Source organism: Dermacentor andersoni, chromosome 5 (assembly GCF_023375885.2).
Source record: "Dermacentor andersoni chromosome 5, qqDerAnde1_hic_scaffold, whole genome shotgun sequence".
Taxonomy (NCBI): domain Eukaryota; kingdom Metazoa; phylum Arthropoda; class Arachnida; order Ixodida; family Ixodidae; genus Dermacentor; species Dermacentor andersoni.
This window is the reverse complement of record NC_092818.1, coordinates 193,786,008-194,074,365: the sequence shown is the minus strand read 5'-3', so window position 1 is coordinate 194,074,365 and position 288,358 is coordinate 193,786,008. Positions and strand designations below refer to the sequence as shown.

The 288,358-nt window shown below is 44.5% G+C and overlaps 5 protein-coding genes and 2 long non-coding RNA genes across 19 annotated transcripts; 3 read left to right on the top strand and 4 right to left on the bottom strand.

Annotated features, from left to right (window-relative positions):
- Window positions 1-99,620: 99,620 nt before the first annotated feature.
- Window positions 99,621-119,630, bottom strand: Ufc1 (Ubiquitin-fold modifier conjugating enzyme 1). Of its 3 annotated transcripts, XM_055071490.2 has the most exons (6): window positions 119,184-119,611; window positions 118,725-118,856; window positions 117,445-117,552; window positions 108,577-108,653; window positions 102,939-103,029; window positions 99,621-99,838 (listed from the first exon to the last, which is right to left on the bottom strand). In XM_055071490.2, exons 1-6 carry the CDS (start codon window positions 119,304-119,306, stop codon window positions 99,752-99,754), a joined length of 618 nt encoding a protein of 205 aa, XP_054927465.1. In that variant the 5' UTR covers window positions 119,307-119,611; the 3' UTR covers window positions 99,621-99,751. The 3 variants fall into 3 exon arrangements, with proteins under 3 accessions (XP_054927465.1, XP_050035480.1, XP_054927466.1); XM_050179523.3 differs by lacking the exon at window positions 117,445-117,552 and having other exon boundaries at window positions 119,184-119,607; XM_055071491.2 differs by lacking the exons at window positions 99,621-99,838; window positions 102,939-103,029; window positions 108,577-108,653 and adding an exon at window positions 113,979-114,236 and having other exon boundaries at window positions 119,184-119,630.
- A 156-nt stretch (window positions 119,631-119,786) lies between these two features.
- Window positions 119,787-122,954, top strand: LOC126531792 (dual specificity protein phosphatase 18). 5 transcript variants are annotated; one of them, XM_050179522.2, is made up of 3 exons: window positions 119,787-119,877; window positions 120,003-120,213; window positions 120,628-122,954. In XM_050179522.2, exons 2-3 carry the CDS (start codon window positions 120,136-120,138, stop codon window positions 121,216-121,218), a joined length of 669 nt encoding a protein of 222 aa, XP_050035479.1. In that variant the 5' UTR covers window positions 119,787-119,877; window positions 120,003-120,135; the 3' UTR covers window positions 121,219-122,954. The 5 variants fall into 5 exon arrangements, with proteins under 5 accessions (XP_050035479.1, XP_054927464.1, XP_050035478.1 ...); XM_055071489.2 differs by having other exon boundaries at window positions 119,790-119,877; window positions 120,008-120,213; XM_050179521.3 differs by having other exon boundaries at window positions 119,804-119,882.
- A 7,600-nt stretch (window positions 122,955-130,554) lies between these two features.
- LOC126531787 (26S proteasome regulatory subunit 6B) lies at window positions 130,555-191,133 on the bottom strand. Of its 4 annotated transcripts, none has more exons than XM_055071486.2 (9): window positions 191,025-191,133; window positions 189,945-190,022; window positions 171,346-171,679; window positions 166,597-166,800; window positions 160,109-160,276; window positions 148,323-148,399; window positions 146,893-147,117; window positions 136,003-136,124; window positions 130,555-130,710 (listed from the first exon to the last, which is right to left on the bottom strand). In XM_055071486.2, exons 1-8 carry the CDS (start codon window positions 191,055-191,057, stop codon window positions 136,011-136,013), a joined length of 1,233 nt encoding a protein of 410 aa, XP_054927461.1. In that variant the 5' UTR covers window positions 191,058-191,133; the 3' UTR covers window positions 130,555-130,710; window positions 136,003-136,010. The 4 variants fall into 4 exon arrangements, with proteins under 4 accessions (XP_054927461.1, XP_054927460.1, XP_050035472.1 ...); XM_055071485.2 differs by lacking the exon at window positions 130,555-130,710 and adding an exon at window positions 133,968-134,175; XM_050179515.3 differs by lacking the exon at window positions 130,555-130,710 and having other exon boundaries at window positions 135,930-136,124.
- Window positions 191,134-196,072: 4,939 nt separating this feature from the next.
- LOC126531795 (centromere protein S-like) lies at window positions 196,073-196,429 on the top strand. Its single transcript, XM_072288402.1, has one exon. It carries the CDS (start codon window positions 196,073-196,075, stop codon window positions 196,427-196,429), a length of 357 nt encoding a protein of 118 aa, XP_072144503.1.
- Window positions 196,430-196,932: 503 nt separating this feature from the next.
- Window positions 196,933-287,885, bottom strand: LOC126531780 (protein turtle-like). 4 transcript variants are annotated; one of them, XM_050179500.3, is made up of 17 exons: window positions 287,669-287,885; window positions 263,649-263,805; window positions 262,440-262,621; window positions 259,388-259,503; window positions 256,306-256,459; window positions 253,113-253,400; window positions 251,326-251,610; window positions 242,346-242,461; window positions 236,575-236,728; window positions 235,682-235,793; window positions 233,386-233,564; window positions 232,108-232,188; window positions 224,917-225,153; window positions 222,368-222,469; window positions 219,938-220,093; window positions 219,257-219,338; window positions 196,933-209,231 (listed from the first exon to the last, which is right to left on the bottom strand). In XM_050179500.3, exons 1-17 carry the CDS (start codon window positions 287,730-287,732, stop codon window positions 208,355-208,357), a joined length of 3,342 nt encoding a protein of 1,113 aa, XP_050035457.1. In that variant the 5' UTR covers window positions 287,733-287,885; the 3' UTR covers window positions 196,933-208,354. The 4 variants fall into 4 exon arrangements, with proteins under 4 accessions (XP_050035457.1, XP_050035458.1, XP_050035459.1 ...); XM_050179501.3 differs by having other exon boundaries at window positions 219,938-220,078; XM_050179502.3 differs by having other exon boundaries at window positions 224,917-225,096.
- On the top strand, window positions 235,683-284,411 carry LOC129385184 (uncharacterized). Its single transcript, XR_008612778.2, has 4 exons — window positions 235,683-235,771; window positions 243,092-243,142; window positions 250,551-250,599; window positions 284,268-284,411. It is a non-coding gene; the product is annotated as an uncharacterized lncRNA (long non-coding RNA).
- Window positions 282,137-285,791, bottom strand: LOC129385185 (uncharacterized). The gene is made up of 2 exons (XR_008612779.1): window positions 284,813-285,791; window positions 282,137-282,304 (listed from the first exon to the last, which is right to left on the bottom strand). It is a non-coding gene; the product is annotated as an uncharacterized lncRNA (long non-coding RNA).
- Window positions 287,886-288,358: the final 473 nt, after the last annotated feature.

Sequence of the window (288,358 nt, the reverse complement as noted above, 5' to 3'; positions counted from 1 at the left end):
GCAAGTCAAGCCGCTTTCGCATCCGCGGGCTATAGCGTTCCACCACGCCATGGGTGTCTGCTTATACATAGACAGCAAAGTTCCGCAGCACGAGCCGCGAGGACGAACTGAAACGCCGCGGAACATCAGGAGATGCTGCAGTTGCTGCGGAACGCGTATGGGTTTCCTTTGTAGCAATTGCTACGAACGGGTGGATGTCTGATTTTCCCTTTATTCATTGCTTCTCTCCACCTTGCGGGTTTCCGCAGAACTACTACGTCCAGCTACAAGTATAGATGTTGGTATAGATGTTGGTATAGAGGTAAAGATGTAACGAACTATCTTGATAACGCTATCACCTAAGGCTTTCTCTAAGTAGCTGTCAACCTTACTCAGGTAAATATTGCTAAGAATAGGGGCAACTTTTGAGCCAATACAAATGCCTGATTTCTGCAGAAAAACGCCATCTTTCCACCCAATCAGCGTCGACTTCAAATACATTGAAAGAATTTCTAGAAAAGCTCCCGTGGAAACACCGCATCTGTCAATAAAAACCGACTCTTGTACTTGTTCTTCAATGCACTCACTTACGGAATTTAGCAACCCGTCATGCGGCAAGGAATAATACAGGTCTTCGATATCCATACTAAAATCTGTACAATCACCAGGATTTTCCTCTTTCAAATACTGAACTATATAGTGCCTTTGAGAATTACGCAAGCAAAAGGGGTCTGAAAAAACTAGTGAAGCTAAGCACTTCTGTAATTAACTAGCGACACAGACCTGCGACGTCCCTTTCTCTGACACTATAGCACGAAAAGGAATTTCTTGCTTTGGGTCTTCTCCGAGAAAAACAGTTCTGAGGTGAGTGATTTTGCTTTCTTGACATTAGAGACAACCCTATTAAGATTATGTCTTCACAGGAGGTCAACTGCACGTTGCTTAAATGCCGAAGGCTTGAGCTTTACTGGCTGTAAATTCTTTTCTGTGGCTGAAATCGCTTTTTCTGAAAACATGTCATCTGGCATAATTACGAAATAACCTTCCTTGTCAGATATTACTGGTCTAAGTTTATGCTCCACAAGGTAATTAACTAACGGTCGGACAGGGTCAGACGTCGTAAAATGAAAATTTGATTGTTTTTTTTTATTGAAATGAATAATAGGAGAGGTTGGCGCCTTTGTGGTGGCACCGGCTACTCCTTGACACTTGGCAAAGGAACCAAAATTGCGTAAAAAGGGAGAATAGCGACACGAAATATGGCACTCAGTAGAACACTGGATGAATAAAAAATATACAGTCCAACAGTACATGAGCCGCAATATTCTGTGCATTAGTTCAGTCCACATACGCTTATATAAAGTCAGATGTTTTGAACAGTCAAAACACACAAGACATGTAATGCACTGCAAGTACAAAACAGAATTATACATATTGCGTAAAAGTTGCGATCACCACATAAACCAATTATGAACCACGAACAACGTTTGTGTTACTCATTTAGCGTATTCGGATCATCTGATACCTAATATTTTCCTAAAATGTTGGTGTCCTCTAAAAACTTTTTCAGAGCAAGAAACGCTCTTTTTTGAAGGCCCGCAGTTGGCCATGGGCCAAGCATCTTTTTTAGAGTGAGTGGTCTTTTGTCTAATATAAACAGATTAGCTTGCAGTACCGTTCTTTGTGTATCGTATTTCGTGCACTCGAGAAGAAGATGATGCACATCTTCGTCTGGATGGCCACAAGAACACTGCGGACTAGAGACACGTTTTATCCTGTACAAGAAGTGTTTCGTAAATGCAGTACCAAGCCGCAGCCGGTGTACCAAAGTTTCAAATTTTCTGTTGTCTCTTAGAGTTTCCGGCATTGATAAGTTTATACATGGGTCTACAGAGTATAACTCAGAGTTTTTAGTTTGCTGATCAAACCAGGTAGTTTTGCTGAGGCGACAAGAAAGCAGTTTCAGGATCAGACGGACTTCACTACGCAATATATGGAAAGATGGTTGTATCTGCGTTATTGTGCGCCCGATTCGCAGCTGCGTCCGCTGCAGTATTACTAGGAATATTGCAGTGCCCACGTATCCACTGGAATGCAATTACGTGGTTCATTGCGCTTGCTTTTGTAAGTTCTTTGAGTGTCTCATACCATAGCAAAGCGTTCAAAGAATTTTTCTTATTGTTCTGTAGTAATGTAAGAGCGGCTTGCGAATCGCTAAAGATAACCCATTTTTGCGAATGTTGTTCTGATGTTATGAAACGCAAAGCACACAGGACTGCAAACAGTTCTGCCACGGTGGAAGATGTCTCTCGGGATAACTTGAACGTTTGCTCTAGCGCTAAATGCGGAATGACGAATGCTGAAGTCGAGGAATTTTTATGACACGAACCATCTGTATAAACGTGGATGTACTGGGGATATAAGGAGTAAATTTGGAAGAGTGCCAGTTGTTGTGCGGCTACTATGAACATGTCTCTCTTAGATATATAATCCCGTCAACCGATATTTCTATTTTAGGACATGTTAACATCCAGGGAGGGTAACAAACATCCACTTTGCATATCTCAAATCTTGGTAATAATGCTTTATGTTCTCGAACAACATCGTGAATGCAACCTGAAATACAGTGCGAGCGTTCTTCTTCCGGGACGAACCTGGTTATGCAGCGCGGTATGCTTAAAACGTCAACGGGTTTTGTGTTAGGCTTAAAACAGTGACCTAAAGCAGGAGTTTTTCTATGGGTATCACTTACGATGACGTCTCCAAGAACAAGTACGTTATTTGACGGTGAATTATTAGAAAGGTGTTTCCTCTTACTTTGTTGAAGCTCCGGAAGTTTCATCCTCCATAGGAAGTCCGCGTGTTGCACGGCTAACCTATTCCAATCGGCGTAGGGGCGGTTCCTATGGCGACCGTCTCCCAGGGCCACGCAACGGACCTTTAGACACTTCTGGTAGAACCTAACTTGGCGCCATGATTCAGCGTAAAGAATAGCTCCAATCCTCCTGGCATGCCCAGTTGATGGTTGAAGGAAGCCGCACATCATTTGAACTTCCAATGGGACATTTTTCTGCAGAAATCAGGCATTTGTATTGACTCAAATGTTGCCCCTATTCTTAGCAATATTTACCTGAGTAAAGTTGACACCTGCTTAGGGAAAGCCTTAGGTTGATCGCGTTATCAAGATATTTCGTCACGTTGATGATTACCTGATTTTCGGCAATAGGGAAAAATTAGATTCCACTGCTACCTCAGTAAGTGAGCAATTTACACTTTATGGAGGAGGATTAAAGTTTACCAAGGAATTTCCTCAGCGACGCGTAATTCAGTTTCTTGACATTTCCTTCGTCTTCGAACAAAATCACGTTTTCTTTAATTTTATTTTTTTAATTTAGATACCTTACAGGCCCAGTTAAGGGAATTGAGTAAGAGGGGATAGAAAGTAAGTGCTTCTACAGGAGTAAACAATATAGATATCAATACAAGCAGTCACAAGATAAGTAAAGCAAAGTTTTAAAAAAATTTTTGTCTAGGCTAAGCTTTAGACAGCGTAAACACTGTGAATACTCATACACACAAAAAAATACAAAAATACAAGTGAGAAAAACAGGGAAGGAAAGCAGGTCAATAACATCCTTATACAATGTTTCTACAGGGAGCTTTGCAATTCTTCGCGAAAGGCGTCACGATTTGTTAAGCACGCAATGTTATCAGGAAGACTGTTCCATACGGTTATCGCACGTGGCAGTGCTGATGCGTTAAATGACAGTGTATTGCCGAATATGCGTTTGAAACTATGGCTATTGTTAAGGCGACGTGACGTGCGCGCTGGTACTTCAAGCGGCAACACATAAGGTCGATTACCATGAACGTATCTATGGAAAAGGCAGACTTATCGTGCGACGAGTTTCAAGTGGCTGGAGCGAAATATCTGCTTTAATATTAGTTACGCTGCAAGTTCTGTCGTAGTCAATTGCTTGTGATGAAGCGCGATAATCTGTTTGGAATTCATTCTAGCATATCAACTAAATAATTTTGGTGTGATGACCATACTGATGACGCAAATTCTAGCTGTGGGCGAACAAAAGTCTGATATGCCAATTTACGAACTGTAGCAGGGGATTGACGCAAGTTCCGTCGAAGATAACCTAGAGTTTTTGAAGCTCTTGCCCAGATAGCTGTTATGTGTGTACTCCAGGAAAGATGAGTTGTAAGTTCAATGCCAAGGTACTTGTAGGACGATATCGGAGGTACGGCGGTGTTATTTAGGACGTAAGAAAAGCTAGAGTTTGAATGTTTTCGCGAGAAGGACATAACTTTACATTTGCCTGAGTTCAGAGTCATCTGCCATGTACTGCACCAGGAACTGACAAGGTTAAGGTCGTTCTGTAATATTAAATGGTCATCAGATGTTTTTTATCGTACTGTATAAAATGCAATTATCTTCGAAAAGCCTTGTGTGCGATTATATGTTTTGTGGAAGGTCATTAATGAAAATTAAGAAAAGAAGAGGACCAAGGACACTGCCTTGCGGTACGCCAGAAGTAGCGTCAGAAATAAGCGATGAGTGGTTATTAACAACAGTGAACTGTTGCCGCAAGGAGAGAAAGTTTCGGAGCCAAGATAAGGTTAATAAATCCAGTCGAAGGACGGATATTTTTGAGATGAGGCGACAATGAGCGACACGATCACATGCTTTCGAAAAATCTAAGAATACACAGTCAGTCTGTTGTTTGTTATTCATGCAGGAATGTAATTCTGTTGTAAATTCGAGCAACTGAGTTTCACAAGATAAGCCTCTCCTGGATTCATGCTGGTTAAAATAAACAAAGTCGTTTGATTATAAATGGCGGTAGATATGCGACGCTATGATGTGTTCCGATAGTTTACAGCAGATGCATGTTAATGAGATGGGACGGTAATTTCGTGGAGAGTACTTGTTATCCCCTTTGAATACATAACCTTTGAAATTTTCCAGTCCAGGGGTATAGTTCGCCAGATGATAAGGATTTCCTAAAAATATGACACAAAATTTGGCTTGAAATTGTAACGGCATTTTTCAGTATTTTTTAGTTGATATTGTCTACACCGGAAGATGTGGATAATTTCAGATTATTTATTAAAGGCGAAATACCATCTGCTGTAATATCTGTTGGTTCCATAAAAAGATATTCAAAGTCGGGAACTATGGGAACAGTTGAACAGTCTTCCTGTGTAAAAACAGATGTGAAAAAATTGTTAAACGCTATTGGACAATCAGCATCAGACAAAGGGTTTTGGCCGTCATCATGTAGCACAATCTTGCGGACAGTGTTACCATGCAGGTGATATGACTTGGAAGAATTTTCTGGGGTTATTGATTAAAAGAGATGGCAGATCACGTGAGAAATATTTGTCTTTGGCTGCGTGTAGCTCTTTGTCGTAAAATTTTAGAAAATAACTGTATGCTGCCCAAGATGAGGCTTGATTGTCCCTTCTGGCCGCCCGATACAGACGCTTCTTGTTTCTTAATGTTCGAAGGTGCTTAGTAAACCAAGCATTAGATCTGTCATTTGCTATATCGATTTTTGGCACGTAATTTTCTGCCAGAGCTGTCAATTTTTGCTTAAAAACTTCCCAGCTGTCGTTGACCGATCTTGAATTAAAGAAAGACAGAAATCTTCACTAAGAAAGATAGCCAATTCAGCATTAATATTTTTATAGTCCGCTCTATTATAATCTCTAATACTTTTAGTCTGAGCCCGATAGAAAGTTTGTGGAATATTAATGTCTAATTTAAGAATTTTGTGATCGCTCAAGCCATCAATGTAAGCAATAGACCCGGCGGTATCAGGTGCGGTAGTTTATACTAAATATAGGATGTTGGGACCACGGGTGTGTTGATCGACTGTCTGGGTTAGATTGTAATCTAGTGTTAAGCTAATAAATTCAGCAGAGGAGCGGCATGATGATGACAGATTTGGCCAATCAATAAGTGGAAAATTATAGTCTCCCAGGAGATAAACAACAGCCGTGGAACATTGTTGAGTAGCACATGTAATGATTTCACGTGGTACATCGAGAAATGAGTGGTCAGCGTCGGACGGCCGATAACATGTACCCACTAGGACACGGGTAGAGGCTGTTGCGCATGCGATTCAAACTATTTCAGCAGGGCAATTTGTGTCTACGAGAAAGGATGAAATGCAGGTTTTTACAGCAATCAGGACACCACCACCCCTCTTCCCACTACGGTCGTGCCTATAAATGTTATGTTTGTTACTGTTGGGAAGAAGTTCTTCATTAGTGATGTCGGTGTGCAACCAAGTCTCAGTTAAAGCTCAATATCGGGATCGCACCTTTTTCCAAATAGGCACTCAATGCATGGCGCTTGTTTAGTAGGCTGCGAATGTTCATGTAAGACAACGACAGCGGTAACGTTAAGGAAGATTGCGATTTCTTAACTATACCAGCAAGTGTTGCCTTCTTTAGCTACAGGACTGACGTCATAACTGTGTCGGTAGCGCGGTCATAAACATAAGTGGTGTCATTAATACGAACCTTATCTATTGTAAGCTTGAAAGGCTGTTTTTTGTTTTGGCAAATTCAATTAATTTTTTCCTAGCTTGCCTTGTGGATAAAGAAAAGTCTTCACGTGTCGAATACTCACTACCCTTTAGCTTGTGGGCAAGTGCGAGGATATTCTGCTTGTCTTTAAAAAGGGCTAATCGTGCTATGATGGGCCGACATTTCTCAGAAGAAAAGCGTCCCATCTATGCACGCGCTCAAACGTGCGTTCACCATGTTAAGGCCAAGCTGTTCAGAGCAAAACTTTACTATTTTTCGTTCAGATGCAGCCCAGTTTTCACCTTGCTCATCATCAATACCGAAAAACAGTAAATTACATCGTCGCATTCTGTTTTCTGTATAGCATCACATCTGTTGGCAGTACTCCCCAAGATCTTCGAAGCCGTTGCTAAACTTTCAATCCAAGCATTCCAAAGTAGTAAAAAACGGAATTGCCATGTCGTGCCTTAAGTCTTCTCTCACCAGATACTTGCATGCACAAAATGAGCGCCAGTTTTAATGCGAAGGTCTGGCGCATATTAGAAGCAGGTTATCCTAGTGTAGCAGTGGCCACTTTGGCTGAGCGCCTAAAGAAGTCGGTTTCGAGGGGGACGGACGTGATTACAGAAAGCAGTAATAGCAAAAAAAGAGTAGTGGCTATTCCGTACATTCATTCAGTGTCGCACAGCTAGGCTTAAAAAAGTTGCAAGTATACATGAGATGTTAATGTTGCTTTCACTGCTCTCGATAAGCTAGGTAAGATATGCGCTGCCGTGCAGAGGAAAAAGGAGCAGGTAAAAGGCAAGAAAAGGACAGATATTTGTCCAGTAAAGCACAATAAGAACAACAGGTTTACTGACTGTCGTATGGGTATGGTTTATAATATTCCCCTCAGCTGTGGCCAGTTCTACGTAGGGCAAACGGGGCGGTGTATCAATCAGAGGCTAATGGAACATAAAAGGTCGTTAACCGGTGGATCGCCTTCTAATCTTTCCCTACATTGCCAAGATTGTAACTGCACGCCAGAGTTAGATGAATGCGCGATATTGCACAGGCATAAGAATGAAGATACGCGTCTTATGGTAGAGGCATGGCATATCTATAATGGTGGAAGAGCGTGCGTGAGGCAGCCTTCGATTACTTTACATAAGGAAGAGATTAAGTGCCTTAACAGTTATCTCTCACGTAGACCGGCACATGTACCCGACTGACAGGTGGTGATACCATTCCTGAGCTTGCACAGATGAGTTTTGTGTCTTCTTTCTTTTTTCGCCTCAGTGCTCCCTTCAGTTGATAGTCGGTGTTCGTATTGTCCACTTCTCTACTCTTGTGTCCTGTCTGCACACCTCACCTCATTTTTGCATAATGAATACCTGCCAACTAGCTCAGCTTTCTGTCGTTCTAAAATGTCGGATATGTGCTACGCGCATATTACCAGGGTGTACGGGCAACGACAGCGGGTCGGGAGCGTGTAGCAATCCACATCGCCAGAGTACACCAGAGGAGAAAAAGAAAAGGAAGAGGCTGCTGAGGAATGCAGCAATAAACAATGCATTTTACGGTAGAATGTCCCCGTAGAATCTTTATAATTTATGTATTACTAATTTATTTATTTATTGCTGTAAACAGAGAGAACTATAGGGTAGCCGAGGTACTCTATATATCGTCTCCACAGCAACCGGTGTATATACGCGTGTGCCTGTTTGGCAGCGCGTTGGATAGACCATTTCGCAGAAAAGCGAAACTCGCGAATCCAAAGACAGGGCAATAAATTTGCACCAAAGCCAGTTGGCGTAAAATACAAATGCTTTCGGATAAACAGTCGGAAATGTTTTCTCACCCGTTTTCGCTTAACCAAGCGGGACAACAAACGCCTTGATCGTGACGTTCTCCGCTGGTTAAGCGAGGAAACGTGCAGTCAGGGAGCTCACGTATATGGGCAACCACGCAAGGCTTTCGCCGTTAAGAAAGTACCGAGAGGCCGGGCAAAGTATGATGCGCCGCTTTCACTGTTTTCGGAGAAAACAACACTACGGATTTCCTTTTTTTTTGTATCACGGCATTCCGCATTGTGTATACATTCCTCGTCTTTACCTCACATCTCTTTCGCGTGTGTCCCATGCAAGATAAAAAAACACAGTACCGCGCTTAAATTGAATCGAATCGCTTAAATTTGCAATGCTACGAAACGTCCTAATGAAAATTTATTTGCGACTGCCCCTGAATCTATAGGCTATAGTGCAAAGATGTTGTTTTTGATTGCACATAAGCTAATGACATACTATAAATAATTGTGGGCTAGAAGGCCATAATTCATATATATATAGTCTGTCTGAACTGTAGAGGCACTTTGAGACACATGGCTTTATATGGCTTTGTCTTCTTTAGAACTAGGCTGAAACAGCGCGACTGAAACAAGGACACAAAGAAGCAAATACCACTGTGGCATTTAATTGTTTCTCTCTGTCCTTGTTTAGTCGCGCTCTTTGAGCGTGGTTCTACAGTATAGACCTCACCAAGATTTTACTAATGCAAATGTCTTTAGTTACGAATGGAATGTGAATGCATCTCTCAAAGTTACATAATTTTAAGCGGTCCGGAATAGTATAGGTAAGACAAGTTCGCCAAAGTGTGTTTTGTATGAAAATGAGTCTGTGAGTGACGTCGAGGCCGCAAACTTGTTTAAGGAACATTTTATTGATGTGGGTGCTTCCGCAGATGACCGCGCTAAAATACCTTGAGAACATTTTGTGAAAACAAATTGTCAAAGCACTATATTTATGTCGCCCACTGATCAATACGAAATACCGATGTAATATTGGCCTTAAGAAACAATTGCGCCGCTGGAGCTGGCGATATTAAACCTAGACCATTGAAAGTTGTCGCCAAAATAGTAAGCATCCCCCTTATGCGTATTCTCAACTTTATTATTTTGATCGCAGTGTTCCCAGATGCAATGAAGCTAGCCCGTGCGGCCGTAATACATAAAGGTGGCTCCGTTAAAGACAAGAACGATCACAGAGCAGTCTCTGTGCTTCCTATTTTGGGAAGATAGCAGAGACTGTAATATACAAAAGACTTTCTGGCTTTCTGATGATAAATAATATACAGTAAGCAAAAAATTCGGGTTTAGAAAAACCGAGTCGTCTGAAAGTGCACTTCTCGAAATAAAGCAGCACACACTAGACAATATTGAAAGGAAAATAGTTACACTGGGAATATTTCAGGACTTCTGAAAGGCTTTCGACTGTGTCCAACACGATGTACTTTTAAGGAAATTGCTATCCTGTGGAACACGCGGCACAGATTGGTCTTTGATAAAAAGCTACTTAACTTCGAGAGCTCGATTTACATGCATAAATGGTGTAAACTCTGAAGAGGATTTGTTAAGCTTGGTGTACCTGAAGAATCATTATTTGGACCGACATTATTTTATTATACGTTAATGATATTGTAACCATAAACAAAAATATGAAGTTAATTTTATATGTAGACGACACGAATGTATTCTTCTTAGGCGCTGACGTAAGATAGGTATTTTATCTAGCTAACGAATGGCTAACAGGTCTGGATTTGTGGCTTCAATCTAATGGACTCCAATTAAACATCAGTAAAACGAAATACTCTTGCGGCCGCGAGGAACCTACCCGACTATAAACTTACATGTAAAATTTCAGAACGTTACCATCGAACAATCTTTATCAGTTAGATTTTTGGGGGCAATATTCCAATAAAAACCTATCATGAACCCCTCACGTTGACACACTCCGAAGTGACCTCGGGCGAGCTGTTGGAATCTTAAATAAAATAAGATATCATGTCCCGTCTCGGATGAAAAGGCAAATGTACTACGAGCTTATTCGTTCCCGGTTCTGTTACTGTTTTTTAGTATGGTCAACAACGACTAAGACCAACCTATATGGACTGTCCTTTTTCTTTGCAAAAGTGAGCGGTGCGTGCAATCGGAAATTTAGAACTTTCGGAAGACACTACACCCCTTTTTAAATCGAATAAAATACTGCCTATTCATAAATTGCATAAATATAAACTGGCCTTAGAAATTTCGCACCAGCACCGAACAACTACAACATTTCAAACAACATATCAAGCGAAACCTGGTCCGTACTACCTACGAAAAAATTTAATACCCAGGCAACGTTCCTGTACAGAATTAGTGATCAAGAACTTATCTTTGTGATGCCATATCTACTAAATGAAAGTCCTGAAATAGTTGAAGCACTCTTTACAGCTACCTCGGAGCAGAAAGACAAAAAGAAAGCTCAGGGATTTCTTTCTTAACACAAACTAAAAATAGTGCCGGACTGATTTAGTTGGTTTCGGTTTACTCTGCGAGTCCTTGCTTTCATTGTGAAAGTCTGAAACATGTTCTGTACCCCAACGACTGCTGCTTCGACATACCTGTACCGGTATCATGTAACGTATGTACCTGTATTTCACATGCTATTGATGTGCAAACTGCTTTATTGATGTCTAAATTTTGCCATGTTTCCAATTGCTGAATTGTATTCTGTATTATTTTTTTCCATTGTATCATGTGGTTGTGGGACCGCAGCTGCCAAGGGTGGCGCGACCCAGTCAGTCGTCAGGTCGAGGATCCCGTCAAACGTGGCAGTGGCTTCAGCAAAGCAGTAGTGCGCGTGTAGAAATACTGTAGCACAAGTAAAATGAACCCGCACTTAGTGCGCTGCAGAGGGTACGATTTCCTTGCCGACATTGGACAGAAATGGCGAAACAACAATCAAGTACACTAATACACATGTACGCCGTGTCTAACTCGCCTTATTGAACGCAGATGCAATGTATATGTGCAGGGTATATGCAAGTTTATAGAAATGCCTAGGTCTGGTGCCTGTGTCTATTTTTGCACTTAAAGTCAACATGATAGATCAACTATCGCAACAGACAGTGACACGTAAATACACGCATAAAATAAACCGTGACTAAAGTTAAAGTGTTCGGTTTCTATAACCTAAAGAGACTTATTGCATATCTAAAAAAATAAAAATTTAACAACCTCTGCTACTTTGCTGGCAATGTATGCTTAAGTCAAGTAGAATGCTATTGCCTATGTATTCTATATGTATACATGAAATTTTGTATTGTATAGTGTATGTGTGGTTTTTTTTCTTTTTCTCTTCTTAAATTGTTTTTTTGGGCTTGATCCTTAGTATACTGACGCGCATTTATATCATGTAGTATCTTGGACGCACTGAATTTTTATTCTATAACACGCCTTAAGGACACTTTTATCCAAGTTTACTTTGTTTCGTTCTACCTTGCATGGTCTTACATTTACATTGTGTATTCTTCTTCGTACTCACATAGTATCTATAGTTACGAACGCATCACAAATATTTGTACTTACGCCAAAATGTTTGTACTTCGGCCATACATCAATCATATAGAAAAAAAAAATAAAGCTTGAATACGCTGTATACATATATAGAGAAAAGTATGCAACGCCGCGCCATCGCTTTCAATGCGTCGCGCTTTTGGTGGCACTGTCTTTTCTTTGTTTTGTTTTTTAATATATATGTCAGCTTCCGTTAAACAAAACAGCAGAAGGCGCTGCTAGGGTTACTTTAGCTATCCGCGTGAGATTACGGTGGGACCTGTTAAGTTTAGCAACGACACAATCATTTAGCGCACCTGTCTTAGCCTTGTAAAAATACCCTTCGGCAATGTACTAAGCCTATCAGCACAGTACCTAAACCCATGCAGGAAGCCCATTATCAGGCACAAAAAAAAACTAAAGTGTCCAGTACTTTCCCGCCTACCATAAGCTCGTGAGACGTCACATAGCGAGTCAGGAGTCACTAAAGACAGAGTTTAAAAAGTAATCTGCGCAATCGAGCATGTAATCGCGCACCGCTTTCTCACTTGGACAAAAAAATGTCACTTTCGAACAGCTCTCCTCGTAATTAGTAATTATGAGCGGGCTGTCTGAAAGCAACATTTTGAAAGCGATATATATATATATATATATATATAGACGCGGACAGCTTTAAAACCCATTTTCCTCTCTCTCTTTCGCTGCTGTATTGCTCACTTGCTGCTCGAATTGTTTTATGGCACCCACGTCTATAACGGTTACGTGCAGAAACAGAGGTGTCCACCAATTAAATCACGAGGGGCATGGGCTGACGATACAACTCCGCACGCGGCGCACGAGGGAGGGCGTCCTCCCCCCCCCCTCCCCCGCCCGCTGTGGGCGCTGCCTCAGGGGTGCAGCGCGCCCGAGTTTGCTCCTTTCTTGAACGCGCGCACGCCGAACGCGAGAAGGGTAGTGGCCAACGCAAACAGGGCCCCACCGCGAGCACGCTACCGGTGTTGTTGTTGTCGGGACGGAATCTGGCGGCGCGCGAATCCCTGATGAGGGCCGCGTCTCGGCCGATGTCCGCCGCTCGCCAACCGGACACAGCAACAACGCATCGGCCACAGCAGCGCGGTCGCGTGAAGAAGGGCCGCCGCCGTGCCGGAGGAGAAGAGCTAGGCGTTCGGCCTCACAACGGCGCCCGAGAGAAGCGCGCCGCGCCGTGGTGCTAAATTACGGACGCAGGGTGGCTGCTGCCGATGTTTCGGGTTCGCGTCCCCCCCCCCTCCTTGTGCTCCCCCCTCCGCAGCACCCTAGCGCAGAGGAGGAGGGCGGTGAATAGGAGGAGAGCGGCAGCAGAAACAGCGCGTCGCTTATTACACGTGAAGGCAGCGCGAGGAGAAGGGCTTTGCCTGCGCCTCGCGCGCGCGAGAGAGGCGCCTATCAGTGGCGGGACACCCACGTCGAACAAAGGGGCGCCGTGCTCGGGGCATCTGGCTAGTCATCGCCGGGCGCCTCGGCAAATGGATCGGCCGCCGACCCCCATTGGCCGGCCGCCGGTGGGTCACGTGACCGCCGTCCTGGGTGGCCGACAGCACCCCCCCACCTCCTTCCCGGAACCGGACGGGGGCGCCCCCGGCGGGACGTCTCAATGGGTGCTGCCCCCCCCCCCCCCCCCTTCGGGCAGAAAGGCACCCCGAGCCCACTGCTGCAGCGGCGCAGGCAAATAGGCCTCGTTTATCCACAGCGCCGAACGCGCACAGCGGGCGCTGCAGGCTGCCGAGACCCGACACAAGTGCAACCCCCCCCCCTTCCCTCCCTGGCCCGCACCCCAACCCCGTATTAAATGTCCACCGGTCGACCGGCTCGCTATTCGGACTTTCGCGCGCGTTCGTTTCCCGCTGCACAAACAAGACTGCGCCCCGAACGAATAACTCTTCCTGAATGCCAGCGTGGTCCCCGTCAGTCGCGTTCACCCAAGGGCCGCAGGTTGGGTGCGCATTCGGGGCACAACTCTCGCGATTTCAGTGCACCCTAAGAAGCTGAACCTTGGTGAGCACCCTAAATACCGCTCTTGCGAATGCAAACGGTTGCGTGACACTGTGCTGGAAATGAGGCACAGTTCCAAGATTGGCCATAAGGGTTGCCTCCGCAGCGCGCACAAGGCCGATATCCGTCTGGCGTATTCTATGTCTCCGAGAAGTTAGCATCAAAAGTATCTATTGTGTGCATTGAAACGTGTGCGCTGAGACGCGATGCGTGTGAAAATAGGCAGCACTCGTAATACATCATGCAACGAACTCTCTAGCTCACGTTTCCTGACCGCCGCGGAGTATAAGCTTAATTGGGCGCTCGTATACATTATGCCCGCGCTCTATGCATGACGAGCACTTTGGGACAAAAGCCATAACACATAATAAATTATCGTCATTGCTGTGAAAAGCTTTCTTCGCACAGGCTTTGTAATCGTCATTAACAACAACGTCATGAATACACACAACGCGCACGCTTATGCAAAAAGAAAAACTGACACCCATATAACCACTCCTCAGTTTTGTTAATTGCGCTGCGTTGGACATCGTCAGTCCACACCCCAAGAGTCACATGCAATGTGTTATTGTACGTTGTCACCCGTCCCAAGCATAGACATTTGAACGGTTTGAATGCGTCGCCCACTGCAGCAATCAGATTGTTTATCTTCAAGCGTTACTTACACTGTACCTAAGCGAAGAAAGTACCACAAAAAACAATGTCATAAAAATTACACAATAAAGAGCGCAAACAATTCAACAAAGCAAAAGAAAAGAAACAAAAAGAACGTTTTTGTAATGGCATCTTCAATGAATCTGGACTATACCTGCACACAAACGAATCTTGCATATAGGTCCTCTCATCGACTAGCTATCGCCGCGGCGGTCACACGTCCTTATCACGACTATACCTGGATCATGAGTGGCAAGCGCCGAAACACGATGCTGTACTCTTAGGCAAGATTATTTATGTGAACACGGGTCCTAACATTTCGGGCAACAGATCCGTTGTTAATTAAAATTAAATAATGGGGTTTTACGTGCCAAAACCCCTTTCTGATTATGAGGCACGCCGTAGTGGAGGACTCCGGAAATTTCGACCGCCTGGGGTTCTTTAATGCGCACTTAAATCTAAGTACACGGGTGTTTTCGCATTTCGCCCCCACCGAAATACGGCCGCTGTGGCCGGGATTCGATCCCGCAACCTCGTGATCAGCAGCCCAACACCCAGATACGTTGTTTTAAATCAGTCTAAGTGGCACCCCAATAAAGTATTTCTCGAATACTTGCAAGAAATTTCTGCACGTTGGCCACTTCGTTAACGACATCTTAAGCGAAAATAAACAGCGATCGAAGACGAGGAGGCGCTGCGGAGCAGCATCCATCGCGGGCGGCGAAACGGCGTGCTTTCGACAGAGCAAAAAAGTGTACACACGCTTGAGATAACCTCATTAATCGTCACCCGGCAAGTTGGCGACCCCATAACCACCCCGCCTTTCTGCTTTCTCTACGCAGCCTTGAAGCTTGTACACGACCTGTTTAGGCAAATCTAACCTGCCGGTATACATATCGGAAACATGCGCAGGCAAGGACCATGCCACCGCGGAAGCGTTATCATTATTTGATAACGAAAAGTATACCGCGACACGCAAGGAAGCAAGAAGGATGCACGACACGAGCTCAAAGCTACGAAATAGCGTTTATTGACAGAACTACTATTTCGTTATTATGGGATGCCAACTCAGACAGCTATCCATCCCTTGTTGTTATTTTGGCAGCAAATATCAGTCGTTAAGAGAAACTTCTCGACGGGCTGACCAAGCAGATAGCTTTCAAAGCAGGCAACAGGAAATCGTATCGAGTGCTCGTGTTAAGGGATATGTCTTTTTCCCTGCACACTCTCTCAGACAGTAAACCCATACGAAATAATTATTTTCACTGACATGACTAGATAAGGAGGTGTGGGCACCACGCAGAAGGTGGTGCCAGCCACTCCTGGTCACATATAGGAAAAGTAGAAATACATCACAAGTCGCTCAACATATCTGATAGACACGCAATCAAATCACACAAACACAACAAAACCGAACGAACAGCTTCGTGAATTCGACAGCTGATATAAGAGCTATATAGCAGGCAATGATATACGACACACGTGACATTGCCTTCCTGCAAGCGAGAGTGCGTTATCGGGTGGTAAGCTGCACACGATTCGTGCAGGACGGCGTCTCTTCAACTTTTCTTTGCGAGTCGATCGACTACGATTGTTTAGATTAAAGGACGCAAACGATTTACGTTCCGCTTACGTATGCAAGCCGCCTGCAAGACGCACAACCTTTGGGTTCTATGCTGGTACACAACTCGCTTAGGTTCCCTAATCCAAAACACTCTATACTTTCTTGATGACTCGCATCTGGTGCTTGTAGCTACACAACAGTCTACTATATTGTGTGTCGTCACACGTCCTCTATACATGCAACCAGCTGCCGCGACCTCCGTTATCGGCACACGCGTCGCGAAACGTTTTTATTCATTCACATCTTTCGGGCGCAGGTATAAGGAGAGCGTGTGGAGGTTATAGCATTGCCAGTGCAGCAGTACCGAGAACAATGTAACGTCGTCATGATACGACAGGGCGCGTCAATGCAATACTGATGAATAGCATACGACCGAACATGCCCCACTTTCTGCGTTGCAGGACGGTATTTCCTCAGACCTGATAAACAAAAAGAAGAAAACAATGAAAGGACGAAAAGAGGGAAGGAGGCTGCCATAAGCAAGGTCTCCAGGTATACGCCCCGAGAAGCGACAGGTCGGACGAAGGTACCTTTGTGGTCAATTGCTCAGAAGCGTGGTACGTGTTATATTGTGGTTAGCGTTACGTTTTTGTTGCTATATCGTGTCACAAAATTTCGTATGGAGTGGAATTATCACTTGAAACTATCTCTCTTCGTTTATTTTTTGCACTTTATGCGTCATATTTTATACGATAGCCGTCGTCGTTGACGGTTGTGCATGTGGTAGTCTAATTATGGTGGTGTTATCGGTAATGACAACGAACGAAGTCTTCTTTCATGACATGGGTCAATTATACTTCCGTGACCGGAAGGAAACTTATCACATCAGAAGCGAACCATGTTTAGTGAACAAGAGAGAGAGAGAAACACTTGACCTCCAGGATAAGAGATATGATATCGAATAACATTCAGAGAGTATTATTGCCAAAAATAATGGAGGGTGGGGAGGGTGGAGCAGAATTTAGTTCCTGCGTGCAACAGCCTTTCAGGAATCTTGTTTTGCCCTGTCTGCTACAACAGACAGGGGCAACTTACAAAGCTTTTCGTTCGGTTTTGTTGTGTTTATGTGTCATTTGATTACGTGTTTATCGATAATCATGAACTTTACACCGTTAAATGCATTTCCACGCATTTAAAGGTTGTTGGTTTGGCTGGGCATGTCCGACATTTATTTTTTGTCCTATCAGTGACAACCAGGCTTGCCTCAATGCTACCTTCCCTACGCGCATACGTTCGCTCCACTTGCCATGAATTTTTCATGTGCTATTCATCCCACCACTACTCCGTTAATGTACACTGCCATTATCGTCAACGTTCAGTATATGTCGTACGCACCGCATGCATGCACCATGGGCCGCGAGGCTCTACGTCCATGCATTTAACACACGCCTGATGGTGCTCTCCGATTCTGAGACTTCCGCCGAGCGGAGCTCTCAGAATCGAATCGGCCCAGACTCTAATGAGACTGATGTGTCTTTGTTTGCTAGCTTGTTTGTTTTTTGATCTTACAAAAGACGCCAAGCGTTGCGATGATAACTTTTTCGGTCGCACACACGCCTAATTTCTCCTAACATGACGGCTATCGCCTGTTGTCAAGAGGGAATCACAAAAGGAAGTTCGCCCTACCATGACTCTCATTGCGGAGAAGTCAGCGTCACAGTGCCTCTTACACACGTGCAGACATGTTCGAGTGCTTACTGATGCTTGCATATACAGGCCGTCCATCGTAAACAACGAAAACATAACATCGACATTTCTGGCGCACATTGTGCTCGATAGAGGGCAAAGTGTCTCGAAAACCACGTTGTCCTCAGAAATTCAAAAAAGAAAGTGGGAACGTCGCGCAGGCATTTCCGCATGACATTTATGTCATGCAAAAAATGTTTACTTTGCGCCGGTGACAGGAACTTTCATCAACGAGCTTTCCGCGTTTATTAATATTTACACTACTGGCAATAAATAGAATGTAGTAGTTTAACTGAATCTCGAATAGTACGAATAATTTAGTTACGCATTTATTTGATGCTAAGAACAGTTCGCAGAACGCGCAATAGTGTCACTCACATGCACGCACTCGTGACATATTTTCGCGGTTTGGGCAAGCAATGATGAATTGATCCTGCAGTCAGTAACTCTGTCACAGTACAAAACTAATAAAGTCACCGGCCTGCGCGGCACACGCAGCACGGTCACGGCGTAAGCAGGAGGAGCGGCAACGTAGGAGCTCCATTTTCGGCAACACGCGCTAGACGGTCTTCGTGGCGGAGCACCTCGTTTTCACGAGAACGACCTGAACTATCCGCCGAGCGTCGACGGCGTGCTACGGCTTGTGCTGCTCTCTGCACAGAGGTCTGCTGAGTCCGACGTCACCTGGTTTCGGCCGCGCACGGAGACCTACGATTCGCTTCTCCAGCAGCGGTTCGTACCTTGCGAGGAGGCGCCATAACGTACACTGAAGAGTAAACACAGATATCCAGACAATGTGGCGTACATGTCACATCCCTTGACTCGCGGCACGATTCTATGCAGTTGATGATGACTATGATTTTTGGCATCCTTTTTGACAAGGGGCGGTGACAAACAGTCACCTAACCTGTTTGAGTTAACCAGGTCCAGCTACATGCAGCATGCAGCTGCTACATGTCGGGACCCCTGGTGGATTACAAAGCCATTGAAATGCAAATTTCGCACGTATCGACGCTATCCGGCGCGCGTGTCAAATTTCGTGACAAATGGTACGATACGATGCTAATGATTATGGTTATTATTATTTATTGACATTCCCTTCGAAACGGGACGGTGGTAATCAGTAACCTAGCCTGCTTGATTTAATCAGGTATGTTATACGCGTTTTACAGCGAAGCTGTATATGGCTAGAATTTCATGCATTTTTTTTTCTCCGCGAACAAAAACTATCATAATCAATGGCGCATACCCCCGTAAGCATTCATGCTCCCGTAAGCAAGCAGAAAATGCAATGGCCCATAGCCCTGTAAGGCAGAGGCTACAACCACTCAGCAAAGTGAAGCGAACAGTGCTTAAATTCTTTCTAATCACGCATACAACATGCCTAATAGCATGTCGAAAACTGTCATCAATGGCTCATGCCCCCGTAAGCAAGCCAAAAATTCAATGACTCATAGTCCCGTGAGGTTCATGGCTTTAGTCACCTTGCCTGAATTAGCTGCGATGATATTACCCTTGTTGTTGTTGTCGGTGATTTCAATGTGGATATGTCGGTGCCGAAAAGGGAGCGGATTACGTGTTTCGTGTTGCAGAGGTCGCACGCCATTGTATCCATATATATCCATATCCCTAGCGATGCCACATCGATCTGGCCCAACCAACCACCCAGCGGCGTACGTGCATCAATTTGGCATTATCAAAGAATGTGATCGCAGTTGCGAGTGAGATACTGACCACCCATCAAGACAATAAATGATTTCGTACCTTGCTCAAAATTATGTGTCACCTCCGTGTCGTGTGCTAAACATCTTCGCTGGTCAACCACCTTCACAGAGAGGAATGGCTCATGATTTTTTCATTCTAGCATTTTCCATACATCTCATATCAATAATGCACACTGGACCAATATCCAGCAAGACCTGGGCAGTGACCATTATATTCTTGCTATCTCTACCCCAACTCGCTGCCACCCCTGGCCCCACTAAAGAATTCACTATTACCGACTGGGATGTTTTTCGTAAGATACGCATTGGTGCTACCTCAGCAGAAGGCATTGCCGACATTAACACCTGGATGCAAGCGCTACGCACTGATGTTCAAACGGCGACTCGGGTGGTAACTACAGATGCCCCAGTTGAAAGCATGGATAGCCGCCTCGCCCATCTTCTGGAGGATAAGGCCTTCATCAGCTCCATGGAAGGGGCAGCGTATAAACCGTGGCCTCAGAAGTAAGATCTCCAAACTCAATACAGCCATCGAGGAACATTGTCAAACCGTCAGCCGGCAACAATGGACTGAGCTGAGCAATACGGTGGATGGACAACTTCATCGCCCATCCTCGTGGAAACTCCTCAAACATCTGCTTGACAATACCACCACCCGCACCACCCAACAGGATCGGCTGCAGAAACTCCTTTATACGGATACCTTTAAGCAAGGTCCACAACAGGTGCTTGACTACCTCTGCACCAGATATATCTCCAGGGGACAAGTGAGTCCACACAGCAATTACATCGGTAATCCCAACCCTACACTAGACGCCGATTTCAGCGTATCTGAAATACATGCTGCTCTTCGCAAGCTTAACGGTCGTTCTGCTCCAGGCGCAGACGGGGTCACTAACAAAACCCTTCGCAATCTCGATGACGAGTCCGTGTACCATCTGACTGACTACATCAACGACTGCTGGCGCAATGGCGCCCTCAAAACTGTCTGGCAGATTGCCAACGTTATCCTAATCCCAAAGCCTGGCAAACCATCTAGCCTCAATAACCTAAGGCCCATCTCCCTCACTTCGTGCGTAGGCAAGGTGATGGAACAGGCCTTCTTAGCACGCATCAACACTCACCTCGAGTACAACTCTCTCTATCCCCACACCATCATTGGATTTCGCCCTCACCTTTCTACTCAAGACGCTATGTTGCAGCTCAAACATCAAGTGCTACACGACCGTTCCCGTAACATGAAAGCCATCCTCGGACTCGACCTCACTCAAGTCTTTGACAACATTTCCCATGCAGCTGTTCTTGACCAGGTCTCCCACCTCCACCTGTGAGAGCGAGCCTACAATTACATTCGTGACTTTCTCTGCAATCGCACGGCCACACTCTCTGCCGGGAATTTACGATCAGACCAACTTCCCCTTGGCAGCAAAGGCACCCCGCAAGGTTCAGTTATCTCTCCCATGCTCTTTAACTTAGTCCTGATTGGCCTTGCCCAGCAACTACAACGAGTCGACAATATCAACCATACCATCTACGCCGACTACATCACCATCTGGGCGTACCGAGGCAGTGATGGTCATGTGGAGTCAGCCCTCCAATCGGCGACTGACACGGTTAAAGCCTATCTCCAAGGAACCGGACTGCGCTGTTCGCCGGCTAAATCGGAGCTTCTTCTCTACAAGCCCATTCAGCGGGGTCGCCCTGCCAAACACCAATCTGATCACCGATCCTCTGACGCCATCACCCTACACCTTCAAGATGGCAGTCCTATGCCACACGTCTCTAGTATCCGGGTCCTCGGTCTCACCATCTCTACCAATGGCTCCCACGCCTTGGCTCTTAACAATATATGTGCCCAATCTCAAAACACCCTACGCCTTCTTAAACGTATCTCTAACCGACGAGGGGGACTCAAAGAAGAAAGCCTTCTCCATCTCGTGCAGTCCTTAGTCATATGTCACATTACCTACGTTGCTGCGTACCTCAACTGGTACCTGGCTGAGCAAAACAAGATCGACACCCTCATACGAGGGGTCTACAAGCAAGCACTTGGCCTCCCGCATTACACCCTGCAGCGCTGAACTCTTCAACCAACTGGGAGTTCACAACACCCTTGCCGAACTAATTGAAGCCCAACAACGCTCTCAGCTTGAACGGCTCACCCTTACTGAAACGGGACGCTTTATACTATCCACGCTTGGCTTCACTTACCATCAGCAACAGGGCCCCAAACAATCGATCCCGACTGACATCTGTAGCTGGATCTATACAGACCCTATTCCTAGAAACATGCACCCTGAATATAACAGAGACCGGCGCCAAGCTCGGGCCGGAGCTATCATAAATGCCCTTGCTCACGTACCTGGCGTCACTTTTGTTGATGCAGCCCCATATTCCCATGGCACATGATTTGTGGCCGTCGCCACACGCGATGGAGTCCTACACCACGCCTCCAGCGTAACTACCCCGACTGCCGAGACGGCTGAAGAAGTGGCCGTCGCCCTGGCCACTCTAGATCCCACCTGTCACACCATCGTGTGTGACTCTCGCTCAGCCGTCACTAACTTCAGCAAAGGCCGTACTTCTCCCGAAGCTCTTCGCATCCTCTGCTAGGCACCACACTCTAAAGACAGCATGATCTCCCTGGCATGGATCCCGGCCCATGCGGGCCCTGTACCCTCACACCTCCCCAATCTCAACGAGGTCACCCACTCCAGTGCGCGAGGCCTAGGCAACCGCGCCGGAGTCACTGGAGACGAGTTGGACACCAGGGACAATCTGACCACTTATAACGATCTCGTTAAGGCCTTTTACCTCAGTCGCCGAACCTTCCCGCCACCTCACCCCAAGTTCAGCCGGGCGCAGGCTACCACCCTGCGTCTGCTACAAACAAACACGTGCCCTTCACCCACCCGCCTCCACCTTATATTCCCAGACGTTTACACTACCCCCAACCGCCGCTGCTGTGGCATTCACCCGGCTACGCTTCCGCATATGTTGTGGGAGTGCCCATGCACAGTACACACACATTAACGCCACGACCCTCTCGTCGAGGTTGCATGAGGCTCTGCGGAGCTCCACCCTCGACGACCAAACCTGGGCGACCAGTACGCCCGTGAGGCAGCGGCGAGGCAAGCCCTCGACGTCCCCTCATGGGAGGCTTAGGCCCGGCCATCATAAAGTGCTGGTTCTACAATAAAGGTTTATTCCCCCCACTTAATCTTCTTTTTCTTCCTCGTACCTTCTGTAACTTTTCTTTAAATTATGTTGTTTTACGTGCCAAAACCCCTTTCTGATTATGAGGCACGCCGTAGTGGAGGACTCCGGAAATTTCGACCGCCTGGGGTTCTTTAATGCGCACTTAAATCTAAGTACACGGGTGTTTTCGCATTTCGCCCCCACCGAAATACGGCCGCTGTGGCCGGGATTCGATCCCGCAACCTCGTGCTCAGCAGCCCAACACCTATCTACCTTGTACCACTACCTATGCAAGTGCTACACGGCGTGCCACGTGGTTTAATAATGTGCGACTGTAATGCAAGTTTTGCACGTATCAACGGTCGCGGCGCGCATCTCACATCGCGTGACAAGTGGCACGATAAGATGCTGAAGAAGAAGAAGAAAATGGTGATGATTTGTTGGCATCCCCTTTGAAACAGGGCGGTGACAGTCATCTAGCCAAGCTGATTTAATCAGGTATGCCATACATGTCTTTCATTATATAAATTTTCATACATCTCCATAACCTTTTTTTTTTTTATTCCTCAAAAGTTCTCTATCTAACTTCTACCGCTTCCTATGCAGCTACTACATGGCGTGCCACCTGGTATAATAATGTGAGACTGCAATGCAAAGTGTGCACGCACCGACGCTATGCGGCGCGCATGTAAGATCGCGCGTCTCCTCGCACGCCAGAGCGCGTTTATAGGACATGTTTCCGCTGCAAGCTAGCAACACTACTCATAATTCCGTGCAATAAAAAAGAAAGCGCTGGCGTGGCTCAATGGGAGAGTAGCTGACTCCCGCAGAGCGGACCCGGGTTAGATCCAAGCGTGCAACAGTTTCTTTTTCTCATTCCCGGCAATAGCTGCAACGGACGGACACCGGCAGCGGCGAACATCGCCAACCCAAGCGGTCATTACCCGCCGTGGTTGCTCAGTGGCTATTGTGTAGGGCTGCTGAGCACGAGGTCGCGGGATCGAATCCCGGCCACGGCGGCCACATTTCAATGGGGGCGAAATGCGAAAACACCCGTGTACTTATATTTAGGTGCACGTTAAAGAACCCTGCAAGTGGTCGAAATTTCCGGAGTCCTCCACTACGGCGTGCCTCATAATCAGAAAGTGGTTTTGCCACGTAAAAAACCCATAATTAAAAAAGCGGTCATTGGAATGAGCCCATAACGGCTTACGCTGCTCGATTCCAGGCAGCGAGATTTAGCCGCTGATACATTACCAGCTCCTGACTGGAAGCTTACCATTATCATTGAAAAAGAAGGTGTACAATCAGTGCATTTTACCAGTGCTAAAATATGGGGCAGAGACTTGGAGACTGACAAAGAAGCTTGAGAACAAGTTAAGGACCGCGTGAAGAGCGATGGAACGAAGGTTGCTAGGCATAACATTAAGAGACAGAAAGAGGGTGGTTTGGATCAGAGAGCAAACGGGTATAGACGATATTCTGATTAACATCAAGAGAAAGAAATGGAGCTGGGCAGGTCATGTAATGCGCAGGTTAGATAACAGTTGGACCATTAGGGTTACAGAATGAGTACCAAGAGAAGGGAAACGCAATCGAGGACAGAAGACTAGGGGGAGCGATGAAATTAGGCAATTCGCGGGCGCTAGGTGGAATCGGTTGGCGCAGGACAGGGGTAATTGGAGATCGCAGGGAGAGGCCTTCGTCCTGCAGTGGACATAAAACAGGCTGCTGATGATGAAGTACAGTTTCTTAATTCGTGACATCTGTGGTCGCAAAACATGTGTAAGCCACCCCACGCAGAAGCCTCGGTACAGCGCCCACGCACATGTATATATATATATACTCCGAAGCGTCGTCTTCACCGCAGCGCGCAAAGTCTTTCCGGCAGTTTCAAAGCCAAAATCCTGGGGGCACGTTTAGAAATGGTCGCAGTGCGCCATATTCTCCGATAGGGCCTCCAACGCTCCTAACAACAACGACCAAGAAAAGCACGGAAGATGCCGAGGTACACGGCGCGCTAACGAGCGCAAGGCGCGCGAGTAGACACCCCATCGTCTCCCATCTTTCTTACCGTAGGCCTCCTCGTTTCGTGCGGCCGCGCGGAGGCCAAGAAAAGCTGCCGCGGCGTTGGAAATTGATGGAGCCGCGCGCTGTCTCGCTAATTAGCCGCTCCACGCAGACCGGCCTGGGATCCGGGCCCCTTCGCGTCTCGTGGACGCGGCCGAGGGAGACGCGTGCTCTCGGGCTGCAGCGCCCACGCCTCTTGCGCTCAAACAATCAAAATAAAATGAATGTTCGCGACCGCGGCACCTTCGAGGAGGAGGTCGCACACACTGCTTTTCCGGACTGAGGCCATGCAACGCCGACGTGGTTCTTTTCTTGACTCGCTCGCTCTCCTCTCGGGACCTCGCCGCGGCTCTTGATGAATCACGTGTTGATTGTCACGCGATGAGCTCGTGCGTCCGCCTACTCCGCGCATATGCACACACACAAACAATGTGCTTACAGCGTCGTTAATTCGAGAGCGACCCGCGCCGTGTCGTTCGGCGGTGCGAATTCCGCGAGCGTGTCTGCGCACTTGGAGCGGAGCAAAGGCAGGCGCCGTTGATTGGTCGACGCGAAGCCAGTTTCGGCCGACGCTATACGTTCGTTGCCTCAAGGTTGGCGTATACATGTGTCCTCTGGAGATGTTCCGAGGCGTGTGCGGCCATCATTAATTAGCAGCGAAGGTGTGTGACAGCTTTTCGTGGTTTCTCTACCCCTTATCTGCTTCGGCTTGAATATATGCACCTAGTGTTGTGGCTAAGCTCGTTAAGACAAGTATTAATATGTTTTGGTAGTGGCGGTCACGCTTCAACACTCAATCACTCAAACGCTGCAGCTTTTCGTTTTGTTGTTATTCCTGCGATGTGCATACAGTGAGCTGCTCGTATACGTCCCGTTATTTGTATGCAGCCACGCGACGTGTATGTGATAGCGTAAGACGCTGGGTTATCTAATTTATAAACTCGCCCAGTGCTCCGGACCTGTTTTGACTCGGGAGAAGTTCGCGTAGCTTATGTCTACCCGAGTCGATACTTTTCTTGTTTCAACGTTCATTCAAATTTTCAATTGCAGATCACAGGAGATAAGGGCGGCATACGATGAGTCGTACTGTTTGATGAAATCAGTCTTCATATTTTCTGTATGACGAGACGCCGTAGGTACGTGGTATCATGCTACACATGGTATCGATGTTCGAAATAATGTTTTGATATTGTGGAAGATATAAGAACATTTCGCAGGCAAGTGTTGCCAGAGCACAAATTACAAGTACGTGCTTAGATCTACAGGTGCGCATTAAATATCCCCAGCCGGCGGCCAAAATTAATCAGAAGCCCCCCATCGTGGCGTCTCTCGTGCAGACTGAGTGTTACTTAATCATTGACCCGCCGTGGTGGCGTACTGGCTTTGCGGTTGCGCTGCTTAGCCCGAGGGTGCGGGAGCAAATCCCGGCCGCGCGCCGCATGTATGAGGCGCGAAATGCAAAAACGCCCGTGCACCGTGCACGTTAAAGATCCCCTGCAGGTGGTCAAAATTATTCTGGAGTCCCCACTGCGGCGTGCCTCATAATCACATCGTGGCTTTGGCATGTAAAACCGCTGAATATAATCTTTTTTTTACTTAATGAATCAATTCAAGTCGCACACGTATACTGCACATAATCCCACTTGAGAAATTTCGCACAAGTGCAGGCTCGTGCGTCATTTCGCGCAGTCGTAGGCCCGTAAGCGTGGCTCACAAGACCGAACGAGCACGCTGACGTGGTGCAACAGTATACGCGTGCGCCGTCAACAACAAGTGCGCGCCCGTGTCCGCGCTTGTCCTTGGTGCGAGCCCGCGCTCTCGTCGCCCGTCTGGTGTTACAGGCTGTCAGTCCAGCAGCACTGTGTACGCGTGCTTGAAAGGCGAGCTCTCACCAAGCCTTGATCCGTCGTCCCGCCCTAGATGAAACCTCGTTGACGCGCCTGTCGGGTTGTGTGACGCGAATGAAGTGCGACAGAAGACTGGGCTTAGCCGCGAATTGTATACTGCGTTGCACGCTGCCTCGCCAATCACGCGCAGCGCTGTAGAAACTGGAGCCGCGCCAGCAAATCACGAACTGACTTTGCAAAAATGTCCTCAATGTGCCTCGAACGGCGCAATCACTCGGCGCAATTTTTTTTTTTGCGTGTATATATTCGCAGGCTTCTTTCCGCACTCGGAAAAAAACTTTTATGTAGCACGGAATGAGCAGCACAAAGCTGTATCGGGAGTTTTTCATGCTGCTCTACAATTTTCCCATGGACACTTTTCATGTAATTATAATATTCGAGAACTTGATTAATTAATAGACTAATTATGCAATTAAGCGGAATGCAAAAAATAATATCAGTATCGCCAAGTGACGGCAAGCAACAATACAGTGGTTCTGTCCAGCTGCGTGGCATATATATATATATATATAAATAAATATATATATATATATATATATATATATATATATATATATATATATATATATATTTAGGGCTTCCTAAGCTGAGATTCACCAAAATTTCAGACACCAGGATTAGTCTACGCGTGAATAAGGCGAAGTGATGCGCGTTTATAGAGTCTTCGAAACCTCCAGTATAATCTAATCACACCACGCTGGCCCAGCGGTTATACGGCGTCGAACGTGCTGCTGCAGCTCGAGGTCGCGGGTTTAATGCCGGCCGCATTCCGATGGGGGCGGAATGAAGGAACGCTCGTGTAGCGGGCATCAATTGGGTGCACTTCAAAAAACCCAAGCCAAACTTAATCCGGAGCACCCCACAGCGGCGTGTCGATCTGATAATCAGATCATGGTTTTGGTGCACGTAAGACCCAAGAATCAAATTTTCTTTTACCTACAGTAATTTTTCTATCACTGACCTTAAGTTAGTAAATAAAATCAATTAGCTAACTTATTAATTGTTCTAATTGTCATGATTTTAACTAGATGACAGAGAGAGAAAGAAGAAAGGGGAAAGGCAGGGAGGTTAACCAGATGGGAAGATACGGTTTGCTACCCTATACGCTGGGGAGCGAGAGGAGGGGGAGGTAAAGTGATAGCAAAGTAGAGATAAAGAAAGAAATGAACATAGACATACAATCACAGTCGGTCACTGTCACCGTATACTGTCACCGCACAGCACAGTAGCACTTGCACCCCTATAAGCATCTGTTCAGGCTACAGCTGCTTGTCCAATTCTGTTGCCTTTAAAAACTGCAACAGTGCCCTCGTCACCCTCCGCTGCGATGGCTTATTGTGATGTCAGCATTCTAAAATAAGTTCCTCTGCTAGAGGTCTTTTGTCAAAGTGCTCTATCGCGTTTGCGAGCGATCGTCTCTGTAAATTGTAGCGAAGACAGTCACAGAGAAGGTGTCGAAGAGTCTCCTCGCTACCATAGTCATCACACGAGGCATCGTTGGCCCATCCGATTCGGAATGCAAAAGAATTGGTGAACGCCACCCCTAGCCATATTCGACAAAGCAGGGTGGCTTCGCGACGGCAGAGTCCAGCTGGTATGCAAAGGCGTAGAGAAGAGTCTAGGTTGTGCAGCCGGTTGTTTTGAAAACTTCCTGCGTTCCACAAAGACAACGAGATATCACGGGTGAGCATGCGAAGTTTTCTAGCGGCATCTGTCCTTGATAACGGTATCGGCTCCTCTTCGTGCCCGTTCCCATCATTTGGCAACACTACCATCAGAAAGGCTGCAGGCACTATTTATTTATTTATTTATTTATTTATTTATTTATTGTCATTCTCTCAAGGCCCGGGAGCATTACAGAGAGGATTGATGATTATTACAAATAAATTCGTTGACAATATTCTTGAAGTTTGTGGCGTCATAAATGGCAGTGATGGAGGCAGGGAGGTGGCTCCAGTCATTCGTCGTTCCTGGTAAAAAGGAATAAAAATAAACGTTGGTGCGACAAGTTGGAACTTCAACCTTAAAACGATGATCCGTGCGTGACGATATGTATGATAGCAGGGAGATTAGTTCATCCTTAGGTGTTTCGTTAGTCTAATAAATCTTATGAAAAAGGCATAGGCGAAAGTATTTACGACGTAACTCTAGGTTAGGCAAGCCAAGGGTTAGTTTCATTGACGAGACATTTGCATGACGAGAATAATTCGAAAGAATAAAACGAGCAGCTCGGTTTTGAATGGATTCGATGGTATTTTTTAGCTTTAGAGTAGAAGGGTCGAAAATGGAGCAACATATGCTTAGTTTAGGCCTCACTATAAGGATTTCTACATAACTTGACGGCTGCAGTTGCCGACGAAAAATTACGCCGTAAAAACCCAAGCATGCGATTAGCGTTACCGTAAATGTAATTAATATGAATGTTCCATGTAAGATTATGTGTTATGTGGATACCACGATATTTGTATGATGAAACCATTTTTAGTCCGGAACCGCTTCTACGATTTCGGATTATTACACCCGCCTTTCATCAGGCTTCACCCCCGCAACTAAGCCATCGATTCCTCCATGGTGTTTGGCTCGACCTGCAGTGCACCTCACTGTACCAGGATTCAGGAAAAAATCTGAGCTGTCATTACATGCTCTTAAACAACTAACTCTGCTCCTTTTGCACGAGAGGTACGCTGACCACGTACATACTTATACTGATGAATCGGCAACTCTCCAGTGTTCCTCTGGAGCCGTGGTTTTCCCAGCGAAAGCTACCACCATAGTTTCAAGACGTGTCACCCAATGACACCGACGGCTGCGGAAGTAGCAGCTCTTCGCGCTACACTTTGTCTTGTCAGCCAAGAGCAACCTCGAAGATGGTCAATATTCAGTGAATCGAAGGCAGCACTGCCCTCTTTGCTATCAGCCCTGCGGCGTGGACCACACAAACAACTGGTATTCGAGATTTGAGAACTAATCCATATCTTGACTGAGAAAGGACACCACGTGACATTTCAGTGGCTTCCAAGTCACTGCGGCGTCACAGGGAACCAACACGTCGATAACGCTGCTATGTCAACTAGGTGGTTGTAGAGAATCGTAATACACGTCAAAATGAGGTGTTTCCAGCAAGGCCCGTACATCGCGTGTCTACTTTTTCAGGCAAATAGAGAAAGCCAGCGAAATAAGAAAAATGCCAAGTGAATGCACCCTCGGGCGCACGGGATAGCAGTGCCATTGAAGTCCATAGCGACTGTAACCAGCTTCGTGAAACACTGATGATATCCTTAACAAATTATTGCGACGCGCTCAAACGAGCCCACATCCTCGACCACAAAGATTTCATCAGCACCACCAAGAAATCCACGCTGAACTAGCACGTTAATCTTGTCCTAACACATTCAGAATCTATTCCGAATGTGTCCCACATGGCCCCAAATACAGGCCGAATTTTTAGGTAATAAATATGTCGGTATTAGGCGCCTAAAACATGCACTTAAAACCTCATTTTATACACCATAGGTCCTAAAATAGGCATTATAATATTTTCGCGAGCCGGGACTTGTATTATGTATGCCAAATGTGCGTAACCCATTTTCATTGTAAGAAATTGGCGTAGGCCAATGCAGTCCATAGCATTGCAAGACTTGACTGGGAACACGAGAGGTTGCTTTTTTGTCCAACCGCATGATGCAGCCAACAGGCTCAAAAACATTTCCTCTGCCACTAGGACCCCGTGGTGCATATTTAAGAGCCAAGCTTTCCTGCTTACAATGGCGTGTCGAGCGGAGCAAACCGTACGTTTGGAGCAAGTCATATTTTTAATTATTTACAGGTCGCCAATGGGAAAGAAAACTGAATTACTTAGAACGTGTACTTCATTTTCTAAGCCGGTTATCAATGCCTCTTGTCATAATGGGGGATGTGAATATTAATATGTTATCAGGCGATGCTTCTGCTAAGAAAGCTACTGAAATCTTTTGTATGCGCAAATCTTATCACAGAAGCCACACGATCAACAGAAAAAAAGTATTACCTTGCTCGACATGTGTGCAACAAACATTATTTCGGCAGATTGTATCACTGGACTGCTACCGCTGATATAAGCGATCGTCTGTCAATTTTTTATTTTCTTCCAAGTGTGCAGGTTATACACAAAAATAAAGTTGCAATCTTATCTCGCACCATTAGTGCTGTAGCCTTAGTAATGTTTCGCTCATATATTGACTTAATCGACTGGGCATGCGTGTTGGAACAAGGTAACCCCAATGCAGCATAAGAGGCATTTTTTCGGAAACCTATAGTGTGCTATAATCGAGCATTTCCAATGACTGCCAGAAACCAGTGGCCAAAACGAGCAAGAAAGCCGTGCAAGACTATATATTGGAAATGATCGAACCGAAAAATAAAATGTACCACGCTTTCGTTTAATCGAGAAATTTAGTTGAACTTTCTGAATTAAAAAAAATCTAGAAATAAATTGACCACTGAGTTAAGGTACACTATGGAAAGGTATTATGAACAACTGTGTGCGAACATAAAAAAATTAGTCTATAGGAGGGTGTGGGAAGAAGTAAAACACCTAATGACTGAGAAAAAAAAAACAGGCTTTACCGCTATGCATACAAACCAGTTCAGGCATTTTGTCGGATAAAGAAGCTGCTACTAAGATGAACGAGTATGTTGTGACAAGTGCAGAAGACAAAAACGATAACAATACGATATCTTATTCTGCATTAATTGAATTCAGCCTTACAAAATATGTAGTACTAATCCCTGTGACATCGGAGGAAGTCATGCAATTAATATACCAGATCAAGAATAACGTGACGGCTGGTGTCGACGAGATTAAGTCAAATCCTTTAACATACGTAGCCGATACTGTAGCCCCAATCGTCGCTTATATAATTAATAGAATGTTAGAAATTGGTGTCATCTCAGATCGCTTAAATATAGCCAGAGTCTGCTCTGTTTTTAAAGGAGGTGATAAACAACAAAACACAAACTGCAGACCAATCTCCATTATTCCAGTTTTATCTAAAGTATTTCAGAACGCGATAAAAGCTCGATTGCACAAATTATTTACTAAGTACAATGTGATAAGTGAGGCACAGTATTGCTTCCAAAAAAATAAATCCTGTGAAGCAGCCCTCCTGAATATTAAACATGACTTCATTAAAAACATTGAAGATAGGCTCGACCCATTGGATTTGTTTGTAGATTTTAGGAAGGCATCTGATTCTGTATGTCATGGAGTCCTCATGTACAAACTTAGCAAGTATGGCGTGCGTGGAGTGGTTCCTAAGTTAATGAAAAACTGTCTCACATACCGCCAGCAATACGTTAACATAAATAACAGCGCATCGGCTTAAGCAACTATAACCAGAGGAGTACCGCAGGGGTCAATACTAGGCCCTCTGTTGTTCATAGCAATATATATAAACGATCTCAGCGACATAAATTGTTCTCCCAACCTAATAATGTATGCAGATGACACTAATATTTTTTCAGCGGTACACCCATTCAAGAACTTGAGCACCAAGTGAATAATTACCTAAATGACCTGGCAGGTTGGCTTAGTTCCAATAAATTGCAACTAAATGTTAGTAAAACGAAATACATAATATTTGCTCCAATCAATAAGCCACGTAAATACAAAACAACTATTGTGTTTGAGGTCAGACAGAGCAGGTAAATACTCAGAAGTTCTTAGGAGTTTGGCTTACTGACGGCTTCACGTGGAACACACATGTATAGAAAAAAAAAACAGGAGAACTTAGCAGAATTGTTGGATGCTTGTACAAACTCAGCCCATTCTTGCCAAAAAATTACAAATTGAATAATGTTACGCTCTGTCCTATTCTAGAGTAACATACTGTATATTGGTATGGGTGCAATCACACAAACTAATTAATAAAAGCTAATAATTCTGCAGAAAATTGTTCTGCGAGCATTCGAACAATATCATGGCCTTATCAGGGACTTGAAAACTAAACCCCTTTTTGAAAAATATTCTATGCTAAAAGTAACGCAACTATACTATTTCAAGCTTTAACGATGGGTTATGCAAAAGAAGCTTGAATGTTTTCAGAGTACATCCGCGGGTACAATGTACAAAATACGTCAGCAACCCAAAAAAACACCAACAGTAAGGACAAACTATGGTAAACAACACATAGAATACCAAGTACCGGCATTTCTAAATCACTTACATGGTCTCATAGATTCTCATCACATATATATAGTACCATGGTCAAGTCCATCCTGACATGTAATGATATTGAGTTTGCTTAAATAATGAAATGTTTTTTCCTTGTCATACTTTGTCATTTCGCGCAGTGTGATACAAATGTCTTTCTTTTTTTTTTCTTCACCTGATGTACACATCTGTGTTAACTTAGTTGTGTGAATGTCGAGAATGTGTAAGACTTGGGCGATATTTGTTTTTTTTCTTTTGCACTCTTTTTCTCTGCTGTGAAAGACATATTTGATCGAAATGATTAGAGGTACAATATTTTGTCATGTATATCTGCCTGCGTGCCGAACTGAAATAGGAGCAGAGCAGTACAAATTAACTTCAAACTTCAAACACTAAAATCACAGAATACGCCAAGAAAGAACTGTTAACGAGAGCAGATAAAATACAGGTTCAATGAATTGAAGTCAACAGATGTTCCAGCAAGAAAAAGAACGACAAACTTTTCAATATATTCGAAAATATATAAGAACGGGAACACGTATTTAGAACTGAGGTCGAACACCGTGAATCAAACAAGGACACGAAGAAACAAGTACCAGAGATTCGCTCTGTTCAACATCAGTTCTACATATAGACTTCACCAAGATGTTACTGAAGGAACACGTGATTATCACTTGAACATATTGAAGTTCAATACTGTGTGCTTCTTACTCAAATAAGCTTGTAGGCTGAAAACGAGCACTCAACATCGACAGAGGTAAATTGAGCGTCTTTGCATTTCTGTGTATTTGATTCATTCAAGCAATCTGGGTTTGCGTGTTCGCCTGATAAGAACCTCGGAAATTTTTTTAAACAAATAAAGCATTCGCGTTCCTTGGTGAAGAAAGAATTCACCTCTGCACAATCTTTTTCGACAGCTACTGCCGCGCACATGGAATGCATAAAACTTGCGTTATCGTATGACAGCTGTGACACGACTCCCTGTTGCCGGTAAGCAATATCCGAGTCGCTGCTTGGCTCGAATCGAAAGTGATTGGCCGCGTCTAATACGGCGGCGACTCCCGCCTGCAGAAAGACGTCGCCGCTGGACGACGAAAACGACGACGACGTTGGTGCATCGCGGAGCACGTGCAGGCGTAGCAGACGAACTATATAGCAACACAAAGCTTGCGCGCCAGTGTGCAAACTGGCGTGCGCGTCAGAGTATACGTCAGGGGTTTTTGCGATCACGTGCCCAGCTGTGTTTGCATTCCTTCTCTGGCCCATCTGGTTGCTCTCTGAAACCGAAACTTGGACTGGTCGCTACAAACAAGACTCGAAATAATTATCTCTCGCGCTCTGAAATAAACGAGGTTTCGTGCCGTGGTTGCTAGTTCATTGGCTACTTATTAAAGCAGAAAAAGCAAGGTCCAAGTTTTCTGTAAGTAATCCTTTAAGCTGTTTCTGTATATCACTGTGACTTCGGAAAGTGTTTGTCTTTTTATCAGACGCTGGAACACACTGCAGAAGTATGCACCTCCTTGCATGAACTTACTTTAGTAACAAGAAAAGGGGAAACCCAAAAGCTGGACAGAGTTTAGATGAGCTGCCCTCGGCTCGTGCTCCTCCGCAAGAGGACCACTCCCTTGGAAACGCCGCAAAGGGAGACCGCCTGCAGTCGACAGCAGATTTTGCACGCTTCCGCCTAACACTCGCATACCGCGATCTACAGTGAGCAGTCTTTCGAGGTTACGGTGCTTTTAATGGCCGCGTCTTTCTCGCTCCAGGGTGTCTACCAAGTTGATATTTCCAAATTCCCTGAGTTTTCCAGGTTTTCCCTGAGTGCCTTTGCGAAATTCCCTGAGTGATGTAGAACTATGTTTTATGGCAAGACGGGCTGGAACCATATCGCCCGATACTCTTTAGTAAGCATATGAAAAAGATTTTTAAAAGAACCCACTTAATCCAATTTGAATACTAAGGAGTAGTGTTTATGTTATTCAAAAAAAGAATAGAAGGGAGGGGTTAGTAAAATGCACAGCAAATAAAATGTCTTCGAAAGAAATTGCAAATCGAGTCAGACATTCTCAAATACAAATAAAAAGGAGATGCATACAGAAGCAAATATTTTCGAATATGAGCTATTTATACCAACTGATAGCAAGCTCAGTGGTATGAGGCCCAAATTTTGTCACAATTGAGAGTCTCTCTGGACAGCTCGTAAGTCAACCTCAACTGTCCTGACATACTCTCAGCCCGCGCACGACGCCTCAGTGTTGTGTTTCATTGCTTTAAAGAATTTATTTTCGTTTGTATGAGGGACACCTGCATCTCGGCGTCAGCCAAGAGTGTTTTTTGAGCTCAGGCTCCTTCAAAGAAGCACTCGCATACTTCATTCCCCGTTCATTCCTCAATGCGTCGGTCCTCTCTGTTCTCGTTCTCCTTTTGTCGCGCGTTCGCACTGCGGACCATTTGAAGCATACTCTTGGTCAGTTTACAGTCAACGTCCAATTTTTCGGACCCCCTAGGGGCCGCGAATACTTCCGAAAAATCAGGCAGTCCGAAAAAATAAATGCATGTCTTTTACTGCTCTTAAGGGCTCAAGTCAACACAGACACGTCTGGAAAAGCTCTGAATGCCTGTCAGTACACTTATTAGGCATAGCGGTGCTCCTACTTTGACAGGAGAGGGCGGGTGCACGCGTGTAAAATTAAGGAATACATACTGTGTCCCGTGACAATTGCCCCTTTCTACGCTTGTTAAGCTTCACCGCAATACTTTTACTAATGCTTCACCGCGTCACACAACTGTACTGAGACAAAACAAAATTTCAGGAACCAGCATTATGGAATGCGCCGTGCTTTCCGAGCTTCGAAGCCAAAATTATTGCTGACAGCGGAGAAATGAAGAAACATGGCACCAAACGGCAAGAAGCTTAATAGCGAACGACGAAGCAGCTAGGCGTAGCGTTGCCGCAGTGGTGGCTACGGCTTCCAGCGGATCTGCGTGCGATAGCGCCGGTTCGAGGCGGCGAGGTAATCAAAATGGCATCGGCGGTGGCTTTGATTAATGCCGTTTCCTACCTGCGGTCACGCAGAACGTCCGGAAAATCGGACGGCAAAGGGTTCTTGGGTCCGAAATTTCAGACATTCTGATACATTGACTCTATGGGGTACGTGGTGGTGCCGCGAAGCCGTCCAAGTTATCGGGAATCCGGAAAGTCGATCGTTGACTCTACACTGGCAATTCCTCCAGCCGACGACAGGGCGTCAAAGACGATTCGTTACGATTCCTGTCTGTTACTCGAGCCAGCATTACCGCGACTTTCTACCCTTTCAATAAAATTAAAGCTAATTTTCCCTGATAGAGGCACAAAATCCCTGAGTTTTCCCTGAGTTTTTCCAGACTACTAAAAATCCCTGAGAATTCCCGGTTTTCCCGGTTTTCCCGGTTGGTAGACACCCTGCGCTCAAGTCCCTGCCTACACAGTGTGACATAGAATTGCGTGTCAAAGCCTTAGAAGGAGACTGTCGCTGTATATTTTTTCCTCTGGCAATGCAAGTCGCGCAATATCAAGCAGATGGAGGCGCTCAAAAGCTCAACTGCGTAACATCTACAATGCAAGCACTTATTCGCTAGATCACATTGCCAACAGCGTTTGTCATTGTTGCCAGGTCTTGTGGAAATAAGTATGTGCTTTAGAAACAAGAATAATACCATAAGAAACATTTTCATGAGCTAAAAGCAAAAATAGACACATGTAGGCGCGAAGGACAGCAATAGGCGTTTATAGAATCAGTGCTAAGCTACTTCTTAACCCATAATACGTGCTCACACACCAAAAGGGCGGGGCCCTGGTGCGCGGGAAGAAATGGGCATATGTCCATAATCTGGTCTTAATTATAACATACAGACAAAACAAAAGTGTCTTAAGAACATTTCCACGAGACCACCGAGCGTGGTCTATCGCCGCTCTCTGCGTGTTTTGCTTCGCTGCCATTGCTCCGCAAGTGAACTGCGTTTTGTCACGTTCAGAGCTCGCAGTTCGAGCCTCCTAAAGTTTCAATCAACGTCGCTCAGGCGCCACCGCTCGGACTTTGCAACTGGTGTGATGAAACTGCAGACAGGTTACAAAGTCAAAATCACAGACAATTCCGCACTCGCCTCTTGCCAGACGATTAATGCTTCTCGCCCGATTGAGGGTGCCTACTGTGACAGCGCGTACTTCGGCCGCGTGAAAAGCGACGCACACAGAGGTCAACAAAACAGTCTCGCCGTTATAATTCGCCATACATCTGGAACTGTTTAAACTGCCTTATACAGTGCAGCAAGCCGACTGCAGTTGTCTTGGATGCATTTGGGCAGAGTGGGCAAAGGGCCGCGCTTTTCTTTGCTGCGTGACCCAGCAGAAATGCCTTCCCTGCCCCTCGTCTATTTATTCTCGCATCCCCGTGGCTATAGCTAGAGCGTGCGCAGTGATGCCAAGCCAGCGGGCTCGCAGCTGGTGGTCTACCCCCTCCCGCGCCCTTTCCCTCGTCTCATCGCTTTCTGCATTCCGCTCACCTCGGCCGTAATTAAATTTGGCGCCGCTGTGCGCGCCTATAGCACAGCCCTTTTGTTGGGGCGGCCGAGGTGCTCGCCCGCCGAGGCAGAAACGGTGCCCGCTGCCGATGCTGTGTGTCCTCGAACGCTGACGCCGCAGCAGTAGCCGCTGCTGCTGCTGCTGCTGGGGACGCTCGCGTCGGTGCCCAGCGCTGCAGCGTCTCTTGGCACGCCTTTCGTCCGCTGTTGCGTGACAGCGCGGCGCGCGATGTTCTAATTGATCCCGGACCCTTTCGCCTCGCGTTGCCCGCACTTCGAGAGAACGCTCAGCCGGCGAGAGCAGAAAGAAACGAGCGCCGTCCGTGAGAATCGCACAGACGGATGCTCCGCACTCGAGGCGCTCGCATCTTTCTTCGCTTTCTCAGCTGGCTGAAAATTATTCGCGCCCGCTCAATTCGCGCGCTCCACCTCCGATGCGGAGAGCTGGAAATATGTCGTGGAGAACCGGAATAAGTAGGCCTGGAAAAGCATAAATAACGCAGTCGTCGGTGCAGTGCGACAGCAGATCTGCGCTGGACGGCGATGAACTTTGGTGTAAATTGATGACGTTTAACGTCCCTATACAACCAAATTAAGCTCCGTCTAAATATAGGCTACCTGAGGCTATTTATTTAATTAATTAATTTATTTATTTATTCATTTATTTATTTATTTACATTACGGCCAGCCTCCCTTCGCGGGCGTATGACTGAATGATGTCTGATTTGTACAATGAAGAAAGGAGCATGTAGGTATGTTTGAAGATATCTCAATATGTACAGGTTTAACAAGCAGGTTAAATGTACGTATTTATAACAATAACTGTGTCCACATACTATGAATAATAAATAAAGTACACAACAAAAATAATAAATTTAGCTATAGACAATGTAAGTGGAAATTGAGACGGATATGGATGAAAAACTATTTTTTCTAATCATTTATTACATCTTCTAATAATTTGATGAAATCAGGTTGCAATACTGTATTATTTAGCGACGAAGATAAATTGTTCCGCTCACGAACAACACGAAGGAAGAAGGAAAATTGAAAAGTATCGCTATTACAAAAGAACTCATTTAGTGCATATGGATGTTTATGACGAGCTATGTGGGATTTGTAAAAGGAAACATATGGTGAGACATCTATTTTTTAGTCTGTTGTATAGTATTCGGAGCAGGAATTTTAGACGAGTTCGTTTTGGTCGAAGCGCCTATGTTGGAAGCCCTGAATGTGTTAGGAGATGAGTAGGTGAAACACTACGCCTGTCTTTTCTGTGAATGAGCTGAATTGCCTTTCTATGGATGTCTTTTTCAGTATAGTTACGTTAGTTTTAGTGTATGGGAACCGTACGACATTAGCACACTCAAGGTCGAGTATCACAAATGTAGTGTACGCTAAGAGTTTGATGTTAAAAAGTGAGTGCCTGCAGCCCTAGACACCTTTTAAGAAATAACAGAAATAAATAACAGAAGAAGTCCCTCCGAGCGGCCGCTGCTTCTTCGCTGAGAAATTATGTTCTGTTTTCTTCGAAGAATCAGTGCTGTTTTGAGACCTTGTGCTGTTGACCAGTGAGAATAGACATCGTATGGGATACCTATGTGCTAAAGATCACGCACAATATCGCGTGGTTTTGCGGCGCTCCGCAGCGCATCTACGCCTACCACGGCGGTAGGCAGCAAAAAACACCGGCACGAAGACGAAGATGTGCATCATCTTCTTCTCGAATGCACGAAATACGATACACAAAGAACGGTACTGCAAGCTAATTTGTTTATATTAGACAGAAGACCATTCACTCTTAAAAAGATACTTGGCCCATGGCCAACTGCGGGCCTTCAAAAAAGAGCACTTCTTGCTCTGAAAAAGTTTTTAGAGGACACCAACATTTTGGGAAAATATTCAGTATCAGATGATCCGAATACGCTAAATGATTTACATGAACGTTGTTCGTGGTTCATAATTGGTTGATGCGGTGATCGCAACTTTTACGCAGTATGTATAATTCTGTTCTGTACTTGCAGTGTATTACATGTGTTGTGTGTTTTGGCTGTTCAAAATCCTCATCATCATCATCAGCCTAGTTACGCCCACTGCAGGGCAAAGGCCTCTCCCATACTTCTCCAACTACCCCGGTCATGTACTAATTGTGGCCATGTTGTCCCTGCAAACGTCTTAATGTCATCCGCCCACCTAACTTTCTGCGGCCCCCTGTGACGCTTCCCTTCCCTTGGAATCCAGTCCGTAACCCTTAATGACCATCGGTTATCTTCCCTCCTCATTACATGTCCGGCCCATGCACATTTCTTTTTCTTGATTTCAACTAAGATGTCATTTACCCGCGTTTGTTCCCTCACCCAATCTGCTCTTTTCTTATCCCTTAACGTTACACCCATCATTCTTCTTTCCATAGCTCGTAGCGTCGTCCTCAATTTCAGCAGAACTCTTTTCGTAAGCCTCCAGGTTTCTGCCTCATATGTGAGTACTGGTAACACACAGCTGTTATACACTTTCCTCTTGAGGGATAGTGGCAACCTGCTGTTCATGATTTGAGAATGCCTGCCAAACGCACCCCAGCCCATTCTTATTCTTCTGGTTATTTCAGTCTCATGATCCGGATCCGTGGTCACTACCTGCCCTAAGTAGATGTATTCTCTTACCACTTCCAGTGCCTCGCTACCTATAACTGACTTTATATATGCGTACGTGGACTAATGCACAGAACTTTGCGACTCATGTACTGTCGGACTGTATATTATTCATCCAGTGTTCTAGTGAGTGCCATATTTTGTGTTTGCTATTCTCCCTTTTTACGCAAATTTGTTTCCTTTGTCAAGCGACAAGGAGTAGCCGGTGCCACCATAAAGGCGCCAACCTCTCCTAATATTAATTTCAATAAAAAAATAACAGTTTTCGTAATGCTCGGGAAGTGACATTGTTAACATGTAGTGTCTAGTTAAGGTCAGATGTTATTGTTAAAGCAAGCTATTTGTGCTGTTCAATTCTAGTACTATAGAGGGCGGAGGGTGGGGGGTGGACGATAAGGTGACTTGTCGCCGATGGGAACCGAACCCACATTGCCCTTACGCTTTAGTTTATCTTTTCGTCCGCTTTCATTTCCCTTTTTCTTCATTATTTTTCTACATCTGAACCAACGCTAATTACCTTAGCTTCGTTGCGTGCTGGCTTATATGGTCATGATATAAAAAAATGAGCCCCTCTGTATAGCTTTTCATCGTTTATATATATATATATATATTGGCACGTGTACTTGTCTTTGTCGGGCGACACGTTTCACCGCCTAACAAATGTTATCGCACAGCGCAGGACGCGCCAGCATGTATCGGAAGTTTCTGGAGTGTTATCGATGGTTCCACCCGCTGTCTGTGACCGAACCTTCTGTAATCTGATTGCATGTGTGCGCGACGCGAATAATGTGGAACTCTGTGGAGGGCAGGCGGGTCCCGGCGATTACTCTGGAACATTCGACGACTGATGTATAAAAGCCGACACGCTTGACCCGCTGATGAGATTTTCGACGATCGCCGACCGTGTTCGCCGCTATCGTTGTGCTATAAGTGTAGTCTGTTGTTGTGGGCACAGGTTCGCCCAACAAAAGTTAGTTTTGTCTTTCACAGTATTGCTACTGTGTTCTTCAACGTCACCACCACGTGACAATATATATATATATATATATATATATATATATATATATATATATATATATATATATATATATATATATATATATATATATATATATATATATATATATATATATATCATGTTAAGGGAGTAAGAGAAGTCACAAATATATTTACAGGATACTCATACAATAACTGTATAGCAGCTGGCAAGATGGTGACAGCGCGCGCAGTCCAGAACGTCGTCTTCTTCATACCAAGCTTAAAACGTCTTCTTGGTCAGCGTGTCACATGACCCCCGGTGGCTTAAGCACTGGCCCAGTGTTGGTTAGGAGGCGGTCGAGTGCATGATACGACTTAAGACGCGCGGCGTGGAACGCGTCGGAGCGATACTGAGCCACGGTTGGCTCAAGAGGGGCGATTTCGTACGTTACGTCAGTTACTTGATGCATGACACGGTAAGGGTCAGAGTAGTGCGAAAGTAACTTTTCCGAGAGGCCAACGCGTCGCAATGGTGACCAAAAAAGAACCAGGGCGCCCAGTGTGTAATGGATGTCACGATAGCGGGTGTCATATATAAGCGCCGCTGATTGTCCTGCAACTCCACAAGTCGACGTCGGGCAATATGGCGCGCTTATTGTGCTTTGAGTATGGCTTCACGGGCGTACTCGGATGTGAAATTCAGACTCAGGCGGAACGGTGTCGAAAGGTAGCGAGGGTCGCGGCCAAACAAGAGGAAGAATGGAGAGAAGCCTGCGGTATCATGGCGAGACGAATTATAGGCGAAAGTAACGAACGGCAATGCAACGTCCCAGTCGCAATGGTCAGTGGAGGCATACATGAACAGCATTGCATTAAGGGTTCGGTTGAGACGCTCAGTTAGACCGTTCGTTTGTGGATGGTAAGCAGTGGCAAGTTTGTGTTTAGTCGCGCACAAGTTTGGAATGTTAATGGCAACTTTAGAAAGAAACTAGCGGCCTCGGTCGGTGAGGAGCTGTCGAGGGGCACCGTGGTGAAGGATGACGTTCTCTAGAAGGAAGTCGGCGAGATCGGTTGCACAGCTTTTCGGAAGAGCCCGTGTGATTGCGTATCGGGTGGCGTAGTCTGTTGCTACAGCAATCCACTTGTTTCCCGAATCAGACGTAGGAAAAGGGCCTAAAAGATCAACACCTACCCAAAAGAATGGTTCGAATGGTACGTCAAGTGGTTGAAGGCGACCAGCAGGGAGTGTGGTCGGCTTCTTGCGTCGTTGACAAAGGTCACATGCAGCGATATAACGGCAAACGTCACGGTATAGACCAGGCCAAAAGAAGCGCCGACGAACGCGGTCATAAATCCGTGACACGCCAAGGTGACCGGCAGTCGGTACATCATGAAGCTGGGCGAAAACAGTCTGATGAAGATGCTCAGGCACAACGAAGAGTCGGTCAGGGCCGTCCGGGCGCACGTTAGAGTGGTACAATATGCCATCGCAAAGTTCAAACGTGCGAAGGTAAGGATCGGGCGTCGTTGAAGTCAGCCGTTGAATAAGGTCTTCTAAAGAGGCGTGCCGACGTTGTTCCGTTCCAATATCACGAAAAGCAGCCAGAAGGAGAACGGTGACAGGTATGCGGGTCGCCGAAACGTCAGGTGAGTCGACAGGATGGCGCGACAAGCAGTCCGCATTTTGATGTAACCGGCCGGTCTTGTGTATACAACTGAATAGTTGCATTCTTCAAGGCGCAAAGCCCAGCGGCCAAGGCTCCCTGAAGGATCTTTCAGGGACGAAAGCCAACACAGAGCGTGGTGATCAGTGGTGACTGTGGATTGCTGGCCGTATAAACAGGGGCGGAATTTACCCACTGCCCAAACGAGAGCCAGACACTCGCGTTCGGTGACAGAATACTTGCGCTCAGCAGTGAAGGCAGCTGGCGTAGGCAATAACACGCTCTCGCCCTTGTTGTTTCTAGGCCAAGATAGCTCCGATATCGTGGCCATTGGCATCGGTACGGACTTCTGTTTGAGCTGACGCACCAAAGTGAGCGACAATGGGAGGGGAGGTAAGCAGCCTAATCAGCTCGGTGAAAGCACCAGCTTGCTCAGGGCCCCAAATGAAGACAGTGTCTTTCTTGAGGAGCTGATTAAGAGGGCGCGCCACGTCCGCAAAATTTTGGACAAACCGACGGAAGTATAGTAGCAGAGGCCCAAGAAGCTGCGAACGTCCTTGGCGCACGTTGGCACGGGAAAGTCCTTCACTGCCCATATCTTATCGTGATCAGGGCGTCCGCCAGAAGAATCGACGAGATATCCGAGCACAGAAATTTCACGACGACCGAAGTGGCATTTGGATGAATTCAGTTGTAGCCCGGGCCCGTCTGACGGAAAACAGGTAGGGTCGACGGGACGCGTTCGAGGTGCGTCGCAAAAGTCGGAGAAAAAACAATCGCGTCGTCCAGGTAACAGAGGCAGATGGACCACTTGATACCGTGTAGGAGGGCGTCCATCATTCGTTTAAATGTGGCCGGGGCATTATATTAACAACCGAAACATTAATAACCGAAAGGCATCACTTTGAACTGATAAGCGCCGCCGGGAGTAATAAAAGCCATCTTCTCGCGGTTGATGTCATCGACGGCAATTCGCCAGTAGCCGGTGCGAAGGTTTATGGACGAAAAATATTGTACTCCATGCAGGCAATCCAGGGCATCGTCAATGCGTGGTAGCGGATAGACGTCCCTCTTTGTTACCTTGTTGAGGTGCCGATATTCCAAGCAAAATCGCCAATTGTTGTCCTTCTTTTTAACTAGTACAACAGGGGATGCCCATGGGCTGCAAGAAGGTTTAATGATGTCACGAGAAAGCATCTTGTCAACTTCGTGTTGGATGATGTATCGCTCAGTAGACGAAACGCGGTATAGGGTCGCCGATAGATCGGCCTCGCGTCCCTGGTTTTTATTCGATGTTTGACAACAGATGTTTGTGCTAGAGGGCGCTCTCCAAGGTCGAATATGGCCCAGTACGAGCAAAGGTGGCAACGTAGTTCTTGAGCACGCTGGGGCGGAAGGTCGGGAGCAATCATTTTCATTAGGGCGTTCAAGTCTGAAGGAGCAGGAGGCCAAGCAAGAGTTGCACATGAGGAGCTGTCACAAGTTAAAGCCGAAATGTGGAAGTCTCGGGCCGGCATGATTTGCGCCAGGGATATTCCGCGCGGGAGTACTTGTATGCAAAGTCCAAAGTTCACAAGTGGAAGGCAGGACGTGTTGTCCGTAATGATAATGACGGTGTGAAGAAAAGCAACGTTATGCGAGAGCACGATATCCGGATTAGGGAATACGATGTAGTCACCGGCTGGTGCAGGTGGAACGGGTGAAACGCCTATGTAGGTAACGGCACGGTGAGGGAGGCGAATATGCTCTGTGGAACATAGCCGTATCGGAGCACTATCGGGAGAGTCAACAGCAACAGGTAGGGTGAGTTGCACGACACCAGCAAAACAGTCTGTCAAGGCGGAATGTGCTGACAGAAAGTCAAATCCCAGGATTAGGTTGTGAGGGCAGTGTTCTAGAACATAAAAGAAAACCGAAGTATGATGTCCGGCGACACTCACGCGAGCCGGACACATGCCAATAATGGCTGGCGTTCCATCGGCGGCTCGGACCACAGGCGACGGGGCAGGAGTGATGACTTTCTTGAGACGATTCCGAAGCTCAGCATTCATCACACATACGTGCGCGCTAGCGTCAGTCAGAGCCGTAACAGGTACACCATCCACGTTCACTCTGATGAGGTTCCGATTTGTGGGCAAGGTCAGGAGAGGATTCTTGCGTCGGGTCATTTTGGTAGCATCACCTCCAAGTGCTGCACCCGTTAATTATCCGGAAGCGTGCGCCGGAAGGAGCTAGGGAACGGTGATCGACGCGATAGGGGAGCTTCTCCGCACGCACAGCTTGTCTTGAGGAGAAGCTCAATCACAAATAAAAAACAACATGGTTGAAAGCTTTAACAACTCTTAATTGTTCACGCTTTTCGTAAATTCGTAATTTCTCAAGCCGGCTTCCCGGAAACGCGATACGCCGTCCCGTATTATGGTATTGGGCCCTGTGGAGAAGTTTATATGCAGAACTACAAATGTTTCGATCGTATATGCAAGCTTTAATCATTCGTCCTTCACATTTCGTTCCGCTATTGCACAGCATAGAGAGATGAGGCTGGAGGACAATTTGTATTGTTGAATTGACCTCTTCATTATGGCACAAATATTTTTATTATAATTTTTTTTTGCGACAGCAGTTATAAAATTAAAGCGCGTTCGCCCCGTCGGTGCCGTGATGTCCTGGTAGCGAAGGTGGTGCAAGAGACGTGCAGTGCGTTTCCCTGCAGAAATGATGAAGCCAAGTCCCTCAACAGCGACTGCAGCGGTGCCAGGGCTGCGTTCTGCCTTCCGATGCTGGCATCATTTGTTGTACGCACAAACATTCACGTTTCATTGCCGCGCGAATCACCGCTCGAGGCACTTTAAATGTATTCGCGGGCTTCTTTCTTTCACGCTCGGAAAAACGCTTCTATGTGGCACGTATTGAGCAACAGAAAGCTGTATCCGGAGTTTCTCATGGTGCCCTACAATTTTCACATTGACACTTTTCATATAATTACAATAATTGAGAAGCTCATCGAATAATTAAGACTAATTATCTAATTAGGTGGAATGCAAAAATTAATCTCCAAGCGACGGCAAACAACGTTACCTTGGTTCTGTACAGCTATAGGTAGCACTTGCATATTTTTAATGTTTGGCTCGAGTTAAATGAAACACCCTGTATATACTACTTTTTCCACATTTGAAGATATCATTAACCAGAATCATATTAGTAGCGTTGTCTGACACTTCAATAGCTTCGTTCAAACATTTACACTGTTTCACCGAAAGAAAGTCCTCTGTATCACTGCGTTTTCCAGACAGCTGTCTGGCCAAATAGCAGCATCCTTGCTTGAACAAAAATTTGGAGGACGCTTAAGCTTCGCCTTCAAGAGTGGAACGCGATAGCGTTATCGCACCCCGTTCGCACCGCCCACTCAAACGCGCTACGCCAGCCAAACGTCGCGATCGGCACAGATAGCCGGGCCCCGACGCGCGATGAAGGCGGACGCGATCATGGGGCGAGTAGCGCGCCACGTGTCGGGGCAGCGCCGTACATTGCGAGGAGGGGGTCTTCTGTGTTTGCCGCAAGGTGGATCTGCGTGGGCGCAGAGCGCAGAAGAAATGTAGCGGAAACGTACTTCGCTACTCGTGAAACTGCGACTTCTGTAAGTTACATGGTCATAATTACCGATATATACCGCAGGATAACTTTCTACGGCACTTTTCTAAGGCAACACCGCATTCACTAGAGGCGATCTTGTCTCGTTCTGAAGGAGCGAACTCGTGGCTGAGTGGTAGCGTCTCCGTTTCACACTCCGGAGAACCTGGTTCGATTCCCACCAGCCGATCTTGCAAGATGCGTTTTATTTATGAAGTGCCTTCTGGTATTTATCGCTCACGGTCAACGCCGCTGACGCCGACACCGACGACACCAGCTCTTCTGCGACACAAGCTCTTTAACGCTGTCGCGTTAAAATATTAACGCTGGCGTGTGTCCTCCTTCTGTTACGTCAGAATGCGGTGGCGTCTCTTTATCTGTGACTGCTCAACTGCACTTTATTCCTGTATGTTTGTTTCGTTGACGTTACTCATTCTGGTGTTACATAAGCTACAGAAAGAGTAAGCATGTATGGCGTCGTGAAGTGCCACCTTTAATTCCAGCGAGACTGCGTTTGCGTGAGTGCGCACCACATGGAAAGGCTGCGTGTCGCTACTGCGCTTAATTGTGACCACACAAATGGCCGATGTCGTTGACGTCCCATATGGCGCAAGGGCGAACAATAACAAACATGGAACTCGTCAACATCTTATCGGCGACCAACCTACATGCAGTAAGACTCATTTCGGGGTCACAAATACATGTTTGCCGAGTAACTGGTTGCAAAGAGCGGCGTTGACCAGACGTAATAGAGAATGAGATGGAAGTATAGGCGCAAACCGTGGCCAAGCAGCTTTCGCTCACGAAAATCTTTGTGACTGCGGTCTCTACTGGCGCTCGGCACATTGAAGAGAGGTATTCGTATACAAGACATCCTTATTCCTTCTCTGTACACCACAGCTATGCAGCGGCTTCTTTGACGCTTTGAGGAGCCAGTGAAATATAAATAAGGCGGCGACCATTCTTGGTACTGTGCAGATTCTCTCTTGCGCCGTCATCGCGGGCTTACAACGATGCGCCGCTGCCCCGAGACGGCCTATAGCTCCATTCGGTCTTCACTGTGCGGCGTTCGCGCATTCAAACGCCCATCACCGGTGCAGCTGTACGCTGCGAATATCCGGCGCACGGCGGTTGGTCCCGCTCGCCGTAGCGGTAGCTCCTGCCGAAGGAAGCAGCGCACCAATCGATCGACAGTCGCCCTTCCGTGACCGCCATAGGAAACTCGCGCAACAACTTGGAAGTGGTCGTCGGACCGGCCTTATATTGATAGAATGCGTGCGCACCCGCGGACGCCTAATGCTTTTCTTGCATGCTCGCGCGCGGGGTCCTCCGGAGTATTCCTTCTGCGGCGTGGAAAACAATGACCAGGTTAAGAAGCGTTCCGCCTCCCTTTCTTCGGGTCCATCAAATGGGAAGGCTCCCGGTCGCGCAGTCGTTGCTTAACTTGCGAGGCACCCCACACGCGCGCGGAGCTATTACCCGCTTCGACCACAGTGCGTCGAAAACGCGTATCCATGGCGTGGACTGCCGCCACCGCTTCGGTTCCATTGGGCCAGCGCTAATGATGGCGCGTGGGCACATCGCGTGCGATTTTGCGAACAGCGTATACATACGCGCACGGGTGTCCGGCTTGCCTCTGCATGATGGGCGAAACGCGAGCCGAATCGCGCACCGAGTCCAGGGAACGCTTCGCCCTTTCTCATACATGCAACAGCGCGTGCGTTTCGACACACATACACACGCACGTCCCGGTCAACATCACTGCCGCTATAGTTTCGTCATATGAAAGCGTCATATTAGACGAGAAGGCATTCGCGAATCCATGGCGTGTCTGTTGAAAATGCTATAGCTTTCTTATCATCGTTCCGCCACGAATCGAAAGCCAGATCGCAATGAATGCCCATCATTAGAACATTACATTTGGGCTCGTATATATCAGATACAAAACAACATTCTGCCTTCCCATAGTTATGGTTCAACTTCTTCTAATGCACCCAATATTCAATATTTCGGTCCGAACTCATCTAGCACCTCAAGGAATTTTTAAGTAAGGACTATACTCTCTGATTCGCGGGCCTTGCGCGCAAAAGAAAAAAGAAAATTATTTATATCTATATTCGCTCGAATAATTGCGTAGATATTCAGAATGTGCTCATACTAAAAGCTGTGCGCACCACGTGTTCACATAGGATTAAATGTTTGCGCACAATATTTTGTTGTGTGAAGGCAGCGAGCCTTCTCGACCAACAGGGTTGGTATAATGCAAAGGTGCTTTAGGTTGTCGGCCGTTTCATCTGGGGAATCCTAGCGATATTCGGGTAGCAATGAAACTCATTCTACTGGCTAAGAACGAAGAAATACGCATGAAGGAAAAGTGCCTTCAAGGACATTTACAATGAATGTCTGTTCTATGCCTCTTAAAACACATTCTTCGTAGGCAACGTCAGGGATGAAGAGCTTGGAAAACATCGACGAGTTCCACCAAAGGACTGGCGCAAATTGACTATATATTGTGTTCAGATATATTATACATGTGCTGCCGGTGGACACTTTTCACAGAACCTTTCTATCACAATTTTGAACTGCTATTATAGGAGTCATTCTGACACCGTTGTTTGAGAACTGTAACATGTGTCACCTAAAACTGCTTCATAATTCAAACAACAGTGCATGCATGGGTACCATCACCCTGAATGCACGCTTCGCCCGTATACTTCACTGCAGTGAAGGCCTTCTGAACAGCGAAGCCCACCTCATACGCGAGGCGCTGACCGCACTGACACCACTACCATAATCAAGTTATTCAGCCATTGTCACAGTGAATAACGTAGCTTTGCAGATCTAGTGAGCATAAATGAGGTCATCCGCGTACTATCAATATTTCATTATCACTCAATTTCCTGGCCGGTCGAAGTTGATATGTACGCTGTAACGGTGTAACCATGGGCGCTATAACGTAAAACTATTCCAAACTTTTCTATTCCAATTCTGCAATCAGCCCTCCACGATTGGTGAAAAACTTTTTGGACCACCCCCACTTAACCTGTCTGTCACGCGACGTCACAAAAACCGTGATAGCTCCCCATCTGATATGACGTGTACACACTGATTGTGCATGATTTGATCGTACAAAAGAAAAATAGTTACTTATTCGACCCCTTCTCGCCATTCGCCTTCGGCTATTGGCCAAAGTTTTCGGGCTGCACCCACTTCACCTGCCTGTCACGCGACGTCACAAAACCGGAAAAGCTCACCGCGTCAAAGTGACGTGTACGCGTTAAAGATGCATTAATATGCCGAACAAAACTGAATTTTCTTCGGAATAGCCGCAGGCTGCCCCGTTGCGAAAGGAATAAGAGATGGCTGCCGGCGATCGCTCAGGCACTGGCGACTCGCACCTGCCGGAGAGCATGGGTTTAATTGCGTATAATAAAATTTTTTGCGTGGCCGTGTAACGTTTTCGAGCACTTTCGGCACGTTTACTCTTCTTTGCTGAGGATACGTTTCAGCATCATTCTTAAGCTTCCGTTGCATGCCGCCGCGATTTTCGATGATCCACCGCAAGCAAAGTAAGGGAAAGCGGACCAATCGCAGACGCCGGCACCACCCTCTTGATCCGGTTATCGATCTTCAGTGCAATGGCTCGGCCCCACCGAATCCCTCTCCACTTGTGCGTGCTCCTCGCCTCTTGTCACCCAATTAGATAAGACAAGCCGCGCAGTGTAGGCAATGTTATTTGATTTTCAAGCAAACAAAAGTGACCTCCTATGAACGAGGAGAGCGTTTGATTGGTCTGTTCAGACAACCCTGCGGGTGACCGCCCGATCCTTGCGTCAGCAGTTACGCAAATTTGACGTCAGGAGATTGGAATAAAAACATATTGGAATTGTTTTATGCTATAGGGCCCCATGTGGCCACACATACATATTTTAATCTCAGCCTAGGTCTGAAATTCACGGCGAGTCCGAATTATAAACAAATACTATACAGGTAGCTGGTCAGGTCAAATATGTGCACATTCAGATGTTTATGGACTCAAAACGAAGCCCTTGTCTACAGTGCAGCAGGCTTCGCAGTATGGTGAAAAGTCACACCTAAATGACTCGGCATAGCAACTCACTTCCCAGATGTAGGTAGAGTGCACAATGTGCTTTCCCCTGATAAAGTAACGGTTGGAATGCGGCTATAGAGTCGGTCGGTCGGTTTGTTTGTTTGTTACTGCGCAGATAGTGATTGTACGGGCAATGTGCGTTATGCGAGCTAAAGAGAGAGAATAAAGTTTATTCAGAACAGCAGTGGCATTAGCTGCCCTTCTCGCTCGGTCGACGAGCTCGAGCTGGTCATTCGAGTGGGACCTGGACAGCGCCGCCTGGTATTGCTGTGTGGTGGGTGGGATGTGCTTCCGGTACATCTCGATCTGACTACACATATAACGCTATGCCTGAGTTGTGTTAAGCTTTATGTTAATCCGCAATTTTTTCTCTGTGTCTCTGTTTCTTTCTCATTTTGTTTCATTTCTTTACATTTCTTGGTCGCTTGAGTTTATTTTTAACAATTGAGATAGCCGCCGTTTAGTGGCCCAGTTCCCAGGGATCTCATCAATTAACTAATAACAACAAGAGAGTCAATCCACATGGAGTCCACGGTAGTGACGGAGACTTTGCTAGCAATGCTAGCAAGTTGCGGTGGTTTGAGCTTTTAGCTCTGAAGCGAGTGCAGCGGATCTCAATCTACTTTCTTTAGCGTATAGTGCATCAACCAAGGTCCGTGCCCCGACACGACATAATCACGCAGGACAAGGACACTCTACAGCGAACCGGGATTGAACCCCGACATTGGCGAAACAAAGGCCAATCGAGCGAAAGGCGAGTGAGCGAGCATTGGCCAATCGGGAATTGGCGATGGCGACGACACGACCAAGTCGCCGATGAACAAATAACGCGAAATCGCTGCATAGAAAACGTTTATCTAATAATATGGATGATTCACATATGTGATGTTATATTAATTTTATTTATTTAGAGAGCAAGACACCAAAACTCATTTTATTTTGCACGCAGCCTGCACATGCAATGTATAGACAATGTATAGACAGCTGCGAGGCAGCGTGGAACAGTTCATCGAGTGGTCGTTGATCTTGATAAAGGTCCCAAAACAAAAGCGACGGCGTTGTGCCCGACGGTCCTACAAGACGTCCACGCCTTTCCTTGTGGACAAGAGGTCGGATCGCCGATGGCAGTAGGAAAGCCCTCCTTTGCAATGTCCCATTCTTACAGGCAAACAACGCTTTCATGTGTTTTCAGAACGGCTGTATAGTCCATCTTGAAAAATCCGACGCAGGAGCGACGGCGACATAAGAGACAAAGAAAGACGGCATTCTGTGTATGCCTTCGTTTCGCCAAGGCTCGGCCACCGCTAACATTGCCTTCGGCTTCAATTCCTACAGATAACATTGCCATAGGTTGGTGCACTGAGCCCACTGGACGGTGCCAAACGTCTGGGCGCCGGAACTTGGCGCTTCTCTGTTCCGGCCAGCTCACAGCAGCCACGCCTGCACCATCCTTCCGGTTCTCCTGCCGCAGTCCTTTGATTTCTGTTCACGCAGTAAAGCGGCTTTGCGAGCCCGTGTTCGAGTTCATCGCTGCCCATACTTCCTAAACGCAGAAATTTTTAGTGCAGAAACGAATCGCAAATTTTTCCCGAAGAACGCATCTTTTTTCACTGAATTAAACGAGTCTCCCATTTTCAGTTGGAAGAACTGCGTAGAGAAACCGTATACGGGACCTGCAGGTCCTATATAGCCTTGCGTGGACAAAAAAAAAAAAAAATTCCCCTCGCAGAAGTGAGCACCAGTGTCCCGTGCCGATAGCCGAGCTGAGAACAAGAGCGTTGCAGGGCAGGGCGTACAACGTGCGGGCCCCCATCGAGCAAGCGCTAACACAATGGGTCGACGTGGCACGCAGACTAGCCCGCCGATGCCGCCGTGGGAAGACGACAGCTGGCGCTTTTGCGGCACCACTCCGCCGACAGCAAGATGGAGCGCCCCCACAGAGCAAGCGAACGTAGTAGTAGAGCGAAATGCTTATCAGTTCTACATTGGTGGTCCACACCATTCGCCGGGGAGAGCGATCTCTTCGTCATTGTGTGAAATCAGAACTCATGTTCTTTTTCCGATCGTAAGAAAGAGTGCGGTCTTGGAACTTACACTTTCTTAATGTTCAGAGTTCCCCAGAAGTTAAAGGAGGTGTTGTTCGAAAGCGAATTTGTAAAAGAAACGCCGCAGATAGTCACTTCTCTAAACTACGACCAAGTGAAACGCTTTGCCAGCGAGAGGAGTTGAAAGCCGCGCCTTGAAACACTTTTAAAAGCAGCCGTGAAGATACAGGTCGACCAAAATTGATGAAAGCTTTACAGAGAGAGTACGAACACGTGCAGCGCCACCAGTGGCGTAGCCAGAAATTTCGTTCGGGGGGGGGAGGGCTCACGTTGCAGCTCGGCCTCCTGCTTAAGAGGAAGCTTTAGCTCGAGTGCTCCTATTTAAATACATGCAGAAGGGGAATTCGTTTTTCCCTGCAACCACTACACCAAATTTTACGAGGTCTGTTGCATTTAAAAGAAAAAGTTTAATTCTAGTGACTGCTGGTTTAGAATTTTTCATTTAGGTGGTCAATTCTTTATTAAAAATTGGCCAAAATCACAAAATTTCAGAAAACGAAACTATCAAGTTTAAGACTCTTTGACTCAACAATGAAAAATGATATCACAATTCTGTGAATTGCATCTAATAGTACATCTACAGCGGACAAAATAGATATGTTACATATGAATTTCAAAAAAATTTAGTTTTGTGGAAATACAGTTTTTGCAGAACCCTTGTACACAACGTAACCAATTCACGTAAGATACAAGTTGACATAGCAAACTTGTCCGCTTTGACTGTTATAATAGATGCCGTTTACAGAACCGCAATATCAGTTCTTCATGCATAGCTATTAGTTTGTAAACGTCGTGCTTCTATTTTTTCAAAACTTTCGAATTTTTCAAAATATTTTAAACAAAATTCCGGCACTAAATCGATGTTTTGTTTACAACAGACACTAGGATTTAACTCTCTCTTTCAAATGCAACAAATTTCAATAAAAGCGATTAGCAGAATTATCTCAGAAAAGCGTTTCTGCGTTTTACATGTATTTGAATAGGCCGTGTCGGATTGGGCCCGAGCTAAAGCTTCTTCTTAAACAATTTGTCGAGGGATCAAATACATGAATAATAACTGCATTGCCATTGCCACAGATGCTGCAAACAAATTCTTGGACGCTACGCACTGCCAAAACAAGTAAAATATGTATTTTTTCATAAAAGAATATACTCGTAGTGCCGAAAATTGTGCCCAATATAACTGATATCAATGCTTCCATATTTTTTGTCTGTGTATTAAATAAAGAAAATATCACACGAACTTTAGAACTATATCAGTTCGAAACCAGGAAAGCAGTGCGTGCCACTGATATGAAAAATGAAAAGGCAATGAAATGAGCAAGTTGAGGACAAATATGTTAATGAAACTTTGTCATTCAAGAACCGTGTTTACATTCTTGTATATATGCAATGGCCAATGAAAAATCTCAATGACGCTGTCGTTTGTTCGAATGTATTACGCAGGAGCAGCTGCCCCCTGTCGTGTATCGTGAGTAATTGCACCGAAGTTATAGTCGCGACAGAGAGCACGTATAAAAAAGCAGGAGTTCTGCAAGATATACGAGGGCAAGTCAAATGAATGTGAGCCAATGCGAATATGTGACAAACGGGGTACTTTATTAAAGAGTTGTCTTCATGAGAATTTAGACATTTGTCCCATTGACTAACGAGCCGCGTGATTCCCGTCTTATAAAACTCCTTGGGTTGCTGCTTTAAAGTCTGTAACTGACTCTTTCACGTCATCGTCTGGCACGAATCTGGTTCCCTTGAGCTGTTTTTTTTTCGGTTGCCCCAAAATGTGGAAGTGGGGACAGGCACTGTCGTGGAACAAGATGACCCCATTCGTCCATTTTCCACGTTGTTTGTTCTTGATTGCGACACGCTGCCGTTCCCGCGTTTCACAATATAAGAAACAATTGATAGTATCTCAAGATTTAGCAAATTCTATTACTAATGGCCCCTGACGATCGAAAAAAAAGTCAACACCTTTACGGCGGAAATGACGGCCTTTGCGTTGTTTGGGCGTGGTAAATTCGAATGTTTCCACTGTGAGCTTTGCCGTCGTGTTTCAGGCTCGTGACCATGGCTCGTCCCCGATCATAATTGCAGACAAGAAGTCGTCACAACCCTCATTGTGATACCGGATCAGATGAGTCAAGGCAGCGCGAAACTTCTCCGTCTTCTCGCGGTGGATCAAAATCTTGGGGATTGTTACGTTTCGCCTACAACGCGCGGTAATGCCGGCGCGGATGCAACGGACGCCGGGGCTTTGTTCAAAGCGGCGGACATTTTGGGCCCGTCCGACGCCGCCGCAACGCCTACCCGCCAAGCGTGTCCAGGCGTGTTTCAGTGCCACGTGTCTTCGTGTGTGTGTGTGTGTGCCCACGCTTGTCAAAGCGCGGCATCAGGGGAGCGGAGCTCCCCAAGTGAAGGTTGGCGATGCGTCACTACACTCGGTTCAGCAGGTCCCTCGGCTCGACAGTTCGCGCCGTCGTGGGGTCATGCTCCGCCGTCCCGTGACCTTCATCCCGTGACCTTCATCCCGTGACCTTCTCTTTTGGACCGCGACGCCGAGGGTATAAGAGCAGCTGCCCCCGGACGCCAGGAGAGAGGCTCCGATCTGTACTGTTGAGTTACGTGCTCTCCCGTCTCTCCACTTCGGTCGAACTGACCGGCCGCTCTTTTGCTATGTTAGAATAAACAAGTTGTTCTGTTACCAGTCTTCTCATGCTTTGCCGGGACCTTCGGATGCTTCCAGTGCCCCAGGCCGCCAGGCCAACGCTACCCTTGGGGCTTGCGACCCATTGGCAATAACGGGCGTCAACACCGAGACCCCAACAACTCGTGCCAGCGGTGCGATTACTACATCTGGTTGCCAGCGGTGAGATCGCGACAACGGAGGCCAGCAGCGAAGAGATGCGGTTGACTGTATGCTGAGCAGCACAACGACCATCCGGGAGCAGTGCAACGAGCCCTGTGTGATGACTGGTTGCCTGCAGCGGAACGACTGCGCTGAAGTCTTGGCTGCAAGGTTTGGTGAGTGCGGGACTTTCTTCTTCTGAGTTTTGCCAGGCTTTTGTTAGTGTTAGAAACAGAGCTGGTAATTGTGGTTGTCGTTGCTACCGGGTTAGTTTGCGGCAAGACAATAGTAGGCAGTAGAGAAAGCAGCATTCAGAGCAGCCATGGATTTGAAGTCGTTGCGCAAACCGATATTGCTGGAGCTTGCAAGAGAGTTGGGTCTGGATGTCTCAGACAAACTCAGAAAACCAGAACTGCTAAGGGCTATTCTTGAGTTAGAAGCTGAGGATGACGAGCTGTCGGAATGCCTTGAGACCATTGAGGAGAGGGAGCGTGAACTTAAAGAACAGAAAGAGAAAGATGAGCGTGAACTTAAAGAACAAAAAGAAAAAGAAAAAGAAGAGCGCGACCGTCAACACGCTTTGGAAATGAAGCGTCTCGAGTTAGAGATGGAACGCGCTCGTAATGGAAGTCAGGCACACGGTGCAGGAGAACGAGTATTGTTCAAAATGACTGACCTGATGCGGCCGTTTAAGCTTGGAGAGGACATTGGTTTGTTCCTGGTTAACTTTGAGCGAACGTGCGAGAAGCAGGGGTTCTCTCGGGAAACGTGGCCACAGCGCTTGCTCACTTTGCTACCCGGCGAGGCGGCCGACGTAGTCGCTCGCTTGGAGAGAGAGGAGGCAGAGGATTTCGAGAAAGTGAAATCGAGTCTGCTAAAGAAGTACAGGCTGTCAGCGGAGGCGTTTCGTCGGAAGTTCCGGGAAAACGAGAAAGGCAGAAGTGAGTCATATACAGAGTTTGCGTACAGGCTTATGTCAAACATGCAGGAGTGGCTCAAAGAAGAGAAAGCGTTTGGTGACCACGAGAAAGTTCTGCAGTGTTTCGGGCTAGAACAGTTTTATAGTCGGTTACCTGAGAACGTGCGGTACTGGGTCTTGGATAGGCCAGACGTTAGTACGGTGGCTAGAGCCGCTGAGCTAGCCGAGGAGTTTGTGACGCGTCGGGCTCGTGGAGCTAAGGACGGTCAAAAGGGTGAATTTGGCTCCAAGTTTGAGAGGCCAAAGTTCACGCCCATGAGAGCAAAGGGGGACACACGTAGTTCGGATGCGAGTGAAAGCAGTCCGACCGAACGTAAGGAGACGGCGGCAACCGAAGCCGAACGCAGAAAGCGGTTCGAGACGAGGCAAGCGCGCGTTTGTTATACGTGCCAGAAGCCGGGTCACTTTTCGGCGCAGTGTCCAGAAACAAAAACACAAGTCGTGTTTTTGTCTATATGCAGCACTGACGAGAACATGAAGCTTCTCGAGCCTTACATGCGAGACCTCCTCGTGAACGGGAAAGAGTGCCGAGTGCTTCGCGATTCCGCAGCTACAATGGATGTAGTTCACCCCTCTTACGTAGAACCCGATATGTTCACGGGCGAGTGCGCATGGATCAAGCAAGCAGTGGAAGCTCATAGCGTGTGTCTGCCGGTAGCAAAAGTGCTTATTGAAGGACCTTTCGGAGCACTTGAGACGGAGGCCGCAGTGTCATCTATGCTGCCCCCCCAGTACCCGTACTTATTTTCGAACAGGTCCGATTACCTCCTGCGCGAGAAGGGGCTTTTGTTTGGTGAGGCTAGCGTTCAGGCCTTAACCAGATCGAAGGTTCGGGAGCTCGCTGCAAAGGCGGTAGTTGCGGGGCCGACGTTGTTGAACGATGAGAAAGGGTCAGAGGCGCAGCAAGCTAGTATTCAGAGCACGCCCGAACGGGATAAAATTGAGCCTGTAGCGTTAAAGGCACCAGATACTGGAGAGGAAATTCCCGATGCGGGAAAGTTAGAAGAGCTTCCGGTCGAGCTTCCGGGACTAGGCTCAGTGACGAACAGGAAAGACACCGATCAAGTCATTAGTGACTTAATAAGTAAAGCATCGCTGTCGCCTGAGCAGAAAACAGAACTACACCAGCTCTTACAAGAGTTTCAAGGTCTGTTCTCTGAGAGGCCTGGTAGGACTTCTGTCCTTACTCATGACATAGAACTTACCTCCCCAGAGCCAGTACGATCCAAGGCGTACCGGGTGTCACCCCGCCAGAGCGATATTATAGAGGCTGAGGTAAAGAAAATGCTACAGCTCGGTGTTATTGAAGCGGGTGAGAGTGATTATACCTCCCCTTTGATTTTAGTTGAGGTACCGGGCAAGGAACCTCGTCCTTGCGTCGACTACCGCAGGCTTAATTCCATCACTAAGGATCAAATTTATCCGATCCCTAACATCGAGGAGCGCCTTGAGAGAGTGAGTAGCGCTCAGTTTATTTCCACCCTAGATCTTGTCAGGGGTTATTGGCAGGTTCCACTTACAGAAGAGGCTAGTAGGTATGCGGCGTTCATTTCACCAATGGGGACATTCCGTCCTAAAGTTTTGAGTTTTGGTTTGAAGAACGCGCCATACTGCTTTTCAAGCCTCATGGATAAAGTGTTGCGGGGACAGCAAGAATTCGCTTTACCGTATCTAGACGACGTAGCGATATTCTCCGCATCCTGGCCTGAGCATATGGCGCACTTGCGGGCAGTGCTAACCCGCCTGCGCGATGCGGGCTTGACAGTCAAAGCTCCCAAGTGCCAGTTAGCACAGGCCGAGGTTGTCTACCTCGGACACGTGATTGGTCGGGGTCGTCGCCGCCCCTCTGAAATAAAGGTGGCCGCTGTGCGAGACTTCCCGCAACCGCGCACGAAGACCGATATTCGGTCGTTCTTAGGTGTCGCCGGCTACTATCAGAGGTACATCCCCAGGTACTCTGATATCGCGGCTCCCTTGACGGATGCTCTAAGAAAGACAGAGCCGCAAACAGTCGTCTGGGATGAGACGAAGGAAAGAGCTTTTAGCGCCCTAAAGAGCGCCCTAACAAGCCAGCCTGTGCTACGATCGCCCGACTACACAAAAGGGTTCGTTGTTCAGTGTGATGCTAGTGAGCGAGGCATGGGCGTTGTACTGTGCCAACGGGAAAATGGAGAAGTAGAACACCCCGTCCTGTATGCTAGTCGTAAGCTGACCAGTCGTGAGCAGGCGTATAGCGCCACCGAGAAAGAGTGTGCGTGTATCGTGTGGGCCGTTCAGAAATTGTCATGTTACCTAGCCGGCTCGAGGTTTATCATTGAAACGGATCACTGCCCTCTCCAATGGCTGCAGACCATCTCTCCCAAAAATGGCCGCCTCCTGCGCTGGAGCCTCGCTTTGCAACAATATTCCTTTGAGGTGCGTTACAAAAAGGGGAGTCTCAACGGTAACGCCGATGGCTTAAGTCGAAGCCCCTAACGTGGGAATCAGCCTCAAAATTGCTTGTTACTGATGTTTTTCTTCCTGAGGCAGGATTTTTTTTAACTTATTGCTTTTGTGTAGTGTTTCAAAGTGATGATGTGCTTTCTAGTGCAATTTTTCGATTTGTGGACGCGTTCTGAGTGCTGCTAAACTACTGTAAGGAACTAGGCAGCAGTAAAAAAGGGGAAAGAGCCTGGCAGGGCTTAGTGAGGGTTGTGCCGTGCTTGCTGACTGAGCGGTTGACTTGTGGCGTGGTTCTAACGCTTGCCGGAAACGAGAACAAAAATGTCAACTCTCCCGAAGTCACTTTGCAGTGTCCTGTGTGCACCTGAACGTGAGAACGAGGCCTTCTCTGTACGCTGCGCTCAAGAAACGCCCAAGGACGCCCAACTTCGGTTATGAGCATCATCGAGCGACATCCCTCCGGACAGCGGATGCAGTCCCCTGACCTTCGGGATCTCCTTCCCCCGGCGGGGCGGTCTGTTACGTTTCGCCTACAACGCGCGGTAATGCCGGCGCGGATGCAACGGACGCCGGGGCTTTGTTCAAAGCGGCGGACATTTTGGGCCCGTCCGACGCCGCCGCAACGCCTACCCGCCAAGCGTGTCCAGGCGTGTTTCAGTGCCACGTGTCTTCGTGTGTGTGTGTGTGTGCCCACGCTTGTCAAAGCGCGGCATCAGGGGAGCGGAGCTCCCCAAGTGAAGGTTGGCGATGCGTCACTACACTCGGTTCAGCAGGTCCCTCGGCTCGACAGTTCGCGCCGTCGTGGGGTCATGCTCCGCCGTCCCGTGACCTTCATCCCGTGACCTTCATCCCGTGACCTTCTCTTTTGGACCGCGACGCCGAGGGTATAAGAGCAGCTGCCCCCGGACGCCAGGAGAGAGGCTCCGATCTGTACTGTTGAGTTACGTGCTCTCCCGTCTCTCCACTTCGGTCGAACTGACCGGCCGCTCTTTTGCTATGTTAGAATAAACAAGTTGTTCTGTTACCAGTCTTCTCATGCTTTGCCGGGACCTTCGGATGCTTCCAGTGCCCCAGGCCGCCAGGCCAACGCTACCCTTGGGGCTTGCGACCCATTGGCAATAACGGGCGTCAACACCGAGACCCCAACAACTCGTGCCAGCGGTGCGATTACTACAGGATCCATTGCGCACACAAGAGCCGATAACCGAGGTGCTCATGAATTATGGCGTGAACCGAACCGTGACTGATGTTCAGGCGGTCTGCCAGTTCATCGATGCTTATCCTCCGTTCTTGTCTCATCAGCTCATGAACCTTTTAAATTATGTGGGGGATGATTGCACGATGGTTTTGGCCCGGTCTTGGAATGTGTTTGCAACTTTTCCGTCCTTCTTTGAACCGTTTGCTCCAACGCTTCACAGTGGTCAATGAAATGCAATATTCAACGTACACGGCAGCCATGCGGCGACTAATTTCTTTTTGGGAAACACCTTCAGCTTTAAAAACTTCGCGACACCCAGCTGTTCAACTTTTGAAGTGTCCATTAAGTCACGCAACCATATTCAACCCAGTGTATGAGAGCATTAAAGAATATTTATCCTCACACCTGCGTGTCACTTTTGTAAATGAGACATGCCGCTCTCCTACGCGCATGCCTCGCAGATAATGAACCGAACCATTATTGCGCGGTTAGGGTAGGATCACTTTCATTTGACTCGCCCTCGTGCATTAGAAATGCAAAGATACAATGGGATATACAAATGCGAAAATACGGCTTGATAAAGGACAAAAAAGTGTCACTGGAAACAAAGTTAACTGCATGTCTACACAAAACCTCGCAACAAGATATTTAAGTATACGCATAAGTCTCCAATGAGTCTGCGTATGTAAGAAAAACTAACTGTATATAATGCGTCAAAAAAGGCAAATAAACACGTTGCGCAATCATAGATTCACAGAATCCTAGATTCCGCCCCCATTCCATCCACTCCCCCCGATGTATCGCGCGCGACGGAAGGCGGCGCGCTTGCTCCCCGCTTTTCTCCTTTGTGCACACAAGACTGAGTCACCATCGTCGGCTGACCCATTCCACCCCCCCACCTCCCCCCCCCCCCCTACGCTTTCACTCGCACATACAGCACGCGGCGCGCAGTTACGATGTTATTGCCCTTGGACTTTATACGAAACATGAGGATGACGGTGGCGGCAGGAATGCGCCTGGAATGTCCATATAATTGCTATCGCAATAATATAATAAACGTATCCGGCAACTGACGCGTCCCGTCGCCCATTACTTTCCGCGAAAGAAGTAACAAAATCGAACTTTCACCATGCGACAACTCGCTGCGGCGGCACAATTTTTTTTTTTTTTTCTATGGGGCGGGGGCACCGATATGAAAAAATAAGGACGCATAGGAAAGTATGTTGGCCAGAATCGAATGCCTACTTTGGGCACCTAATGGGGCTACGGAAGGAATACCGAAGAAGACATGAGACGCTTGGTCCACTGAGAACTATACGCATACTGCTCAGTATCCTACACCGGCGAAACAAGACTTTCCGGAGAGGTTCCACTGAAGCGAACGCGGTGCAATCCTTCGAGTCCCCACAGTGATGGCGGCGAGCGACCATTGTTTTTTTTTTTCTCGTCTGCTAGTCAGAAAGCGTCCAAAACTCTGCCAGGCGAAAATCCACTCGGCCAGAGCAAACCGAATGCGCACCGAAGTGCGCCGCGCGGTGGTCGGGGCAATACGAGAAAAACGTACGTATGCACTCTGGCTGGCTCTGACAGCCCGCGGGTAGGGTAGCGAGAACAAAAAAAAAAACAAAAAAAAATGAAGAGGCTCAATGTGTCCTCGCGAATAAAAGTCAAAGTAGAAAAAATAAATAAGAACGTAGTTACTTTGGCTGGCTTTAGTGTCTTGACATGGATGTTCTGGCGTAGGTTAAAGAAAAATTGATATTTTTTTATGTGACATGACGACACAAATGAACCACCACAACGCTTTGCCTCATTGGGCCTCGCTGCGTGCTTTCTCAACTTGTTTGCTAGTGTGTTGATTTGGCTTGTCTCGTTGTATGTTCCGATGTAAGACTTTAGGAAAGTCAATGGACCTTTGGCGTCAAATGTTTATAACAACATTAAACCCACAATGTTCCGCAATTGAATATCTAAAGCACAACTTTGGAAATGTCAATGCACCTTTCACATCAAGAGCTTATGAGATTTATGCCCATAAAGTTTCGCAATTGATATCCATGCACTGCATAGATTCCGCGGCCTGAGCGAGATGCCGTGGCGAGCCCGCTCGCTATCAAAACGCCCTTGAAACTTTGTGGTCGGATGCGGCTGCTTGCGTTATGCGACTCCCGGTGCATGGGCGTTGCCGCGAAATCCAGCCCGAGTTCGCAATCTTCGTGGTTAAATGTCTTTTCGAGCGCCAAAAAGACATTCTAGACAAAATCCAGAATGAATTCCGGCACCGGGCGACGCTTTGGTCGGCGGTGCATTGACAGCACGAAAAAATTTCGGGGGGGGGGGGGGGGGGCTGAAGCCCCATAAGCCTCCCCCTCCCCCTGGCTACGCCCCTGAGCGCCACCGATAGATTCGTGCCAGAACGTCGTCGGGGCATGCAGTCATTACAGACAATGCGTGAAATTAGAAGTCATGCTTTTCATGATTATAACCGTATTTTCTAAATGAAACACGTTTCTCGGTTTTCTCATATAAGCGTTACGAGATAAAATGCTTGAGAAGCTTCAACAAGTAGCACTACACCATCTATGCTCAAATGAAATATAGGAGATGTGTAAGAAAAAAGCACTGTCCTTTGTGTACATGCACGGTCAGAAGAACTGTCAACCAGCGTTGTCTACTTTGACCGGGTAGCGCCAAATCATTTGTCTAGCTTCCGGCAAACAAAATCTAGCTTCCATGGAAAAAGTTACTTCACAGGACTGCGTATACGTGTACGTAGGATAACTCATGTGAGGGAAAGTAAATGTTAGAGGCAAGTGCGCTGCGCAGGTCAAAGCAATGAACACAGGCAAAACATAAAGCTTATGTCAGTGACAACATTTATAGTGCGAAATTGATGCAATTTGAGCACCCGCAAGGAGCTGTGTGTGTTTCATGATTTTAATTGAAAGACAGCGGTTTCAAAAAAAAAAAAAGAAGTGACTAATAACAAAGTTTTTAAATATAGATCTACATTCCCTGCAGTTAACTATATAACCAATAAGTGAAGTATCATCTTCTAGTTCTACCTATTATTCATGGCCAGTGCACAGAAATATTGGTATTTTCGGGATTTGCCTAAATAAGCGCATAGTCTCCTAATAGAACATTTCACTATCAAGATGAGAAACTAGATGAAAAGAAAAAGGGGGAAAGAAATAACGCACGGTAACTACAGTGAAAATACGGGATTTGCTAAGGGGAAATTGAACTTGAGGAAGAAGAAATTGGCTCACATTAAATTCTCTGCTTAGAGTCCACACCGGTGACATCATGTGAAGTCTCAAAAAACCTCCGAAAGGCTGCGCTATAGGCTTGAACAACAGAAACCCCACTTTGAAAGATACACACCGGATGTAGTTCGTTGTAGTGTGTTTTCAGGAGCGGCAAAAGCTCAGTGCATACAAGGAACTAACTATACAGTGACTGGTTTCCAACGGCTCAAGATCAATGGCAAAATCTGCACGCACGCAGTGCCTATATAATTTACACGTGAACGTCCATTAGTCCCACCAGTGTCGTGTATACATTACTAATCACAATGGCTGTTGCCGCGTTGTGCGGCTCTTAAAGACGTGCCAGAAAATCGACATGAATGCGGCCCCGAAATGCCAAAAGTGTGGGATATATAGAGAGAGCAAATATCTGCTCAGACACTAAAATGTCAAAGAAAGAAAGGAAGAAAGAAAGCTAAAGTTGAGTGAGCTGCACGCGAGCTACATTAAAGAGGGTGCGTCACGTAAGGCCCACGTTCAAGATTTCAGTAGCATTCTTCCGGGGTCTGAAGAGCCCAGCGAGACATCGCACCTTCCTATGTACCCCATGCGCTGTATACAGGGTGTTCCAGCGAACCCTTTCAAATGTATTTATTTTTAAGTTGCCTTTGGTAGATAGCAAAATTCTAGTCCATTAGCTGGCCTACTCGACTAGGCGTACACACCTCACAAAAAAATTGAAATGCATAATCGACTAATTAAAAAAATTACTAATTAAGTTCTAACTAATTACGTTAAGACATATATTGCAATTTACATATTCTAGCGGATGAGACTGCTATGCATATTCGCTTTAAAATAATTGTGCGGATGACACCATTTATGAGATATGCGCCGTCAAATTTGCGGTAAAAATGCGCTGTCGTTTCACTTACTCTCTTAACAAAACGTTTTCTGCATTGAAGCATAAAAGTAACTGGAACGCCAAGACGTTTCTCCGGAAAGTTCGGGAAATTATATCTCGAAACTGGCGTCATCCTGCGAATTCGTTCCGCCTTGCGAACTCCCCGGCTAGAATTTCTAAATTGCAATATGTGCCATAAGGTAATCAGTTAAAAATTATTAGTTAATTTTTTTAATTAGTCAATTATGCATTTCAATTTCTTGCGCTAGTATTGTGCGCCTCTTCGAGTAGACTAGCTCATGGGCTAGAATTGTACTACCTCCATAGGCAATTTTCCAAATTTTTTCAATGTGTTCGCTGAGACACCCGGCATCCCGGAGTCGTATACGTATCCCCACCTTCTGTCGCCCTTGCCTCTTACTATTTTAATTCGAGACATTCTTGATCTACGTCAATCTGTGTTTTGAATTTTTTAAGTTGGCGAGTGTACGTTTATCCAGCCATGTTCTTTCCTCGACAGACGAGTTTTCGTCAAACCCTATTCTTGATCTACCTCTTGCGTCGTCATGTGGGTATCCTGCACACCGCAGCTGGTTGTGTTGTGAGGTGCTTCGCCTTGACGTTATCCTCTCTCGTGCACACTGACAGCGCGTCTTGCTCAGCGCTGTGGTAGTTCGAAACACAGACAACTCGGAGCCATTAAAAAGAGAAACAGTGGCGATGGATCTGATATAGAAGATGGGAACGAAAAGCCAATAGTAAGGTGAATCGGTTCTGTGGAAGCTTTTTCAATTTCAGTTCCATTTCATTTTTTCTGTTTTTCATTCAAAAATATCCACAGAGTTTGTACAATATCACAAAATGTAGTACCTTGCTTCTGAGGCCCCAGCTTGCAGCCTGCGGACAAGAACATAGTGGACCAAATATTTACAAGGTGGAATCTAAATATCTCGATATTCCTTAAGAGAGAGAGAGAGAGAAATCCGCAGGCAATTAGGCACATTGTAATGTAATGCGAATATATGTCCAGCTGGTGGGAGCGTTATGGATAACGATCGAGATCAACAAGGGACGACTGCAGTATTGTAAGAGAAAGAAAAGGATTTTATATTCCACGCACAGATGAAATCGGTGTAAGCGAAGCTTTTATGGCGAACAGGACAAAAACGGCGCATCACGATAAGAAACGCGCAGCGATTGTCGCCGACGAACGCGTCTCGTAACCTGCCTGGTGATCAATCGCGGTGGCGTACCTTGCAGATCAAAAGTGAGAGTTATTAAGGGACAGTATTCTCGACGGATCACTTCCGTTGATACGATCTTTTTTGCGAGATTGTGTGTGTTTCTGCACTGGGACATTGTCAAATTCCGCCATATTGTCAAATTCTGTAATGGATGCATTTTGAGCCAATCATAGAGCCCCAGAGAGCTGCTACAGCCATATTCCACCATATCTGATATATGGCGGCCAAATGTTATATTTGACAGTAAGGCGGTGTTTGACGACGTCCAGAATAGCGCCCCCGGAGGCGTCGAAGCAGGCGGCCGAAAGCGTTCTTATCTCTGTGAGGATATAGTGAGTTTGCACAGTGCCAGAAACGCTGTTTGCTGGAACCGCATGACGTGCTACGAAAACGCGACGCGGCGGCAATCGTTGCAGTCAGTGAGTTCCATCGCTTGTGCTGGGCAGAACATGTGGTTAAGTTATACGCTATACGCGTAGTGGATGGATGGATGGATGGATGGATGAATGGATGGATGGATGGATGGATGGATGGATGGATGGATGGATGGATGGATGGATGGATGGATGGATGGATGGATGGGTGGGTGGGTGGGTGGATGGATGGATGGATGGATGGATGGATGGATGGATGGATGGATGGATGGATGGATGGATGGATGGATGGATACAATACATCATCATCATCATTAGCCTAGTTACGCCCACTGCAGGGCAAAGGCCTCTCCCATACTTCTCCAACTACCCCGGTCATGTACTAATTGTGGCCATGTTGTCCCTGCAAACGTCTTAATGTCATCTGCCCACCTAACTCTCTGCCGCCCCCTGCTACGCTTCCCTTCTCTTGGAATCCAGTCCGTAGCTCTTAGTGACCATCGGTTATCTTCCCTCCTCATTACATGTCCGGCCCATGCCCATTTCTTTTTCTTGATTTCAACTAAGATGTCGTTTACCCGCGTTTGTTGCCTCACCCAATCTGCTCTTTTCTTATCCCTTAACGTTACACCCATCATTCTTCTTTCCATAGCTCGTTGCGTCGTTCTCAATTTCAGCAGAACCCTTTTCGTAAGCCTCCAGGTTTCTGCCCCATATGTGAGTACTGGTAACACACAGCTGTTGTACACTTTCCTTTTGAGGGATAGTGGCAACCTACTGTTCATGATTTGAGAATGCCTGCCAAACGCACCCCAACCCATTCTTATTCTTCTGGTTATTTCAGTCTCATGATCCGGATCCGTGGTCACTACCTGCCCTAAGTAGATATATTCCCTTACCACTTCCAGTGTTTCGCTACCTATCGTAAACTGCTGTTCTCTTCCGAGACTGTTAAACAGTACTTTAGTTTTCTGCAGATTAATTTTCAGACCCACCCTTCTGCTTTGCCTCTCCAGGTCAGTGAGCATGCATTGCAATTGGTCTCCTGAGTTACTAAGCAAGGCAATATCATCAGCGAATCGCAAGTTGCTAAGGTATTCTCCATCAACTTTTATCCCCAATTCTTCCCACTCCAGGCCTCTGAATACCTCCTGTAAACATGCTGTGAATAGCATTGGAGATATCGTATCTCCCTGTCTGACGCCTTTCTTTATAGGGATTTTGTTGCTTTCTTTGTGGAGGACTACGGTGGCTGTGGAGCCGCTATAGATATCTTCCAGTATTTTTACATATGGCTCATCTACACCCTGATTCCGTAATGCCTCCATGACTGCTGAGGTTTCGACTGAATCAAACGCTTTCTCGTAATCAATGAAAGCTATATATAAGGGTTGGTTATATTCTGCACATTTCTCTATCACTTGATTGATAGTGTGAATATGGTCTATTGTTGAGTAGCCTTTACGGAATCCTGCCTGGTCCTTTGGTTGACAGAAGTCTAAGGTGTTCCTGATTCTATTTGCGATTACCTTAGTAAATACTTTGTAGGCAACGGACAGTAAGCTGATCGGTCTATAATTTTTCAAGTCTTTGGCGTCTCCTTTCTTATGGATTAGGATTATGTTAGCGTTCTTCCAAGATTCCGGTACGCTCGAGGTTATGAGGCATTGCGTATACAGGGTGGCCAGTTTCTCTAGAACAATCTGACCACCATCCTTCAACAAATCTGCTGTTACCTGATCCTCCCCAGCTGCCTTCCCCCTTTGCATAGCTCCTAAGGCTTTCTTTACTTCTTCTGGCGTTACCTGTGGGATTTCGAATTCCTCTAGGCTATTCTCTCTTCCACTATCGTCGTGGGTGCCACTGGTACTGTATAAATCTCTATAGAACTCCTCAGCCACTTGAACTATCTCGTCCATATTAGTAACGATATTGCCGGCTTTGTCTCTTAATGCACACATCTGATTCTTGCCTATTCCTAGTTTCTTCTTCACTGTTTTTAGGCTTCCTCCGTTCCTGAGAGCCTGTTCAATTCTATCCTTATTATAGTTCCTGATGTCCGCTGTCTTACGCTTGTTGATTAACTTAGAAAGTTCTGCCAGTTCTATTCTAGCTGTAGGATTAGAGGCTTTCATACATTGGATACAATACAATACAATACAATACAATACAATACAATACAATGCAGTTTTATTCGCCCGTTTTTTCATACGCATGAATCTACTGGTCAGCCTAAGCACATAGTGCTTGTCGGCTGACCTGGCAGCTGGTGGATACATCAGCAGTCACAAGGCTCAATGATATACAACACAAAGACTAGATAGCAGGAGCCCGTCCTGCACGACATAAAAATAGATATAAAGAAAGGAATCGATGAACAGAAAAGCAAGTATACTTGATAAGCTACGATAAGTAGACTAGACACATGACGTAAGAGTAAACATGGAACGGAGCATGACCCTAAAGCCACACAGAATTTTCATTCTTGCATTGTTTCTAAGCACCACTTTCTTATCTTTTTCACCAGTGTTTGTCTTTTTACAATATTGCATAAATCGTCACTCGGATCATTAAATACCGCTGGGACATAATAGTTCCTCGTTTTTTTCCCATTGTTTATGAAAACTCTTGGCTTAACGTATCTGTCTGTTTTCCTTAGTGTCACTTCTTTGTGGACAGCTACCCTGAAATCTCTTGAAAAGATAGTGTCGCAGAACCACTGAAAACCGAAACATTTCGCTGACCTTGAGTATGCCTAGTTTAGAGTATTTTTCTTTTGCAGAAGCCGTGTGTAAGACTGTTCCATAAGACATACTATTTACTATTCGTTTGATAAGCTTATTAATCGTTTGCCTTTTGTATTCTGAGCATGTACCATATAAAGTTATTCCATAGCGCAAAACGGACTCCACTAATGCTTTGTATATTGTAATTCCTAAATTTAGAGGAGATTTCCCCCGCAAATTATAAATTAAAGCTGCCATAGTTCGTAACCTTTTGCGCAAGTGTTCCACATGATTATTCCAAGTTAGGTGTTCGTGCACAAAAAGGTCTAAATATTTTACCACTGAATCAGTCTGCAGGGGCACACATTCACATTTGCCGCAGGTAGATTTGTGCAAGTATAAGGGTCGGCCGAGGCTTACATGTTTATGTGGATTTCTGAAACATAACAATTTGGTTTTATGATGATTGACGAAAATACAATTTTCCCCAAAACCCTCCATGATTTTATGTACATCTTCTTGGAGGCGCGTGCATCCTCTCTCATATTCGGCGGCGCCTAGAATAAGCACGGTGTCATCTGCATATTGGAATATTTTGGAGTTCAGTTGTACACTGCCCAAGTCAGTGACATAAATATTAAAAAGTATTGGTCCCAAAGTGCTACCTTGCTGTACACCGTATTTTATTTCTTTATAGCTGCTGTATTCATTCTCAATTCTAACGCACTGTAATCGATTGGAAAAGTAGTTAGCAAAGAACCTGTTAAACGGACCTCTAAAGCCTAAACTATTAAGCTTGCTTATCATTAGAGCGTGGTCTACAGTATCAAATGCCTTAGTCAGGTCCATGAAAATTGCTAAAGCGACACGGTTGTTTTCAATAATATTATGAACGTAATCAGAAAATTCTTCCAGGAGTGCAATTGTGTTTCTATTTCTTGTGAATCCAAATTGAGCTGGATTACGCAGAGAAAATTTCTCACAAAACGACTGCATCACATACGCAATATGTTTTTCCATTATTTGCGCTATAGCGCACAAAATTGCGATTGGCCTGTAGTTGGTATAGTCGTCTTTTTTACCGCTCTTATAGACTGGTCTTATGATCGATATTTTTAGCTCTCGCGGTATAACGCCAGTTTCAAGTATGCCGTTTAGTATCTTTAGCATTACATCTTTCAGCTCATTGAAATGGATGTATAAATCTCGAAAACGTACTTTATCAATTCCCGGTGGTTTAATCAGTTTCATCTGTCGCATGATGCGCCGAAGATCCGTTTCACTTATAGGTGGCAGAAAGGCCGTGTGCGCGCATGTGCGAACTGGTTTGTACACGTCAGAGTTGCTGTCATTACTTTCTCTCAGTATTTCCGCAGCTCTTATAAATGTATCGTTGAACTTATCGCATATTGTACGCACGCTTTGGTTGGGAAAGTTCTTTTTCACCGTATCCTCGATACTGACGTGTTTTGATCTGCCCATTAATTCATTTGCTATTTTCCATGTCATCCTCACGTCGTATTTGCCCACTGTGAATCGATGCAAGAAGTATCGTCTTTTAGCCTGTCATATTTTTGCGGTCACAAGATTTCGTAGCATACTAAACTCTCTTCTTTTTTCGTCATCTTCCGGATCTTTCCTGCATCTCTGCCAGGCCTGGTCTTTTATGTAGCAGAGGTTCATTATCTCATGAATCATCCATTTATGATCGGGATTTCTTTGCTTCAATGTCACACCTCTTGTAGATCGACCATATATCCTAAAATATTTGCACTAGTTTTTGTATGTATGTATGTATGTATGTATGTATGTATGTATGTATGTATGTATGTATGTATGTATGTATGTATGTATGTATGTATGTATGTATGTATCGATGCATGCATGCATGCATGCATGGATGGATGGACGGACGGACGGACGGACGGACGGACGGACGGACGGACGGACGGACGGATGGATGGATGGATGGATGGATGGATGGATGGATGGATGGATGGATGGATGGATGGATGGATGGATGGATGGATGGATGGATGGATGGATGGATGGATGGATGGATGGATGGATGGATGGATGGATGGATGGATGGATGGATGGATGGATGGATGGATTTATCCCCGCTGCTGTTTATGATGTACATGGTGAGGATGGAGAGGGCGCTAGAAGGAAGTAATATCGGGTTTAATCTCTCATACAAACAGGCGGGAACAGTAGTAGAGTAGCAGCTCCCAGATTTATTTTATGCGGACGACATTGTGTTGCTAGCTAAGAAGCAAAGTGATTTACAACGTCTGGCTAATATCTGTGGACAGGAAGGCAACAATTTAGGTTTGAAATTTAGTGTTAGAAAATCAGGAGCTTTGGTATTCAATGAAAACAGTGAACAAACAGTGGAGATACAGGGCTAGGAAATACCTCGGGTAACAGAATATAAATACCGTGGTATATGGATAAACGAAGGCAATAGATATGTGGAAACACAGGAAAAAACAATAACAGTGAAGGGGAAGAGAAATGCAGCCATAATGAAGCACAGAGCGCTATAGGGATACAATATATAGGTACGAGGTCCTCCGAGGTATGTGGAAAGGTGTAATGGTTCCAGGACTTACTCTTGGAAATGCGGTTGTTTGCTTTAAATCAGGGGTACAATCAGGACTCGACAGGAACCAAAGGTCAGTGGGTCGCCTCGCATTGGGCGCTCACGGGAAGGCTACAAATGAAGCTGTGCAGGGGGATATGGGCTGGACTAGTTTTGAAGTGAGGGAAGCTCGCAGTAAAATTGAGTATGAAGAACGGCTGAGGAATATGGAAGAAAGTAAATGGGCTGGGAGAGTGTTCAGGTATCTGTACAGGCAAAACATTGATTCACAGTGGAGGAAAAGAACTAGGAAGCTTACCAGCAAGTATGCGGCCTGTGGGGTGGGCAACACAGCAACAAAGAAGGTCGAGCGGAAAGTCAGAGAGGCTGAATTAATCTCATGGGTGGCGGCAATGGAAAAGAAACCTGCCATGAGTAACTACTTAAGAGGAAAAAACGAAATCAGGAAAGAAACCATTTATGATAACTCAAAGGGAAGCTCATTACTTTTCGAAGCGAGATCGGGATGCCTTAGAACACGCACCTATAAAGCGAAATATAAGAAGGAAGAAGAAGCATGTGCTTGCTGCGGTAAAGCTAGGGAAACGACGGAGCATATTTTATTAGAATGTGAAGACGTCTACCCAGCTGTCGATTTAGGCACCACTGGCCTCCTTGAAGCCCTTGGGTTCAGCGGGAGCAGTGGTAAAGCAAACAGGTCCGCAATAGACATTAGTAAGAGGCGATTGGAGGATTGGTGGAAGAAAAGTAGGGAAACGACAAAAGACGGAGACGTACAAAAGCACAGTTCGCAATAGGGGATCAGAAAATTTGGACGTGGTAGTTCATAGTGTTTTTATTTTTTTATTTTTTCATTGGTTAACCTAGGTAGCATATTAGGCAGCATAGTAGCAAGAGCTTGGTGGCGCAACCCACCGCCCCGTTGCAAAGGGGACGCTCATAACATCCATCCATCCATCCATCCATCCATCCATCCATCCATCCATCCATCCATCCATGCGTTTAGTTTGCCGTAAGGAGGGACATTAGTTTGCCGTTGCTCCGGCCGGCTCCCGCAGCGTGGAGTATACCACTTTTGTCGGCGCCTGTACGTATAGGCGCAGTTGCTGATATACGTCATCGAGCCTGGCGCCCGCGAGGAGAAGGGCAAACGGCGTTCAGTTTGAAATTTCAGCTCTCTCCGCGGCACGTAGCGATGTAACAATTATTAGCAGACACGCTCGTGAGCGCGCATTGTATACGCACTGCGCTTGACAGCTCAAAATTTTTAGACCTGTTGAGGGGCTAGAAAATGGCCACGCACCTAATTACATATCTCCTACTAATATCACCTTGCCTGATTTCCTGAACTCATCAATGTCACTCCTAATAAAATCAATCAATCACTTACTTTGATCTATGCTGCCATTACCTGTTCTTGTGAGCTACTCCTAGCCACGCCTTTTTTTCATTCTCATGTGCCGCTAATCCATAAACGCTCCGTTCATAAATTTTTATAAATGAGCCCTCTCAAAAATTTTGTTGTGCCTCAGCTCCCTACAGTTTCCTTTTGATTGTTTGCTTTTTACCTCTATTTGTCTTTTGTTGGGTGCACTTTTCATAAGCTCCAGAGTTCCCCTCGTATAGGCACGAGCCATGTTTTGAGACAACCACCACCACCTTACTGCACGCGTTGAACGCTCAGTTAAAACCGATTCTTCTTCTGTTCAACTGCTGGACCGGAGCGAGTGTACGTGAGCGGAGCGGCGAGCATTCTGCTATATATGGCTGTCCTTGCGAGAAAAAGGCAGCCGCGTGCAGCAATCTATTTCACGGTACACTGTAGCCGTTGTTTGACACTGCGATACAGGGCGTTAAAAATTAAGCTTTATGGTTTTCTTAAATTTAGGCTTGACCGGCACGCGAAGACCACATGTGCAACTAAGTTATGTGGCCATGGGGGCACACAATGTGACAGGATAATTATCGCTGTCCGTAGCCCAATTAACTAAAATTGAATATTTGCCTTTTCGTTTCCCGTCCCAACGTGGGTGCGGCCCGCGACCCCTGCCGATCACTAAACCAAGAGTGGGTGGGGAGGGGTTCCTCAGGACTCAATATAAGTTATTTCCTCCTCCTGCCTTTTCGTTGACTGCGATAAGTGGGTATATATGTATAGAAAAGTTGTATGAAAAGGCAATCGTAGGCAATATGTATGAAAAGGCAATCGTATTTCTACACAGTATAAGTTGTAAAATTCCTCTAGCGTGTATGTGCTCCGAGCTATCCCACTCCAAATTTTAATTGTCGTTCGCATGATTACGCATGCAAGAGAGTTAGGATTGGCGCAAAGCTCCTCCCTGATGTGACGCGACTGTTGCGTGCGGAGGCATTGGCAAGGATGATAACTGTCCCCCTTCCCTTATCGGCTGGCGCAATAAAACATCGTAGAACCCGGAACCGCTGTCGTAACACGCAACCGCGCAGCCTGTAACGATGGCAGCAGCTGCCATGCCGAGATAATGACGCGAACGGAGAAGCCGGAGGGCAGTGCGCGTGCGTAGTGGCGACTAGACGAGCAGGCATGGCCCTTGCCTGGGCTACGCAAATAAAGGTGATTGCTGTTTTTCGAGTATTGTACGTTTTATTGAGATCAAGAGTAACAACTGCACGGCACACCGCGCTGTCATATCTTGATTTCGCCAACCGAGAAGGGAAGGGGAACAGTTATCATCTTTGCATATATGCCTCCGCCCTGTTGTCAGACTAAACGCCGCACGCAACAGCCGCGTCACATCAGGGAGGAGCTTTGCGCCGACCCTCGCTCTCTTGCATGCGTAATCATACGAACCACAAATAAAATTTGGAGTCGGATATATCGGAGTACAGACATATTAGAATTCTTCCAAGTGAAACCGTGTAGAAACACGACTGCCTCTAACTTTTGAATACAAACGCAGACACTTACTGCAAATAAAATATGTTAATTATTCAATTTTAGTTAATTAGGCTGCTGACAGCGATAATTATAATCTAACTTTGTGTCCCCCTCGCGAAATAACTTACTTGCACAGGCAGTCCGCGTGTTTCCCAGTGCCCAATTTTAAGAAAACCATTAAGCTCAATTTTGAACACCCGGTATAGCACACCATTCTACAGCCACCTATATAACCATGTGACGTAACTCCGTAGGCGGTGCACTGCCACTGGCACCTTCGGAACGGAGGACGTTGACAGGGAAAGAGAAACGTAAATATTGGCACGTGGACTTGTTTATCTTTTACGGGTGAGCGTTTTTCACCGCCTATGTTATCGCTCAGTGTGGGACACGAGCGCATGTATCGGAAGTTTCTCGAATGTTATCGATGGTTCTGTTGTCACCGAGGCTTGTGTAATCTGATTGCACGTGCGACGCGAATTGTGTAGAACTTTCTGTAAGGCACACGGGCACCACCGATTACTCTGGAACCTTCGATGACTCGTGTATAAAAGTCGACGTGCTTGGCCGGCAGATCAGGTTTCGACGATCGCCGACCGCGTTCGCCGCTATTTCTGTGCTTTGAGTGTAGCCTGTTTTTGAGGGCACAAGTTAATGAAAAGTTATTTTTGTCATTCACAGTTTTACAGCTGTGTTATACACCGTTACTATTACGTGACATCTGGTGAAGGTGCTAGTGCGTTCATATACTGAACGCCCCCACAAAGCTGTGATCCGAAAGCCACGAAGACAACACCAACGTCGCCACGCACCAGCCAGCTATAGCTGCAGGCTGCAAGGACTACGCCCGGAGCAAGGAATTTTGCCTGAGAAGACCAGGAAGTGCACGGCCACGACGGCAGCTACAATAATAGCCGAACCAATCCTGTTGCAGCAGCCCAGGCAGCCATCGACGTTCCGCGGTCCAACATTCGACGACGGGAAAGCTGGCTGGAGACGTATGAGAGGGTCGCTATAGGTTTAACAGCTGGAACAGCGACGACAAGCTGCGACATATCTATTTCGTATTAGAAGACGCCCCCTCGATCGAGAAGCCACCTTAACGATGCGAGACCTGTTCCGAAGCGGCTTCCTGCAGACATTCACAAGTGTCGTGCTCAAAGAGCGCGCCCAATCTCTACTAGAAACCCGAGTACAGCTGCCCAATTAGACCATAGCGATCTTCACGGAGGATATGGCCCGTCTTTTCCGGCACGCCGCTCGGAAATGTCGGAGGAGAAAAAAGTCTGCTTCCTGATGCGGGGCGTCACGATAGAACTTTTATCCGGATTGATGCGTAACCCCCCGAAGACCATAGCTGAGTTTTCTACAGGGGCATCGACGATTGAGAAAACTCTGGAAATGCGCACTAGGCCATATAACCGCCAAATGCTCACGCCACAGTGGGCCATCCAAGCACTGGGTTCCGACGACCTTCAAGAGACCATCAGAGCCATTGTGCGCGAAGAACTGCGCAAGACTTTACCTTCGTCGCAACCCCAGGTGACCTTGGCCACCGACATTGTCAAGGATGGACTGCATCGATCACTCGGAGTCCCTCAGGTGCCGCCCCAATCGCCGCAACCCGAGCCAGGAACGATGACATACGCCGCCGTCGCCCGCCGGCACAGCTCCGCGCCAGTGCTACGGTGCGGAGCACTGGCGCGGAGCTGGACAGTGCTGCAAATTAATCGTTGTGACAGACGAAACGGTGCTTGCCTAGCTCTCCTAGAACGATGCCAATCCGAAGTCACAATATACCGGCATTCCCATGCATACCACAGCACAGCAGCGCCAGATTTCCCTCTGGGTAATATAATGAGAAACTCTGTCGCCTCCGCTCGCTTCGCCAGCTGCGTCGCATGCCTGATAACATGTCGGAGGATTGAAAGGAGAGTTCGCGTGGACCGCAACCACAGTTGAGGCGGCAGTACGGACGGCGACAATTCTGATAAGCAGGAGGAGGCCTAGAATTGACATCGGAACGAGATGAAGAGGAAACGAATCGCCCAGGAAACAGACGAAGAGCGCGCCGAACAACTGGCTAAACGCCGCAACATAGCCAGACAACCAAAGAGGAAGCTTTAGCTCGGACCCAACTCCGAAGCGGCCTATTCAAATACATGTAAAACGCAAAAACGTTTTTCTGAGATAACCCCTGGACCGATTTTAATGAAATTTGTTGCAGTTGAGAGAGAAAGTTAAATTCTAGTGACTGTTGGAAGCGGAATTTCAATTTAGGGTTTCAATATTGTTTAAATGATCTTCAAATATTCGACAGTTTGAAAAAAATACAAGCACGAAGTTTACACATTCATAGTTCTGCATCAAGAACAGATATTGCGGTTCTGTAAAAGGCATCCATTAGATTATTCAAAGCGGACAAATTAGATATGTCATTTTACATCTTACGTGAATTTGTTATGTTGTTTACAAGGATTCTGCAAAAGCTGTATTTACATGGTACGAAATTGTTTGATGTTCATGTGTAACATATCATTTTTGACCGCTTTAGATGTGCTATTAGATGCAATTCACAGAATTGTATTATCATTTTTCGTTGTTAAGTTACAGAGTTGTAAACTTGATAGTTTCGCAATGGTGACTCTCCTCCCCTTCCGCAAACAGGACTCACCATTGCACATTCTAAATGTCTACGGCATACCCAAATTCCCGAATGTATAATTCTCCGACCTTTTCAGCCGTGCGCTAAGAGTTGCGGGTCGGGATTCCCTCTTGATTGTTGGCGATTTCAACGCCCCCAGTCTAGCCTGGCGGTACCGGCGTGAAGAGAAACGGGGACGCAAGTTGGCGGAGCTTGCGTCAACGTTGGGCCTCACTCTTCACATAGACCCCGTCCACCCAACCCGTATAGGCAATTCCGTGACTCGGGATACGTGTCCGGATTTGACCTTTACCCGCAACATTCAGTATGCAGACTGGGTCAACACCGAGGAAACCCTGGGTAGCGACCACTGTCCTAAACACTAGAATTCAGACCAAGCCATTAGAAAAACACACAAAACACGCCCGACTCCCATACCGGTCCAACTTTAGGCAAAATTACAACACAGCGACATCTATACTCGAGCAAGGCTACCAGTCATGGTCCCAACAATTGGTTTCTAGCCTTCGCTCCACCTAAACCAAAATTCAGCTTTCCGAGGCGGTATCGGACGTGGATAACCACCTCCTCCCCCTCTGGGAAGCGCGGCATTGCCTCGTCCGTCGGTGGCGCCGACAAAAGCATAACCGCAAACTTAAGGCTCGAATTGCCAAGCTCACCCAGCAGGCGGCCGAGTATGCGCCCCGGCTCGCAGATGCCAACTGGGTGGATCATTGCAACACGGCGGCGCGGCAGATGTCCAGCAGGAATACCTGGCGGCTCTTCCGCACCCTTATTGACCCAACGCAGACACGCACAGAAACTCATAAACATCTACAACGTGCTATACACAGTTTTCACGGCAACACAATTCAGCTAGCGCACAAGTTACGGGACCAATACTTGTGCACTACCCAGGACCCCTGCGGACCGGCGTACTCTTATGCAGGTGCGGAAAACGCTGAGCTGGATCAGCCGTTCCAGCTCCACGATCTGCGGGCAGCCCTGGCGAAAATGAAACGTGGCACAGCCCAGGGTCGGGACAAAATTACAGTCAAATTACTCGCTAACTTACCCGACCCGGCCTACCAGTCCTTATTGGATTACATCAATTCAATCTGGCTCGGGGATGCGCCACTCCCCAACGATTGGAAAACCGCTCTGGTCACTCTCATTTCCAAAGCTGGCAAGGCCATCAACACGGACAACCTTCGCCCCATCTCTCTCACCTCGTGTGCGGGCAAACTAATGGAGACGATGGTGCGTGATAGGTTGTCCGAATTCATGGAAAATCAACACATCTTCGCAGACTTCATGTTCGGATTTCGCCCGCACAGGTCAGCACAGGATGTTCTGCTACAACTCAATCGAGACATCCTTGACCCGGTCGAATGCCCCCACAGCGATAAGGTCGTACTCGCCTTAGACTTGAAGGGGGCCTTCGACAACGTTACTCCCGATGTAATACTCACTCATCGTTCACAAACCGGCTGCGGACGCAACGCATTCAGATACATTCGGCAATTTTTGAGATCGTGACTACTACATTAAAATCCAGGGCACTGAACACAGTCCCTTCCGACTTGGAACCAGAGGAACACCACAGAGTGCAGTGCTGTCTCATCTCCTATTCAATCTGGTTATGATGCACCTGCCGGCCCAATTGGGTGCTGTCGCTGGTGTGCAGCATGCGCTGTATGCCGACGACATCACCCTGTGGGCCACGCAGGGCTCACTCGGAGACATTTAGGCCAACCTGCAACAAGCGGCGACCATAGTGGGCCGTTATGCTCCCCACTGTGGCCTACAATGCTCCCCTCAAAAGTCTGAATTTGTACACATACGCCCCTCACCAAAGTGTACCGCCAAAATTGAGCTCTTTCTGGAGACAGGACCAATTCCTGAACACACAGATGTCCGAGTACTGGGGCTTTTCATTGATCAACATAGACGGCCGAACACTACCCTGGCCAAGCTCCGTAAGGTGGGGGACCAGGTGGGCCGCATGGTCCACCGGGTTTTTAACAAACGTGGAGGGTTGCGGTGCAAAGACGCCTTGCGGCTGGCGCATGCATTCGTGACCAGTCGAATCTTATATTAGACTCCTTACCTCCACCTTCGGAGACAAGACAAGGATGCACTCGAATTCATCCTCCGCAGAAATTAAGAGAGCTCTCGATCTCCCCGTGAACACCTCCAACCAGCGTATCCTGGGTCTAAGCATGGTGAACACGTTCCAGGAACTCCGAGAGGCTCACTTAACTAACCAATACACACGCCTCTCTAAGACATTGTCGGGTCGTCGCCTCCTTGCCCGACTACACATCCAACACACCACCCTTATGGAAGAGCGAGTACGACTCCCTTTTGAGTGGAGATGCGCCCTCTACGTACGCCCTCTTCCTAACATGACACGTGAGGACCATAATGGTCGGCGCCTGGCGCAGGCGGTAGCGCTGGGCCGCCACCATTATGGGTCGAAACCCGGCCTTACTACGTGGACGCCTCCGGCCCCCACCATGGAGGATGGTACACGGCCGCTGTCTTCCACCAGTCCAAAACAGTTAACGGGCTTACATTTCGCGCCCGCGACATAACTCATGCGGAGGAGGTCGCCATTTCACTGGTTGCTACCCACTCTAATTCCAAAACAATTATCTCCGACTCGCGAGGGGCCTGTCGGGACGTCGAGCAAGGCTGGCCTCCATACTTAGCCTACCGACTACTTCAAAGTTGCACCTACACCGGGGACCCCGCTCACCCGAACATAGTATGGGCTCCTGCTCATATGGATCTCGAGGGGAATGAGGCAGCCGATGCCGCCGCCCGCGCGCTCTCTCTCCGGGCTTTCTTTCTCGAGCCCCTAGATAAGGATCTCAAATTCAATCCCGCGTATTCTTTTAAAGACATTGCCCTGCATTATCAATCTGGCCATAGCATTTACCCTTGCCCGAGTAAAGGACTATCTAAGACGGAGGAGCGGCTTCTACTCCGTCTCTATACGAACACTCTGCTGTGATCGGCAGCACTCAAACATTGTGATCGTTCTTTCACGGGAAGTTGTCCGCATTGTGCGGAGAAGTCTTCGGACATCTACCACATGGTGTAGGCCTGCCCATCTAACCCAGCTAGCTATTGCCCCTCACCCCAACCCCACTCGGGAGGACTGGGAGGCGACCCTGCTCGGCTGCTATGACTTACAGGCCCAAAGGGCCTTGGTTGAGCGCGCCCGGGCAGCGGCCGACGCCACTGGGGTCCCGTACTAGGAATTCCACCTAGTATTTTAAGGGCCGGGCACTAAAGGACCGGCTCATGCGTACCTCCATGTGCTTCTCTTGAGAGCAATAAAAGTTTTCCACCACCACCACGACCTAGGTGCCTCGTTGTCCTCCTCGTCCGCCGCTCCGTACAGAGTAGAGACAACCGCGGCATCTACTACGGCGTTGGCAACGAGCATCGCGGCACCGTAGTAGACGATATTCCAAAAGCACTTCTTCTTGGGCAAGTTGGTGCTTAGATTTCCTAGGTATACTTCATGGCGTAAAATATATTTCTTGAAAACGGACAGTAGAAAGGAAGACAGTGAAGCACTTCACTATCTTCCTTTCTTCTGTCCCCTTTCAAGAAATGTATTTTGCGCCACAAAGTATACCTAGGAAACCGTAGTAGACGCTTTGGCAGACCCCGTATACTATAGTGACGCATTGCCGGCGCTCGCGTGTCTTGAAAGGGATCTGCGACGTCTCTGAATTCCGCGCCCACGCGGGCCTCGTCTTCAAAGCGATCAGCGATGTTTGCAGAGTGCGCGTAGTGCCGGTAGCTTCGTATGCGCTGTACTTTCGACGTTTCGTTCGCGCTGAAGCGACACATGCATGAAGGTCAATTCGCTTGCTGCTGCCGCGATTCCTCACTCCAGAATCTGACAGCGAGATTCCACGCTCATCGAGCGAGATGTGTTCATGTTTATCTGTGCGCGTGACACCATGCTGGTTTATTTAGTTAAAACACGTTGTCGGGCTAGTTGGTTTGAATCCATGATAGAATGTGTAAGCACGACTGAACAAGGACGTAGAAGGAAGCCGACACACAAAGACAGCGCTGTGGTGTGCCTGTTTCTACGTCCTCCTTGAGTCACGCTTACACGTTCTATCATAGTCAATTTAGTTGGTAAGCGAATATTTACAAGTTTATACGGCCGATAAAACTACTATCCTTACTTCTGTTACGATCGGCCTGCAGGGGTACTGCTCTGCAAAGCTATCTCAGCCCGCTGCAGGTGCTTCGATCGACCCGCAGTGGTGGCGCCCTTCAGAGAACCGGCGAAGACGACAGCGTTAACCGACTATGAACTTTCTTCGGAGAACTGGAGACCACGGCAGCGTTAATCCACCATACGCCTTCTTCGCAGAGTCGGCGACGGCAGCAGGGCTGGTCACATTTGGCGGACCGTGTATTGTTGGTTGATTTGCCGTGGCCTTAATTCATGGTCTATTTGCAGCAAGAAGAGCTTCTCTAACAAAAGGGTGCTTTGCGGTACGTTTTTCCTCGGGCCCCGGGATCCGTCACAGTCTGCCGACACTTGTGGCGACTACCGGAGAAAGCCAGCTCTGGAATTAATAGGCGCCGGCTGGGGCAAGCGTGACCATCTGGCTAGGAGGACCCGCTCAACTCGGATTCTGGGAATATAAAATGCGTATGTGAGTGTGTGAGCCCTCCCCCTCAAAGGCGGGTCGACTATGCCCCAACGACTGTGGACGGTCTGATTGGACTAAGGTTGGACAGCAGTGTTCCCTCTCCTAGGGATCTACGGAGGACAGAGGCTTTTTAAGCAGCAGTTTGTCGGCTGCTAAGCGTGTGATCGTGCTCGACAAGCGGTGTGCTTGGAGCTTTGCGCTCGTGCGCTGTATGCTTTGTCTTGCGTGCTCCATTTGGGAGTCACGCTAGACTGTCGAAATGTATCTCTCTTTTTAATGTAAATATGTAAATAAACCCTGTACGCCTAGTTCCTCCCAAGTTCCTCCCTACGGCCGCCAACTCAACAACTGGATGGCAGCGGTGAGATCAGCCTGCAGCTCGTAGACAGCAATGAGACCTCACAGTATTTGGGACATGGTGACCGACCGGTATCCCGATCAAGTTGGAGGCGACTTGGGATTGACCACATATTGCAACTGACTGGACACGACGGAGGACTGGTGATATGGTGCTGCTTGAGTGGGTAAGCGTTTGGTTTTGGGTGTAAGATTTACCAGGCTTCAATTTCTCTGTGTTTGTAGAGTTGATTCGCTGGGGATCTTTTGCTTGTACTCTGATTTGCGTGAGTATCGCAGCAAGTATTGTGTGACAGCAGAGCCAAAGCTTAACGTAGCGATCATGGTCCTATCATGTTTGACGAGAGCTGACCTGTTATGGTTGTGTGAAGAGGTCGAGGTAGACGTAGAGGAGGACTTTTTTTTTTTTTTAGAGTGTACGTGCCAAAACCACTTTCTGATTATGAGGCACGCCGTAGTGGAGGACTCCGGAAATTTCGACCACTTGGGGTTCTTTAACGTGCACCTAAATCTAAGTACGCGGGTGTTTTCGCATTTCGCCCCCATCGAAATGCGGCCGCTGTGGCCGGGATTCGATCCCGGGACCTCGTGCTCAGCAGCCTAACACCATAGCCACTGAGCAACCACGGCGGGTATAGAAGAGGACTTGACGGAAGCAGAAATTCGTAAGACCATTCTGCAAAGTTGCAATGATTTGAAACTCATAGAAGATCTAGGTAAACGAATTCTAGGCAAAAACGGGAACAGGAAGCAATTAGGCAAGAACGGTAACAAATGAAGCTAATACGGGAAGAAGCTAGGCAGAAACTGAAAGAGATTTCGAAGGAAGAAAGTCTAACAGAAGTAACGAGGCAGTACGTTGTTGCATTGAACAAAGAGATTCAAGGTTTGGCGCAGTCAATCGAACGAAGTCAACAGCGGCTTGAGAAATCTGTAGGCTGGACGCAGCGAAAGTGGGAAGAAGTCGATAGCAGATTTTGGTCGAAAGCCGAGAGAAGGAGTAGCAGCTGCGAGATTAGCAGCACGTTCATAGGTGAACTCAATGTGCTAGCAGCTAACGATGCCTTAGTGGCAACAGAGGCCGTTAAAGGCAGTAGTGAGAGCGACGAGGTGCTGTGCCAACAGAGCACTGTTGAGATAGCTGGGCCAGCTGTGAATGAATTTATCATCAGCCTGGTTACGCCCACTGCAGGGCAAAGGCCTTTCCCATACTTCTCCAACTACCCCGGTCATGTACTAATTGTGGCCATGTTGTCCCTGCAAACTTGTTAATCTCATCCGCCCACCTCCCTTTCTGCCGCCCCCTGCTACGTTTCGTTTCCCTTGGAATCCACTCTTCAACTCTTAATGACCATCCGTTATCTTCCCTCCTCATTACATGTCCTGCCCATGCCCATTTCTTTTTCTTCGTTTCAACTAAGATGTAATTAACTTGCATTTGTTCCCTCACCCAATCTGCTCTTTTCTTATCCCTTAACGTTACACCTATCATTCTTCTTTCCATAGCTCGTTGCGTCGTCCTCAATTTAGGTAGAACCCTTTTCCTAAGCCTCCAGGTTTCTGCCCCGTACGTGAGTACTGGTAAGACACAGCTGTCATACACTTTTCTTTTGGGGGAGAATGGCAACCTGCTGTTCATAATCTGAGAATGCCTGCCAAACGCACTCCAGCCCATTCTTATTCTTCTGATTATTTCAGTCTCATGATCCGGATCCGCAGTCACTACCTGTCCTAAGTAGATGTATTCCTTCACCACTTCCAGTGCCTCGCTACCTATCGTAAACTGCTGTTCTCTTCCGAGACTGTTAAACATTACTTTAGTTTTCTGCAGATTAATTTTTAGACCCACCCTTCTGTTTTGCCTCTCCGTGGGTCAGTCAGCATGTATAGCAGTTGGTCCCCCGAGTTACTAAGCAAGGGAATATCATCAGCGAATCGCAAGTTACTAAGGTATTCTCCATTAACTCTTATCCCTGGGATTTTGTTGCTTTCTTTATGGACGACTACGGTGGCTATGGAGCCGCTATAGATATATTTCAGTATTTTTACATACTGCTCGTCTACACACTGATTCTGTAATGCCTCCATGACTGCTGAGGTTTCGACTGAATCAAACGCTTTCTCGTAATCAATGAAAGCTATATATAAGGGTTGGTTATATTCCGCACATTTCTCTATCACCTGATTGATAGTGTGAACATGGTCTATTGTTGAATAGCCTTTACGGAATCCTGCTTGGTACTTTGGTTGACGGAAGTCTAAGGTGTTCCTGATTCTATTTGCAATTACCTTAATAAATACTTTGTAGGCAACGGACAATTGGCACAGTTAAATTATGGGGTTTTACGTGCCAAAACTACTTCCTGATTATGAGGCACGCCGTAGTGGAGGACTCCGGAAATTTCGACCACCTGGGGTTCTTTAACGTGCGCCTAAATCTAAACACCCCACGGGTGTTTTCGCATTTCGGCCCCATCTAAATGCGGCCGCCGTGGCCGGGATTCGATCCCAGAATAGGCGCAGTCACCGCGTGTGTGCGTCGCATGTAAGGTTAACGAGGTCGTTAAGGAAGTACGGAGTACTGCTGAAACAGCAGACACGAGCACCCATGTCGAGTCAGATCTGCGTGCCGAAGTGCCAGCTGGACAATGCAGTTGAGGGCAGATCGCAGGATTGCGAACTGCAGCGCGTAGCTCAAGGGAAAACAACTGCATTGTTCAGGGATCGGTGCAGATGTCCGCCAGTCTCCGTAGCAACGAGAGCGATGATTTAGTTAGGAATCATTCGGACTGTGCGGGTGAGACGGCGATCGAGACCGACGAGCTGTGTGCCGATGCATAGCGTGAGCTGGGCAATGCAGTAGAGGGCAGTTCGCAGGAGTGCGAGTTGCATAGCTCAAGTAAAGACTGCTGCATTGTTTCAGAGTCGGTTGAGCTGTCCGCCAGTCGAGGCAAGGAGAAAGTTGATTTAAATGAGAATCACTCAGACTGTGCCGGTAGGAGAGCGATCCGGGCCGACGAAATGTGTACCGGCCAGCACGAGGCGCGAGAAGGCGGCATGAGAGGGAGTTCAAAGAGAAAGCGCCGTAGAAAGAAGCGCCGTAAAGATCGGAATGCGGTGAATAATGTAGCGCACCCAAAAACGGCGACAGTCGCAAAAAGCCAGGGCGCGAGGAAAAGAAAGGTGCGGTCATCGTTGACGACGTGTGCGCATCAAGCACGTTCGAGCCACCAGTCAAAAAGAGACCGAGAAGCATGTTCTGCGCGGACAAAGGGCACGGGGCAATTAGGTTCCTCGTCGTTCCGTCGTTTTTTTTTTTTTTTCGGGGTGCAGCATGTAGTGCGAAGAAGCGCAAGGTGGCAAGGCCAGACGAGGTGGTAGGGAGTCGCGACGCGGTCAGTCGAGTTCATGATGAACGCCTGGCGCCAGGACGCAAATTGGCAGGAGACTGTATCTTGAAGGAACTCATAGTGTGTCAGTACTTTTGTTGTTCCTGGGTAGCCAGAATAGCTTTCGAACCGCGACCACCTCGAGTACGGCTCAAAAGTATGAGTCAGTCGAAAACGTTTGAAACGGGAAGCCAAGAGAGCTTCTCTAGAAGGGAAACGTGTTCTTTTGTTTTATTTTTGATCACTTGGAAATTTTCGCGATTTAAGACTAACGTTTCTTGCAATATGTAAGGTATGAGCTCTGTTTATATTTTCGTTCGAGAAGCTCCCAGATTTGAAAGATGCGTTTTATGTAAACCTGTAGTTTCGCGAGGTGTTCATTAATGAGTAGATAGGCGTTTTTTTTTTTTTTCGTTTTCTTTTTGTGAGTAACCTGAAGTGTCAAGGTTTTCGGTGAGAGGCCTATGGTAACGCGCATGTGTATTAGTTAACCTTTTTTTAAGTGTTTTCTAATTTCCTAAGGTTAAGCGCGTAGGTTTTCGGTAAGTGCATAATTTGCACGGAAAAGCGTTCGTAGTTCCATTAGCGCGGGTCCTGTGCGGACAGAAGGAAGCAGAAGGTTTATGACTGGGTTGTTCGTGTGTGTTCAGGGCGGCCGCATTCTGACTTCTCTAGTAAGCGTGCACGTGTGTGGAACTAGTCATTAGAAGACGCAATTTTTTAAGTGTTTTGCGCCCGCAAGTTTAATTGTTCGTCTAAGGAACGTGTCCGGTATGGACTAGAGGAAGAAACATGAGTAAGCGTGATGAAACATTTGCGTACGACGCAAGTACGCGTTCTGAATAGGGACCACAAAGCTAGCGCGATTGTGATTACGTACCTGTGGAGTTGACCAGACTGTTCACTGGCAACAGTACGTGCGATAAGTACGCCACTGCGATAGGTAGATAGATAGATAGATAAACTTTATTAAAAGAATAATCATAAAAACCGCTAGTGGTCGGGGCCCTTAGTCCAGGGCTCCGCTGGCTCTTGCCATCTTCTCAGCTCTCTTAATAAGCTTGAGCTGGTCGTCGAGGGCCGAGCTGGACAGCAGTGCGTCCCATTGCTCTCTCGTTATGTTCGTGTCTGGGTGTTCTATGTTGTGTAGTGTGCACTCCCACGTAATGTGGTATAGGGTTGGTGTGGCCCCACACCATGGGCATTCGTCCCTGTAGGCTGTGGGGTGTATCCGATGTAATATGTGTAGGTTCGTGTAAGTGCCTGTCTGGAGCCTACGCCAGGCAGCGGCTTCTTCTGTCGTTAGGTTTCGATGGGGTGGTGGATATCGCAAGCGACGCCCTCTGTGATAGGGTAAGAACAGGCTGTTCGTGAAGTTAGGCTGCTTAAGTTATGTTCGGGTATTGGTGGTTGAGAGCCTTCGGTTTAGTTCTGCGTAAACATTTGCTCTTGTGCAGCTCTACAGTCAGATCTGGTTAAACTCGGGGAAAACGTGAACGCTCGCTTTGGCGGCACAATATTTTGGGGCCAAAATTTGGGGTTCCCAGTTGAGCGGTTTGCATTGAAATTTTGATAGGAAGCCATTCCAGCTCATTCCGGGCGTTTGCACGCTGAGTAGTATTGTGTTGCCGGGATCGACTCTTCTGTGCCGGTTGTTGTCAGATGCTTTAAGGCATCCCAAGGGCGCAGTTGCTGCAGAGAGCAAAGCCGTATTTTAGCCGTAGAGAGAGCAAAGGCATTCTTTTCCTGCCCAGCGGTTGTCAGCACTAGCCAGTCGAGATTTCCCGGGCCATGGAGGAGCTGTTACGATCGGCCTGCAGGGGTACTGCTCTGCAAAGCTATCTCATCCCGCTGCAGGTGCTTCGATCGACCCGCGCTGGTGGCGCCCTTCAGAGAACCGGCGAAAACGATAGCGCTAACCGACCATGAACTTCCTTCGGAGAATTGGAGACCACGGCAGCCTTAATCCACCATTAGCCCCGAGAACGACCTAGAGGGGCGCTGCGAGCGCCGCTCGCGTGACGTCAGGGCACGGACTCGCGCCTGTCGTCTGCTGCAGTTCGGGCGGTGTCCGCACGCCTTCCGCAGTGTTTCCGTTTGTTCGCTCTCGTTCCCAATGCTTGTATACTTATAACGGGCCTCTCAAATATATATTTTACGATGTCTTCGTTTGCGAAAATGTAATCAAGGTGCTTACTTCCTAGACGACAATATATTTCTCGAAGGCAACGCTATAGTGCCACCCGAGGGAGCTCAGACCAGCCCATTACGGGTTTTCGTGCGCGGAACTACACTTTCCAGTGGTAGCTCACGTGAATAATAAAAGCATAGACGCAAAAACACAGCACATAAGAATCTAATTAGGATTTCATACCCACCACGCTGCAATATGCGTGTCACAATTAAACGCTGACTATATATGACTTCTACAACATTTATATTGATTTTAACCCGCTAAAACATGTTTAATAGTTCACGGTATAATATCGAATTTTTCTATTTCTTCACAGAAACCCTCGGCAGTAACACGAGGGCTTAACTACCACTGCAGTTTAGATTCGGCCAGCACCACTTGCGTTTTTAACTGGTTCTCAAACTTAGGCCGTTCTTCACCGGTTAAATTTAAGTGGCGGTAACTTGAAGCAAAGCTGATTGAGGTCTGTGTAATTAAACAACGCATGATCGAGACATGTTGATGCAGGATGTGTTTGCATTTTCCATTTCAACGCAGCCTAAGCTGTGCTGTAGTGCCTCGAGTATGCTATAGGCATTGTAATTGGAGCTGTAAAGAGCTACTTCATGGTTTCAATTCGAAGTTGTAGTGAAGTGCTGGGTTTCGCGAACAAAGCGCGCCTCGCCATAACGACAGTCAGTTGCTTCCGTTGCAGGTGGGGTGTGCCACATCGTCGATAAAAGCTAGTGAGGGCCACTATGACACATTTCATCGCTTGCGGGTGATTGCATGGTTCTCGGCCTTAACCACGAAATTTTCTTTCATGTGATTGCTGTTATGGTGTTCGTGAAGTATATACATATATATATACACGATGCGCCGTCGTGTTAACAGCCAATGCGTTTCTGGGTGCGTATTTCAGAGAACGGTGAAAGTAGTACCAAACCTTTTCACACAAAATGCGCGCCTATCTCTTCCATTTAGGCTCTAATACAGTTGCCACATTTGACTAAAAGATAAGAATTATGATGAAAGCTTCACTGGGCAGTGTCCTTCAAACACGGATTTATAATGTTGACACCAAATATCAAGGTATTTCTACCATGTAAAATGCTATGTCTCTCATACTTAAGTAATAAGGGAATGTTAAGTGTTTAGAGGAGCATCATAAATAACTTCGCGTGTTGAACTTGCTGATGTCATTTTTAAGCAAAATTTATGAACAGACAGGGTGCATATATGCATAGCAAGACCAGTGGACCACTTCAGCGCTACATAGCTTGCGATATCCAAGTCGCAAATTTTCATGACTCACGCGGTTTCAAAGAAGAAACAGCGATCCACGCAAGGCAACAGAAATAATCCAAAATAACTTTCTGTAAGTACGGCTCAAGCCTCCAATACCCCAAGCACGCACCAAGAAAACGAACGCGCGCGGCAGCCGAGCGAGCCGGAGCGAGCGGCGTCCTGGCCGTGACGTCACTCGCGAGAAGGCGCCACTCCTAATTGTCGCCGCTAATACGCCTTCTTCGCAGTTGTGGACGGCAGCAGGGGTTGCCACGTTTGGCGGACCGTGTATTGTTGGTTGATTTGACGTGGCCTTCCTGGTCTATTTGCAGCAAGAAGAGCTCCTCTAACAAAAGGGTGCTTTGCGGTACGTTTTTCCTCGGGCCCCAGGATTTGCCACAGTCTGCTGACACTCGTGACGACTACCGGAGAAAGCCAGCTCTGGAACAGGCGCCGGCTGGGGCAAGCGTGACCATCTGGCCACGAGGACCCGCTCAACTCGGGTTCTGGGAAACCAAAGTGCGTATGCGAGTGTGTGCAGGGTGTCTACCAAGTTGACATTTCCAAATTCCCTGAGTTTTCCAGGTTTTCCCTGAGCACCTTTGCAAAATTTCCTGAATGAGCCAGAACTTCGTTTTATGTCAAGACAAGCTGACACCATGTTGCCCGATGCTGTCACTCTCTAGTAAGCATGTTGAAACAAAAAATGACTTAATCCAGTTTGAATAGTAAGGAGTAATATCTATTTTATTTAAAAAGAAAACAGAAGGAAGGTGTTCGTAAAATGCGCAGCGAAAAAAATTGTAAAACCCATTCCGAATTGAGTCGAACATTTTCAAATATGAATGAAATGGAGATGCATACATAAGGAAATATTTTTGAATATGAGCTATTTGTATCAACTGATAGCAAGCTCATCGGTTTGAGGCCTGGACTTTGTCACAACTAAGATTCTCTCTCAGCAGCTGGGAAGTCAACCTCAACTGTCCTGACATACTCTCAGCCCGTACACGACATCTCAGTGTTGGGTTTCACTGCTTTAAAGAATTTATTTTGGTTTGGATGAGGGACACCTGTATCTCGGAGTAAGCCAACGCTTTTTTTTTTTTTTTTTTTTTGAGCTCAAGCTCCTTCAAAAAGGTGGCGGCCCGCTTCCTTTCCTGTTAATTCCTCAGTGTGTCGGTCCTTTCTGTCCTCATCCTCCTTCTGCCACGCTTTCACCCCATGGCTTATTTGAAGCAACCTCTTGGCCAGTTGTACAGTCAACGTCTGATTTTTCAGACTTTCTAGGGGCCGCAAAAACATCCGAAAAATCGGGCAGTCCGAACACAATGAACGCATGTCTTTAACTGCTCTTAAAGGCTAAAATTGCTACAGGCACGTCCGAAAAAGCTTTTAAGGCCTGCCAGTACGCTTATTAGGCATATCAGTGCTCGTAATGTGACAGGAGATGGGGGTGCACGCGTGTATAATTAAGCTCGCAAGATGGACACAGACGCAGCCAGACACCCTCGCGGCGACCTCATGACCGCGGTGGTAGCGGATCACAACGGAGGATTGATAGAACACAACAATCACGGCTGGCCGAGTGGTGGAAGCGGAGGAAACCCTGATTGCCATGGCCATGCATGCGGAAGCGAATACCGTCATCAGCGACAGCAAGCAGGCCATCGGCAATTTCGTCCGCGGTAGAATTTCCAAACAGGCGTACCATGTCCTCACACGACGCCCCCTAACCGGCTTGAAAACCCTCGTGTGGACCCCCGCTCACGCGGCTGTGCCCGGCAACGCGTCGGCTCACAGTTTGGCTCGAGATCTCGCGCGCCGAGCCTCGTCCGCGGATGCGGACGGCGTGAATGAGGAGGAGAGACACGAGGAACCCTGCGAGACTTATCATGAAATAGCCCATAGGTATCGCTTGAGGCGTCGCGCACTCCCACCACCGGCCAAGCAACTCGATAAAACGCAAGCGGTCGCGTTTCGGCGACTTCAGACAAACACATACCCGCACCCAAAGTACATTAACAAAATCACAGGGGGCAAGGAAAGCGACAAATGTAGGCTCTGTTCAGATACAGGAACACTCACACACGTAATGTGGGAATGCACCTCGCTCACGCTTGTTATGCTTCACCGCCTAGCACTGCTGCACTGAGGCGAAGCTAACTTTTGGAGACTGGCATTACGCAACGCGCTGTGCTCTGCAAGCTTCGAAGCCAATCGCGAGGATTACAAAGGCGGAGTCGGTGCCATTGCTGACAGCGGCGAATTCTTTAAATGGAAAACACGGCACCGCACGGCAAGAAGCTTAACAGCGAACGTAGAAGCAGCTAGGCCTAACGTTGCTATGGTAGTGGTTGCGGCTGCCGGCGGATCTGCCTGTGATAGTGCCGGTTCGAGGCGACGAGATAATCAAAATGGCGGTGGTGGCGGCTTTGATTAATGTCATTTCAGACCTGCAGTTAGGGCAATATACACTGACACTATGGAGTACGTGGTGGTGCTGCAAAGCCGTGCAAATTATCGGGCATGTCCGAAAAAGCGTCTGGAAAATCGCTCGTTAACTACTCTGGCAATACATCGTGCCGATGACACGGCGTCAATGACGATTCGTTGCGATTCGTCTGTTACTGGAGCCATCATTAACATGACTTTCGTTCCCTTTCAATAAAGTTAGAGCTAATTTTCCCTGATAGAAGCACAAATTCCCTGAGTTTTCCCTGAGTTTTTCCAGACTGTACAAATTCCCTGAGAATTCCCGGTTTTCCCGGTTTTCCCGGTTGGTAGACACCCTGTGTGTGAGCCCTTCCCCTCAAAGGCGGGTCGACTACGCCCCAACGACTGTGGACGGTCGGATTGGACTAAGGTTGGACAGCAGTGTTCCCTTTCCTAGGGATCTAGGGAGGACAGAGGCTCTTTAAGCAGCAGTTTGTCGGCTATAAGCGTGTGCTCGAGAAGCAGTGTGCTTGGAGCTGTGTGTTGTATGCTCCGTCTTGCGTGCTCCATTTGGGAGTCACGCTAGACTGTCGAATGTATCTCTTGTTTTAATGTAAATAAATCATGTACGCCTAGCCCCGACGAGGAGCCAGGTCATCCTTACAACGTCCTCCAACCCCGACACTTCGTACAGCTATCTACTTAATTTGCTATCGCACTCGGTGCTCAGCCTTTCGGGCGGAACTGCTTATTTTTGTTACTTTTGTTTAATAAGTGTCCTTTTACGTTTCTCTCCTGTTTGTAGCATTGGGATGATGCTTTTCAAAAAGGGGGCACTGACACGTGGACTTGTTTATCTTTTACGGGTGAGCGCTTTTCACCGCCTACCGAATGTTATCGCTTAGCGCGGGACACGCCCGCATGTATCGGAAGTTTCTCGAATGTTATCGATGGTTCTGTTGTCACCGAGGCTTGTGTAATCTGATTGCACGGGCGACGCGAATTGTGTAGAACTTTCTGTAAGGCACACGGGCACCACAGATTACTCTGGAACCTTCGATGACTCGTGTTTAAAAGCCGACGTGCTTGACCGGCAGATCAGGTTTCGACTAAAGCCCCTCCATCCACGCGCCACCGCCGCTTTGTCGGCGGTGGCGCGTGGATGGAGGGGCTTTAGTTTCGACGATCGCCGACCGCATTCGCCGCTATTGCTTTGAGGGCAGCCTGTTTTTGAGCGCACAAGTTCACCTAATAAAACCCTAGTTTCGCCAATCCCAGTTTTGCTGCTGTATTAAACTCCGTCACTACTACGTGACAATATTGTGCTCGTATATCTACTACACCATAGTATCACTAGGCCTTTAAAAAAAAATTCGCTAATATATTTCTGGGAGGCATCGCACTCCTTCCAAGGTCTTTTTGAGGATTCAAAGAAAAGTTGTTCATGGCCATTTTAAGGTCGCCGAAACCAATGATTACCATAAGCCTGTACCCAAACAACTTCGAATAATAGGTTCTATAAAGCTAAGCACCTTAGCTAGATAAATGTTGCCTTTCTCGAAAGGGGGAGCCTGATAGTGAATGGACATATATAGTTCAAATTTCTCAACATGCTTACTGTATGTCATGCAGCATAAAGTTGCGTACATCACAGAGAAGAAAATGTCATAACTTATCTAACCCACATTTTGTTAATGTGCTGTCACAGTGACAATTACCTTTCAAATATCATATTAAACATTTCTTAAATTCTTACTTTCCAATACAAATTTTTATTCAACCACACTTTAACAAACCACCCTAGGCGACTCCAACCAAATGCTCGCTCCCTAGCAGCCGCGCCGAGAAACGACTCATCCAGGTTCAAGATGGTTCAAGCTTGAAGCGAAACAGAAGCCTCGTAGTTGCGCTGGATGCCTCGTAGTTCTGAAATCGTGATGCCAACGGGCACGAGCCCGAGAATGAGAAAAATACGGATGTTGAAATACTTGTGTACCATTATTTGCGTCAACGCGATGGAAAGACAGGTATGTATTCATCTTTTCGCGAAAGAAGCAGACGACGCGCATCGGAGGGCGACTTGGATAACAAACTTTGCATTTGGAAAAGGGGAAGACTGATACTATACCGGTTTATTCGAAACACTTCACTCGGTAATTTCTTCCAGGAGAGCAGAACGTTGCTTTCAATATCTTGCTGGCGTTTCAAATCGCGAAGTAAGCTTTGTTTATGCAGGAACTTTGATAAATTATAGTGATGCACGTTTACGCTTTCTTTGGTTTTGTTCGTTAATAGGGTTCTGCCCCAGCAATAGTGTTACTAATGACTGTACTTTTGTGTTACTAAAATGTACTTTTGTCTGCAGGCACGGTAGGAGGAATGACAACTGTCTCGAAGGGTCTCAGGTTTATCATGACGCATGTTATGCCGCGAGGCGACATGTTGTTTTCGAGCATGCTTTAGTTTAGTGGTGCAAGCAGAAGATGATGTTTTCTCATTCAACGCGTTGAGTAGGCAGTTTATTTACTCGCAAGAAATTTAGAAACTACAGTAAACAGCGCTCGTTCCAGCTTTGGAGCGTTCGACCTGCGTAGAAGCGCCGCTAGATCGCTCCAATTTCGACACTATGCACAAACCGAAATTCCATTACAACTCGTTCAGTTAGTTTCCAAGTCATGCATTTACACTAATACGTGCCTTTGCCCAAAACAAAACCTTCGCTATATTTTGGAAACCTGTTGGAAGAAACTCAACTTGGTCCGATTGGTTGTTATTCACTTCTTACGTTTCACTTGGGTGTGTGAATTTCTGAGGGCGGCGGATGTCTGCTGCGTTCGCAAGCCTGAGCCCTACCTCGAACACTACGTACTGGAAGTATGAACAAGCACCAGTCATCGGACGCAGACGACCTTATCACACGTATCAGCTAACTATAAAAAGAAAGGTGCGGCCCCGACTCAAAAACGGAATTCTCATTTGTTTTAATCGCAAGACACACTGACCGGGTAACGTTACAGTTTTTAGCCTTCGTGCAGAATATCCGAATTCAGCTTCTAAAAGCAAGACAGATGTTACTGCCTATACATAATGCGACATGCCATATGTGATATACTACAACATGAGTCACAGTGCAGAGTTTCCTATGAAGATCGAAAACAGTCGAGTATCTTACCTGTACCAGTTGAGCAACGGCGTGAAGAAGTGCTGGCACCTTTCGGAGGCCCGCTATGCACAAACACTTCCCTTTTTTAGATCTCCGGCTCGCTTGAAAGGATCTTTGTCATTTAAAAATCTGATGCAGCTCGCTAGGCAGGTCAGACTTTGGCATACACAGCGCAACGATTCCCCCGGCTTCGTCGGTGAAATCCTTGATCAAAACAAGGTAATCGGCAGCAAGGACCCTTTCGGTTTCGACGAAACACACTGACTGAACGTCACGAATGAGAAACGCGTGACCAAGCGAAAGAGCCACCGGCATTGCGGAGTGGGGTCGAGTTTGTTTACGCTCCGACGCTCGTTGCCCGTGCGGTGAGGCAGCGGGCACGGACGCCCCATTTGGTGAGCGCTGTCTCTGAAGGGGCAAGGTTCTGACAGGTGTTGTATAAGTCGCGGGTCACTTTTTTTCGTCGCGACGATAAATTGGATTTTTTACAAGCACTGCTTCAGGAGGACACATGTAACTGGCAAACGGAGGTCTCAGGAGAGCACCTGCGGTTATAATAAAGCAGGCCGCGCAGGATCTCCAGGGCACCCAAGGCGTAGCGGGGGTTCAAAGCTGGAAGAAGGGCGGCCCGTGGGTTGGGGCTCGCTGCTTCCAGCTTTGATTCAATCTATAGTAGTCGCTACGAAAAAGCGACCCGCACTAGGTTTTCTTTGAGTAATGCAATTGCTCTTTTTTTCTTAAATTAAGTGCATGATAGTTAACTGGGGCATCCTGTATATAATTATGACTTCTGCGTGCAAGTGACGATGTTTCCATTCCTAATAAATGTTGCAAATTATGAGAAGAGTTTTTTTCTTATCATGAGTCATTAGCATTGCTTAATGGAAAGAGACGCAATGCTGACATATGTCACTCACATGCATTTCACACGCAGTTGATAAAAGACTCTGCCTAAGGGGTCACTGAAGTCTGCATGTTTTTTTCAGGGTCAAAAAAGCAGGCAAAGCAATTTGAAACGAGGTGAACATATAGCAACATATTCATTCTCTAAGCATAGGCTATCCATACCTTTAGAAATAATTTTTAATTTGCCATCTCCTATTTAAAATATAATAAACTTTGTCCTGCGTGTATATTTAATTATATAGCATATGTGCATGGTGTTTACTGCAGAAACTTAAAACAACATTGAAGTGACAAAATACGGATGAGGCAGCTGCCACTGGTAGTTCCAATGCGGTTCTCCTATTGTCAGGGTTTACAGAAATAAAGCGAAGTATGAATTAAAATCCATGCACATCCGTGCCAACAATGATGCAGTAAGCTATTAGCCTTATTTTAAGTGAAAAGGTCAAGGCAAGTGAAAAGAAACCTCAAATGATGTGGGTGAAAAATCTCTGGCAATGACTTGTTAGGTGCTGAGCCCCCCCCCGGAAAACTCCGGAGGGGGCGTGGCCCCCCCCCCCCCCCCCTAGTAGTCTGCGCCTATGAATTGACAAGAGTGGCACAAAATCGAACGGAAGGAATTACTGCATATTATACCGGCCCAGGGAAGTATAGTTTAACATAACACTAATTTCCAGCAACTATTTTTTCGGTGTCGGTAACGAGGGGATGGATGAGTCATGACGTCATGATACTCTCCGTATCATGACGTCATGATACGGAGAGTATCACAACCCACAACTGAACCCACAACCTTCGGTGTTGAGCCGAAGTTCAGGCAAAGTTACTGTTACGATAGCGTTAAGGCACTCGAACCTATGACCTTTGGTGGGAGTTGAATCCATGATCTTTGGTGTTAATAAAGGTGCCGTTAATTAAAATAGTTAACACACTCGAACCCACCCCCCCTTTGGTGTTAAGGCACAGTTAAGTCAATCGCACTGGTGGGAGTCGAACCCCCGCCCATTGGTATTAAGGGGGGACATGGGTTGTGGAGATTATTTCCTGCATCTTATGGCCAAATCTGATGAAAATAAACAAGCTTATTTAGTTTTTTGTGCTGATTTCAAATATGCAATAATTTTTCTTGTAGGTGCATTAGTTCAGGAGATTGACAGTGCTGCCACTCTATTGTTTCCGGAGACAATGGAAAAAAAGCTGCTCAGCAGAAAGTTCAGCAGAAAGTTAATATTATTGCATAGCCAGATTCTATAATGTGCAATAACTGCAATGCTGCAAAAGGTTTTCAAATGAAATTCTAGTTAGCCATTTGGCAGGTGATCAAAATTCTTTCCTTGACCTAAGGCTACCACTCCAAAAGAAAATTAATAGAATGGAAATATACAGGCGCACAAATGTGAAATTCTGCTCTCAGCACTTTGTAATATACAGATTAGGCTTTCTGCTAAAGAATTAGTGCTCTAGCTGTTCTAGATCATGAGATATCACTCCGACAGTCTAGTGAAGTGACCCAAAAACATGTTTTGAGAAAAGTGAGAAAACGTGCAAAACCCCACTTTATTTACAAATTTGCAGCTGGAACAGCTCAGTAGGCACCAGGCATGTAGTCCTGCTGACTCCCAGCCCCTGTGTGCCACTTTTTGAGGGACTGCTGCAAATTTTCTAATGCTTTGCACTTCTTGGCTGATGCTGCCATTCGACGCCTATCTTTCTCGGCCATGAGGGTGAGACTTTGCTCGCTCGGACTTATACATAGTTCTTTCATTAAGGCCTTTGAAGCCCTTGTATTGCCTGCATTGAACATTAATACTGTCTCTGCCACAGCAGCCTCCACCATGCATAAAGAAGCGTGCCGGTCTTTTGGCGCCAGTGTCCAGATCATCGAATGCAGGCTTTTGCTGTTATTTTGCATTTTACCACGCTGGCAACGTTGCAGCAGTTTCTTGTCTGAATGACGTTCATATATGGGACGTAAAGCCTGACACACATGAGGAGGAAGCTTTCGAGGATGTTTTGGAACCGGCTCACCCTTGGCCGCTGCAGCATTTTGCTTGCACCGGGAGTTTGGGCCTGATGGACAAAGAGTGTGATTAGCCACATCATCGTTTGATGTAATGTGATATGTGGCCATCACTGCATTTTGAGTGGCATCTACATCTCCTTTGTGGATCTTCAGAGCCCATCCATAGTATGAGGTTAACTTGGAGATAGAGTCTGCTGTCAAGCGGCCCTTTCCACTAAGGGAAAGGGCTGCTTGTCCATGTCCAGGGCATCTGTGTTTTGCCACCAAGTTGCGCAAAGCCGTCCCCATATGCTTTTGCACGTGATTCACGCAGTCCTCTTTTTCAATAGGGATATACCCATACACTTCGTAAAGTGAGATAACTGCGGCTGTCCCCGTCACAAAGCACCGTTGTATACCACAGATTGTGCCGCTCCAATGATCGCCTGAAAATGATGAAGGCAGCTTCCACCTCCATCTCCCCAGCTTTCTTATTAGTGTTCTCCTGACACTTGTGACCATTCTTCCAGGCTCCATAGGAAGGGTCACTATCCTGAGGCCCCGACTCGCACCCAGCACAGAAATTGCTCAATACAACAAAGTCGAGTATACGTCTGCTGAACAACTCGATCACGGTGCCGGCGCCGATATGGGACGTATGAGCGCAGGTCCTCCATGACCCGTCATACGACACCACAATGTTCCCAGTATGACCCACGTTCTGTTCGGCCTAAAGTTCGCAAACCGACCGAGCGCAGTCGCTCGTCAGATTACGCGCCGCGCGATCGGCCGCTGCCGTCAACTTCGTCTTCACGTAGCTCTGCCACATTTTCGTGTGAAGAGCCCGACGGCTGATGCCCATCAACGAGAAAACGTCATTGAATGCGGTCTGTCGGTTCCCCGTTGCCTGCATGGCATGCGTAGCCAAAACGTTCACAGCAAAGGGTTTCATTCGTTCAGCACTGTGAACGCGCGGCGAGCTCCACACCGACGCAATCTCTCCACAGTTTGCGCACATAAAACGCAGCTTCAAGCGAGTCCGTATTCCTGCTCGTCTCGGACGATTTCTAAGGCACCACTGCAGATGTTGCAGTTCGCAAACGTTAATAAAGTGTTCACGGCACTCAAATCCACAATAGTAAACGTAGTCCCATTAGGCAGGTGAAGTGCATCGTCGGTACTGTCACCCATAAACTCGCGTTTCCTCTCCCTCGCTGGAGCGGAAGACAACTCCGATAGCTTTGCTTTGGCTTTCGCTTCCTCCTCCTCCCGCTTGGAGGGTTGCCGGTAGATCGTATCTTGCCGTACGCGAGCGCTGGTCGAAGGGTCCACGGCAGACGGACTTGTCGCAGTATCCGCAGCAGCCGATGCGGTCGTTAGGCCTGCCGTTGCTGCATCAACGATTTCGGCATCGGACGCCGAGGTTGTGGCGTCCTGGGCATTTTGCAGTGTTGAGCAGCATTTTTTGAAGTTTTTGATGAGTGTCCGTCGCACTTCTTGCGCACCAAACTTGTACCGCGTTCGAAATTTGCGCTCCGTTTCAAACATCGCGTTGACACTGGGGCAAGATGGCGCACCTCAATGCGCGGCTCCAAGCGCGGAGCAGACGATGGCCATGCAGTTCCGCCAATCGGGAGACAAGCTCAAGTCACGTGCACTGAGTGACGAATAGGAGCGCGTTGTAGTACCTTCTTTTGCCGCGCATTTTCTAAATGGCCAATGGCTGAATGGGGCCGGTTCTGGCGGGAATTTGAAGGGAAAAGTCGCCTCTTTCAAACGATACCAGGATGTCCGCGCTAGCACATGTGGAAGAGCAGGCGCGCATTTCGGAAAATGTGCCATTGCAGCGCAAGTTCCGCCTGAAATTCAGCTAGTACATGTCGTACAAGATGTCACTGCGGCTAAAATACTGATGTTATCGATATGAAATTACCAATATCGATGCAATAATAGCTGTACATTCCAAAAATGCAATAATAGAAATCGAGCTTTTTCGCGATCTTTGGTCGCTGCAACCCGTGTCCCCCATTAATAACGCCAAAGTTAATTAAGGCACAGTGATTAAAGGTGGAGTTAATTGAGGCATTCGAACCCATGACCTTGTGTTGTTACACAGTATTTAAGCATTGCACAGTGGTTGCAATGCTTTCGCATTAATCCTCGTAGGGATAGCTAAGTGCCCCTGGAAATTTTTTATAAGCAATACCATTATCTCTAGCCTTACTGCCACACAACTTTGGCAAGTTTTTCACTGTGTCAGGACCGGCATTTCGACTGAAACAGCTTTAGTGTCAAATTTAAGATCTTATGTATTGTAATATTCACACTTGATACTTTCACGTGCAAGAAGCGTACGGCAGAAATTATACAACTTAGAAAATATGTGTTAGTATACTTGTGACAATAAGTGACGCAGAAAACTACAGGAGTGTAAACATATGCTTTTTATCCACACCTCAAAGAGAGAAAAAAAACCTGTACCGAGCACACAGCCACCCTCTCATCGAGGTGCGGAAGCGCAGGTGGATTGAGTGTGCCAACCACGACTACAGCCACAAGACTACGACTTGGTCTGCGCATCATCCTTGTGTTTGAGCACACCCTTTTGGATGAGGTCGGGGATCTCCACTGCCAGCCATGGCCCCAGCTGCAAGAGCCAAGATGCGTCACACGGTGCCACGAGCAACTCACAGTACACGAACTATCACTGTCCACAAGCAGCCACTGTGCAGTGAAGTTCTGCGTGAAACATGTTTGCGAGAGATCGTTTTATGTGGACACACTATTCCTGCACACAGCGCATCTATAGTGCACATCTGCTCAGGCGTGGTACAACCAAGTGGGGGGCGGGGGAAGTGACACCAAGCATCTTCCCATCCACCCCTTCTTCCGAAAGTTCTGCGTACAAAGATGTCACCTGCACAGCCCGCCTGCCCTCACCCAGCCCACGACCTCAGTCAAGTGCTGTTCTCTTCCTGAAAAAAAAGTCTGGCTACGCCACTGCATCTGCGAATTGGACAACGCAAATGCAGTAGCTCATTGTACTACTAGCTTAGACACCTGCCTCTCTCTTGCCCTGTATTTCTCATTTCCTCCTACCTATGTGAGAAGTAGCAGGCTAGAGACACACTCTCCAAGCCTCATTTAAATCGTTTCCTCCTCCTCTCTCAGTGAGGCATCCACATGTTCCACTATCATCTCCAGATAAGTGAATTAGCCTTGGTACCCCCACAACGCCTATTTTCTTCGGTATTCCTTTAATTTTCCATTCATTTTGCCCTCTCTCTATGGCTCGCAATGAAGCCACCACCCTGCTATCACTGGGATCAGCTACTCAGCAGAACTGATTATAATAAAATCTGACAACAAATAATCCCTAGAATATAAAGCCCCAGATTTGACATGTGATACATCACATGAACAGCAAAGCACAAGGAAATTCACCACAGATGGGCAAATGCCCAAGCACTCTCTTACCTCACCCTGCAGCTGAACTATAGAACTTGGTCCTCAACGCACTGTTACTACAAAATCGGTTAAAAAAGCTTGAAACTGTGTTTGCTTTGTCTGTTTATCCTCTCCATTAAGCCAAGGATAGCCGACGGCCACTATCATCATGTTGTCATCATCATCGTGTCATCGTTAGGCTGCCTCTTCATGTTCACCCTTGCCAGAGGGCAAAGAAAAAGACTGTTCACCGACGCCACTTCATTGTTTGTGTTACAAACAATGAAAGGTGCAGCAAGCCAGCTCATACAGCATAGACTTTTGATCTACAAAGAAGTGCCAATGAGCACAAATGGTGCCTTGTGTGTGCATAGGGTTGTTGGCATTATGCAAAATGTCTATCATTGCCCCTTAGGTATCTTTAACAGGGTTTGTACAGAACATTTGACTCAAATTTCAAGTACAATTGAAATTTCAAGGGTGCCAAAGGCCGAAATTCAAGGAAGGGGAAACAAATCTTATTTGCGCATATACAATAAAAAATAGTAATATCTCCTGCTCAGCTGCAATTTCTTGCAGCTGCTTAGTTAGACACATGTTTCAAGCTCTTCAGGTGGCTTTTCTAAGTTGACTTTCCAATTCTAATGATGCCAATCGCCTTCTGGCATGATGGTTGTGCGAGATACTACAGACAAAGAAACTTGTCATGTTAAAGCCAAATGGCTGAAACTTACTTCCCACCAGCCATTTATAGAGCTCATGTCACAAACATAAAGCAATAATGGCTGCGGTGTGAAAAAACTAGCAGAACAACCAAATATTGGCACAGCTTCATCACTTGATCTGGCCTTGTGTAGCCACATGATGGCAATAGCAATTTAAACAAGCTTGTTGTCGGTGGTTGCGGACATGCAACATTGCAATCGTTTAGCGACACTCTGAAAAGAAAATATCTAGGATTGTTTCCCAATAGACAGTGTTCATGGCATAATCCCCATGCAGAGTTTGTTTGAATATTCAGAAGTCACCCTCAACCACAGTTTTCAAGGAATTCAAGGAGCCCATTTTTTTTCAAGCAGCTTTAAGAGCCCTTGAATCTTATTATAAGTACAAGGGTTTTCAAGGATTTCAAGGAGGTGTACAAACCCTGAATTCCCTAAACCACACATGCCTGCTAATAGAATGCGTGGTATTGTTATAGAGGCGTAACACATTAGGCATAGTATGTTCGAACATCAGTAAACGTGGAAAGAATAGCCAAAGAAACGCTCAAGTGCTTTGACAAAAACTTGCTTCCCACCGCCACAGAGATTAGAACTTGTGCCTTTGCAGCAATTTGCAGCAAACCATTTCGCTACTAGAAAACATTCGTGCCTGTTAATTTATGCACTGTTTCGCGTACCTTTGCCTTTGCAGCAAACCATTTCGCTACTAGAAAACATTCGTGCCTGTTAATTTATGCACTGTTTCGCGTTCCATACAGACTCCAAGAGTAATGGCATCTATAATTTGGAGGCCATAACAAAATTAAGTTTGTCATGTTCTCCAAAAGACATGCACAGATTACACCATCGGGCAATACTGCAGCAGACGAGGACAACATTGCATGCATTGCAAAGAAGTTATTTTTGAGAGGACACCGGTGTTCGCTGTGAGAGCCTGCTCCTGTTGCAGTAAATGAGTTCGAAGTAAGAGGAATCACTTAAAGTCCGCTGATTCTTCACTATTCACTGGCCTTCCCATGCCCTTAACTAACAAGCAATACTAGTCAATATGCAGCCTACGTCACCTTTCCTGTCAAACACATTCCTCACCAGCAAAAATTAACATAAGGGCAAAAATAAAGGAATGGTAAACGAAAGATAGAGCCCATTTCTTCGAAAGCACCCTTTACTTCTAATACCTAATAACTTTCATCTCAACAAGCTTTGCCCGTAGTTGGCAAACAGGAAACATTTTACTTCACAGGCAAGCACTGACTACTTAAAGCCCGCTTTATATAAATGTTACTCTTTCCTACAGCGCCCCCCAGCAAGCACCTACTAGTTCGAAGTTTCTCCGGCCATGTTCCTGCCAAGACATTGTTTATTCCTATCAAGTTTCAGCTTGATATGCACAAGAGTTCTGAAAGGATACACTGCTGAATATCCCATAGAGCTGCTAAGTGCAACTAATTAAACTTTGATAACTGCCCACAGTGTGGGTAATTAGTATTGTGTTTGTTTTACAAGCTAGCTGCTGTAAAAGAGCTAAAATAAGCTCGTCACACCTGTTCTCTATATGTTAACATCCATGCTTACCCCAAGTGCCATGGCGTGAGCAATGCCAAACTTAGGCACATTCCTTGCCCACAAAGGCTTGAAGTGGTCCGTCATGCAGATCTTTCCTCCCCTGAGAAGAGCACAACAGCAGCAGAAAAGAAAAGGATTAGAACATCACTTCAAGAACATCATATATAGTACACTCCATGCTGTCCCTGTTTCCTTTTATCGAGTTTAGCTGTGATTTGCGCTGCTGTATTGTCATTTTTAAAGAAGCTACAGGGGAGAATGAACAAGACTACAAGGAAAATAATTATATACAGTCAAAAACTGATCATTCAGACTCCACGTGCAGGGAACGTAAGGTCCAAAATATTCAATGTCCGAAAAAAAATGAATGTATTAAAAAAAAGATTATCTTATTATGTTTTAAGGCCCTGTGCAAAGATGAGGTGGTCTATTCATTGCTGCACACACATCCACTTACATGCAACCAAGTCACCTGTATTTCTGCCAGTATTGTATTCCCTCTGTATGCTGATGCAAGGACTGCAAAGGCTCGAGTCAGATTTTCATGTGGAGGCTCCAGAGCACACAGCGCATCATTATCATGCAAGTTAGAGTCGCTGTTTGACAGTGGGAGAACTTGCTCAATTGCTTCATCATTGTTCAGTTCGGCACACGACAACACCGTGCTGTCAACCTATGCAAACTCTTCAAATGTAACGGCAGCAGGAATTGGCACACTGTAGCTTAGAAGATCATCAATGATGTCTGCATTTGAGGTTCAGGCTCTTCAGTTGCAGAGTCGGGCTCATTTGGACTGCGACTCAAGACTCATTCGGAGTTGGAAAGCGAGGGCAGCATTGGTGCCATTTGATGCGAACTGTCAATAACATCACTAGAAAGACTTCTTGGAGCCAGCAAAGCGCTGTCTGAAATGCAAACTAAACAAACAAGCACACAATAGCGGAAGGCTGTTCAGAAGACAAACTCAACAAACAAGAGCGAGTCATGTGCGGTCGTGCCGGTGATGGTGATTATGGCTACGCCCTTCGAAACGGGTACGACGTGAGGCTCATAGCGCAGTCAAGCCAGATGGGGGGAGGAACTTCTGTCCCTGGAATGGATGTGATGATCGCGATGTTGTTGCGACCTCACAATTCAGCCGAAGCCTCCAAGATCAGCATTTGCAGTTAAATCTCCGAATGCATAGTGTTGCGACCAAGGCAAGGTCTCAGGGATTACCATTTAGCATGTTATCTCTGAGGTCATGCCTGATGTCTCGTTGAGGTTGCCAGAGGAGATGGTGGTGGCAGAGTCAGTGAACGCTACAGCCACAATCGGAGTCCAGATAATCAAATGTTGAGCTGACGGCTGTCCGAAATATCGGTCGTCTTTACACATTAAGTTTATGGGGCCATTGGCCGTGCCGCAAAGCTGTCCGAATTACCAAGCATGTTCAGATTATCGATGCCCAATTTATTGGTCGGCAAGTGTAATGCAGGCCCAACGTAAGCCACAACTAGAAAATACTTTGAAAGTTGTGAATCTGTTTGAAGGCTACACCAGCAACTAGAGCTGTATTTTAGATTGATCGCTTTCGGTTATTGCTGATAAACATAGAACCTTGTGCAGAAAAAATTTAGCTAGGTAGCTGTATATTGGTTGATTTGTATACATCCAATGGTGCAAAAATCTACTAGCTATGTTTTCAGCTTGTCTCTCTTTTACAGATGCAAAGTGAACATGGCAGCACCTCCCCAAAATTTCGTTGTAAAAGAGCATAGGACCTTAATCAAGTTCCTGTTTCTCGAAGGCAAAGGTACCCAGCAGATCCATGATGAAATGTCACTAACTTTAGTCTACAGTAGGCCTTCAAATAATAACAGTAAATGTTGGAGTGCCAATTTAGAACTGGCCATTTCAGTGTTGCAAGTGAGCAACCCAGTGGAGGGCCTATTTCTGTCTCTGTGCCTGCAAATGTGAAAACCATCCATGACTATCATGGAGGACCGCTGAATAACAGCCAGAAGTATTGCTACATATCTGGAAATCGCACGAGAGTTTGTGCCAATATGCGCGACGACTTGGAAGCAAGTAAAGTTGGAGCAAGGTGGATCCCAAAACTTGAATTCTGAACAAAAGAGAAAGCTTGTAGATACATTTTGCAAAAATGAGTCAGATCTCCCATACAAAATGGTAAGTGGTGATGAGACATGGATCTAATGTTATTGATCCCGGGACAAAGCAACAGTCTAAGGAATCGAAGCAAAGTGATTTCCCAGGCAAAAGAAGTTCTGTTTGTAAATGTAGGTGTACAAAAGCAAATGGCAACAGCTTTTTGGGACAAGGGTCTACTGGTGGATTACATCCATCCATCAATGCAGAATATTACGTGGTTTATTGGTGAAGATGAGGCGAAACATAAAGGAAAAGCTTAAAAGAAAGATCTCCAAAGGTGTCATGCTGTTTCCACATCACACAGTGCAAGTGAAACAAAGGTAAAACTTTGTTTTTAGGCTTTCAAAAGTGATGCCCCATGTATCATATTTGCCCAACCTGGCTCCTTTTGACTTTAATTTTTTTTCCTGACCTCAAAATACATCTAAAGGGACAAGAAGGAAGAAAGGGGGTTAACCGAGGGGCCCGATTTTATTAGTCATATCATGAGAAGCCAACAAACACTGACACCAAGGACAACATAGGGGAAATTACTTGTGCTTAATAAATGAAATAAAGAAACGATAAATTAATGGAAATTAAAGTGGATGAAAAAACAACTTGCCGCAGGTGGGAACCGAACCCACAACCTTCGCATTTCGCGTGCGATGCCATCGCACGCGAAATGCTAAGGTTGTGGGTTTGGTTCCCACCTGTGGCAAGTTGGCTTCTCATGATATATCTAAAGGGACAGTGATTTGAGAGCATTCTGGAAGCAAATAATGTATCAAATGAGTGTTTACACCAGCAGACGGAAGAATTTCATTTGCAGGGACACGACAGGACAGATGTTGCAAGTACATTGACTTCCTGGAGGAATATGTAGAATTGTGTGGCAGTTACAGCTTCCTAGCTAAATTTTTTCTACGTAAGCCACAATAAATAGCAGCACCCTGTCATACCACTTTCAGTAAGCACCGACTTGCTAAGGTCGCAGTCAGAGTGCCTGTCACACCAGACGCCACATCGTACAAAAGTGAAACTATGTATCTCCAAAGTTATTAAATGAGAATACAACTCAACTCAAACCCTGATAAAAAATTGTAAAGGGTCACTCGTATAAAGCCTTATGTGCCACTCATAACAAAGACCATTGACCAGATAATGAGCCTCTTTCAATTTTCCACTTCTGGTGGCCCAAGGGCTGCCAGAGCCAGCAAGAGTGCCTTCGTTTTTCTCTGGTTGCTGCGCCCACCATGCCACACACTTCCATTTGGTGTTCGTTTTACTCGAGCCGAACGGTTCTGGCTACCTGCGGGCTGCCAGAACCAGCCAGGGTGATTTTGGTCTGGCTGCTCTCTGGAAATTCTCTGGCTAGCAGACAACTAAGAGAGACAATAAGCATTCGCCGTTAAGTATAAACCCAAAGCAAGCGATCTTGCACGCGACAGCGACAAGCGACGCGATGGACACGGCTGTTGTGTTTGCTCGTCGCCTACAAGTCGTACCCCATGCGAGCGATGACTTCGAGCGACGTCTCCCCAGTGTTGCCGGTATGAGGGCAGCAATATAGGTGCCGAAACTAGCGTGACGCATGCTTTATTAACTTAAGTTAATGCGTTTTACTGTAAGAAGCAGCATAAAATATTTCTGAAAGCTTTGCAATAGGTTCTTATTCTAGCACGTATAAAAATTTAATCGTTTGCTCGTTCCGTGCGACAATCGGAAGTACTTTAGTTATGTACATCTAGTTCCGGCTTTGCGCTATTGGCTAGTCGCTCACAGCACTTCCGGGCGACGAGCGCCGAATTCTAGGTTTGCAGAACCGAGCGATCGCACGACAAGACTGAGTGATCTGTTCACGCGACGGCCCGATCCATCGCTCGAAGCCGTCGTGCACAAAATCACGCTCATGGGGTTTAGCCTTTATCGTTGCAGGGTCTTGATGGATTGCAATGCGGGTGCTTGAGGACTTTACCTACCTCAGCCAACTGGCTACGGTCATCTTTGGATTTCCTTATTTCTAGTGCAATCTTCTTAGGTTATAATGCACCATTCCTCATTGAAAGACAGTGCGATACGAGCGGCAAACCATTTGAAGCTTTTGTGTGTTTGTGTCCCATGGAGGCTTCCCGGCAGTGAAGAGCGTGCCGTGCTGTTATCTGCATCATGTTCTGCGCAAGTTGTAGACACTCATTCACACACATTGCAGTGCATTTTTGGTTCAGCTTTCTCTGATGGTGTTCCTTTTCACATATCTCGCGTATATATGTGGTGATATATACCCTTTAGATACAGTTAGCGAAGGCATCACAATTAACCAGTGTTCACTCCATCTCTTCATCTTATGTTTGGGTGGCAGTTCGAGACCAATGTATTCTAACTAGGCCATTGATGTTAAGAATGCACTGGTTGAGTAATAGGCCCACTTACATTAGCTTATTGCTTTCATGTTCGCGGCCAATATGGTTTTTCGTGCGAAACATTGCGATTGTCAGAGGCAGCGTGCATTTTCATGTGCCAGCCGCATTCTTAGTTCCTTAGGGTCAGAAGAGAAGCACCATCAGCCGAAAGAAATTTCCTGAAATCAAAGCCCAAGTAGGTTGGCACAAAATTTTGTGCATGTAAGACATACCCAATATCCTGCTTTTTCATGTCTTGTCAAGTGATGGCACAATGCCAACTCACCAATGTTGCCGCGATGAGTGACGTGATCACTGCGAGCTGCATTCTTGAGCAATTGTTTTCGAGGATGCAACCACTTACATGCAATTTCATGCCTTGGCATCGGATGCGTTGAAAGCCATCTGTTGCTTTGTGCAAAGTGAGGTTGGCCCAGTGCGCGTCCTGTGCCGAGTCGCGCGAAATCCCGCAAAAGTAATCATATCCCTGAATGCAACTATATATTTTCAAGCTGGCAGCGCATAAACGGGCCAACTATGCCGAGTGTGCGCTGGCCTCGCTGGGCACAGACATGCTGGTAGCATGTTTAGATTTATCCGGCAGCCAGCTGCCCCAACGTTCGATTTTGTAAACTTCGAGCAGCTCCAGGTTGTCTTGGGGTTCCCAGCTCACCTGATTTCCTATCAGGACCAGAACTAGCTGGCTGCTGTCTGGCTGCCAGTGGGCTGCCACAACTCCGAAAATCGAAGCAGCCCAATGACAGCAGCAACAATCATAACAATAGCACCATGACAACAATGGTGCAACAACACGACAGTTCATACATTGTGGACCCAGCAAACAGTTTTATTTTCTGATGGTTTCTTCTGTTAAAAAAATGTGATAAAATAGTCAACATGACAATGATGCCTACGATGGATACCATGAAAGCTGAATCAAGTACACCAACATCTATCGTTGCAAACATCCATTACAACACTGTTCTTAAAGCAAAAGTAGACAACTAATAATACTCAAATGACTTTACTAAAGACATCCTTCTAAGGATGTTATCAAATGATCAAGCAATTTTACCAAATTACAACAAGTATAACATTTCAGATGTGCTCACCTGTACATCTTGGCTGTTTTGCCGTCCAGTGATGGTAATGCAATTTCAGGAGCCGTGGTTGGGTATGTCACCGGAATCTGTGTACGTGAAGTGACACAAAAATTTACTTCAATCCATAAATAAATCAGTTCGGCATTAAATGCAGTCGAGCTGATTTATGATTCTGCCAGCAATGATATGCACAAATCACATGCACAGTTATCTAAGTCAAACATGCATGTAATTTGTGTGTATCCTCGCCGACGTGACCATAAGTTTTCACAACATTCCAGAAGGCACCCACTTCAACCCAAAGGCTGATGCACCCCTTTCCACAGATACAAAATACCAAACCAAATTATTCTCAGAGCATTGAGTCAAAAGGGTGAAAAAGTGAAAACGACAACATTGAAGGTGTTTATAAGAGGCTTGGCTCAGTGACAAAGATGTCCACGCTGCACCCGCTCAGCCCGATGCCTTTTCCTACCTCAGGTTTAAAAAGCAAGCTGTAGGGTGGAAGCGGCCTGCAACTACGACTTAGTAGTTCCTTAGAACCTTAATAAAGTTCGATAAGTGAGCTGTTTAATCAAGCTACCCATTGCTCGCATATTTTTAGTCATAAGCTTCTACATGTATGCATCATGACAGGCTTTTCCAGAAGTAAGGTTGACGTGCAAAAGGAGGGTGGGTATGACCACGATAGACATGGAAAAGCACTGTCCTGATCATAAGTGTTCCTTTTGTGCTTTGACTCCAGACATGGAACACCAACTAACTTGCACTGAAGCCTTCTTTATCCAGGCCCTGAAATGACCTGCGGTCAACCATTTATTCACCTGTGGCAGTGTCACAGTGACAAAAACTACTCAGTGGACGTACCAGACTTCGTTGAGAAAGATTCTATGCAAGACCAGATAGAAACTAATAGCACCTCCCCTTTATGCCCCGAGAATTATGTTGGGGGGACCCAGATGGTCATTCTTGGGCTTTTGTTTCTTTTGAATTATGAAGTCGAGCAGAATTGCGGTGTGTGATACGCAGACACTTCAATGTCTTTTATAGCATTTAAACATAAGTGCTTTTCTCTTATAGACTCCTCCTGAGTTACCTAAATTAGAACATCAGCAGCGGACATACCATTCAAGATTGACATGTGTCATGTGACAGATGTGAGGTCATTGAAGCAGGGACATCAACCATGCACATAACACACCCCAATAGATGCTGTATGAAATAAGCAAATACATCTTATTGCAAAAGAAAAATGAACGACAACTGGTTGTTGCCAGCAGCCATGGAAAGCGGACCTTTGTTTTCCTTGCATCATTAACATTTAGCAGACGTGACCTGTATGGTGTGCCAACACTGATATATATTTTTTTTATTTTAACACAAGCACTTTTTTTTACCGACTTCTTCCAAACTGCTGAAGTTACAAGATCAGCAGCAACATACCACCACCGAGTGCCATTTGTTATATGACACGATGCCGTCACGTTAGACATCGCCCGTATATGTAACGTAATAGGGCAAAAAAAGTAACGGCCAGCTAAATGCTACCAACAGCCATGACCCAGCTGGCCTTTATATTACAGTGATGGAGTGTAAGTACACTCTTTAAAAAAAGTATACAGGCGACGTAATATGTGGCTGCCTGTTTAGGAGAGTTACTGTGGTATGCCAAAAGTTCCAAATACATTTGAAGTAAAAATTTGCAGTTCTGCCCAAAAGGCAAAGTTGCGATAGCAAATTAGTACATAGCTGTTGTGGGGTTCTCACCCGTGCTCATGGGACAAAGGAATGACAACCCAGTAGTGCGAACAATCACAAGGGCATTTATTGCACCTTTCATAGACTAATGCCTGCTAGCCGAGTTACTATCCAAACAACATGCCGATGGGCACGGGACAAATCGATGAAGTCCAACTCACTGTGACTGGATAGCGAGTGAATATGTTCGCCCCATGCTAGACACCAACGCCTGGTCGTTCACGTGTACGGTTACGTGAACGGTGACACGTTTGAATGATCGCATTCATCCATTCCGGGGTAAGCCTCGCGAGATGATCTAACAGAAGCACGGATTGGCACACGGGCTGAACGTCTGCGCCGCTCGCCGACCCGAAGCCAAAGAGGAAGAGCCTTCTCCTTTTTGCGCCCAAGTAACCCCGCCGTTAGGCGGTGTTAGCATAGCAACACTCACGCCATCTCTCATACTATCTTGCTAGCATACCGACCGCCACAGTAAAGCCACACGGCGAAGCCAGATTACAGGAGATGGGAGCTATGTGAGAAAACAACACATCAGGGGACGCGTGAGAGTCTCGCATCCCCACACTGTACAATGTAAGGATAGTAGTCTTATTGGCCATATAAACTTGTAAACATTCAATTACTAACTAAACTAACAATTATAGAATCTGTAAGCGTGACTCAACGAGGACGTAGAAAAAAGCAGACACACAGAGACAGCGCTATCTTTGTGTGTCTGCTTCTTCCTACGTCCTTGTTAAGTCGCGCTTACACATTCTATCAAGGATTCAAACCAACTAGCCCGTCAACGTGTTTTAACTAAATTAACCAGCACGGTGTCATGCGCGCAGGTAAACATGAACACACCTCGCTCGATGAGTGTGAAAACTCGCTGTGAAATTCTGGAGTGACGAATCGTGGCAGCAGCAATCGAATTGGCCTTCATGCATGTCTCGCTTCAGCGCGAACAAAACATCGAAAGTACAGTGCATATGAAGCTACCGGCAATAGGCACACTCTGCAAACATTGCAGATCGCTTTGAAGACTAGGCCCATGCAGGTGCACACTTTGGCCCCATCGCAGTTCACTTTCAAGACACACGAGCGCCGGCAATGCATTCCTACGGCGTCTGCCAGAGGCGTCTACTACAGCATCCGCGATTCGCATTGCCAACGCCGTGGTAGGTGCTGCATTTGTCTCCACTCTGTACAGTGCGGCGAGCAAGGAGAATATCAAGGCACACTAGCAGCCACCGGAGAAGAACGCCCTTTTTCCCTTCCACCCCCTGCCTCGTGTGCGACAGGAGAGGGCACACATCTGGGCCGCGTTGCTCACTAGTGCATGCGAGATTGAACCTCATTCGCCGGCTCACCCTCTCACGCTTTCGCTCATGCGGAACCTCACGGCAATGGCAGAAATGTGCTTGGAGAGTCCATATAATTGCTATCGCAATATAACGAACCTCATATTCAACATCCAGAGGTCTCGGATGGCAGAAGCACCATGGAAACCGCACCACATAGTCAAAACCATACATATGAAGACGTGGAGTAGCCCATATACTTTTCACAGAAGCTGTGCATATTCCTATGTCCAAAGAAAAGAGTTCAGGACTAAAGAGGTGCCTTATTTGCACAAAATTACCTGCAATATCAAGAAATATGCATGCAACTAACATAATTTCATCAGTGAACAAGACCCTTGGGTTCATGAAGCGTCACCTTCGTCATGCTCCACAGCCCGTCAAACTACTCACACACAAATCATTTGTCAGACCACAACTGGAATATGCCGCCGCCATCTGGAACCCTCATCAAACATATATCATCAATGCACTCAAGTCAGTTCATAATCGTGCGACTAGATTCATCCATTCTTCATATTCATATAACATCAGCATTTCACACTTAAAGGCACAATCTAGCTTGACATCTCTTGCTTTTCGTCGTAGAATCGCCATGCTCTCTCTTCATCACAAATTTTTTTACAGCTCACTAAGCCGCCCATTTTACGTCACGCCATCATCTTCACACATGTCACAGTGCACCAGCCATCAACTCCAAGTTTCTCGTCCTTGAACACGAACTGTCACTTTCAATCTTAATTTTTTCTTCGAGCTTTCAAGGACTGGAACGACCTACCCTTCATTGTCGCTGCCATCACCATGTCATTCACAATTTCTAGAAACTGTTCAAACTTGTATTTCAATGTAACACCTGCCTCTTTTTGTGTCCACATGTTAATCACCCCTTATGTAATACCCCGAATGGGGTTGTTAAGGTAATAAAATGAAAGTGTCAAAAAGCACAGTGTGCCTGGTGGTTTCTGCGCCCCCCTCAAGCTCGAAGAAAAGATTTGCCCTTGCATTAATTAACGTGACGGTGGAACAAAGTTAAGATGCGATAAAAGACATGCCACGACCTTCACCAACACTACTCCACCAATGTAGTGTACTAAATTTTTTTTGCCATATTGCAGGTCTTTATTGGGCAGATACAGCCCTATGTGAATGACAGAATGAGGGAGCATATGCAAAACATAAATAAGACTTATGGCATCCATTTGGTAAATTATGTTCATTGGTGTGGATGCGAGCTGCAATTTACAAATTTTTTAAAAATTTACAACATACTGCGGTCGAAAGACCGAGCAGGGGGGCATAACAAAAGCAGTTGACTAAAGAAATTCAAGAAACACAAACACATAGTGAAATGGTAGAAGACAGTATAATACATAATTATAATAAAAATTCAGCAGGATAGAGTAAACGTGCAAAGCACAACCAAACAGATACACAATATGAAAAAAGCACCACAGTTTGTGCCATAGTCACAAACAGAAAGGTACACAGCTCTCAAAAGAGAGTTTTAGTATAGCGTAAAATGCTTGCATTAGCGTTAGCGTGCGACGCAACGCTAACGCAAAGAAAGACTGCACTGCGCGGCACAAGGTAGTGTTTTAGAATAGCGGAACGGAGAAAACCGTTAATGTTAACGCAAACAAATACAGCGCCATCTAGATGTAAAAACACAAAGTACTGGAAAGCCAAATCCACACGAAATGTCGAGCTTATCCAATGCCGAATCCGCAAGTGTGTCCCTAACTCAAGCTTATCGAAAGCCACAGTCGCTGCGTTAAAATTACGCATGTAGGTGTTTGGTTTGAGCGTTGTTTTGTCGAGAGTCGCGAAACACACCGATTAATCTTGGCATGTCGCGATCGAGTGTTCTGTGGGTCCCATATTACGTGTCCTTTTTAAGTTGGGATGACATAGACGCCCTCATGCTTCGGGAATGAGAGCGACCGCGCAGGTTATACGTGTCCTCAAGATCCACTCAACGTCGAAGCTATACCGGAGGATACGTTTCGCCGGCAATTTCGCTTCCAGAAAGCGGATTTCCCACTTCTTTCCAATTTTTTGCAACGGACGCCCACCTTGACGTCCATCCGAATGGGTTTAAGGCGAAAACGTCCTTCACGAGGTTCATATCGTCGTCGTTGGTAAAACGCACACGCATTGTGACCACAGCACCGACCACACTACTGTGTTTTGCCGCGGAAAACATGACATGCATCGGCTTCACATGCGGCTTTACACCAAGCGAACGAGCGAAATACACTTGGGCGCCATCTCGAGGCGGATACAGCAAACATGAGCAAACATTAGCAAACCCTCTAGCTAAGCCTACTGCCCGGCTAATCGAGGACGTATATCGCAAACAACGCCCATTTGACACCTGTGCGCCGCTGCCGAAGCATCATCACACAAATCTAAGGCGAACACGAGCATTAGTGGGGAAGGATAGAGCCTAGCAGTGCAGGCAGACGACTCGATAGATCCGAAGCGGGCTGCTCTCACTTCGACTGGCGCCGCCATCTTGCCGTACGTAAGGCTCCCCTTGCGTGCGTTAGCGTTCAACGCTAAATCCTGAAAATAGCGTACGTACGTAAGAGCTCCAGCAGCGTTTACGTATAGCGCATGCGCAGTGTGGTGCACGCAACGCTAATGCTAACTCTTTGCGTTTGCTGCTTTACGCTATACTAAAACTGTCTAAAGTCAGGATTATCCCCATCCTAAAATGCTTCGAACAGTCACACATTCCATTCTTTTATGGTCCAAATAAAAAAAAGAATACATGAAAAAATTTGTGCGTGCAAAGTAGGGTTCAAGAGCGTGAGCATGTGTATGTCTAGTTTGCCTAGAAATTTGGCGTGTTAAGTAGGTTTCAGGTTTAATGTTAAATTTACCAAAATATAGTGAGTGGAGATATTTCCGCCTATCAATTGCTCTTTGGTGTTGTAAAACAGGGATGTTATTACTAGCCATGAGCGTTGATGGCGAGTCATTTCTCTGGTAAGCAATAAATATAAAATGGACCGCTTTTCATTGCACCATCTCAAGCTTCCTAACACCTTTCTTCAGATATGGATCCCAAACGACACTAGCGTAATCTAATTTAGGTCTCATAAATGCATTATAGGCCAGTAGTCTTATTTCTGATGAATTTGTCTTTAGTTTGTGCCTCAAGAAACTGAGCTTTTTAAAAGCGGATGAATATGTTTTAGTAACATCGCTTCACCATATTAAGCAGTTTGTAATCATACTACCTAAATATTTATATTCATCAACCTCCGTCAGAGGGCAATTATTGAGAGAATACCTGTAATTAAGAGGGCATTTTTTATGTGTAATGTGCATGAAGACTGATTTATCACTGTTTAGTTTCATAGACCAATCCTTATACCACTTGGAAACGACACAGAGGTTAGATTGTAGGCATTGTTAATTACTAGGAGTGATAACAGTTTTAAAAAGTACGCCGTTATCTGCAAAGAGCTTTATACTTATTTTCGATGTATCTATGAAGGTAACAATGTCATTTATGTACACTAAAAGAAGAACAGGTCCCTAAACGTGGCTACCTTGAGGGACTCATGATGTTACAGGAAGAATGCCATTATGCAATAAATAATTACAGGCAGAACGCCAATAAAATCATTCTTGGCATTAGCAAGAACCGTGCCATGAGGGAAACACTGGAGGCATTTTATATGAAGAGATATGGTGACAAATGTGTCAGGGATATGCCGCTTTCTTTGTATTTTGCTGAATTTGCTCTTTTAAAATCTCGTGTGTGGTTTAACATTTTTTTTTTTTACATTTTTGTCACACATTTTTTAGCTCCTTTGTATTTAAGATACAGATGTGCCCACTTAAAGGGAAGCTGAAGAGTCTGTCGAATTCAATAAGACGCTCATATACGGATGCGGGAACCTTATAAACCATGTAGGTAAAATTTGGGGGCTTTTTTTTTAATTAGGAGCGACGTAATCGTCGGTTGAAATTGCGCTGTAGCTCCGCCCCCCTTTGAGCGAGCGAGCGGAGCGGAGACCGGAAACCGCGGTGTTGTGACGTCAACTCTGCCTCGTTCCTTCGCAGCGTCCGCGACCTTGCCTGACCGCGCTTGTTTCTGCGTGCGTGCCATCGTAATCTGCTTCGATCGACCCTGCATTCCTTTGTTGGTGCGTCTGCGTGTATGTAGAGTGGTAGTCAACGTGCGTGGTAGTCAACGTGAGTGGTAATCAACGTGAGTGGTAGTCAACGTGAGTGGTAGTCAACGTGAGTGGTAGTCAACGTGAGTGGTAGTCAACGTGAGTGGTAGTCAACAGACGAAGGTCACTACACATACTGCATGAACCGGGAAGCTTTTCACGCGTTTAAACCGTCTTTGTAGATTGCCGACAGCTTTGGACAGCGCACAAATGCCGACGATCGCATCCCCGCTTACGTTCCACGAGGAGGCATGCAGGAACACAACACTACAGTTGTTTGACCGGAAACTAGCTCACTAGATCGGCGAAAGATCGGCGAGATCACTAGATCGCTTTGCAAAAAACATACTCACCATAGAGCATTTCCAACACGAGGAGATCCCAAGACTTTGCTTTCGTTCGCGTCGAAAGCACTGCTCGCACCAGCATCGTATGCTTCTTCGAGAGGCCGGCTCTTCGCAATCGGCTCGTACATGTCGGGAGTAACGCCGAACTCCTCAGAAAAACGCAGTCTCTCTAAATTTTCCCTTACCGTCTCAGAAAAACAGCACCAAACTACCTGGCACCGCGCTTCATGTGTAGCGGCAGAGTTGACGTCACGAGGCGCACCGACCAATCACAGGTGGAAACGAGACGCGCAAGCTGGGCGTGTCCGCTGCTGCACTTTTCGTCGAAATAAAATATATTTGCGCTTTCTTTCGCTCAATTTCGATACGATATTCGAATTCGGAGGGTTGAAAACCATTATGTACAGATGTTCACTCATTTTTTCTGGAAAGCCTTTCAGCTTCCCTTTAATGAATAAATATTCTTTGTGCTCAAAATAATCTTCACTTGGTAGCGCCATTAATTTCTGTCTATGGTCGGTGTAATGTACTACTATTCCAAGCTGTTTTTATTCCAAATCGGCCATTAGCCCTCCCTGATAAGTCAAAATGGCTCGAGCTCTGCCCGTACAGATGCGCCGTCTGTTTATATGGGCTGGACTAGAACCATTCCGACCTATCAGGGAAGGATAATGGTGGATTTCGAATAAAAGCAGACTGGAATAGTTTTACGTTATACCAGCTCATATTCCTCACGTAGGCTATATACCATGGTATAGAAGCACCAGCTCACCCATAAACAAGCTTTGCTATTCTGACCTTTTTATTGACATAGCAATTGTGCGGACACTCCAATTGCAATCATGGCATTGGCGTCCTATCTGCTGGATGAGCGAGCAGGTGAATGCTGCTACGTTAGGCATACTATAGACGAATGGAGGCTGCGGCTAGGTGGTATCGACGTCAAATGAAATTCCATTCAGTCAACGCGGGCACTGAGATGCTGACAAATTTGGCGCTCCGACAAGAGGGTGCTTCTCTATTCTACCCAAGTGACTTGCTTGCGATGTCATTGTGAAGCCATCTCATGAGGCACATATTATTCAAGGTGTGGGCCAAAAGAGGGGTGCGTATTCTGCAAGCTGCCCAAACTGGCCGAATCCAAGAGGCTGCTAATTACCAATACCAAGTGTTATGCGTCATGCCAAACCATCATGCTAGTCAAGGATTGGGTGGGAATTTCGGGGAGCAGCTTACCTTCTGGCAGCTTGTGTTGTTCACCTCTCTGTATGACCGAGGGAACAATGTGTCAGTGTACTTGCTTCCTCTTTCCACACTCATCTCAGGGATGGCTTGTGTGCAGACCTGCTCAGAGGCGTGTTTTGCAATGGCTACAGGCCACTGGCTTGGCCGATGATGACATGACCTGTTTCTCCAGCAAGTTATTTAGGGAAGACAGAGGCTTTTTAAGGAGCCCTCTTGCATACTACTGGGTGTGCTCTCCCAGAATGTAGTGTGCTTCTGGAACAATGTAGCTGCATGCCACAATGTAACAAGTAAGGTGCTCATAATTCCAGCAAGCATCTTGTGCCTTCTCTGCAAATAAGCTTGCCTTAATTCTCCCATGGGAATAAAATCCCCTGTTCTGTTCCTCCAACCTCCTCACCTCATACTCATCAGCAAGGAAACTTTAGTCAAGACGGTATGGTCGATGGCGTGAGCCTGAGCCAACTTAGCCTCAGTCTGATGCCCAGGTAACGTAGGTCAGCTACCTCCTTTCGAGATGCACCGGTCGTGTAGGCTACAGATCAACCCTCAATGTGATGCCAGATTACGAGGCAAGGGTACCCAAATCTTACAGCGCATAAGTGCCAGCCACCTGCAGCATGCTTTGGGTGGCAAAAAGCAGACCTGTCATTCTACATAAACCACACACATTGTTTCTCTGTCAAACACAATACACAATGGTACATGATCACAGCATCCAAACAAAGCAATTTTCAGCAAGGGCAACACTTCACTGGATGCTGGCCCCAGCATATCTGATGGTATAACCACAGGTGCAGAAAATGTGAATGCATCAGCGTGTCTCTTGTCTCGTCACATGGTAAGGTACCTGCTGAATGCACTCTGACATGTCCATATACAACAGCATTAATGCACAGAGCTAACCAATCAGTGCGCCATCAGTGTATCTCATCAGATCTACTCAGAAGCCATTGCTTGACTTTGACAATCATTTTACAACTGTTTGTGCTCAATTTTTCGTTTGGTCCTTACTAATTGCTCAAGAGAACTATTGCACACTAGCCTTTTGAGCAGGTGCCAAGTAAAAATTCATAATGTTCTATCTTTTTTTCTTCTGAATCGTGCGCTGTGGTACCACGCGCTGTACCAACTGAAAATAGTTGTACGTTCGCATCATAACTAAGAATGTTACATACTAAGCAGGCACAGTGCTGAGAGAACTGCAAGATACATCACAGGGCTTAAGTGGGTCAGAGGCACGAGAGGACTAAAGGCCAAGCGTCACTCACGTCGAACTCCACATCAAACTCGTACTTGAGGAGCTCGTGGATGTACCAGCACTTTCCGAACCACCGAGTACCATCCTTGTTGGATTCGAGCCGGAACCAGTCATTGTCATTTTCCTTGTTGTTTTGCACGTACTGCGCATACAAAGCAGGTACTTATTGGTTAATTGCTGACTCCAACATTATAAAACGCACAACGATATCACCATTTGTGGGTTGAACAAATCGGTAGGAATAACGTGTCAGGCTGTGAACGCCACTTGTTCATAAAAAAAAAAAAAAAAAAAGTGGTTGTTTCAAACTGTACAAACGGAAAACGTTGTCAACTACTTCCTTGAACGCTGCTACGTACCACATTTAGCTCCCAGTAGACGGGCTAAAGATCGGCCAGCTTGAATGTACCATGGTGCATTGCTGCAGGGACTCGTTCACAGAAAACTGCCACTTTCCCAAGAACCTCACCTTGATCAGAGCTTGGTACTCTTCCTTTAGTCGTGAGGGCCACAGATCCTTGTCGCGTGGCCCAGCTTTAGTTCTCAATAACGGGATGCCACTAAGGGTTTTTCTCGTAGCATCATCGACCATAATTGTGTGTACTTGCGCTCAAGACTATATCGAAAAACAAGTTGTATGCGAACTACAAAGCGAACAGGATATACTCGCGTTCAACTACACGTCGAATGAAAGCAGCATATGTCAACAGGCGAGACAAAATTGCAGGAGTCCCACAGTCAGCAGCATATGATCCACAGCTATTCCATACATTACTGTACAACTTTACATGTACTTGCCCTATTTACGAAAAATTGACAGCTAGAATACAACTTGCATTATCACATTCTATTACTTGCTACGTTGTAATTTAGTAGCATTGAAAGCTTTTACTTCTAACAGAAGATGTCGCTGGCATCGCCAAAAAATAAAAGGTAACTAATATATAATCGTGACAAAATTAAGGAGCTTTACAGCAAACGTATGTTGATGATTTGCACTATTATTAAAAGCGCATCTTTAACGTCCGTAGTCATATGTAGACGTTTGCGTCATGCAGTTTCGTTTTTATAAGTTGAAGTAGTTGAAGTGTCTTCGCACGTGAAGCCGATGACAAACTAGCCAAACCGAGCAATTATCCGACGGGTCGAGGCTTCCATTAAATGTGAGGTTGGTTGGGTCACCCGCTCTTCGCGGTGAACTCGAGTTCGTAACTCGATGTATAACTGGATAGGCCTCCCAGAGAGGCCAATTCGATGTCGCTGAGAGCAGCGTCCGTATTTTTCGCAGCATAGGGGAGTAAGACGTGGTTCGCGACCAGCGGCCTGATCGGCAGAGGAGGCCTTTCGAGGGCTGATCGAGCACCCATGGTTCTGTGAGCCCCGTCCCCGCCTCCCCATGACTGACGGCCGCTGCCTCTGCAATGGCTCAACAGGCCTTTGAGCCAATATTCGACGAGCGACTACCATTGCAAACTATTCGACACCGGCTTTCCCGTGAGGTGCGTACCGTTTGGCCTGATGTAGATTCTGATTAGGTCATAGGTACCCGCCGTGCGCGAAATTTTTCCTTCTTAAATTTTAATCGCACATACGGGTGTCGGTCACTTCATAGTTCCCTCCATTCATGTTCACAATCAATCGACTAATATGTAATTACACGGTTTCGTGTTCGTATCACCGTGCGAGACCGAAAGCGTGGAAATCTCGACAGCAGATTAGGTGAAAGGTTTGAGAGAAAAGAAAGACGAGTATCAGAACCGCAGTGGATTAATCCCTTTCAGCGCGGAAGCGCGCACGAGATGTGAGCGCGAGCTTCCTCGAGAGTGAAACTGAAGTGACCGCTGCCGTATCTATCTATGGGTACAGTGTTCTCGCAGCCAAAGAAAAAACCTGCCGGCGTGTCGTCTGCGCAGGTGTCGACAGCGCTGCTGCGCAGGATGGCGTTCAACATTATCTCCCAGGTGACGGACTACCTGTACCTGAGCGGGTTCCGTGCCATCACGCTCAGCGCAGTGCGCACAATTGGCATTACGACCATCATCAACTGCAGTACCGACCTCCCCGATATGCCGATCGGTGCCGACAACATCGAGTTCCTGCGCGTGCGCGTGGACGATTCTCCCTACTTCGACATGTCAGTCTACTTCGACCCCATGTCCGAGCACATCCACAACGTGCACATGCGCGGCGGCCGCGTGCTCGTGCACTGCATGGCGGGCGCCTCGCGCTCGCCCACGCTCTGCCTGGCCTACCTCATGAAGTATCACCGCATGCGGCTGCGCGACGCGTTTCGCTACCTTAAGTCGCGGCGCCCCGTGGTGCACCCCAACAACGGCTTCTTCCGGCAGCTTATCGACTACGAGATCCAGCTGTTCGGCAACTCGAGCGTCGAGATGGTCGAGATGCCCAACCTGGGCCCCGCATACGGACTCATCCCGGACATCTACCTCGAGGAGTGCAAGGGCCTCATCTGGCTGCACAGCATCAAGGGCCTCGGCCAGTAGGGGCCCCTGCAGAAACCGGTGCTGCGTGTACACAAGTCCCACCGACGCTGCCATGACCTGGAACTCGCCTTGTGGAACAAACAAATCTTGCTTGCTGTTCATCGGGAACCACCTGTTGTGGTGATCTGTGGTTGCGCTGCCCAGACAGCAAACCAAGGAAGGGCTGTGACCAAAAGCTAAGGAAGGTCTCTTGTTGAGCCATCTGATGGCATGTCGAGACCAAGTGACGCACATGTCATTGAAACGGAAGGCACAGCAGCGACTTGTTTGGACAAATATTTTGCCCCTTGGTCAGCCCATTACTTTTCTGGACTCCAGTGGCAAAACCACAGTCGTCATGACATTGATGTAAAACAAGATTGCTGGTGTTGCTTTGCACCAAGCCTGGCAGCCGAGAGATTTTCTTGTCTTGGCTGTGTTCCTGAACACAAGTGCACTTTCTTCATTCATTCCATTATCAGCACTACACATCAGCAAAGCATTATGACGACGTTAACTGATGCTATTGCAAATGCTGTAGCAAGGGCAATAGCCTTTCCGCTGTGCAACTTGGCAATATGCAAGCTGTCATATGAGCAGCAGGTAAATCTTTCGATAGTTTAACAGTTGACAGAGCAGTCAGCAGCTCAGACAGCACAATTAAAATTTACAGTGCCTCGAAATTGTCGTAGAACACAATATTGCCGACCTTTCGTAAGCTACAAAGTTATGCCACAATACTAAATCATGCAGCCATAATGTGAAGGCTGCCTTGTATAACCATAACTCATAACTTCAGGCAAGCACTCTTGCAGTAACTGTGCAACTATTGCACAGGCTGCTAATCTGTATTTGACCAAGTCTTGCATACAAAACTGTAGTACAGTTGTTCGAGAAGCAGCATGGCTATGGGAGTTTGTTAGATAAAAATTGGGTTGTACTGCAACAACTTGCCTGTATTTGTGCCAGCCAATATAATGGCAGGGCTTGTCAGTCAGTAGCTGGGCAGCATCTTTGTCACAGCACACTGGTGCCTTTCGGCACCTTGAACCACAGCAGTAAGATGTACAGTTGCACGGCATGCAAAAATGTGTGTTGTGTGAAATGTTTGGGCTCTGCTTGTAAAAGCACTTCCGAGAGGCCAGTCAGGATATTTCTTGTGACCTGCAGGTCATGTGCTCGTATTGTGAGGAGTGTCCTGAATGGTCACCTGTTCGTGTGGGTATGCAAGTTACTGAAGAAAAAATGATCTCCCAGTTCAGTGACCTCCTTCATGCTCCGAAAGACTGAACTGTGTTGATAAAACTGCTTCCAGCAGGGGTTGATAAAACGCTCAATCAATCTCATCCTGGCAGCGTTGGTGAACAATGGATTGAGCCAAAGATGCCAATGTGCAGCTTGAAGAGATCCAACCTTGCTGTGATTGTGGGAACTATGCAATACCTGTTGCGCACAACAACATGCATGCTCTTCCTTTTCCTAGTCATCTTCCTATTTTTTCAAAGAAAAATCCTGTGATATGAAAACCATTCCCACTAAAATGTCTTGTACAGTCTGAAGGCTTGCATTACACACTCAAGACTTTCAATATCTCTGTGCTCTTGAGTAGTATTCCAGTGCGCTGCCAATAGAGTGGAATCTCTCAAAACATCGTCGACAGATACGACGGCATTTGCTTCAAGGACTAATGCACCAGAGCACATGTTGTTGAAAGCATTTGTTCCTGTGTCTGGGACATTAAAATTTGTGTTGTTGAATGATGAGTGGTTACTTGTATCCAGCAACAGTACCCTCTGCTATGGAAGCAGTCACTGAAAAAGAGGTCTCACCAGGGCAGCACTTCCCCATGTCTGTGTATTCCCACAAGCCTGGATCATGATTAGTCCCCAATGCTTTGAGACAAAAGTAAGCGACCAACTGGGTTGGCAGCTTTACAGCCATGTGCTGAAGTTTATATCACAAGACATTGTTACACTTCTGAGCAAGGCATACATATCCTGAGGCTTCACTTGTTCACTCACAGTTGATCACCTTCATATGAAAAAGGCCTATGACCGCTAGAATGACAAGAACGGAGCTTTTCTAAACAAGATGACACATATGTAGGACATGATCTGCATTCTCTATGAAAATACAGTGCTGTTTCCCATGATGCAAGACATACCCTTCATAACTGGTAGATTGCAGTCAACAGTAACAATCCTTGTTTCATTTCACCAAAAATGAATATGAAGTTTAGCTAACTGTAATAGACTTGCAAACAGAAGTGCCCACTGGTGCTATATTGAAGACTGTGACACCCTCTCTGTACGGCCCTCCAACTTAAACCCAGTTACAGCACATTACCTCAGAGGTCACTAATATAGTGTAAGCGGCCTACCTAAAGGGCCTAATCGTCACATTATTTGAATTGCAGTCAAGAATTTCTCTGCAGCTGCTGAACGCATCACTTGGCACAAAACAAACAGTGTAGTGTTTTTAGAAGGAAAATGTTACATTGCTTCGTTTGACCTTAATGTGCCTTAATGATCCCCAAATGAAGACATTTGGGAGTGCTTCTGATTGTGTGTTGCCAAATGCAATAGGTGCACCTGTTTTCACAAAATTCATAATGGAGCTGCGCCTAGACCAATTTGGAGGCAACACTGACATCACCTGGATTTTTTTTTTTTTTTTCAAACAGAAAATTAATTTAAGACAGCCACTGGAAAGTGGTAAATACGAGTGCTTCCTGGCGAGTCTGGTCACAGAATGTCATTTTTGTTAGTTTGATGCAGCTTTCACAGACGATTTAAATGAGTAGCAAAGATAACTATTAAAGCAAGCTTCAAATTGCACAAAGTATTGCTTCACCTAAGAACAGTACTTTTATGTCATAGAAAATGACAATAGACGATATGCAAAAATCCATATGCAGGCTTTCCCACACAGTTAACTTGCCCTAACCAACATGGCCATGTTCCCGCTACTAGCGCTGTTAGAGATGCTTGTTTTGAAAACTTGGACGGTGTGGGAAATGGACAGTGGCATGAATGACGTCACCATCGATAGTCAAGTTATGATGCTAGCCCAAGGTCCGCCATCTTGGTTACATCAAAGGAGAGGTTTGGTGATGTGCACTCGCAGGTTCTGCATATCGACTATTGTAGAATAGGGCTGACATCAGCACTGTGTCAATACAGAATTGGCACTTTACCTATTCCGTTAATTTCAATAACAATGTGATAACCGTATTGCATTTAAACCAAATTTGCAGGACGCATAAGCTTCACCTTTAAGAGTGGTACGCGTTAGCATTCAATGATCCCCGAATGCTTCTCATGCTTCCCAGCAACTGCAGCTTATATAACCGTAATGTTTACTGGGAAACGCTGGCGGCGAACGCTATGCACGAAGGCGAGCTTTGTGGTTCTCTTTTTTGACGGTGTGCAAGGAACCAAGGGGGCCACGCCACTCCTACTAATACAGACCTCAAACGGTAGCTGGAAATCTCTATTGCATTAAAAGGTGTTTGTATTTGAGTTTCCGGATAACAGAATTAGGTTTTCTCGTATATTCAAATTACAGTCCGACACTATCATGTCTGTAGGTTGTGTGTAAGTCGCACTTTACCGGATTTTTCTACGTATTCTACCTTGAGAAATTTAATTAGTTTCAGTAACTTCCTTTCGCCACATGGAGGGCCTGCGCGGTTCAAAATTCTTTTTGCCAAAGCGGCATCCGATGCAGGACGCCGATGCCAGATTTTCTGCACCACGGGGCCCTTAATGCTATTGCGTTAAAATGCACTGGCCAATTTTACTGGATCTGTTGCAGAAGTTGCCAGTACAGTAAAAAGCTTGTTAATTCGAACCGCAAGGGGAAGCCGCTTCAGTTCGAATTAACGAAAGTGAAGGAGAACAACAGTACACTGCGATTTGGAAGCAGTAGGGCATGTCAAAAATTTGGCGTGTCAGAAAGTGATGGCGCGTGCTGCGGGCACACGCCAGCTCTCGGTCCGACTGTGCCACACCACCGATGTCCACCGAAACGAACGTTAGCCGAGGCTTAACACCATCATAAATAATCGCGATGGCCGGTACATCCTAAGCTGAAAACAGACGTGCACAACCGATGAAGACTGCCGAGACAAAGACGCTGAACATGTGAAGGTGGCGAAGGCCCCTATTCGTCGGTTCTTGATTGCAAGCGCAGCTGCGACACACTTGATTTGCTGTGTTTTGGTGCTTGCCGCACCATCTGCCGCGCAACATTAGCAGCCACACAAGATTTGCAAAGCATCCAAGATTCGCAACGAGCAAGAAGTCTCAAAGGTCACATAGAACGGAGAGGAGGCAGCCGTCGCTGCCTTCTGGCCAATCCCGCGCCGGTTAGATTTTCCCCCGATTTTGCCTTCTCTCGCCGTTCTCTCCGTTCCAGAGGCGATGCAGCCTTGTGTGTAGGCAGTAGGCGCGTTTCTATGGCCGTGTGCCAGGCGCCAAGCCGCCAGCACGGTGGCGCGTAGTTCGAATTATCCGTGGCGGAACCTTCTCGCATTTGAATTAACAGGCTTTTTCATGCATAGACTTCTGTGGAGCTTGGCTGGACCAAATCGTACAGTTCGAATTATCCATAAATTCGAATTATTGAAGTTCGAATTAACGAGCTTTCACTGTACTACCACTTCACACAGCTCGCATGGCACAATTTGCAGGAGTGTGACACCTTCGATGAATTACAATCCTCTGTCTCACTGAGGGGAGTGGTGCTCAGTAGAGCATAACATCAAACAATACCATCTTTCTCAGCGACGCCAAGGCCAAGTACAACAAAATTTCCTTTGGCAAAAATGATTATGAGCAGTATATACTATTGGCATACTACAGTAGTACTTTGCTAGTACTATAGTATAGCAGTATTATACTACTGGCAGTAGTGTATACTTGGCAAAGCTGCATGGCTAGTAAGTGCAATTTTCTTATAAGCAGGCTTGAACCCCTTAAGAATTATGATAAGCTCACCTGTAATGGGTATTTTGCCGCTTTTTGAAAAGCTTTTGACAAATAGGTTGTCAAAGGTTGTTTCACAACATGGATCTACAACATGGATGGCAGTAGCCATTTTGTTTTCAACGCATTTATCGGATAAAATTTTTCACACAAAATAGTAGCAGGCATTCTTTGTGTGCAGAGGTCACACTGTTGGCATGCAATTATGAACAAATATGGCATCATCTATGCAGTGTAATGTGCGATAGATAAAAATTACATTTTGGAGTTATATGGGCCAAAATCATGATATAACGATGTTCAACTACAACATAAAACCTCAATATATGGAATGTTAAATGTGCCCATGGCACGCATGCGCTTAAGGTTGTTAAAGATTTTGTGCATGCCGATTATGAGTATAATAGATTATATTGATTGTTGTTCTACTGAATTTTTCCGGAGTGGCATCCTGCAGCTTTGGGAAAGGTTTAAAGTCGTGTCTGTTCTGCATTGATGAGCACATATCGAACAGACTTAAAAAGCCAGCTAAGCATGCACCATTGATGAATAGGTGCGCTACAACATGCAAGAAAGAAAGGCTCAGCTTCTAGCAATCTAGCCAATGTTTCTGTCGCTCTTTCAGAAACCACAGAATGCAAAGCACATTTTTATTTTAGTAACACACTACTTGGATCCAATGACTATCACTCACCTTTTCAATGGCCACTTCCACAGCGTCTCCTCCCTGCCCATTCGTGACTCAGTCCAAACTTCACCCTCATGCTCCTCTAACATTAACATATCTCATCGAGATGTAGGTACTTAACATGCTCTACAGGTTAAATGTAAAATCATCTAGTGGTCCAGATTGCATTCCCAAAACCTTCCTTCAGCGTTAGGCTAAACCTTTCAGTGATTTCCTTAGGTAGTTTTTCGGGCCTGTCTTAATTCTGCAGTGCTTTCACATGACTAGAATGTAGTATGTGTTGCTCCTATATTAAAAAAAAATGACCCGCATTCAGTCTTGAATTATTGTCAGATTTTCATCTTATTCTCTTCTTTTAAATTAATTGCACACTTGGTAGCCAACTGCATTTCTGGTTTCTTAAACAAGCATAACATTTTATTGCCTTTCTTTAATTACTTCAGAAAGGGGTTCTCGATGGTCACCTAATTAAGCACAATCATTCTTTGCTTTGATCTTGACAAGGCTGGCCAAGTGGACATTTTTTTTTATTTTTGAATGGCTTTCGATGTAGTTTCTCATGACAAATTAATTTTCAAGTTAAAATTCCTTGGTCTTCCTAGCTTCCAGACATCCTGGATTTCTGCTTATTTAAAAGGTTGCAACCAATACATAGTAATTAATGGGCAACAGTCAGACCCTCTTCCAGTGGCCTCCGATGTTTGTCGAGGCATGCTTGGTCCACTACTTTTTCTTATTTATTGTTACAGCATAGTTGATATAATAGATGCCCCCATAAATATTTGCCTGTTTGCAAATCAACTGTATCATTTTTAACAACATTAATACAGCAAATGGTAATAAAGCAAATAAGCAACATATGGGGGATGAAGTTCAACTCTGATAAATCTGTCTCCCACATATAACTAAGAAATATGTAGCTCTGAAGTTTCCTAGCTCCATGGGCCCTGACCCCTTGACTGAAGTCTACGAATACAAGTGTCTCGGAATTACAATTAATAACAACCTCAACTGGAATAGCCATATTGCCAACACTGCCTGTTCTGCTTTTAGAAAACTATGTTTCCTATGCCATAAGCTTAAAGATTCATCCCTTAAAGAGAAGTGGCTAGCTTATATCACTTTTATTCGACCAAAACTGGAACATTATTGCATTATTTTGGATTCGTTCACTAAAACTAACACCCTTGAGAGAATACAGAGAAGAGCCATAAATATTATTTTTTCTGAATACAGCCATGAAGAGTAGGTAACAGAGCCATTGCGCACTAATGAATTTCACACCCTTCAAACGAGGTGAAAAATACCGAGACTGAAATTCCTTTACCCATTTCATTAATAAGCGGTAAACTTTCTCTAGATCCTAGCCCATACTTCACTCTTTCTGCATCCAAAAAAACCTGTCATTCCTCCCCTCTTATTCTCTCTCCTTGCCTTGCCAGGATAAAATGCTTCAAGTTTTCCTTTTTTTCCAGAACTATAGAAGAATAGAATGCCATACCCTTTCATCATCTTAACTCTGCGGAATCACTTGAAACTCCTGTTCACAATAGCTCGTTCTACGTAAAATTGCTGTTTTGTGCTGTTTTCTTTGTTTTCTTTGTTAAATTTTTTTTCTTGCGATTAACGTTATAGTATTAGCATTCTAGCCTTTCTTTTATTGTATATTTATCGTGTATCTTGCCCCCTCCTGCTTGGGCCACAATGCCTGCATTGTGATGTAAATAAAATAATATAATTCTGAGGCACGCTGTATCTGAATCAATGACCACCTGGATTTTTTTTTATGTGCACCCAATACAAAGTATGCGAATGTTTTTGTATTGTGCCCGCATAAAAATGCAGCCGCTGTGGCAGAGATTTGATAGCGCCCTTGGGCTTAGCAGAACAATGTCAAAGTCACTACACCACCACGGCAGGTTGCAGTACATTGCTATCCATCGGACGACGATAGTGAAAGTGACAAGGATGTCAACTTTGTGTTTCATTCTTTAAGTGAAGAAGACAGTGACAACTCTCTAGATGATAGCAAGTCCAAAGACGAAGAAAGTATGGATGAAACGGTCACCGGGTTCCATGAATCGTGTTGCATAGACCTCAACAACGTTCCAGTGAAACTTCCACAGCTTTGAATTCAAGGCTTCGTAGGGACTTAACATTCACTATAAGCTCTCACTTACAGCAGCTAGAGGTTTTTGAGGCTTACTTCGATGAACTCCTTGATGTTATTGTAGCTAAGACAAACTCACATGCATCTCAGTTTTTAGAAGTGAAGGAAGCTGGGCAAGCATTCTCATTTCCGAAAACGGTTTCTCGTTACGTGTGAAGAATTCTGTTTTGGCCTCTTGACACTTCAGGGAATTGTAGGGAAGCAAAGGAAAAGCTGCATTGGTCGGAAAATTGTCTGATTGATGCGTTTTGCTGTACAATGTTTCCAGAGTTAATTTTACGTTTCGAACAGGTTAATGAAGCATTTAACATTATTAAAAAATGAGCCATTGTGGTACCATTATTATTTTCTTTTAATGCACCCTTAAGGAATTAAATACACCTAAGCAGACGTGTGCACCTGGTCATAATTAGATGCGACACAAATCCCAGCACATCACCAATATTTAAAGCTTGCCATAGGCGCTGCCTAATCTTGTGTAAGTCATGCCAAGCAGCTGTGCGGGTTCTCAACGGTCTCGATTCTGCGTCCTTTTCACCATGTGGTAATGGTGGAATATTTTCCAGTTTTGGTATTAAAACCACACTAGCTTTTCTTCAAGCATCTACTCGCATTCTAAATTTAAAAATTTTGAGAGGCTGTGTTATATCTACACTACCAGCGTCTAGACTTTCTGAAGTGTCCAATATTTTGTTGCAGTTCACCTTTCAAAAAAATTCTGGGGCCCATTACAGAAATTTGCGGTACAGAATAGTGTTGCTGCTGTTATTAAACCATCATGGGAATGTTGGGAAGTACAGGGTTTGTCAGCGTGCATGCTTTACTATACATACTAAATTCGCTGGTGCAGTTTTGATTCATCCTGATCACTTCACTTTGCATCATCCATATCTTCATGATTTTTCATTGATGCCTTAATTTAGATAAGTGCTTCTTTCTAGGCATTATTGTATTGCCACTATAGTGGCTATTGTCGTGCTGGCGCACACAAAAGCAATAGATTTGGAGCACAGAAATCATACACATGAACTTTTCTAGCAACTTTTCAACTGGAATGCAGGGGCCACATGGTGACGTTACATGTGGAACATACTGCACTATTCAATATGAAGGCAGGTGCGTTGGCTCCGACAAAATTTCTTTTTTGCACGGATCCCATGCTCGAAAAACTTCTGCAGCCAGAAATACATGCACAGAGTACACCGTGACCTTGTGCGACATTCTTACTCGTGAATTTCCATCAGTGGGTCCCATTGCAACTTTCACGTCATAACAAATATCAACACAACTGTAGCTGTACTGCATACTAAGCCATAGAGTGGGCCATTAGCCGTAGTTGCAGCACACCCTAAGCCATAGGCTAGGCTACTGGCTGCATCATATGCTGTGTTGAGCCAGTTCCGATTAATTTTGTGCTGGTTGAGCCACTGCTGCAGAAGCCCACATTAGTGCCACATTATCCTTTAGGTAAACACACTCGTTAGTTTGGAGCAATCACCAGAGTTTTCAAGTGATCATCAACATATCACACATTTATTTATACTTCAAATGCCCTGGCGTGGGGTATTACGTGAGTTACATTTGTGCAAGGTCTTCGATGAATGACTTGAAGTGGCTAGGATTGGAATGGTGCACAGAGTCGGTGGGCAGATGATTCCAGTCGTTCACTGTACGAATGAAAAATGAGTTGAGATGCGCAGTAGTGCACACAGGCAGTGGGTTGCGCACTACTGCGCAGCCGTTGCGGAGCAAAAGGCGATGAGCAGGTATGATAGTCGAGCAAGTAAGGAACAAGTAATAAAACTTGTGGCAGAGGGACAGGAGCACTATTTTTCTGCATGGCTCAAGACTGGAAAGATTAGCTCTACGTTTTAGTCCTAAGATGCTCAAATAGTGAGAATAACCTGAGAAAACAAATATAATGGCGCAGTTTTGAATGGACTCAAGAGCTTTTGTAGATTAATCTGATGCAGCTCCTAAACTGCACATGCATATCCTAGCTTGGGACAGACAAACCTTTGGTACATTAGCAGTGTTACGTGAGGAGAGGTAAACTTATGGTTACACCAGACATACCCAAGGATAAGGTAAGCTTCATTTGTTAGATTTACTATATGACACGACCAGTTGAGATCACAAGTCACTGTGATACCCAGGCATATATATGATGACACTAAATATAACTCGGAACTAAAAATGCTGTACCTATGTGCTTGGTAGGAAGCAGGGCAGTGGAAGGAAATCTGCAAAGTTATCCTGCCATTTAAAGACATTAGCCAAGTTCTGCACCAGTTTTCAACGGTTAGTAAAGCATTTTGAAAGGCAATGTTATCATGGAAGCTATGGATAGGATGGTAAAGCACACAATCGTCTGCGAAAAGACGAATACAGGAGGAGATATTAGTCGGTAGGTCATTGATGAAGATTAGAAAAAGTAATGGTTCGAGAATGGTGCCTTGAGAAACTCCAGATATAACAGTAGCTAACAACGAAGTATGCCCATTAGCACAGACAAAATGTTTCCTGTTTGTGAGGACGTCACACTGCCAGTCGAAGACAAAGGGTTTAAAGTTTAGGTTTAAGAGCTTAAGGAATAACCATTTTGTGGCACCTTGTCAAAGGCTTTCTCGAAGTCCACGAACAGGGCGTCTATGGGAAATCAGTGCTTGAGCTGATGTCATGAACAAATAATGCGAGCTAGGTCTCACAGGATAAACCTTTATGAAAGCCATGTTGCTGTGGGTGAAAGAAGCCTACAGAGATTAGAAACTTGGTTACATGCGAATAAATGACGTGCTTCATAAATTTTGAGGTTTGATAGCTGTTTCGTGATGATGCAGCAACTTTCTTTGGAAAGGGGATAATCTTGCCCACCTTCCAGTCCTGCGGCACTACTCCTAATGACAATATAAGAAAGGATGACGCTCGTACTATGTTTGGTATTCTTTAACACATTAGAGTTAATTCCATTGATGCCTGCAGAAGATGACAACCTAAGGTTGTCAATTAGTTTACAGATACCAAGAGGGCTGTATAGGTAGGTATGTAGGGCATAGTGGGATAATCAAATTCTGGAAAATCGGGCAGTTCATCAGTGGGTTCATGGGTGAATACAGAAAAAGCGCCATTGAGTACATTAGGAACCTCTGCTTCAGGGAGAGGGTTATTGTGACCGTCACACAAAGAAACAGTTTTATGGTGGCCCGGTTGTTTTCTAGAATGCTTTGGATCATTCTGCAACATTGTAGGTAATGTCACAGAAAGAAAAAGCTGCTGAGCTTCTACTGCGACGTGCTGAAATTATTTTTCTATCGCACTGTATCTTGCTCAAGTGCATGCACTGTTTGAATTTTGGGTAGCTAGAAATTGTCTCTTCTTTTAATTGTTCAGACATTTTAAGTTCTTATTGAACCAAGGGGATGATACACACTGTAACATAAATAGTATGTATTTAGTAATTAGGTCACACAAATAGCTCTTAAATAATAGCCATATGTTTCAACTGATCTACCCGGAAAATCAGCTAGGAACTAGGTGCAGAAGTCAGCTGGGTCTCTATTTATGCTGGCACAATCCCCTTTATCATACAGTGTTAATAATTTCTGTTCTTTTCTTAGGGTGTGATAGCTTGCAATGAATGGAACCGTGAACTATTACGCAATCGCTCAACCCAGGTAAAATTGTTGGAATGTGAATCGGAATGCGATGTTAACAGAATATCTCGTATGTGTGCACTTTTATCAGCAAGTCTCATTGGTTTCAATATGAGTTGTATTAGACCAAATGTGAGGCACGTGTACAAAAATTCGCATTCTTCATTATTCCTTCATGTAGGTGACAGCAGATCAAGTCAGTTTATGGAAAGAAAGTTAAAATCACTGCATAATATGACGAAAGCGTCACGGTGTGTGGACATTACACAGCAAAGTAATTAGTGTAGCAAAACAACAAAGGAAGGTTCAGCGCCAGGGTGGCAATAGCATACACCAAATATAACTGGTGGATATAAAGTGTTACAGACAAGAAAGAAGGCTTCGACTGACGTAGCTATGTTGATTAACGAGCAGCCAAGACTACAGTGGGTAGCCAGCATAACACCACCACCATGCCTATTTTCACGGTCCCACCGAAAAATATCAAAATTGGAGGAAATGAACAGTTCAGAATCGCCAACATAGGAATTTAACCATGTTTCGGTAAGTGCTCTTATTTTAGATTCAGTTGAGATTGAGACTCTCTATTGACCTTCTTTTAAATCATATCAGTGCCACATTCCCCACTAGATAAGCACACTCGCTACATTGAAGCAATAACCTGAGTTTGCCGGTCATCACTGAGATTTCATAAACCAAGATCTACCAGTTGAAAACAAAAATGTTCACAGTTGTTTTAGAAATCAAACAATCTAATTTTCAATAAAACTATGCTTTTGTCCTTATAAAGACATTAGGATAATTCCAGTTTTAGTACTGTCATCCTTTTAGTAAGGGTCACTCAGTTGCACTGTTTCAGCTTAGTTTGATGCTGTAGTTCACAGTGGTTTAACTGGTGAACAGGTCCCAAGTCAGCAAATGATGCGCTTATCGCTCAATAAAGCAAGCCATTGTGTAATTACACGAAGTGCTAAAACCAAACTTGTCCTCTTAGCTGACAGAAGTGACAGAACGTTTCTTGATGCTCTGGCTGAAGCAAGAGAGAAATCCACTAGTGTCACAGAGGAACCTGTTCCAGTTCGAATCATAATTGTGTTCACCATTTTGCCCTCCCTGTACCACTGATATATTATTGGCACATATAAAGGTATAAAAAGGTAGTGGGGAAACAAACTGACCCCAAGAAATGCCAATGAACCTGCAGTAGACTTATGCGACCTTTAGTGAGTATATACCAAGCCAGTCGCAGCTGTTAAAGGGAAACAACAAAATTTCACATTGACTAAATTGTTTATAAATGAGTAGTACATATATATTGTTACGCCCACAAAAGGTGTTACTTTGAAGCCGGGTTGAGTTAGATGCGATGGTCTTGATCAGCTGAGCGCCTGTCGAGATTCAGCTAGCCAGCCACCCGTCGTCTTCTTCGTTCACCACTCTTCGGTGCCCCCGCATACTGTTTGTTGAGGCGTGAACCCACTATGCACGTAAGAGCGTCACAATATTATTGCAGCAATCCTGGCAAAGTTGCAGGGCTGGTAAATTAAAAAAAAAAAAGAAAAATAATAACAGCCTTAAGCTATCCCCTAAGCAAAATATGCGGGCTTCTTATGGCTAGCAGATATGATGCACATCCCAGGTCAGGGCATGGCCTCCAAAGATTTTCAGCCCGTCACATGTGCCACCTAATCACGAACGTCATGCCAAGGGGCCATGAAAGTTCTCAACATTACAGGTTCTGCGTCATTTCCAGTCAGCAATAATGGTGGCAGTCCTGCCAGTTATAGTAGTGAAAACACCTATTTTTTATGCTTTTCTTGTTGCATCAACTCATTTTTCTAATACAAATACGTTCACAGAGGCTGCTCTATATCTACATTATCTGAATATAGGCTTTTGACATAGTCCAAAATTTCATTGCAGTTGACCTTTAAGCGGCACTCTACGCTGACTTTCTGCACTCACCTCCAACACCAAACAATCAATGTTCTTAGCATTTTGGTGCACATTTTCTCTGGTGTGACTTTTTTAATCAGTCAAAACGGAGACAGACAGCTTCCCAAAAGCGAAACCAGTTTTGCACACCAACCTGATGTCAGGCAGAATGAGACTACCTGAGTACACATATGCTCCCATATGATGTTGGACAAGGCGTCCCTCTCCAACTGCTCTCTAACTCTGCATCACCCTACTGCATTGATTGCTGGCTCCAACATGAAACCTCATACTACACTACTCGAAGAATTTATTTAGTTGTCTCTAATTGTCCCAGCAACATTCTGACACTACTGTGAGCACCTTAAGACTACCTGGAACCTATTCAAGTACTACAACAATGCTTTGCAGTTTCAGCCCTCTAGCTCTTCACATTTTCTTGCAATAATTGGTTATAAATTTCAGGAATGTTTCAGTACTACCCAAGAAGCACAACCTGTAATTTCTTGGTCTTCAGTAATTACTAGTACCAGCCTTTAGAGTTTACCCAAATTATTTTTATAACTTTTACCAGTATGCACATGAACGTTTCTGAACCTGGTGCTATTCTTACCCCAGTATCTTGTTTATCTTTTTCGCTACTCTTCCAGCAAGCGTTACAGCATTTTAATTCAGAAGTGGTACTCCTAAGACTACCAGTAGTACCCTCGTGTGAGCTAAACATTATATGCCTGTGTATTCAAAGTATGTAATATTGAATTTTAGTCCCTAGATTTACCAGTAAATCAGTCGTATCAGAAACTCCATGCCGAACCCACGGCATGTGTCCTCGCATTAATAATCAGTTGTTGTGCACAAGCTGAAAGACGATAGGGCTAGGGATTTGACGAACACAAGCGCAATCCCTATTTTACCAACTCATCCAAACCAGTACACTTCTTGCTTTCTTGTGTGTTTCCATCTTCCGTCACGTGCTGGTCGTAATAAATCCACGCTGAAACCACTAAGTGCTTCATCCAGGACATTTTACCATAAACTCAACCACTATCAACATTGAGAATGTCCCATGGGGCAACACTGCCAAACACAGTGCTAATACAGGGCATAATTGGGCCTAAACTTTCCCTGCTTTCTGTGCTACTAGGGATAAACAGATGTGACCCCCCTGTCATGCCAAAGAATAGCACAACTAATAAGGGCACCGGCATGACTGACACGACGATTTGCACAATGGACATAACCACAAAAATGTGCATAACAATCAGGTTATGCACAATGAACATATCCGCAACTGCATATTCAAGTGCCATTGCCTTTGTGGGTTGTTTCCATTCATTCGTTTTAATGTAACACTTCCCGCTGCACACTCACATCGTCCATTACTTGTAAAACTCATGCTCGGACTCGTCCTTTTTGATGTTGTTCTTGTAGCCCTTCTCAAAGTCCTTGGCCAGCACCACATACCGATTCTCTCGCACAGCATGCATGCCAGCCTGCAAAAGCACAACATGAAAATGGCAAGATTACAAGGCACAGAAAACATACTTAAACGAGAAATCCAGTAATATATTTTTCAGCATGTCAGAGAAGTTTAGATTCTTCTGCACCTCCAGTCATGTGCAAGACAGTTCAAATTGTAAATAAACACCAAAATAATAATAAAAATAGTGCACTTTGCATCATTTGTGCAGAACGTAAAGGAACAGAAAAAAAAAAGACAGGTGCTGTCTATGTCATTTGTATTTCTTTATGTCCGGTCTAGTATTTGCGCTGCACAAACTCGGTCTTAAAGAACAACATAAGCAATCAGCCCACGAATGAACTTTTTACATAAAACTACAACATTAAGAATTTTCAGCAGCATTTGCAAACAATGTACAATATTCAGGCTGCTCTTGCACATGGCGTCACTGATTTACATACCCTTGCTCAACAGTCACTGCACTTCAGGCGCAAGTTCATGAACCTGCAGAAGCAACATGCCTTGATGGGGCCTCTGTTTTCGCTGAAGTGTAATACTATGACACCCTCTATCATTCACTTAGTAAATGCAGCTGTTGCCTCCAAGACTTCAGTGCACACCTGGGAGTCCTTATCTGCCTTTTGTTTGTTTATGTGTGTGTGTGACTAGATGTACAAGAGGCTTAAGACAAGATGACTTAAACCAGTCCATACATGAATTATGTATAAGCAAAACTCTGCGTGATTACACATCCCGGAAGCACATGTGACACACAAGGCACTTCAAACAAGTGCAAATATACCGTATTTACTCGCATAATGATCGCACTTTTTTGTCAAAAAAAAATTGACGCAAATTCAGGGGTGTGATTAATACGCGGGTTAAATGTCCCGCAAAAAGAAAACATATTTATTTTTTCATGCCACATTTGCTGCGAGATGACAGCAGGTCAACAAATAGGCGGCTGCAGCTGTAACAGTGCGGGACACCAAAACAAAAATGGCGGCCAGCGGAGAACACGCCGAGCGCACCGAACACGATTTTTCTTCTTCTCGTGAGTAGATTACGCACATTGAAGCAGCTTTTTTCCGTATCAGTAATGAATAATATCGTTACTATTGGCAAGTTTGCGGCAATAACGTAGCCATGACCACTTTGAGGGGACAGAAACAGAGATGGGCGCGCTTAACTGCCAGTGACAGAAACACATGGCAGGCATGCTGTGGAAACTGTGTCATTTGTCTTCACTACTATCTTAATACGGCACGCTTCCGCTATGGGTGGGCGAATATCTTAGCTGTGTTGCACAAGCGTCAGCGTATGAATATGGTGCACTTCTAACGTATCAGTGTAAACGTGGCTACTATCCTTGCCGCTCAACCCGACCACAACCATTATAAAGCCTACAAATAATAAAGGCAAGGCAAGTTTCGTTGTAGCTTCTTTTTTTTTCATGGAAGTGCGGGAAGTGATGAAAGGAATGAAATGGCGCATCTGCTTAAGGATGTTCGGTGCGTGCGGACCGCTTGGTATGTCTTGAAGAGTTGTTCGCGTAGCATTCGACAGATGGTAAGCGCGATCAGCATTAGCTAGACTTGACACACGACATATCGCTGTGGCAAGTTCGGGGTGCGATCATTACACGGGAAAGGAAAAAAATCTAATTTTGGCAACAAAATTCTGGGCTGCGATCATTACGCGAGTGCGATCATTATGCAAGTAAATACTGTATATCTATAAAAAAAAATTATTGAAACTAACACTGGACTGAGCAGCCCATAGAGCTGCTTCTCATGTTGTCAGCAATAATGTTAGACAAGGCATATGCTGGAAACAAGAGCACTAGCACAGTCGCATATCTCAAGACGGCAATGAATTTAACAGGTTCTTGCACCACACGACTCTTGTTGGCAAAAAGAATGCAGAAAAAATTTGTGAAGGCTATGCTACTGCAGAAACCTTCAAGACAGTACATACATTAAATGCAGTCGCTCATGGCAATAGGTCTTCTACACATCCTTTAAAGGGCCCCTCACCAAGTCTGGCCATTTTGAGCTGACAAGCGCAGTGCATACAATGCGCACTAACGATAGTGTCTGCAAGTACTACATCCCTATGCACCACAGAAAGAGCTTAAATTTCACATGAAATGCCTTTTGCCTTTCTCCTCGTGGGCACCACACTACCAGCTGGAGAGTAGTCGTCAATAGCACAAGTGCGCCTATGTGCACAAGTGCGACGTCACTCATAGTGACATGTGACTTGGAGAATTATTCAAGGCAACATCACTTATTTGTTTAATATGTTGCTTCAATTGATGAATTAAAGTTTTACTATGCACTGTAGCAAGAGTGATGTACTTCCATTTTGTCTACTTCTTCCCACGTCTTATAGTCGAGCGCACAGAGAATGAAACCGTATCATGAGATCATGCTCTTTCATTCTCTCGTGCCTGCCTCAGTGTTCATGATTGTGGCACTGACTTATACTGCTAATCAGGTGTTCTCGTGCAGAGCACGCAAAACCGTCCGCTGCGCAAAACAAAACAAATGCAACAGCTTGCACGCGAGACTGTCACTGGAAGTACACCACTCAGCAAAAAGGCGAGAGAGAGAGGGGGGGGAGAAGAAGAAAAGCCGGGGTGCATGAACGCGGTCCTCTGGCTCCTGCATAGGAATATGCAGGGAAGGAATTCCGCTTGTGGAGGCTAGACGGGCCACATGGAGAGAGAGTGTCCATGTTGGCGGTGATGCTCGCCTCTTCAAATCATGGGTTCGCAGCACTTCAAATATTTTTATCTCTGCTATTGATGAACTAATTCGAAAAATTCTTGCGGTAGAACGCTCCGTAGTGGGCATGTAACAACTTCCAGTATATAAACGAAATTTCCTATGTGGTCTGGTAAGAGGCTCTTTAACCCTTTCGCTGTCACGGACGTACCGGTACGTCATCGTGCTTCCCCCCCACGGTGTCACTGACGTACCGGTACGTTCTCTATTGTGCGTTCAAAATTTCGCACCTGAGCGCAAAGCAGGCGCTCCTGGATTGGCCACGCCATCTGTTGACTCTTTCTACAAGTTCGTATATTCGCCCCGACCTGTGTTAGTCCATGTATTGAAGAGTACGGTGCGACTGCCACTCCCCACTTTCTCTTTGCTGAGTGGCTCCGCGTTCGCTGGATCATGCGTCGCGCGCGTGTGGTTATGGGTTCAAGGGTTGTTCTGTAATCTCCGCTGGTTTGAAGGTTTTTATTTTTCTTCTGTTGGTGTGCCTGCTACGGCGCGTCAAGTTCAGGCGCACATGCCGTTGCCTCTCCAAAAAGGGTGACTCGATTGCTGCTTTCGCTCTCTCGCCGCACCCTCGCTTCAGACTTGCAACAGTAAACGTAAAGCCCTTCGAACTTTGTTTAGCCTTTTTCCATCTCCCTCTGTCTTCTTGATCACGCAACATCCCATTTCTCTCCGTTGCGCGGGCGACTGAAAGCGCATCCTCCCTGCGCGCGGTTACTTTCGGATGGCTCGGTGTGCGGGACCTTCGTCTGCTCATGGGAGCGGTGGCTGAATTCCGATTCAGAATACGAGCCGAGCTCGGATTCGGACTCAGACAAAGTCGCATGAGAGGAAGAGGGTTCCGCATCGTCAGATTCGGATGTTGAACGGATTTTATAGTCAGGCTGATGATGATGATTATGTTTACTAACAACAGCTGCAGAACACTGAAATGTGCATATTGCATTGACTATGTTATTTGTATACCAATCATAATCAAAAATAAATTGCTATGTTCATTCCCTGTTATGCTTGTTCCCTGAAACCAAGCCGACACTGGGGGTGCGTCACGGCCAGAAACGTCCGACAGCGAAAGGGTTAAAGACTATAGTATTTCACAAGATGTCGGCACCTGAGCGGTGGCGCGCATCCGGAGTGCCCAAGAGATTGCGTGATGCAAATTTTGTTCAGACCTGTAAGGGCGCTTCTAAATCTAAATTTAGGGCACTCCTATATGAATTTTTGAGAATGGAGAAACTGTTTTGCTCAGTATCCAGCAAACCAATATCCTACTTCCAAAAGTCAGTATAATACCCCTGACACACGGGCAAAACTAAAGTCCTTTCCAGTAAACCCCTTTTGCTACTCTGAAGGACCCTTTGCAAAAAGGAGTTGCGCCGATGACACACGGCACCGCACTGAACTTCTTTAGGTAGTTCTTCAGATGAACGCAGCAAGAAAAATAGCGCTGGCTGTTAAAGCCACAAGAGAGAAAACATTCTTAAAAAGCTGCGTATTTAATTACACTTAGCTACTGTAGAACCTAAAAGTATACTGTTTTCATTGTTGATGGCTAATAATGCTTATAGTCGTTTATTTTATTCGCGTTTTTGCGTTGTTAGCAGCCATTTAACTTGGTCCGGCAACTATGTGCAGCCGGTGTTTTGCTGTGCGTCACGGCTGTGCGTGCTGTTTATTCTGGTGATGCCCACGTTTCTGTCGTCCTTTTTCACGTCTTTGTCGTCCCTTCCTTTGTGTGCGCAGGCGTAACGCGTTTTATTTAATATGTTATTCCAACAACTGTGCTTTCTTCTGGGTATTTCCTGCGGGCGATGATTGTGCAGTCTCCATCTCGTGACGTGAACACACCACATGCGCGCAGCAAACGACGACGACACTGCCGGAATTCAAAATGGCGGCACTAGCGACGTTATGCGAGCGTTTGAGAGTATAGCTAGAGGAAATCTTCACTATTCGACAAATTGTATCACCACTAACAATTAAAACATTTTCGCAAGGTAAAAAAAATACCTATGGGCACTGTAGTTGTGTGGCAGGTTTCCTTCTATTGACGAGTTGTGCACGCTGTGTGTGAGAGTAACTCCTTTAACGCTCGAAAAGTAGTTGTGCGATCTCCTTTCCCGAAAAGGAACTTTGCCGTAAAGGAGATACTCCTTTGTCGTGTGTCACTGCACTTGAACGCCTTTCCGGTAGATGTCCCCTTACCTAAAGGACTTTAGAGTGCCCGTATGTCACGGGTATAACTTAGCTTTCTTTCTCATGCAACAAGTAGTTCAAGCAAATGTATAATGAGAGCATTCCTGTGTCTCGTGTGCGTTTGAATCCGGAGTTAGCCCCAAATTTGAGGTTTCCTCTTAACCCTTGATGGTCAATGACGTAAACAGACGGCACCGCGAACAAGCCCAAAATGGTCGATGCCGTGTATTTACTGCACCGTTTGTATGTTTAAAAAGCGCACCCATTTCCTAACTTTTTCTTTTCTGGCATGTGCTGTCACTATGTGGGAATACAGGGAATTTTAAGGTGGAAGCCTTTAATGGATCATTGTCAAGGTCATCTGCCGTTAGCAGACACTGTCACAGCTGTCCAGCCTCCTGACTGGTCTCCTCTGTGTCGTGACGTCACTGTCGCCAAGCACAGGTGTGTGCCTCCCGATTGGCTCACGTGCGTGACGTCACTGTCGTCAAGTGCGGGTGTTGAGGTGGTTCAGCGCCGCGCAGGATGACTCATCAAATCGGCACGCGTGGGGGCCATGTGTTCGACGGTGCGCCCTCACATCACTGTCATCAGGCGCTTGAGGTGGCCTCCCAATTGGGCGCTGTGTGGCCTGACGTCACTGTCGCGTGGCGACCGTCTGCTTGGGTGTGGTGTGGCAGCGGCGGTAGCGGCAGTTTACTTTGCGGTATTGTGTGGGAAGGATGCCTCGTCTCACCAAACCAGTGTCTCCCAACAGGCGATGTGCGGCAGCCGCTGAAAGCAAGTGGTGCTCAAGAGAGGTTGAGCGTATACGTCGCATGCATCAGGGCGGCGAGGCGCGTTCGACACCACGGACTCCAGGGATGCGACAGGCCAACGTAAGAGAGGCAATGCGTTTGAAGCAACTCGCTGCATCTCTGGGTACCAAGGCAAATGTAGCTCGGAAGCGCCATGACCGCCATCTGCCGCGACAAGCCGAGCAAGTACAAGTCAATCGAGCGAAGTGAATGACGAGGATGACCAACTACACCTCAACACCGCCATGAAAAATGCGTCTCCTCCTGATCCACAAACGGCGCTGCAACAGTTCCAGGCGGCCACAAACTACTTTAACAAACACTTCGTCCAGAACGACGTGGCAGGCATTTAATAAACAAGCATTCACATAACAGTGTACGAGTTGTGTGCCTCCGTGGTGTTTTCGATGCAACAAATCCCTATTGGCAATGGTGTCAGGCTTCCGCCGTTTCACACTTTAGTCTCGACAAAGCGTTTTTTTTTTTTGTTTTTTTTTTTCGCGCCTCCCTCTCTTGGTTTTCGTTGCATGGTTTGTTTTAGAGCTAGTTTGCTCCGGCGCGTCTATATATACTACCGCTCGCACGTTGGGGCACGGGTGGTCGGCGGTTTGGGTTTTGTTCCACGGGCGGTTTCGGCTTCTTGCCCTCACATTACTAATCGCTATCGTTACTAATCGCTGAAAGGGCAACCGCCTCTTTCTCGCTCGTGCTGAGTCGAGTCGGTGCTGACTCGCTCGTGCCGCTTGTGTTGAGGTGCCGACGCGCGAAATGACTAGACGCGGGCTTGAGGAGTCGACGCTCGATGCTCTTGTTCGTGCAGTCCGAGGTGCCGACGAGCGACATTTCTAGCCGCGGGCTCGAGGAGTCGACACTCGATGCGAACCGCGCTGGAGTCACATGGCGGGGGCGGCCAATCGCAGAGCCCGGCCCAACCTTCAATCATTTGCTTTTAGTGTGCTTGTTTCTGTACAGAGGAGATAGCTGAAGCGGCGAATTTGAAGACGGAGAAATGTGCTTTCCAACGAGACCAAGATGGCGGCGCTCAGTTGCGCCGTTACAGAGATATTGTGGCTTGAAAAATGCGGTTCTTTCTTGATTTCCGCAAAATTTTTAGCCACCTTGGCTGATAAAACACATTTTTTAGAGCACTTCTACGTGGTTTACACGGATGATATTTCGGAATCAGATAGAAAAGGAGTTATAGAAACTGATAATGTGATTTTCAAAAAATCGATTTTTTGGCCATTTTTCGTGATGCAAAACCTGCGTCCCCCCTTAATGCTCACAGGGGTACGCATAGGAAGAATGCCGCTGTGCATGTGTTTCCTTTTCTTTTCTCTTTTGGAGACGCACGAAAACTAATTGCCTCTGATTGGCAATAAGATGATTAGGAGAAGTTTGTCACACGTTTTGCTTTTTTGACGAGCACCCAACCAAACGGTTTTCTAGAGTGCGCTCACCTACGCATTTCGATTACGCTATGGACGTAAATAAAAATATTAGTGTAACAGCAGGAACATTTGAGAGTTGTGAAATATTCTTGTGTGTGCATTTTCTAAGCCTTGAACTATGTGTATAACAATTCATCAAATTTTTTATTCTTACAAATTTATTTCCTTTTTTTATTGTTGTTCATGTATACACAGTACATATATACCAACACAAAAAAAAAATGTTTTTCTCACTTTACGGTCACTCTAGAAAAATTACGGTAATTTTTTTTTCGATATAGGTCCGTCAGAAGAATTGGAATCTGCAATAAAAAAATCGACCCTAAGCGGTCGCATATGGCAAAAAAATCGACCCTCAAAGGGGACACTAAAGAGAACTAGTATTAAGTAGAGATGTATTAGTAAATCACGCTTCTGCAATAACGAAGCAGCCACAACTACCGCAAGACGAGTCATGGCAAACCAGAAAATGTTTAAAAGCAAAAAGCAGGTGGCAATGCCATCCTAAAGTTTTTGCACTAGCTTGCTGCTACATCACAAATTTGAACACTGTCTACTCGGGTACAGTTTACTGTTCATCAGTGAAGAAGCACTAGTAGTACATTGAATTCTAGAGAAACCAGAGAATCAACCCAATAAAGTTCAAGAAGATTTTCTGTGCTGCCCAATTACGAGGATATATATTTCAAAAATTTGGGGCAACACTCTGGCGTACTAGCGATAACATGTTGGTGCAATTGAAAAAAAGAAGGAAATTTGGACTTCATTTTCTCCACTAGTAAACAACCCTTTTCATGAAGTATTGATAAAATACGTACTTTAACAGCCTAAACCTATTCAATGTTGTTCTTTAGCATCCCTTTAATCTTTGTATTTTTAATTCTAAATATAGTGCCCCTTACGTTTAACTCAGAACTATGCTACGACTACAGGAGAAATCAATCAAGACCACAAGTACATTTCGCACATCATTGTAAGGTGCACATATTGTGTGTGCAACTTTCACTACCATCGCTGCCAGTGTTTCACAAATTCATAAGTTTGGAACATTGTTCACATGTGTTTTCACCGATCCTAGTGGTGGTGTAGCCTGTGCACATGATGATGTGCCAGATCAAAGTCTATTCGCTTACAGATATGAGTATATATCCAGGGCAAACTTCTCCTAATGGCATGCCGCCTGGCACTCCCGCCAGGTATGCCTAACCAGCGCTGTCTCGTCAGGAGACGGTGGACAAAGTTGCGGTTTGATGCAGTCACCGAAGTGCTTCTCAATGGCTGTATGGCACCTGGAGAATGGAGGAACCACTTCAATAACGAAAGTGAGGGCACATCCCGGTCGCATGCTCCGATTACCGGACTCAGGTGGCTGCTAGGCCTACATGTTTTGCACATGCACAGTTCTTGAAAATTTTTTTAATGTGATAGCGTTAAGGGGCCCATGTCGCAGAAAATTCGGCTTCGGCGTCCACCGTCGGACATCATTTCAGCAAAAAGGTTTTCGAACCACCTATGCCCAGGCCATCCATGTGACGCAAGGAATTTACTGAATTAATTTAATTTCTCAAGCTAAAATACGCGGAACAATCGTAAACTACGATATAAACACGACCTACAGACATGATAGCTCTCGGATTGTAATTTGACTATACGGAAAAACACAATTCTATTATGCAAAAGCTCCTTTTTCCTTTTCCAGCACTTCTACAATTTACAGATCGACCGCAGCGTCCGCTATTTGCGCACGCCAGCATGTGTGTGTCTCGGGGGCCACGCAGCAGCGTGCCCGGTTCCTTGCCATACCTCCAGTTGGCGCTCGCCTCCGTTACATCGGGGCCCATGCAAGAGGCCGTGTTGCTACCACAAAGTGCGCCTTCGTGCATGGCGTTCGCGGCCGGCATTTCCTGGTAAACATTACGGTTACATACGCTCCAGTTGCAGGGAAGTGTGAGAAGCAGTCAGTGATCTTTGAATGCTATTGCGTTCTGCTCTTAAAGGCGAAGCTTAAGCGTCCTCCAAATCTTTTTAGTTATCGAAAATTTATACGAAAATTTATACGAAAATTTGCAACTCTTATGCCTTATTTTATAATCGATCTATGCTTCATAGGTATGCATCATGAAATTCAATATAAGATTAAGTCTCATACTTTTGTGTCACAAAATGTGGTGTACTTATTCCATAGAGAGCATCACAGATCTGAACCTATCAATGGTAAAACCTCATTCATCTGAGAAATCAGATAATCTGGGCTCGTCCCGGCAAGCATCTGCATTATTTAATGGCCTCAAACTCTCGTGAATACATACATGGCTGCACGTCAGTTAATTTGGACAACACTTGAAGTGAGCTGAGCACAGAGCACCGCAAATATGCAACACAAAAGTGCAAAATCGGTGCTGGAATACAACTGAAATGAAGCGGTAGAGTCCGCATCGCCATAGTCATCAGTGGGAACCATACAGGAATGAGAGGAATGCAAGAAATCTTCGTATATTTATGCCTTCATAGCCTTTATTTTTGTGTTTGCGGCCACTAACGCGTTGGCCATGTGCCTTTAGAACCGTTTAGTCGCCATTTATGATTACGTCAGTAGGAACCACAGTTTTATCTACAGCAACTGAGGCAAACAACTATTTCTTTCTGACTAGAGTTGTGTTGGCCGCCTACCTTATGAATGATCACCATCTATGATTGCGTCGATAGCGACCACAGTTTCATCTACAGCGAGCAATAGTTTCGTTTTGACTTGGTACAATGCACGTACAATGTCACAAACACGGAGGAAGCTATTGAGGATGATGAGCGATTCTACCGCGGCTCGAACACTGGCATTAAACCTGCCAGCTAGATTGCAATGGATGGACACTCCGTTGCCAAGCAGCTTACGTGGCAAAAGAAATAATGGGGATGTGCGCAAAGTAGTGAAAAGCCCATATCGGATAAAGATGCAGGTCTTGTATCGTGGCTGCACCGCGAGCTCTTATCAGTTGCAAGGTGATAAGAACTGCTGCTTTCACACTGTTTTTGTGCAAAATAGAAACTGCATATACAGATTTATTCAGTAAATTAAAGCATGTTGGTGTAGTAAGCACTTGTTTATTGTTCTCTTAATATGATCGATAATTCGATGTCCAGTCAATTTGGAAGCTTTTTGCAGTCCTATGATATCCAAATTAAGGTTTTCATGTAGTACTACCATCGAATGTGCGGAGTGCATGTTTCTGTGAGCACAGCTGCCACAGTTACACTCGCGCTTGTGACCAAAACATTTTATGTCGTGTGCAGGAGGCATAAAAAGTTGCACAAGAAATACATAAGTTGACATAGCCATACACTGAAGTATTTATTTTTGTAGAAAGCATAAAAGATTAAAACTGCACTGCAAAACACGAGACCTTTATGATTGCAATCATTGCGCAGCTTTCACAGCGTTGCTTGCCAAGTATAAAATGGAGTACCATTGTGAGAAGCTCTATGCATCATAGTGCACTTGCAAAGCTAGAAAAATAAGACCTTGAAAGGCAGCCATGTATGCTGCAGAGCAAGTCATTACAAGCACATACCTCTTGGCATATGGCATTGATGTCAGCGCCCGAGATTCGGTCTGGCCGTGCCACATAGTCCTCCAGGTCAAGCTCATCACTCAGGTTCATGCGGCCCGTGATGGTGGAGAAGATGAGCCGCTTTTGCCGGCGATCTGGTAGTGGGAACTCTATCTTGCGGTCCAGACGGCCTGGGCGGAGCAGTGCAGGGTCCAGTGTGTCCGCACGGTTTGTTGCCATTATCACCTGCGCAAGTGTTGCATCAAAAATGCGACAATTCGTGATGATTATGCATGTGCAGAGAGAGTCTTTGCCTTTATGCATTTAGAAAATTATGATTGCTTTAAAATTTAGAAAGATAAAGCATAATGCAAAAGGATAGAAAGTTGGGCGAGTTGGTACGGTAACATGATCTTGGATGGTAGCGCGAAGTGACACGGACAGAGACTAGAAGCAGACAGGACGAGCGCTAACTCTCAACAAAATTTTTATTGAAACTGACAACATATGTATAGGTGATTGCAAATACCGCAGCATATGAAAATGACAATGTCTAAGGACATCAGTTAAATATATCAAGAGGTAGGAAAGCCTAAAAAAAAAGGATAATAAATGATGCCACAAGAATGCCTGATGCCAAAAGCATGAAAATGAGAAATAGATGCATGTGCATTTCCCACCTGCCATGGGAATGATGGCAGGTGAGGCTATCACAGCGTTCACTCTAGTGACCTTTGTAGAAAACTTTACGGTTGCAGCAGCATGTTGCATCATGCTTCGACACACTGCAATATTGACACGTGAACTTATCTTTTATAGGTGAGCGCTTTTCACGGTCTAACGAATGTTATCGCTCAGCGGAGAACAGGCCTGCATGTGTAGGAAGTTTCTGGAAAGCTATCGATGGTTCTGTCTGTTGTCGCCGAACCTTGTGTAATCTGATTGCATGTATGCGCAACGCGAATGGTGTAGAATTTTCCGGAAGACACGTGGGCACCAGCGATTACTCTGGAACCCTCGATGGCTCATGTATAAAAGCCGACGCGCTTGACCCATTGAACATATTTTCGACGATCACCGACTGTGTTCGTCGCTGTCACCATTCTTTGAGCGTAGTCTGTTTATGAGGGCACAAGATTGCCCAATAAAACGTTAGTTTCGTCATTCCCAGTTTTGCTTTCTTCACCGTCACAACTACGTGACAATACCATCTCGCTAGTGCACATACAACTGGAAGATATAGCACACAAGTTTAAATGCACAAAAAAAGAGGGGTGCATTTTACTGAACTAAAACTAAGAGTGTCAGAAGCGAGAACAGTCAAAAGCCAATTCCAAACTCCCATTGGTATCAGCTTAGCAGAGCATTAACACAATACGGCGGGTGCCGAAAGCAATAATTGACAAAATGTTATGTGTTTTTTCGACCCCCCTATTGGTCACAACACCCACCTTGACGTTGGTAGTCTGGTCAAAACCATCCATCTGGTTCAGCAGCTCCAGAAGGATCCGCTGCACTTCTCGATCCGCTGCAGATCATAGGCCCATTTTGATGAATAAGGCAAACATAATCTTTGGCACTGTGACATTAAAAAATAAAATGAAGACGAAGGCTGCAAGTTACACACAAGCGCGGATCATCTGAAATGCAGTCTTAGATGAAGATAAGTAGACTGGTCATGGAGAGGCAAACATTTCACCTGCGCACAATGCAACAGCACCGCTGCTAGAAAGTTCTACTGAAAGCTGCTCCCAGTTTGCTTTCCAGTTTATTTACTCATTTCGTACTTAGCATTCACGGCACTTTCATAAAAAAAAAAAAATATCAGAATGGGTGTTCTTCATCATTAAGTGAAATTACCTTTATTCATGCCAGGCTACGCTTTGACCATTGACTAGTCACTAAGAAAGTGGGCTTTTGTAGTTCATGCATGCGTTGACATAATACTTGGGCCTATAATTTAATTTTTCTTTTTCTAGAATAAAGCAGTTGGTAGTGGGTCTTAATTATCAGTCTGCGACTGTATTGTATCACCAAGGTTTAGTGCCTTACCATGCATTTTTAAAAGCAGTCTCGGAAATAACGAGTGGAGTGTGGCTAATTATAGCTGGGAATGCAAAGAGAAGGACAGTCCTACTGGGTGTACCCTGTGGACTATGTGCCTATCAGATAACGCCTCGAAATTTACTGCTGGTCATTTGCTGGTGATACGGAATGTCTTAAAAGCCCAATTTTTTAGTATTTAATTCGCTTATCCATTGAAGCGTGGCATATGATGACAATGGGGGTATGCAAATACAGTGCAGTCCACTTATAACGATATCAAGAAGAATAAAAAATCCAATCGTTATGACCAATCATCGCTATATCTGGAATGCCGTAAAAGATTTTTTTAAAAAGCTGCCAAACATACCTTTGTAACTCCAAAACCAAATTTTCCACCTAAGGTAAAAGAAATTGACATTATAGAAAGAAGGCTGTGAAAAATGAAATGTTTATTTATACCTCTATACAGCGTGTCAAGCGTTGGGCACGCTGAAATAGTCGTAAATCTGCATTTGCTTTCGCACACTAGCGGGATGCGCTGCGCGGTAATGGTGGCAGATACGAACTCGCGTACGCAAACTTTTCGCGTCGTCTTGGTTAAGGGGAACTTAGCAAAGCAAATTTCTCAATTATTCTGCATGGAAGATGTCACCCAAGAGGCAGAATTTCGATTGTTATATCCTATATGCAGTGAATAAAATATTGTTATATATGGGGTATTTTCTCATAGTCATAATGCATAAGTTGATACTCTGAAGGCAACTCATCATTATAACCAAAATAACATTGTATGTGGTATCGTTACAAGTGGGCTGCACTGTATTCTAATGGCTAAACCCCATGAGCGCGATTTTGTGCGCAATAGCGACGAGCGACAGCTTCGAACGACGGATCGGGCCGTCGTTTGAACAGATCGCTCGGTCTTGTCGCGCGATCGCTCGGTTCTGCAAGTCCAGAATTCACCACTTGTTGCCCGGAAGTGCTATGAGCGACTAGCCAATAGCGCAAAGCCGGAACTGGATGTACATAACTCAAGCACTTCCGATTTTCGCACGAAACGAGCAAACAATTGAATTTTTATACGTGCAAAAATGAGAACCTGCTGCAAGACCTTCAGAAATATGTTATGCTGCTTTTTACAGTAAAAGACATCAACTTAAGGTAATAAAGCATGCGTCACGCTAGTTTCGACGCCTATATTGCTGCCCTCATACTGGAAACACTGGGGAGACGTCGCTCCAAGTCATCGCTCGCATGAGGTATGACTTGTAGACAACAAGCGAACGAGACGGCCATCTCTGTCGCGTCTCTTGTCGCTGTCACGCGCAAGATCGCTTGCATGGGGTTTATACTTAAATGTTTGAGTACCGTATTGAATACAGTGAAACCTCGTTAAACCGTAGTTGGCTGGAGCTCGGAAAAAGTACGTACTAAACGGTAGTACTGTTTAACCGAAATAGCATGAGATCGCCCTCTTACCTGTCGAAAAAGGAACTCGGAGAGAGTGTGATGAAAGGGGAAAAAAACATGCAGTATTCACTTCGCGCGACAAAAGTGTTATTTTCGTCTGATGCCGCGGCAGCCTAACACGACGACAGCGGCCTCAAACTTACTGAAGCGTCGTGCTAGCTTTTCAGCCAGCCCCCTCTTCTCGGCAAACCCTCGCATGGCAGATTCCTCGGCGTTAGTATTCTCCGTGCACGCGTGCAGTAGTGCTGCAGAAGTTCCAAAGCGCCTTTTTCATTCCTGGGTGCTGGAGCTTGGAATACTTTTCGTTTGGAATAGAGTTACATTCAGGAACACCTTAGACTTCTGTCAAGCAAAGGACCAGGCAGGATTCCGTAAAGGCTACTCAACAATAGACCATATTCATACTATCAATCAGGTGATAGAGAAATGTGCGGAATATAACCAACCCCTATATATAGCTTTCAGAGATTACGAGAAAGCGTTTGATACTGTCGAAAGCTCAGCAGTCATGGAGGCATTACGGAATCAGGGTGTAGACGAGCCGTATGTAAAAATACTGAAAGATATCTATAGCGGCTCCACAGCCACCGTAGTCCTCCATAAAGAAAGCAACAAAATCCCAATAAAGAAAGGCGTCAGGCAGGGAGATACGATCTCTCTAATGCTATTCACAGCGTGTTTACAGGAGGTATTCAGAGACCTGGATAGGGAAGAATTGGGGATAAGAGTTAATGAAGAATACCTTAGTACCTTTTGATTCGCTGATGATATTGCCTTGCTTAGTAACTCAGGGTACCAATTGCAATGCATGCTCACTGACCTGGAGAGGCAAAACTAAAGCAATGTTTAACAATCTCGGAAGAGTACAGCAATTTACAATAGGTAGCGAGGCACTGGAAGTGGTAAGGGAATACATCTACTTAGGGCAGGTAGTGACCGTGGATCCAGATCATGAGACGGAAATAAACAGAAAAATAAGAATGGGCTGGGGTGCGTTTGGCAGGCATTCTCAAATCATGAACAGCAGGTTGTCATTATCCCTCAAGAGAAAAGTGCATAATAGCTGTGTCTTACCAGTACTCACCTACGGGGCAGAAACCTGGAGGCTTACGAAAAGGGTTCTACTTAAATTGAGGACGACACAACGAGCTATGGAAAGAAGAATGATGGGTGTAACGTTAAGGGATAAGAAAAGAGCAGATTGAGTGAGGGAACAAATGCGAGTTAATGACATCTTAGTGGAAATCAAGAAAAAGAAATGGGCATGGGCAGGACATGTAATGAGGAGGGAAGATAACCGATGGTCATTAAGGGTTACAGACTGGATTCCACGGGGAAGGGAAGCGTAGCAGGGGGCGGCAGAAAGTTAGGTGGGCGGATGAGATTAAAAAGTTTGCAGGGACGACATGGCCACAATTAGTACATGACCGGGGTAGTTGGAGAAGTATGGGAGAGGCCTTTGCCCTGCAGTGGGGGTAACCAGGCTGATGATGATGATACATTATCGGGCCCCTGTTCTCGTCGCGACGATGCATTCATGAGGCTGCCGTAACGCGCAGCTTCTGCCACTGTCGAGCCTGAATTGCCCGTGCTGTCACTTGCCGTGTAGTCCTCATCACTGTCGCTAGTTGACACTTCAGCAACAACAGAGGCAACGATGGCGAAAAGTCGAACCTCATAGACGACATCTCTTCGCGGTCGCAGCAGCGCTGCCGAGCAACTTCTTCGCATTCGAAATGCCACACACTGTAGTCAAAAGCAGATCCCTGTCGCGTGCCAGCGCCGGCTTCTTCGTGTCACATTTGATAGCATGGACGATGTCTAAATTTTCTTCTATGCTGAGCACCCGGCGGCTTTTTTATCCGAGCTTCGGCATGACGCGAGTCCTCGCTAGCACGACGCCACAACGCTCTCTGGCACGGCGTCGAAATGATGTTGATGTTAGTGTGGCTTAACGCGCAAACACACAGGGCACTTGGAGGCCACTGTACCGATTTCTGAGGCTTGTTGTTCTGCCGGGCCGCCCAATGGAGACGACGGACCGCCGTGTTTGCGCGACGAAAAGGGGGAACGCTACGTTTTAACCGATGCGTATGCAATAAGCTGGTACGGTTTATGCGGATACAAAACACGTGTTCAATGGCCACCGAGTCGGGGATTTGACTTTACTACTTTTAAAACGAAGCTACTGTTTAAGCGGGTACGGTTTAACGAGGTTTTACTGTATTGTTCTATTCATTTCGGTACTCAGATTAAGTAGTCACTATTCAAAAATCTGAATAGTTTTTAAACAGTTTTCATATATTATATGTGGTGACTGTATACGATCAAAGATGAAATTCAAGCAAGAATATGCATTGCTAAGGCAGTCAGAATTTTCCAGTTAAAGATGATCACTCATAATAAGATGCTACATAGCATAGCATTCAGCAATGGGTATTGTTTGGGACTTTTTATTAGGGGTGTGCGAAAACTGAATAGTAGACTTCAAATTAAATCAAGAAAGAAGTTGAATATTGTAAAGAATATCAGAAAATTTATCATGAAGTTGAATGCTAATTTTGTGCAAAAACACAATGTTGCACAGGATCAACCTATACTACGTAACAAGAATGTTACTAGCTATCAGTAATTAGGTGCCTAGGAATCGAGATATATTTTATGGTTTGCACATTAACTCTAGCCCTACAGTTGGGCATGCCATTGTACAAGGCAGTTCCATGATGTGAAACAAAGAAGAATGCTGCAAGCCTTGAAGTAAACTCTAGTTTTCTGCTGTGTTTTGCTGTTGTAACATTTCTTGCAGTTTTCACGTCTCCATGCTAGCTGGCTAGTGCTGAATGGCTTCAGTTGATGGAGGCGCCCGAACAATGCATCCTCAAGTTCTGGGTTGATTTCCGTCGCTATCACCCACACAATCAAAGTCAGCATCGTCAGCCACACATGCAGCGTACCGTATTTAAAAAAAAAAATTAAATTATGGGGTTTTACGTGCCAAAACCACTTTCTGATTATGAGGCACGCCGTTTACACGGCATTTACACGATTATAAGTCGACTCGAACGTAAGTCAACCCCCCCATATCGCGTGTGGCAGGGGGAAAAAAAAACAAGAAGAAGAGCATACCCGAGGGCGCATTAGATAACGAAAATTTATTGGTAGCTGGCATGGTTACTGGAATATCTGTCCTCACTAGCGCTGCCATTGTCATCGCTGCTACAGCCCCACAGCGCGTCGTCGTCCAGCGAAATTCCGCATTTGGCAAATGACTGCACCCGTGACATTTTGTGGAACAGCAGCCCACGCTGAATGCACCCACCCACTGGCAGCTGTCAGGGAGGCTCTTTTGACAGGTCTGGTTGGCGTAAGTTCGCAGTCTTCTGCAGCCAGCCACTTGTTGTACTCATGGCAGAGCAGATCCTTAAAAGGCAAAGATCCAGGATTGTTTCATGACCATGTCGCACTTCGCTGGCAGGGACCGATCACGCATTTCAGCAACCTACGCCGCAAGCTTGGCCTACAGCTCTGGATAGCGTCCAGACTACGGCCCGTGGGAAATTTTTCACTTGTGTCACAGGTAACATTTTGCTTCGCTGCAGTCGCCACTCTCGCACCACCTGTTCAGAAACATTGAAATTGCGGCTCGCTGCGCAGTGATTTGTTTCTTTGGTGTAAAGGATGGCAGCCCTCTTGAACGCTGCTGTGAACGAGCGCCGAATGTTTAGTGGGCCTGGAGCATAGAGTTTCATTACAATAATTATTGTACGGAACTCTATGCTCCAGGCCCAATTATTGTACGGAACTCTATGGCCTGGAGCACTCATGATGACTGAGGAAGAATGGAAGTAGCATGTAGCCGGCAGTCAAGTTGACGCATCAAACTAAGAGCTACAGGAAAAGAGAAACATGCGAGAGGTGTCTGCTCTTCCATGAACTATCGACAACCTCCCATGAGTGTTATGTGCACTGTGAAACTCAAAAATTTTGAAAAACCCGTCCGAAAAGCAAACAAACGTGCGGGACAGTGAAAAGCTACGGGTAAGGCCATAGAGCAAACATAAAATTGTAATTACGTTGTAGCTCCTCTGATATCTAATTGGTCTCGCTTTTTCGCGGTGCCATGTTTTGGTTTCCATTGTAGGTCAACCACCCGGGCACTTCAGATTTTCAAATTTAACAAACTAGGTAGAATTACAATCATGTAAATACGGTAATCACATGAATTGTAACGTCTTGGAGCGAACACGCAGTTTCCTGAGGCAGCCAGTTCTACCATTTTTGTGTTCAATTCTGATGAGCATGTGCGCACTTCGAAGCCCGCACAAAAATCGCCCACAATCAGGGAGAGAATGAACTCCACAAGAAACAAAAGTTTAGTTGTCTCACAATACGTCAGATGGCACAGGGTGTCTGTGAGTGGCACAGAAGGTCTTGAAAACAGTGTTTGAAACCATTGTTAGCTGGCTAATGATGACCAATGAGCACAGCAGAGAAAGACTTAAAAAGAATGCCAAATTAGTATGCCAGCATTGATAACAACTCAGTTTAAATATGAAGATCTTGAAAACGTTTTTTATCGATAGAATGCCTGCTGAATAGAATTAAGTACTGTTGTCCTTTAGAAGCTGAAGGAATCACAAAGTTAGTGAAGTGGTTTGTCAGCTTTCTGAGTGTTGCGCAACTGCTGCGATTAGATGTGCGTTGACTCAGCCCGAAACTATAATTTTAGTTGTCCGCACCCAACAACACAGCTCCACTTAGGCTTAATGTGATAATGGGCCACAAGCCTTGTCACTAATATGTTCCTATAGGTGGCTCATCAGTGATCGGTTGCAAAATCATGCATACAAGTTAGACTGGTGGCCATTGAGGCAGCGTTCAGGTTTGCAGGCAACCAGCCGGCAACTACCGAAAGTGCGTGTGCCAAATTTGTCTGCATGCTTAAATGTGGGCAGAAGGCTCCGAACTGCATGACCCTCGGTAGCTAATCGGCCCGATCTTCACACGTTTTTTTGCTTTTATACATGCTGCTTTCGCTATTCCCTCTGTCTGGGTCACATTAATTGTTTTGATCAGTCCTATCAATCTGGACAAACCTTGTACTGACAGGAATCGAGCGCCATCGGAACGCTACACACTTCAAGACGCCAACCATGATCATGTCTTTCACCGAATGTAGTTGATCCCGGATATATTGAACACAAAGGGGATTGCAAAATAGTTCAACATATCGATAATTCAAAATACAGTATAAGATATGCCTATCTGAAGCTTATCTGAAATCTCCGCACATCTTGGACAGTTACCCAAGATCGTGAGAAGCAGGAACTTACTGATTTGCTTCTCCAAGGCCGTATCAAACACACAAGAGTTGATTTATTTTTTACTCATGAACGTTAAAGTCGCTCATGCTGCGGAATGATCTTCACAATGCTAACCCTAAAGCTCCACGTCACCCGGACGCAAGACCGTGGTGCACCTCGCGGGCGTAGAAGTACTTGTTGCGCATTTTTGTTCAAGATAAGGTAGAAATGAACGCACCACGGAAGCAAACTAGCCTGTATGGACATGCACTGTGCCACCATCAGTGCACTTGCACTGCAAATTGTGCATGAGTATACTCAGCTACGTGCCCCTTACAGAAAGCTGTTTAAATGACCAATTGTCATACGTGGGCAACAAGCCAGGAGGACCACTGTGTCAGGTTTTGAAACAGACTTTATCAAAACCAGTCATTCTCATTTCTCAATGGCTCAAAAAAGACCACGCGTCTCTCTTTGTGTGTCGTTCAGCGCTCTGATGCTTCGCAACTGGTATGCCCCGATTCGGTCTCTACAATTTTATACTGGCCCCTGCGTCCATGACTGCTGACACTACACACACGCTGTTAGTTTTTAAAGTGCCTTTAAGCTCGCAGAACATTCGAGTCAATTCTCACTGAAGTGTAACCATGCACGAATTAAACGCATTCGCACAGCAATGAGTCTTGCATGATGCTGCCACAATGACCTCTCCACGAAGTGCGGATGTGGTGTGCAGTGGTTTTAAATTCGAATTGTGATGTGAAGATTTGTCCGAGTGCAAGTCAAGGTCAAAGTCGTTTTAGCCGCTCGTGGAATCCTAAAATGTTGTTTGTGCAAAGCCTTTGTCTACAAGAAAGCAAACCCGGTGCCTCAGCATATTTAGCTTGGCATCCCATGCCCAGCACAATGCAGTGAAAAGACTAAGTAACATCCATGCTTTCTTGTGGAAAGCATATAAGTACCGGGGGGCCTTTCGCATTCTTGAACCAGAGTGACAATCTGCTTTTGCCAATAACAAACTGCTGCAGTTTGCATGAGCCATACATAGGCACAGCGAGCAAAACAGATAATTTTGCTAATTTTCCCTTCATAGCATGTACTATTGCCCTTCAGATTCAATCTTTTGTTTGAGAGTATCTGCCAAAACAGTGCCATTTCAGATTTAACGGCACTAAATATTTTCGAAATGAGAACTGATTGCATCTCCAGTAGGAGTAATGCACGTGCAGGGGTGCAGTGCAGCATAGCATGCATAATATGTGGCAGCGAATGGGAGTTGAATGTACACATAGTACATTGCTATACTATTGCATTAGATTTTCAAAGGGATTTTACAACTGTTCAATATAAACAATAACTAAATATATCCGAGTTTGATATACATGAACTCTCGATAAACTGTATACCAAATATTCAAAAAACCAAATAGTAGATGCACTCAAACCTCGATTTAACGAAATCCGCGTTGTAACCAACTACTTTAATTTCCCGATGTTAGTTACATTGAAAATTGTTTATTCTTTCCGTAATTAATCAAGTAATTTCCTGACACGGTTTCTGTTGAACAAAGTTCTCAATCATTTCAAGGATGTACTGTAGAACTTCATAGATATGGTCGCATTTCATACAATTCCCTGGTACAAACATTCGTGACACACAAAAGATAACCTAAACAGTTAAGCTTCATTTTTACCTGTTCATACGTTCGCTGAAAACACAATCTTTCGGCACCAATGCTCAGGACGTCGCCAAATTGCGATCATATGATATGTTTTCAAGCTGCTAGATCGCATGTAAACAAGAAAAGTTTTGCGCGAGGCACACGCGATTGAAAGCTGTAGGCACCTGCCTGCGTCATGTGAAAATGCCACCATGCACGCATTCCTCTTCCGGTACGAACATATCTCACGAGGTTGTCGCATGTCACCATTCACAGCCATCACTGCCAACCCTATTGCAATACGCATCTTCACCTATCTGTTTCACAGCGCACAGGCACGTGGCATAGTGCCATTGGAACTTCAAAGTGTACAGCACACTATTAAGAGGCGATAACCCAGACACAGCGCCGTTCGCTGTGCCAGGCAGCGGTAAGCGTCATGTTTCGCTCTGGCAGCATGATATTCCAGCATTGCCCACCATCTTGATTTCATTTTGATTTCCTAACCAGCAAATCTCCGGGGGTCGTTGCACAACGCCATTCACAGCTATCACTGCCAACCCTATTGCAATAAACATCTTCACCTCCTTTACCTCGCACATGCATGTGTGGCATAGCGCCACTGAAACTTAGAAGTGTACTGCCCGCTTTTAATAGTCAATAACCCAAACGCACTGCTGTTCCCTGCTGCAGGCAACGCAAAGTGTGCATCATGTTTCGCTCTGATGGCACTGTATTCCAGCGGGGTCCGCCAGCTCAATTTGGTTTTGGTTTCCTGATCAGTAAATTTCGCGGGTTATCGCACGATGCCAACAACACAGCTATCACTGCCAGCTCTATTGCGATAAGCATCTTCACCTATCTATTTTAGAGCCTGCACATGTGGCATAGTGCTGTTAGAAGCGCACCACATGCTTTTAAAAGGTGATAACCCAAACGCAGTGCAAAGGGGATTGCTGCAGGCAGTGCAAAGTGAGCGTCATGTTTCACTCTGAGAGAATTGCATTCTGGTGTCGCCCACCAGTACAATTCTGTTTCCCCATCACAGTTGTAAAACATTACACAATAGAAAAACGATGACGCACGTCTCTGGCTGCCTAGTCCTTATGAACTCGATGAGCCTCGGCATCTCGTGCTGCAACAACTTGCGCAATGCTTCGCATTACACAGATGTCAACTACAGTTGAGTCTGCCAAACTTTCCTGTGACTTAGGATCGTACATTTTCTCAGTTGGCACATTCTTTCTCACATTTCTCTTTTTTTTCAAAATCGAACTAATGAGGCTTTACTGTACTTGGAGCCTCTTTGGCTAACGAATCTAGCAAAATGCTATACAAATGTTGAGCGAGGCAGAAGTCACTACTATCGTATCAACCTCTTCCCTGCTTTTTTTCCACCAATACTCTAAACATCTTTTGCTTATCTCGACTGCTGACCGGTTGATACCCCCCTTCTGTCCACTTTAAATCCAAACACTTCTGGAAGGTGTACATTACCTCCGTGTCTCACTGGGTGAATCCCTTAGTATGCCATTAGGATATGCTGAGTGGTCTCCGGATTTTGCTCCAGCATACACATGCCTGATCTTGTCGTGAGTATTTTCTCCAGTAAGTTTTTGTCTTTAGGTAACCACCTCGAGCTTCAATTAGAAAGGTACTGGCCTTTGTGTTATCGTACAGATTTTGCCTTCTAATTTCTTTCTTACCATTCTTGTAAACCTCCATGGTCTTTCTTGTTTCCATTCTTTGCATTCAATTTGCTGTTTCTGTTTCTCTCACTTCCTTTTTGATGACTCCTGGTTGTCTATTTACACTTTGAATTGCCCTGTACTTGGTTGCCAACTTTCTTGGCCCCTTCCTCCTTTCTGTGTCAATGCTTTTCAGGTACAGATACTTGAGCACGTTAGCAGCACATTTATTTTCATCCACGTTCCTGGGCCTTTCCTCAAAACTAATTTTGCCTTGTACTTCTTACTTCAAAAAAGGCCCAACCCCTGTGACCATGCATTGCCTAATTTGTTGTTTTGCCATGGGCTCCAGAAGCTAACTGGCCTATCTATTTTTGGTTACGGGGGGATAAGGCAGTTCAAAAACATATTTATATTTAAAACAATTTGAATGAAATATGCACAGTTAATGCATTTTTACCAGCTGATTCCAAAGGTGCAATTATTTTTCTCTATGACGAATATTTTTTTTAATGATATCCAAAACAGGATGTTCTTTGTTAGGAGCCTAATTAGCTAATCAACATCAACGTGCATTGCAATGTACAGCACACAGAATCGATTCTGAATGTTCATAGGGTGTCGTAACCTATAAATCATTGTTTTAGATCATTTTGTAGAGAAGTTATAGGTTGTCAAGCTTAGTCATAAAAAATATGACCTTGATGATAGAAAAATATCAGATTTCCGTATTTCTGTTATACTTAGAAGCTCACTATATTCCCTCTTTGCTTGGCCATTTGCCAAGTTCTTCCTCTACCTCTTGTGACTATATTTGTTATTTGTTCAGCGTCCAAATTGGGACTGACGAGTTTGAATTCGAGTTTGAATTACTCGAATTTCACTGTGCCAAAATTTCAAGGGACAACTTTAAGTATGAGCCATATTATAATTAACTTTCATTGTCTCTAAAAGCTAGTTTTGCTTCGAAGGTCCAGTCCATACAGCTTCAAGTCAAGCCCAATCACAACCAGAAAAAAAATCCACACTTCAGGTGTAAAAGTAAAACAGCAGAAAATAAATGTTCGTACCACCAGTCTGTGCATCAAAGCGCTTGGTGGCAATGGCGTCGATCTCGTCAATGAAGATGATGGCGGGTGCATTCTCCTTGGCCAACCGAAAGACATCCCGCACCATGCGAGGACCCTCGCCCAGGTACTTCTGCACAAACTCCGAGCCCACCACCCGGATGAAGGCCGCTGCGTACAGAAGCAAGCATAACTGCATGAAGCTAGCAGGGTACAATATAAAATCTTTTAACAGATGACGTGTGGTCAGTCAATAGAAACTTCAACATATTTAGGCCGACCCGACCCATAGTGCTTTCAGTGCACTTTTCAAGGCATCATTGGATCCAAGAATCATCATGTACAATCTCTATTCTTAAAGGGAGAGGACAGCCATGCGGATGCGCTGCTGACAGAGAAGTTTGTGCAGAACATGGTACGCGATGTGACAGGATGCTGTGGGGATTTCAACCCATGACTGTTAAGTGTTCCTTGGACAATACCATCAGAACATAGCCAGGTGACAGCAGAGTCCTAGAAGTAGGGCAAGACCAGAGGATGCGTATGATCATGTTCATTGCTCTCCACATTTATCACACAATAAGCAGGTGGAGGTTTGGTCGTGACCCGGTATGCAAGCTAGCAAGCCATCATCAAAGTGAGAAGTCCGGTTACCATATTGTGGTGCAAGGCTATGATAGGAGAGTGTGTCTGTACCTCGTGGAGTGTTCGTGTGGACACGGTATTGCAATCTGCCCTCGTACAACATGTGTGTTGTACCAACCATGTGTGTGCTCACTCAAATGGAGATAGTGTTAGTTAGCAGGCAGCGGCAACACAAGCCAATGAAGATCAGGCTAAGTCATAAGACAAAGAAAGAAGAAAACCAAAATTAAATTCTGAGGCTCTAAGTGCCAAAACTAAGATTTGGTTATGAGGCCCGCCAGAATAGGGGACTCCGGGTTACTTCTGACCACCTGGGCTTCTTTAATGTGCACCCAATGCATGGTATAAGGGCATTTTTGCATTTCACCCCCATCTAAATATGGCTGCAGCGGCCAGGATTCAATCCTGTGCCCTCGGGCTTAGTAGCGCAACGCCATCGCCACTACGTCACGATGGCTGGTCAGAAAGAGAGAAGGTCAAGAGATGACGAGATAAAGAGATTTTAGCAGACACATTGGTGAGGTGGTGACAACGTAAGAGAAGATGTACAGTAGAACCTCGTTCACAGATTCTGGAAAAAAATCCAATGAAGAATGTACTAACCAGGAAAATTTACAACCGAAATTCACTAAAAAAATTTGTCTAACTCATCAGTAGTTCACATTTACAGAAGGCAAAGCATTGCACGGATCATTGCTGCACAAGATGATGACGTGTGCTGAGATGGTAGGGCATGAGAGGTGAATTGTCATTCTTGTGGCTTCGGCACATGTGTGGTACGCTTCCAACAGCAGTACGCCACACACATTGTGAAATCAAATGATGAAAATGCTTATCGCAGTAGGATGGCTGTAGATGTGACAAGCGACAACGTGTGAGAAAATTTGCTGGTACTGAGAGAGGAAACTTATTGTGTGCTGGAATTTTCATAGACTGTGGGGAAGAGGTGGGCGGCCAACTGCTCTCAATTACGTGTGCATCGAGTCTTTTCTTGTTCACATGGAACCCAGAGGCCAGAAAATATATGACACTATCGCAGTTTGGCAATGCACTGAATGCTGGTGCCAGAAAATAGTGTTTTCCGGGAACATATTAACCGGTAAAAAATATGCAGATACCACGCACTGCAGGAATCGATGCAAGCGAAGCTTTCTGTGGTGTTCGCATCGGTTGACAATAATTAGCAGTGATGTTGATGGTGCGTGTTTAATTTCTTCAAGTTTTAGTTCCACATGAGAGTGGTGAGTTGACTTTAAGTGTTACCTTGCGTGCACCACTGCTCTTTGTCTGTGCAGTACACAAAACACACAGAGGAAGGTGTTTGCTTGAGGTGTTCCTGTGTGCCATACTTCATAACTTTTGAGAGGATTGAGTATTGTCATTGCCTCACATGGCACATCGCATCAGGGCAGAAGTATTGAACTTTAATTGAATTATGGGGCTGTACATGCCAAAACCACAATCGAATTGCGAGGCACATTGTAGCGACAGACTCCAGATTAATTTTGACATCATGGTGTTCTCTAACGTCTCCCTAAATCTCAGTGCACGAGCATTTTTTTTCATTTCGCGCCAGTCGAAACGCGGCTGCCACGGTTGGGATCAAACCCACGGCCTCGAGCAATGCCATAGCCGCAAAGCTACCACAGTGGGCACAGGAGTGTTGATTTGACAGGTGACCACTTCCATAGTGTCGACTAGACCCTACTTTAATGCGGCTCTGCTTCTGCATGCCCTGTGTAAGTTGTCCGCTCGACAAATTTGTGTTTATTTTTCAGAAACAGCAGAAACGTCCCGTGCTGCACCTTGAACTTAAATTTATACCATTTGCTCGCAACCACAGTCGTGTCTATAGCAGTAGCATTTCCTTCCCTTCTCACATCACCTTTTCCCAATCTCATCCCCACCTGTATGAACTGTGAGCGAAGAGGGAAAAGGTTGTTACCCACTTGTTTTGCGACTACATCAGTTCTGCCCATTCTGTGCCTCCTCCCCCCCTCCTCTCTGCCATTATATCTAGCTTCCCTCTGGACTTGCACGTTAGTAGAAGTGTAAGCGTTACAATTTCTGCGATGCTTTTGCAAGAATCACGGGTAATTACAGCTGTCGAGAGGCTAATGTAGCGATGTCCAGGGAGCTCCAGAGGGCATCGTGCACGTTCAACAAGGTGCAAAGGTCCAAACGAGTTTTTCGCATCACCTTTACACTTTGCCACGCTCCTGACATGTATGCACACACTCTGGACCACCCCCCGACGTGGTGTGCCAGATAGCAGCAGCAGTGGGAAAGTCTAAGGAAGAGCCAAAGAAAGCTTCGCTTTAAAAGAAGTGTAACTGTACTGGGTCATTTTTTCTGTTTTCGGTTGCAAACGTTGGCACCGGGACACCGTACAAAACGGGATCATCTAAACGAGGCTCTGCTGCATTTAGCATTCTTTTACAGTTATCACAAGCCCTTAAGATCTATGGTTCGCATTCAGAAACCATTGATCTCCAACTTTATTGCCCTAAAAAATAAAGTCTTCATTCTGCAAGTTGAATGAAATGGCATCATATCAACAAGGTTCTGCCCCATCTAGTGTATACATCAAGGTTAACATTCACAAACAATTGATCTAGAACATTATGGCACAAAATAATAAAGTCTTCAATCGGTGTTTTCCATGTTACTAAGGCATCAATACTCCAGCCGTCATCTACACTTCACCATAAATTGAGTAACCTTTTTTCTATTGTCCTTAAGTGCCCTGAACCACCCCTCAGGCTTGGTGAAATAACATAGTCCGCGGGTAGCATACGCTGTTGTGAACATCTCAGCCAAGTTCTGCTGTCGTACACGGTCCGTGGAGCTCGCAAGCGGAGCGCGAAGTCACCTTTTTCTCAAACGCTCTCGTTTCAAAAACCCCATGATCTTCGCTCTTTTCTGTGTGCTCTATTTCGTCATAAAGCTCACTCCTATACGCGGCTGCTATTGGTCGCTGCGCTCGGCTACATCGCAGCCGCTGCGAGGTGCCACCACAAGTCCAGTGGCTAAGCGCACTGCGGCTCTCTGAGGACAGCTGCGTTTGGCTTACGTTTAGCACGGCATAGGCACCAAATCAGATATTTGATCTGCACGCCACGGTGACATCTCTGCTGTAGCCTTCGCAGTGCAAGGCATTGGAGGAGGAAGGGGAGCACAGCTAAGACTGTGTTTGATTGCTGATAACTCCGCTTCTGCTGAACACATTGAAGTACTTTTTGCGGCAAAGTGTTTCTGAAATAGCCTATCTTCACTTCAAATGTCTTTCTCCACTTCGATAAAAAGTGGTTCAGGGCCCCTTTAAGGCCCTAGGTTTCAAGCAGAGTAACTACCTCTAGATAGATACTGCTACATGTTAACAAATGCCGATGTGTGGTTTCTGCACTATTTCCCATATGTTACACTAATATAGTCAAGATCAGCACTTTTTTCCAATTTCCCCATGTTCTCAGACATTGTCGTTTGGCTTTGAACAGCAATGTGCTACCCTGATGATGATTGAGTCAGATCGCCTTCTAAATGGAGCCACAACTGAGTGGCAGAGAGCGATACCACTGCACAATGGCCTTCAAGGTAGGCTGTGCAAGCGTAGTGTTGCAGCAAATCAATCTTGAGGTCATGCCGATACAAAAGTCTGGCATGGTGATTGGCAAAGCATGATAGGCATAGTTCGAGGACTCCGTGATTAAAGGGCTTTCACTTTCCAAAGCAGCACAGAAGCTGAGAGGGATGCCTAGTAGAAGGTTCCGAATCAATTTTGACCACCTGGGGTACTAACGCTTTCTATACCGCACGAAATGAAAAAAATTGTACCAAGTTTCTCAGAAATATGGCATGGGTGCAAGCCTTGTTTTCAGTGCGAGCAATCAACCAGCCAAAAATAAAGACTACACACAAACTATCTAGTGTGAAAAACTGCTAGTAGAAGCAAACTGACGGATGTAATCATCACCTGTTCACACTACAAGGTACTTAGCATTTTTACTCATGGCAACTATACTTGTTGGTGGTACAGAAATTATTAACTCTTTCATTACCCCTTGAAATATGCTCATTTTCAGTGCTTATATGGCTTAAAATATCATTTCAAGACGCAGTAGTCACAACGTATACTGTAATACATAAAATTATACATCAATTATAAAATTATAATTTTCAATGGATGTATAGCAGTAATAATTGCTCAGACAAATTTTGAAAATTCTTATGAGAAACTTCAAAGAAGCACCACAAGGAACACAAATGAAGTTAGTCATTTTCTATATTTAGTATAAGTGCCGAGTACAAAAATATCTAAAATATACAATATGCACGTGGTTCCTAGTTCAGCTTTTTTAAGTCAGATTATGCAAAAAAATTATATTATGAAGATTTGCTGGCGTGAATGCTAGCCATAGCAATGCCCATGCTATACGGTAAAGCAGTCGCTTTGCAAATGTGAAAACAGTTAAGTTCCTATTGTAGAGAGAGCATTTATTTTTACTCATTGCAGCAGGCACCTGGTGTGTCTCTTACTTCGTTCTTTAGGCTCGCAAAGCTATGGCTGTCAGGTCAGGGAGCATGAAGAAGACTACTTGATGATTGTGTATGATAAATTTTTTCTGTGCAAGCAAGGTGGTCTAGTGCGAGTCTAACTGGCACTGGAACCTCCATATGCTTTGTTCATTTCCTGTACAGTTCTGTGCAGTAATGTGGAGTGTTGTACAATATTTTACAGTAATGAATGCAGGCACATGAGCAGGCAGTGTTCAACATGCAAGAGATTAGGCAGCTAGTCAAGCTTCAGTCAAAGGCTGGTCTGAAATCGACTGCGTGCTATAGTGCGAGTAAAAACCTCCACACGATGAGAAGGATTTCTCGTAGTAATTTGTACATATGCTGTCGAAGAGCTGATGGGTAAAAGCAACCCACAGAGCTGAAAAAATAAAGATGCACTTGATATTAGTTAAACAGAAATATCAAAATAACACGCACTCATAAGCATCTAATGTTAAAACAGCCTATAAAGTCGGATCGGAAAACTGACAACCCGAGACTTTTTCCAGGCTACCCAATCGGTCAAAAATTGTCAAATCTGACAAATACTTAAAGTTCAGTCGACATTTCATATGGTGCATGATGATGGTAATAGAATTCCAACAGAAATGTTTTAACACGGAATAGAAAAGCTGTCGGACTGATTTCTATGGGCACAGTAACAAAAGAGTTAATGTGCACCCATTGCTTAGTACACAAGTGTTTCCACAATCTGTCTTCATCGAAATGCGGGGAATCCGACCCACAACCTTGTTTTTCTGCAGCCGGCTGCCATGGCCACCGTCACAATGGATAAAAACCAAGAACATTTAGCAGGATTCACTCCCCACCAAGTTGGCAATTCAACAGTGTCAGTAACAAAGACGTGGATAGTGCACGTTGCCAGGAAGCAAACAGAAGCACAAGAAGATACTTATTTTTGACAATGAGCTAGCTTACAACTGCCTCAGTCCCCACAAGTTTAACACAAGCTCTTGACAGGCTTTGGGCTTCCTGGAATGTTGGCGATACTGCAGAATGACTGAAAGGCTGGCAAGTTGGTGCAGATTCATAGCTACACCAGGGCAGCATGATGCAACACAAACAAAAGAAGAGGGAAAGAATGTTCCGTCTATTCTTTTAGTCTTTCTTTTCTGTGTTCATGCTGCCCAGGTGTCTGTGAATTGGTGACATTACCTAGCCAAGTCAAGCTGCAGACTTTCTTCTGTTAAATGTTTTTCTCTCACTGGTAGCACACCATTTTGAGCCGCAACAGCAAAAGTTTGGGCAGGATAGCCTAGTGCACGCACCTGTGGTGTGGTGTGCAACGGCCTTGGCCAGCATGGTCTTGCCACAGCCAGGTGGGCCATACATCAGCACCCCACGGGGTGGATCAATGCCGATCTGCTTGTACAGCTCGAAGTGGGTCAGTGGCAACTCCACAGCCTCCCTGATCTCCTGCTTCTGGATGTCCAGGCCTCCAATATCTGCATACTTGATGTCCGGCTTCTCGTCTGCACCGAGAAAGAGAAGCGAAGGATTGGTGGCACAAACTGCAGCAACCAATAAGGCACACAACCTACTACGACGACAGTGCAATACCTCTCCCACATCACACTTGCCAACCTTAAAATTTGAGAAATTCGACAGTCAAAGCCAAAAAATACAATATTAGCTGAAAAATACTACAGATGGTATGGTTACTCAATTTGTTGACTGTATTGCAGGCTGTATTGTCAGCGATTAGGCACCCTCACCTATAATTAAAGCAAGAATGGTCTTCCCAAACAATTTTTTGTAGTGCAATGTCAGTTAATTAGTTATGTTTAGTTATTCAAAATTATAAATATTCATTTTGGGGCAGAAGTCATATTCGAAAAGTTGCAGAGACTGCTAAGAAACACTTCATCAACTTGTTTCCATGACTTTATCATTTACATGGTTCTTTTTTCTGGGCTCTGAAAAAAGCTTCTGAAATATCAAAAAGTGATGTCCCTGTGTGCTTGTGCATTTGGATAGCAGTGCTCTTGAATGTGTTTTAAAAGAATGAAGCCCACATGTCTACAAAAGCTGACAAGTGTGTTTGCATACACGTTCAGTGGCCGATTTTAGAAGTGTAGTGGATTTTGATCTTCGCAATAATGGTGAGAATGTACTTTGGTCGCCATGGCCAACTGCTTTCTTTCTGTTTTAACTGACGTGCAGGCTTCATTATATTGAAACATGATTGAGAACACTGCCATTCCAGGTACACAAGCATGTAGTAACGTAACATTTTTTCTCATATTTCAATTCTTTTTCAGAGCTTGTAAAAAGAACCACATAAAATGTGACGTCATAGAAACAACTTTAATGGGTGTTCCTGACCATGCTCAACTTTTCAAATATGACTTATGCCCTCAAACGAATATTTAAAATTTGGAATAATTAAATATAATGTAATGAGATTTAATTACAAAGGTGATAATAAGTCTAGCAGCAGGGAACAGCACAAGCTGTTTTGCAATCATAGCACGGGTCGCCGTCGTCGTCTTTGAGCTGCCACCAAATACACAAGAAGCGTTTGCTTCATTACATTGGACCTGTGTGGGAAATGGAGCCATCTTGGTGACTCAGGGAGAAGACAAACAAGGGGGTTGTAATATGGCTTTACACAGCTAACATTCACTGTCTTGCAACCCCAACAACGAAGGTCCGGCGACGGTGTGACAGGCTCAAAATATAGTTCACAGGTGAGGTGGTGTCAAAGATACGGTATGGACTGTGGTACCATGCAAATAGTCTAGAAGAAAGGCCACGGGTGTGAGGTGCTATTGCCAAACAAGGGAACCAACCAGCAGGGAAGGTGGGCACAGCCTGGTGAATGCCATGTCATGTCTTCTGATGTCCCTGATTGCTGCTGGTAAGCGAACGAGCCAGCTGGCAGCAATCTTCAGCATATCACACGACTTCTGAAATTGTAGCGCACTCAGATGCATTGGCTCGGTACGTCAGGATAGCATCCAGTGCAACGAAGGCTCCATACAAGAGAAAAGAAGGCGAAAAACCGGTGGTAACTTGCGTCACGGTGTTATCTGCAAACCTAACGAATGGGAGTATGGTGTCCCAATTGGTGTGGTCAGACAAGACGTAGATCCTTAACATGTCAGTGAGTGTTCGGTCCAACTGCTCCATGAGACCGTTCGTTTACAGGTGGTACGCGATCAATCCAGTAAACGATGTTGCACTCGTGAAGAAGGGGTTGTATTGCTTCTGACACGAAGACACAACTCATATCGCTAAGTAGTTCTCAAGGAGCACTGTGGCAAAGGACGAAGTTACGAAGAACGAACATTGCAACGTTGCACACGGTCGCTGCGGAAAGGGCCGCGGTCTCGGCGTGGCAATTCAGGTGATTGATGCCAACAATAATCCATCAATTTCAGCATCCGCTGTATGGAAGTGGGCCATAGAGGTTGATGCCGACACGGTCGAGTGGTAGAGCAGGACACGGTAGTGGCTGTAGTACACCAGGAGGGCGCTATGGAGGGGCCTTGCTTTGTTGACAAGCGGTGCAAGATTGAACATACTGCTGGAAAAACCGGTACATTCCATGCCAGCAATGTTGCTGACGCAGCCTTGTGAATGTTTTTAGAACACCGGCGTGGACACTTTGAGGGTCAGCATGGAAGTACACGCAGATGTTGGAGCACATGTGATCAAGGATGGCCAGAAGCTACTTCCGACCGTCGGACATATAGTTGCGGCAGTAGAGGGTGTTGTCTTGCATGGCAAAGTGGGCTGCTTGACAGCGTAGCATCTGCGTTGAAGGAATGACCGATGCACGGCAAGGTAGTCGAGCAGAAGGGCAAGCGATGGGTCAGTGCTTTGCTCGGAGGGCATATCAATGGCCCATCCCTCACAATCACAGCATGGGTCATCATTGTCTTCGAGCTGCCACAGAAAACATGAGGCGTGTCTGCTTCATTACAGCAACTAATTAGCTAGAAAACTGCACTTCAAAAATAGCTTGAGTAACTCAGAACTACAAACAATATGCTATTGGTCTCATTTGCCTAAGGTACACCACACAATCTTTATAAAGTTTGGTCCTAGTTACCTTTCCGGAAGTCTATAAATGCTTGTTGGGTGCAAAAACATATTTCTTAGCAGAATCAGCATGCCCAGTGTGAAGCTGATAACAGTGCTTCTGTATCCCTGCCTGGGACATGAAACAACCCAGACAGCACTTTCAGGCGATGTTCCTCCAGCAACATTCTGAGGTCTCAACAGACATTGCGAAACATACATGAACAGTGCTAAGGAAGAAATGGTGTGCGGAATTGGTGCTGGACACTTCACTCACAATGCCAGTAATCAACTCACTTTAAAGGGACAGACACCTGTTCATAACATTACTTGAGATAGCCTCTCTGATGGAAAAATTGTGCATCCTATTGACGGAAAACAGCATTGTTCCCTTCATTAAAAAGACACTAAAGGCAAATACGAAGTCGACGTGGACTGTTAAAATACCATTCCAGAAACCTTGCAGTAAAACGCCCAGCCATGGAGAAACCGAGCCAAGACAGAGCGTTGGATTTGCCGCTGCAGCTACTCTTGGTCAAGTGACGTGGACCATTCGTGAATCCCACGACATCGTATGGACGTGGCATTCTCTGCTACTTGCAGTTCGTGCGAGTTTCACAAGCCAGCAAAACTAGCGCAGCATCACGCGATAACAAAACTACTGAAAGGCAAAAGAGCGGGCGGCATAGAGAGGAGAAAACGAAACCTTTCGTCTGCCTGCGTCGTTGTCAAGGATAGCGTCGTTTAGTTCTTTCTTTCTAAAAAAAAAATCTAATAAAACTTGACAAGTAGCATTTTCTTTCGCCTTATAATGCAATACAATGTTCTTTTTATTACGAGTGTTTGAGTACTAGTGACAGAATTATAATGAGGAGTGCCTTCGTCATCGGGCTAGTACTTAAATGCCGCGGGGGAGTCTCTAATTGTGTCCTGCATTTACCTCAATTTCTGTATTACTAAAGCTCGGTTCACGATAATACTGACATCTTAGATGTTCTCAAGCACTAATCTATCACTTTAGCTTAACTTAATATTTGCCTTTGGTGTCCCTTTAAATGACAATTTATATTTTTAATTCTTCACAGAATGTGAAAAATGACATTTGGTGCCCCACCCGGCAAAAACATGACAACTAATAGGATGCCCAATCACGTGACCTTCCAATAGTGTATGCAGCTCGTGGGCCTTGTTTTAATAATGAAATCCATTACACTTCTGCTTATAATTTTTTTCTTTGTTTGCTGTTTAACCCCCCCCCCCCCCCTATTCTTTTTTATTTGCAGTGTGCAGCTATATCCTCGCTTATAGTGAGCAAAAAAGTGGTGCTGCCTTCACGTGACGGTTTGCAGAGATGGGGGCCTTTCAAAATCTTGGCCATCGCTTTCACTGCCATCACCTGTGGACTTGTTAATACGAATTTGCACTATGCTCTCCCATGCGAGCTAGAATTTCAAATTCCAAACTGCTGAGGTTTCTGAGCAACTTTTTGTGAAAGAGGGCACAATTGCTTTGTTCGATTCATAAAAGGTGCATGGCGCCACAAACGAAAAGGCGCGAGTGATGCTGGTTGTAGTGCACTGGGTTTCACCCACTTGCTGCAAGGTTCAAGGGTGTACTGCAGCGTGGCAGCACCTTGCAAGGTTGCACCCTGTGCAATCGAGAATGGGGGCGCAGAGTGTGCTGCTGTACCTCGAACAAATGAAGGCCTAGGTGCAGCACATCGTAAATAGGCGTAGAAGGTGCAAATAAACTTGGTTGAATTGAATAGACCTATTGAAATCGCGCATGGTGCCATTGCACCATTGTGTGCAAAAGCATGGTTTCGTTTTGGATGAGCTTTTGGATGCCTGTGACAAAATAAGAAGGCAGAGGGCAAGCCATGAATCATGGCTTGCCCCCTGCCTCCTTATTTTGTCACAAGCATGCCACAATGCCACAAATGGTGCTAACTGCTATCACTACTGCAGATATTGGTGTTTAATAATACAGACCAGCACGCAGCATGGAGATAGAGCTGTCGGCCTCTGGGGGCAGGACATCGACGAGTGCATTGCTGTGCTTATGAAGTGCAACCGAAGCACTGGGCTTGAGCAGCTCACGGTCCAGCGTGGAGAGGATGCGTACATAGTAGTTGGAGCCTGTGGTGGAGCCCACAATGCCCGTGTGCGGGTCCACAGCCTCCAGGAACTGGCCAATGACCAGTGGCACGCTTTGGATGCGCTTCACCTCCTCCTGGGCGTGCAGGTATTCCTTCTTCAGGTTGCGCTGCTCGTCCTTGATATATTCTTCCTGCACTGCCAGGAACTCCAGCTGACGCTCCAGTTTCTGCAATGGGAAAGCAGTACATGTAAAAAAATTACACAGATAACCATGTACGGTAGGAATGGACGTTTTGTGAAGCATTTGGCAGATAGCTAGCTAACCAAAGTACTCCAAAGTGTTAACAGATGGTCCAACGTGTTTTTGTAAGAGGAGCATTTGTGTGTGTGAGAACTGCAGCAGGCAAAAACGACATTAACGACGACAGTGTGACGACAATGACATGACAATTAATTTAATGTACTCCAGCCAAGAAATGTTGCAACCTGTTTTATACACCCTGGCCAAGCTTGAAATCGGTGCAATGTTGCATAGACTCACAGCGTTGGTACTTTTGTAAGCAATTTGTTTCTACATGATGCATGCAAAGGATGGTGGCAGTCATTAGTGCATTCCAATACTGCGTTTATGGCCAAATAAAAACTGCCGCAGGCACACATACATTACTCTTGCTTTTTTATGCAAATTCTTGCTTTGTGACGTGGCATATGCACCAATCGTCTAAAAACGCAAGTCAGCATTGGCATGAGAAGAGTATGAAAGCATCTATGAGCTAATGGATAGAGGATTTGGTTATTGTGCTGAGGGATCCTGGTTTGAGCCAACCCCCGCAAAATAAATTTTTGAGCATGATACATATGATATGTTAAGTGCAGACCGCCACAAATTGCACAAACAAATTAACAAAGGTTTCTGCGAGTTTGCTTCCATTAACCCTTTCAGGGTCAATGACGTAACTATACAGCGCCGCAAACGAGTCCAAAATGGTCAATTCCGTATATTTACGGCGCCATCTGTACGTTTAAAAAGCGTGCCAATTTCCTAACTTTTTCTTTCTTGGCATGTGCTGCCACTATGTGGGAATACAGGGAATTTTTTTCCTGCACCTTCCTCTGTCGGTTTTCGTTGCATGGTTTGTTTTAGAGCTAGTTTGCTTCGGCGTGTCTTTATACTACCGCTCGCGCATTGGTACGCACGCGCACAGGCACCGTTTTGGTTTTTGTTTCACGGGCGGTTTCGGCTTCTTGCGCTTGCAAAACTGATGGCTATCTCGTTACTAATCACTGAAAGGGTGAACGCCTGTTTCTCGCTCGTTTAGTGCTCACAGGGGTGTGCATAGGAAGGATGCCACCGTGCATGTGTTTTGTTTTCTTTTCTTTTTTGGAGACGAGCGAAAACTAATTGCCTCTGGTTGGCAATAAGATGAAGATTAGCGGAAGTTTGTCACACATTTCGCTTTTTTGACGGGCACACAACCACACAGTTTTCTTGAGTGTGCTCACTTATGCAGTTCAATTTCGCTATGGACATAAATATTAGTGTAAGAGCAGGAACATTAGAAACTCGCGAAATATTCTCGTGTGCGCATTTTCTAAGCCTTGAATTACCTGTATAACAATGCATCAAATTTTTAATTCTTATATGTTTATTTCCTTTTTTTTATTGTTTTTATTCATGAATAAACAGTACATATATACCAACACAAAATATTTTTTCTCACATTACGGTCACCCTAGAAAAATTGAGGTAAATTTTTTTTGAAATACTAGGTCCCTCAGAAGAATTGGAAGCTGCAATAAAAGAATCGACCCTGGGCGGTCGCATATGGCGAAAAAAATCGACCCTAAAAGGGTTAAAGCATGGGACTGAATACGCACATATTACATTTGACCTCCGAGATAGCCAAGGCATTTGGTTGTGTTCAGAGAATTACTTCCTCAATAACACTGTGGCAGAAAAAAAAATAACCTGTATTACAGGGGATCTACCAAGTTGACATTTCCAAATTCCCCGAGTTTTACAGGTTTTCCCCAAGTGCCTTTGCAAAATTTCCTAAGTGACCCGAAACTTTGTTGTTTTATGTCAATACGAGCTGACACCATGTCGCAAGACGGTCTGACACCATGTCACCCAATGGTGTCACAGTCTACCAAGCATATTAAAAAATAAAGGAAACGACTTAATCCAGTTTGAATAGTAAGGAGCAGCATTTATTTTATTCCAAATGAAAACAGAAGGGAGGGGCTAGTAAAATGCACAGCAAAAAAATATATATATATATTCAAGAAGAAGTGGTAAAGTCAACTGCAAACCTGGTCGAAAATTCTCAAATACGAATAAGGAGGAGACGCATACAGAAGTAAATATGTTCAAATATGAGCTCTTTCTATCAACTGATAGCAAGCTCATAGGAGACCCAAACTATGTCACAAGGGAGATTCTCTTGCAACAGCTGGTAAGTCAACCGCAACTGTCCTGACATACTCTCAGCCCGCTCACAACGCCTCAGTGTTGTGTTTCACTGCTTTAGAGTTTGTTTTGGTTTGTATGAGGGAGACCTGCATCTCAGCGTCAGCCAACACTTTGCTTTTTGAGTTCAAGCTCCTTCAAAGAAGCAGCACCAGGCTTTCTTTCCGATCATTCCTCAATGCATAGGTCCTTCGTGTTCTCGTCCCCCTTCCGCCGCACATTCGCCCCACAGACCATTTGAAGCATCCTCTTGGTCAGTTTTACAGTTAATGTTCAATTTTTCGGACTCTTTAGGGGCCGCGAAATGTCAATGTAATGGAATATTTAGGTTCCCAAGACCCTCCTGGCTCGCGCGTCTTATATTGAAATTGTTATGCAAATTTGCAAATTATTTTAAATAAGCAAAAAGCGCAAAAACAAAACCGGAACTTGACCAGTCCTAGTCTAGTCTCCACTAGGAAAGGCACGCAAGGCATGCCGGTTTGGCCCATTGGCAGCGAAGAGCTGACGATCGGCTGAATCGTGACCGCGCCGGACCTTCGGGTGACAATATGTCAGCTGCACCAGCTCTTCGTATCTGTCAAATACTGACAGTTATGATTCTGAACAATTCAATAGTCCCGAATTGCCATTCGCATTCGACCCGCCACCACGAGAGCCAGCGCCCATGTGCTACATATCGTGCTGCAGCCTGAAGACCAAGGGTAGCCCTAGCCACTGATTTTATACGTGCTGCTTGCTATTTTAGGTGTTTTACACCTTCTCAGGGAAGCACTTCGCATGCTCACGGTAAGATGTGGAGCACGACTTTCTGCATTTGTATCCCGCAAGAAAGCCGTTGACAGTCCAAAGCACCGACTGGTGCATTTGTTTACATTGGCAGGTGCAGCAACCATTCCTCATTCACTTGAGATATAATGCTATAGCCACTCATCAGTGACATATATTAATGTCAGAACATATCAAAAGAGGCAGATTTTGTGCATGTAAGCACCGTTGCATCTCTGAATCTCACTGATATGAGAGACCACAGATCTTCGAAAACAGTGAGCGGGAAACCGTAGTACGGGAGTGTTGTTACGCTGCCTATTATTATTCTTCGTGTTCTCTTCATGCACACAATGTGTTCCGTAAAGTGTACATAGATGAGGACTTTGCAAGAATGCATAGTTTTCGCACGGAAACACCGATGCCAGTATAGAGACTGTTGGCAGCTTAACTACGCGATCGTTTATGCTGCTGTATCAAGGGGCCTATGCTTGCTGCCCTTGTGATACAAGGCAAGCAGTGCACCTTGGAAGCTAAATAATGAGTCTGCATGACAATACGTAAAAATACACCCATGTTCGTAGTTGCACTTAATTTACGGAAGTGCCGGTGAGTGTGGCAGGCAGCTTTCTGTCGAAAACAGCAATGTACCGATGCAGATACTGCTTCGTGTCGTCGCTTCTCGCTTTTTTTGTGTGCACTGTACAAAGTGAGGAATGGTCTTGCTGGGTATTCGGTGGGTACGTTACTCTGAACACTTCTATCATGTCCTCAAAAAAAGCAGGTTTGAGAGTTGCACAGATTTTTTACAAATAAATTTAATAAATTGCTCCAAACACCCTACCTTGCCTCCTCCCCTCAGTTACAAGCCACATTTTGTATGACGTCGGGAGTGTTTCATGCACAGCATGCCTGGATTATGCAGACAACAGTGACGAGAGCATCGAGGAACCGACGATCGTGAGCTAGTGCATGGCGTGAGAAAATGTTGTCATGAGAAGTTGTGTTCCCTGTAGTCAGAGGATGCACAAACTTCAACACTCGCCATCTGCACACACAGTTTGAGCCGTTTGAGCCGATGCCATTCGCGTTCAGGTGACATTAAGCCTATATGTCACAGTCACGGAGCTCATGCGTGTACTGCTGGCGGATGTGAGCAACTGACCTGACGCTAACTAAGCCATTAGGATGAACAAAACTGCTTCTATAGTTCAGTTTTGACCATACGGATTTGAAATAAACCATTTCTTAGAGAGCAAACAGGTATAGACGATATTCTAATTGACATTAAGAGAAAGAAATGGCACTGGGCAGGTCATGTAATGCACAGAGTAGATAAATGTTGGACCATTAGGGTGACAGAATGGGTAACAAGAGAAGGGAAGCGCAGTAGAGGACAGCAGAAGACTAGGTGGTGCGACGAAATTAGGAAATTTGCGGGTGTTAGTTGGAATCTGTTGGCGCAGGACAGGGGCAATTGGAGATCACAGAGAAAGGCCTTCGTCCTAAAGTGGACATAAAAAAGGCTGATGATGATGATGATGATTCCTCATTCCTTACAGTGCGCACACAAAAAGTGAGAAGTGACGACACGGAGCAGAATCGACATCGGGACATTGCCGTTTTTGACAGAAAGCTGCCAGCCGCACTCACCGGCACTTCCCTATAAATGTGACTACGAACATGGGCATATTTTTACATACTGTCATGCAGGCTCATTATTTAGCTTTCAGGGTACACTGCTTGCCTTGCCAGGAGTGGACTTGGCGGTACCGACAAGAGGTATGCTCATCCCTAGATTTATCGTGGTGCAGGTCTCGCTGTGATTTCACTTTAGCAGGGAAGAAGTTTGGGCGTGTTGGTGGGATACATACAAACTGGGATACATAGCGAAAGAATGACACAAAGACGAAGCAGGAACACAGGACGAGCGCTAACTTTCAACAATTGATTTATTGCAGCTGGTGAGCATATGTATACTCACTGGGACGCCATTGCAACAGACACACTGAAGGGAAGGAGAAAAAGCAGTCATATGACTACTATGCCCAAAAATTCAAGCTCTTTCTTTGATAAAAGAATAGACGGCATGCTAACACAATCGTCACCTGCTCTAGCTATCTCAGCCGCTTCGACAATTTCCCTTGTTATCTTATTCCTGTGGCGACAGACAACAATACCATATTTTCGCGATTCTAAGCAACCCCTCCCCCCCCTCTATTTTCACGAAAAAGTTAGGAAAAAGTTTGCACGCGAATCTAAGCACCCCCCTATTTGTTAGGAAGAGCGCGTAGCCAAGGCCACCAAACGAGCTTGCTCACTCTGGAATCATTGCTCGGCGGACCTGCAGGCACACGGTCGATGTTTCTGTTGGACGCGTTTCGCGGCCATCTGACCCCGGAGGTAAAGACAAAGCTTCGGAACATCAATAGCGACGTGGTTGTGATTCCGGGTGGCATGACGCCAGTGCTGCAACGCCTCGACGTTTCAGTCAACAAGCCCTTCAAAGCCAAACTCCGACAGGAGTACTGGGAGTACGAAGAGTGGGTGCGAAACCCTGACCGGAAGAAGATGCCGACAAAGTGAATTTCAGACGCGTGGAAGAGCGTCCAAGTGGACGTTGTCGTCAAATTATTTAAGAAGTGCTCGATCACAAACAACTTCGACAGAACGAAAGACGACCTGCTGTGGGATACCGAGAGCAGCGGTTCAAGCGGTGCGACGAACTCGAGTGGCAGTGATAGTGACTGAGCATCCTACACAAGCGGTGGGTTCACTGTCTGCACCGATTTTTCTTTTGAATGTTTGCAAAATAAAATGTTATTTCTCGCACCCATCTCGTCGTGATGTCGCAGCGAAAAGAGGGAGGGGGGGGTCATTCTAGATTTTTCTCATCTAAGCACCCCCTCTCACTTCGGGCATCGCAATCATGAAAAAAAGGGGGGGTGCTTAGAATCGAGGAAATACGGTAGTTTGTTTTAAGAGAGGGAAGCGTGGTGCCTTTGCGTCACATTTTCTACAATGGGCAGCCAGATGCCCATCTATTGCAATGCTCTCCACTTTATTACTATGCTCCGCCAGACGCACGTTTAAACATCTGCCCGTCTGGCCCACGTAGTACTTCCCACACGAAAGTGGAATCTTGTAAACCACGTTGCGAGTGCTTGTAACAAAAGGATCCTTGTGCCCGGTAGCGCAACCTGGCTTTCGTTTCCTCATGGGACAGCTCAACACACTCAACCTCAAGAGTTTGTTAGGTGCTGTCAAAACAATGTTTACACAGACCGTTGCCCAACCTTTTTTAGGTTGTGGGAAACCTTATGAAAGTAGAGAATTACAGCCACCTTTCGTTTGTCCCTTTGTTCTTTCCTCTCTTTCGTCATCTGCTCTCTGCTCATCGCTCATGCGTGAAGTTAGCTTCCTTCGACGATGCAGGTTTCCTGCAACCGAGATAATGATATGTTTTGGATAGTTCGCTGCTTCCAGACAAGTCACCTGCTTACTAAGTCCTTCATCCAGCAAGTGAGCACATGACTTAGAAAGAGCGCATGACAAGAAAGAACGTACAATACTTCTTTTTATGAGTTTTGAGTGTGCAGAACTGTACCTAAAGGGCAGCTTATTAGCTCTGGGCTCATATACCCAACACACGTGTTCAGCTTTGAAATGCAAACGCAAGTCTAAAAGCCTGATATTGCCCTGCGCAGGAAATTCAGTGGTGAACGTAAGTGGCCTATAATACTCATTGAATGAGGCAAGAATACTGTCAACAGCAGGGTTTGAACAGTCAAAACAGCAATCTACATGAGAACTGGCGACCGGAACAAGTAGTGATCTATCTAAAAATACCAAAAAATCATCGACATATCTAAAAACAAACTATTGTTGTCTATCGCCACAGAAATAAGATAACGAGGGAAATTGTTGAAGCAGCTGAGATAGCTAGAGCAGGTGACGATTGTGTTAGCATGCCGTCTATTTTTGTATCAAAGAAAGACCTTGAATTTTTGGGCACAGTAGTCACATGACGGCTTTTCCTCCTTCCCTTCAGTGTGTCTGTTGCAGTGGCGTTCCAGTGTGTACTATATATATGCTCACCAGCTCCAATAAATCAATTGTTGAAAGTTAGATCCCGTCCCATGTTGCTGCTTCGTCTTTGAGTTATTCTTGCGCTATGTATCCCTGTTTGTGTGATTTCATTGCCATGGCCTCACTGCCAGCATGGCTGCGAACGCTTCTTTGGACGAGACCACGCCGATGACAGCAGCAACACTGACACCGAATGAACAACCAGCTTGGCCAACGTTTATCAACAGCGCATGCCAACAGCGTAGCGGCTACGTCACCAGCGTTATCACGCCACATGTGGCTACCGGACTCTGCTACATAAACCCAGTTCGAGCAATAGGACCCTTCAGTGGACTTGGTGGCACCGACAAGAGGCCCGTGCTCATCCCTACATTTTTCGTGGTGAAAGTTGGTGCTAAAGTCTCTGTTTATGCCATACCAGATGATGACGTTACTCCGTTGGTGCTGCCAAGTCCACATTTCTTGATTGTTATGTTTTGTGAATGCTAAAATGTAGCAAAACTGCTCTTACTAACATCCGGTGATGTTGAACTAAACCCAGGACCCCACTCAGACTCAGACTCTGATACTAACTCTAGCAGTGAAATTTTGAAAAATATCCTTAAAGAGCAGACCAAAACAAACAAAACATTAAAAGAACCGGTCTGCAACATGAAAAAGGTAGAAGCGACTGTTGATAGTTTGGAAACTAGACTAACATCAATTAAAGACGAAATGGCGCGGTTGAAAAATTGTGAAGAAAGAATGGCCCAATGGGAAAAGCTCGCGGCAATAAGCAAAAACAAATTGAGGAACAAACCACTAAGCTTGACAAGAGTCGATGCAACAATTTAGTTATTTACGGCGTCGCTGAGGATCCAGACGAGGATAAGAAATCACTTGAACGCATAGTGAAACATAATATTGTTACGCGAAGGACGAGTCAGTAAGGCGAGCAACTATTTAAAGGTTACATTTACAACAGCGGTTGCAGCGCTGACCGGTTAGATTCACAGCGCGAGCCCAGTTCATTCTTCCTCCTTTTTTCTCGAGTGATGGCGCCCATGCGCCTTGTTCAAACAATCAAATACCACATGCGTGTAGCATAATCCCCGGCGGCAGAAGCGAAACACACCTTCGCAGCTTCGAATTCGCTACTTGCTCTAAAGAATAGATGATGTAGAAAGTAGGCCTTGAAAAACAAACTTTATTTCTAGCGCCAATGACCGTGTCAAGGGTTAGGCGCGCCGAAATAGTCCAAAATCTGCACTTGCTTTTGTGGCAGCTTCAGCTTCACAACAGCGGTGTGAATGGATTCCAGCTGCTGCGCGAACACTGGCGACAATCCATTAGCATGCATAAAATCAATTAAGGAGTCGATCGACGACAGTGCACTTTGCTGGACATCGAGGTCGGGGCCAAGGAGCCACTGTCAATCTCGTCACTGTCGCTGCTACCGTCGCACAACTTTACCGTCTGTCGAGACAGCACATCTTCGGCGATCGCCTCGTCGGTGACCTCATCGCAGAACGAGGCAGCACTGTCTGCAGTCAAAAACTCCTCCTCCGACGCACCACCTGTGTCACCAGTAGGAACGAGCTCCCAGAGCTCGGTTATGTCAGCGGCTTCCACCGTGTTGGTCTCAGTGGGTTGGGGAAGTTCGTCCTTACGCACAAAGCCTGCCTTTTTGAAGCAATTGGTGATGAACCACTGGTAAAGCTCCTCTTCAACATCGGCGCACAAAGGGTCTCTAACCCTTTTCCGCTGATCGGCATGGTCGCTGATAGCTCCTGCCTTCACAATCGCAGTGCCCCCGGTTTTCAAGATGGTTGATATCGTTAACTGGGCGAGCTCACACTTCTTCACAAGGGCGCTCACCTTGAAGCCGCATCGAGAGTCCTGCAAAATATCCATCTTCGTGTCAAGAGACACAGCTTTGCGCTTTGTCAGCGCCATCTTCAAACTGGGTTGAACCGTTGGTTGTACGCTGCTTCGGTCGAGTCAGCCTGCTATCGCGAGAGAGAGAGACGCGGGACGGGTGCCATCGCGCCACTTTGCTTGTCGCTTCTTTTTTCTCTCTCTTTAGGAGCGACTGTGGCCAACGACGCGCATGAAGCAGCTAGCGCCATCTTGTGGCGCGCTGCGCCTACTCAGCCATTCTCCGGTGCGCGGGCAGGGCGGCACGCGCTGCGCGGTAATGGCGGCAGATACGAACTTACGGAGGTAAACATCACCTCGTCTCGACATCATTTGTTTCAGGGAACTAAGCAACGCAAATGTTAAGATTATTTGGCATGGAAAATGCCGTCCAGACGGAAAAATTTTGATCGTTATATCTGATATGCGGTGAATAACCTATCGTTATAAATGGTTTTTTCCCTCATAGACCTAATGCATAAAATGACACTCTCATGTCGACCCATCGTTATAACCGATATATCGTTATATGTGGTATCGTTATAAGTGGACTGCACTGTACATGCTGAGCCAGTCGTCGACGCCAACGTCATTTTGGGTGGAGAATGTCCCAGGATCAGGGAGACTAGGGCCATGGCTGAGAAGACGACGGTGCGGCCGCTTCGGAGCTCTGTGGCGAGGATGGGGTACATTCCATCTCCACCACAATGTTACGCGAAGGACGAGTCAGTAAGACGAGCAACTATTTACAGGTTATATTTACAACAGCAGTTGCAGCGCTGACCGGTTAGATTCACAGCACGAGCCCAGTTCGTTCTTCCTCCTCTTTTCTCGAGTGATGGCGCCCACGTGCCTCGTTCAAATAATCAAATACCACACGCGTGTAGCAATATCTTTAAGGACATACTGGGCCTTGAAATAAGATCCCTAGAAAGGATCCACAGGGTAGGCACCCGAAGCAGACACCGAAAGCGCCCGGTCATTGTCAGACTCTTTGATTTTGCTGAAAAAACAAATTCTTTCTAATTGTTCTAAACTTAAAGACACATCATTTTCTATTTCCAAGGACTTCTCGAAAAGAGAGAGAATTAAGAGCCCGATTATGGCAGCCTTCCGCAAACGACAGAGCCAAAGGCGTAAAAGCAAAGCTAACGTTTGACAAACTGAAAGTTGACGGGAAAATATTTACTGGAGATCTGATAAAGACTGCCAGGAGTGAAATAAAGCAAGGCATCAGTTCCTCCCAGAGTGACCATGACACTTCATCCACGCGTAGAGGCCATAATAAAAATAATGCCAACTGACATCACAAGAAAAAAATCAGAATTCTTTCCTTGAATGCACGAAGTATAGTAAACAAAGTTGGTCAACTAGAACATCTGATCCTGTCGTAGCAGCCTCACGTATTAGTAATAACTGAAACATGGCTGTATCCGGGGGTCTTGAATTCTGAAATAATCCCTTCGTCATATAGGTTGTTTCGCAGAGACAGGGGATCAAGAGGAGAACGGGTATCAGTAGCAATTAAAATAAATTTGAAATGTTCAATGTTACATGGTATTCCAGACCATGAAAACGTGTAGTGCAGGATCCCATATTGTGATAAGCGCATAATCTTGGGGGGCGTATACAGACCGCCAAATGTTGCACCTGAATATCTTGAAATGATGAACGGCTATCTTTCAAAGCGCACCAATACAAAGTCAAAAATTATCATAGCTGGTGACTTCAACTTGCCCAAAATTGGATTACTCTTACACATGATGGTCGGGAAGTACAAAGTTCGGAATTGCTACTGGGCACCACCTTCAGTTTTTCTTTAGATCAACTGGTTACTGAAGATCCTCAGATAAGTTCATCCTCATCGTCATTTCTAGACCTAACATTTATGAGCAGTACACTGCAGGGATTTACTGTGTCCATTGAAAATAATATTTCCGATCTCAAGGCGATTATCTTATCCTCCCCCGTATCAACGACTCGACAACACAAAAAAAACAAATCCCCACATATGTAAAAGATTATGCGTGCGCTGACGATCTTGCCGTGTTCAGCTCCATGGAATCAAATTTGCCAGAGTTCAATAGAATGACAGACGTGAACGAACTGTGGTCATCTTTTAATGACATTGTTTCTTTTTGTGAAGCTAACTTTATTCCGCAAAGGAAAAAACATATCAGCAGAGAATACCCATGGGTAACCCAAGAAATAATACAGATGAAAAGAAAGATAAAACGCCGACTGAAAAAAGGAAAGAACGGCGACACCCATAATCTTATTACTTTACAACATAAAATTGCACAAGCCAAATCACGTTTTCACATTACCTTCGTTCATGGCGCAGAACCCTCGGAAATTCTGGCGATATTTGGCTGATAAACACGAAATCACTTCACAAATAAAAATTTTAGATACCATTATTTCTGAACCGGAAGGTATTGCGAAGGAATTTAACACTTTTTTCCAATCTTTTTCCAATATAGTGTTTATGCCAGAGTTAAGCGAAGTAGGCATCATTTCACTTTAAGAAAATTGGATTTGGAGAAATCCCCCGGCCCCGACAACATTACTAATTCATTTCTGAACCGTTATGCCAAATGGGCATCCAAATACCTGCAAAATATTTATCACCTCCTTTGAAACAGCGACGTTACCAAAAGATTGGCGCAATGCTAAGATCACTCCAATTCCCAAATTGGGTTCGAAATTAGAATTAAATAACTACCGCCCTGTGTCGTTAACAAGTGCTTGTTGCAAACTATTGGAACACATAATTTTCAAGGCCATAATGTCCGATTTAGAAAATAACAATCTGCTTTACAGCCAACAACACGGATTTAGATCAGGTTTGTCAACCGTAACCCAACTCGCTGAGTTAACGGACGAAATATCTAATGGAATGAACGATGGAGACTAAATAGACGCAATACTCAGATTTTTCCAAGGCGTTTGATGTTGCCCCGCATCAAGATTTAATTACAACACTATCAGCTTTTGGTATTGACAGCAAAATAATTTCATGGATTTGCAGCTTTCTAATAAATCAAAAACAAAGTGTGGCCATAGATAAACATGTCTCGCACCAATTTGAGTTTTACTCAGGGGTCCCGCAAGGTTCTGTTCTTGCTCCTATCTAATTTTTTATGTACGTCATTGATATCCAGTTCAATGCTCATGGAATGGTCCAAATGCGGTTTTTCGCGGATGCTTGTGTAGTACATACAGTTGCACGTAATATAGGACACCAAACGAACTAAACAATTCAATCCATCCATTCATGGTGTGACACATGGGGCATGAGACTTAATGCATTGACAACAAAATGCATCACATTTACAAATCTACTTCATTTCATGTATACTCTAGGGAAACACCACACTCGTCAAATGCAATCAGGTAAAATACTTGGGCCTTAATATCACGTCAAACCTCAACTGGGAACCCCACCTCTCCTCCATAAGTCAGACCACTAAAGGTAAACTGTCCGTCTTAACATGTAAGCTGCGCAATACTCCGCCATAGGTCAAATTAAATACCTACAAAACGCTTATCAGACCATCATTAGAATGTGCTGATTTAATCTGGAGCCCTTATCAAAAACACTTAATTGATAAAGTAGAGTGCATACAAAAACTGGCAATCAGATTCGTGTATTCTGATTATTCAAGGCAGTCCAGTGTCTCTGAACTATTATCGAAAGAACATTTAGAACCACTGGCACAACAAAGACTAATCTCAAAAGTTAAATTCATTTACCTTTTGCACGGACACTTCAAAATTCCACTGTCACGTTACTTACTTGATCCCTTTTTACACTCATCAAGAACTAACCACAGTAAGGTAGTTTGCCAAGCTCCAAGCCGCGTTAATATACATAAATATTCACTGTTTCCCTCCACTACCTCTTACTGGAACGACTTACCTAACAGTGCTGTGTGTTGTAATACATTGAACTTTTTGTAACCAAATCAGGGTGTCTATCAAGTTGACATTTTCAAATTCCCTGAGTTTTGCAGGTTCTCCCTGAGTGCCTTTGCAAATTTCCCTGAGTGATGCAGAACAATGTTTTATGTCAAGACGGGCTGAAACCATATTGCCTGACGCTGTCACTCTCTAGTAAGCACATGAAAAAATAAAATGGTGACTTAATCCAATTTGAATACTAAGAAGTAGTGTTTATGTTATTCAAGAAGAGAATAGAAGGCAGGGGTTAGTGAAATGCACAGCAAATAAAGTGTCTTCGAAAAAAATTGCAAATGGAGTTGGACATTCTCAAATACGAACAAAAAGGAGATGCATATAAAAGCAAATATTTTCGAATATGAGCTATTTCTATCAACTGATAGCAAGCTCAGTGGTATGAGGCGCAAATTCTGTCAAAATTGAGATTCTCTCTCAACAGCTCGTAAGTCAACTTCAACTGTCCTGACATACTCTCAGCCCACGCACGACGCCCGAGTGTTGTGTTTCACTGCTTTAAAGAGTTTATTTTGGTTTGGATGAGGGACACCTGCATCTCGACATTAGCCAAAACTTTGTTTTTTGAGCTCAAGCTCTTTCAAAACGGCGGCAGCAAGCTTCCTTTCCCATTTATTCCTTAATGCGTCAGTCATTTCTGTTCTTGTCCTCCTTCCGCCACTCGTTCACCCCAAGGACCATTTGAAGCATCTTGGTCAGTTGCACAGTCCACGACAGATTTTTCGAACTCCCTAGGGGCCGCGAAAACGTCCGAAAAATCGGCCATTTGGAAAAAAATAAATGCATGTCATTTACTGCCCTTAGGGGCTCAAACCACCACAGGCACATTCGAAAACGCTCTGAAGGTCTGTCTTTACACATATTAGGCATGTCGGGGCTCGTACTGTGACAGGAAATATCGGGTGCACGCGTGCATAATTAAGGAATACATACTGTGTTCCGTGGCAATAGTCCCTTCCCACGCTTGTTATGCTTCACTGCAATACTTTTGCGTATGCTTCACCAAGTAACATTTCTGTACAGAGGCGAAGCTGACTTTTGGGAACCGGCATTATGCAACGCACCGTGTTTTCCAAGTTTCTAAGCCAATCGCGAGGACCACAAAGGCGGAGTCCGTGCCATTGCTGACAGCAGCTAATTCTTTCAATAAAAAACTCAGCACTCAACGGCAAGAAGCTTCATAGCGAACGTCGAAGCGGCTAGGCCTAGCGTTGCCACAGTGATGGCAACGGCTGCCAGTGGATCTACGTGCGAGAGTGCCGGTTCGAGGTGGCAAGTAATCAAAACGGCAGTGGTGGTGCTTTTGATTATTGCCGTTTCGGACCTGCGGTCACAGCAAAATGTCCGGAAAATCGGACGGCAAAGAGTTCTTGCATCCGAAATTTGACACATTCCGATACATTGACTCTATGGGGTGCGTGGCGGTGCCGCGAAGCCGTCCAAATTATCGGGAATCCGGAAAGTCGGTCGTTGACTGTACACTGGCAACTCCTCCAGCTGACGACAAGGCGTCAAAGACGATTCATTACAATTCCTGTCTGTTGCTCAAGCCAGCATTACCGCGACTTTCGACCCTTTCAATAAAATTGTCGCTAATTTTCCCTGATAGAGGCACAATTTCCCTGAGTTTTCCGACTTTTTCCAGACTACTCAAAATCCCTGAGAATTCCCGGTTGGTAGACACCCTGCAAATATAAAACCATTTATTTCTGTTCATGATTGCTGTTGTTTAACCTTTGCAACCACTCCAGCAAGGGCTTTCAAAGCATGCAGTATGTTCAAATAAAATAAAAAAATCCCAAATGGGCAGAAAGCATAGGGCCCTTCGATATACCAGCGTAAACAACCGCCTCGTTCAGCTGCCGATAGTGTCTATACTGGCATACTGGCATTGGCGTTTCCGCGAGAAAACTATGCGTTGTCTAAATGAACAATCATACAAGCAAAGTCCTCAACTGTGTCTACTTTACAGAACATATTGTGTGCATGAAGAGAATACGAAGAGTGATAAGTAAGCAGCATAAGAATGCTCCCGTACTACGGTCTCCCATTTGCTGTTTCCGAAGGTGTTTCGTCGCTCATATCAGTGCGATTCAGACTGATGCAACAGTGCTTCCATGCATAAAATCTGTCTGTTTTGATATGTTCTTACATTAATTGTTGTCATCAATGAGAGGCTAGCATTATATCTATAGCAAACGACGAGTGGTCGCTGTACCTGCCAATGTAAACAAATGCACCAGTCGGTGCTTTGGACTGTCAACGGCTTTCTTGCGGGATACAAATGCAGAAAGTCGTGCTCCACATCAGGTTTGTTCGATTCAGAAAAAGGTGCACGGCACCTCAAACGAAAAAGTGCAGGGGGTGCCGGGCTGCACCCACTCGCTGCAAGGTTCAAGGGTGCAGTGCACCACGGCGGCACCTTGCCTTGCACCCCGTTCAATCGAGCACGGGGGTGCAGGGTGCACCGCTGCACCTCGGGGAATCGAAGGTCTAAGTGCAGTGCACCGTGAATAGGTGCAGAAGGTGCAGAGAAACTTGGCTGAATCGAATAGACCTATCTTAAAGTGAGATTGCGAAGCGCTTCCCTGAAAAGGAGTAAAACACCTGAAATAGCAAACAGTACATATAAAATCAGTGGTTAGGGTTACCCTTGGTCGTACGTTGCAGCACAATATGCAGCCTATGGGCACTGGCTCTCATGGTGGCAGCTGAAATGCAACAGCAATTCGTGGCTATTGAATTCATCAGAATCGTAACTGTCAATATTTGACAGATCCGAAGAGCTGGTGCAACTGAAACTGTCACCCGAAGATCCGGCGCAGTCACAAATGAGCTGAGCGTCTGTTCTTCGCTGGTTTCGTTCGCCCAGTGTGCGAGACCGGCATGCCTAGCATGCCTTCTACGTAAAGCCCCTTAAACTTCGTAAAGTAGCGACACACTCCTCCTCCGCCTTCACTTGTCTTCGTTTCTCCTCACGCTCCCTCCTTGACCGTGACGCCGCCTACACCGCTCTAGTGTAGCAGACGAGTTTTCGCAGTGTTAATGCACGCATGGCAAAGCGGTGGGCTTTAAGCGTTCGCGTTGGCTTTCTAGCTCCGAGTAACTTCATGCACAGCATAGAATTTTTACACAGACGGTTATACAAATTCAGTGATGGCAGCTTTTTTTTTTCCTGCTTTGATAACTATATGTTAAAAATGTATCTGAACAAGCGCTAACGCTGTGCCATGACGACTCTGAATGTATCGCGTGTGCTACAACTAGGTACGCAACATTTTTAGAGTGAGTGTCGCAAGATACTGTTGTGAATGGTTGTAAATAACACATTTACGATCGAATGCCAACATCCTGACCTCCAGCAAGCCTTCAGTAGCATAAATAATCCGCGCCGTCCTTACTATGTGAATTCCCAGCGCATATCAGCTATGACGTACAAAGGCCGACAGAGGGCACGAACAACCGCTGCTGAAGGTTTGAAAGGGTATTACAAGCTACAGTGCCACCAACATGCATACTTGCCACTCTTCTAAGCATCTGCAAAGGCTCAGAGGTGGGCGATGGTGGTATTATGTTTCTCGTGCCTCAATGTCAACAGAAATACGTGCGGCCGATCATTGAATCGGGACTCTGCGTATATAGAAAATGAAATCAATTTTTAAATATTTGTTTGCGAAGCAGTAATGCGGTAACAGCACTTCATTCAGGCTCAAACAAGTGCATTACTTTTTCAGTTTAGTGACTCATCACGAATAACATTTCATAGTGAGTTAGCTTTTCTGTTCACGAAGGGACTTACTTGTCACGAACTGAGTTGCACTAAGGTGCATGCATTGAGAGCAGTTGGGCTCACTCAAATAACATTTGTGAGATATGACTTTAGTGAAGTGATGACCGCACAAAGAACTGCCGCGCTATGACGCGGCCAAAATTGCAGTAAGTGAAATCTTGCAGTCATTCAATTGAGGCACCATTTGTTGTCTCATTACGTGTGTCTCAAAGAAATTGTGGTCAAACGTGATAATAGTTGAACGAACGAGTAAGCAAAGAACCAAACGAACGAGCGAACAATGACTAAACCAGCCAGTGAACGAGCAGGTGACCGCACGTTTTCTTTGCGAGTGCTCCACCGCCACATCTTAACCTACACACACCTTAAAGCTGACACGAATGATGTACGTCTCAAAGACATGATGCTGTCGTTTGGCAACAAGCGCTGTTTCGGGAGAACACACACACTTTTCGCTTGTATCGCAAATCTACCAGGCGACCGCCAATGACGAACCCGAACAAAAGAGGCAAACAAAGCTATTCGCTCTAATGAAGGCTATTTAGTAACCACAAAATGCAGAGAGGGATGCGCTGAATCCTAAAGGTTTCGTAATCATATTTTTGCACACAGCCTCGCGTGCCCGTGAATTCAAGCCTGTTGACATACAATATGATTAAACGCACCAAATACGACCGTACCACTTATATAAATAAAGTACACGTCGCGTAGGACTATACTATGAGAGACTCGCAACTACCTTGTATAGTCGTGTGGAGAATGTTGGTCTGGAGTTCTCCCTCCCAATTTGATGAATCCATGTCTTTCTTCCTAACCCGTAGCGCTTACCGTACAGAATTGAGAAGAGCTTCTTGTCTTTGCTGAAACTATTTTGGCATACGAAGCCACAGATGGTTATGGTGACAGAAAATGCCGTGAAGCGACGTTGCACTTGCCACGAAAGTTCAAGGCGTTCGCAAACCAAAACAACACAGAAGAGCAACGGCGGCAACATGTGTTCCTCGCCACTCCGTAGATGCTTCTCAAGTGAAAATGGCGTTGAAGCGCGACTGTAAGGAAACGAGGCCGACGCGAGGGCCCACGTGATGCCATTAGGCCAATGGCGACGCGGCGTCGACCAGAGCGCGTGAAAAGGGGGCGGCATTCTTTAAAGCATGCCACTACTTTATGAAGTTTAAGGGGCTTTACTTCCACGCTGGGGACACTCGTGACGTCACGCGAAGAGGTTCACTTGGCTGCTTGGTCAGGTTTCGGTTTAGTTTTTGAGCTTTCTTTGTTTATTTAAAATTATTTTCGAATTTGCGGAACAATTCTAATATCAGACATGTGACAGGGGGGTCTCGGGAACCTAATATTCCATTACCTTGACATGGTCAAAAAAATCACAGGAGTTGCCCTTTAAGCCATTAAAAATTTTTGTTGAGGTATCACTAACAGTGACAAAACAACCATGGTGCCCCTCTTCAATGGCTAGGAAAAGGATTTGTAATTTAACCATACCTTATACTTGATGTAAAAGTCCTCTGCATCTTGATCGTCTGTGCCAGGTAATTTGGGTTCCAAGTTCAGCACCTCCTCCTGTAACAAAAGCATTACACGGCAAATAGGGTTTGCAAAAACATACAAAATATCTGACATATCTGCCTTCGGATTTTTTAAGATCAATTATTTAGAACAATAAGTCTTAGACTCGGATCTTAGAGGAACTGCACGTTATAGCAATCTGCCTCAAACACGAGCTAGGGACAGTTGCCGTTTGTTCTGCAGGAAACAGGTCGCGGTGAATAACGCTGACTGGACTCTGTGGTGTATGGGCACACGCCTCCACGGATGAAGGAGAACATCTCGATTATAGGATGGAAATGCTTGACGTCACTTTTCTCTGCTGAGTTATCTTGTGCCTTCGCCAAATATTTTCGAATTCCAATGTGTGCTTGTCATGAAGAGCACGCCCGGACATTACTGCAACTTGCGACGCCAAGCTCAACCCTATCCAGTTGTCTCCATACACTCAAGGTTTTGGATGCCACAAATGCAAAAGGAACTCCACTAGAGAGCCCGATGGCAGTTGTCATCCGTACAGTGAAGGCAACAGAGGACCATTCGCTGCGATTTAAACAAATCAAGTGCAATAATATCGAAAATGTAAGTATATATACAAATCGCACACCGCGCGCTGTCCAAAACTCCGTTAACAGCGCGAGATTCACAGTACAGTAATAGAGCAGAGTGTGTACAGGCCTCGTCTTTTGTTTTGTTTCTCTTTTAGTTCTTAAAAGTTTACGTCCAAAGATCAAGAAGATTGCAATATTACGTAGCCCGTGGCAGTAAAATGCCGACCGTTTCGCTCGAGGCACGACCTTAGGAAGTTGAAGCTTGCACACTTGAAAAGCAATTGTGCACAATCACGCTGTTTCATTCAGGCAAGGAAAACGACGCGTCGCCTCACACCGCCAGCGTTTTGAGGTGGTATATATTCAAAACGACTAAAAGAGCTGCCGGTGGTTCAAGGCTGTGTGGCATACGTGCAGTCCACAATTTGTCTATAATGTGACATCGTTTCTAAAATAAGCTGCTTACCTTGTCGGGCACGATAATGCCAATATCTTCCATTTTAGAAACACACTCGCTGCATTTGCCTCACGGCGCAAGTCATAATTTCAATGATGCCAGACTTGGCAAGCTTCACTGCTCTGCATTTCGCGAAGAATCAGTCTCAATGTGGGCACGAAGCATGTGGACACTACTGGACAAGCCGTAACTAAATCTTACAGTATTAGTTTTATTTCTCTTTCTTTTGCTTCTACAAGTCACGTATTTCATTTATACATTATGAACAAAAATCAACACTGCGTTAGCGAAGTGCTGCACAATGGCTGCACATAGCTGCACTTTATTTCAGCCATAGAGTTTGGTTTCAGCCATAGAGTTTCTCACTATAACTCTATGGTTTCAGCCATGGAGGAAGTTTTCTTCCTCCGTGGTTTCCATCATAAAGGTTCCTACAAAATTTTTTGTAGGAAACTCTATGGTTTCAGCAGTGCAGCAATGGCGCCCTCTAAACCACACCGTTCGCCGTTCGTTTCAAAAGGTGCGGGAAAGTTGCAGGGCTGGGAATGGGGCTAGTTCATGATTTTGCTGCACCATTCTAGGGTGGGTACCATAGAGTTTCTCACTACATTATAGTGAGAAACTCTATGGTGGGTACCCCACAGAACACCCTCTCTACTGTCGTTGCGAACTTGATACAGACTCTATATAATACTACAGATGTGCAGACGTACAGGCAGTTCGGGTGCTACAGGTGCGGAGCAGCAGCGCAGCAGACGACACAGCACATATATGCGCAAGCGCGGTTACGCTTACGTGCGTCTGATGCATCTACGCAAGCGCAGGTGTATTTACGCCCAAGAAGCCAGACTTCAACAAAACGGCAAGTTGGGCCAGTTGGTTGGGATTCATAGTGGTTCGTTACAGCGCAATACAAGGCAAGGACACAAGAAGGTTTAAAAACGACGACACGGCGCTGACTCTCAACTGATATTTTATTGAAGATATGTATAACATATGTGCCAGTTTATAACCATGACATGCACGAGGCACAGAGATGCATCAAGGCAACTGTGACAATCTGACGCATAATCAAAATTGACATAGGTAAATAACGCAATTCCTTAATTGTTGTGATGGACTGATAGACGGTTCGCAGATACACGCTTTGTCTCTAATCTTTATATTTCGGTAATCGGCTATTTCCCTTGTCAATGGGCTTGCGTGTTTAAAAATGACACTAGTTATTTTTTTCTTTTTTTTTTTTCAATCGGGGGAACAACCGCACAACTTGCAATGCTCCGGAATTGATGATTTCGTTATATTTTTTACCAGTGACATTCACGCCGAGGGTGTTGATGAAATTTTAACGTCATTTAGGCAGCACGGCATGGGCCTTGATTTTACTTTCGAAGTCCCTAAGGATCATCAACTGCAGTTTCTAGACCTGAGATTAACCTTTGGTAAAAATCATGTGTGCTTGAAATATGATATCCCAGGTCGGTTAAGCCCATTTTGAACTATAAATCCGGTCACTCTAAACTAGTGAATTAAGCGGGCTATAGCGAAGACAATCCTAAATGCTGCGTTAAAGAAATCGTGTTTTCATATGTCGAAGGCTGCTTTTTCTGATCAAGTAAATCCTTTAATGGACGCTGGTTACCCCGAAGCGATTATTTCATCTGTGAGTGAAATTATATATGATTCGCGGCGTCAAGAGCATAAATGACCAAGGTACAAAATAGAAGAAAAAAGAAAAAAACGCAGTAGTACCATATGTACTCAAATTAGCGCATGAGCTTAAGAACGTTGGTTCAAGGTACAGCATTGATGTTCGTTTTTCTGCGAAACATAAGATAGGTCGCATATATGCCCGTTAGTTGATAATTTGCTGAAGGATAAACAAGTGAAGGGGAAAATGCACTATCAAACATGTGAACAGGTACATCACTTGTGCTAAGCAGGTTGTGTATGCCATTCCATTATCTTGTGGTAGAGAGTACGTGGGACAAACGAAGCGATGTGTGAACGTTGGACTTCGTGAGCATGAGCTATCTCTTCAAGGGGTTGCGCCACTTCATCTCCCGGAGCATTGCAAGTCGTGCAGTTGTCGCCCCGATTTTAAAAGAACTAGTGTCATTTTTAAACACGCAAGCCAATTGACAAGGGAAATCGCCGAGGCTCACAATATAATGATTAGGGACAACATTAAAGATATAAAGATTAGTATTAGGGACGTGTATCAGCGAACCGTCTATGTAACTCCTCGACAAGGAATTAATTGCGTTAACTATGTCAATTTTGATTATGCGTCAGATTGTCACAGTTGCCTTGATGCATCTCTGTGCCTCGTGCATGTCATGGTTATAAACTGGCACCTACATATGTATATGCGTGTGTGTGTGTGTGTGTGTGTGTGTGTGTGTGTGTGTGTGTGTGTGTGTGTGTGTGTGTGTGTGTGTGTGTGTGTGTGTGTGTGTGTGTGTGTGTGTGTGTTATACATATCTTCAATAAATTATCAGTTTAGAGTCAGCGCCGTGTCGTTGTTTTTATACCTTCTTGTGTCCTTGTCACGACCTACTGAAACTCCAGACCTGCACAGATATCCGGTTTCTATGGGAGCCACTTGCGCCCACTCTCGTTCAACCATTGGCTGTTGGTGCCGCTTTAATTTTTATAACCTGTTCGTCTGCTACACTACGGTTGACTGGTGCGGCGTTGTAATTAGTACAGCGGCTGTTGTGTTGTGACGAACTGCTTGTCTAGTTGATGATTTTTGCTAACACAGTGACAGTGACGTCACAAAGCTTTAATCGGTCACTTGGCTGGAAAGTTGACTACCCGAACCTAAAAAAATGTCTGAGGCGTATAGTCCGCTGCTCTCTAAAATAGCGTTAAATAGCCGCTCCTATATTGCCTTCTTCAGGCAAATTATTATAAGTCACATTGTTTAGAGTTCGTAACGTACACATCAGTTTCATTGTATACGTTGTAAAATTCGCTTCTGCGCTCTTTAGAAACTTGAAACCACCGTAATGTTCGACGACAGCTGTAACGATTACCACTCATTTTAACTCTTAACAGTTGTCCGTGAATGCGTCGCGAGTTCAAAAAGAGAATTACGCACACATCTTCACTGCGTACGTATCTTAAAGGGACACTAAAGCGAAAGAATAAATCACACTAACGAAGCAGTGTTTGAGAACCCTGCAGGCAGTCATCTAAAAAAATAGTTTGATTATTAGATGAGAAAATGAAGGTCGAAGTATCAGTATTTGAATTTCGCGCCGAAACCCCAGCGTTGGTACGTCAGCGTGACGTCAGAGATTCCAAAGTATGTTATTTTCGCATTTGGGCCGCGTTGGCTGAATTAAGGTTCCCGAAACTTGCCATGTTTAATATTTGGTTCCTTTAGAACACAATATATTCAATCTGTACCGCTATATATAATTAGTAGACCCTAGAAGATGCCATCAAAATCCAAGACGTCACAACCCCCAGGTGCGGGAACTTAAGTAGGCGTCGCCACCCGTATTTCGTTGCGCTTTTTCTGGCTTACCAAACGTCTCTTAGAGTGGTGTTTTTGGCGTTGTAGAACGGTAATTTACTAATGCAGAAGAAATCATTTTTCACTTTCGTTATATGCTGCCGCCGTACCATGCAGAAAAGCTAGCTTTACAGTTTGAGTAGAGTTCCGTGACACCATTTAAGGCCTGCAGTGCAGCACGTTTTAAAGCATTGGGATCGCTTTTGCAAGCTTTCTACTGAGCTATACATCCAACGACATTAAAAACAAGATATGCTCACCTTTCCTTGAAACACAATCGATCAACCTATTGCACGTATCGGGCGGAGGACTTACTCGTGAATACTTTTACCAGATCATCTGCCTTTCACTACGGCACACAGCAGTAAATCCTAATGTCTTCTACGACATTAGGCTATCTGTAATCAACTCAAGAAAGCTAGATTTTCCTATGAATATTTTAAAACAATTTTTCCAGTCTCTTATGGAGGCTAGGAAAGGGAAATTTATGCCGTAGATCTAGCATTGCAGTTGCCACCTATGCTCGTTGTTTACATTTCTTGCATCGCTCCTCCTCTTCTAGTTTCACTATTCAAACGCTAAGCATTAGCAAATTTCTGTTTTCTTTTTATATTTGTGAATTTATCTATTTACCGCCAATACAAATGCTTTGTGCCTGCCGAAATGACAGCACGAACGCTGAACAGATCGCAGAAGCAGACGACAGCGAACAGGTTTTAACTAGCGCCACTCCGCTCGTACGTTGTCCCTAGCGGAAAAAGGGGCGAACTAGACCAGGCGTGTTGGAGCAGGGAGATCTGCTGTGCGGGCAGTGTGTGCGGGTCAGGAGTTCAGTAGGTCGTGGTCCTTGTGTTGTCACATGGTTGTCAAGGCCGCTCAATGGAAACGCACTTTAGTGCGTTCCATTGAGCGGCCGTGGTCTTGTATTGCACTGTAACGAACTACTATGAAGTTCCAGGACTTCTCGAACTTACGCACTCCATGCACATTAGGCGGGGGAAAAAAACGCCTGCGCCTACTGTCGACTGTCGTGCTGTGCCTGCACCGAAAAAATCGAGCTGCACAATTTCTTAACTCGTGATTCGCCTTGAACTGTTTCACACAGACGTGCAGGCGACTCGAACCAATGGTCGAACGCATCTGCGCAACGCCAGCCTCTGGCCAGCCTACAGTCAAATATGCGGGACCTTGAGCAATGTCCTGAGACCATAGGGTTGCATACAATCATAGAGTTTATCACTAGTAATACAGTGAGAAGCTCTATGCATACAATAATTATTGTACGAAACTCTGCCTGAACGCCTGGCCTGAGGCCATCTGAGGCAGAGTTTCCTACAATACTTATCATAGAATAAAGAACCAACTTGTGTGAAAGCCTGAGGTACCTGAGCAGACTATTCTGGATTCTATTGGGACAATCCAATCCAAGCCAACTGCGCAATGTTGCGATTTATTTATTCCATGGTTGCGATGTTTTCGCGACGGTGTCTCCTATGGTGTCTCTTAGTCGTTGCCGTTTGCTAACGAGACGATGTCGCGAGACCCCGACGAAGTGGAGCGTCTGAGTCATGCGGCATGCCTCAAAGCCGCCGTACACTACACAGTGGGACGCATCTGCGAAGACATGGCCGAGGCAGAGGGAGGACTTCCTGTGCAGCGGGCAACGGTGGCCGCGCTTACTGAACTAGTGCACCACGAAGTGGGCCGTGTGGCTCGCGAGCTTAGTATGCTGGCACTACACTGTCGCAGAAGCACCGTGACTGCTGACGACGTGCTGTTCATTGCGAGAAACTCTGGCGAGTTTCACGAGTATCTCCAGAGCCTGTTGCCTACGCCCAAGAAGATCGACGGCAAGCGTAAAGTTTCTGCCAAGGGTCCTCAAGAATGACGCAGTGCGCACTGCCGTTGGAGATTAGCCCGGTCGCGTCCTCGAAATACTGATCTTGTGAACAGAAAGGTGTTAATGACCTAACACACAGCCATCATTTGTTTCCTTTTCGCCATGATTGGTGTTGCGGGTTTTCCCCCCTTACCAGAAGTGATGGTAGCGTTTGTTCACGTCAGCCGCGCACATGAATTTTTATTTTTTATCAACATTGCCACGTGTGAATCCAACGATAATTGTATGGTGCCCCGATGCAGCTACTGATGCTTACCTCTGAACTGTCTTTTTTGGCTATGTGTAACAGTATTGAATTCCTATGCAACGCAATATACAAAAAAAGACCTTTGTCAAGAACCAGAATTGTTAACAGAGCTGCGTTAGTACAGCTAGACTGACTGATACTGTTAAGCACACTGAGATATGCAAGTTTCAGGGGAGAAACATGCATAAGACTATAACTGTACTAGCTGTGCTGAGCACAAGAAATGCACAATTAAAGACACAAAAAAGAAAACCGTGTCTTGTTTTATTCCCCGTGACAGCAGATCAGAGGATATTCCACTGTAATGTCAACACGCAAGAACACAGTTGGAAATGTACAGAATACACAATGTCCCCCATCAACACATTTAATGAGGAGACAGTAAGTAAGGGGCACGGCAGAAAGACATAACCTCTACATGGGCTGGGAGCAAACAAGTTAGAGCCGGACATGGCCAGCTGCAGTGATGTAGTGAGACCCCGCATAATGTGCACAAGATGTGCTGTTAGTGTGGTGCAGTGTAAACAGTTGTTGCGGATATACAGCATATGGCACATCTGCATGATCATAATGTAATTTTAAATGCCTAAAGACTTTCAGACAGTGTACAGATGTGTAGCCACTATTTGTGTCACCATTTTGTGACAACTATTTATACTATCAGCCTAGTTACCTGCTATGGGAAAACTGTCTGGGCAGGGCACATAGATTAGTTTACCATGGTTGTTATTTGACCATGCTGCAAATATCTATGGCCACCTATATGCACATTGTTACTAAATGTTGGGATGTCTTTACATCTTATATATGCAGAAAAATTTTCCTTAGCAGGCACGGAAAAAAATGAAAGGGAATTCCAAGCTGTCGCAAAGTGCACGAAGGTTACAACTGCAACAAAAGTTTACACCAATAATTGACAAGCATAGTATAGCTCTGCACAGGCCAGAAGCAGGTCCTGATGTGGTATTATGTAAGAAAGCCCAAAGACAACACGGTACACAAGAAGTCGCTTATTTGAATAAGGAGGAGATGACTACAAAATAGCACAATGAAATGACAACACTAACAATGATATTTGCGGGGCCCCATACATCAAGGCAAATGCTGGCATCTGTCGCTGACTGCCAGTTCCTCCAGCCCAATGCAATGCAGCAGCACCCAGCAACCTAGGCATTATGACCACAGCCTCTAACAAAGCGAGGGGGCAGGGGTGTTGCAATTCAGCGTTCACATGAAAGCAGCTAGACGGCAGGCTTACAATTCAACAAATGTGTCTAGCATGTGCATATGTCCACACACACCGGGACAAACAAGGACAAGTGAGACACAAAAGTGCAGCTCACATAGCCAAGGCAAGAGGAGAAAATAAATAACCTGTGTATAATACGGCTCTCAACAACACTATAACGGCATTTGCTCAGATGACTGTGAGGTGCGACATGAACAGCACCACTGCAATTTAATGTGAATAAAATTAAGCTTGGTCAATGCTACGCACTTGCAGACATCAAATGAAAGCATAAGTGTAGCTCGCACATCGTTTAGTATCTTCCCAAGAGTGCTATGAGAAGCAAAATAAACTCCCATATCACAACTCACAGGCATGACAGCAAACAACTTAGAAAAGCACATGCAGTCCAAAAGGGGACTATAAAACAAAAAAAATGCACCGAAAGAAAATAACTGCTGGAACAAGAACACAAATCTATCCATGTTTCAGCTGAACTCTGTAAACATAATATATAAATAAGAAGAAAAAAATGAGTATTCTTTTCACAACCCAGATGTAGGTTGCATGCTACACAGGATTTAGGCATCTATGAGAATTGTTACAACTCACCACGCAGCACTCGGCAACCCATTCCGAACAAGCTCTAAATTTTTTTTCTACGCAGGCATGTGAGGTGCACACAGGTATGCCTAAGGTGTATATAGATAAGTAATCTCTTCAATTTTCTGAAGACATAATGTGCTTTTTTGTCACCACACTAACAGAAGTGCTGGCGTGCCTGAAAATCACTACCCTTCCAGTCGTCCGGTAACCACATGTGCTTGAGACATGAAAATGTTATCATTTACATCCATATAATTTGCCATGGCATAGCAGCTCTGCTGTCCTACCACTGATCGAAAGGCATCAGCTTTAATCACGGTTGTTGAAGTAGCCCTGTACTGATTGCAATACATCCAAAAGCACATAGCAAATGCTGAGCTTAATGTGCTCCAAATTACCCAAAAGCCTTATATTGTAAAGCTCCCCACATCCAAGGCATCTTTTCAACGATGTCATCATTATTGAGTTGGTCCTAGTCCTAGTCCTAATCCTAGTCCTTGTTGGTGCACTGATGAATCCATTCCTATTGTTGTTACTAGGTTCAATGGCAAAATGCCTTGCATTATTGTTTTGCATAGCTACTGCAATCAGGAGACTAGTGTTTTTTATTTAAGCAGCTTTACTTTTCTGCATTTTCTGGCCTAGGGGCACAAGCTAGTCACAGTTACATGTTCTGTTGCAACAAATATACACTAACTTAATTCTATCCATGCTAATACAACGAAATCTGCAAGGATGAATTCCCATATGATGATGAGTCTGACAACCTTTGTATAATTTCATAACTTTAGTGTATTTCTGCTGAACTCAGCTGCTTAATATAATACTTGCAATGTCATGTTCAACTTAAAGAGAGCATACTCCCTTCAAGACTCCCTTTAAAGGATGTCAAGCCTTTTTTAGTCCACAAGCCTTCTAGATGTGAGCTCAGTACAACCAAATCAGCAGGCATAGGCACACTTTAATTTATAACTGAGCATGTGCCGAGGCAAATTCAAGTTACTACTTGCAATGGCATGAATGCCCTTAAGTTTTATGTCTCGGCAAGAAAAATTCACCCTATCGTGACAAAAGTGCACGTGAAATGTAAAAGCTGGGCAGCAGTGTTTAAGCTATAGAATGCACCCCAAGCGCTTTCAAGTCAACAACCTGCCTAGCACCTGCTACTATGAAACACAGTGCACTAGAACAGCACCACAGAAAAAAGAAAGCCCTTAGAGAAATTAAGCATTGTTGTTTTAATGTGCCCAACTTTTCTTGCAGTGACCTAAATATTTATACAAACAGCTTACTTTTTTTGTGTGTGTGTGCTTTTTATAGCTTTCTTTTTTCACACCAAGATCAAATTTTATGGTTCACATTGTAGCAGGAAACATTTAGAACAGACAATATGGTTCAGACAGCATGGTTCATCCAGCTAGATTTAAAGACTATTGTCATCTCTGCAGCTGACAAAGAGCATAACGAGCACTGCCAGGCAGATTCAACTAGTATAACCATTTGCTGGCAAAAGCCAAGTTCTGGCCTTTTGAGTTAATTTCTTTTTTAACTTAAAGGAGTACTGACACATATTTTTGAAGTTCTAGAAACACTACCACACTCTTCTCACACATAGAAGGTTTGTACTTAGCAAGTATGACGGTTGGGAAATATATATTTTAATTTGATACTAAAGTTGGTCTTCAAACACTAAAGCTGGCATCGACATTATTGTGATGTCATGATACAGAGCAAAATTTCTGACATCGTGTAGCAGTAAGCCCATGTATGTTGACGTTGCTAACAAAAAAAACAAGTGAGAGTGCTTCACACACTTATTTTGCATGTGCTTGCATGTGGCAGGCACTGGGATGAGCATTACAATGTATCATAAAGTTATGATGCATACACTTCCGGGGTATCGAAACTGAAACTGGCTCTACAAACAACTATAGTAGTAAATTATTGAGGGCACCCTGACGCATGTTAGTATTCTTTCCAAGGTGTAGAGGAGTTTGGACCTGTACTGAATGCAAGGAAAAAAAATATCTGCAAGTCGAAAATATTGTCTGTCCTCCTTTAAAAGGACACGAAAGAGAAATGCTAAATCAATTTATTTAGACAAGTGTAGTTTACTATCAAGGCTCTACTCTCATTCCTGTCCCAAGATTAATGTTGATTACTACAGGATCAAATGAAATCCGAACTTCCCTTTCTTGAATATCATGCCAAACCACAGTACAGGTATGTCAGTGTGACATCACCAATTTCTATACGTTTTCTCATACTTGCACCCTTTTGGTGAAGCAAAAGTTCACGAAACTTCCTACGATGAGTCTTCGGCTTCTTTAGAACGCAATTATCATACTTCTTTGTTGATCATCCTTCTTTTTCTCTATTATTATGTAAAACATTTGTCATTAAAAACACAAGCAATCACACTAGGGCAGAGTTATACTGAATGTGAACAGCAGCAGTGTGCTGAAAAAGTTGAAGGAAAGGTGAAAAGGTCTGCACTCACAATGCACTGGTTTGAATCGTACCTTTCCATTTCCTTCATTTACTTGTTTTACATTATGAAAGTAAACATTAATGCAATGTGTGTTATAAAAGAAACAAGGATTTTTTAATGAAGTTTCGCTCTAAGAAAGCTATATTGTACAGTCATGGCCGTGTTTTAAGCCAAGCATTATTCAAGCTAAGCCTTCTACCCATGGAACACAAGACTTCCTGCAGGCATCTTGAAACAGTTAACAACTTGGTCTCGGTCAACGCTTTGAATGAACAATTTTTCAAGATGTCTATTGATAGACATCTAAAGGCTCTTTTGTATTAGAAATAAACAACAAGTAAGGATAACATATTCTGAATATTTTCGATATAGCCAACTTTAATCTGTCCAGCATTTAACATGTGTGTATGCGTATGCTGCAGGATGGCTGAAAGACACCTTTTAAGAAGTGAATATGCTCAAACTGTTCAGTTAGTAACTCTTATGAACTGCACGCATATACACTAAAAGAACACTAGATATACTATATGAGGCTTGTCTCACAGACATATAAATGTGCTCTTACAGAGACATCTATAAAATGCCTACAAGTGCAGCATTTGCACTTGCTACACATTTTCTGGAATTCTAGGGCTAAATCATCACTTGACTTAGACTACTACAGCACATCTGCATATTCTCGTGAAGACCTCTCCTAGATGTCTACAATAAATTTTTGCATTGCATGGGTATAGCCCATAATTCCCTTAATTTCACAGTGCCCTTCAAGAAACTCGTGTAAATGGCAGTGCCAGATTTTCCTACACATAGTATTGCCATGAACCCTAAATGGCTCGAACCGTACACAATAGCATCAAGCTAGCCAGACTCCTGTATTGCCTCTTGTGAGGTAATGTTCCCATGCACTGTATTCCAAGCAGCAGCACCAGCAGCACCAACAACGTTCCATAGCTTTCCTTGCCATTACATGCCATTCAATTTTCTCCAAAGAAGCATACTTTGGGAACATATACAGTAGAAAAATGGCCGAAGTAACTGATGCCAGATCCATTTCAGGCTTGACAAGCAGCCATGGGCAGAGAAGGCCACATAGCTATTTGGACTGCCTTTGTTAGAAGCCTTGGCCACCATGTTTTCTTTCCCCTCATGTCCTTGAGGTGCGGGAAAATAAAACTTTCAAGAAGCGCCACAGGATAATGTGGAATGATCTTAAGGTTATGGCTGGTCAAAACAACAAACAAGGTAAGAGGACCGACCAAAGCTTCCTGCTCAAAATGTCCAACAATGTGATGGTACACAACAAACAATACATAAAGTCAAAAGTAAGAACTCCAGTGGGAGTACAAGGACAGAAATTCTTGGAAGTGGCTGGAAGGACCAAGCACACAAATGTGTGCACCCATAAACGAGGTAAGGTGCACAGCTTTACTGCTAAGGACACGAGTGGCTTTCCTGGCTAGCATGTGACGCTACCACCACTACTGCACACAAAGCTGCCCACAAAGCATCCAACATGCTGACCATAGGAGATGTACTGGTGTGAAAAACAGAGAAACTATCATGATGGCTCCAACAACAGTGACTACCATGACTATGGGCTTTTAGATACCAGCTTATCTACGCTCACTGCAGTACACAGTACACCCCTCCTGCGACTTTAAATGACCCCTGCCTTGATTCAACCTAATTCGTTCTATCTGCCCACAAACTCCTCAATCTCATCACTCTATCCAGCATTCTGCAGCCTTCCAATGCACTTCCCTTCTCTTGTGATCTATTCTGTTACTCTCCAAGAACCCACCGTGGTGGCTTAGCGGATATGGTGTTGCGCTGCTAAGCACGGGATCGCTGGATCAAATCCCAGCCACGGTGGCTGCATTTCGATGGGGGTGAAATGCAAAAATGCCCATGTGCAATGCATTGGGGGCATCCTAAAGATACACTGGTGGTCAAAAATTAACCCGCAGTCTCCCATTTCAGCGTGCCTAATAATCAAGTGGTGGTTTTGGCTCATAAAACCGTAGAATTCAATTCAACTCTTCAAGAGACCAGTAGCTAGCTGTTCTACAGATTACATGGTTACCAAATTCACTTATTTCTCTAAACTTAATCTCTACCAGAATATCATCTACTCAAGTCTTAAAACAAATTCAAGTTACCGCAGCTAGAAATTTATCTTTAACACCCATTGTTTCAATATTTATTCAGTTTTTATAACACACTAAAATCAATTCCTACTTTCTTATACAGGAAGAAGCTCACAAAAACTATCTTGCAGTTTAGTAGAGTAGTTTGCTGGGCCAGTTGGTGCATGGTGAACGTATAATGGTTTCCAGCAAGTACGGACGCGAGCACGAGTACGGACGCGAGCACGGACGCGAGTTGTATGCGCATGCGTGGCGGAGATTTGTGGAATGTTTTCACAATAAACTTCAGTTGTAAGTCCAGCGTTGTCCTGTCTGTTTCTACTTCTTGTGCTCGCGTCCGTACTTGCTGGAAACCATTATACGTTTATCTTGCAGTTGATTTAAGCAAAAAATGGAGGCATCAGCAGGAGCCCACATGAGGTACCTTTGCAAAAGAATACAATTAAATTGTCATCTAAAGAGTAAAAATGCAGTGTGATTTTGTCACAGCAAGAAAGGGCACATGCCCACTGCATGGGTAACAATGCTGTCACTCTATCATCAATATCTCTAAAGCTTCACACCAAAAATGTCTAGCTTTTGTTTCTCTGCATTATCACAGTTTTCTTGCCACAATAAAATGAAACCATGCTAGCACCAGATGGCACAATGTAATGCAAATTAAGAGAATGCAAAGGAAATACATGAATCTTGCGAGATTCTTTGGAGAGTACCCACCTCCTAGTATGAGTGTGGTTTACATTCAATAGTTATTTATTATCAAATGTGCAGTTTGACTGAAATTTCAATGGCAACATTTAACTTTTAGACACTTTGAACCAGATTTTCCCAAGCTGCTAATGTTTAGATGCCAAAAACTGACCATTCATCACCTTTTGCCACATCACGCAACTTACAGTGGCTGCTGGTTTATCTGTGGCCTTTTTACCCTCAATTGCATTTTAGTGAGTAGGTTGTAGTTGCTTTGCTTACACATTGGCATGCAGCACTGATGATTGTGAGAAATGAAACTCTGTCCCAACAACTGCCAACCGCCTTTCCACCAGTCTACAAGGCAACTCGAGTTGCATTCGCCCTCCACGCTAATTAAGAAATGTTGTACTGATGAATCTCCCTGCCGTTAAAAAAAAGCAGGGCCAATAAACAGATTAAATTTTGTAAAAATCTAGTAGGTGCCGTTACAAGGTTGTATGCTGTAACTACAAATCTGACAAGAGTGCTAACTTCGTCAGAGAGCCAAATTTGAGCGCCCTTTCAAGTGGTCAGCAAAAGTTATTCAGGCGTTATGCCCAACAGCCGTACATTACAACAAAAGGCCATCCGCTGCAGGAATTCACCCCTTCTTGTAATTCTGCTGAAGGTGATTTCTGATGGCACATAAACCTAATGTGTTCTAAACACAACGTGCTCTGCCAACTTTTCTTTTTTATACCACCTTCAGCTCACGAAAATGTGAAGTAAAAATGTTCCAAAGCCAGCATGTCTTGATGAGGCACATGCCATAATGACCAAGTGGCTATGGCTTTCCACGGCTGGTTATGAGGTCATGGGTTCAATCCTGGTTGCAGCAGCTGTGTTCCAATGACAGCAGAATTCAGACACGCACATTGTCAAAATTCATCTGGAGCTTTCCACTATGTAATTTTTCACAGACCCTATGTTACTTTGGAATAAAGCCCACAAATCAATCCTGTTGGTGAGGCCATCACTGCACAAACTGCCACCACTTCATGCATCTTTGCTTTCCAGTCGCAAGGGAAAAAAAAATTAGAAAAAGGGCAACTGGATAGCCTAGCAGCCAATCGGTTGCACTACAATATCACAGGTTATACAGAAAAGCCACCTGTCCCTTGAGCAGCGTGGTCAAGACCACAACGGGCCCAGCATACGTGCGCGACAACAGACTCGTGTTGATTTAAGGGGCATCCCAACATCCCCTTAACGACGACACGCACTGGTAAGAGCTTCCGCCTCTCCTTTCTTTTAAGCCTAGACAACTTGTGATAAACGGTAATATGTACACACATTCTTGTTATATCGCAGTAGAGCCCCATGCAAACCACTTGGTACAGATGCAATACCACATAAATGACACAAAAGCAAACAAGCAGAACAGATGAAGCAACACACTCTACTTTGCATTCTACTGCTGCTGTGCTGTAGTTCATGTGCCCCGGCATTTCACTTTGTCTCTGGGAGTGTGCAGCAGCAAGACACTGCAGCCAGCCATACCATATAACTCGACGCCACAGGAGTCCTGGCTGAGATGCAGGACTTTGGCCTTGTTAGCATACATGTGAAAGCATAAGCATTAAAACAGTCGATGCAGCTGAGCTTTCTGTACATGGTATATCAGGTACACCAAAGAAAAGTATTAAGTTAAGCTGGATCATTAGATCCCACTTCTAAAACACCAAGTAGGTTAGTTCCAATGAGTGTAGAGGTCTTCTGCAAAGATACGAGTTTACTCTGAACGATATGCCATATAATGATCGCTGGTTACAATGAAAGGTACCGCGTACTGCGTCATATAGTATTGGATGTACATGAAATTCAATCTACATAAAATATCTAGTTCAATGATACCACATTTTGAATTTTCATCATTGTTATAAGTAAACTGCATTGCATTCAAGGCATGTAAAATCAACCTTGCAATGACATACGGCTACAACAGAGTTTCTTTTGCAAATATTCCAAAAATATTGCACAGTACCATAAAACAAAAAAAAATGTTTAAAAATGATGGGGGGGGGGGGGGGGTGAAGAAGTGGCAGCAACACCACCTCAAGTCTTCAACCTGTGCACACATTTCATGCATAGAGGATAACTTTTAACATGTACGCAAAAAAAATATGCTTACTGAATTAAAAGAAATATGGCAACTGCAGCATGTGATTAGGCATTTATCTTAAGCATCCCCTTAGATTATTTCTGAACATTTTCTTTTTACTGTGCCTTCTATTGTTCTAGGGTCTGTACCCAAGCCAGTTGGCAAGGCGACATTTTCCATGCTTTTTGCACTTTACCTACCTTAAAATGTCACCTTTTATTGTTGTGTGTAATTGATGTCTCCAAGACTACTTCCATGACACACATGACCAGGAGCAGACACTTTGGTTCTCAGCTACATAACAAGGCAGGTATACATAACTGCTTACAATATTATTTGGAGCAAAGCAATAATAAAGGTATCAAAGTCATCATGTTACCATGTGGCTGACTGCAAAATGCTGCTGCTGCACCTTATGTATAGTTCTGGCTCTAGAAGCCTACAGTGTGGCAGTTCTTTAACATATACTTCCACTTCATTTGTGTCAGGGTGGGCAATCTGTTCAAGATGACCGCTGGCTGACTTAACATAGCGGCCTTGCAGGTTGCTACGTAGACAAATCTTTGAATACCAGCAGGGCACGAAGCAATAAGAGACTTTTGAAATTTGCAAAGCTCATTTCAAGACAGCCTGATACACAAATAAACTGAAAACTAAGCTTCTATCTCCAGTATGTGATGGTTAAGGACAGGTTGAAAACAAAGAAACAGAAGAAAACTAACTGAAACACAAAGGAAGTCAAGGCCCCTTAATGTCACAGGCACCTTTAAAGCGTCCTTTAATCCCTGAGGTATCATGGGCTGCAGCGTTTGTGAAAATTATAATAATTCTAACACAGCAAGGGAACTTATCATTTACTCAACTACAAAGAGAATTTAGCAATGCATCCAAACTAATATAAGTCATAAAGACCCCTTGATTTAATTGTCTGCAAGAAAACCAATCTACGAACAAGCGGTTGCAAAGCTCACAAACATAAGAGCGTTCTGTAAACTCCGTAAAAATACTTCAGTCAGACATCATAACCAATAGACTTCAGCTTCACATGGATATCCTTAGCAAGTGTAGGACAAAAACAAGAAATAAAAAATTTAGAAAATAAAATACCATAGCCAAAAGCAAAACAAAGTTATATGATGTATAATATTATGTGCAGCACTTGCATGTAAAGAAATTCTGGCTGCAAATTGCCCAAGTCTCTTACTGCCTGTCCGCCTTCATGAGTGCTATGATAACAGGCGAACATAAGATGAATTTTTTTAGCCATCTTTGTATTTAACACAGCAACAAGTGGCGCTGCATAATTTGCGCTATATGTATTGTGATGTGACAGCCTACAATAAAATTTTGACTCTTGCTGTAAATTCTACAAAGAGTGTGTGTGTGTTTCACATGGATGTCGTGAGTTTAGGTTGTAGTATGTGCCTGTGTGCTTTTCTTTTAAGGAATTGTTACGACGGTGTATATGTGGAGCATGGAGGTGACCTTGGAATGTGTGCAGGCGTAGTGTGCCATGGGGCACCATCATCAGATAAGTTACACAGAGAAGCAACTGCGAAAAAAAGAAAAGACAATTCTTTGTTTTGGTGTCTACAGTTCTGTGCTTCTGGGGACTAACATTACGAGAACTACGACGCTCTGCAACAACCACCTTCTTTTCTCCTCAGTCTATTTACATGCATACAAGTTCCCTAGACTCCCTTTATCGCAAGAGCTGGTGAGTCGGTCCACCCGAAAAAAAAAGTATCTCATTCCAGAGGGTGGAGGGGTTCAGAGAGCGCAAAGTGAAGCCAGCGTAGTAATAAACCGAGAAGCCCTTGTACTATGTCGGTGACGCGCATGAGAAGAGAAAAGAAAGAAGAATTTGCATGCTTGCCACCTTCTATGTGCGTTGCACGAGCACCACAAAAGTAGAAGCGTCCTCGGACTGTCGCACACGAGCGTCCAGCACTCGTCAACTGAGGTGGCCACAGCACGTCAGTCTGTACATGGGTTGTCATCGCCGCATTGAGCTGATGTGGGTACAGGAAGTGTGAGGCAGTGGTCTTTCGTGGCAAGCCACAAGATCTTGCTAGTGCGGCATCTCCCACAGCAGACTGATGACACACGTGCACCACAAGTTAACAGCATTTTGTCAGCCACAGAGAGGCCCACATATATGGCTTTAGAATGTCATCAGATGCAAGTGAAGGCAGGGAGCAGCTCGAGATGAAACTGGTTGCAGCAACAAGGTGAGTTGCCACGAAAGGCCACTACAGCATAGCCCTTATAGGATGTGCCGTTTGTGACATTGGTGTAGGCGAGTCGGCGCGTTATTGCTTCCGTGACTAGGAAGAGGAGTAGGAGACCCCCTTTTTTGTCTCAGCAGGCGCTCTCAAGCGGCCGCCGGCGTCGGCGCAAGAACTCGCGCTTCAATGCTGCACAGCGGGTCTCAGCATCCCAGGCGGTGCTGTAGAGCTCACTGTCGCTCAGTCCGCGCCACGCGTCATCATCGTCACCCAACGCAGGGCTCAAAGCTGGGTCAAACTCGTAGTTCTCGTCCACCGACTGGTCGCGAGGCGGCACCAGAGATGACGACACCAGGTTGGCTGCTGCTGGACGCAGCTCTCCCTGCAGGGAGTCACCGCGGGCTGCGCCAGCCGAGCTGCCACGTCCAGAGCTACCACTTGTCAGGCTTGCTGAATCAGGCCTCGACGCCGCCACAGCTGCGGTCCCCGCATTTGCCGTACTGCCTGCCGAGACCGTCATCTGCAGCTCAGGAGCACTGTGGTGGCGGAGGGCCGTGCACCGGACGCGCTGCACTGCACCCAGCAGGCGCTCGCGGGTGTAGCCGCTGCCGCCATTTTTATAGCCAAGGCAAGGCGGTGAGCTAGTGGCTAGAGGTGGCTGCCGGCCGGTGTTGCCGGTGGCGACACTAGCGCGGGGCACAATGGCAGGGGGCGCATGGATGGGCCGGAAGCCACAAGGTGGCTCACGGGACGGAGGCGTCGAGAAGGCGGCACTCGATGGCACCGTGCTGGGCAGTGACCGGTCACCACCGCTCACGGGGCTCAAGTCATCGGGGAAGCCCTGCAGCAGCAGCTGGAGGCCCGGGCTGCTTGCCCGCGGTGTGGTTGCTGCAATGACGGGCCGCCGAGTTGTCGGGGCTGCCGGAGGGGGCTCAGGGGGGACCGGCCACCAAGGTCCCGGGCCCGCTACACCAGTCACCACTACACCTGGTATTCGGCCTTCCGGGTGTCTGCAGAGGTGCAGCACAAGCACATTGGACACCACATCGGGAAACAGGCCTTTCATTTCACGTGGAACTGTTCATGCTAACACCATGGTTCTCAGACTACTCGGTATATGACCAGTGCTGACTCCAAGTAGTGCAGCGGAATTCCAGTACTGCAGTGTTCTGTTTTAGAAGGTGAGCTTTCAAACTCAACAGGCTTCGTCAATAGACAACAGCACAGACTGCTCTTGTCTTGCATGGAATGTGCTAGGAACTTTTGAAAGGAACTAATATATCACTTCCAAAAACAACTCAGGGTAGAGGCAACAATATATCAGTGGGAGAGAAGCCTTCCTTCTACAGGTGTTCTTCAGTAGACATGAATGGGCTGGTGATGATTATATGATCGTATGATATATATATGTATGATATATGATCATATTAGAGGTTCTCTTGCATGCGTACTGTTAAGAAACTTGACCGACTACGTGATATTGGTGCTTATGTATGCAGTTGTACATATGGATGTGCTTGCATCCATGTAAAAACATACTTCTCAAACGCTTCCTGAACAGCCATGTTTTAGTAGCTGCCAACAACCACAGACATCACATGCAGCCTTTCGCTTTGCACTGCAAGATGCTTTGCCATACCTCACCTTGACTATATAAATTGCCTGACAATGGAAGGCACAAGACACTGGATCGGTGCTGAACAGAGAGTGCCCAAATTGTCTTTCCTATCTTCTGCCATTCAACCCTCATTCTGCATTCCTGTTTTTGGCATAAGAGGGAAGCTCTTCTGCCATTTTATACTCGAAAGAGCAGTTCGGCCACTCTGGCTATACGGCATGCATGGGCCACTGACCTGCTGCACAGTTGCAATAAATCTCTGGCTTACCAAAGCTAGCTATAGTTATGCCACAACAAAGCAACAACCTGACTCAACTTGTCTAAGACATTTAATCTCCCTGTCTCATCAGTAAGCTAAAGAATTTGGACAGCTGATTGAGTTGGTACACGGTGCACAGTGAAAACACCATGTGGCACTTTACTGTTTCATTAGGTTATCACTGCGCTGGTATATGGCCAGCAAAAAGAGAGCTAGCCTCATTTGCTCTCAGTTCTAAGGAACAATTCTTGTCTATGACAACCTAAGAATTCAGTAAGAGCTCCACCAACAAGACTGCACCACACCTGCTCTCTGCATCCCGGTGCTCCGAAACACAAATCCTCAGAGATGTTGATATTAAAAAACGCTTGCCTTCACCAGTATATCACGAAAGTAAGCTACTGTAATTGGCTGGAGCATCGGCACAAATCCTCTTTCAGCTGGATAGCAGGCTATTTTCCATTGCATTCGTAGATTGTCACCAACTATAGGTGTCTTTTAGATCACTGATGCATGACCTGGGCACTTAAAATGAAAGTAGAGAAAATGTGTTTAAAGGAGGCAAAGAAGAAAGCAGGAAACAAACAGCCCGTCTGTCTCTGTTGCCTCTGCCACCCAGTCTGTTCTCCAGTTAGTGCATGTTCAATATAGCCATCTCACCTGTCCTTTAAACTGATACACAGCCATGTAGCTCTGCTCGAATAATGAGGCCTTAAGAGGCAGTGTTATTTCAGAAGCTGCTATACAAATGCATGGAACAGAGAAATCATTTCACTTGGCATCCGCTGCACCAATTTTAATTATCTTCGTATCATTTTAAAAAAGTTAGCCTACCAACTGTAGGAAAATTTTTCATTTAGGACATCAATTTTTTAGGAGTGTGCGAATGTTCGAAACTTTCAAATGACAAATCTAATAGTGTCCCATTTGATTTGGTCTTCGAATCAAATAGCCACTATTCTAAATGCAAATATTTTTCGAATACTTTTTGAATATATCAAAACATCAATTGCGCCCAAATAAACATAAAATTGCAGCAGAAGTATGTTAAAATATCACTGCCACAGGTATAGTATGTACAGTTTCGAAGGTTTTGGCACCAGTAACTCAATCACTGGGTTACTTGTGCCGCAACCTTCGAAACTCACCTACATTTATCTGTAAACTGGCATTTCAAACATTTGTTCACCCACGGCTTGAGTTCGCTGCTCTGGTCTGGTCTATGCACAAAAATTTCTTAACATGTGAGAATCAATCTAAAATAAAGCTGCATGTTTAATTTCCCACAATTATGACTACCATTCCAGCGTAACTCAAACAAAAACTTAATTTTTCACTTCAGCTGCTCTAACACTTTCACCCACTGCACTAACAACCGCTCCCTACGCCTAGAAACTTCATTGCACATGGCATGCAGGTTACACAAACATCTTAGCTTCATGTGCATCAACAGTAAAATTGAAGTATTCAAGTTGTCTGCGCTTCCATGTACTGTCTATCTCTGGAATGGCCTCCTCGATAACATAGCCAAGGAAACTGACAGTGAAAAATTCTGGCACTCACTCAACTCACTTATCCCTTGTTAACCCATGCTATCATACTCACTGTTTCGTTTTCTTTTACTTTTTTGCTTTGCACTGTGGTACATTTGTTTACCAACTTATTGAGTTGTTTTTATTGTTCTAATACATGGCTGCATGTCATTAATATGTTTGTGCAACACCTATCTGGTGTTATTTTTACAACTTTGATATTGTCGTGAGTTTGCCACTTGTTTGTGTGTACTTTATTCTATGTCCCCCTTACTCAATGCCCCGTATAGGAGACTTGTAAGGTATTTTACAAATAAATAAATAAAACATGAGAACTAACATAGTGTAGCAGGTTATGTCACTTAGGGGGCCATATTTTACTGGCTGCACAGCAACTGTTCACGCTCTCTGAAGAACAGTGTGCATGAAAAGAAACTACTTGTTTGCTCCTAATTCTCCATTTATGCTTTTAATAAACAACACTTCATACCATACTATGTGAAACTTGCTAGCTTTAAGAATACTGACATGTGAACATCGTTTTATAATTGTGATAACACCTATTCATTATCCAAAAACTATTTGAAAAGCATTCAATACAGTTAAACCTCGTTATAACGAAGTATGTAAAATCGGCAATTTGCTTCGCTATATCAAAATTTCGTTGTATTGAAATTCAATCTTTTATGTAAATAAGTACAGCCGCCGATCGATTTTTCTTACGTGGAAAGGGGCCGCAGATGCTTAGTGGCTATGCTATTGGGCTGCTAACCATGAGGTCGCTAGATCAAATCCCGGCCACGGCGGCTGCATTTCGATGGGGGCGAAAGTCGAAAACACCCGTGTACTTAGATTTAGGCGCACGTTAAAGAACACCCGGTGGTCCAAATTTCTGGGGTGCCCCACTATATACGTGCCTCATAATCAGATAATGGTTTTGGCATGTATAGCCCATATTTCAATTCAAATTTAAAGGCCACAGAATTTTCCGAATTATCGAGCAATAGAAGAAGGCAAATATGAATGAAAAAGCAATTCATTTTGACGAAGTTGGGAATAGGCGACGAATGATACGGTTGCATGCCATGTCGACGATATCTTCACATTGGCGGTATGAATTAAGCGAAGCCAGCCACACTTTCACGTGCCCTCCACGCCCACGGCTGATATCGTCACCTGCACTGGGACGACGCCATCATGAAAAGCGCCGGCAGCGGGGAATGAATGCTTTGTCTGTCTCTCACTCCAATAGGTCACTGAAACTCGAGGTTACGCAACCTCCAATACTAACAGCGCAGAAAGATAGCTTACACAATGCCACGCTGTCTCGGCACGCTCACTCTTTGCACATGCGGTAAATTACCTCTAAAGCAGCATGCGCAGCTGCCTGTGTATGCCCTCAGCCGTGCTATAGCCATGCGCAACCACGGCCAAGACCCGCACCAGCTTACATGGTGGGAAGCCCCCCTCCACCCACCACCTCTCGTGCGCGCTTGATCACGTTACCACGAGCTCGCTCCCGGCCCCCTCTTTCCCTTTGCTTGCGCAGGAAGGCAGCACTCGCGAAGCCACCATCTTTCTTGTTCACCCTCACACACTTTCACTTGCATCTAAAGCACAAAGTGCGTGGGGCACGATAGAATCTTATCACACTTGAACTTTATGCGGAACATGACGCAGCTCCACTTCGGCGGTGGCTCTTGTTGCGTCGCGTGCGATTTGAGAAGTGCGTTTGCATGCAGCCGCTTGTAATTCAATCATTAGACCATCTGCGTCCGTGGAGGTTTTCATTTATTTTCTCCGCATTCCACTGCAGTGGAAGTGAAATTGTGTTATATTGAAATCACATACAAATACATTTCGTTATATTGAGGTTCTAAATACAGTGTGTCCGTAAAGTCATGGTGCACTTTTGACCGGTCACAGGAAAGCAACAAAACAAGATAGAAATGTGAAATCTTCACCAAATAAAAGAAAAACTTTCCAATTTTCCATGGTATGTTGTGCAAGGGAATGCACACACAGGTGATGACGCAGCACCACGAACTGTGCAGCAGCGGATCAGGCCACGTCCACGCCAGTCGAGATGTAGACAGTACAGAGGAAAGTTCAGTGTGTTCTGTGGCTTTATAAACTCGAATCCGCGACCAAAGTGCAACATGAATATTGTCGAGTGTACAACGAAGCCCCACCACATAGGAATAATATTAATCAGTGGGATAAGCAGTTGAAGGATACCAGCAGTTTGTTGGACAAACCCTGTTCTGGTAGGCAATTGGTAAGTGACGAGTCTGTAGAGGCTATAAGGGAGAGCTACACAAGGAGCCCTAAAAAATTTGTGTATGCGTGTTCTCGACAATTACACCTAAGCAAGACTATAGTTCATAACGTGTTAAAGAAATATCAACATTTTTGGGTTACAAATTGAAGCTGTTACAAGCTATCAAACCGGCGGATAGACCCGAATGATTTGCGTTTGCTACAAATATGCTTCATGAGACCAACAATGATGAATAATTTCTGCAGAAGATTGTGCTCAGCGATGAGGTGACATTCCATGTCTGTGGACATGTTCATCGCCATAACGTCCAAATATCGGCTGTTGAAAATCTTCGTGCCTATGTGGAGTACGAACGTAACACCCCTAAGGTGACCGTGCGGTGTGGCCTGATGCATGATAAAGTGATAGGCCCATTTTTCTTTGCGGAGCAGACTGTGACATCAAACAACTACCTTGACATGTTGTAATTGTATGCAGTGCCACAATTTCCGGAAGGTGTCATCCTTGAGCATGAAGGCGCTCCTCTACACTACGCCAGCATTGTTTGCGAGTTTCTGGATCGAACATTCCCCCAGCAGTGGGCAGGCAGGGGTTCTGTCAAGCCATGGCCATCACAATCCCTGGATCTGACACCAGTAGACTTTTACTTGTGGGGTTATGTGAAGCAACATGTGTACAGTGAACATATCAAGGACATTAATCATTTAAAACAGAGAATCACAGATGTTATTCAGTCTGTTACACCAGACATCCTTAACCGTGTGTGGGAAGAACTTGAATATCATTTAGATGTGTGTAGGGCAACAAATGGAGGCCACGTCGAACTGCACTGAACAGGTATGAAACTTGGAGAGTTTTCCTTTTATTTGGTAAAGATTTCGCATTTCTATATTGTTTTGTTGATTTCCTGTGGCCGGTCAAAAGTGCATCATAACCTTACGGACACACTGTACATGGTGTTCCACGGACAAGAGGTAACGAAAAGTTAAATACTTCGTTATATCGAGAATTTCGTTATATTGAAGTGCGTTATACCGAGGCAACTGTATATGATCCACTTCTGGCATGATTCGATTCGATCTCAAAAATCACTATCCACACACCCCTACAATGTTTTTTTTTACAAAATTGTTGAAAACAGGAAAATTTAACAAAGCATGAAGAAAACTGAAGCATGAAGTTTACAACTTTGTAACTCAATAATAAAAAAACGATATATCAAAATTCTGTTAATTCCAACTATTGAACATCTAAAGTGGACAAAATTGATGTATTATACACTCTTCTGAAATATACCATTAATTTGCGAGTAGGACTTTGTCAAAAGCTCTCATAAACACGTATTTATGAGAGCTTTGCCAAAGTCCTACTCACAAATTTGTGGTAGTACCATAACAATCTCACACAAGCTGTTAGCTCGTATATCACAATTTTGTGCATTTCAGATTCTCTTAACATATGCAGTTCACAGAACTGCAATATCTGGTTTTGGTGCAGCTTTATGGGAATCAAAATTCTGCTTGTTAGAATCAGTAGAATTCAGTTTTTTCAAATGCAACAAATTCTAGCAAAATAATTTCAGTGGATGTCTAGTGACAAAATTTTGGCGTGTATCTGAACGGGGAGTCGGCCCCGAAGTAAAGCTTCCTCTTAATGAAAAACACACAATCCAAGCGCCACGTAACGATAGCGCTGGGTAACTAGTGCTAAGCAAACTCACTGGCTACAATTCGTAAATTGCAATATGTACCATACAGTAATTAATTCAAAAGATAATTAGTGGATTTTTGTTAATTAGTTGGATATGTGTTACGATTTCTCATGCAAGTAATGTCTGCCTCTCTGACTAATCCAGCTCAAGGACTAGGATTATGTTATCTGCAACGGGCTAATTTTAAAAATTCCATAAAACTTAAAAATGATCACCCTGTAAACAGATGTCAGCCACTATTACAAAAGACATGGAACAAGAAATGTAGAAATGCTGCTCTTGCATCTTGGAACAAAAGCAACAGCTAGACAGGTGCTGAGGGGATCATTACTAAACAGAGACAACCAAAGGTGCAATATTTCATGTTACCAGAATAAATAAGACATTTTTACCAGCTTTCACAAGCCTGGATTCTCACTGACAAGAAAATAGTTCATCCGCATTAGCACAATATCTTTATTAACCGCGAAAGTGTTCTCTGTGAAACAGGGCTCGGAAGGTGGTTCCACTGGTGTAAAAACCATTAGCTGCAGGCAGGTGTTAGTTTGTTAAAATCATGGAAATGGCCTCAGACCTAATGAAAATGTCAACATCACCAGAGTAGATTGTGATCACTGTTCAGATTTGTCAGACAAAGATGTCTTCAGAGAACAAAGGCACACATCAGCATGAAATCAAGTGGTGAGAAAAGCAACAAAGTGAAGAAAAGGAGGTTCACCTTTTTTCCTCCGTTGGTGGCAATGGTGTCAGTTGTGTGAGAGAGGGAGAGAAAGACAGAAGGAGAGAAAAAGCGGGCGGGGAATGAACAACGTCAACGGCAGGTGGATTCGCAGAGAGCCAACCCTTCTGCACCAATCGTGGAGCTTGAAAGATATTACATCTGTTAGTCTGAGCAGCAAAAGTGACACATCCATGCTCCCAACACTTGGTGTAAGACAAACTCTTTAGGTGTTGACAGTGCGCCTCGCAGGAAGGGCTAATAATGTCCCCTGGTTCGAAGCAACACCATGAGATGACTGTCTGGTCATAGGTCTGTCATGTGAGAGGTGGCACTTCCTTGCTAAAGGAAATCTGCACTTCTGTAACGTTGTTTTCTAACAAATTGCACACAGCCATTCAGTAGAAACGTCAGCATGCATGCACACGATGCTCATGCAAACAGGAAAACAAAGAACCACAATATGCTGCCTTCACTCTGTTGCTAAGTCGATTAAGTGGAGCATGACTATATTCTGCTTAGCTACTTTGTCATTTTACAGCCAAGCTGATTGCGTGTTGCTCACATCTCATGTCTCTGGGAGATGCACTCACAAAAAAAAAAAAGTGATATCAACGAGCTGCACCACTTTTTTACTTGGTGACACAGCAATAATTGGTCTGTTTAAGGGCAATGCAAAGGTGCATTATCTGGAAGCGCTCAAGTCAGAATTTGTTGTGCTGTGTCCACGCCTCAAGATGTATATCTTACACCATGTCCCAACCTCACCAACCCTGTGCCATGCAGCCTAATATATGGGGCATGTGGACACCTTGCTGAATGAACTCAAGAATGTGATCCCAGCTTTTTATTCAAATTATGCTGCGATACGCAGTGTCACAGCACAGCTACGCTGCATATATGTGTATTCTTCTGACACCAGACTATGACCTGAATAAAATTTCATTATTCTGCTTAAAGAATTGTAGACTGCAAGACCAGACATAGCGATTGCTACAGCAACAATGGGCAACAGCATGGGTGGCTTCTGCTTGCTTCCATCATTAGTGAACAAACCATGACTTTACCACACAACAGTGACTTCTGCACCCTAAGAGACAGCACAGCCCCCTTTCACTTCTCATTTGCCACATTGCTGCCATGAGCTTTTTCTGTTTGGCCTTGAGTAAATACACCAATATTCATGTGCCATCATGCAGCACTGCCTTTTGGCTCACTTTTCTCACTGGATGACACAACCCGTAGCTTTGGCTGCACTTTGTGGGCTTAGTGTGGCAGGATACAGAAACATGCCAGGCATACAGCACATGTCCTACTGGCTTATCCTAGGGCCCAACTTGTCATATTCAAAACTTCACTACACTTCTGGAAATAATATGTAAGTGATTACATTTATCGCAAGTTTTCAGCATCATAACTTGAAGAATAAAAATTTTTGCTTAGTTCTGGTCTCAGGCCTAGCTCTTATTTAGTGCGAGTCCTACAAGTGCTGTAAAGTTTTGAACATGATGTAATACCACCTACCTTTGCTCGTTGTACTACTGTCGTGACTTGGTACTGATGCCATGAGAAAAGTTCTCAACAGACTTTGTGCCATTATAGAGGTTTTCATTTGTTGCAACACTTGTGTACAAGATACATGGCAAGTAAAGTGTGGCAAGATGTTGCACAGATTTATCTGTAGTATCAGTCACTGGCCTGGTTTCAGTATAGTTCAGGAAAATTGTATGGTTTCAGTGAAATTTTCAAAATGCATGAATTTATCTGCAAAAGCACGCAAGTGAACTCTGTACTCCATACTTGGTACCACAGCACAAAAACTACACCGGACAAAAAGAAGACAGACAAGACGTTGAACTATTTGTACTCTATATTGTATCAAGAGCAGGACTAGATAAGAACACAAAGAAATGACACACACAAACGTGCGCTCAGACCTTTAATTACATTAATATGGCCATTGCCTAATCATAACGTGTTCACTGGCATATAACATCATGCCCAATTTAGCTGGCAACTCGACACCTGTTGTGTAGTCTCCTTTTTATTGCATGGCAAGCTTGTTCCTCCAAGCACGATCGACTCATCAATAACATGAACATCAGGATATGAGTAATACAGTGCAACTTTGACGATTCAGACATCTGGGGACATTATAGTTGGCCAGTTTTGGCAACAAGCTTGGTTAAGCTTGCAAAAATGTGACAAATCCTTTCTTTTCTTCTTCAGTGAGCTGTTAGCTTTGGATGATTGGCTGCACATTGTGCAAAGTTAAAGCCACTTATTTATTTTCGATGGCAACTCAGTCAGTTTAACCAGGCAGTCAACCAATGTCCACTGTCTTTATTGGCTCTTGTCTACTGGTGACTTCTGTTCTTTTCCCTAATTCTGCTGTATGCCATTCTGTACCTACCCAGCTGCATGTCTGCGTTTTTAAACTGACACAGAAACAAAGGAGAGATTCTTGTGTTGGGCAGATTAGTGTCTACTTCACGGTTAGACTATAATGTTAACTTCCACTGCTTTTAATGTCTCTGTTGCAATATCTGCCAGAATATGCGCACTCATTTTCATGATGCTTTTAAGAATCTACAACTGCAAATACACATGCCAAAGTACACGCTCCCATTCCTGTGACGTTCATTTTAATAGTAGTAATTTATTGTATTTATTAGGGTAAGAAGAAAAATATAAAGGGAAGACCATAGGTGTCGTAACTGTGTCACTTTTTCAACTGATGCCTAAACTATCCCATGGTCAAGATACAGGGTAATGGAGCAGAGAAATGCAACAGGAAAGGTAAGCAAAAGTAGTTGTAAATTAAAGAAAATAGGAGGACATAAGTTTAAAGTATCCGTACAAGTGACTAAATTATATACGTGAAGAAAAAAAGTGTGAAGAGATATGAAAACTTACTTTTTCAGTGAGACAGGGCTGCCTCCATGTGAGTGGCCTCCATTACGAGCATCTGCTACAGGGCATGTCACCATCATGTACGCTGCAGAAGAACAGGTGCAAATTCACCATCAGGAACTTGTTTGTGCACTACACAATAACCTTTGCATGCATACAGCCAATCAGATCGAAACTCCCTACTACTGACATCTACAGTTAACATGTCCGTCCCAACAATGTAATCCCAGAGGTATACAGGTTCTAAAAAATTGCCAACCACAATTGACTTGCAACAACAAAATAAAATTTATAATACAGATATTTGCACGACTACATTATCTTGCAATGGCTAATGCACTTGAGTTATATGACCTAAAATTATAAAGTTTATCCTTTGCGTGAACAGTGGGGAGAAGTCCAAACAAGAAAGAGAAATTTGCTGACTTGAAATAACAGTGGCTGAACAAAAGGTATCTCTGGAGCCAAGGATTCCACAAGGGACTTGTCTTCGTCACAGAAACAATTGCTTGCCTCAACAGTGTTTGTACAGCTCATGCCTCACCACTGGAGGTGGAGGGAAAAAGTGATCTAAGTAAACACTTGTTAGACTGTTGGCTCCATAGACATCTCTCGTTCAGGCACTGTTTATCACTGGGGAGAAGGTGACATGGAAGAACCGCAACAATGAGAAATGGTACGCACCCTTCTCGGCCTTCCGCCGCTTGCGCTTGTTGCAGATCTTGACAGCGCAGACCGAGAGGATGATGGCCACGATGAAGAAGAGCACGCCACCGACGACACCCGAGATGATGGCCTGGTCCCGCTTGTACTTGGGGCCCCGGTCTGAAACACAGCAGCCTGGTGGCGCCGCCAACAGAAACACAGCATTCTCCTCCTCCTCCTCCTTCCTTCACGCATTCCTCGTCCAAACAACGATGACACCACGAGTAGGCCTTGCCAGCAGCAGCAACGAGACCAACTTGGGACAACAACTCCCCCACTGACACGTCCACCTCACATCAGTCCAAGCACAATGTCTCGTGGCTTATGAAAAAGTCAACTTTACAGCTTCACGCAAATACAGCAGACTCACAATAGTTTATGTGGACAACTAACTTGGCTCTTCTTCAAACAACTCTAAATTTCGGTAGGGCTTCTATGTTTTCTCCCCATTTTTAAACTATTTTAAGCGGCAGGATAGCTAGCCCATGCTAGCTTGGGCCTACTTCTCTGCCTTTCTGTTAATAAACACTCCCCCTCTTTTTTGAATATGTTTAACTCAAACAAGGCTTTCAATTTTTTAAATAAATTTTGGGTCCCAGTGAAAACAAACTTGGCCTCAAATAGGGCTTATGAGATGACATTCCCAGTGCAGGAAGAGTCAAAAAGCTCCCACATTCAACATTCAGACTGCTGTACATGATGACGGAAGCTGTAACCGGATTGCTTCACCAAATTGATTGATTCACAACTTTTGACATCTTGGACATGCACACAAGGCCGCTCCATTTCAACATCTCTCTGCCACGAAGCCTAGCAGTGGATATTCAATCACTTTTGTGCTTGGCATAAAATAGTTTTGTGCATGTATTATTCGTATAATAGCTTGAAATTTTGTTTTGGACCATATTTCATATAACTTCACATATTCTTATTGCTTATATAGTTTGAAGAAGTGTCTGTTGCCCCTAAGAGCTTGAATAAATGCAAGTCCACTGTAATGTTCTTCTTCTATGAATAATATAGCACAGATGCTCCATGCAGGCTGAAACAGGCTTCATTAAGACAAGTCACTTGCTTGAGCCACTCAAGCAAATGCCATGCACTTTTTTTTATTTTCATGAAGTGTTTCTGCACATGTTTGCATCAATTATGCCAGCTGTACTTCTACAACTACTTACTATAACTGATAAAAGTTGTCATAAGCTAAAACATAATGCTGACAAGACCAGAAAAAAATTTATCAAGGGAATCTACATACAATGCTGCAATACCCTTGTTCATGCTTTTATTTGATCATTCAAGGGACCCTGCCACAATTTTTGAGCATGGTAAGTAAATTTTCACAGTTACGAGGCAATACCTTCGCAAACACCTGAGCCAAATATTATTCCTGTACATGCAGCGAGGACGCCACAATTTCGCTTGAAAGATTTCCTTTCCTTCAACTTTTCAAAACTTTGCCGCACCTTTCCTTCATACCAAGTAAAAGTAAAAAAAGTTACTACGAGGTGGATTTCCTTAAATGTCGGAACTAAGCAGTGCCTCTGGCAGAAACAAAAATGAAGAAAGGTCATCACTGATGGCATGGTGGCACCATCTATCTGGTGGCAGAGTGTTTATACATGGCCAGCTTGGTCAGGGCAACAACAGCATGTTCATACACAACCTCAAAAAACTGTGGTGGGATAGAGTTGTAAAACATAATCTTGAGGTCACGTCAGCCCAAACATTAGGTGTAATGAATGGCCACAGCACTGGAGGCATCATTCAGCATGAGTGCAGCACATAGCTTTGAATGCAGAAGGAAAATAAAAAGTTGTGGAAGGCGATATAACATCATGGCAGCAACATCATTTTATTCCTGATTATTCTTACTGGGTACAATCAAAAACATCTTGTTGCTAAAAGATTTAGTCAGGAGATGCCCTTTATAACCAGGCACATTCCGCACCTTCACAAATATTGTTGCAATATTGCTTCAACCTTGTTGTTCCAGGGGCTGAATAAGTTACTCCTCTGACTTATCGGCAGCATCTAGGTCAATTATTGCATCTGAAATAAGTGAATAAGTGAGGTACTGATCATTGCATTTTGGCTATCTTTGTACGCAGAGTACCTTCTGTGTGTGAGTACTTGTGTAATTTTCTTTGTTGCCTGAAGAATCCGACCATGGCCGGCTTGTGCCATATGTGCATTCACGGTCGTAGGGTAGGGTCAGCAGTTTGCTCTGCCTCACAAACCGTTGAGGTAGAGTATATGCAATGGCACGATTACAAACTTTATACGCTTCAAGATCAAACGTAGACAAGTACATCTTTCTTGCGGTGCTTGGCAACCATCCTAATTAAGTGAATGATTGCTAGCAATGATTGAGTGGCATAGAACAATTTCACAATGCAAGAAACTTACCTGCCAGGGTAAGTAGTATTTCGGGGCTTGACTCAAAGGCAGAGGTAATGGAAAAGGCTGAGACGCGGATGTAGAACTTGGTCCCCTCAGGCAAGTCAGTGACTGCATTAGGGAGAACATTCATTTTACAAGTTGCACTTACTCCTGCATGGGCAGTGATAAAGAGGCCAGGGATTTACCAGATCCCACACACAAGTGATGCATCAAGAAAAATAATGCACCTTGATGCATTGATGATGATGCAGTGCTTCGTGGTGCAAGGGCTACCCTTGATGCATTACGCATCTCTTCAGCATCTGTGTCAAGGATGATAAACTCTGTATAGCCTTTGTAACACAGAACAGGGCCTTCAAATCACAATGACTTCAAGTATCCCAGAAACATTTATATTAAGTACCCTCAGCAAAAGAGGCTTAAGAATCGCGCATTGTCCCAAATTGGTAATGGCAGTGATGACTTGCCTTTAGGATGTCTTAAAAAACAAACACGTTGTTAACAATAACATCAACAACAATAAAAAAGAACGAAGGACTAATTAAAAAGAAATTGCAGCCCATCTTCTCTCCGACAGCAGGAGTATGTGCAATACCCGAAGGGAGTTCACAAAACTACGGTATGCAATGACGTTAAGTACTAGTGAAAGTAATATATGAGCCTAGCGCAGCTTGGTGTTGTTAGGTGTAGCCCACAATCAACAAAACATTATCAACGTTTTTAAATTACTTGACAAAAAGATTAGACATAACACCGTTATAGCATGCCTCTTAGTACAGTATATTTCCTTTTCTTTCTTTATATGGGTCATCTATCGTCTTCCTGTCTAACGAATAAAAAGATATATCTAGCTAATCATAAACACATATATTAAGAAGTAGAAAAAGCAATTGCCTTCATACGTCTATCCGGTTGTAATTGTGTATCTACCACTCTATTTTACCAAGTGACAAAAGCAACACAGGTGACAATGCCGTGAACCAAAATTAGGCTAGCAAATTTGTATATCTGAATATGGAAGGACCTGACACTCCTCAAGGCACTCATGTTCTCTAATAAAAATCCACTACAGTAGCAGACTGATTCTTCAGATTTTAATTTTTCTCACTAGTTCATTTATTTGGACTCTTTTGCTGCGACACAATCACAGGACCAATGTACTATAATGATGGCCAAAAATGTAGATGCTGCACAATGGTATCTCTTCCTTTTTTTTTATTAGATATGTGCATACTACATTGCTGATATCACTCTTGCAAAACAAAAGAACCACCTGTGCTTCTTGTGGTAGAGAACATTTTCAGCCTTCCAAGTGCCATTAGGCAGCAAGGCCTAAAAATAATTTTGACTAACTCAATACTAGACCACCGTGGTAGGTTTCATTCAATAATATGCCTTTCAAAGCAGCCAGAACTCGAAAAAATTTGAGGCATTGAGTTTGAGCTATGCAGGTCAGGAGTTTTGCAATAGCCAACACTAGTCATTATCATGCTGCATTGTCTGTCCTAGCTATCAGCCGGCACTCAGATGAAATACAGTAAGGAATTACGCGTGTGCACTTAGCTTGTAGCAATGGCAGCAGCTTACAAGCGGACTGCCAGGCTGCAGTCAACAAGTGCAGCTATTTAATTTGCACACTTAGAAGATACAGTGGAAAACCTAGCATATTTTTAAATCTTCACTAAATTTGTGGACTGTCTGCAATGCATAGCTGGGCCATTTGCTATAAACTTAACCCTGAAAGCTCAAATGTCACAAGAGAGTAGCCACAGTAAATGTCCTGTATACTCACTGCAACAGTTGGGTGACCTAAATCTAATATTTTCCACTGCCAAAGCTTCTTCTGCAATTATTGACAAGTATTGGCTAAGTTGGGCAATGTGGTAGGTCTAATGTTGGTAACCATATGTCTACCAAAATTGGACCAGTGTTGATTCCCAAACTTGTACCTCTTATGGCAGCTGACTTCAAGCTGACCACCCCCAGGCAGGCCAGAATTAATGTAGGGCCAATGTTTAATTTTTGCCCCTGCCCTTTTTTCTTAGTTTTCTGGCACACCACCTGAGATCATAGGAGTAGTGGAGGGTTGCATACCACACATCCAGATGCCAGCTGCAACTCACTAAGGTGCGTTGACATTGGCTTAGTACCCTATCTTGTTCCTATCTTTTTTCATGCAACATCGTATGGCCCAATAAGTTATTCACACCAGTGCTAATGGCATCCTTTTCTGTATGCCCTTTGATCCAAGGTTTCAGCTAAGCAAAGTTGTAATTCCTTATTAACATCATTTTTTTCTTCTTTCTTTCTTGTTTTGTGAAGGCAAGCAATAACATTGCCCTGCACTTACATTCCTGCCTGCTTGTGTCACGTTAAAGGGACTGTGAACCTCGTCAAGTCATTGTGCGGCTTTTAGACCACAGCCTTCAATGTCCATATGCTCTTTGGATTGTGACACTGAAATAAGGTAATTTGATTTGATTTGAAGTTGCACTACTGGGCCACAATGACAGACGTGGGCGGAAAAGAGAGGAGTGGGCAAGGCCCTGACTGACTGGTGTACTCGCTGCCAGTCATGATGTTGGTGCTGCGTGCCCATGGCTTGTCTGGCGACCGGTACTCCACACAGTAGAAGGCGATAGGCACCGATGAGTTGACTGGCGGCAACCATGTGACCAGCACCCCAGCAGAAGTCTCGCGTACCGTTACATTGCGCGGCGCAGACGGCTTGGGACCTGGTGACGGAGATGGTGAAGGAGGGGAGGACGAGGTAGAAGGAGGGAGCCGGGGGGCTGCGTGTCAGGCCGTGGGGCTCTGCCCCTGGACCCACTGGTCGGAGACAGTGCACATCATATGAAGCAGTGCACTCTGAAGAAAAACGCTGATACTGCTAAGAGGTGTTGAGCAATGAAGAAACTATGGACTCTTTGCAGAACAACCAAAACAGCCTCCCCTTCCATAGTGAAAACTCCTGAGGCAGTGAAGCACATGCCTGTTTCCTGCCCTAAACACGACTGTGAACTGCTGGCAATGACGTCTTCGTGAGCACCAATTAGCAATAGGCTGTTGAGTGAGAAAGTGTCACTGGGCTCTTGGCCAGACATAATACAATGAAGTGAGCTACCTAGGCTCTCTTAGAATTTTTAATCAACACAGGCTTAGACTCAAGGCTGTAAAGGGCCCTTTGGACACGAATGTGTACATATTTGCGTCCTACTATACCTGCTCTCATGATCAGTTCTCATACCCCTCTCTTTTCCCCCTTTCCTCTGAGCAGAGTAGCAGGCTAGAAGAATATTACCTCAGGACGACGTCTCTGCATTTTCTCTAATTCTCCTCTCCTCATTTATTGTGGAAGCGCAATGAGTGAAACAATGGTGTCAAGGGAAGGGAAACAGTCAAGAATGGCAAAGCATTAGGTGGTGTCAAAAGATAGGGCCAGCAGTAGACGACGGTAGTTGCGATAGCACTGGGAGAGGCACTTCTTCAGCAGCAAATATAGAACTGGCTGCAGGTGACAAATATGATGGTGACTGTGGCAACATGCCTTGGGTCCCAAGCAAGAGTTTGGTGTGACAGAATGTCTTTTTACTATACAAGCACCCCTTTAAGGGCAAAATTACACAGTAGACCCCCTTGTTGCAAATTTGAATGATAAACCTGGTCATTGAAGCAGTAATTTCATACCCATATTACATTTAATACCATGTAGGCCACTGTAATAGTAGACAGCCATTCTTTTATGTTGCACTGGAGGTTTCCTAAATTTTTTGTGTCAATAACCTTGCTCTGAGTGGAACCACCTTTCCTCTTCTATCACCACCTTAGCCAATGAATCATGATATAGTACTTCTATAATAGATTATCATTTGATATAATCTTTTTTTCATAATCTTTTTTCTTATCTGGTTTTGTCTAGTTTTCATACAATGGCGTTCTTATTCTTTTTTAACTCCCTTTTGTTTTTCATTTTCCCTTTATCTGTTCATAACTGACTGCAGCTAAAACACACCCACTTCCTCAATAATGCTCATCACCCTCTAAGCATAAGCTTATAAAAATTAATTATTCATATCTTAAGCAGATGCTTCAGCTCTGGGAAAATTCTAATGCCACCTATTCAATTACACAGAAACGCCTTTATGAAAGAACCCCTGGGCCAATCTGAATGAAATTTGTTGCATTTGACAGAGAAAGTTAAATTCTAGTGACTGTAGGAGGCAGGTTTTATTTAGGGGTCTGGAATTGTCAAGAAAGATGGCCGAAAATTGATGTTAAAGAACATAGCAGCACAAAGTTTACAAGTGCAGTTCCTAAGTTGGTTTCTTTACTCTGTTTTGATAGCTTTAACTCATAACAAATGAGAAGGAAACATAATGCTGCTTCAAAAACAGATACTGCTGTTCTGTAAACTGCATCTGTTAGAACATCTAAAGTGGACACATTTGATATGTGGATTTACAGCGTTCGTGGATTTTTACAATGTTTTGGAGTGTCTTGCAATAGTCCTACTCATATAATAATGGTATATTATACAGAGGTTTACATTACATCAACAATTTTGTCCGCTTAAGGTGTATTGCTAGGTGCAGTTTTCAGAATTGTGATATCACTTTCAGTTGCTGAGTTACAGAGTTGTAAATGTGATTGTTTGATTTTCTGAAATATTGCGATTTCCAAAAGTACTTATTAAAGAATTCATGGCCTAAAGCAAAATTCCACTTCACTACATTCTAACTTTCTTGTTAAATGCAATGAACCTCATCAAATTTGGTGTAGTGGTTGATGAGAAAAGCAATTTCATCCTTACAATGTATTTAGATAGGAGCCCCCAAGCACTTGAGCCTTCCTCTGCTTGGTGTGATCCTATGAAGCACGATCTCTCCCTCTCTCACTCCCCATTCCCCCCCCCCACGTGTCGGGTAGCAAACTGGACTCAGTCTGGTTAACCTCCCTGCCTTTCCGTCTTCCCTTCTCTCTCTCTCTCTGTGCTTGGTGTGATGCCTCAACTTCTTAAACAGTTGAGGGCAGTGTCACTGCCCAAAGGTGGCCGAGTAACACTCCTTGACAATGGCTGCGACAAGAATTCGCTCTAAGAAATGCTCCTCCACCCCAGCACCTTTGAGTAGATGCTGAAAGTTCACGGTAGCAAAGCTGCACTGCTTTAATCACCAATGACTGTGGATCAAGTGAAGTGATTTCTAAGGTGAAGGGGAAAGGCTGCCCTCTGGTCCCACAAGTCTGCTAATGAGCACACTAAGGGGTGAAACACTTATAAATAGGAGGGTGAATGCAGAAGAGACATTCACCGTGGTATTGCATGTTCAGACCACACCGGCATTGAATGAGAAGCAGCTAATGTTGTAAAAAATTTTTTCACAATGCCTTCACCATGGGTAGGATAAAAAAAATATACATTTTTTCTATGCAGGAGGCTGAATTGGAAATTTTCGCAAAGGGTTTATGTTGCTGGGGTTCTGAAATTACAGTACACAAATACATTCTTAGGATGTGCAATGCCATTATGCTTCATTGAATCTATATTTTATAGCTGTATGAAAAGGAGAAATGGAGTACAACTGTACATGTTCACTAAATGTACTGAAAATGATGCACAGGTTCACAGGTGCACTCCAAAGCATGGATCAACATGAAATGTACTGGCTGTAGTAATCTTATTTTGTTTAGTTTCTTTTTTGCTTACCTATTACTCAATGTGGCTTTTTGTATTTTTACTTTTTACACAGTATGGCGCAATAAGTGAGGCATTATTGACAGGACTACAGTGCTTTATTATTATTATTATTATTATTGTTGTTGTTGTTGTTGTTATTTAATGGACTCCAGATAGTGAGTTAGGATGTGTCGTCAATACTCTCACGTTTTCTTGGCAACACAACTTTGGCAACTTATATACAGATGTGGTGTGCATTCTCTAGTTCTTTGACAGACCAGTTCAAGATATTGGCAGCAATACTAGGCTAGATCACATTGCATCAGTGCAGCACTCATGGTCATGAAAAGACAGTCCACTCGAAATCATGTGACCAGTTTAATTGATTCAGTTCCTAAGTTGGTTTCCTTGCTCTGTTTTGATAGCTTTAACTCATAACAAATGAGAAGGAAACAGTAAGCCAACTCAACCATTTTCACCTGTGAGTGGCTTTCCCTCATCTCTCAACCCAGTATCACAGGTAATCTTCAGAAATGTGCTTCATAAAACCATAATTTGAAATGTACAACAACGGAGTAAAAAAGTGGACGACGGCAGGGCTGAAGACGTAAAGAACAAGCTGAGCGCGGTACAAAGTCAAGGACAGCAAAGATTTAAACGTGAGCACATTCTCTCAGGAAGTAATTGCCTAGTTCCTGTCTCCACAGTCCAGTTGCCCTTGAGTTTAACTTATCTAAACCAATTGCTCGAATTACAGAAGTCCTGCAGTAGCTTTGCTGTGGTCTCTTAGCTAGTGCCAAGAGAAGTTTTGAAGCACTCTACTGAAAACGTTGGAGTGTTTCTCACCAGTTGGAGGAACATGGCCAGGAAAAAACAGCACTGATGGAAAGCAAACAGAGAATGTGCAGAATAGTACAACTCTTGAATGTTGTTATGACAGTGCAATAAATAGTAAACAGGTCAGCAGGGGGATAGTCTCTACAGATATAAAGCTCTCTTTAACGAAAGCCAATTACAAACTTAGTGTAATTGATTGGGCTAGTTGGTGTTGAAACACCTAGCGTGAAAGTGCGAACATTTAGCATGGAGACAGGGACAAAAATAACATGAGGGCGAGCACTATACACTCATTGCTAAATGTCGCATTTTAATACAAGATGTTCCAATTACAAATGTTGGTTATATAGCCATTAATGCTCACTAAAAAAGTTAATAAAATAAAATTAAAGGAAATTCACTGCATACATGTACTCTCAAGCATCAGTTTGAACCCTGTTGAAACCCCACTGCTCAAGAGCTTTGGAGTGAGAGTTTAACTTTTATCTTCAGCCTCCAAAATTTTCTAGTACCAGGAGTCCCACTTGAAAACATGATGCAGCCAGGGCTCAGCAATACTCCCGCTCCTAGTGGCTTTGTTTCTATTGGCAAACTGTCACTGCACAATGTCTCATAATAAGGCTCTGCAATCAGTTTCTTGACAGACATTGTAGTATGTTACCTGCCATCCTGGTCACTATTGTTGCACTGCTGTAATATAGATCACTATTCCCTCATCAGTGCTGTTGTCTGCTAGAGCTCTTCAATCATACCAGTTGCTAAGCTGTTCATATACAGGCCCCATGTTCTAGAAGGCAGACACTGTGATTGGTGAAAAATGTGCATGTGGGGGACTATTGGAGGTCTGCTGATTGTCACGCCGCATATGGACAATAGAACTAAATATAGGAGTGTTACTTTCTTCAGTATCATAATAAGAGAAAAGAAAGATCTACGAATATATTGTAGCCAAAGCCGTTCGAAAACATTGTCAAACAGCATCTTTCTTTTAGATGGATGAGTGCCTTTTAGCAGGCATGACAACGTGCTGAAGTGAAGTTTTGTTTCGATGCTCAGTGATGGACTTGTCAGTCAATTGACCCTGCAGATTATTACCTACAGTTCAACACCTACACACCTACGCACCTACAGTTCAACGTAAACTTTCAGGACAAGTGCAAAATCTGGCTGTCTGCACCACTTTGCTATCCTTTCTGCAATTCCAAGTTCTCGTTCCTGCTGCGCTACAAGGAGTCAACTAGTGAATGTTGCACACCGATGAGTAGCATGTCCAGTAACCCTGGTAAGTGGCCATGGATACCTCATTGTGTGAGGCAGCATACTTAAGTTGCAGTGGTGGTGAATCAGCACTGACTTCTCACGCACCTTGCAGCAGACACATTGAGCAGCATGAACGAGGGGGAATGGGTCAAAGGGAGCAAGAAAGAGCAGACAGAGGCACACGCACACACAGAGATCCACAAACAAGCTAGCCCAGCACCACCCAAACAATGGGTACAAGAATGGAGGACGGGCAGTCTGCAACACAAGAAACCAAAAGAGGACACAGAAGCAAGAGAGAGAAGTACAAGCTTTAATGATATGCTGGAGAAGCAAGCATTGTAAAGAACTCAACAGAGAGACCACCACATGCATGAAATAAGAAAAAAAAAACAATGCACGAAAGTAGGAAGGAATAATACCAATTGGGAACAAGAAAGGTCAAAATGTTGAATTCAGCAGCAGACTCAAATACCAAGTCCAAAAGCCCATGCTAAAAGAAAAAAAGAAATGCAGAAAGAAAATTACAACAGTGACTGACACCAAGATAATGAACATACATCCCAACGTTTATTGGTGAAGCAAGGGGAACACGAAAAGCATTTGCACAGTACAAGCAAGTCACTGGACAGTAAAGAAAGAATGGAGTGCAATTTGTTTTCAAGAAAGACAAGCTACAATAAAATAACATTCCTTTTTAATGCAGTACTGCTGAGAGGAAAAAGCAAAGTGGTACAACCTGTACACTGACACACACTTTCTCTGACCAGGATTACCCAGGCATGAGCTAAGCAATCTCAGTGACTGCATGTAAGGGATCACAAAAGATTGAGACTTTAATTAATCAACACCGGGGGGGGGGGGGGGGGGGGGGGAGGAGCAAATAAAAGCCTGAGCCCTTTATTAAAATGCTGGCTGCAAGTTGAGGCTTCCCTTGTTCACCTAATGTCGGTCAATTATGACAAAAAGTTTATAATGCTAACCCAGACAGTGCTTAAGCTCCAAATGCCTGATCATATCCACAGTGAATACATTATCATCATCATTGCCCTGCTCACTGCACAATAAAGGTCTTTCCAGCGATCTCCAGTGACATCTGTCCTGGATCAGCTGACTGCATCTTGTGCCTGCACGCCTCCTATTTCCACCACTGCACCAAATCCTCTGCCATTACCGAGTATGCTTCCCTTCCATTGGCAACAGATCACCAGCTGTTCACTCTATATATATACATCACATGACCTGTCCAATTCAACCTCTTCTGCATAATCTCAATAGAAATATATCAGCTCCCTGCAACTGCTCTCTAATCCATAGTACTGCTCTTTTCTTGTCCCTGAATGTTACAACTTATGCTGTTCCATTGCTCATTGTGAAGGCCTAGCTTCCCCTCATTTCTTTGTTATCCTCCAAGTATGTTTTCTTTTTTTCTCAAGTTATCTCTATTTAGATACTCAGAAGGATTCGAGAAGGCGGGGTTATTATACAATCACTGAGTGCACACAAAACAACATGTGACCAAATAAACAAAAGGAAGAAAGAAACACAGATATTTGAATAGCATAAAAAGTAAATGCAGTATCATAATAAAGGAAAGCCACACCTCATGTTGCCAATGCGAGGCAACAAGTGCCAATACCACCTAGTGTGCGCTCATGTGTTCCCCTGCCCATTTGTGGAGGAATGAAATCTGTGAAACACTGGTAAAGCATTGCAAAGTGAAAGAAGCCTTCACTCAGTTCAGGTGGCTTGTTGCAACTAGTTCCATTACCTTTGAATATCAGTCTCTTTTGGTGCAAGTACAGGTACAATTAACTACTGGAATAATGACTGCTGTTTGCAGAATAAATGCATTTTTCATAGATGTGTGCAGCTGCACATCTGCTCCCCTGGTTGGATTGCACTTTACAGCCTTCCTAAGCAACATATCTGGTAGTCTGCCAGGTATTCAGTACAGCCTCCAGCAATTTCTTACCTGTCGGGGTCCTGTTCACAGTGGGGATGTAGGTGGAGCCATACGCATCTGTTGGGTAGGCACCTTCAATGTAGTTCCACTCTGCACATGCATAAACCACCATCACGAATTCAATAGAGGCTACAGTGTCACCGTACATGTCAAGTGCAAATTCTAGAATGCAATAATGTCCCCTTTCTTTCCTTGAGACTTAAGCATGCAAAGCAAGCAATTTAGACAATAACTTCGTCTAGGTTTTTCAAGCTGAGACAGTTTATTTTGATAAACCACCATTTTCAAAGAATAGACTCACGCAATGAAAGCACTAAATTGGACCTTCAGCAAGATTCTGCAATTGCACTTCTAATACTTTACCATACACACAACTGTGATATGTATCTTGGTGACTAAGCAAGATAGGCCATCAGGAATAAGCACATGAGTTAGGCATTTTTATCTAGTGGTTGGGAAGCCTACCTGTAGTTGAAATTGTGTATATCCTATTTGTGGAAGAAGCGGGGATGAAGAGGCTCCTGCACTCAATCTATGTTCAATACTAAGTACACACGATGGTTAAGAATTTAGAGATCAAGAAGTTCACATTCACACTCCCTAATCCCACCTCTTCTTATGCCAGTGCTGCCTGTAGAATTTTGCATGAGGTTTACTCTTCTCCAAAGTAATTTGAGTTTCAATCCACATGCCCATAAAAAGCTAAAGATTGTAAAGAAAAGTTCACTGCAATTACTGCCACTACTTTTTGCAAAATCTTGCCAAAATGCAAGGTTTTGCAAACTACGGAAGGATTCATAGTTGCCACAAGGCTGACTTCCAACCATAGGAGAATATTGTCGCATTGTGATGGTGAGGAATCAAACACTGCCATCACAGTGAGTTTGAAATGGTAACGTCTTATTGGGTGATCTTGTACACAGAAAACCAAGCAATCATCAACCACAACAATAGGGGCAAGAAGATTTGCCAATTGTTGAATTTGAACAGACAGGATGAGTCTGTCTGCTATTTATACATGATTCATCATACAGTTTAGCGTAACCACTGGCGCTCATGTACATTCGAGAATACAAAGCAGTATTTGTGTAACGCAAGTAATCTGATTAGACAATAGTCTTTTGCTATAAGATCAGCGAATCAAATGAACGACTTAAGGAACTCCGGATACAATAGGCACGCATTGCGCCAAGCAATAAATTGATAATAGTGATAAAGCAGTGAGAAATATCACCACCAGAAAGCAAAACAATGTAATCGTGATAATATGACCAAGTGAGCACTCACTGGTAGTGTTTGCGCGCACAATGTCACTGTAAAGTCCATCTCCAAAGGCATTGCGCGAAAGCACCTGGAACTCATACTGAGACTCAGGTTGTAGATTATGGATGGTCAGTGTGATGGCGTTGTCCGGATACACTCGGATGGTGCGCCACTCAGCATCACCTTGCCCCACGAGCCGGTACCTGTGCAAGAGTTCATAGCCACATCACTTCAATTAGCAAAGCTAATGAAAGGGAAAATTGTCATCCAGCCATATATAGCATGAAGCTACAAAGGAAACCCATGCAGGCATCTCGGAAAGAAAGCCTCGCAGTTGAAAAAAAATTTGTCCTGGTACGGGGATCAAACCTGGGGCCAACGCCTTTGCATGCAAAGACACAATGGAGAAATGCCTTGTACTGTATACTTCGACTTGTCAAAAGCATTTGGTGTTGTTTCTCATGATCTTATCCACAACTCTTTGAGTTACAGCCTTAATAACAGCCTATGCACGCTGATTAAAGACTACCTGTCAACTCGGTTAAATTATGTTCGCGTTGGTGCTAAGTACTCTTTGCCTTATGAATCAACTTTCAGTGTTCCACAAGGGTTGATCTTAGGCCCATTATTGTTCAATATCTTTGTTAATAACCTTGAAGAGTGTTTTGTGTTATTCGCGTCTCCTTTTATACGCTGATGATATTAAGCTTTACCGTGAAGTAGAACCAGAGCACGACTGTGAATTATTACAGGAAGATGTGAATGCTCTTGCGGAGTGGTGTGCTTCCAACTTATTGCACATTAATCCAAATAAGGCACTTTTTGTTTCCTTTAATCGCAAAATGTACCCTTTACTATAAGAATACTCACTTGATAACATTCTTTTGAAAAGAGCGAGTTGTACACGCAACTTAGGAATATTGGTTGACTCCCGGCTAACTTTCAAAGAACATGTTTCAAGCATCGTTAATGCATCCTACAGGAAGTTAGGCCTCATTTCAAGGATAATTAAGAAGTTTACGAATGTTAACTGCTTTATTCTTTTGTCCACTCAAATATAGAGTTTAGTTCTGCTGTATGGAACTGTATTAATTTGACCAATGTTGCAAAAATTGAATGTGTTCAGCAATGTTTCATTCGTATCCTGTATGATCTATTTCTTGGACGCCGTGTATTTTGTGCCTATGAGCGTGTACTGCACATGTTTAATATTAGACCCCTAGAAATAAGGCGGAAATACCGTGATTACTTATTCTTGTATAAACTAATTCACAACCACTTTCCCGTCCGCAGTTACTGTGAGCTGTAACATTCTGCATGCCTTGCCCTAACATGCGTAATCTTAGCATTTTCCACGTGAATTCCTCTTGCACTTCTAACGCTATACCACGTCTTGTAACACAACAAAATACCTTGCGTCATGATCTTCATATATTCTACTCTATTATTTGCTCATTATCCGACTTCTGTCTTTGATTTATTCAATTTTTTGTCGCACTTTGTACCACTGTTGTTTGACACATTCTGTTTTATTTTTTGGTTTTATGTTCTTTGTGTAACACAAGTGTACCAATATTAAGGCATAAAGCTGTTCTTGAGCACTTTCAAAAAATAAATAAATGAAAATGAAATGAAACAGGTGCCATTGAATTTATCCCAACACTGTGAAGCAAGCACAATGACTGAGTGAATTTCCTTGCAAGAGGAGCCAGTTTGATATTCTCACAACCACCCTCGCATTCGTCCCACAACTGCGCCTCCACCTCCACCACTACACCAATGCATGTGCATTCTGTTGTGATTTAGTTCAGTTTTGGTTTCGCTTTAGTTCCTTCCCCTGAGAGGAGGCATTGTACAATAGCTTTAGTTGTGTCTATGTTTCTGCGTGCTTCTGAATAAAGGGAGGATTCCAGACCAAGTCGCAGACTGTTCGCAGACACTCTTCAATTTAAACACTCCACAATGAAAGTGTTTCTGCTGCTCAGATAAGTCATCTGCGCCACTGGAGTCTCTTATCAAGTGGCTGCTTAACTGAAGTGTCCCCAGGTGGTGCCTCCTGCAAGCTTATGCTGCCACTGTTGCCTGACGTCTCTGAGAATCCCAACAAAGAGCTTGTGCAACAGGTTTTCATCAAAAGTATTCAATAACATGAGCTCCTGTTTCTGTATCAACAACTTCAACCATGCACAGCCATGCAACCAGCGGTTTTATTCATCATGCAAGCTTTAAATAAGGCTCCATTGCACAATCCACTTCTTCTGCTCCACCAATGACCACCATTTGTGACCATGCAGGCCAAGATGATGAAAGGAGCACCAACCAGAGGACATAGGTCTGTGGGTGGCCCCCATCATAACCCGGCAGCCAAGAGACAGTGGCCGCAAAGGCGCTAGTGTTCACCGACACATTGGTGGGTGCATGTGGTGTTGTGCCTGCAAGGCAACGCCACAAACACATTCTTTCAATGTTAAAGCATAAACACTGAACACAATATCCATCTGGAGCCATACACTGCAACAGGCTTTGAAGGTGAAGCACTGCAATTTTCAGAGTAAAACTTCACAAATGCACAGTGGAAGGTTCTGCTAAGACAGCAAGCTCAAGCCTGCAAGGCCCTCAGAGAACATGCTTAAAAAAAAAAACAACATAATGTAGTGCATAATCTATTACACACTTTTGTCTCACAATTTCTACACAACAAACATTTTACAGAGTGCTCCACAGTGGTGTTGAGGCTCCTACTAAATCTAGCTCAGACGATACCTACGGCAAGCAAGTCACATTTTATGATAATGCTACTAGTACTTGTTTGTTACTCCTGTAGTATTAGGAGGGGTACTCGGAAAGCATGCTCTATGTATTTGAAAATATGGGCATGTGTATTTACATGGTATGAACATGGGAATATAACACTATAAGCTGCAACTTTAGCAGTCTTGTACTCCTTTGCTCTCAAATATCTGGCGCTGATAGTAACGTAACATTAGCAAGACACTTCAGCATTTTTTTTTCTTTCTAGAGTACGTGTAAACAAATACTTTTCTTAATCTGCAGAAAGAAGCTTAAAACACACAAAACACAAAAAATGTGACAGTTTGAGTGCCTTTAAGACCGATAATGATAAAGACAAGTTATGCTAACTGCCTGCCAAAGCTGACTAGAGAACAATGCAAAGAAGTTGAGCTCATAGTTATAAGAGAAGGGGTGACGCACTCTCGACCAGCAAAAGGGTGCTGGTGACCAAGGTGGCGACGTCGTTTTGCAATACACATTCATATCGTCCGTGGTCCTCCTTCTGCAGGCTCCGAATGGTCAGCTTTCCTTTACTCACACTGTGCCGATTTTTGGGTAGCTTCTTGCCATCCGCCTGCACAATGCACCAACAATATTGTGAATGCCCTGCTCTCTTGCCTGCCTCCATTTGGTGTGTTCTTGTGTTTCTTGTGTAGAGTGCACATAATGGTATTGTTTTCTTTCAAACCTTAGGTAAGTGCTTGTTTTATTTCAAAATAATGTTCACGTGCAAGTGTTCCCTGCAAATTAAGTTACTGCAGATCCTCCTCCTCCTCATCATGATCAGCATCATCACTACTGTTGTTGTTGTTGTTGTTGAATATATATATATATATATATACTTAAAAAAACAGAAAGGTAAATGAAAACTGAGAGAGTAGGCTGTAAATTGCAAGTGAAAGAGGCATAAAGTCAAGCTGTAATGACAAATTAGTGCTCCATGGTGTCAAATACCACACCCTTACAAAGAGCAGAGCCTTGGTAAGTGAGAGAATGACATAAATGTACAATAGGATTTCTGTCACCACTGTGAGATAATGGTACCAGCTTCCATGACACGCTCGTCCTGTCTGTACCATGACATGCTCGTCTGTAGTGCTCGTCCTGTCTGCTTCTAGTCTGTCTGTGTCACTTCGCGCCACAATTCAAGATCATGTTACCGTACTAACTCGCCCAATTTTCTATCCTTCTGCAACAGCTTTCAATTGAGCATGTGAGCTTAAAACACCTATGTATGCAGCTTCAGTTGTCACAGGCATTTTGAATAGCAGAAGTACGGTGCTGCCTTCTTCAGCTGTAACTTCCTATGCAACTAAGTCATATCTTGGCATAAAACAAATGTTCCTTTTTACCTAGCGCATTTTCCTCAAGAACAACTCAGTGATGTAAATTATAGCTAGCTGGCTTGCTTGAAGTATTAGTTGCAAGCATAATAAATGTTCTTTCTACATGTGCGCATAATTGTTGCTAATTGTTTTCCCGAGTTTGAACCAGACTATGGTTGGCGAGCAGGTGTGTATCAACCACAGTGCACGAAGTGCCAAGGCGTAGTGCCATTGACACGCCTGATCCCTAGTATTTTTAAATCCCCATTGTGGGGCTAGCTCTTGGAACACAGAATGATAATCCCTTCAGTGCAAGGAAGGTTTCATCCGGAGCAGCATTAAAGGGCCCCTGAAACGGTTCAGACAAATTTTGTAGACGCGCAGGATACAGCTAAAGTTAATCATTCGCACCACAATTTGTGTGAAACGTCTCATATTAAGAGAGCTACGGATGATTACAAGTTACCCTCCTCCACAGTCATGCATTTTCTCCTCAACTCGTTTGCCAAGTGATCGGGGCTAAGCTCCGCCTTCACTGGCTCTGCGTCATGATGTCACGTCGTGTCGTCGACTTCCGGTTCTCTAGGAGCGCGCGCGCGAGGCCTCTCCAAACTCTCCGCCAGCTGCTTGGCAGTCGACCCCAAGCGAGAGCTATCAATGCGAACATTCTGTCGCAGCGCCGAACGTGCCTGGTATTCCGGTAACCACAGGCAAGCTGGGCGTTTCGGCAGATGGCTGGAGGCATAAACTCAAGCTGATGAAGGAACTTTAGCGTAGACGTACGTGAGCTGCCTGACCGGTCTCCACGGTCCAGCCACCCGTTGGTGCAGAGCTTAACCAGCCAAACAAATAGCTAATATTGCTCTGTTAACGATTACACTCCTGCGAAAAATTTGCACCAGCAGCAAAGAAGAATACATTTCACTGCTGCTACTGTGTGTGCTTGAACTCTGTGCCACCAGGTGGCTGCACAGTGCAGACCATTCACATTTGCGCTTCTGCTCATCCCATGAACGACACGATCGAACGGTCAGGCCCTGTTCCCTTGCACTGGCGTTTACCCTAATACTGGACTCGCGAACCACTATGCAGAGACTCCTCAGCTAGGCCATTGCCTCCTTTACTAAATGCCTGTGGAATGGCTCGCACTCCCAGCATAACAAGACCTGCCCTCAGTTGTGAACAAGTGCCGCAAGGTGCTGTTGACAACCAACACTATCATGGGTGGCAAGCGGTACCAACAGCTAGTGACACAGTGCATGGCACGTACGTGGTCGGTACCATGGTGGAACAATGGCAGCACAATCCTCTGGGTGTGCTTTTTAAAGGTTGGCTGTCTGTCTCTAGAATAGCTGTTGCCTGTATTGCCTCGTACACTCTCCATTGTGCATGCACAATGGAGATTTCGGAAGTCATGCAAAGTTGCACCCAGTGGTTCCGCCAGTCATATGTGGCATTCGCAACCGACACTAGCGGAGAGGATAAAAGAGAAAGGGCAAGGCAACTGGTTTTCCGCTGATGCAGTAGGCATCTAGTAAAGGAGGCAAGGGCTAGGCTTGTACCTTCTCAAAGCGGCTTGTTGAAATCCTTCATGGGGCTTTTGTTGGCACTGGTCACTGGCATAGACACAAGTAGGCTTAAGTCCCTTCAAAGCGGTCAGTCACATGTTGGAAGATGACCTTGCCATGGCATTTAGTGGGTTCAAATGTGTTAGCTCATTTTTGTATTCTTGCCCAATCTGAAATTCTTGTTTGAAATAGAAAGCTTACTTTGTTCAGACAAATTCAGTATTTTGCTGGCTGGGAAATGTCAGGGGTCCAAATAGACTCGAGCGAGCATTGATGTTGAGATCTCACGGAACTCGCCCAGTGGCGCACCCTGCATAAGGAAGGTCCCCCTCTCCCCATCCTGCTGGTGTGCATCTGTTTCCTAAGCCGACGCAAAGTTTCATCAACGGAAAGTTTCCCACACAGGCTAGTGATGTAAAATTTCTGTAACTTTTGAAACCGTGAAAAATACCATGAAAAAAAAGATATTTTTCTGTCAAATTTGGAAACACTGGAAAAATGCCCCAACCTCTCTTACCATACAGAAGTAAAAATAACAACAGAAAGACGTACATGAAAAGACATATTTCTAAAGATTTTGACAAGATATAGACATTCTAATAACTAATAACCCACTTTCTTATTCACTGAGAGATTCGTGGTAGCTTTCAGCATTGTTGTATACCAGTGTTTCTTAAACTGCCGTTTATGACCCCTAAATGGGTCATGAGCCTTTTTTGGGGAGTCATGGAAGGTCCGACTATCACTATCATGAATGACTTCAATGCCTCTTAGCAACGTTTGGCGTCAAACTTTATACTATCCCCTTCCCTCTTTGCACTCCTTTGTGTACTTTTGCGAGGTGACAATATTTTGGATGGAAGTTAGCCAAAGAAATGCCATCGCATTTAATGTCTGTGCCTCAAAAGCTAAACTACAACCTTCTTATTAAAATGCATGGTTAAATTGATCCTTGTTAAAAAATATAAACAAGCGCTTTCGGTAGCTCTCTCTGCTGCAGTTAATGTCTTTTAAATAAATTAATATGTAAACGTATTCGCATCATTGAAAAAAGTAGCTTTTCAGAAGGCTTATAAAGGTGGGGGGTCATGGTAGGCGTGGCACTACTTAAGGTCTGGCATATCAGGTCAGGCATCTTGGCATCCTGGAATAGTTTGAGAAACACTATTGTATACGGACCATGAAAAAGCTGCACACGTTTATTCTGTTAGTGAGATGAGGCTGCTGCACTGTTTGCACATTTCCAGAACTTTAGTTTCTCAGATTGCAGATGGAGTGCGTTTTCCATGTGATGAATTGCATGTCGTGAGCTCGCCATGTTAAAAACGAGGTTAAACATGTGGGCGCTTTTAGACGTACATACAAGGTGGGAGAAGAGCAGTCATAAGTATGGATAGATTCTCTACTGTGACCCACTGAAAACCAGTTAACTATGGTAAAGCATTCTTTCATAGCTGTTTATATTCATTCTGTGAAAAAAAGTTGGTAATTGAAGAAATAAAGACGATACTTCTTTTTTTCTAGATTTTTTACTGCAACCTCACTGCCGTCACAAAGATGTGACGTCATAAAATATTGATTTATTCTCACATTTGGGTTATTTTGGCTCCAGATAAGTTCTCATAACTTGCTATGTTGAATGCAGAACGCAATGTAGTCCATTAATGAAAACCTTAACTATAGGACCGTACAAATACTGTCTAAACCCATGAAGTCTTGACGAGCCAGTGCGTGGGACTTCATGGCAGTGTCACCACCGAGATTTAGTTTTTGCGTCTCGTCTGCATTACCTCGTCCTCCTCATGATGTAGGGCGCTCTTGCCATTTCATATTGCTTAATTTAACTTTTTCTTTTATTGGTGTACCTTTTAAAGCAAAAATTTCCCACCTGAGACCAAATCTAAAGAATAAATTATTTGTCATAAACAGCAACTTCTAAATATTACACTAGAGGTGCATCAGTTCAAGTTTTTGAGCAGTCAGACAGGTCCAGTATCTTGGCAGGCTGTCCTGCGTCAAGATTGACAACCAATGAAGAGAAGAAACTTCCTTAAAGGTTTTCCTTCTTTACTTTTATATATATATATATATATATATATATATATATATATATATATATATATATATATATATATATATATATATATATATATATATATATATATATATACACACACAGTAAGCAACGAAAACTGTCCCTGTGGTCTTTTATTTGGTTCCTTCGTATATATGCATGTGTGTGTGCACAAAACATCATCATCTTCATCTTGGCTTCATCAGACCAAAACACACACGACAGAATGCCAAACCATGCTGTTCCTTTGGAGACAACAGCTATTGGTGGAATAATTTTCAAATGTCCAATGGGGTTAACTAAGACGGTGTTAACTAAGACGGAACTACTACAAGACGGTGCTCTTGCTCTGACTTTAAGAGATGCAAATTAAAAAATGCAGCACAGAACTGCCAACCTCTCAGCTAATGTGCACTTTACTTCAGGTTAAAGGAACAGTGAAGTACTGACACAAAAATTTTGTCTCAAGGGTTGATCTTGTATCCCACCATAAGTGACGCAAATCGAGGTTGCCTTTCTGAGGAACAAACGATGGAGATGCAGCACACCACCACTATAAAAGATGTTGCATAAATTTACTGTATGAAATATATGTCACCAGAATGTTTATACTCACAAAGTGACACTAATCTATCTCTTGCATCAGTACACTCCATTTTATTCGGTAAATTGTGCCCTTTTTCTTTTTTTCTGGCTTTTTATGCTCAAGGTTAAAACAAGAAAAACAGTTTTTTACCTACGCTGTTTTTTTTCACGCCCTCACATCTCTACTTAGGTCACAAGGAATCAGACACCATCAACCAAGACAACAAAACAATGCGACACAGAGCCACCCCTGACGTGTGTGTCACGTGTGTCAGAGCGTGTGTGTCAGACGGCAAAGGCACTTCGGAGACCACTGTGTGATGCAGCATCAATTATCATTTAAACAAAAGTCGAATGTGTTCAGAATTGAGAGGAATAACTCAGTAGGTGCAATGCCAAAAGAGGGAGTCGTGAGATCTTGCAAGTTTTTAAGTCAGGAAACCATAACTGGAATGTAACATCGTTTATGTCTTAAATGCACATGACTGAAGCATTGCCATCGCACTCACCAATAGAATTGTGTGCATAAGTGAACACAACCAGTTCATCTATTAAGAAATGGACCTTAACTGGGATAAAAATTGTTAGCCAGATTTGCGTGCTTTGACTGCGTGCTGTAAAACGGTTGGGGTAACTTACCCTCCTCCAAGAGATGGTTGGCGGAGGGTGCCCCTTGCCTTCACAAGGCATGGTGACCTCCGTGTTTCTCGGCTGTTGGTACAGCTCCTTGGGCTTCACTGAGAACATGGGCGGCTCTGCAACACCATATCCCATTCTTCTTTCAATACACAGGTGATAACATCACACAGATGCAGGCAAAGTGTCAATGGAAGCAGCAGAGGTGGCAGCAAAATGAATTGTCTTCTTGTGGCACTCTTGAATGAAGTTTCAAAACTAGAAGTAATTTAGTAGGGTTGATGTAAGGGGTGCGAGCTAAGTTGCAGCATTAGATTGCTGGGAAACTACCACAACTACTATATACATTTTACTATATGTACTATACATGTTGCAATGACAACTGATCAAAGCTGTTGTTGGAAATTATCTTCACAGGGAGGCTTGATGTGTCCACACCAGATATAATATATGATGTATCCCTAGAGTAAAGTGAACACAGCAGGGCTCAGCTAAACCTGGCTACTAACAGAAAACCCTAGCAGAGCACATTATGTTGAAGTCGACCTCCTATAAAGGAAAGAGCAGGGACAGATCCAGTGCATCATTTTTGTGTCTTTCTAACTTCTGAACACAAATATACACAGAAAACAATGAAAACTGTCCCTGCCACTATTTTTATTTCTTCCTTTTTTTAAATATGCACGTGTATCTGCAGAGAACATGCAAGGCCTCGTTAAATCAAACAGCAGTGCAAAATTATTTTCCAGATCATGAAAAGAACAGCACTCGATGAAAGAAAAAAGGAAGTGATGAAAAATGTGAGTATGTTTTGACTTTCACAAAGGTAGTTCGCTTTCTTGAAATTCAATTCAAATGCGATATAACCAATTATCATTTGTTCAAGACAAGCTAAATTCTCACTTATTAAATTCAACTATTTTATTTATTTATTTATTTATTTATTTATTTATACAATACTGCAGGCCTCATTGAGGCCCAGGCAGGAGGGGCATACAAAATACAGAATAATTGCATTTGCAGACGTAAGAACAAAAGGACCAAATTAGTGTGCACAATAGCAATGGAGTCCACCAGCTGCGAGAACCAAATGGGTAAAAAGAACACTCGGTCTTGTAACCAAACAATTCCCAAAACAAAAGTGAAGAGTAAATGTACAAATGAACCGTCAGTACAATTTTAAGCAATGAGAAGGAATGTAACACAAAGATCAATTTCAGTTATTACTAGTAATGAAATCAGTAGTTCAAACGGTCAATGGAATCAGTACTGTTTAGTAGCGACTGAGTTAAATTATTCCAATCGGTTATAGTGCGTGGGAAAAAAGAATATTTAAAAATGTTAGTTCTGGCATTATAGGGAGTTAGAGAGTCAGCATGACGATGACGTGTTCGGCGTGCTGCCATTGGCGTTACATAAGGCTCAGGAGTGAGGGCGAGGAGATTATTTTTAAGAAGAAAAAGAAATTTCAGCCGTTGTATTTTTCTTCGTATTTCCAATGTCTGAATGCCATGTTGTCTCATTATTGCTGTCGGGGAATCAGTCATACGGTATTTCGAAAAAATAAATCTGATTGCTTTACGCTGTACTCTTTCTAGTGCACCAATGTTCGTTTTTGTGTAAGGGTCCCACACTATGCAGGCATACTCCAGTTTTGGCCTTATTATTGATGTGTAGGCTAAAAGTTTAGTTTCAGCGGGAGCTTGTTTTAGTTTATGACGTAGAAGACAGAGTTTACGAAAGGCTGAGTCACATACGTTAGAAATGTGAATGTTCCAGTGCAGGTTATGAGTTATTGTGACGCCAAGATATTTGTATTCCCTAACCTCGGTTAATGGTTCAGATCCGAGAGCGTAAGGAAAAGATAGGCTATTTATTTTTTTAGTTATCTTCATGTAAACTGTTTTGTTAGCATTTACCTCCATGTTCCAACGATTGCACCAAGAAAGGAGGTTTTGAAGATTATTGTTCAGGGTTATCTGATCATCGCAACCGGTTACCTCACTGAACAGAACACAATCGTCAGCGAACAGTTTTATTTGAACTGGTGCTGTGACAACGCTGGCAATGTCATTAATATAAATTAAGAATAATAAAGGCCCTAAAACACTACCCTGAGGGACGCCTGAGGTAACTGGAAGTTCATGGGAATGGTAAGTATCGATACTAACAAACTGTTTTCGGTTAGTGAGGTATGCTGAAACCCAATTAACAATGAAACAAGGAATGTTAATTAACCGAAGTTTTTCAATTAACTTGGAGTGTGAAACAAGGTCAAATGCTTTCCTGAAATCTAAAAATATTACATCTACCTGGCTGGATTTGTCTAGAATATTCGCAAAATAATGAATAACCGATGTTAATTGGGTGACAGTAGAAAAACCTTTTCGAAAACCATGTTGCTCAGGTGAGAGTACACTGTTATCACTTAAGAATTTAGTAATGTAGTTAGCTATGATGTGTTCTAGCATCTTACAGCATGATGACGTTAGCGATATTGGGCGATAGTTACTTATCAGCGTTAGGTCCCCTTTTTTCGGTACAGGTACTACGCGTGCAGTTAGCCAGTCAATAGGAAGAGTTGCTGTGGATAATGAAGCACGAAAAATGATCACAAGAAACTTGGACACCATTTCTGCGTATCGGCGCAGATGTTCATCTCTCAAAGTTTCTCACTAGTTTCTCCCTCCCTCACTAGTTTCTCACTCACTAGTTTCTATGAAGAAAGAAGTTTGCTAATTCAACCTTTACATGCCTGGTGTCATCTAATTAGAACAAGAGAAAGTTAGCAACGGACAGTGCACAAGCACACCAACTGCCAAAGGTTAAAGAAAAACAGGACATTGCCTTACAATGTGGCTCTCTGCCTGCTAAGAAAATTTTTATTTTGCCTAGTCATTTGTTCAGTGCCCGTTTCCAAGTAACTGCTGGCAGCTAACAAGCGCTACTTCTAATCAATGATGACACAGTTGAATAAAAAATAATATTTCCAAAGCATCATTTGGTGTGAATTGCAATTGACTTATGTGAGTTCTGTACACTCCCCTGGGGTATAATTAATTATCACCTGTTTTATTAAAACATGCTCCACAAGAGCAGAGCACATGAATGCTGGATAATTAAGCAATGTAATGGAGCGAATTCAAAGAAGACTACACAAAAGGAGAAGCTCCAGCATGGGCTTAAGCCAAAATGTTGAATTAAAGTACCAAAGAACTTGCACAGGCTCCTTAATCACATCCTGCTGCAGTTTAATATAATTCCAGCTTTCACACAACTTCGACAGACTTTTACATATCTGTGCTTTATTCAACAAAACCAGAATTTTTCCCATGTTCTAATTATATGTCTTATACTATATATCTTCTGTACTCTTCACATTTTATTTGCATACTACAGAAATGAATTCAAATTAACCTGCGGCTAGGGAACCAGATGTGTTGCAGACATTGTTGCATGACTTTATCGTGCCCCACCGCCCCCCCAAAGAAGAGGCTGCAGTAACTGCAAAAAAAGTGCGCCATTGTTCGGTCGTGTGACCATTTTAGGGAAGGGTAAGACCAGATACGAATGCGGAATCTTAGAAGCGTTTCACATTGGAAATGAGAAAGAAAATTGTGTCAGTGATATGTCTTCGTGTTTAACAAACAAGGAATGTGCTTACCTATCGGGTAAGTAAAAGGTAATTAATAAAAAACTGACGTTCATGCACGGGTCTTGGGAGGAGTAGAAGATGTGCATGCGTTGGAGGTTATGCGCGGCAATGTAAATTTCAATAAGGTACAGTTGAAAGTACAGCGTTCGTCCGTGTCTAACACCTTTTCCTTGTGTGCGTCCTTTGTGTTTCGCTGGTACCCCCTTTTTTCAAGTTCAAGTTGAAGAAAGTGTCAAATATAAAATATTCTCTTTGTAACATTTATGCAAGATGTCTTCCTACATAAAACACAAGAAAAAAAAATAGTGAAATGAACTTTTCTTTTCTGAAAGCTCATTTAAAAAGAAAAGCTCCGGCTTCAATTTGTGAAAAAATTTTGGTAGGAAGTGCACTTATGGTGGGCAAAACGTGGGTGCAATAGTGTTTCCTCATTTGCTTTATTCACAAAATATAATAGGCTAAAGTGGCCCACGTTGAGCATGCTGGCTTTAGTGCCACGATGACTCGTTCTGGTTTGTTAATATTTACTTTCTTTTAAAAAAAAGAAAAGGCAACAGTTGCCACATATGAAGGAAGGTTTACCTGGGTTTTTTATTGTGGCAAGAACAGAGAACATGTTTTCTGCTTTGTTTTCTGGGACACAAGACAGAAAAAAACTCGACACTACTTGTGGTGCTTCAACAAATTTATTGCGTGGCCTTTGCAGTTAGCATTAAAAGGGTTGAATCACAGTCAGCTGGCTAGCTGCAGTTCTCACAACGGACAGCGCATGTCTGCTTGATTGACCGCGGGCGCACATCCACACATGCCATGACTGAATTCCTGGCACACGCGGCACTGACTTCCACTCCACTGACTTGTGCTGACGATGCTCCTCGACAGCTGCAGCAGGCGCATGAAGCAGGGTTGATGCTGCCACCAAGTTGGGAGACCATCTCATGTGCCGACTGAATGGAGGCGGTGCTTTCAGACCTCAGGTTGTGCAGGGAAACTTGATGCTTAAGGACTCCCCTCACACCGTCACGGGCTTTCTTCCCATGCCCGGTAGTGGAAGATACCACCTCATGGATATATACTTGGAGTGGCACAACTCATACAGTTGGTACCTATTTTTAAAATAGCTCGCTGCACCATCACTGACGCATGTTATGTGACAGTGGACGGGTGCTTTTTTATCTAACACTTTGTGCACTCTACCTAGGGTGTAGCAGGCGTGAGCTGCGTCGGAAAGCAACACAGGTGAAAATAGAGATTTGTTTCTTGTGCCAATGGTATGATTATGTTTCATTTGAGAGAAGAACAGTCCAATTTTCAGCAAAATCAAAATGCAGAACAATGCTTCTGTGCCGCTTGCACTTCTTTGCCTCGTGAATAGCCGCGGCTTGAGTGCAGCATATGTATTCATGAGGAATCCATTTGGTCACCCATTGCCAAGTTCTTTCACAAAAAGGGTTGGAGACGACGTCTTCTTAATCAAGTCACCGCTTTTCCAAACAGCAAACGTGACCTCGTCCTCATCGACCATTCCCAGACTGGCCAAAGTAAGGGTTTCCCTCCATGGGTAGCGCTCGCATTCACCTAACATACAATCTGTGGTTGGGGAACCGCAAAGGCACAATGCTTTCATGCCTTCCAATGAGATTTCCATGCCGGTTATGTTCTCAAGCACGGAGACACAAAGGTTGGCATTAGCGCAGTAAACACAAATGCCAACCTCTTGTTGTGGTGCGAGCAGCGCCCATTTTGGACACAGGCTTTAAAACCTTGATAGGGCAATGGCACTTTCGGTGCGAGTTGCTTTGAACACCTGGAAGATCTCACAGATAAAACGTGTCATAAACTGCTTTGAGACGTACTCTCTACTCATTCGTGATGACTGACACAACGTCCTTCTTGTTCGGGCTCTGCCGAGAGCACTCAAGTTCGTCCTTGGGGAATTAGTCGAGCGCAGCTTGTACATTCGATGGGCTTGACCTTGAAGTCGTGTGCAAATCAAAATCTGACCACATTCCATGCTTCTCACACCAATTTCGGGCCTTTCTAAGCATTTACGTTGTGACAGCTGGGATTGCCTCTTCAACACGTTTATTTTCAACTTCTGGTGGAACGATGGCAAAGAGACAGAGGCGCTCTCAATAGGACCTTGAAGCCTCGTACGCTTGCTTCAAGCTATTTAACCATCCAGCACATGCATGACATTCTGTCACAGACAGTTCAAGTGTACTGACACTTCCGTATGCAGCACTTAAAGTTGAGCGTATCCTTCTCACCACGACCCTTTCAATCTCGGCCCATTTTCTCTTTCCGTAAGATCCTCTTCTACATTTGTGTATGGAAGATGGTGGCTTCAACGGTGAAACATCGAACGAAAGGTGGAAGTACCTGTTCAAGTCGTCAATTGCTTCTTCATCCTGAAGCAATGCCTCGTCTGCTTCATTGCAGGTATCAGTAGATGAAGACAGGATTTCCTTGAGGCACGCAAAGCAGTGCTGGCAGACTTTGTCGGTGTCACGAATATGGTCAGCCTCTGGCAGTAGCTTCCACGGCAAGACAACATCCAAAACGTTTACGAAAAAAAAAATTTTTTTGTTAGCAATCTTCCTATTGAGAACGCGAAAATAATCAGCACAGAATACTTGGACTCAGCTATGAGCCGCATGCATCGCATGTAGTGAACAGCTAGAACAAATCGAAACATTTATACAGAACAGCAACGCACTCTTTCTGTCGCTTTTCCTGTGGCGCTATCGTGACTGAGCCTTGTTAGATATGGAGCTGTTTCCTGCGCCTACTTCGAGTTCCCCGGACCACATCGAATCGCAGCACATTCCAGAGGATCGCTCGAGCCAACAAGTTCACGTGCCAACAAGTTCGTACGCCGCCGGTAGCTATTCAATGCTTGAGTTTTCCAGAAAACGAAGGGATAACCCGGCATTGTTGCAAGAAAAGTGGGTCCCGAAACAAGAGGGCTGCGATGTACCGGGAAGGCCTGGCCGCGTCGCACCGGTCGCCTTTGAAGAAGGCATTTGCCACCACAGCGGGGCCGTACCACCGGGAGCAGGGGGCCCTCGGACAATGGAGCCCAATCGTCCCCCCTTCGCCGCCTTTGAAGAGAGCATTGCACCACAGCAAGGCAAGACCGCGGGGAGCCGCCGGGTGTGACATCACCGCACGGGTGCCTACCATTGGCCGAAGGTGGCGTCATCGGAGCGGGCTCTCCCATTGGCCGAACATGACGCGACTTCCAGTCCTCGAAGGGTTTAAAAGAAGCATTCCAAAGAGACCGGAGCATTCCCTGATTCACCTCTCTCGAACTTCTTGCCGCGGGCCGCAGCGTCCGAGTTGCTGCCGGCCCGTAATGACTGTTGTTACTTGACTCTCACCTCTCTGTATATAATGTAAAATAAAACTCCCAAGTGTTTTTCATCCCAACGTCCGTCCCTCAACCCCTACAGCCTCTAGAATGTCTCCCGGTTTCATGTGTTATGAAAGGCCACTTAAAGATTTTCACTGTGAAAATGTGGGGGCCACACTCGTTATCAAAAGACAATGTCTGTTTGGAGCCCCCAGTCACCTCTGCTGTTCTCGGCATGGGAAAGCGCGTCAGCAAGGTGCTGACGAAACATAATAAGTTAGCCAACTTCAGCAGCCTTTGACTCAGTCATGTAGCACTGCACTTTTTCGGACAGCTGAAACACAGAGGTGAAGGTAGAGGTAAGACAGGAAGACGTTATCTGTGAGCGACGTGGAAAACATGTGATAATAGGAAACAAAATAAACAGCTATGGAAATGACTGAGTTTTGAGAAAGGCACAGTGTGAGTTGCACGTGGTGATGCTGAAGAAGGTTCCAGTATCCATTGCACGTGGGGGATGGGGAGCACGCAAGTGAAGTAGCACCTCCATATAGGCGCACCTGCTGATTATGGAAGCGCTCCGTTGCTTACGGTTTAGCCTGCCTTGGCATCGCTTACAGGGACTTACTGTGTGCACCAGGCGGGTTCTGGCAAATTAAGCCACAGCATGCACTCACAGTGTCTCGCATGCTGTTGACAAGCATATAATGGAGGCATAAGTGCCATGCCCACAGTGGTTGTAGGCTGCAAACTTGGTACATGTTAGCACTTTAGAGAGTGGCAGCCCCCAGCCCCCGTACAACTAGACACAAATAAAATGCGACAATACATTTTTGTTGAAAACAAGCTGCCAGAGTGAAGTTCTGAAGCAGCAAAGAAATAAGAACTAGATTTGTGTATAATGCAAACTCGTCATATGTCAAACTCTTGTCAAATTACGTCAAACTCTTGCCTTTGCTTCGAGTTGTCAATATATTTGACTTTGCCCTGCCAGCTGCTAGATGCCTGGTTAGCTCAGATGGTAGAGCGGCTGCCCTGGAAAGGCGGTGGTCCTAGGTTTAAGTCCTCGACCAGGACAAATTTTTCAACTGCGAGCCTTTTCTTTCGAGGAAACCGTATGGCTTTCCTTTATCGCAATTGCTACGATTGGGTGGATGTCTCATTTTCCCTTTATTGATTACTTCCCTCCACCTTGCAGGTTTCCACAGAGCTATTATGTCAACTCAAACTGAAGACAACCAGCAAAGGTACTGAAGCCAGCATGCTCAACATGGGCCACTTTGGTCCGTTATATTTTGTGAATAAAGCAAATGAGGAAACACAATATCGCACCCATGTTTTGCCCGACATAAGCGGACTTCCATCGAAAATTTTTTCAAATATTGGAACCGGAGCTTTTTCCCTTTTCTTTTTTTAAACGAGTTTTGTTGAGAAATCTTGCTTACTTAATGTTTCACGTAGGAATACAATATTTCGAGTAAATGTTGCAGAAAGAATGTTCTATATTTGACGTTTTTTTCTATTTTCTGTGTGAAATAGACATCGCGCCAAGGTGCATCAAAGTTACAAAATTTTCTGATTTGAGCCATGTTTGGAATGTTTTACGTTTTTTTTGTTTGTGGACAGCATAAAAAAATACATTGAACTAATTTGCTGTAAAACGTATTAAAACGAGCAGAAATGTTTTTCGACACAACGCTTTTAGTTTGCATTTAATTCGGCCATGAAATCGAAAAATATTGTCATAAGCAATAGGAGGACACTCACTGCACCACCTTCAAATATTTTTTTGACTTGCCGGGAATGCTTTATGGGAATAGAATTTTCGGTTCTGTGCAATCTGAGTATTTCAACATGACATATAAAAAACCAGACAAAACAAAAATATCAAGCGGACATGCATGTTTGATCTCTTGTGGAATCACCCTGAGCTCCTGACTGGAAGAAAGGCTTCGGCATACGGCTGTACTCACCACGGACAAGCACCTCCATGACAGCAGAAGACCCTCCTGTGGAGTGGATGTTGAAAGGAGAGCACAGGTAGCGTCCTTGGTGTTCATACGACACACGCTGAAAGAAGAGTGAGCCATTGCTCAGGTTGACAACACCATTTAGGGCATTGGCTTCAAAGGGCCGGTTGTCCTTGAACCAGGTGACAAACTGAATGGGCGGGTTGGCTTGGATGTAGCAGCGCACCACTCCTGACAGGTTCAGAGGCATGTACTGGAAGGCTGGCGTGAAGTTCACCCTTGCTGGGTCTGCACACAAGATGGGGTGCAGGAGAGGTGAGGAGCAAGATGGAGTACTACCAGGTGCATGGTGTACACACACCAGAACACAGCACTGCTGTATATTGTGTCTCATAGACTCCACGCAGTGCAGTGAAAGCTATGAGTCACCTCAACCAACCAGAAAAGAAAATCTGAAGAAAAGTTCGCCTATTTTCCCCCACTGATCACCCTTGTGCACCATGCTAGCTGAAAGAAAGGTTCAGAGGCATCAATTGCCCACAATGGGCAAGGAGTATATACATGGCAGGCCCTCTCAAGTCACGAAGGGCAGTTAAACAAAAGCCTAGATAAGAAAAGTACGTTATCAGTGCATTCTACTGTGGCAAGAGCTGTGACACAGTGGTCAAAGGCTTGCACCTGAGCATGGTCCTCATGGTCGGCATAGTACAGCACTGTGTGCGCTCGTAGCATTTAAGACTTCAGGCCACTGACTAGTGGTTTGTGGTAGTCAAGTAGCAGCTGCCCTTCTGTGCCCAACTTGAGGTGGATGCACCTCGTTTAACATCCCTGCACACTTGAAATTGCAACCTATGGGGCAGACATTTGCAGGATAGCAAAAAAACTTGAGAAAAAGCTAATGACTTTGCAATGAGTGGCGGAGTGGAACATGACAGGTGTATCATCTCTTCCTGTCACGATTGCATTTTATCCACTTTCATTCCCTTTTCCTTCATTATTTTCTGCATTTCAATTTCAACTACAGCTAATTTCCCCGATGCTTTCCTTAGCTTCATTGTCTGTTGGCTTTAGGTGGTCATGTCTCTCATGATTGACAGACAGGAAGGTAGCCATATGGTCTATGGAACAAATATAATCTAACTGAAATTAGGAGAAAGGAGTGCAGTTGGGCAGCTCATATAATGGATGCACAGTTCATAACTGATAGTCTATTTGAGTAACAAAGTAAGTGCTAAGGCAAGAAGATCACAGCTGAAGGTGGCAGGGGATTACATAGTGTGATAAGATTAGAAAATTTGTAGGAATAGAATGGAGTTTGCTGATAGAAAACAAGAATGGTGTAATTGTATATCACTGGGTGAAAACTCGGTCATGCAGTGTATGTAAGGCTATGATGATAAATGGGCAAGCCCTTCTCTTTTCTCCAAAACAAACAGCTGGCTCTCATTCATGATTGGTTGAGACAAAGTAGCTTTCACTGCACTACACAAAGTTCGTGAGACAATACCTTGGGTGGTCTACATTTGGAAAGACCATGGTCACTACATTTGGCACTGCTGTCTGTCAGCCAGTGATGAGGAGAAGCATGTTGAAAACATGTCCACTGGGCCCAGTCGCACTGAAGCAGTGGTTCTGCACCATAAGTGCCTCGAGAGAACCCTTGGGCAGTGTTAAATTAAATGAAGGCTTGTGGATCAGGGAAGGAAATGCCAGATGTATTCTGAAAGCTTATTACAGTAGAGCTTCCCAAATATGTTCCCCAGTCTGAATCTTTCCAGCACTGTACTCACACTCTATGTTGAGGTAAGCAGTAGCAGACTCAGGTTGGCCAATGCCATTTGAGATCTCACAGGTGTAGAAGCCTGAGTCATCCGCTGCAGTGGGGTTTATAAACAGTGTGCCATCCTGGCGTACAAGCGTACGTGTCTGCAGCCAGGTCAATTTGGAGATCTCTACACCGTTGTAGAACCAGCGATGAGTGATGTTGGAGGGCAATGCACGTGCTTCACACACAAACTCTGCAAAGTTTCCCTCCAGCTTCGTTAGGTTTTGTGGAGGGGTTGTGATCACTGCAGGGCCTGTGAAACAAAGAACACCTCATTTAGCATGAATTGTTATTTCTTAATAGCTTAGAATAAAAATCACACAGTCACAATGTGCACTAAATCCTCGTTGAAATGAAGTCACTTCATCCTGATTATCACCATCTTTGATATCACCGTGTCTGCCTACGTAACAATATGTTGGAGCCTTGATAATGAAAGCTTTTCAGATCACATTGTGTGCACAACTCTGTGTATGGGCTTTGCTAAGTATAGAGGGTGGACAAACAAAAAGTGGCAGGCCAACAATGAGGAGCAAAGGAGGATAAAGGAACATTTTTTTTTCCTTCAGCCAGGCAAACAGCGCTAAATGCTGCACTACCTCATGGTTTCAGCTTCTTTGGTCTCACTACATTATCACAGGGCAAAGACCAAAGCTGGAAATGCCAAGGCGATGCTATTACATTGTGATGCCACCTCAATATGGCTGCCAGCTCAGCTTATCTTTGGTATCATCAAAGCCAAATGAATAAAGAAGGCTGAGGTGAACAGGAAAATAGGTGGTGTAGAAGAATAAACTGAAGTCAAATGAGACTTTGAAAAAATTCAATTATGGGGTTTTACGTGCCAAAACCACAATCTGATTATGAGTCATGCCGTAGTGGGGGACTCCGGAAATTTGGACCACCTGAGGTTCTTTAATGTGTACCTAAATCTAAGTACATGGGTGTTTTCGCATTTCACTCAAGACAAAGGAGATGGTAAGTGCAGCAGTCAACAGGCAAGTAGATAAAGCACAAAGTTTCTAAATAAGTACCCTGAAGAGTAGCTGGACACTACATTTGGAGGCAACCTAAGAATGCATTGGCAACCACAAGCCTCTGAAGCTCAAAGATAATTTGTATATCTGTGCCAACCAATCAGTATGTTCACTCATTTGTGCAGTGCCATGGTGTAGATGAACAGCTTTCAATATCAGCCTCTTCTGGGAACTGTGTTTCAGGCTGCGAAGTCAGCTGCGGTGTGCTTTCATGGGCAGAGCTTTCGTAGGCAGCCACCAACTACAGTTGAACCTCAATATATCGAACAGCGCGGTGATCGTGAAATAGTTCAATATAGCCAGAATTTGATATATAAAATCACATAAAAAACTCGTCAAAAACTTCTGCAAATCACTCAATGAACCAAGAGCGTGATCGTCGTTCAGAGCGCGTGTTTGGTTGCGCTGCACGCAATCTGCCTTTTTCATGCTCCTGTGCTGCCCTCTGCTGCACACCGCTAGAAACATTTTTGGAGGATGCCAGGGCTTTCGCCGGTTGATTTGTGTGTCTGCATCCATGTTGAGTGTGCATTGGTTGTACGTTCTGTGAATTGCGATTAATTAATAATGGCTTCCCTAGGGCAGCATGTCACTCCTTGAAGTTATTTAGCACTCATTAACTACTGTGTGATCAGGCCTGAGTGTGCTATTCTGCTAACAGCACCGCCGATAAAGACCTGGCGAGTTTCGTCTGCCAACGTGGCTGCCTTGGATATTCCATATACGCAATAACTCAATATATCCGTGTTCTATACATCAAGGTTTGACTGTATGGCATCTATGCGGATTTACTCAGCAGCTTTTCAACCACCATATAAGTACATTGATTTGCCTAAATTTCATCCTCCTGGATTTGAGTGACCTTGTGGATTTTTATATTGACTTTCCTAAAAAATTGTTTTTTCTTGTAAACTTATTGTATTACAATCAACAGTGATGATTGTTAGTGATGATCACCTGTGATGATTGCTATGTCATACAGCTTGTACAACTTGTTAATTGTACAATTTGATGGTTCTCAGAACATTACAAACAAGAGCAATTGTTTAGAATATAAAAATATTTTTTACGTAGTGACTGTTACTTAGCAAATATCATCTAGATTTAGCAACATTACATAAAGAAGTGTATCGTAATTGTAAATGTAAGGAACTTAATTAACTGCTCTAACAAAACACTATGAAGTCAACGCAAAACACAACTGAACCAAAATAACAATAAAGAAAGCTGCAATGTGCTGTCTCAATGGATCCATGCCAAATTAAGACAAATTTACGTGTTACCCATAGTTCCTATGTTGACTGAATAATTGCAATGCCAGATTTCTCCCCGACAACCTTAGTATGGAACTCAATGAATAAAATGGCCGTAACTGCCCTCTTTTATGGCCCTTACTGGCACTTAACCACAGACTCTGCCAACCCACATTTGAGATAGAACACATTTATTCACTTGCTCTGCAAAAGCACTGCCGCTGGATAAAAAAAAAAAAAAAAAAAAAAAAAAAGAGATGCGGCCTGCTGCCTGCTTCGAAAATGGTGTGATCCACCGCAGTGTAGCCAGCAGGACATTTTTGTCTGGGATCAGCATAGATAACGCGTCAAGAATGTGCTTGGAATGCCATAGCCTGATGCATCCCGTCCCCGCGAGCTACCGCCGGGCAGGAAAGCCAAATAGCTGAGAGTGCAACTACGGCTGTCACGTTCACTCCCATTGCAGCCCGCCTGACGCGTCAGGCCGCACTTTTTTTTCTTTTTTTCTATCCAGCAGCCGTGGCAAAAGAGAGCAGGGCATCAAGACACAGAGAGACGGTAGCGACACCAATCAAAATGCTCCTTGCCCACTATTGAGAGGCTCCCATGTCCTTAAACTGTGCTGTGACACACTATTAGCAGAAATATGTGTTCACTTCAGTGACATGGTGTTGGAGTGTTTACCGCACTGTTGCATTCTTTTATGTCCCTTGGCAAAAAAAAACATTTACAAGACAAACCTCTTCCAACCTAACAATGTCACTATAAAAGTAAAGGTTTACGAAGTGTGTCCAAAAATAAACTAGATTGTCTTTCAATTCCTTGCCACTCGCTAATGGAACACACTTTGAAAACAATAGTAACTCACCAGCCACGATGACTTTGGCAAGCGCTGAGTCGCTGCCCTCCGAGTTGCGAGCCATGCACGTATAGTCGCCCACATCTGTCTGGCGCAGGTTGGAAATGCGCAGCTCTGTTGGGTGGATCTGGGTGTTGGTGCTCTCTTCCAGCGGAAGGTTGTCCTGCATTCACAATACAAGCAAGGGATGAATAGCCAGAAGCTACCAGCACGACAAGTACTTCACCATAATCGTTAGTGTATTAAGGATGTTTAGCCTGAGCTGCCCAACAATGCTAAGTAGTGCACGTGATTGCTGCAGTTTTTTTGTGCACTCCAGATAATCAGCATCAGATTCAGGGTTATATATAGTAAGAGGTCAGTAATTCGAATTCCGCAGGGATGCTACGAAAATTCTAATTATAAAAAATTCGAACTAATGAAAATCAGAGAGAAACATAGCTCGGTTAAGGCGCGTATATAGTCCGACGTGGCGTGAGCATGCGCGCACACATGCTACATCACGTTGGCATGAACAACATTTATACTTCGAAGCACTGGCGCAGCCAACGTAGCAGGACGTGGCCCACGTGCTCTGACCTGCCCAACGTCAACATGGCTCCTGCTCTATTCACGCATTCATCGTGTCAACTGGAGCGGAGAAAAAAACAATGTTGCAGTTTCACCCGAAAAGCAAAGCATCGATTGCAATAGCAAATTAGTAGATAGCTATATGAAGTAAGGATAGTAGTTTTATCGGCCGTACAAACTTGTGAACATTCGCTTACTAACTAAATTAACAAGTACGGTGTCACGCGTGCACAGGTAAACATGAACAGATCTCGCTCGATAACTGCAGAAACTCACTGAAAAACGCTGGAGTGAGGAATCGCGCAATAGCAGCAAGAGAATTGAGCTCTTGTACAGCTCTCGCTTCAGTACGAATGAAACGTAGAAAGCACATCGCATACAAAGCTACCAGCACTACACGCACTCTGCACAGATCACTTTGAAAATGAGGCCCACACGGGCGTACACTTTGGCCATGTCACAGATTGCTTTCAAGATGCGGCGCCCGCATGGGCGAGTCGCACGCAGCAGCAGCCTCAGCAGCCACCGGAATACAACGTCCCCCCCCCAGACTCCTCCGCCTCACCTCCGCGCCTTGATTCAGCCGCGTTCACCGGCTCACCCTCGCACGCTTTCACTCGCACATGCAGCGTACGGTGCACGGCGACGATTTTATCGCCCTTGAGCTTTATACAGAACCTCATGGGAGAGAAGTGACCTGCAACAGAGGCGCTGGCCATGCCTGGCCAGGCACAAAAGCATACCTCTCCAGTCAGGCCTAAACAAAAGGCCGCAGATAAAGCTGAAGAGCGCGCGTGGCGCCGCCAGCGTCGCCAACGTGCTTCTGCACCCTAGCACTCTCCCCATCCAGGATGGCCCGGAGTTCAAATTATCGGTGGCGGTGCAGATTTCAGTGTGAGTTAGCAGGATGTGTTACATATTGCTTTCAATACATTGCTGGATGGACCACGACAGCTACTTTGAATTATCCGAAATTTTGAATTAACGAGTTGTGAATTAACAAGCTTTTACTGTTATACCTAATGGTATGGTTCAATGCTCTACAAGAAACAAGTGTGCAACATCAAGAGATAGAAAGAGTATGGATTAGAGAGAAAACGTGGGAAAGTGATGTTGCAATTCAGATCAATAAGCACTGAAGCTTTAAGTCGGTCCCGTAATGCATAGAACTGATAAACAGCTGGTTATCTATTGGAGCAACATAATGGGTGCCAAGAACAGGAAAATGCATTTGATGACAGTTAAAGATTAGGTGGTATAATCAGATTATGAAACTTTCAAGCAGAAAATGAGTTTCATTGACGCAGCACCGAGGTAACTAGAGGTGTCTGGGAAGCTCTTTCATCCTGTAGTTAACCTAACATAGGCTGATGATGATATTAATAATGATCAGTCAATAAAAGTGAGAGCATGCACTTCATTCAGAATTGCCATGTGGCTTAATTCTCATAGTCCTCTGGTTAGTGCAGCTAAAGAGACTGTGGCCATGCATTAAAATTGAATAGCTTTTCTGAGCACGAATTCTTTAGGAACAATTAATGTTGCAGTGCAACAAAACAATGGCCATTAGACAACAAAAGTACAATGCTAAGTCTGTATTCTAAGCACTGTTTTAAGAAACAAAGTTTTATTCTTATCAAAGTCACGCAAGAGATAGTTCTGCTCTGATGCTAAAGGCAAATGCAGCACTCACTGTGGTAACCCAAAAAGGATCAAGCAGAAATGAGCACAACACAATTGCTACCAATGATGAAAAGGTTAATCTCCAAGAACATGTACAATATGCATAACACACGCAGAATTGTGTATGAATTTTCATAACGAGGAGCACAAGATTTATCTGGGCATTTAAAGGAGTACTCGCATGACATCTCACACTTTTCATTTCTTGTAGAAAATGAAGGTTCTGGATTTCGAAACATTGAAAGAAATACTGGCAAGCCCAGAAGCCCCCTGATAATTTACTTACAATACTACCTTTTCTACGAACCAGTTTCGATTTCATTTCCTGGGGGGGAGGGGGTCATAACATCACGATGCAGAAAGTGGTCACATGGGAGCAAAATATCATCCACATTACCAAGTCTTGGCACTTGCTCCAGCTAGCTCAGTCATCTGCTGTGCTGCTATATTGGAGCCATGCGATAAGTAGCAGCAATGTAGACAACCAAGAGAGCCAAAGCTAATGACAAAGTGTCGCAATGTCCTGCTACCACATGTCACTTTCTATGCCATGACATATGCACCTCCTGGGAACTGAAATTGAATGTAGTTTGTAAAAAAGGTATTTGTATAGCCAATTAAACAGGGCACTCTGAAGTGCGCCAGTGCTTAGTTTTTTTTTTTGTTAAGGGTTTTGAGGTCCAGGACCTTCATCTGAACATATTTTGACGCATTTTCCTCCCAAGGAGCAAAATTTCCAGTCAGTAATAATGCTTGTGCAGCTCTCCTGTGTTCCCACTGAGAATGTGTACTGAATGTTTAACATTGAGTTTAAAAAAGGGCGGACAACCCAGCTCACCTTGTACCATATGATGGTGGGAGGTGGGGTGCCCTCAGCTTCACAGGGAAGCACCACCGATTCACCCACCTTCACATAGATTATCTGTTCTGGCTTGGACTTGAAGTGTGGTGGAGCTGCACATGCCACACGAATCAGGCGTTCATTACAGAACAGCAGCAGCAGCACCCTTTATGTAGCCACAGTTACAGAGTTAATGAACCTTTCCCCTTCAGCCAGAACCAAGAAACACTGTACATTCTACCACACAGTACAGTTTGCCTCCAGTGAGGATGCAAATGAGAGGCCACATATCACAATGCGTGAACTTGCCCGTAGTTGCACCATTTTCTTGGATAACAGACTAATTAAAATACAAAAAGCAACAAGTTGTCCCAAATGAAATATCCTCTTTTAGAGTTTATATCTCGTTTAGAGGCCCACAGGAATCTATGCTTGGCCCGCTTGGAGGTGTAGGAGGCGTGGTTAGGGCCGTGGTAAAATTAGACTAAGCGTGCCAGCAAGACATGACACGACCACTCGAAGACCCCGACTTTATTTTTTGCCTTGCCTATACATACACTAAGAGGGTGCCCCATCCAGCCACTTAGGTGCATGTGTTTAACGCATTCTACGCTTGTACTGATTTTGCCCAATGATTGTGCCTAGTATGCAAAAGCAACCAGTGGAATGGATTGTGCACACCTGTAGTAAGATCTCTATTGTGTTCAAGCATGGTGCAGATTAAACAGAATGGTTTTGTGCCTACAGAATAAGTGCATACTGGTTGGTTTCATGAAAAAAGCTACGAAAATTTATGATTCCTGTGTTCTAAGTAAGTAACAAATTTGTTCAACAGGTATCCACATTTAAGTATCATGGGGTGTTATTTTGTGAGGATCTGGGAAGGCGTGAGGGAGGATGCTTATAGAGCTTACATAAGGCCAATAATACTCTAGCAAATCTTCCCTGTATGGTGCTTGTCCCACTCGGTGTGCACTATAATACAGTACAGCAAGTACAATTGAACACCACAAGACATGTTCTAGGGTGGTACAACCAGTTCGGTAGAGCAACAAATATAAAAAAAGAACTGGACTGGGCTTCTCTAAGTGAATGCCACAAACGCCTTTGCTTAAATCTTTTATATATGATTTATAATAACCGAACTGGAATCATGACCTTATCATACTTAAGCCCACTTCATTACATATCTGCCTGCAGAGACCAAGCTTTAGAAATTCAGGAGTACTTCCCCATGACAAATCGCTTCTCAATTGTATTTCTTTCTGATGACTACTACAGAATGGAATTTGTTACTGGCAGAAATTGTGAGCTGGAGCTCTGCTGGCATGTTTATCTTGATTTATGCCACAAGCCATTATTGCTTGGGGCATAGTCTTGCCCGCTGGTGCAACAAAATTTGAGTTAAAAATAAAATAAAGTGCAACGATTCAACCCACACCAAAGAAAAACAGAGCCAGCACCGAATACTAAGAGTAGCTAATATGCCATTGTTAAAATGCCTAAATAACATGCCACCCATTGAGATAAACATCTACATTTTCACCTCAATAAACAAATAGTAGTCATTGTGGGCACTCTCAGAGCTGAAATATATATACAAGCGATAACAAATATTTGATTACTTTCAAACTTTCAGCAATATTGCTGCCAGGATGCTGTCCAATGTTGTGAGGATGTCATCAATGGCTAATCTTTGATATATTCAGGCAATAACAATTAAAAATAACATTTTGAAATGAAGCTGTTGTGTTCATGTTGTCACATTGTAGACGGTCTTTTTTAAAACCAATGATGACAAAAAAACAGGCTGAGGCTCTTGTGTCAGATGCATTACAGCTTCATGCCCACGCCTTCCAAATTATGGTGTCCTAATATCAGAAGACTTTCAACAGAAGGTTTGAAGATTAATGAGCGAAAAGCTTTCAAAAACAGAATTTAGTTTTCATGAAACCTGACACAACACCCTTGAAATTGTACAACAAGCCCAAATTCATAAAATTTAGAAAAGATTTGGGACTACTGGCAAGTATGCATGCCAAAAATAAAGTAGCTCTCCACTTATCTTGCACCATGTTATTCATTCAAGGTTATCAATCAATTATAGCTGTCATTTTACATTAAAGCGGCTCTACAACACTTCCTGAATATGGTAAATAAGCTGGTGTAGTCACTAGGCAATACTGTCATGAAGATCTGAGCCAAATATCCCAGAATTTCAGTCAAAAGACTGCCCTGCCCTTTCCTTGAAAATTCCAAAACACCCGCCACATTTTTCTCTATTATGCAAGGACGCTAGCTACACGCCAGATTTCTTCTTTAAACATTACAATGAAGCAGTGTTTCTGGCTAAAGAAAAAGTGAATAAACACCATCACTTAAGCAGCCATAACAACATTTGGTAGTGGACAATACCACTGCACCTCTCCGGCAGTCTTGTATGGCCTCTGAGATGGGCAATGCAACAAATCATTGTCCAAATGATCTCGAGATCACGCCAATAAAAAGCATGGCACAATGATGGGCACTGCATGGCAGCCATTGTTTCACACAGGCACGTGCAGTACACTGCTTTGAGTGCATTATGAATTATGAAAAGGAGTAGATGGCCATGAGGGCTTGACAGCAACAGCATTTCAGTGTCAATAATTCAATTCGTGCAAGGTACATTCAAACATGTTTTACTGAAAAATATTCGTAAGGAGGTGTCCTTTAATATCAGACACATTAAGCACCTTTTATAAAAGATGCAGCAGGGCCCGCCCCCTTTACTTATATGGGCAGTACAGTTGCTGGCAATAGTTGCAAAAATGCACATGGCTGATATACAAGATTGGGGCATGTGCACAGGAACCTATGTACTAAAGCTTCAGTAAGTCAGTTTCGTACACTAAAATACCAAAATGCGGATGCTCAATTTCGAAACTTGTCAGGCATCAAAAGCCTTCCAGTGATCTTGCCTTAAAAATAACCGAAGGGGATCCACAGCATCTACAGCAAGGCCACTGCACTGAAAGCAGTCACTGAAGGTTGAAAGGAAAGTACCTACCAAGTACGTCGAGGTAGATCCAAGTTCCATTACGAATAGTTTCCCGGTTGAGGAAGAAGACCTTGCACTCATACCAGCCCTTGTCTGACTCGCGCACATTTGTCAGGTTCAGTGATGACTGACCCGAAAGTGAAATGCGTTCTTTGTAGTCATCGGCCGCATGTGGTGGGTACCCGTCGTACCTGCATAATTAGCCACATTACAAAAACAGGCTCTTGATTTCACTGTTTCTAATTGGTAGAAAGGCTGGCATAACTTTGCTGAAAATAATTAAAACTAGTAGGTAAGTAGGTAAGATAAGGAACTGTAGTAGGTAAGTTCCTGTCTTGCCTCGTTTCAGACTTCTTTAATAAGAAAGGAATTCAAGTGCCCAATGGTATGATCGAACCTCTGTCTCCCAGCACAGGAGCTTGATGCTATAGCCACTACGCTATGAGCACATACATACCTCTTTCATGCCGACGACGAATAGCTCTTTGAGACATTCTGTACGTTTGTCATGCTTCTCACATTCTTTCCTCATGGCAGCTAGCACTTTGAGGCACTCTGTAAGATGGCACTGCCCTTCAGGATTGGCCTGAATTCCCCAGTCATTTGTTTTTTTGTAGTAGCTAACACTACATAGAAGCTATGTAACATTGTACTGCCTTCATAATAAGCCCATGTTGAACAAGTTTTTAATGTTTCTTTGTCAGAGTACAAATTACATCGTCATTTTAACATGGATCACATGACATAGACGTTGACACGTATGATTGTGTAAGACTTAGTCACAGGTGGCAGTCAATCCATGTTTTTCTCGCATACGGCGATTCAGTACCTACAACTATGTAGAACCCAACGATGGGCATGTCGATCATTGAATTCCCAGAATTCTGCTTCGATACACTGGGATAGAAATCATGTTGTCGCCATCATACAGCTGTCAGCTTGCTGCTGTCATCACATACACATTTGTGACACACACACAACTGACTGATTTACACAAGCATCTTGGTGCGCCTGGTAATCCAATGCAACCCCTGTCGATGCTTAATAGCCAGTTACCTGCAAAATGCTTTGCATAACATTGATTCCATGATTAAGAGGAATCTGCATAATTTTTTAATATGATTAACCCAAATTTGTGTGTTTGCTTCACAGACACACTATGGTGACACATGGATACACAGACAAGCAACACAGAATCTAAAAGAAATGAGTACATACCAGATGTAAATAGGTATCTTGTGGTCTTTTTTGTGCCACTGAACAAGATAGGGCACTGGCATGCCATCCGGGTATTCGAAGGGGCAGTGTAAGATCACATCCTGCCCCAGCAATGCCGTCATGTGCTCCGGCTCCTGTGATGGCATCCCAGATGCATCTGTAAAAAGCACAAAAAAGTAGCAACGTGAGCAGGGATGGCACAAGCAAAAATTGTGGTGGACAGCAGACACCTCCTGAAAAATTTGTGCAACCACACTAATCTCAACAAGCTGCATATCATCACTGAAAGAATGTAAACACCATATGCAGATTTTATGAAACAGCGACATGCCCCCAGTTGTCTGCAGACTGCATGGATGCATCAAGGCATTGCTACTAGGCTAGACTCACTTAGTCACCTAGTGACTTTAGCCGAATCACACGACAGTCATGACACACAGGAATTGGGACCTCGAAAAGCTCTGCCACAATTAGCATGCTAAACAATGTGCTTATTATAATCACTCAAACATTTTGCTGATACTAGTCTCCCTTTTTGCATCAGTAATTGCCACTCACTATTCCATGATCATTCTAAAGCCCTGTGATCACAAATTTCTCAGAGCACCATGCAACTCTGCAAGTTTATTGTTTTATCCTGTTGCCTCCCCTTTATGAAGAAGTGGCACAAATCGTGACTATGGGGCTCAAGTAACAGATTACGGCTGTTTAGTATTGTAGGTGTTCCACAACATCTACAGGACTATTCAGATGAAGACCAAGTTAAACACAACAGAACACATGCTGGCTACTTAACAATACCTTTATGGCAACTTCAATAATATATATGCTATGACTAATTCATAAATGCCTAAATAAGACCTTCGTGGACAATTGTCACATTTATAGCACAGTTGACATTCTTGATGACCACAAAACTACATATTGGTCTTAATGCAGTCATACATGGTACAGCACATGGCTGATGACATTAGGTAAGTGTGTCGGCATGCAATATTGTCTCCTTAAGCCATAAGCATTCTCACTCCATTTTTTTTTCACTTTATAAATATTACACTTCCGTCCCAGATACAGATACCTTGGTGCTAATACCGAACGCATTAAGTATAATGGCGACTTCAGGAATAGCATCAATATTTCAGACAAGATTCGGCATACTCGTTTCAAATATTTTTTAGTTTTTCTTTTGCTGCTTTTCTATAAGAAGGTTAAATAACGCTATCGTCAGTATCAATTATTGACTGAATTCGCCTTCAATAATATCTATATACTCAGATCAGATAGCGTGTGTTGATGTTAGGCAGTGCTTCCACAATAGTAGCCTTTAGCAATTTTTTATCATTGTGTGGCCATTAGTTGTTCTCTCAGTGGTGCTTGCCATATATAGTGCCGTACAGGTTTAGATATTCGGAACTATGTAGAACATTATATTGAGGGTGACGTGGTCACTGAAGTTTGCAACCAGATGCTCTTAGGTGGCACAGGCACTGTGTGCTAAAGCAAATCTATAACTTAGGAGGGGCGCCTAATGAAGTTATGTACAGGAAGCTTGATTTTTTATTTTTGAGCTGATCATCAGTGGCCATAATCAGCTTTTCAGGGTTCTCACACATCATGACCTCCACGTGCTGGAGAAATTCAGCCGTCTGAACAACATCTGACCACCGGCAACGCTTAATTGTCTTTGTCACAGATGATAATTGGCCACAAGCACTCGTCTCATCAAGGAAAAGAACCATTTCAAAGCATTCAAGAAGGCGGTGATCTTCAAGTCGCTGTAGTCGGCATGCAAGGTGACTAGGGGAATGTACTGCTTCATTTCCCGTGTCAGACTGAAAGCTGATACCCTGGAATAAATGTGCTAGATATGTGACAGAGGGGTAGGTATGGACAAATGCGAAGTGCTAGACAGATAGAATGAGAATGTTAATGTCTATGGCGATTCAAAGCCGTGTCATCAAATACCTCGCACACCTGGTACCTTCACACGAATACCTTCACTGCTAATTTTTCCTGAAATATGCGTACTATGGCATCTGCGTGAAAGCCACTCAATCTCCGGTTACTTATGCCACAACCTACTGAATTTCACCACCTCCAGTTTAGAAATTAGATTGCATAAGCTTCATGAAACAGCAGCTAGAATATGCTCTTCCTCTATGATGCCAAGAGTACTTAGCTGACATGTTAGAAATAATTCAGAACTGAGCAGCACACTTCTTTAACCATGACTATAACAGGCATTCAAGCACATGTCAAATAAAACACAGTATCTTTCTCAAGCCACTAGAACTACATTGCCAAACCAGCCTTCTTTTTCTATTTCTAAGTACATTTACTGCAGCAGATTCCACTCACTGCCACTTCACAACCTCCCACATGCATGTTACAACGCCTTTATTACAACACGTTTCATGTACATTGTAGACAATACGTGATCATTTAACTTAAAATTGCCTCATCCCATAGCACATGTTTCTTGCACAAAGTTACTCAGTATTACTATAAGTAACCCCCTTAGTGAATTCCCTTTCATGAGCCTGTCAGATATTACAAATAAATAAATGGAAATGCTTCATCGAAATCACACTGCACTGGTAATTTAAAACACTAGAGATCTCTTGCCTCCTTCCCTTATGAGATATTAATGATCAGATCATGTCAATGCTGTTCGCAGAGCCATTGACGACTCACTACCAACCCACTCAATTCACCACCCTTATTAGCAGGTAACCATTACACAATATGTAGTAATAGGCAAATTGATGATATCATCTTTACTTACAAAGACAATGAAGGTCATACAGTGAAATGAATAGTCAAACAAGCTGGCAAGTATTCAAAAGGCCACTTTTGTATAACTTAAGCTAGTAACAATAATACCTTTATGTCGGCAACTTGGTTCATCTTGCTGACAGCATTTACAACAGTGTGAAGGTCAGGACTAAAAGAAATGCACACCCTGGCATTTGTGTTCCCTTCCATCCTGGTCTTTGCACTGTTCAGAATGGTGTTACTTAGATAATATAAACACATCTTTACTGTGCAGCTAATAGCTATGCCTAGGGCAATGTTAACTTTCCATGCCTTTTGGGCAGTAGACAACTTTTCAAGTAATGGCACAATAGTGATTTAAAGGGACTCAAAAGAAAATAGAAGTTACATGAGTAAATTACACTGTACTAATAATGAAAAAGCCAACCAGGCTGGATAGGCTAGAAAAGATGCAAAAGTGAAAGGCAGGTGGTGCCTCTGCATCCAAGTTCCTGTACTAGCTTGCCATGACATTATGTATTCTGACAGCACCTTCTCATGCCTAGTTAATATTTTATGGGTAAAGACAAACTACACTGTATTCTGAAGGAATCAAAGGACTGGACTTGGAAAATTTGGAGAACTTTTACTGGCCTCACAAAGGCTGGTTCCTCTAAATGTATAACAAATAATGTATTTTTTGGAGAGTAGCATGTAAGCTAACACAAAAAGGCACTTCTTGCTTACATAGCATTATGTATGCATCATTGTAGAAATTTGGGCTTGTTGGTGTAACATTTTGCAGTTTATTTTTTTCTGTAGCACCTTGTGTGTGTCTCTGTTCTTATTCTACATCCTTGTGCTATTCGTGCTACAAGAAAAAAATGCATTATGCATGCAGCTTATAATAATTTACTCTGGTTGCACACAATCTACTAACAGTGCCTTCATCTCCCGGCACCAAGTAATCATCCCTACAATATGTTGTCATTGAACTCAACTCCAACTCATTCAGGCTAGAGCTCATTCACATTGCTTGCTGGAAATGAGAAACAGTCCCCACCCCATATTACATCTTTTAATAGGCTGGTGGTAGTTTCTGTGACAAATATTACAACTACACAAGGAAAGCAGAAGACAAAGAAAAAGTATGCATACTAAGCACATGCATGTTCTGGAAATCCAGAACAAAAGAGAACCAGGGAGGAGGAGGAATAAACTTTATTTTAGGGCAGCAGATTTGAGACCTAGGCCTCTCTACCTAAATGACAGCCTCAGGCCCTCGAGCCCTGGCGGCATCTTCGGCCTGCTAGATTGCCTTAAGTTGGTCTTCCGGTGCACAGCTGAGTAACGTGGTCTCCCACTGCTCTCTGGTCTTGTTTATTTTATTCTGTGTGAGTGTCTGAGCCTGGACAACCCGAAACCATATGTTGTAGGTCCATCCTCTCTTGACAGAATCTACATCTATCCATGTAAAGGTCCAGGTAGTAGTGGTTTCGGATATGTATCTGCTTGTAAGAGGCGCCATGCCGTCGCTTGCCGTCTACTTAGCAAGGAGTGTGCCGGGGTAAAATGGGCCCTTCCCAATTTATAGTGTTTGGTGATCTCGTTAAAGCTGGTCATCCAGTCTCTCTCCGTTCCTAGTATTTGCATGTCACCTGCTCAGCCCACTAGTTCTCGAGCCAGGCTGTGCGCCATTTCGTTCCTTGGAAGGGAGGAGTGTGCGGGTGCCCATATAATGTAAACGTCTCGATCTTCACGAAAGTTGGTTAAAATTCTTAGCACTTCTGGGGAGATTCTTCCTTTGGCATAGTTCTTGAAGGCTATCTTGGATTGGCTGACTACGATGTTAGCCTCCGTAGAGGCTACTGCCAGTGCTAACGCAGCCTCCTCCGCCACCTCCACCTTTCCTGTTTTTACAGTGCCACTAACTCAGGAGTCACCCTCTAGACTCGTGCCAACTGTCGGCATACTATGTCTAATTGCGCACCCTGCCCCGTCCACATAGACCACGTCCCTGGCACTACGGAATCTTCTATGGAGAGCTCTCGCTCTTGCGATTCTTCTATCTTGGTGAAACTCCGGGTGCATATTTCTAGGGATGGGGGGTATTGAGAGATGTGCCCTTATTTTTCTTGGGATGTCTTTCCGCAGTCGATGCTGTGCTTCGTAGGTTATTCCAATGTCATACAATATGTATCTCCTTATAAAACTCTGTGTAAGTCTTTCCTACTGTGCTACTCTCTGGGCCTCAGTAAGTTTGTCTAGTGTGTTGTGCACACCGAGCACCAGGAATTTCTCGTTTGACGTATTCGGTGGAATTCCCAAGGCTTGCTTATATGCCCTTCTAATAATGCATTCTATCTTGGTTTTCTCCGCAGCGTAGCCCTTGAGGTAAGGGACCACATATACAATACGACTGACTACAAATGTTTCTATTAATCAGATGAGGTTGTGTTCTTTCATGCCATAGTACCTGTTGGATATCCGCTTTATTAGTCTGATTGTTTGTTGAACATTATTGTCTAGTAGTCTAATGATTTATGACCGTTTTCCGATATGCAGAGTCCCAGTATTCTCAGGATCACCACTATCGGTATTGTGGTGCCTTCTACTGTGACCACAATGCCCGGCCTTTCCTTAATGCATTTTTGACCCCTGCATGTGGGTCTATAGAGCAGAAGTTCTGATTTTTGCGAGGAACATTTCTATCCCTTGTCTCTGATGTAGTCTTCAACCGTGTTTACTGCTGTTTGGAGTATCTCTTCCACATGCCCATCACTTCCAGCCACCACCCAGAGGGTGATGTCGTCCACGTATAGGCTGTGTCCAAGTCCTTCTATCTTTTCAAGTCTCACAGGAAGACTGATCATTACCATGTTGAATAGAAAGGGAGATAGGACTAAACCCTGGGGGGTACCCCAATTACCTAGTTTGAGCGCCTCCGATTAGGATTCTCCAATTGAAATCTTTGCCGTACGATCCGTCAAGAAGTCTTTGATGTACGCGTATGTTTTGCATTCTACATGCTGCTTTCGGAGATATTGTAGCATTGCCTTGTGCGTGACAATGTCATAGGCCTTACTTAGATCGAGACCTAGTATCGCCTCAGTGTCTAGAGTTTTCTCACCTGCATCTATGATCTGATGTTTTAGTTTGAGCATAATATCCTGTGACGACAACTTGGGTCAAAATCTAACCATGGTATGTGGGTAAAGTCCTCCATCATCTATATATCTTGTCATGTTCCATGAGTTTGCCGATGCATGATGTTAGCGATATGCATCTTAAGTTCGTCAGATGTGGTTTCTTTCCAGGCTTCGGTATAAAAATGATTTGGACTGATTTCCATTGACTTGGAATGCCACCTTGCTCCTGGCAGTTATTCATGTAGTCCATGAGAGCTCGGATGGATACATCATCGAGGTTCCCGAGTGTTTTGTTGATTACCCCATCAGGTCCTGGTGTAAATTTCGGGTTGAGCATGATAAGTTCATATCCGACTTCTGTCTCCATAATGGGGGTATCGAGATCAGGATTCTCGTTACCTAGGTAATCCGGGAGTCGTTCTCTATCCGCATCTCCAACGTACATTTTTTGAATCTCTCGAAAGAGCGCTTCTAATGTACCGTTGTAGCTGTGTATAACCTTCTGTAGATTGTGTCTTTGTATGGTTTTTATACTGCCGGGGTCCAAGAGGCATCGGAGAATGTTCCAGGTCTTGGACATTTCCATCTGCCTTTCCATCAAGATGCATGTGGCTTCTCACTTTTGTTGGGTTACTCTATTTGCATATATCTCGATTTCCTTGTTTAATTTGTTTAATAACCAGGGGTCAGAATTATTTAACATTACCTCTCTTCTGATTCTATTAATGAGATTATCATGATTTGAGAACTTCACAAACTTTCAGGGGACTATCAGGTGGTCTGTGTCTATGACCATTTTCCTTCCAAGTTGGATCACTGGGTAGTCCATGATCTAAAGGGTAGAGCATCTGGCTGCTGGGGTGAAAGAACTGTTTTTGAAAGCAACCATCGAACCAACTTGGGCCACTGAGTATGAGGATATGGGTGTGTGCCACTCTTCAATGAACCTCTTTCATGCTAACTTGGGTCACTGGGTATGTCCCACACTTCAATGAACCTCTTCAACACCAACTTTGGGCATCCGCAGTCACGCGACCGCAAATTCGTGCCAGGTTGCAGCGAGCTTTTTCTTTAACGTCGCAGTACCTGCAGTGCCAGGGACTGCAACTGACCCCAGACAAGTGCGCTGCGATAGCGTTCACACGGAAGCTTATGTGTTGGTATCCAATTATGATCAATGGAAATGCCATCCCATATGTCACCCACCACAAATACCTCGGCGTTGTCATTGACCGCGGTGTTTCATGGTCGAAACTTGTGACAATGTTAAAGAAAAAATTAACTGGGCTTGCTCAAGTTTTTCGCTTTCTGGCCGGTATGAAGTGGGGTCCATCTGAGCATTCGCTACTCCGGCTGTACCAGGCTCTCTACGTCGGATACATTCGGTATAGTCTGCCAGTTTTATCAAGTATGAGCCCATCATGTTTGCGTACGCTGGAAAATGCCCAGGCACAGATGCTGAAAACATGTCTCGGTGTTCCACGTTGCACCTCAACCCTTGGAACAATTGAGGAGGCTCGCATCACCCCTTTACCTGTCTATCTACGATGCGAACCTCTTTCGAGTATTCCTGTGACTGCTGAGCCGTCATGGACACCACCCCTTATTGACACTTCCCGACATACGGCCGGACTCCACTTCTTCGAAAGCCATTAAATGCCAAGAATCTGCCATACAATCATACTTTACCCCTACTGACCTTCCACGTATGCCCCCATGGGTAATGTCCAAAATACGGGTATGTCTATCTATTCCCGTAATTCCTAAAAAATTGCGAATACCTATCTCGGTTTCAGACATTTAACACTTGAATACATGTAAAAAAAATTATTCTTTGGTGAATGTGTATACAGACGGATCGGTCTTGTCGTATGCGTCTTGTGCGGCTTTCATCGTGCCTGCGTATCAAGTCATTCGACGGTTTCGTCTGTGTAACAAGACGACTACAACATCTACGGAACTAGTGGCAATCAGAGAGACCATTCACTATATTTCGCGACAGCCTCCTCAAGTACGGACAGTCTTTAGTGACACAAAATCGGCTCTGCAACTACTTAGAGTGGTGTTGAAAGAAAGCGCTCACAGAGTGTTGGCTCTCCAAACTGCTGAGCTCTACACTTTAGCGGAAGTAAACGGTCACCACATCACATTTCAATGGATTCCCAGTCACTGTGGTATACACGGCAACGAACTGGCTGATGCCGAAGCGAAGAAAGCACTCGAAGAACCAGAGTCACTGCTTGCAATTCCTTCTTCAAGAGCAGACGCCACCTGCCTCCTCTCCAGTGTCATCCGAAACTCGACAGAAAAGCACTGGAACAATCCGGATAATCACCACAGGCGACTCCAGAGATTGGACCCTACCATCAAATTTAGGCTACCACCGAAAATTCAACGCAGCTATGCCAGTCTTCTGCACAGACCAAGGCTGGGGGTAGCGATTACGCGCGGATACGTGCACCTCATGCAATGCACTGAGTCTCCGGACTGTGAGTTGTGCAATGTGAATGAGACTATAGGTCATGTGCTTTGTGACTGCCCTAAGTATGTGGAAGAGCATCAAAAGTTGAACAATGACCTTATGCATCTCGACAGCCCATCGTTGTTGGAGGACGTTATTTTAGGCCCTTGGCCAGACGCTCAATCAAGTTTCAAGGCCATCCAGGCGTTACTGAACTTTTTAAAAAGTATGGGCCTGGACTGTAGGCTTTGAGCATGCCAAATTGCTTGCCATATGTTTTACATCCTCCCTCGATCATCATCGTCAGACATCATGCGCCTCTTACTTCCCTCTTTCTTTCCCTCTTCCCCTTACCCTAACACCAAGTAGCTAGCTAGAGGAATATACCTCAGGCCGACCTCTCTACATTTCATATCATTAAACTTTTCTCTCTCTTGACAACAACTTGGTTAACTGGGCATGTGCCAATGAGTATGCGTCATTCTCCATTGACAAAATATATTCCTTCAATTTGTTGAATGCTAGGTGAAATTGAACCTGCATCATATAGGAGTGATCATTTTTAAGTTTTTCGGAATTTTCAAACATCGCCTATTACAGATAGCATAATTCTAGTCATTGAGCTGGGTTATTCCCAGAGGTGGACATTAGTTGCACGAAAATCCAAACACATGTTCAGCTAAATAACGAATATTCACTATTTAAATTCTTAATTAATCACTTTACGACACATTGCAACTTACGAATTGTAGCCAGTGAGATTGTAAGACATATCGCCTTGAAGTGAATTTCCAGGATGACACCAGCTTCAAGATAATATTTTCTAATGTGACGAAGGAAATGCATGGGCATTCCAGTTACTTTTGTGCTTCAGTGCATAAGAGGGTTTTGTTAAAGAAGTAAGCCGAACAACAGTGCATACTTACGGCAAGTATGATGACCTATCTGTAAACTGGTGTCATTCTGGAAATTCATTCCAAGTGAATATGCCTTGCAAACTCACTGGCTACAATTAGTAAATTGCAATATGTGCCGTAATGTGATTAATTAAGAAGTTAATTAGTGCATTATCATTATTTAGTAGGAGATGTGTTCTGATTTTCATGCAAGTAATATCCACCTCTCTGAATAACCCGGGTTAGCTCAAGAACTGGAATTATGCTATCTGTAACAGGCGATTTTTAAAAATTATGGGAAACTTAAAAATGTTCACCCCGTATATTCAGACATGCACCAGGTGCTGACTTCGTGGCGGCACCACTAGATGACACAGCATGTCTAGAGGGATGAATGAGAGAGGAGCCCAGCAGCATACGCATCTAATAAATTACACGTTTTAGTGGTGACAATGAGGTCTATTGATTAAGTTGCTTCAATGCAAATCGCACTCACGTTGACATTCATCATGAGATGGGTTCTGCTAGAGTTTTCCTTTTGTTTTCATGTAACATGCCATGTTGCTGATCTATGCAAAAACAGAATGCAACTATGCGAGAATGTCAGTAACAATGACCAATCTCTTGAAATGACCAATGTCAAATGACCAATCTCTTGAAAAATGGAATGCAATGATATGTGTCAGACAGTGGCAAAAGGCAAGAAGAATGGATCAGGACGACAGCAGTTCCAAAATATTACTCCAGGACAAGGTGCGAATAGTGATAAGTTGTTTGTTCTGTGAACAATATCCTGTTTTAAAATAGAACACGAAAACAAATCCACCTCTTGAAGGCAAAAGACATTAGTCTATCTCAGTTTATACATGGGCTAGTATCTTATGCTGCTGTTTGTAATGCAAAGTTTCATGTGCATTAATAAGTAAGGTGAAATAATGAATTGTACAATTCTCTATTCGGCGGAGTACAAGCATGTAAAAACACTAGCTAGGAATACTGAACCAAATATCGATGTTTTTTTCCAGCTTCTAAAAACCAATGTGAAGGAGAAACGTGAGGAAAATTATTATTTTTCTTCAGGACAGGCAAGACCATATAACGTCGATTCAAATAAGCAACTTGTAAATGAGCAAGAAGTGAAGCGATCACAGTTTCTGGCTGGGTTTACAATGAGTGCTTGAAGTGGTTGGTGAGCCACACATAACTAGACTTTTGTTCTATGAGTGATGATAGCTGGTCCTTTAGTTCAAGTTCAACTTTCAAGTTCAAGTTATTTCAATCTCAAGAGGTCACATGAGCAGCTTGTTCAGGAAAAAAAATATACTAACAAGCTATCTGACGCATCTTCACCGCAGGAAACACTTGAAACTGTCTCTAGGCTGTTGACACTGTGCCTATGCAGTTGACATTGTCCCTGGCCAATATTTCTCTCGTCAAGGTAGCAAGGACTCTCCTTTCCTCTGTCCTTCTCGGTACGCCTGGGTATAAGCTGTAGTTGTCAGCGGCATGTAGTATACTAGCTGTATTTGTTATATTCAGAGGACAACAAAGAGGGAAGGGTACTAAAGGGGCACCAAAACTGTCTCAAATATTAGAAGACACCTGAAGTGTCCAATGACCTTGGAAAAGATGCAGGGTGACAGAATAAGAAAGGGCAAAGGAAAGGCAACAAAACAAGACTATGTAAAGAAAATAGGACATAAGTGAAAACAAAAGGACATAACTATACATACTAAAGCACAACATTCTTCTTTTTGGCTCTTCTGTCCCTTCATTGCAGGCAAGACAAGTTTCTTGCCTCTTTTTTTTTTCTTAGAACATACATATGGACCCTTCTTGAAAGAACACAGCCCCCATTATTCACAGCAACTCTGAATATATGGAGACAATTCAATATTCAAGAAAATTGACGATTAAATTCTTGTACCAAACACCAAACAGAGCAATTCAAAACGTATGTATTCGATTCCTGTCAAAAAATTCAGATATTCACAGACCCAATATAGTGAGAAGCTGTCTCCCTTTCTATCTAAGGGCAATAACTTAAGTTCTTGGGCAAACAAAGTAAGGAACAATGCATGCAAATGCATTGTTCATTTCAGTGCATTTTCAGATCAGGATGGCATGGAAGAAATCAGAGAAATAAAATAAAAACTGGGATTTCCATGTATTTTTCTCTCTTTTTCTTTTTCTAGCAAGTTGAGAACTGAAGGGAGGGTAAACCTTGTTTCATAACTACCTCTTCTATTACGCTGCATCAGAATTGAGGATTACATGCACAAAAGTGTTGGCACAGCCATCATAAATCCATAGAGGACAGCAGCACTACAGTAAAACAGCAGCGTGGCACCGGGAACTGAAAAAGGCAAACACTTCCTCATGTACAGCGCCAAGTCTGTTTTTTCCACAGCATCGGAAATAAACATGAGCCCCGCAGCAATGTTTAAACATATCTTATAGCTGGCCTGTGGCCTGCCCACTACATGAGGCACACACATGAATGATTGCCCACACATGGCTTGTATACACAAACACACATGTGCACTGAAGGAGGGCAGGGTGGTGGAGTTCTATTATTGGTACACTGGTATGAGGAAGCAGACAAGGCTCAGTGAGTGTTGCCCTCTCTCTCCTAACTTGGAAAGAACATAAGGCAATATTTGTACAAGAGAACCCACAATTATAATCCCTTTACCACAGAAGCATGCAATCTCCACCACATTTAATGTGTGATGTCATCGAAGGCGCTCATTAAAGACTTCTGAAATTACATTTCATAAACTTTCCTCTTTTCCAGCACTTTTATGTTGAGCTACAACAGAGAGAACACCGCACAGTATGCAGCTTACAGGGCAGACTTGCACACTTTACAGAGAAAAAAGTAACCAATTGGAATTACAATTGTGCCATTAAAATTGGTAAATGATTACAGTGATCAATTACTTCCCTACCAAAGTAATTGAGCAAGTGCTAAAATGTAATAAATTAATTTTATGTTACTTTTCTCCTTATGTTTATTACCATTTCACAAATACAGCAGACAGAATGAGCTGGCATGGCTCCTTTAGTGCGTCCTTCTTAGCCCTTCACATACTGTCTATTTATCTTCACTAAGGATCGCCTTTGAAAAATTTTGCCGATCATGTTCCCTCGTTTTCTTGTGAAGGCATCAGCAGTGACTGCAGTGAAGACTTGCTAGATGGAGAGAATTGTGGCGTTGTAACGTGTGAACACTTTGCATACAAGACTGAGGTTGCTGCTCAGTGCTTCGATCCTCACATCTGGGTACTCTGTGAAACACAGCAGGTCATTGGTACTGGGGCTCGGAAAAGACACTCTCGGTAGGGCCAATGAAAATGTAAGAAAAATCATCCGTAGATGATTTCATGGCATAAAAGTGGCCATTGCTGTTAAATCATGGCAGCACCATTTCATTACTTTGACCAACATCTGGTGGAGCGTTAAGAAAATAAAAGAAATACTAAGCACCCGAGTATCTCCCTCTGAACATGCACAATGGCATGCTGTGTGCCATAACCACGGGCATTTCCTCCAAATCAAAGTATTCATAGCAGTGTAGCCTTTACAGCTTGTCTTATGAATATAGTAATTGGTTACATGTAATTAGTTACTGAAAAAAGTTAATTGGATTACAATGAGTACTACTGAGTAAAAAGTAATTGACCAATTAAAAACTGCCAGATAGTGCTATCGATTATAAGTAATTAAATGCATGTCATTCATTATGTACAAGCATGTTACAGGGTATAGCACAAAATCCACACGTGAGACAATGGACAATTTAGGTTCACAAGAAAGAACCATTTATCATCAAGTATGAAACCGTTTGTGTGTGTATGTGTATATGTACGTGTGTGCATGTGTGTGTGTAATTGCAGCCGTATGAAGCCAAGGAAAGCACAGGGAAATTTATTTGTAGCTTTTGCTTGAAGCGCAGAAATGATAAGCTAAGGGCAAATGAAAGTGGACAAAAAAACAACTTGCCGCAAGTGGGAACTTACAGTACCATTTCTTTGCTCGTCCTTTTTTTTGAGTAATTACCAGAGATAAATCAATGGACTTTTTAAATATAGCTTGAAACGTTCAGGCGTCAATAGGAAAGTTGTGAAGCTTCACAAATATTGCCCAACCCAGGCACTTCCAACAAGATAGACTTAGCGTGGCCGTTTTTATTAGGGAAATACGAAAGCCTGCGGAGTTTAAAAAATACCATGTGACAGCGCGCTCTGTGCGCCCGAATGCGCCACGATTACAGCGCTCTCAACCGTGCTTTGTAAAAAACATCGCTCACTTCGCTCCTTTCGTGCTGCCCACGAAAGAGCTTCACATTGTGCTTGGTTCCGAGATAAACGCCAGTGGGTTCAGGCCGGCAGTTGAAATGCAGCGTGGCTCCTGTTTCTGCGGCGATAATTGCACTCTCACGCTGACAAGCTCATGAGTTCGAATTTGGGAGCAAGACCCCAACAGGCAAACACTCATTATAACAAGCTTGATAATGTCGTGTGAATTACGCTGGTTGTCACAAAAGGAAGAATTGTAAACTGACACGCAAGGTTGCTTTCTAGCTTCCTGTCCATTCCTTGTCGGCAGAGAGCTTGTAATTTCACATTACTTATGTGCCTTTTCCACGTCGTACAAAAGTTTAACACAGATTGCTCTTTTCATGGATAATGGTTGAAGAGATTTATTCGCTGTGAAGTCTGTTTAAAGAATGTGTTCAAACAAGTCGCCCTCTGCCATAATGCAATATTGGAACCTTTTCAGCACGTCCGATGTAGCTTTTTTGATGAAACAACACAGTATCTCGCTGCAGGCCTCGGCAATCTCTGCCTTTAGCGCTTCTGGTGTAGTTGTAGGTTTGAGGTACACTCGGTCTTTGACATGTTCCCTCAAGAAGAAGTCAAGAGGTGTCAAGTCCGGTGATTTTGCAGGCCATGCCACTGGTCCATGCCACCCAACCCAGTGGCATTTGAAGTCTTCGTCAAGCCAGGCTCGGGCAAGGCTGCTGCTGCGAGCTGGTGCACCGTCATGCTGATACCAAGTTCACTTTAAAAACGCAAGAGAAAGATCACAGCGAAAATCTTTGACTGGGCCTTCCAAGATGTCATTCCCGTACTGCTGAGCAGTGAGCTTGTGGTAAAAAAATATGGGGCCAACTATTCTTCCGTCAAAGATACCGCACCACACACTGAATGACCATTGGTACTGGCGTCTGGTTTGCGCCACCCAATGCGGGTTCGTTTCGCTCCAGTAATGCGCATTATGGATGTTGACTTGAGAATTTCTGGAGAAGGTTGCCTCATCTGTCCAGAGCACTTTGTCAACAAAATCCGGTATTTCGTCACTGTTCACAAGGATCCAATTTGAGAAATCAAGCTGCCATTGAAAGTCTCTTTCTTGCAGCTTTTGATGCAGTTGGAGGTGATGCATTTCAGCCTTCCTAAGAACTCTTGACACTGAAGACTTTGAAATGCTGACCTCACCACTCACATCATGCACGCTGGAATGAGGGTTTGCAGTCATGAAAGCCAAAATGTCTCCTTCATCCTCTTCACTGATAGTCCCCTTTCTGTGCCGCATCTTCTTGAAGCTACCTGTTTCAGCATCAAGTAACTCCTCATAATTGTATTCACGGTAAGATCTTCCCCCACATTGCCAATTTCGGTATACCTAATTGGCAGTTTTTCCTCTTGTCGCCCCGTGCCGCTCCCAAGGCTAAGACCATGTTCGCCTTCTGCTCGCTTGAGTACGGCATGCTTTAGGCACTGCAAACAAATTCTTCGAAATGGTTGCGTGGCACGACAGTAATAGACAGTCGAGCTCACATGCATCTAGCCTCTGGCACAGCTTGGAAGAAAAGCGGCGTTGTAACAAATGATGCTCTCTCTCGCACAGGTTCCAGATGTATGATGCATGTTTTGTGTGTGTTTTTTCTATTCCGCATCGACTTGAATGCTGGAAAAAAAAATTGCTCTTCTTGTCATATCGGAATAAATGGCTGATGACGGCGTATTCTTCTGTGACAGGCGCGAGCGGCTGCTGACGAAGCGCTTTTTCGGAGGGCTGTAAGTTGGTTCTTTATTCTATGGGGCCATCGCCAGCCACTGCTGGTAATGTCAGAGTCGAGCAAAGGTTGAAGCCCTTTCTCGTAAGTGAAGGAAAGGCGTGGTGCTGGTGATGTTTTTACAAACCACTCACGAGAGCGCTGTAATCGCGGCGCATTAGGGCGCACAGAGCGCACTGTCCAGTGGTATTTTTTAAACTCCGCGGGCTTTCGTTTTTCCCGAACAAAAATGGCAACGCTAAGTCTATCTCGTTGGAAGTACCTGGGTTGAGCAATATTTGTGAAGCTTTCCACAACTTTCCTATTGAAGCCTGAATGTTTCAAGCTATATTTAAAAAGTTAATTTATCTCGGCTAATTACTCAAAAAAAGATGAGCAGGAAAATGGTACCCTAAGTTTAGATAAACGCTAACAACATCCACACGATTTCTGTTCTGAAGAACGCATAGGTTTTTTCCAAAATCTTGGTCCAAGTTAGCTGGGACACCCTGTATATATATATATATATATACGCGTGCACACATACACACAGTAGAATCTTTTTAAATGGAATCTCAAGAGACTGGATAAATATGTTCCAATTAAGAGAAGTGACAAAGATGTGCAGGGTCATAGTAAACCATCTTAACACTTAATGTTAGACACCAAGAACTGGATGTAGCAGCTAATATTTGTCTTATGGTTTGGCCACAGTGGGAACTTCTGAGTTCACTGGCTTCACTAGTTTGGTTTAGAGGAGGCACTGGTAACGTATCACAGCAATAACTTCGCTCTTACTGCTCAATTTGGTGGCTGAATTAGCATTAGGTCATGCTGGTGGTGCCCAAATCATCAAGTGGCATGCTCTAAGGTGGCTGAAATTTTCGTTGTTCTCAATTTGGCCATCATTGGGGCAAGCGGCAGTGCTGCAAAGCTTTCTCGACTGCACACGATATGCATTAAGTATTTATAAAATTTTTGCTTGCTTAAGTCCTTGCAACTGCTTTTTAAGGATGGTTTTCTGCATGGAAGACAGGTGTTGCAAAAAGAAAAATTATTTGTGCTTTTTTTTTTTAAGAATTACTTAGAGCTTGCTTCTGCAGTCCCATTTACTGAGAGTTGCAAAACTTTTTTCTCTAATTACCAAAAGTATCTTTTTTTTTTTCATAATCCAAATACTAAACCCACTAATTTAGAGGTTGTTATTTCGTTCAACTGGCAATTCTGTATAAACTATTTCCATTTACCGAAATTCTACTGTATTCTACTGTTCATATTGGTAGTTGAATCACATGACACCGAGATAGCACTTGAACCTTAATAAATATAACATGAGAAGGGAAATCTGAGATGCCAACATCTGGAATAAACCTTGCACTAATTGCCAGATTTTAATGTGTAAAGTGCTATGTTCTCTACCGTTCCTTTCACAGGAGTATATTTTTAAATGCAGTGAGATTCAAGTTGGCCCAGTCAGTTTTCACTTCTATATGTCACACTTTCAGCACAGTTACAGTATGCTCAGGTTTGATTTTAGCCAGATGTGTACAACTAGGCTTCCACACCTTCAAAGCATATAAATATACAAAACAAAATTAGATCCAACACTGAGCCATGCTGTTTCTTATTCAGCCGGTGCTTGACCCTTGATTCACGTGACCTGCATGTATGGTTAACTGACATATATCATTTTCATAGGTCATAATATTGTCAAGCAGACAGTTGCAAAACATTAGACAAGAGTAAAATATTTACTAGCACTTGAGCAATTACAATGCACAGGCATCACTTCACTGAAATGCTTACTTCCTTATGAGTGGACATTCACTGCAGACCTGAGATCAGTGGAATAAGAGAAGTATTGCACAGACTCATGCAACAGTCCCACATTTATTTCTAAATCCCTGCACAAAATGCTCAGGCACAATTAAAAAAAAAAAACATATGCGGCTTTGTTTCCTTACTTAAACATTTCATCACACAAGTTAATGTAAATCTGTCTTCAAGAAATGAAACTGCTGTACAAACTTATATAGGTGAATATAGATAGGCTAAGCAGGGAGGTGGCACATAAGAAAGACACATCTGCACAATCACAGCTCAGGCCCCAAGAGGCTAAGCTGTTATGGAAAAAGTGCAGCCTTGGTCTTCCTGAAATGAAGGGTGCAGCTTGTTCACAGCAAAATTTTCTAAAAATAATTTTCTGACCTCTTTCATTTAAAGTTGTGGGGACAGCTATTGCACCAACAACATTCCAAGAGAATGTGCATATGTCAACATTACATTATCAAAACTAATTAGCCAAAGCTATCCAAAACTTGTTTTGTGAGCATGCACCAATATTTTATGCGTAAGCACAGAAAGAAGACTAGCTACTGCAAGAACATATTTACAAGTAAGCCTTGAGGGCTTACTTTACAAGCAAGAACTTGAGGGCTCTGAGAAAAGCTGTTGCTACTGTACACACAGTATAAGAAGGAATATAAAATGTGCTGCAAACAATTAAAAAGCTTAAGCTGCATCTTACTGTATAACTATCAGTCAAGCATCATACTAACTAGTGGAGTAAGCATAGCAAAACTACTACTCAGAGATTGTGTAGCTAATTGTCTTGCGCTACTATATAATTCAGTTCACTGCTACTCAATGGTACGGTAAAACTTTATTGAAGTCCTGCAGATCGTGAGTCTTCACGAAGCGGGCTGCTCCCACGTGGGAACCGGAAGGCAGAACCTATCGGCCGCATGTGCCCAATTTTTAGAACTTTTAGATCTATTTTGCTATAGTTTGGTGTGCTTGAGGACTAAGGCAGACTCTCCTGTGTTGCTCTTTCATCAGTTCCATCAATCAAATTCCACCAATTAATATTCAATAAGTGGGCTAATAATGAAGCAATCAGAGGGCAAATCAACATATAATCTGAGAGTAGGCATAAGTGATGCTCATACAACAAATATTATCTGTTTGTTTATTCAGATGCTTTTACAGGCACTGGAATTTGTTCAGAAAAACTTACATCTGCCTAAGGGCTCCAAATATCTTCTTAAGTACTTGAACCATACACAATGAAATCACAAGTAATGAAAACATTTTTTTGTTCAGAATTAAGGTAAGAGTGACTCGCTGAACTTCTGCTGAAACAGTCATTGTACACTGAACAGATAAAATTTCGAAGGCATAAATTTATATTTGTATTTATGAGAAATGCTTCAGGCTATTGAATGCCCTTTGAAGACTGGACATTCGTGGTTGTCTAGCAGTGAAGACACCTTCCAAGGAAAGAGTTACCTGCACATAGGTGTGCTGCTGAAGATTCAGTGCTACATAGACACCTGAAGGAAAATAAAGTGAAAGTCTGCGTTATTCTTCCCTATCAAATCAGCTGCAAAGAGACAACACTTAGTTGCTCTGAACTTGTAATTCCTGAACCTAGGTTGAACCCAACAATGATTACATTGAATCACAAATTAAGAAATTCATTTTAACTTTTGACTGCTTCAAATCATGCACATATCATCACTATTGGCCTGCTGGTGATAAGAATGAAATAAAGTTGATAGAAGTAATCTGTGTTAAAACTAACACAGATTTTAGCCTAGACTTTACTACCAGTGGATGTTGCCATGGTCAGCTATGCTTTCTGATGGCATGTTGTATTGCCATTTCCTCTTTATCTTATGTACTCCATTATTTTAAAATAACAAAATTTAAATTGTTTCAGCAAGAACATATGTGAGTGCAAGAAAAAAGGAATGCACAGGACAACGCTGGACTTACAATGCACCAACTGGCCCAGCGAACCACACTGTTAAATTCTTTCTTTGCATTTATTATATTTTTTCTTCTGATGCTGTTTTTCATCATTTGTCTTCGTTTCAAAAATGCATGGGTTATGCAGCTTTTATCCTGCCATACCTACCACTTATGTACATCAGTGTGCTTATGCGTCAAACAAACTTCTTATGTTGGTAGCCCAATATGGAAATGCTGGAACAAGTACACATGAAATTTCTGCCTTACCCCATGCACAGCATGGGCCACCTGATCTTGGATGCCAAAATTACACAATAATCATTTATTACCATACTTTACTGACCCAACAAAAGTAAGACTTCTGTGTAAGAATTATAGAACTGTATGAGAACTTTAAACTAGCTCTTTAAAGAATATAGTTGGTTATTTTGTTAACAAAACTTGTTGTACTTGCTTTCTTGAGGCATATGAGCAATGCTCTAAATCATTAGTTGCATATTAAGTACAATACTTGTTGTTTTTTCACTCTTTCATTTTTTATGTATGGCAACATGTAATCATGCATATAAAACTTTAAGGACAATCTGAATGTCAAATATAATCCTTTCACTCAAACACTCAAGTAAACAGTTCAAATTTTGTTTAAAATAAATTCAAAGTACTGCTAATATTTATTTATTTATTTATTTATTTATTTATTTATTTATCAATACTGCAATCCCCACTAGGGATTTTAGTAGGGTGGGAAACAATACATATGTAAAGAACACTATAGCATAGGCAACGAACAAATACAAATCAGGTCAACAGAGCTTGAACATAGCAGTGGCACAGCAAGATAAAAAATTTTTACTCAATACTTGAAACAAACGCTGAAAGTGACGATTTTAAAACTTGGTCATTGGTTAGATGATTCCATTCAACCACTGTTCGTGGAAAGAAGGAATACTTAAAACAATTATTATGCGTACTAAATGAGGTTATTGTTCGGCTATGTCGTTGCCTAGTAGCATAACCAGATGAAAAGTTAATTATTCTCGTGAGATCTGTCTTATAATGACCGCTGATAAGTTGAAAAAGGAATTTTAGTCATGGTACATGGTTTCTTTGCATTAATGGTGGCAGTTTTGCTTTTGTTAAGAGGTCTGTCACGGAAGTGCGTCCAAAGCTGTTATAAATGAAACAAGCTGCTTTTCTTTGCACCATTTCTGTCTTGTTAGTGCCAGTTTTAGTAAAAAGGTCCCAAATTACACATGCATAGTCTAGCATCGACAGAATTACAGGCGTACCAGGCGTACCATGGCAGTAGAAAGTTTCAAAGCCCTCCTTAAAAAAAAGAAAAGCTTGCGGTTAGCATTAGCTACTACATATTCAAGGTGCTCAGCCCAAGTGAGGTCATTTGTGATCCAGAGTCCAAGATACTTATAATGTGTTACTTCGTAAATAATTATGTTATTAATACCGTACGGAAACATTAGTTTATGCTTCTTATGTGAAATGGACATAAAGACAGTTTTCTCGAAATTAATCTATATTTTCCAGGCATCGCACCAGTCGACAATTTGTCGAAAAGCATCGTTCAGCAACTACTCCTGGTCAGTAATATTGTCTATTTCTGAGTACAATACACAGTCATCAGCATAAAGCTTAACCATAACTGAAATACCCTGCAGCATATCATTAACGAATAAAAGGAACAAGAGAGGTCCAAGGACCAAGACCTGGGGAACACCAGAGTCTGCCAGAAGTCGTTGAGAAGAATGATTATTAAAAACAACCAATTGTTCTCTACCATCAAGGTATGCTGTGAGCCAATTAATTAGTCTGGAGTTTTTCAGTGTCTTGCTCAATCTGTAAACTAGTTTTTTGTGAGAGACCCTGTCGAAAGCCTTTGAAAAGTCCATGAACATAGCATCTGTTTGTTTCCCGTTGTTAATTGCTTACACAAAGTCGTGCACGGTTAAAACTAATTGGGTAATTTTAGAGTAGCCTCTTCTGAATCCGTGTTGATGCTTTGTTAGTATATTATTGTTTTCCAAGAATTCTGAGACATGATTATGTATTATGTGTTCCAAAAGTTTACATACCGTAGATGTTAAAGAAATTGGATGGTAATTTTGAATGCAGTGCTTTTTTCCTGTTTTATGTAGTGGCTTCACTCTGGCTGTCCTCCAGTTGCTTGGTACTTGTTCCTTGCACAGTGACCTTGTGAACAGAAGGTGCAAGTACTTTGATATCCATTCTGCGTACCGTTTTAAAAAATGTGTTTGGAACGTTGTCCGGGTCAGAAGATCTTTTAGTGTTCACTTGTAAAAGCATGTTTAGTATACCTGGTTCGCTTACTGGAACATCGGGTATAGGCAGCACAGACATTTCGAAAGGTGGCATTACATCATTATCATTTGTATAGACAAACTTAAAGTGTTTGTTAAACGCATTTGCTATTTCTTTGCTTTCGTGAACTGCCTTACCATCAACATGAAATACAACACATTCCTTGGAGGTCGGGGAAATAGAATGCCAAAATTTCTCTGGAGCCGTGGTTATGAAACTTGGTAGCGATTCAACATAGTAGCGTTGTTTATCGGCATGCACTTGACTTTTAAGCTGAGAGGAAATGTCGTCGATCTTTTGTTTTACCGACTGCACGTTCTCAATTTTTAATTTTTTCTTTACACGTTTCAGTTTCCTTTGGAGCTGCAATGTCTTGCAGGAGATCCAGGGATTATTGCGATTTTTCTTTTTAATCGACAACGGGACAAAGCGATCAATACACTCTTTAACTATTTTTTAGTGCTATATAGTGCTATACAAGCCACCAAAGTTCTAATCAACTGTAATTTATTTATTTATTTATTTATTTATTTATTCATTCATTAGTTTATTTATACTTATAACACAGAATACTTGTAGGCAACAGTACATTGAAGATTCCATCGAAAAGATCTTATTCCCCTTCGTTTTTCATATTCCCAGATGGACTGTTGTGAAAAACAGAAATAAACTGCATTGAAAAAGAATCATGCAGAGTATTCCAACCAACGGTGTAAACCAAGTTATCTGCGCACTACTTCAGAAACTGGTTCTTTCGATGCCACCCGTGTCTTGTTGCATTGCAAGCACATATCTGCATGTATCCGACACTGATTAACATGGTTCAATTACACTGGTATGTAACAGATACAAATTTAATGCTGCATTAGGGTAATTGTGCGCTATACAATGACATTTGCCATGCGAGCAACATAATCACTTCCAGTCCCTTTTCTTCTCTTAATTAAAGCGCAAACAATTTATTTATTCTAATACGGTGTGTTAGAAGTGAATACAAATTGATGATCGCCGGTGCACGACATACTCGAGCTCCCTTTATGCGCATCGGCAAGTTGCGTGCTATACTTATGCCGAACGTTTCAAAGCCGCTGAGAAAACGGAAGACTGCGAATTTCACGCCAAGTGCGAGGACTGGCGCACGGGAAACGTAGTCCGCGTACGCGCACAAGCGGCCTCATTCGTATACGGCTCTCGCAGATCGATCGATGCACGCAGTCAAAATATAATCTCCCGACAGACGCAGAATCCGACATGTCCGAGCCGTCTTCCTGCGGATCATACGCAAATGGTATGCTGTGGCGACTTGGATCACACAGGGTGTTGGGATCTAGCATGCGATATATATATATATATATATATATAAAATTTGGAACGTGTGTGCCCTATAGCACCAGACATCGGGACGGTGCACGAGCCGATCTTTTCCGCGCGCTGAGGTAGCGCGTGGGAGGGTACGAACAATACGAGCTGCACATCTACGCGGGCGTCGGATGTCGGGCGCAGTTACGCCGACAGCGTCGGGCGAGGAGGTATGGCTTCGCGCGATATCCGAGACAGCGCGATATCAGCGCACACTCGGAAGGCGCATTGGGCGCATCGCGCGGCCGCAACTGCGGGCTTCGGTCAGCCGCGCGCACTTCCTCCAACACTGCATCGGATGCGGCATCGCGCGCACGTTTGGCCTCACAGCGTGCGCCGACGCGCGCCGCCACCGCTTGACGATAAACCACGCCTCGCTCCTGGGACGCGCGCAATCATTTCTTCGTGGCAGCAACTTTTCCCATCAGAATGATGTGCGAAACTGAGAGCAGTCACTGGATTGCGGGCGGCGTGCACACTACTCCATGCGCGAACGCGTGTCGCGAAAAGTCGCATCCGCCCTTTCCCTCTCTCGGATGGCGCCGACGCTCGATCGGCCAAACATACGCGACCGCGCGGGTCCGACCATTGCACCACCGCGCTTTCGATCTTGTCCCCAAGACGATATTCTCTTGTCCCGGGTGACCCGCGTGCACACTAATACGCCCTGCAAAGTGTAAATCGCTTTCCTTTTGTATTTTCGTGTTTAAAAACTACTTTAGGCAGCTGAAGAGAACCGCATGATTATGCGGGCACATCGCTCTCTGCGATGGTGTATAGCGGTGAAGCGCACTTGACGCTGCTGCAATCCCCGCGATAGCGCCACAGAGTTCGTGCAGGGCAAAGCCGTGTAGTAAGCGCGACGAGGCGAAGAGCAGAAGTGAACGTCCCTTGCGTAGGTAGCGACGATCTAGCGGTCAGCGCCGTTTTGATAGCCGAAGTTGTAGGACCAGCAGCGTCCAGTGGAGAAACAGGTTCGAAAGGAGACGAGCGCGCGTCCCCGCCCCCGTGGAGAAAGCACACCGAAACCACACGCAGCAGCCCCGCGGTTATTCAGCCCTGAACGGCTCTTGACGACGCCTGCCTCTATTTCGCCCAGGGCTCTACGGAGCCGCGTCCGTGGGCGACGGAGCCCAGACGACCAAGAACGCGGTTCTGATCGCGAGGTGTGCGCCCAGCGCCGCGGGTAGGCTTAGCGCGCTGACCGGCCATCAAGATGTGACAGGCGAGAGCGAACGTCGCGGCCTTACCTGACTGGGGACTCCGTAGGCAGAGGAGAAGAGCCACTAGTAGGCATGGTTGCTTCACAATCATCTCATCGGGATTGTTGGACCGTAGAAGAGCGTTCTTCGTGCGTATTCCAGTGGGAAAGAAATCGCGCTACGCGCTGCCTTTTTCCAGAGACAACACCAGTCGCATTTTCAACATTTTGCCGGGAGACTCTCGACGGAGTCCACAAACCGCAACGCTTCCTCGGCAGCCAATCGCGGCGCGCTTAACTGGAGAAGCTACGAGTCGGCGCGCGGACCAATGGGAGTGTGGCTACCATCGCGGCCGCCCGCGCGACTGCGCTAGCGCTAGGGGAGTACGCGTGAAAAACACAGGTTTCGGTTGTCGTTTTTGGTGGTTCGTTCTGTCATTTCACACGTTGCTAGAGCTTTATAATGCTCCTGCATAGGCTAGAATAAAGTTAGGAACTTTCTATGGAACTGGCGTACCTCCAAGCGACAACCCACTCAAAATGATCGCAGACGGGTTGTAACGCTCTCGGTGTATCTGCTGCACCTGCGCTGTGTTTGCTTTCGCTTTTCGTGATTTTCGAGCGTCAAATGTCATTGAGCTTGCGTGAATCCGTAACTTCACTAACACAATTGCTCATTTTTGTTTGCTTTACACACCAGCGAAAGAAATAGCATTCTCCTACGTGTATGGAAAGATCG

Coding starts and splice junctions, on each gene's coding strand:
- LOC126531795 (XM_072288402.1), top strand. CDS start 196,073: ATGTCGCGAGACCCCGACGAAGTGGAGCGTCTGAGTCATGCGGCATGC.
- LOC126531787 (XM_055071486.2), bottom strand. CDS start 191,057: ATGGAAGATATTGGCATTATCGTGCCCGACAAG. Junction 171,680..189,944: donor ACTTTTACATCAAGTATAAG/GTATGGTTAAAT, acceptor TTCCCATTGCAG/AAACTGGAGCGTCAGCTGGA. Junction 148,400..160,108: donor CTTTGATGCACAGACTGGTG/GTACGAACATTT, acceptor TATGATCTGCAG/CGGATCGAGAAGTGCAGCGG.
- Ufc1 (XM_055071490.2), bottom strand. CDS start 119,306: ATGGTCGATGATGCTACGAGAAAAACCCTTAGTGGCATCCCGTTATTG. Junction 118,857..119,183: donor AGTACCAAGCTCTGATCAAG/GTGAGGTTCTTG, acceptor TTGTATGCGCAG/TACGTGCAAAACAACAAGGA. Junction 117,553..118,724: donor AGTTTGATGTGGAGTTCGAC/GTGAGTGACGCT, acceptor GCCTCTGAGCAG/GTCTGCACACAAGCCATCCC.
- LOC126531792 (XM_050179522.2), top strand. CDS start 120,136: ATGGCTCAACAGGCCTTTGAGCCAATATTCGACGAGCGACTACCATTG. Junction 120,214..120,627: donor GACACCGGCTTTCCCGTGAG/GTGCGTACCGTT, acceptor TCGTCTGCGCAG/GTGTCGACAGCGCTGCTGCG.
- LOC126531780 (XM_050179500.3), bottom strand. CDS start 287,732: ATGATTGTGAAGCAACCATGCCTACTAGTGGCTCTTCTCCTCTGCCTA. Junction 235,794..236,574: donor CACCCTTTTGCTGGTCGAGA/GTGCGTCACCCC, acceptor GTTGCCTTGCAG/GCACAACACCACATGCACCC. Junction 222,470..224,916: donor GACTGGCAGCGAGTACACCA/GTCAGTCAGGGC, acceptor TCCCTAATGCAG/TCACTGACTTGCCTGAGGGG.